General features: G+C 37.9%; 2 protein-coding genes and 1 long non-coding RNA gene across 17 annotated transcripts; 1 reads left to right on the top strand and 2 right to left on the bottom strand.

Annotated features, from left to right (window-relative positions):
* Positions 1-3,963: 3,963 nt before the first annotated feature.
* Positions 3,964-15,268, bottom strand: LOC141278678 (uncharacterized). Its single transcript, XR_012331716.1, has 3 exons — positions 15,172-15,268; positions 14,279-14,357; positions 3,964-4,289 (listed from the first exon to the last, which is right to left on the bottom strand). It is a non-coding gene; the product is annotated as an uncharacterized lncRNA (long non-coding RNA).
* Positions 15,269-115,602: 100,334 nt separating this feature from the next.
* On the bottom strand, positions 115,603-133,894 carry LOC117312383 (uncharacterized). Of its 9 annotated transcripts, none has more exons than XR_012331926.1 (5): positions 133,697-133,894; positions 122,549-130,146; positions 122,282-122,457; positions 121,270-121,380; positions 115,603-115,791 (listed from the first exon to the last, which is right to left on the bottom strand). XR_012331926.1 is itself a non-coding variant. In XM_073805027.1 (5 exons), the coding sequence occupies exon 1, from the start codon at positions 132,779-132,781 to the stop codon at positions 132,311-132,313; it is 471 nt and encodes a 156-aa protein (XP_073661128.1). In that variant the 3' UTR covers positions 115,603-115,791; positions 121,270-121,516; positions 122,282-122,457; positions 122,549-130,146; positions 131,898-132,310. The 9 variants fall into 9 exon arrangements, 5 of the variants coding, with proteins under 5 accessions (XP_073661128.1, XP_073661126.1, XP_073661127.1 ...); XR_004526638.2 differs by having other exon boundaries at positions 133,266-133,888; XR_012331925.1 differs by having other exon boundaries at positions 122,549-123,057; positions 133,266-133,861.
* On the top strand, positions 132,864-266,498 carry TET2 (tet methylcytosine dioxygenase 2). 7 transcript variants are annotated; one of them, XM_033856808.2, is made up of 11 exons: positions 132,864-132,999; positions 177,946-178,091; positions 226,030-229,487; positions 231,153-231,243; positions 232,649-232,742; positions 233,382-233,590; positions 246,195-246,345; positions 248,288-248,377; positions 256,781-256,918; positions 259,444-259,798; positions 261,773-266,498. In XM_033856808.2, the coding sequence occupies exons 3-11, from the start codon at positions 226,076-226,078 to the stop codon at positions 263,227-263,229; spliced, it is 5,997 nt and encodes a 1,998-aa protein (XP_033712699.1). In that variant the 5' UTR covers positions 132,864-132,999; positions 177,946-178,091; positions 226,030-226,075; the 3' UTR covers positions 263,230-266,498. The 7 variants fall into 7 exon arrangements, 5 of the variants coding, with proteins under 5 accessions (XP_033712699.1, XP_073661121.1, XP_073661122.1 ...); XR_012331922.1 differs by lacking the exons at positions 256,781-256,918; positions 259,444-259,798; positions 261,773-266,498 and adding an exon at positions 255,503-255,514 and having other exon boundaries at positions 246,195-246,283; XM_073805020.1 differs by lacking the exons at positions 256,781-256,918; positions 259,444-259,798; positions 261,773-266,498 and adding an exon at positions 255,503-256,767.
* Positions 266,499-288,358: the final 21,860 nt, after the last annotated feature.

Below are 288,358 nucleotides of genomic sequence, written 5' to 3'. Positions count from 1 at the left end.
GTGATGTTGATTTGTTTTTATACTGAGGAAGCACTGAACACCTTGAAGAGAACAATTATATTCCTGGACTTCAGATTACATTATTATTTTTCTGGAACATATTTCATTAAAAATTTTCCTTGGAAGTGGAGGACATGGTATAGGAGAATAAAACCTTTTCTTCCAGTTAGAATGTCAGACAGTGTTACTTATTCTCGAAATGAACCCTTTTGAGTCATGTTCTCCGGAAAAAATGATGCACGGTCTGAGCATCAACGCACGAATAGCTTGTGGTAAAGAGATCTGTTAGGAATGACCATTCTTAGAGCTCTTGAAGTCTTTAGGTTCCTGAAAACAAGGATTTATCATGAATGATCTCATGTCAAGATTGAAAATATAGGAAAAAATTAAAAGCGACACATTAAAATCTCATAGCATAATTCTACCCTGTCAGATGCACAAGCAGGATGGCCACCCAGAGTATCTTTCTGTTACATGTTAAGCTTTCCCTAAGAAAATGGAGACTTGCAAACTTCTCCCATCTCTCTTACACACACACACACACATACTCCAATAGCACATAATCAGAGTGTTTTTCGACTCCCTGGAAAACACTATACGCAAGTAAAGCACTGCCTGGAGATGGAACAATCAGAAATACAACACTGTGAGCCAACACCAGAAGTAAGAGGAGGAGGAAGGTTTTTAGATGTTAAAATATGAAGGTTGTCTGAGGCAGAATAAACTGTCAGATTTCTTCAGATCTCAGCTTGAAATGTCCACTTGGTTGCATTTAGATTTTCTCAAAGCCACTCTGTAGATGACTATTCTTATTAGCTAAGTTTGATGCCCTTGCTTTGGTAAAGCAAGTAGCCTGCCTTCACTTTTCAAAACATCTTTTTACCCCCTTCTGGTCGCAACTCCTCCAAACACTCACCACTTCCTATTCAAACCAGGAACTGATAACCAGTCGTTTTTCTCCCCTCACTATCCAGAATGCTATAAGCAGTTGGATTAAGCCTAACCATCTGCCTCTTAAGTGAACCTTGAATCAGTTGCCATGATTGCTGCCCGTGTATCTGGCAGTGGGTCCATAGGGGGCTGAAGGAAATGCTGGGGAACACTCTAATAAAACTTAAGAGAAAGGTTCACTTCCATTGATCTGGGAGGAAACCAGAGGTGTTATGGTTCCACCCTTCATGATGCTGATGGGTGAACTGAGCTGTACCCCATCACCCAGCTTGTTAAAGGCAGAGCCGAAAATAAAACCTGACACCCAAGCCCTAGTTCAGTTTTTACTAACACACACACATGCACACACACACCTTGATTTCACTTGAATTTCTTCTTCTTGTTTGATAAAGAGTGAAACCACTAAAAATTGTTGTGAAATAACTGGTTTCACAGTTGACTGTTTTAATTTCAGAGGGAAAGGGAAGGATGCCTCAAAGGCATCAGATGACTGGAGTAACCCCCCAGTCAGGGACATTCACAGCGGGGGGTCGGGGGGACGTGGAAGTGTCAGTAATCCCTGAGGGAGAAAATACAGGGAAAAAAACAAAACATCCTATGATTTCACCATGGGAAAAGCCTCTACTTACAGAGTGGGAGGAGGCCGAATAATATTAATTTGGGCTTCTTCCCCTAAGTACTCTAGGACTGGTTTTTCAAGCACAAAAAAAGGTCCCAGACAAGCTACAACAGCTCACAGCATGTTCTCTTCAACGTCTCCCACATCTGAATCTCACTCCCTTCTCACCCCAGACTAGCGCCTGGTCCCTGGTCCCCATTTGGAGAGTGCAGACCAGGGTAGAATGTCAGCAAAAGAAGTAGTAGTGGCAGCATCAGAAGACAAGGGACTGCAGGACTTTAGATCTGGTGTTTCTCCATCTATTCTTGGCTAACTTTTAGAGGAATCTGCCTGCCTACATGGCAGTTGAGAGTGATCTGCCTGATCATCTGGGTCACCCCTTTAGTTTTCATTCTAGCTTTCTCCCCACCTCCCTTTTTTTAAGGTTTTCTTTTTTTTGGATGTGGACCAATTTTAAAGTTTTAATTGAATTGTTACAATATTGTTTCTATGTTTTGGTTTTTTGGCCATGAGACATGTGGGATCTCAGCTCCCCGGACCAGGGATCAAACCCACAACCCCTGTCTTGGAAGGTCAATTTTCAACCACTGGACTGCCAGGAAGTCCCTCTTTTTCCCATTTAACACTCAAAAGAGTAGCCCATAACTGGAGCTGCCTCAATATCACCCACTCTCACCATTTAACAAAATCTTGCATTCACACATGACTAGTGTTCTTGTTCAAAACCAGTGGTTTTATTGTCTTTCTTCACCCTCCTACATCTCTCCAGCAGATTTGGCATGGTTGACTTAATGGAGAATTTTGAAGTTAAATTAGGACTGAAGGGATGAATCTTCCCCCACATTATGCCAGGAGGTGAAAATAGTATAAATCACTTTTTGCGGATATCAGCTGTTCATATATCTTCACAGTTTTTCCATATTACCTATTTACTATTTTAAATGATAACTTAAAAAACTTTAGGATTTACCTTGTCTCAGTCTAAGAAATAAAAATCTGTCAAATCATGAATTTGAAGTACATGTCTATTTTTCTAGCTTACATTATATTTAGATATATAACTAAACATTTTTGAAGTTTATTCATATACCACAAAGAATCATCTCAAGTGGCATCCATAGGAAGCCTCGACTTTGGGAACAACTGAACTAATCAAATTAAAGCATACTGTGGAGCGTACATGACAGACTCGCCAGAAAAAAAGGACAATGGTATTAAATAATGTGAGGTAGAAATGCTTGGGCCAAATTATTCAGAACTTGATATGGCCAAAAAAAGAAAAAAAAAGAAAATGAAATGAAAGGTGGGGAGTGAAATTAAAGTAATGCTTAAAAGAAATTCATCTGCTAGGTATAAATAGGATACATTGGAGGTAGGAGAGTCTAGATTTGAGAAGGCCAGAGGTCTAATACAAATAATAGCCATGCTGAGATAGTGAGGGTCTGGACTATCATGATAGACTAATATGATAGGGGAAAAGGATGAAGAGCTCTACTGTAGTAGAAAAAATGGACAGGAACCTGCAGGCAGAGGAAAAGGAAGGTGAAGGAGGAGACAAAGTCAAAGATGATGGCAGATTTTCACATGAGTGACCGCTAATGTCGCTGGAAGATGACATGGTGAGTTTGAGAGTGGACAGTCAAGTGAAAGTGCCCAATCAACTTTCAGTGATGTGGTTCAAGAGCTGGATGAGAGGGTGGGCCTATCGCGATTTGGGAGTCGTCAGCAGAGATTTGACAGCTAAATTCACGGAATGGACATACACCCCAAAATAAAAAGTAAGAAGATCCAAGTTACAGTTCTATTCAGGAATCCAGACTGAATGAGCCGAGAAAAAGGGCATTTACCAACAACAAAAATGTACTCTAGAGCAGATTTCTCGACTTGGCAGGACATCAGAAATATTGGGGAACTTTAAAGATTACCAATGTCAGGACCCCACCCCAGACTAATTAAATGTAGCTCCCTAGGACCATGACATTAATATCATTACGAAATTAAGATTTTGAGAAGTATGGACAATTCTAGACATATTAAAAAACTTTAAGTCAGACCTCTTAATCCTGCACTTTGAGAAGCAACCCAATTTTCTAGCATTTGCAAGATAGAGATGATGATAAATGGAATAAAGTATTGGGTTAGCCAAAAGTTTCATGCATTTTTTTTCCGTAAGATGGCTCTAGTAGCACTTAGTTGTCCTTAACTTCATTCGAAACATTTTGTTAGATTGTGACAGCTGTCATATCAGTGTGCATTTAAAAAAAGACTTATCGAAACTGGTGAATTTCTGTGTAGCCATTTTAATATTGAAGATGAAAGAATAAAAGCAACATTTTCAGCATATTATGCTTTATTATTTTAAGAAAGGTAAAAACGCAACTGAACCCCAAAAATGATTTGTGCAGTGTACGGAGAAAGTGCTGTGATTGACTGAACGTGTCAAAAGTGGTTTGTGAAGTTTTGTGCTGGAGATTTCTCGACGGATGATGCTCCACTGTCGGGTAGACCAGTTGAAGTTGATAGCGATCAAATCGAAGCAATAATTGAGAACAATCAACATTATACCACGCGGGAGAGAGCCGACATACTCAAAATATCCAAATCAAGCGCTGAAAATCATTTGCACCAGCTTGGTTATGTGAATCGCTTTGATGTTTGGGTTCCACATAAGTTAAGCAAAAAAACCTTTCTTGACTGTGTTTCCGCATGCGATTTTCTGCTGAAACGTAATGAAAATGTTCTGTTTTTAAAACAAATTGTGACAGGTGATGAAAAATGAATACTGTACAATAATGTGGAATGGAAGAGACCATGGGGCAAGCGAAATGAACCACGACCAACATACCAAAGGCCGGTCTTCATCCAAAGAAGGTGATGTTTTGTATATGGTGGGATTGGAAGGGAGTCCTCTATTATGAGCTCCTCCCAGAAAACCAAACGGTTAATTCCAACAAGTACTGCTCCCAATTAGACCAACTGAAAGCAGCACTTGATGAAAAGCATCCAGAATTAGTCAACAGAAAACGCATTATCTTCCATCAGGATAACGCAAGACCACGTGTTTCTTTGGTGACCAGGCAAAAGCTGTTACAGCTTGGCTGGGAAGTTCTGATTCATCCACCATATTCACCAGACACTGCACCTTCGGATTCCCATTTATTTCAGTCTTTACAAAATTCTCTTGGTGGAAAAAAATTCAATTCCCTGGAAGTCTGTAAAAGGCACCTGGAACAGTTCTCTGCTCAAAAAAGGTAAAAAAGTTTTGGGAAGATGAAATTATGAAGTTGCCTGAAAAATGGCAGAAGGTAGTGGAACAAAAGGGTGAATACGTTGTTCAATAAAGTTCTTGGTGAAAATGAAAAATGTGTCTTTTATTTTTACTTAAAAACTGAAGGCACTTTTTGGCCCACCCAATACATGCATATACTAATAGTGATTTTATCTGTGTAAGATTTCTGGTATTTGTTTTCTGAAATTTGCATTTTTTTTACCTTCTTTTTTTTTCCATTTTGTTCTGCATTTTAGTTGTTTCAGTTGGGAAGGTCTTTCAGGGCATCTAGTCTGGACAATCATTTTTCATATTAAAAAAAGGTATTTATAAGTTCTCTTTTTCTCTATTGTGAATGCCTCTAAAATTTCATGGTCTAGTAAGAGATTTCATCTTTTTTTCCATTTCTTTGTTTTCTTCACACCAATTTGGATGTTGTCCACACATAATGTTTTCAAAGATAGTCTTAACTTAGGGAATCTTAGTATTTACTCATTATTTGCAAAGCTTTTAAAATCAAATGTAAAAAAAAAACTAATGAAAAACTTTAAACAATCTTTCAGATTTAAGATTTAATGTTACTTCACATTGGATAGGAAAGGAATAAACTACTGAGAGAAGATGCTCATCCTACATTCAGCTGTGCCCATCGAGGGGAATAACTGTGCCTTGGTTCCTCCAGTTGCCCTGAGTAATGATACAAAATTTTCATCTGAAATATTTTTTCAGATGTGAATTCAAATGGGTAGATGCAATCCATTGAAATTATCATATGTACAGATAAGGCTATGATATCAGAAAATTAACCCAATCCCACCTTTCAGAATAACTTATCCCAGATGGAAAACAAGAATGATTTTAACTAAAACTCAGTAAATCATGTTAAGTATTTAACACTTTATGTTTTTGCTAGACAACAATGATAATGTCTTACATTTACATAGGGCTTACTATATAATAAGGTAAAGAAACTGAGTCCAGGAAAAGTTAAGTATCCTAAGATGATATAATTTGGTCTATTTGTTGCTTCCTTAGAACATTATTAAATTCTAAATTAACTGGGAGACAATTCACACACACACACACAAATGTAGAAAAGTGTTGTGAATCCTAGAATATCAGAAGTTTGGGGCAGGGAGGAAGAATTAAGATTTTTGTATCATGAATTTGTTTTCTTCTTCACACCATTTTAAATACACCCTGTGTCCCTAGCTTCTCCCCTACTAGTGTCTACATAACAAGTTGTGTGCATTCCACATAAGAGCCCTTCAAATATTTGAAAACAGTGATTAGGTCCCCTGGTAACATCTCTCTTGCAGTCCAAACAGCCCCACTTATTGATCTGCTCTTCACAACAACCTCTTCCTTCTCCTGGTTACTCTCCCCTGAGCTCCTGAGGATGTCTACATCTTTTTCTGAACTCTGTGCTCTGCAGAAGTAAACATATTTCAAGTGAAGTTCAAACAAAACTGAGGTAGAATGAAATATTGCCTGCTTCATTTTTGATAATCTTTCTCTCGATGCTTATTTCCTATTCAAACTTTTCCTACCTAAGTCCCAGTCCCTGTTTTTTTGCTGATGTTCTATGAATAACCTCAAGTCTTTCTCATGGGTGCTGAGACCAAGCCCCATAGCTCACTCCTACGCTCATTAATTGCTTGTTTCTTTCCACAAGGTGTTAGATAGCTTCAAAGTCCTTTTTAACTCACCATCAGAGTAGCCTAGACATGCCAAGAGAAAAGCACATGGAACCAAACTCTACACAAAATTCATTGAAGAAAATACAGTTGTCAAACACTTCAGCCTTAGTGTTCATCCTACATGAAGATTTCAGAAAGTTTATATGATTATTGTAATACCAAAGAAATACTTTCAAATGCTTCTTTTGTCTCCATAGAGGATTTCTAAAGTCATCATGGGGTACCCTTGCCCAATTTATAAAACCAAGCCATATTCTCTAGAAATGTGTCCTTTTTTATAAAGGCTAGATTTCATTTGATTGGAGGAGGGTAACTGGTATTTTTATCATGTCATCAGAAGGCAAAATTCACACCGCATTTTACATGCAGACAGGGATTTGGCAGGATAAAGAAACTTGGAAGTTTCTTTAAGCAGAATCCAAGCCTTCATGATCTCAAATAGCAGCTCAAACTGAATGAGTGGGCAGAATGAAGCCTGTGAGATTGTGATAGTGCAGAGTTGCTTAATGGAGAGAATGAGGATGATCAAAGTTGAACCAGAGGCCAAAAAAGAAAAGTAAGAAGGAGGAGAAGTAGCAAATTGAGGTGAGAAAAATAATAGTTATCAAAACGATAAAGTTACAGAGTCAAGAAGGGATTGGAAGTAAGAAGAATAAAAGGATGATTTACAAAAGAGGTGGAACAATTCACAGAAAATTGCTGTGAATAGAACAATCAAGGTACTGTAGCCAAGAACTCCCGTTTCCTAGAAGAATTTTTAATACACAGATTATTTTCTCATGTTTAATACTAGCTTAATATAAAGTTAAGAAATGCTTTACTTTCAGGAATCTTGGCTAAGTGAGCTGAAGAGAAGGTCGTCTATCATGAAGAAAGCAGGATTTGTCAGCCTTGGCAGCACATTAGAATCATCTGGAAAACTTTAAAATTTGTTTAATTTTTTAATTTGATTTCTTTTATAGTTGATTTTTTTCTAATTTTGCAAGTAGAATTTTTAAAAAACAGTAATGCTTTCCTTTCAGTTTAAAGCTATACTCAACAGAGTCATTGCTAGACCTGTGGAAAATTACCTCTCTAGTTTTACTTAATTTTTCTGGAGTGGTTGAACTTTAAGAGAGCTTCCTTCCCTTGCAACTTCCTTATAATTTTCATTTTGATTTTTTTATGAAGTCACAGTGGAAAGCTTCTTCAGTATCTCCATAATGAATCAACACTGATTCCCTATTCAAATGATGTCCCCATTGAGAAAGACACACTAATTTCAAGATCTATACAGCTAAACAAAGTCTCAAGTTCAAGTTTCCCATCACTATCAACGGATTGTGGAAAATAAAAATACTAATTAAAATACAGAAGTGAAACCACTGGTTTCTGGGAAAAGCATGACTTTCAGAGAAAAATAAGATGCTTTGCATGAAAATATTCCCACTAAAAGTATAATTTTTCTGGAAATTATACCTTTGTTGCCACGTGGCTGATGATATTTAAATTTAGGTGGTTTAGAAAGAAACAATATGAATTCTAAATCAAGCTTTTCTACTTGCAAGTCTAAGATGCAGATGAAACTGTTTTTAGAATATTCCTACTTTCAAATGGGACCAAAACAATGAAGCATTCTATTTTCTTATATCAAAAATATATTTTTTTGAAAATTTCTCCTTTTTATACTTTTGAAACATTCCCTCCATGTGTAAAACCAAAGGAATTTCTGATTAACTGATACTAAACGTTAGCCTAGAGGTTAAACATAAGTACATTTCAACATTGTATTATAGCAAAAAGGGGAACTGTTATAGAATTGAGGTGTAAAAATAGACAAAATTTTCAGCTTAATGAATAAATGTGAAACACGAAATTGTTTTCTGAATCACTAAGTTTTGCCATCCAACTGTCCACCCTTACTTTACACTACATAGATTGGGAGCTTGTGTATCCCCGGTGATCTTTCAGAAAAGGGTGGGTCTGATGAATTTAATTCAGTTGAGTGTCTTCTTTTACCCACTAAAGACGAGCTCCCTCTTCTCATAGGAAGGCTATCATGACACATCTCTCAGCTTTTGTTCATGTTTCTCTATTTGACCTGATTACTCCTTTACTTCCCTACAACTGTCCTTTCTCTAAGTATCACATCTTCCATAAGACCTTTCCAACCATCAAGCTCATTTTTCTCAATCTTAGTAGAATCACAAAAACACAGACGATGAGAAAGGAAAGTGGCAAAGAGGTTCCACTGGTGATTTAGATTTTTTCACCCTTTTATGTTCACTGTGGCAATCAGATGTAATAACAACATGTTATATGGTAGCTAGCACCTTGTTGAGAAGGGAAAAGGAATTCATATTTATAATGTTGACCAGGTACAGGTCCTTCCCACATGTCTTGTTTAATCCACACACCTGTCCACCAGATGCCAGCCCTTAAAGACGTCTTTACATTATGGTTTATTGAGCATTCCTTTACAAACCAGGAGGGTACCTTGACCAGCTGCAGGAAAGAAAGGGTCAATACACCCTAAATCATTGCCATTGGCAAACTCTTAAAATTCAACTGCTCACTCCGAAATCATACCACGTAGTAAACCAGTTACCTCAAAACGCATATTATGACATAAGCATGTCTTGACAGCATGACACTTAGAATCAGGCTTCTCCAGTCATCCCATCGAGATTTGTTTTTCTATGTCAAAAGTCAATTTAAAAACATCTGCTTTAAAATCCTTCCAGACCAAAATAATATCCATCCTACTCCACAGCAGTGCCTACCAAAAATCCAAAAGAATTAACAGATAAAGGACAGCTAATGGACATGTGAACCATTCATGCCCCAGCAATCTAATTCATGTCCCTGAATCTTACACCTAGAAAACAGTATAATCAGTCCTTAGAGCTTCTAACATTAAATTTATGTTTTAGTTTTTGGCCCTCCACTTTTTTTTTTTTTCCTCACTGTCTTGTCCTTAGAGCTTCTAACATTAAATTTATGTTTTATTGTTTGTTCCTCACTTTTTTCTTTTCTTTTTTTGCCACTGTCTTGTCCTTAGCCCACTATACTCACTCTGGCTCCAAGAGCTGCCTGCAATTCACAGAGCCCATGTTTTGTTTTTTTTGTTTGTTTTTTCTCTCACACCTGAGTCTGTGCACTTGTCAGAATTGCTCTACCTACATAAAGCACTCATCAACCCCTCTTTTACAATGGGCTAAAACTTAGTTTCTTCAAAGTTAGCTTAAATACTCACCCTACAGGAAACCTTCATTCCCAGCCCTTCTACAGTGTCAGTGAAGATCTAATAGAGGTATATGTGGGTAATACAGAGAAAGCCCATCTGCTTTATCAGTCTCTTTACTTCAGTCTCTCCTATTACACTAAGCTCCATGAGGGCAGGATAATGAACAGTAATAAAATGAACAATGACCAAAGTGAAACTAGGAGAAAAGAAACACATGGCATCAAGAACTCAGAACGGTTATAAAATTAAACTTCCTTTCACAAAATAAACCACCAGGAAATGATTCACGATGATGTTACCTGGTTTATAGTCAAATGACTGGGATTTATACTACCAACAAAGCTTTGAAGATGTAGGGTGTATATGCAATCTCCATAAAAATATTATCTTACTTTCTAAGCAAATTCCCAAAGATAGAAATGAGAGGAAAAGCAAAGACAGCTTTGATTACATAAATATCTGAAATATTATCACTGATCTGAAATATATCAGAAACAGAGTTTTGGAAAAGATGGTGGTATAGTAGCAGATATCCAAAGTCCTTCCTAGAAACTCAGTCAAATCACAAAAGAAAAACAAGAATAGGAGAAAATCTGCATCTGAGTTCACAATGGTCAAATTCCAGTGGCAGATAATGAGTCTATTCTAGTTAACATAAGCAGGACATTTTACATGATTTTAGATGGCTATCAGAATCATGAGAAAACTTAATAAACAAACTCCTAGTTAACTTTTCAGAAATGACTGAGAATCATAATACAGAACCAAGCTATGAAGAAAAATGGTAGCTCTATAATCAGGCACCTTCCTGTAAAACTCAGAAGCTGCCACCTGCTAATCAGGAAGCCACAACAAAAATAGATACCCCAGGATGACATTTGCTATAAGAAGCTGGAAGAATAGCTGTGCCTCACTTCTCTCTTCCAAATCTCATACAAGGGCATCCAAATGATTAAACCTAAATTCTGTTTAGAATCCTAGCTAAGAATGTCTAGAAAATGTATTGTTTTTCAGCCTCTTCAATAAGTCATGGCAAAAGCACTAAGCATTTTTTGCTAGATATAATGAAGATGAGATTAGGTTGAAGGCTCATCAGGAACATACCCATGATTCCCCTTCTCCAGGAGTAGTAATGAGACACAGGAAAAAACTAAGGAAATCCTAGGGAAAAAACATAAGTACTTTTAAATCAGAGGGGACATGGCTAGAGGTGAGGTTAGCATCACTCAGCTTGGTGCTCCATCACCAGCACATACCAGGGCTATGCTACCTCATTGGGAAGGAATCCTGGCCATACCAAATAAAAACATGCAGTACAATGTTTTCTGAGCTGGCTTATCACTAATGTAGCAGACTTTTCCCAACTGGAAAGTTATTCCCCTAAAGCAAGAGCATTTTATATTTCTACCGACAAGGTCGGGCTGGCCCTAGTACCAGCATATGCCTGGAGTAAAAGAAATATGGCCCTAGGACAGTAGTTTCCAATAACCAAACTGTAGAGACCAGGTTCTTCTGTGGATATATTTATCTTCCTTCCCAGTCCCCTCAGACTGATAAATGACTGATAATTTAACTGAATTCATTCAGAGGGATACCTTAAGTTCTAAAAGGATGAGGCCAACAATAGCCATGTAAATAGTCACTACTTAGGGGGAATAGGAGGCAAAAAATAATGTCAGCTCCCATTCACATCCCCCACAGGGAAATTGAAGAACACTAATCATACAAGAGATAGGGACAGAATATACAAGACCACAGATGAGAAGAACATTAACATTAAGTGGGGTGGGGAGAGAAAACAAATAATGGAATAGCAGCATTTTAAGTGGCACTACAAGCAGCAAAGATTAGATTCAACTACAGAAAATAAACTGCAGAGAATCAGAATTAGACTAAAAAGTAACAGCAAATGAAGTAGATAAAATATGAAACACAGATCAGATATCTAATATATGAATAATGGGCATTCATTTAGTAAATTGTTTTGGACATCTTTGTGATTGGCTTAAAACAAAACAGAACGTACAAAGATATTAGAAGAAAACTTTCCTAATGTGAGAAAAAATTCAAACCGATAAAAGGGCTCATGATATACTAAGAAAAATAGCCAGACCTTTGTTACATCATGGTAAAATACTGGAGGTGGGGAAAGGTGGGAGGAGAAGAAAAGGAAAAATGAGTCTAGCATTGAGCTCTTTAATGACAGAAAACAATAGGGCAATTTGTACGGAAACTTCAGGGAAAAAATTATAAGCCAAGAATTCTATAATGAAATGAGTTCACATGTGAAGGCAAAAACATTCTCAGATATATTTCCTCAAATTTTTGTATACCACTCTTGTAATCTTCCTGAAAAAAAGAAAGAAAGAAAAAAAACCCCACCAACAGGTACTTGAATATTTCAGTCAACCAACAAACACAGCAAGATATAGATTTCAAAAATAGGAAGCTATGACATAAAAGACTGTCAGGTGGCAAGTCACAGAACACTATCCAAAACTAGCTCTAAGAAATGGAGCTTTGGTCGCCTCATATAATAAATACAGGGGTATGCAATCATCAGGTTTTTTCCCAGTGGACTGGTCCAACAATTTCCTTAAAGACCAAGGTATTTTCCACCCATCCAATCCTTGTCCTAAGCAGGTTAGCTTTCATCTTCATGAATACATAGCTCCTGCCAAGACAGACATCACTCCTCACACATCCATGAGGGACGAGAGGGTGAAAAAGAGAGCTTTCTAATCACACATCTCTTTTTAATCAAAAAGTATTTCCCAGGAGTTTTCCAACAATATCTCCTTACTACGACACATGGCTACCTGTAGCTGCACAGGAAGCTAGGAAAGTATTTGTCACTTTCAGGCTCTATCATAGACAGATGGTCTCTGAGAGTTGGAAAGAGGGGAAGTGAATGACTGTCAACCAAGTGTGTAGTGTCCACCAGCATATAAAAGTAATTATAATTATTGTAAAGTTTTGCAAAACATTTGTATGTTATTTCTGGAAAGATTAAGATATTTTTTGATGTATTACATCCAGACAAAACTTAGAATATACCAACAAAAATCAAAAGGGGTTGTGGGGGTAAGAAAGAGTGTATGGAGGTCATGGTAAGTGCTCCAAGAGTTACGGGTAAAATAGTTCCTCCTTCTCTCCTAAATCTCTTTCCTGTGTTGATAGGGAGACCTATACATACCAAAAGGGGTAATCCTTGCTCTTGGAAATGGTCAAGAGTTAGGAACAGTCATATAGAGTTATCTAGACAGTATGACAAGCACCATCCTGTGAGTTCAGCATTTCCCCAACTCCCCACTCTCACTCCTTCCTCGGGCTACACCAAAACTAAATTACCACCTCTTTAAGAAATTCAGATATTGAGCTTATCCATCTGGCCCATTCTCACCTACCGAAAACCCCTTCTCTGGTGCTCACTCCCCACTGTGAAAACTGGTAGGTGATATTGGAGACTCTTAAATCCATGCTCCTGACTCAATTGTCCAGGTTCTGCATCCCATCCCACCCTCCCCACCCCCATTCCCACAAGGGTCCCCTTTCTACTGTGTAATATCAATTCTCTCCTCTAAACTTCAATCAAGATAAGGTGTTAACAAAGGAAGAGGAGTAAAGAGAAAAGTCATGGAGATTAAAAACTGTATCCATTATTTCTCAGTCTTTGACCAATGTAAGTCATTACATCCTATTTTTTGAGGGGAAGAGGGCTTCTTCATACTCCTTTCAATTCTCTCTCCACTCCCAACAGATTTTCTTCCATGACTCATCCTCCCCTGAAAACCAATACACTCAGCCCTAATGCTCATAACCACGTCAGTAAAAGGTCTATTCTTTACTGAGGCCAGAACAATGAAAAGAACAGGGCTTATCTGCAACATTGAAAGATAAAGGAAAGCTAACACTTTGTCTACCTCCAGCATTTCCACAAGCCACCACAGTCCACGGCTATGGTCACCTGAGCTTTCAAGGGAGGGCAAGGTGGTATGGAGTGGGAAAGTCAGGGAAAATTAGGCATTCAATGAATTTGATCCATCAATCCTCAATTTTGGACCACCCCAAGCAGAAGCCTCCTAGCAAGTGGAGGGTTCCGCAGCTGGCTCCTATTAAGCAGTTTCCTGAGAAACCACCACTACCCTTCCCCGCCTCATTAAGCACATGAAAAACATCTGTATCCACCAGGAGCCTGACCCAAGATTTATTCCTCTCTCTTTCAACCACATGAAAATTCACAGTGGGACTGTCCCAAGGGCAGTCCAGGAGTTCAGCCACACCTCTGTCTAGCATGGTCAGCAACTGCTTGAGTTCCTCATTTTCCCTGGGAACTGCTGTCTCCTGCTTCTAGAGGTTTCTCACCACTGTCGGGAACAGCACTACCTCATTTGTGATGGAACAGGACAAGTACAAGAAAGAGGAACAAACAGCTCAAAACTCAAGGTATTCCAGCGCGCTTCCTCCAAGGCTTTACACCCTAGTCTCCCCGCAAACGCCCCCTCCATCCTTACCTGCTGTTGGCTTCACCAGTTTTCCTTGTGGTGGTTTTCTTCCCATCTGACTGCTTCGGGTTGTTGAAAATGTCAGTCTCTGGGTGGGAAAAGAGAAGAAGGAGGGGGAGTGGGTGCCATGGAAAGTATGGTTTCTCTCGGGAATGCTTCCCATCACCTCCAAAGACTAGCTTCCCCCAGCAATTCCACCTTTCCCCCAGCATCTACTGCACCTGCTCCCACGGCTGCCCCAGCTCCTGCTTCTTCTCCTTCAGCTCCTAGTCATACTACACCTTCTAGGTGATTAGCAACTATTGGAGGATGTTATGGACAGGACGTGACCACAGGTTGACCTGTGAGCAGGACCCGGACAATTGGAGGCTCCTGCTTGCTCCCCATCCTTGAAATGTACATTCTGCCCACAGTTCCCACAGCCAGAGCCATTTCAAGGACACAACCTTAAGACAGCAATGTGTTGTTGAGACCATCTGGATGGTATGCGGGGCCAAACCAGGTTAAGGACACTATACGAACTCAAGATTCTGATGCACAGGTGCAGAAATCTACTTATCTTGCAGCCTCTGAGACAAGCCTGATAAGTAGTTTTCCTTGCTTATTATAACTGCCACCTAGGAATCTGGAGTGGCTGCCTCTTTCTTCCCTCGCTACTTGTCCTCCGTGTAGAGTGGCCAGGTTGCAAACCAGCAGCAACCGTTGCAGTCGCTTTAATGCAGGGAAACATTAAACAAGAATGACACATGCAGGACTCCCAGAGCCACCAGCCAGGGGAAATAAGTCAGAGCCTACACAAGTGGAGAAAAAGAACCGTCCCTTCTCCACATGAGTGTGGAGAGCAAGTTATGGGTGGTGTGCCGTCCTCCCCTGCTCCCGGAAGCTAAGGCTTGGTCCCCTACCTCCTTCCATGCCTTGCCCAGGTCGTGCAGCCCCGTATCCTGTTCCTCGAGCTCCTGTTACTGAGCCCGCACAGCAGCACTCGTCTCCTTGTGTATCTGCACCCAGACCAGGAGCAGGGCAGGAAAGAACTGCCGTTCTTTTAAGCCAGTGGTTCTCAGATATTAGCAGGCATCAGCATCACCTGCGGAGCTTGTTAAGGCTGACTGCAGAGCCCACCCCCGGAGTTTCCAATAAAGTAGGTCTGGGTGGGGCCCCAGAATTTGCATTTCTAGCAAGTTCCCAGGTGATGCTGACGTGCTGGTGGAGGGATCACACTGCTCTAAGCTCTACCTTAGCTTCTTGTCCCTTCCCATCTTCCTCCTTCCAGACTCTCAGCAGCCTTCACTGGCAAGAAGTAACTGTGGGCACTTTACTTCCCCTCTGTGCCCATTCCATCTTCTAGGACAAGATCTGTTTCCCTCAATCTTCTCTTCATTAGGCACTCATTTATTCTATCCATCAGTCATGCTGGAGTAAGGCAACTAAATAGCTTTTGAAGACTCCCAGGTGATTCCATGGTATAAGGTTTCAGAACCACTAGGTAGATGGTGATCATTGTCCATCTCCACAGGTGAAGAAAACCTCTGCCGCCACTTCCCCTTGGGCACCTTCCGCAATACGGAACATCAGGGACTGGGGGGCCCGTGGGTCCATTACACCTCTCCAGTCCTCTCTCATCTGGAGCACACCTTGTCAACTTCAAAGGAAGGCTAAATCTCTGAAACACTTCTGCTGTCCTCATTCTGCGTTAAGATCCTGGGGTTTCAAGTCCCCCAGAGCAACCCCTCCTATCAAGTGCAGGAAGTTCAAGAAGGGAGGTTCATCCCTTTGCTGACTCATGCCCAACTTACCCCCATGAGACATGGCGACAGAGAAGGTGGCTAAGGTCACTGTCTCACAAAGACAGCACCACTGCCCTCTCCACCGTGATGCATCCCCTTAGCCTCAGGCAAAGGAGCAGAACTCACCATTCCCTGGATCCAGGGCAAAACATCCTGCTGGGGTAAGCTAGACCTAGCCGAGCCCCAGCAGTGGTTGAGCACGCAAGTGTAGGTGTCCGAAAGCGGAAAAAAAAAAAAAAAGGGAGCCACCAAGTAGACACAAGGCAAATGCTAAGTGAGCCAGGACAAAGTCGGAGTCAAGGAAGTGGAAACTAAACAATGAGAAAGCCCCCAGATGCTACCTGGAATCAGAGCCCCTTCCTCGTGAGGTTCCACGATGCCTTCTGAGACTAGGAAGGTGTTGGGAGAAGCAGGCTTTCCTCCAGCTTTCTGCAAATCAATGTAAGTCAAAAGTGCTGGAGCCTACCCAGGCATGGCTTCCTTAACTTTAAGGAGATCCCCCTCTAGTACCTAATCATACTTTATTAAACCAGAAAATACTTCAGAAATCAAAAAGTCAGATTTTCTTATTTAACGAAAAAGGGAAACAAATCAGTCACACACAATGAGAAGCAAAGCCAGAAGTAAATCCAAATGCTGTAATTCCAAGTTAATTTTTTCCACGGTACCATATTTCCTCACTAATTCATCTCCACCACCTGTAATCTATTCATTTCCCAGCCAGCCTAGCTAAGCCAAAGAATGAATGCTTACCTAGTTGAGCCAGTCTCCAAAAGCCTGATTGCTCAGAACTCCTTGAGACCCACTTGCTTTCTCATTGGACAGTCTTGGGTTTCCAAAGAGAAAGAGAGAAGAAAAGAAAGAAATAGGAATTGTGAAGAAATTATATGAGGAAAGTCACAGGAGTGGCTGGCTAATGCCATCCTTCCTATGAATTCCAAGCGTCTTTAGTGCAGAGACCCAGGCTCCCGGGGCCAGCCTCGTTGCTCACTAGTTCTCAGTCTGGGCTCCACCTTAGAAATGCTTGGGGAAATTTTAAAATTCCCCATGCCCAGATCAATTAAATCAGGATCTCTGAGGCAGCAGGGATCTCTGCTGCCTGGATCTCTGACCCAGGCAGCAGGATTGTTAAGGCTTCCCAGGTGATTCATTGTGTAGAATCACGGCTCTAACAAGCTATATGTTAGTTCCTCTCCCAGACTCTAAGGCTGATCAGCTGGGGGATAAGCTTTCTGGGTGGGAACAAGCTGAGTATTAGAGAGGGCAGTTCTTTGGCAGCAATGTAAAAATTAAATTTAAGCAGCCACTCAGTAAGGAATAAACTCATGCTTTAGTTTAAAAATGAAGCCTCAGGCTTCCCTGGTGGCGCAGTGGTTGAGAGTCTGCCTGCTGATGCAGAGGACACGGGTTCATGCTCCGGGCCGGAAGGATCCCACATGCCGTGGAGCGGCTGGGCCCGTGAGCCATGGCCGCTGAGCCTGCGCGTCCGGAGCCTGTGCTCCGCAACAGGAGAGGCCACAACAGTGAGAGGCCAACGCACCGCAAAAAATAAATAAATAAAGCCTCTAATTTTATTGAGTCAACCTTTGCTTCTCTTCCAGATTTTTTTCTCCTTTTCTGTTCTATAAAATTATTGAGCTAAAGCAATAATGCTAATGGGATCAATACTGAACATCATTAGAGGTAGATGTCATGCCTTTTCTTAACAGTCTTCAGTGAAGGCGTGGAGCTGAAAAAAAACAAAAACTTATGTTTGCTCCCTTCATATGTCTGCTAAACTGGTTGCCTGAGGCATTAGTCCTTTTTCCACTCCCCCAGACCAGCGGTCCAATCAAGGCTCACCTAAAGGATGACCTGCAGGGAAGAAATCTTGTAAGGCTTTATAAGAGAAGCACTTGCCTGGCTATCATTTAACTATTCCAGCTCGATAGAATTGCTAAGGTGTTATCAGCTGGCTAGGACCTGGATAGCAGAAAAGAGGAAGGCAGTTCATAGGGAAGAGAAAACACAGAGGCAGGAAACCATAAAGTTGGGAAGCTCGTCATATTACACTGGAACTACTCAACTATATGGCTCACCATTTCTCTTTGATTCCAGGTAAGCAAATTGGACACTGTTTCAGGTGTTTCCTTATAAATGAGTTCAGAGAGGCAGCATGGTGTAATGAAAGATAGCAGGACTTGAAGTCAGGATCAAACCTGATGTGTCACTAACTAGCCGTATCTTTGTCCTTGAGGGAAGTTTTTTAACCTCCCTTAGCCTCAGCTTACTCACCTGTAAAACAGAAATAATAAAATCTACTTCACAGGGTTGTTTTAAAGATTAGTGTTTTTGTATGTAAGTACCTAGTATCGTGAGTGAAAAGAAAGGGCATTCTACAAATAATGGTGACAACAAGAAAATAACCATAGCATTTGTACTCACAGCAGCAGTTGTTATTGATTCATACTGACAGAAAAATAGTTCGCTTATATACCAAACTGAAAGCTCTCACTTTATTTTATTCAGGTTTTAGGTTTTTATTTTGTGAAAGTTTGACACGAGTAGTATTCATAGGTATGGAACTGAAGCTTACAGTTATAAACAAAATTCCTTTAAGGAAGCCCTTTTAATTTCTAGTTTTAAGGTACTGGAATGATATGAGAAGGCTTAAGACAACATTTTCAGTCCCTAAATCAGTGAGACCACATTAACCAAATGGTCTCTAGTTTTTAAAGCAATGAGAAAAAAAGAGATCAATTCTATAATGAATACAGTGTACAGAAGTGGAGAAATGAGTATAAAATGAAAGAATATGAAATCAAGAGAAACATCTTGCCATATATATGAAGACGTAACTCATTATTTAGCAGAATGAGTAAAGAAAATAATGACCAAATGCAACCTGGCAAAAAGGTGTATGAAAACTTCCTCCTACGGGTGGTGAGTGTATCAGACAAATTATCAGCAAATACATAGATTACTTTCTAGATCAGAGAAAAGCATTAAATAACTGTGTAGCCTTAGGAATGTTTCTTAATCTCTCTGAGCATCAGTTTTTCTTTTTAATTTTATTGGCGTGTAGTTGGTTTACAAAGTTGTGTTAGTTTCAGGTGTACAGCAAAGTGATTCATTTTTACAGATACATATATTCATTCTTTTCCAGATTCTTTTGTCATATAAGTTATCACAGAATATTGAGTAGAGTCCCATGTGCTATACAGTAGGTCCTTGTTGGTTATCTATCTTATATATAGTAGTGTGTGTATATTAATTCCAAGCTCCTGATTTATCCCTCCCCGCCCCCCGCCCCGCTGATGCTCCTCTCTGAGCATTAGTTTTCTCTTCAGTAAATTTGGGATAATATTAACGAGACTCTATTGCTATGTGTGTGGAATTAATAGTCAGTGGTGCATGGAAAGCACTTAATATAGTGCTTTTCACTTTGTTGTTGTCTATTATTTTTGTCTCTGCTGCTGGAATTAAAATAATTTAATAGCAGGATTTGAAGACTTATCAGAGAATAATGACCTAGCTAATTTTCACTACCTGATCCTGCCCTAAGATTAAAGTGAAATATCAGGTATATTACAGGCTCCCAGCATCCTTACTTATTCTTAGTTTGTTCAGTAGGCAATCTAAACTTAAAGTACTTAACAGGAGTTCTGGGTTTTAATCAAGCAAGCTAGTTATGTTAAGGGATGACATCTCTTATCACCTGTTATTTTTTTTCTACAAAGTTTTGATCAGAAAGCTGTGTTACAAAGACTTTTCAATTTCGAACAATGGGAAATCCTTTCTAATTAGTTACCAAACTCTCCTTGTCCTATGTCTGAACAACATTCAGGGAGCGTGTGAGAAGTCAAGGGGAAGAAGCACGCAGAATAGTATGCTAGAATGCAGTTTGCCTGTTGGGGCACTCATCCTTAAGCAATGACCACAGCAGATTTTGCAAAGGGCATGGTAAACCTTTCCATTTTATTTGCTTATTCACTGAATATTTCTTAAGCATTTAGGAGTGACCAACTGTTATAACAAGCAACCCCAAAATTTCATTGGTTTTGCACTACCTGATTTAGTTCTTATACACAAAGTCAAATCAGACATTCCTGATCAGCAGCTTTCATCCAAGTAATGACAAAATCCCAGATATTCCCATTAGTGACTCTGCCATGTCCTAGGGTCTTTTCAGAGTCCTCTGCCCAATGCTTTATTCTCAGCCAGGCAACAGGCAAAAAGAAAGAGACCTCAGAAAGTTGAGACCCTGGCACCCATCCACCTCAGCTCAGAATAGATACACATCACTTCTCACAGTGCATTGGCAAGAACTAGTTACATTGGACTCCCCTGGTAGTGCAGTGGTTAATAATCTGCCTGCCGGGACTTCCTGATGGTACAGTGGTTAAGAACCCCCCTGCCAATGCAGGGGGCATGGGTTCGAGCCCTGGTCCGGGAAGATGCCACATGCCGCGGAGCAAATAAGCCTGTGCACCACAGCTACTGAACCTGCTCTCTAGAGCCCACAAGCCACAACTACTGAAGCCCGCACGCCTAGAACCCGTGTTCTGCAACAAGAAAAGCCACCGCAATGAGAAGCCCACGCAACACAACTATGAGTAGCCCCTGCTCGCGGCAACTAGAGAAACCCTGCGCACAGCAATGAAGACCCAATGCAGACCAAAAAGTAATAATTAAAAAAAAAAGAGAAAAAGGAATCTGCCTGCCAATTCAGGGGACACGGGTTCAAGCCCTGGTCTGGGAAGATCTCACATGCTGTGGAGCAACTAAGCCTGTGAGCCACAACTACTGAGCCTGCATGCCACAGCTACTGAAGCCCACACACCTAAAGCCCATGCTCCGCAACAAGAGAAGCCACCGCAATGAGAAGCCCATGCACCACAACGAAGAGTAGCTCCCTCTTGCCACAACTAGAGAAAGCCCGCGTGCAGCAACGAAGACCCAAAGCAGCCAAAAAAATAAATTAAATTAATTAATTAATTTAAAAAAAAAAAAACTAGTTACATGGTCTCACTTAGATGCACGGGAAGCTGGGAAAAGTAGACAGGTAGTCAGTCCCCAGAAATAAGTCTATACTATGGCAGGAGAGTGTGATTCTGTGTTGCTCAGCTAGCCATCAGTGCCATAAGCACCCAGTTGCTGGGGACAGATCAATTTAAAAAAAGTGAATCCTTTTCATCATGAAGCTTGCAGTCTAGTTTATCTTTAATTAGAAGCTCCTCCTAATGGCTCAGTGTGTTGAATTGCCTTTCGTCAATTTAACTCTCATCCCTGTCTACATTGTGGAACTACATGTCCCAGAATCCTTTCCTGGTACCATTCAATGTTAGATCCTGCCAATTAGACTTTCACAAAATTTTAGAGAAGAATCATTTTTCTCAATAGCAGCTGTTTGCAGGCGGATGAGATCATTTTTGGCAGCACTCTTTGGCTTTCAGTGCTTCTCCCAGGAATCACCTGCTATAAGCAGGCAGCTGAGATCATCAACAGAAGCTTCCAGTGGCTCCAGCCATCCTCCTGAGAATAACCCAGTTCACTACTCCATGCAGCTAGGATCACTGATAGTGGCTCTCCAGCAATCCTGTACTTTCAAATTTGCTAAATAATCATCTTCTGGACTTTCTCTCCCACAGCAATTCCAATGTTCTGGGTTAATTTTATTCCTACACAAATACTAATTTCTGTTTTCTGACAAAACCTGAACACAGGATTAAAAAGTTCAGTCAGTGCATTTATTCAGTAATTCAAAAAATATTTTTCATTGCCTGATGTATGTCAGGTTCTGTGCCAGATGCTAGAGAATACAATTTGACAGGCCCAATAGATAAACTTCTGGCTTCATTGTGCTCACTTGTAATAATCTCAGTGAGAAACACATTGTAAAACATAATAAATAAATTCTGAAGAGTACTTTAAAGAAAAACTGTAGGGTGCTGTGAGAGAGGACTTTTTTCAAGAGAAGTAAAATAAAAGCTGGGGAGGGTAGACTCCTACCGCACTCATCAAATTAGAAAATCAAGAGTAACTCAATGCTATATTACTAGTCAAAAGAAATTTGGGAGCTTCCCTGGTGGCGTAGTGGTTGAGAGTCCGCCTGCCGATGCAGGGGACACGGGTTCATGCCCCGGTCCGGGAAGATCCCACATGCCGTGGAGCGGCTGGGCCCGTGAGCCATGGCTGCTGAGTCTGCATGTCCAGAGCCTGTGCTCCACAACGGGAGAGACCACAACAGTGAAAGGCCCGCATACCACAAAAAAAAAAAAAAAAAAAGGAATTTGGCAGAATTCATGGAAGGTATGACTAATTAGATGTCTTTAATGCCTCTGAGTTGTAATATATCACCACAGGGGTCACAATATGTCAAGGTCACAATAAATATCTTCCAGAGGCAAGAAACCCTACTTTGTTCTTATGTAGTAGGACAAAATATTTCATATTATCTATATCACTCAAGGATTTGGGATAACAGTGATATTTAAAAAACCCAATTGACTATAAATACAACTTCAATATATGTAACTATTAGAATTTTTGAGTAAAATCCATTAGAGAAGAATCAAGTAAAGCAGAGTAGACAATTCTGGTCAAGAAAAGATGGTGTTTATAGTCTTCCCACATGTTAATTCCATTTGTCAGTCAATGGCTAACATGCTTATTCATTTTATGTTTTATAAACTGGATTAGAGAAAGACCACCAACATTCACTGTTGGGTTGTGTACTAGCTGTCTGAAAAGTATAAGATGTAATTATGTGTTCATTTTCTTTCACTATTAATGTTAATATAGTTAATAACAATTAATTAATATTTATTAACAACTTGGAAAAAGAAAAAATCATGGATGGACAACCATAACACTCCACCCTAACCACAACTAGAACATATAAAATGTTTATAAAAATCTGCTTGGTTCTTTATATCTCTTTAACCTTCAGAGATAGGCCTTTCAATTTACCTGTTTCCAACCTTTAAATATAATCAAGGAGATCTCTTGTAACCTCTGCCCAGTAGTTCAAAGCTCAGCAGCTGGCCAGTCTAGCTGCTTGCCCTATGGTGTTATTGCCCAGAAGCAGAGACCAGCCTTACTCTTTGTAGATAAGCTTCAGCATACATTTACCATTCAAAAATATTTATTGAACAACTTATGTATGTTGGGCCCTGGAGATACAACTGAAGAGGACTTAAATGATTCCTGTCCTTATAGAGCTGGGAGAAGGAGGGGGGTGGGCAGGAGGCGGAAGAACAAGGAGGAAGTGGGACATCCATGAAAGGAAGTACAGAGGCAACTAATCCAAACTTGACAGATTTGAGTTTCCCAGAAGAAATGCCTTCTAATTAAGACCTAAAAGATGCTAAGAAAATTATTTTGGCACAGAAAAGAGGTAAAATAATCCTGACAGAACGAGCAGCCTTGAGGAAACCCAGAAGTAAGAGAGACCATGGCAGATGTCCTTTTGGAGGAATTGGAAAGAATTTAACGTGGCTGGATTTTACATTAGTGCTGAGCAATATAATAGGTGAGGGCAGAGAATTAACAAGGAATAGATATTACAGGAAATGGTAGAGGCCATATTAGAGAATTTGAACTTTAAGAGCAGTGTGGAGCCTTTGAAGGGTATAAACTAGGGGAACAGTTGGATCAATTTTGTATTTTGGAAGTTTCATTCTGGCTACCATGGGGAGAAAGGAAAGGAAGGGGAGAAAGATGGGAGGAGGAAGAGGATGTGCCATATAGAAGATTATCACCATAACTCAAGTATTGATAAAAAAAATCATGGTGGTTTAATCTATGTCCGTGAGTCTTTCTCTGAATTTACTGACTACTACTGTGTTTTATTTATTGAACAGCTTTGTTTGTTTCCTGACTTACCCCTCATAGCCCTTTCTAGATGTTGAAGAACTATTACAAATTCATCTCACTAGCTGAATTTCTACTACACGGTACCAAATATACTTGAAAGTAACTTATTGCCAGGCTGTCCCTCTGCTGATTGCTCAACCGTGTATTCCCCAACCTGCCCATGCTAGGGTCTCAAGAAATACTGGGACGTGTACTTCTTGCCTACTGCAGACCTTTCTCTAAATAATTCCTACTTAACTACTTCCTATTTTCTGATGCTAAAACCCTTTGATTTGCTGTCATTCCTCTGTGAAACTGTCTGCTCCCCAAGTCTTTACCATGTTCCCCTACTCTCCCTATGACCTAAGCTCCAATTAATACATTAGCAAAAGCATGGACTCTAATGGGCATTGACATAGATCTTAGAATTTTGAACCCGCCCCAACCTACAGTCCTGAGACTGAAGTCTGGTGTCATAGAAGTTTTCTCAGTCTGAATTTAATAGCTATTTTGACCAGAATAGGCAAATTCATCTTTTAAATATTATGAGAGCAATTATAAGTTTATAGGTACATTGATTCATCCATTCAGTAGTCATCGAAAGTCAGACCCTATGGTTAGAACTTAGCTAACCTCTGAAAAGGATAAAAAATGTTGAATGGTGCATAATTCTTCCTTCCAAGAAGTTAACTAGCCAGCTTGGAAGCCAAAGAATATGAACACTGAACATTTAGCTAATTTTGTAAGATATTTAATTATCTCAAAATGATAGATATCAATTTAATTTGGATGCTTACTGTGTGCTAGGCTCTGTGCCTAATGCATGACATGTCCTATACTTTTTAATTATTATAATAATCATGCAAAGCAGGTGTTATTATTCCAATTCTTAAAATAAGGAAATAAGATGCAAGGAAGTTAGATGACTTGTCCAAAATTGTACAGATGGTAAGTGGTACAAGTGGATCCAATCCCTAGTCTGTTTTCCCTCAGGGGTTTTGCTTTTCACTCATATGCTATAGTGCTTGCCTTCTAATGCCCATGAATCATTTTATATTCTAATCTAAAACCCATTATGTTCACTTAAATATGTTCTGGAAAGGAATACAGTGGGATGAACGAAGACAAGAATGGCAGAATGCTTTCAACTTTTATGGTAACTCCAGTTAATTTATTGTAGCTAACTGAAACACTGTCTTAAGAGAAATGATAGTAGTTGAAATAACCTATAAAAAGTATTTTGAGGCTGCATTTGAACTCAGTGTGAAAGAAAGCCATCTTTAATTTGTGATGTCTTCCCTGAAGTCAGAATAGAGAAGTTGTGATACTGAACTGTGTCAGTAGCTATCTGTGTGAAAGGGAGTCCACAAGACACAGCCATATACAATTGCCTAATAACAGTGAGGACATAAATGAATTTTGATATCCTATATCTGTCCTGAGCTAGCTCCTTAAACTTCTACAATTTTCAATGCCTGTGTATCCAGCAATCCAGAAAAGAAAAGGCAAAAGAGAACTGTGAGGGACTAATAGGCCAAACCAGCATTTTCTAATATGGTAACCATTAGCCACATGTGGCTTTCGAGCACTTAAAGTCTGGCTGGTGTGACTGAGAAACTGAAATTTTTATTTTACTTAATCTTAAGTAATTTAAATTAAAATGCTAGATACTCTATTTGGTTTCTGGAAATGTTTAAATATGTTTAGAATAACTTGAGTATGTGATTCCACTTTTTAGCCATGTTATGAAATCTAAAAACGGATCAAGTAATTTCAATGAAAATTAACTTTCAAATTCAAATATGCTATAAGTATAAAATATACACTGGATTTTAAAGATTTAGCCCACACAAAAAACAATGTAAGATATTTAATAATTATTATGTTGATTATATGTTGAATATTTTGGATATATTGGATTAAGTCAAATATACTCTTCAAATCAATTTCACCTATTTCTTTTCACTTAATGCAATCAACTAGAAAATTTTAAATACATATGAGGCTCACATTTTATTTCCACTAGACAACATTGGACCGGATACTACAGATCACAAGGACAGGGAATGGAGGGTGGAAGTAAAGTCAGTACAGAGTTAATTGAGCATTCAGGTAGGTTGTTGTTCTAGGTCAGTGTTTCCAGGTCTTTATTTTTCCCCCATTATCATTCCTTAAGGTGCCTTTTTAGACAATTTTTTCCTAGTCGCTCTCGCCATGAAATTTGACCACAAAAGATATACTGTACAGTATATCTGCTTATATACTGTGGACTTTGGAGGGAACCACAAACCATTCTAATATCTGAGACGTTCTTGCCCAGAGTGTACTTAATAGCTTGTCCCTTTGAGGGTGATATTATTCCCATTGAGAGTTCATGGGTTATGAGAGTTGGGAAGAATTAAGTGACCAGAGGTCCTAGCGAGGATAGAAGGTGACTTCAGACAGTGTGAAGCAATAACAAATAAGGGCTTATGAGTTAAGTGGGAAAGGGGTAAGTTGAAGAGGAGGTAGAAGAACTATAATGAGGCTCTCATGCAGGGCATAAAGCATTAGGACTAGTGCCCACAATTATCCAACACAGTTTTTCTTTGTCTATACCTTTGGATGACACATTTTTCAGGTACAAGTTGGGGCAACACCTAACTCACAGTAATGTCAATTGTACAATGAATATGTATCATCGATATAAGAGGTGCTGTGTATATCACTAATTCCTCCCATACAGATGCCAATTCTATAATTTGGGATGAAATGAGGAAGTTAAGATATATATATATCATGTGATAGCTTCATTTCCAGGTGTTGGAATTTAATAAACCAAGCACTACCCCATCATGAGCTCCTCCCTGGTTTTTCCCTTCCTCTCGTCTTCACTGCTCATGTACCTGTAGGAATGTCAAATGAGGGTAATTGACACTAGAGGAAGATGAACCCCAAAATGTAGGGAAATGGTCAATCAGTGCAACTTCCTGCAAATGAAGATTCATGTAAATAAAATTTGTTTCCATAGTATCCATCTCATAAGGTAATTTCATATAATTTAAGAGGCAAAATGAGGCAATATCTACCCCCTAGATGTTGTCAGAAAGTAATTTTCTTAAAACACATAGAGTAGAAGCTTGGAACTTGTATGTCATGAGATAATAACATAATGGTAAACAGACAAAGAAATCTGCATTAAGTGTTGGGTGATAAAAAGAGAAGTGATGAGTAAGTATTTTCCAAGTTTTTGCTACTACTGTCCAAGGGCACAGGTACCCTGGCCAACTGACAAAGTGTTCAAGTTTTCTTCGCAGAGCTATCCTTGTAATGAAGATGAGTATCATAGCTTCATGATAATTAAAAAGCATCATTTAACTTATTTTATCCTGACTCAAGCAAATTTCTGCTTTAAATTTAGCTTTGCAAATAGGCCCTTCTGACCAAAAAAACTCCCCAGATGATCAGCTGTTTTTAAGTTTTCCCGCCAGTCAGTAGCGATATTTTTCACTGAAAATTTATGAGCTAGCAATTTAAATAAGTCCTTTGGATGCACTCAAAATGTACTATGTTATAAACCTAAACCCATAAATTCCTCCCCCTTTCCTGCTGTTCCTTTATTCCCTCTCTGTATAAATAGGGGAGGAGAGTGAGGCTATCACCTAAGCTAAATGCTGGGAATTTTTCTGAGAATTCTTGCTCTCCTTGGTTCTTGCTTTACACTTAGTCATTGCAGCCCATCACCTCTTCTGTGTAACACGTGCACATCACCATGGCTACTGTCTGAAGTCCCTCATCAACGCCCCCCAACTTCTGTAAAGGTCTTTCTGTCACTTGTTTTTCTTTCAAATCAATTATCACCTTAAACACTACTGTATTAACCCTGACTGACATGGCTAAAGAGACTAAGACAAAAAAGGGAACTTAATGACCCAAGTAACTAAGAATGGTAAGAGTGTTTCTGGCTTCAGTTTTAGCTGGGTCTGCAGACTTAAGCAGCTTATTAGGTTTCTTTTTCTGTCCCTCAGCTCTGGGTTTGTCAATAGATTGGCCCCAGTCTCACCTTTTGCAGACAGACTTTCTCCACCTGGTGAGTGTCGTGGACATGGAGATGCACGGGCATGTCCCTTCCAGAAGGGACTTGCTGCCAGCTGCGGGGAATGCAGTGAGTCAACAGCCTCCAGCTGCCAGCTCCTTTCAGGTCTGCCTCAGCTGTGGAGAGCCACCTCACTGTAGGTCACACCTTTCCCACGGTGGCATGCATCTGGGGACAAAGTTAGGCTGGCCAGCCATTTGAGGTCCAGGCAGGATGCTGATGGGCTTTTCTTACTCCAGAGCTCCCTGCCAGTTGGGCTGGGGCTTTGTCAAACCTGCACCACAATTCCTCTTCTCCCTCTGCTCAACAATGTATCTTTTCCATTGGATTGACCCCTAATAGACCCCTGTACCCCAAACTCCATCTCTGTCTGCCTCCAGAGCACCAGCCTATAACAGTGGGTTTCATGGCCTAAATGACTGGGATTTCCAGAATCCCAGCTCCATGGCGCCAGGATCAGGGCTCAGCTTTCCCCCTCTAGCTCTGGTTAGAACAATCCTAAGGATGGATTCTGATTGGCCCTATTTGGTTCACATTTCATTCCTTGGGGTAATTACCAGGGCCATGGAGTCAGGGGCTGTGTGACCACCACCAAGATCACAGAGTAAGGAAAGGTTATCTAAAGGAAGGAAAATGTTGTCCTTGGTAATCGTCCATACATTCAACTGAGGGCTCTTTCTAAAATAGAGATCTAAATTTGTTTTTCCTTTGTTTAAACATCATCAACTTTCCCCAATGCCTATAGCAGAATATTGGTGAAAAACATTCACAATAACACAAAACTCTCTAAAGGACACAGATGCAGAAAAACACCCCTTATTTTTGTGGGGCACATTACTTAGGAATGCTTTCTGCCTCAAATGGAGATTCCATTTTACATAAAAAGATATCTAGAGGAATGCAGTTGCTGCCTTTGGTTCAGCTGCTCCAATGTGTCAGGGCCAGCCGGCATCTTGGTTGTCCTCACGGCTTTTCATTTGTGGTTGCAACACGGTTGCCAAGACTTTAGCCATCATGACTTCAGTTAAGACAGGACAAAGGAGGAAGGAAGGAGACACACCAAAGCTTTCCCCAAGCCCCCGCCCCCCCACACACACAAACCTCACCAGTTTCTACTAACAGTTTATGGATCAAAAATGAGTCACATAAAAACCTCTAGCTGCAGGAGGAGATGACTGATAAAGTAAGGCTCTATAGGAGTCATCAGGGGAGAAGGGGTTGGAATTTAAGCTAGATAAGAAGCAGAGTGAGAACAGGAGAGGGTTGTGAACTGACAATGAAAAGGTTGTAGAATTGTAGATTCCAGCAAGTCAGGGTACCAGAGGAGGAAACTGGAATGAGAGGACATGGTGAGCAGAGAGTTAGAAAGCTTGACCTTGAGATTGTGGAGTTAGTTGAAGTTACTTGTATTGACAAGGTATAAGATAAGGACATAGGAGTCAGGGACTAAGTGGAAGAGTAAATAGAGGGAAGGAAACAAACCAGGAGACACCTCTGATTTAACAGCTTTTACAGGCCAAGCAAGTACCTGCCACAGAGCAGAAACTGGAAAAATGAATATTGACTGACTTCCCAGTCAATATTCATCTGCAATCTTGATGTCTCTCCTGAGATGGAGACCCTTTTGTCAAACAACTTTCTCCTCCCCGATGTCCTGTAGGTGCCTAGTGTCAGCGTGCTCAGGATCAAATCATAATCCCTCAATTATTGTTTGTTTTTTTAATAAGTTTATTTATTTTTATTTTTGTCTGCATTGGGTCTTTGTTGCAGTACGCGGACTTTCTCTAGTTGCAGTGAGTGGGGTCTACTCTTCGTTTTGGTGAGCGGGCTTCTGATTGCGGTGGCTTCTCTTGTTGCGGAACTCGGGCTCTAGGTGCACTGGCTTCAGTAGTTGTGGTATGTGGGCTCAGTAGTTGTGGCTCGCGGGCTCTAGAGCGCGGGCTCAGTAGTCCTGGTACACGGGCTTAGTTGCTCTGCAGCATGTGGGATCTTCCTGGACCAGGGCTCAAACCCGTGCCCCCTGCATTGGCAGGCGGATTCCTAACCACTGTGCCACGAGGGAAGCCCTAATCCCTCAGTTTTGAGCACCCCATCCCTCTCTTATGTTCTCAGGTTAGCTTAATTGTATCCATTTATCTCGACTGGAACTCTGAGAGTTGTCCCGACTGCTCATCTTCCTCGCTTCCTTGATGTTGTTCCTTGCAACATCTTACCAGTTGCAAGGTTCAGCGGTGCTAACTTAGAATTGTCTTTCTGTTTCTCCTCTTCCTCCAACACCTTGGTCAGACGCGCCATCACCTCTTCCTCGGACTTTGACAGTCATCTTCGAAATTATCTCCCTATATAGAAATATTTTTCTTAAAACTGTTTTAATTAAAACTTTCTCAAATCTTAGAAGTAACATGTTAACCCTAATCTGTGAATCTACGGAAAGTTGTATGAAATACCACCTCTTCCTATGCCCGCTGAATAAACTGATACCCATCTTTCTCATCTTTCACTTGGTCAACAACAAACATAATTAGTCATTTATAAGATTATTTTTACTGCTGTTTTTATAAAATGGGATCGATCCATATGCCCTGTATGCTAATTTAAAGGTTCCTTAAGCCAGTACCTAACACACTGATGGAGCTCCGTAATTTATGGGTTATGTTTCATTTTGTTACCCTCGCGTATCAGAGTAGTTATCACTTGTTATAATACATACTTAATTGCCTGTTAGAGTCTTAGCATTCTGAGGATAGAGGCCATGACTATCTTGTTTACTGATATGCTCTTACTACCTAGAGCAAAGTCTAGTGTCAAAAGCGTTTTGAATGAATGTACAAAGAGCAATAGCAAATAATGTGTCACTAAAACAAGAGCTGACATTTATTGAGAATGTACTATGGGCCAGTGCTATGAGAACAGGCTACGTGCTTACATGCATTATCTCTTTCACTACCCAAAACCTAGGAAGTCAGTACTGTTACTAGTTCATTTTATCATTGAGGGAATTGAACCTTAGAGAAATTGTCATTTGCCCAGAAGTCATGACTACTAGGTAAAGGATTCAGGACTTAATCATGGTCTGATTCCATGCTCTTAATAACTGTGGAGCTAACAAATGAATTACCTTTTTAAAAGTTTAAGCATATTTCAACATTTTCCTAAAATATACATTGTCACTCACTTGCATTTTATTACAGCATCTTTACTAGGGCATTTTAACTGATCAAGGAAGGAGTGGAATTACAGAGAGCAACTCAGCATTTCTCATTCCTGCAGCCTCTCTGTTCTTGGCTGTGGCCAATAGGGAGTAACATTTACTGATAAATTCTTCATAGTTAGGATTTTAGTTTATATGACTTATTTCTTTTTTTGAGGCAGGGTTTTAAATAATGGGAATTTTTTTAATCTTGTTGGCAGCTCAAGCAACTAGTGTTAATATGTTTGCTCCAGTAAACCCTATTTTCATCTATTATATATATTTTCATTCTAATATGTATATTATGTATAGTGTATTCTATTAAGTATATTTGCTCTAAGGTTGAAGTAGTTATGACAGGGTATCCAAAATGTTCTTAAATATTTGGGCTTCCCTGGTGGGGCAGTGGTTGAGAGTCCACCTGCCGATGCAGAGGACACAGGTTCATGCCGCGGTCTGGGAAGATCCCACATGCCGCGGAGCGGCTGGGCCCGTGAGCCATGGCCACTGAGCCTGCGCGTCCCAAGCCTGTGCTCCACAGTGGGAGAGGCCACAACAGTAAGAGGCCCACGTACTGCAAAAAATAAAAATAAAAATATTATACGAATACAAGCCCCTCTTTTGTTTCCTATATGAACTAGCATGGAGAATGTTTTGTTTTCTTGGCAGGTTGGAGTAAAGGTAAAGTTTCAGATCTCCTGACAGCATTGCTTATTAATAATAAATGGTCCCTGAACTGCCATTTAGAGAAATGGGATGTGCAGAGCTGTGTGATGCTGGACTAGAAACATTTCTTTTTTGCCAGTTGGTATAGAAAAAAGACATAGAAAATGAGGCATTTGGTCAGGGGATTAAGAATTTTGAAAGCAGGGATTAAGAGGAAATTGAATCGTTTCTCCATGTGATGTGTAATATAAATCCCCTGTGCAGAAAAGAGTTAACAAAGCAGACCAAATTTCCATGCTTCGAAAGTCCTGCTTGCAAGGTTGACCCTTGGTTGGTATCTGGGAAGTTGGATTTCAGGGAAGCAGGGGGAACCATTCTCAGAACTGATAAGAGTGGCCCATTGTGCCTAAAGTGTGCAGACAATATCATTTTTCCTGAACACCTGCTTTCCTTCTGGGAGTTTGGAATTTGGATGTCAGTCAGAGGGTGCCTACATGACCAGCCTCCAATAAAAACCCTGGGCACTGAGTTTTTAACAAGCTTCCCTGGTTGGCAACAGCTAGGAAGGAGTTATCACAACTCATTACCAGGGTGAATTAAGTGAATCTTGTGTTACTCCACTGGGAGAGGACCCTTCAAAACTTATATCCAATTTTCCCTGGACTTCATCCCATGAGCCTCTTCCCTTTGCTCATTGTACTTTGTAGCCTTTTGCTGTAATACATCATAGCTATAAGTATGACTGTTATACTGAGTCTTGTGAGTTCTCCTAGCAAATCACCAAACCTGGGGGTGATCGTGGGGACCTTCAACATAGCATCTTACTCACTATTACTAAAAATCTTCAGTTTATCACACATCCATTGAGTTTTCACTATGTGCCCAAGTATTTTAAAACATTGGGAATGTAATAATGAATAAGGTGCATCCCCTATTAAGAGGGCTGTGGGCCAGTGTCGTGGTTCTCACCCAAGGTTGGTTTTGTCTCACGGGGGACATTTGGTAAGTCCAGAGACATTTTTTGATTGTCACCACTTGGACAGTGCTACTGGCATCTACTGGGTAGAAGCCAGTGAAGTTGCTAAACATCCTACAGTATAAATGGACCAGCTCTCCCCATCCCAATAAAGAATTATGCAGTCTAAAATGTCAGTAGTGCCAAGGCTGAGAAGCCCGACCTACTGAGAAAGAGACACATGACAGGTAATTTTAATAGAATGTGAAAGCTGTTTGCTGGCTTCCTCTCTGGTAGGAATCTTGTCCTCTGCCCTCCCTTAGCCATTCACTCCCACAGCCAGGGTCCCCACCTACCACCTTTTCACTTTCACCCCTTCACAGCCTCACATTTCCCCTGATGAGGTTAGATTCCTCAGTTTCTATCATCATTCCCGCTCATACCCACCATACTCCCATATCCATCTCCCTGGGCAGGCCTCACTTGTCCAGTCACAGCACCACTAAATCCAAGTCTGCATCTACTCCAGACTCACAACACAGCTGGCTTTGATGGTTCCACTTTAAATTCATGATCACTGACCATCAAGTGAGCCTGAATGGTGCCATCAGAGTTGCAGTCCCTTCATTCCCTCACTCAACAGTTTCGTACCTCGCCCTCTCTCCTCACACTTCCTGTACCTCCTACCCCTGGAAGTTGATTGGGCTGTTTCCAATGTCACTGAAAAAAATAAAAACGATCAGAACTTCCTCAAGCTCTCACCGCCACAGCTACCTACATACAGACACCTGGCCCCAAGAACTGTCTTCCTGCCATTATGAAGGATGAATTCCATTTGTCAGCAGGTTCCAACCCCTCTCACTTGCTCCAGGACATCACTCTAGCAACTCTATCCCTTTTCTCCTGTATCATCATTCTTCCCCTCTCTATTGAAGGTTTCCTACCAACAGAAAAATATGCTATTACTTTCCCCATCTTAAAAGACTTTATCTCCTGACCCTACTTTTTCCTCCATCACTGCCCTATTTCTCTCCTCTCCTTCACCCAAAAACTCCTCAGAATACTTGTTTGTATTTGCTGCTTTGAATTTTTCTCCTTCGATTCTTTCCTGAACCAATTCAGGAAAGAATTCAGGTTTCTACCAGCACTACTCTTCCCAATCTGCTTTTGTCATCCATGTACCGTCCTGTGACAATAAGTCATCTTCTCATAAGGCAGAGACAGGGTGGGAGCTCAGGGCTCTCCCTGACCTCCAGGACTGCACTGAAGCCTCAGCTTCTTCATGAACCCGATTCCACTGTTCCTGTTTATTTCACAGACAGCACAGTTTTTCTCAACTCTCTGAATCACCTCCCCATGCTGATTGCTTTGTTCTCTTAGTGGCCTTAAGCTCAATTCCAGTGAAAAAATAATCCAGTTGGTCAATTCATAATTTCAGGCCAGGCTTCATCATATATTATCTACCAGGCTATGAACTGACCGGTATGATTTAGTTCAGGTATACCCTGGCCACATATATGTAAAACAACCAATTATTGATTCTCTAAGTTGACAGCTGAGGGAGAGGCACCTTTATCAAAGAAGGAACACTAGGATTAAAGACTGCGTGCTGAAGCCAGTGTAGTGGTATTCAGGCGATTTCTGATCATTTTGTCCCTAACGGCATGGATCACATACTGCCTTAAAATATAGTAATCCTGGAATACGTTACACGTGGCACTCTCTAGATTTAAATGACTACATTCAAGGACTATGTCTTAGTTATCACCGTATCTTTCAGCCAATTGACGCTGTGTCCTCAGCTTGATAAGCCAATTAGGGCGGTGTAAAAGAAACATTTACACTTACAGCTTTGGACATGAAGCATATTTTCCCAATTCTTACCATGCTTCATTCTGTCCTTATGACTGCCTCATCTTCTGCTACTACTTCTTTCTAGCTGTATGCTAGACTGTAAACTCTGGGTGGGAAATACAGTGATTCCATTGCATTGGGTTGGCCGAAAAGTTCGTTTGGTTTTTTCCATAAGATGTTACGGAAAAACCCAAACGAACTTTTCGGCCAACTCAATAGTTAACTGCTCTATCCCCAGAACCTTGTTCCACAGCCTAGCCCATCGTAGGTGATTGGCAAATGTTAACTGAATAAATAGCAACTGAGCATTGGTCCCAGACTGGTCCCTTTGGCTCCATTTTTATGGCTCCCTGGCTAGCCCCTTGTGGTATGTCTTCTGCAATATCTTTGTCTACTGATTATACTCTTTCCCCACCTTCATTCCATATCCTTTTCCCAAATTCATGTTGGGAAGCCTGGCAAGGTACGATGCATTGAAAAATATAGACATGTAATACATTTGTAGCAAAAAAATTTCTTCCCAGGAATGTAACCTTCCACCTTACTGACCAGTGCTATTAACATGGTTATCTGCTTTTCCGCAGCCCACCATTACCACACACAATAGGAAATAAATAAGGCCATTTAATAATAATGTAAATGTTACTACTAATAAAGATAAGAGTTACATTAGAGCCAAGTTACATATCTTTTACAGGACTGGGAAATTTTAATATGCTTCTCCATTCAGGGAGGGATTTGGGGTTTATATGATCTCAATCATTTTTTTATCTGTTAATACCCACATTTTGGACATTTCACAGATCATTAGCATACCTACTAGAGGAAAAGAAATATAAATAGAAAAGGAACTAAAATTAAAATGCATTAACTGGGTTATATGCCCATAAATCTGATAGTTTAAAAAAAGGGGGGGGCGGTAAAAACTGGCAGAAGGGGTAGGAGACTGAAATCAGTGATTAGAAATGAAGCGTGAGAACTGACTATGGAATTCCTTTATCAAGAATATCCTTATTTTCCATTGGAATGCACCCTGGGAAATCAGCTATAGTATTCTCTGTGTGGTAGGTCAATTTTTCTGGCAAAGGGGACCATATAATCTCAGTGTGAAACATTTCAGGACTGGGGGGAAATGTGATGGAAATGAGCCAGAAGAGTGAATTACACACATGTTTGAGTTGAAGCTGCTCCTGCCAGGCTGTAAATTATGAGAGTCATTTATAAGAGAGTCCATAATTGCTAGAGGAATTTCTGTGTTAATCATCAGGAGACAGATTCAATTAAAAAAAAAAAAAAAAAAATCAGTGCCAGCTTATGTGAGGTTCTTTCTCCTTTCCCAAGGCAATTATTGGCTATTCTCTGTTGATGACTGAGGAATGATAGCACCTTAATTAGCTATTTTTCCTTGAAGAAAATCACATTGCTTTGATTTAAGCACACCCAGACAAGCTATCCAGGAAGTCTGTGGCTACAAATCTACAAGTCTGTAGATTTCAAAGAATCCCAAAGCCAGTCCCTCTGCTTCAAATAAAATAACAATATAAAACATAATTTTAGCCTTTATTGAGAAGATTAAATTCTGTTTTAATAAAAACATTTTTTGGCTCTACAATTGCTATATTAGACTGAACTCTCATGTCAAAAAATCAATAAAAATTAATTGTATTTATATGAAGTATAGACTTGCCTGAATCATACCAATGTGAAGAATGACAAATATCATCCAGATGGAGAGAATAGTCATAAATTTTAAAATACAAATCAGTTGTTAGACACGTTAATTTTCTCTTCTTCCTAGTTCCTAGAGCTATTTTGTGTGTTCTTATTTGCTGTAACTTGAAAAAAAATTTTAATATGTAAAACAAACTGGGTTTGGGGAATTCCCTGGCGATCCAGTGGTTAGGACTCCATGCTTCCGCAGCAGGGGGTACAAGTTTGATTCCTGGTCAGGGAACCAAGATCCCTCATGCCCTGCGGCAGCCAAAATGAATAAATAAATAAACAAACCGGGGCGGGTGGGGGGTGGTTATTGAATAGTCCCTCAAAGAGCAGAACAGGCCACTATAAGTCATAATTATCTGAGATGATTTTTTTTTAATAGTTACACAGAAAAGTAAAGAAGCCTAAGTTTTGCACATTTTTTTCTTTCTTGTTTGCTAGCCATTACAACTGAATTACCTGGGCAGGTTATCAGATTTCAATAGTTTTATTGGTTCTCTTTTCTTATTCTAAAACTTTCTATTTTCTTGATTTCTAATTTTGAATTTCTGTATTTCTCTCCAACCTAGTTTAGTTGTTTTTACCCATTCAGATGAGTAATGTCATCATAATAAGCACTGTGAGGAGATGCCAAGTTGATTTAAACAAACATCTTTTCCCCCAGTGAGTTTACATTCTAATAAGAATAAATCATGGCTACTTAAATAACTAGAAAACAAACAGACAGAGATACTTGGGGAAGAGTAGTATACACGAAGGACTATGAGAATTTAGAAAACAGAAATAATGAGTCCTGGATAGAGAGATTAAAGTAGGCATCACAGAGAAAAGTGTATTTGTGCTGAGACTTTAAGGACAGGTATTGTTTATATATACCTGTCTGGGATAGGAAAATGGTACATAACTGTATGAGATGACCAAATTTAGTAGCGGATAGAAATTTGTATTTCTCCTCTTTCTTTAAGACTTAGTGATCTCATACTCGTTTGGGAAAGCATGATGTGGCATATTCCACAGTGAGCTTGATATCCAGCAGTCCCTTTATGGCAATGGTACATGCAGAAATGGACTATCAGGAACTGTTACTCACAGCATTAGTGACACAAAATACACATCTCCATCTTGACTAACTCATTAGTTGGGAACCAACTGATATACCGTAAATGATCTGCACCGCATGACCTCTTTTCCACAAAGAGACTGCACTTTGTATTTTAGTTAACGTTAGGGATTGCAAAATGAGAATTTATTCTTTTCTTTCTATTTTTTAATCATAGAAATAGCTTTTAATTTTTACACTTAACATTCTGAGTAACATGTAATAATTGCTAAGGACTGTAGTGTTAGAAAAATAAGGATGAAATAATGCACACAAAAGATAGGAGAGGTATTTTTAATAACTTTAAGGGGGCTAATGTTTCTATCAACTTGATTGCCCATAGCTCTGTACATAGTCCTATGGATTTTAGACCCAGTTTTTGAGTCCCCACTATTCACCAATAAGATGGCAGTGATGTAGATAAGAATATTCCTATAATTCTTTCTAATGATTATATGAAACCCAGAAGCCCTAAGGAAAAAAAAATTGACGCATTTGACTTCATAAAACCACAATACTGTTATATAAAGAGACACTACAAACAAAGGAGAAAATATTTTCAATGTGTATGGTAAAGGGTAAATACCACTTTATACAGAAAACTCTTACAAACCAATTTCTTTTAAAATAACATGACCTCCATTAAGCATATGAAACTATTCCCAACTCCACTAATAATGAATTCAACTTAAACAAGAAGAAATTAATTTTACTTATAAGATAGGCCAAGATTAAAAAGAATACTAATATCCAGTCTTGGTGACATTAGAATAATCATACACTTTTGTGGAAGTATAAATTGCTACAACATTTCGACAAGCTATTTAGCATACTTCACAAAATTAAAGTGCACAGTTGCTCTGACTCAGGAATTCTTCTATGAATGTATCGTACAGAAATATAGAAACATGTGAAATATACAAGCATGATACCTTAACAGTGGTTGTCATAGCAAACAAAAAATAGAGAATTTGTCTATAGGAACTGATTAAATAAATCACCATAAATTTTTACAACAGGCATGGACCCATCTGTCATCTCAAGACAAAGATTTAAAGTATGGTTGGGTGGGAGAGGGGAGGAAGATAAAAATTGTTTAAAATGTTCACTTTAAAAATTAACTTTATCATAAATCACAAACATGCACAAAGTAAAGGGTGAAAGCATGGCTCAGACCCAGCCCCACTCCCACTCCTCAAAGTTGCCACGGGTAACAATTTGGTATGTATCCTTTCCGAAATGGAGACGTTTTGAAGCCATGACCTGCTCTGCTTTTACTAAACCAAGATGCAGTTAAACATTAGTTTTTAAATCTCATAATAAGATACAAAGTAAACAGCACCAAAAACAATTACACTTCCCAAGTCTACAATTTCCAAAAAAAATGAAATCATCCGCAGTGGTATTGTGCATCTCGTGCTTTCTACAGAGAAGAGTTTAATTTCTATGCTTCTTTTGCAGCATGTCAAATGTCACAGACAACACAGGCATTCAAGCTTCTCTGAGCCTTAACCACTTTCTTCCAAACTTCCTGGTTTTCACCTCATGTACAACAAATGATTTGCTTCCTATTTTAGACCAATAATGTTTCATAATTTCCATCAACTTTTCTTACAGCAGCTCTTTTTCACATTCGGCAGCCTGCCCCTTCCCCTTTCTCTTAAAATCCAACAGTTTATTTAAATAGTTTTAATTCCCTAAACATTTAATCAATGTTAGAACAATTGCTATAAAGTGTTTAGATGCTTGGCTGACCCACAATTTCCATTTAAGCCAGTCAGTAGGCGGAATTAGTTCAATTTATTATTTTCTTTTGAATTGATCTGTCTTCGTTCCCCGCCTTGTGAGACTCTACTTACTTCCCCCTTCCTCCTCTTCTTTGTCCATGGCTTCGTCCTCCCTCTCACTCCCTTCCTCTCCTTTTATCTCCCTTCCTACCATTCCTGCCCATCCGATCACCACCCGCCCTACTTTCTCTTTTTTTTTTTGCGGTACGCGGGCCTCTCACTGCTGTGGCCTCTCCCGTTGCGGAGCACAGGCTCCGGACACGCAGGCGCAGCGGCCATGGCTCACGGGCCCAGCCGCTCCGCGGCACGTGGGATCTTCCCGGACCGGGTCACGAACCCGCGTCCCCTGCATCGGCAGGCAGACTCTCAACCACTGTGCCACCAGGGAAGCCCTACTTTCTCTTTTCTTAACGTTTCAGCTGCAATATGTGTTAAAACAGAACTTCAAGATCTCCCTGGGAACTAAAACACGTTGTATACCATGGCTACCCCTATAGGCTTTAGCAAGAAAGAATCATGAGCACAATTGTCCCTCAGGATCCTGGCTACAGCCTAGTGCAGAACAAGGGAGCACAGTAACTGGAGGGGGAAGAAAATCTTTCACTTGCAGAACTTAGGCCTGTGTGTGTTGCCTTCTGCGTACAGTAACCTCTTCGCTTTGTTCATTATCTTCTATTAAACTTTTTGAGATATCCTGTTGCTTTCAGTTATACCATCACTATCTCATTATCTAGAACTCCTTGTCCCCATGCACATTTTACCTCTATAGTTATTTGCATCTGTCTAATTGTTACCCTTAACTCACTTCTGCTTTCACCCATGCCTTTGGCAATGCAATAGCAACATGCACAGTCAAGATGCTGACCCTTCAATTTGTTGAAAGATACTGCAAAGTTCTAACATTCCCACTAATGAGGTGAATTTTTTAATTGCTTTCCAATAACACATGAAGAGGTGGGATAGAATGGGAATAGTGTGACAAATAAACCTAGGACCATGAAAGATAAAAGAGATTTATGTGTTAGTTCTTAATACTCAGAAGTCCAAAAAGTCAAGTCTGCTATTGAGACATTATACTTGTGATTCTGCAAAAAAAAAACGTAGCTTTTGTGAAGAGAGATGTTGTTTCAGCCCTTTAAAATATGAAATTTACTAGGAGAAACACCACAGTTTCAACTGATTTCTTCACCTCTTGAACCAGTCTCATCCACCTCTTCATTTTAGAAAAATCTTTCTAATATTATTGTAATCTCTTCTCCAAAGTCTAGATCCCTTGGTGTGGCGACCATCTATACATTTAGTCTTCCCTCTCTCCTGCCATGCTCCCTCTAGATATCTATCCCATTACCTTAGTAACTTCTCAGTATTCCCTGCTATAATTCTCTGTTATAGACCTTGCTACCCACTCTGTATAGAATCCCTTACCCACTACTCTGCATGACTACTTTCCTCTGCCAGCTGTCTCTCCTCAGCTCTAGAGTCTCCACTCTGTGGAAGTGCCTGACCCCTGGGCAGGCACAGGTACTACTTTCTCTACTCCTCTTGTCCTCATGCATACCTCCAATAGAGTCTATGCATGTGTGTATATATATCTATCATTATACATTTATACATACTATTGTACAATTTTTGTTTAGTATATCCAGCTCCTCATTATACTTTTCTGAAATCGGATACCATATCTTTTTATCTCCATGACTTCAGCATCTAGAATGAGTACCTGCCATTTAGAAGGTGCCTGTGTCAGTGAGATTTCTTGCTTGTAGGTCACTAAAACCAACTATGGCTAAGTTAGAAAAGAAATGCATTCATAAAAATATTGGGTGGGTTATAGAATTAAGGAGAAGGCAAGATAGAGAAATAGGCTCAGAAAATGGGCAGGAACCAATGGATTCAGGGCAGCAGAACCAAGACTAAAGTCATGCCACAAGGATAGTCTAGTTACCTTGCTACCACTGGTATGTGTCTCCATCCTTACTGGACATCACTGTTGTGAACATGTGGTGCTGCCACCACTGGACCCTCAATACTTTTAAATGATTTCCAGTTTCCGTTTCACTACCCCCACATTCAAAATTCTGAGTGCAAGCGTCTAGATGGTTGAGCCTAGTTCATGAACCTACACCCCAACTTATAGGTAGTGGTGATAGGAAGGGTAAAGAGAAGTGATCTATGTATCCCCCCCAATTTATACAGTGGACAATTCCCTTAAACAGGAAGGAAAATTATACACTGAGTAGCCAAGAAAAAATTACAAATGTCCACGAGAGTTACATATAATCATGTTGTCACTATGAATTACAGAAACGAACAGAATATATTTTAGCTGTATTTACTGATTTTGAATCCATCTTTAAGGATAATGTGATGATTTTTATTCCCTTTGCTTATTACAGAACCATGTAAGAGAAAAATAAAATTTCATTAGGCAAATTTCTTCAGGCAGCTTTTTAAAATAACATGAACTATCAAAAGACTTTCTAAGAAGTGAGGGCTTCCCTGGTGGCGCAGTGGTTGAGAGTCTGCCTGTCGATGCAGGGCACAAGGGTTCGTGCCCTGATCCGGGAAGATCCCACATGCCGCGGAGCGGCTGGGCCCGTGAGCCATGGCCGCTGAGCCGGCGCATCCCAAGCCTGTGCCCCACAATGGGAGAGGCCACAGCAGTGAGAGGCCCGCATACCGCAAAAAAAAAAAAAAAAAAAAAAAAGAAGTGAGACAGCAACTAGAAATCTAATCAATGTGATAGATAAAGACTATTAGCGCAACTCAACTATTGAGGAAAAAACCCTCTCAATCTAAAATTGTAATCACAGTGAAACTTTTCTAAAAAACGAAGGTAAAAATTAAAGACATTTTCAGACAAACGAAAGCTAATAAAATGTGTTGCCAGCAGATCAGCACTATAAGAAACCCTCAAGGAAGTTATTTGGATTAAAGGGAAATTATCCTAGATGGAAGACTGAATATTCAGAAAGGGATGAAAGACACAGAAACGAGTAAATATGTGAATTAATATAAAATTATTTGTTAAAATTTATGTAGAAGATGATTGTTTAAGGTAAAATAATAATGGTGATGATGTAATGTTGGCTTTTAAACATAGAGAATCAAAAATAGTGACAAAAAAGCACAAAGAATAGGAGTTGGGGTAAATGGCACTATTCCATATAAGGTTCTTACATTATTGGTGAAATGATATAACATTAATCCATTGTTGACTGTGATAAATTAATGATATATATTGCAAATGGCCTTATACTAACCTCTAAAAATAATGCAAAGAAAATCCAGTAGAAAAGCTAGAATACAATAATAAAAATCTACTTGATCCAAATGGGAAGGAAAGAGGGACAAAGGCGCGTGCACACACACACACACACACACACACACACAATTAAAAAAAAACAGGTGGAAAAAATAGAAAACAAAGTAGCAAGATGATATACTTAAACCCATATGAGTAGTAAGTGCATTAAATATGAATGGGCTAAACATTACAATTAAGATATTGTCAAAGTGCATAATGAATCAAGACCCAATCAAATGCTATTTACAAAAGACACAATTTAAATGGAATATCATGGATAAGAGAAAACAGAATGGAAAGAGATAGGCCACACAAACCCTAATTAGGGGAAAAAATATGCTACTGTGGTTATATTAATGTCAAATAAAGTAGGCTCCAAAATAAAGGATATAAAGAGGGATATTTCACAATGATGAAAAGTCAATTCATCTGAAAGACCTAAATATGAGTATTATGTGTATGCACCAGTATATGTATCTAGTAACATACTTTCGAAACTTATGAAGCAAAAATTAAATAGAATTTTAAAAATAGACAATCCTGCAATGATAGCTGGAGATATTTTTTCTTCAGTTTTTAAAAAGTATTTATTTTTGGCTGCATTGGGTCTTTGTTGCTCCACGTGGGTTTTCTCTAGTTGCGTCAAGCAGGGGCTACACTTCATTGTGGTGCGCAGGCTTCTCATTGTGGTGGCTTCTCTTGTTGCAGAGCATGGGCTCTAGGTGCACAAACTTCAGTAGTTGTGGCACATGGGCTCAGTAGTTGTGGCTTGCAGGCTCCACAGCGCAGGCTCAGTAGTTGTGACACAGGGGCTTAGTTACCCCGTGACATGTGGGATCTTCCCGGACCAGGGATCAAACCCGTGTCCCCTGCATTGGCAGGCAGATTCTTAACCACTGCACCACCAGGGAACTTCCATAGCTGGGGATCTTCCTATAACACTTTCAATAACTGATAGCTTAAGCAAAATAAACAGTAAGGATATAGAAAAGTTACACAACACTATTAACCAACACTTGCATTTATATAACACTATACTGAATACCTGCAAAATATATAGTGTTTAAGTACACAAAGGACATTACTGAAATAGAGCATATGCTGGTAAATAAAGCAAGTGAAATTTTTCAATGCACTGAAATTATGCAGAATATGCTCTCTTACCATGGTGTTTCCTAATAAATAATAACAGAAAAGAAACTAGAAAATTCCTAACTGTTTGGAAAGTAAGCATCACATTTTAAAGAACTTATAAGCTGAATAGGAAATCATAGGGAAATTACAAAATAATTAATTTGAATAAAAATAAAACATAATAAAATTTAGGGAATGCAACCAAAGTAGTACCTAATAGGAAATTTATAAAATTTAAATTAGAAGAAGTTTTAAAATAAAAAATCTAAGTTTCCACCTCAAGAAACTAGAAAAATATCAAAACCAAAGACAGTAGAATGAAGAACATAATTTAAGTAGAAATCAATTTAAAAAAGAGGATAGGAACAATTGAGAAAATTAACAAAGCCACAGTGGATCTTTGAAAAAAATTAATAAAGTTAATAAAAGCCTAGCAGGACTGATCAAGAAATAGGAAACAGCAACAGGATATATTGTACAGAACAGAGAAATATAGCCATTATTTTGCAGTAAATTTAAATAGAGTATAATCTATAAAAGTATGGAATCACTGTGTTGTATGCCTGAGACCAATATAATATTGTAAATCAACTATACTTGTTTTAAAAATTTTTTTAAAAAAGTAACAATCCAAATGTCTAGCAACATGGGAGCAGATAAAGCAATTGAGGTAAATTCAGATAAGGGAATACTATTCAGCAATAAAAAATAAAAATAAGGCAAACATCTATGCAACAAAATGGATGAATCTCACTGACTTTTTTTAGCAAAAAAAATCAGACACATAAGACTACATACTATATGATTTAATTTATAAGGAATTCATTATTGGGCAAAAATAATTCATAAGAAGTCAGAATAGCAGTTTTGATTGAGGAGAGGGATGGCTATTCACTGGAAAGACCATGAGAGAACTTTCTAAAAAAAAAAAAAATTGAAATGTTTTAAAACTTGATCTAGATTGTTTTACATAGATATATATATGTAAACATTTATTGAGCTGGACACTTATGATCTGTGTATTTTAATAAATAAAATGTATTAATATCTACTATTTAACTGATTTTTCTTTGTCCAAATATAATAATTCTCTTGATTCTCTCTTTTTTTTTTTTTTTTTTTTTTTTTTTTGGCGGTACACGGGCCTCTCACTGCTGTGGCCTCTCCTGTTGCGGAGAGCACAGGCTCCGGACGCGCAGGCTCAGCGGCCATGGCTCACGGACCCAGCCGCTGTGCGGCATGTGGGATCCTCCCGGACCGGGGCACGAACCCTTGTGCCCTGCATCGGCAGGCGGACTCTCAACCACTGCGCCACCAGGGAAGCCCTTGATTTTCTTTTAAAGTAATCTCCATAAGAGCAAGATTTTGACTCTTTGGTCCACAGACTCTTTTGTCTCCAGTGCCTGGCACACAATAGACCCTCAATAAATAGTTGCTGAATGATTGTTAAAAAGGAAAAATGTGGGCTTCCCTGGTGGCACAATGGTTGAGAGTCCGCCTGCCGATGCAGGGGACACGGGTTCGTGCCCCGGTCCGGGAAGATCCCACATGCCGCGGAGCAACTAAGCCCGTGAGCCATGGCCACTGGGCCTGTGCATCCGGAGCCTGTGCTCCACAACGGGAGAGGCCGCAACAGTGAGAGGCCCGCGTACCGCAAAAAAAAAAAAAAAAAAGAAAAGAAAAAAAGGAAAAATGTAAGCAGCCTTAACATGTCCGTTTTAATCAACAGTTCACACTATCCAATTACAATTTTTCTTGAACTAGCCTTATATAATTGCTATATTTTTTTCCTCAAAAGGAAGTAATTTTTGGATTCCTTTCCCCCCTTCTGGTTTAACAAGGTTAAACTTTTTAACACTTGACCTTATGCTTTCACATCTAATTTTCTCTTTGCAGGCTGCTGTTTTCATTTTGTAGAAGGTTCTGATAGATTGTGTGTGTGTGTTTTACAGGGTTTTTTCTAGAGAATGTAAAACTTCAAGTAAATTAAATAATTAAATATATGTAATAATAAATAATGCTCTTATATGCCCTCATTTACATAGAAAAGAAGTTGGTTGCTACTGATTTGATTGTATTATGCTTATATAAAAGTCAGTACCTGTTTAATCTACATACGTAGTATATTTAACCTGCCTGTTCCTCCAAAGTAGTTAGCATTATTTTTTCCTCTTTAAGAGTTGTGTTAACAGCTAAAGTTTTGGGTCACTTACTCTCTGTCAAGCACTGAGGTCAGAGCTTTACTTATGAATTCCTAGTAATCTTACTTGATCACTTATCAGTGGTGTGTGGGAGCCTGATCTTATCAGTTCTTACCAGCAGGGCCAGCTTCATAATTTGCAAGGCCTAGTACAAAATGAAAAATGCAAGCCCATTCAGGGCAGGGTAGCAATTTCTCCTTCCCACAGGGCTACCACCCAACCCACGGCAGATGGACAACCCCAAAAGAAACAGTTGGTACCTTAATGAGGGGTAGGTGAGAAGCTTCAACAGAGTTGCCCATTGAAAATACTGTGGTACAGCCAGCCCAGGGCTAAGATGACCAATACCTTAACCTGCAATGAAAGCCTACAGGGTACCCATCTGACCCCCTCCAGCCACCATGTGACCAGTTGGTCTCCTCAAGGAATGGTACCATATTGGAGGCTCAATGTTGGTATACGTTGCTGACAGATTGGAAATTTGATGGTGGTAGTAGAGGGATTAGGCTTACTAAGTGGGAATCCTTCATGCAGAGCCCACACCCCTGTCACCATGGCCACTTGGCTCATAAGGCTATTGTTCTAGCACTAGGGTAGCTGATGACACTGTTGGCATCAATCAGCCAAGTTATTTGAACTACTTTGTTTTTTTAGTGTCTTTTCTGTGATAACTGCTCTCTGGCAGGGATTAATAAGTAATATGAAGGTCTATAACTTTTGTGCCTATTCACATATATCCATCCATGTACCTCTACCCCATACCTTTTGGTCTCTTACCATCCAATCTTTCTCCTTACAGACTGATGGTCCATAGGTCCATATACTCCTTTATCCAATGTATATGACCAGATGCATCACTCAAAGTTCTGCCTATTGCAGGGATTTTTTTCTCACCACTGTCTTTCAAAGCCACTGAATATGGCTTTGTTGAAGTTGCTGTCCATTTGGGACAGGTACCAACATACCAAGCTGGCCCATTCATAAACCAAGCTTGGGCTTTGTTTTCCTCAATCATCTTACTGTAACTAAATTACAACTAAAATTGTGAGCGTTTCATCTGTTAGCATTATTTTTTCCTCTTTAAGAGAAACAGATGAAATGGCAGTCAGCTTGCCTTTGCTCTCTGCTCATCCTCAATTCCAGAGGTACTATTTCCATGTTACAATGGATTGTTGCTGGGCCCACCCAACTGTACATCTCAAAGAGTCTGACAGACCCGAGCTCTTGCTGGGCAGTTCCAGACACGCAGTTATGCATTCCATTTTATACCATTGTTTTTAAAAGGCATATAATTCTCTGGATGATTTTGATGTTCTTCAGTTTTACTATGATGCACCTAGGTGTGAATTTTTTTAATTTCCTTGCTTGGAATTTATTGGATTTGTTGAATGATATTGGTATCTTTTGTCATTTCTGGAAAGTTCTCAGCCATAATATCACCAAATATTTCCTCTGCTTCATTCTCTCTCTTAAACTGAAATTTCAACTAAGCATATATATTCACACATATGTGTTTCTGTCTATCTGTGCTATATTTTGACCCATCTTTGATATTTTTCATCTCTCTGAGCTACTAAGATCATCTCTTCAATTGTTTTTTTTTTCTGACTTACTAATTCTTTGCTTAGATGTGTATAATCTGTTATTCAACCAGTCCACTGAGATTTTAGTAATTATAGTTTTCATTGATAGTAGTTCTGTTTTGTGTTTTTTCAAATTTTATTTATTGAGATATATTTGCATACTTTTATATTGTGTGTCTTATAATTCCAAAATATGAAGTTTAAGTATCTGTTTCTGCTTCCTTTCTCACATAGGATAGCTTATTTCCTTGTATTTAGTAATATTTTTTATTATACACTGCTCATATGCCCTGGAATTTTATCTGTGGAAGTGTGTTAATGCCTAATATTAAAGTAGGTTTTCCAGAATTTGTCTGTTCCATTCATATATCTGGGGCACTTTAAACTGAATTCACAACTCGGATTTTTGGCTTGGCGGGTAACATGAATTTGGTTACAAAACTGAGCTATGGTTACAAATATCAAAGGATAATTTCTAAAATTTTTTTGACTGAATACCAAGTTTTGAGACTGGCAATTTTTCTTATAGTTTCCCAAAGAGAAAAAAGATTTATTCATAGTCAGTACATACTCTGGCCATAGAGTCCTTTGTGATCCCAGTTTTATGTAAGGGATTTCTTATTAGACTCTCACTTTAGGTGGCTTCCAGAATGCTTTTTCCCTTCCTTGAATTTTATAGTCTCACAAAAACCAATACTTAAGTAGTCAGTATGGTTAATTTACTTATCTAGGTACCCAAGTACACCCCAGTCTCTGGCCTGCATATTCCTTATTTCTTTCCTAATGAACGCAATTAAGGAGTGTTTGTCTATATTTTACCCAGCACCAGCCTAGAAATCTAATCAGCCTTTTCTCCAGAAATCTCTTTTTCCACTCAACTTGTCAATGTCCCCTTGTTATAACTGCTCAAAATTTAAGTCTGTTATGAATTATTTGGCTACAAGTAACAACAACAACAACAAAACAGATTAAAGAGTTGCTACAAATAATTGGTTTTTTTTTTTTTTAAAACAAAACAAGGAGTCTGGAGGTCGGTATTGCATTCCAGTGCAGCTAGCTATTCAATGGCCATGACAATGACAATGACAAAGGCTCAGGCTATTTCTACCTCTGCTCAGTGAAATTTAGTATTTTGACATTTTATCTTCATTGCTTGTCGACATGGTTATAAGTTAGCTACTGTTTCTTGAGGACTTAGTCCATTTTTCAAGTGGAACAAAGAGGAAAAGCCAAAAGGACAAAAGGCAGGGCCAACTGTTTGCCCTTTTTTATTGAGAAATAAAATAAACTTTCTCTTATTTTTCATTGGCAGAACTGAATTAATGGCCACCGGACCAATCAACAGCAAAGATACATGAGAAGAGCATTTCTATTTAGACCAATCACAACCCATTCCCTGAAACTAGGATAGGGCCCTTCTCCTCTTTAGATCAGGCGTTCTCCATTGCTACCTGAATAAATGTGGATTCTGTGAACAGAAAATAGGGAGTTGTAGAATGAACATTGGGTATGCATTAGGTTATATCTGCTGAAACACCTAAGGCTTTCTGAGCATCTAGCCCTTCTTACCTAGAATGACTTCTCTTCTCCCTTCATCCACTTACATGACTTCATGTCCTTTAAGCCCAAGCTTAGGGCTACCTTTTGTTAAGGACTTTGGCATCATCCTCTGTCCACAGGGCTTGCTCTCTTTCCAACTATCAACTTGATACATTGTGTTATTCTTTCCAACTCCCAATCCAGATTATAAACTCATTGAGAGTATGCATTGTGTCTCATGTCACCTAGCCTAGTACCTTGAACATGCTCAATCAGTCAATGGTAATTGTTTCCTAAAGAACTGATTGATTGTCTCATGACTTATGTTCTCCATATCTCTTCTGCTTAATAACATCACATCTTTGGCACATCCTAAACTCTAGTCCCATGACGCTATTTTATACCATAATCCTATTGATCTCTGTTTTTAAACTCTAACTGTTCTCACATCAAAACTCTGTTCTTGGGCTTCCCTGGTGGCGCAGTGGTTGAGAGTCCGCCTGCTAATGCAGGGGACATGGGTTCGTGCCCCGGTCCGGGAAGATCCCACATGCCACGGAGCGGCTGGGCCCGTGAGCCATGGCCGCTGAGCCTGCGCGTCTGGCGCCTGTGCTTCGCAATGGGAGAGGCCACAACAGTGAGAGGCCCGCGTACCGCAAAAAAAAAAAAAAAAAAAAACTCTGTTCTTTTCTTCTTGTTTATATTTTCCTTTGCTGTGCAAAAGCTTTTAGGTTTCATTAGGTCCCATTTATTTATTTTTGGTTTTATTTCCATTTCTCTAGGAGGTGGGTCAAAAAGGATCTTGCTGTGATTTATGTCATTGAATGTTCTGCCTGTTTTCCTCTAAGAGTTTTATAGTGTCTGACCTTACATTTAGGTCTTTAATCCATTTTGACTTTATTTTTGTGTATCGTGTTAGGGAGTGTTCTAATTTCAGCCTTTTACATGTAGCTGTCCAATTTTCCCAGCACCACTTATTGAAGAGGCTGTCTTTCTCCACTGTATATTCTTGCCTCCTTTATCAAAGATAAGGTGACCATATGTGCATGGGTTTATCTCTGGGTTTTCTATCCTATTCCAGAATGGGAGAAAATATTTGCAAATGAAGCAACTGACAAAGGATTAATCTCTAAAATTTACAAGCAGCTCATGCAGCTCAATATCAAAAAAACAAACAACCCAATCCAAACATGGGCAGAAGACCTAAATAGACATTTCTCCAAAGAAGACATACAGATTGCCAACAAACACATGAAAGGATGCTCACCATCACTAATCATTAGAGAAATGCAAATCAAAACTACAATGAAGTTTCACCTCATACAGGTCAGAATGACCATCATCAAAAAGTCTACAAATAATAAATGCTAGAGGGGGTGTGGAGAAAAGGAAACCCTCTTGCACTGTTGGTGGGAATGTAAATTGATACAGCCACTATGGAGAACAGTATGGAGGTTCCTTAAAAAACTAAAAATAGAACTACCACATGACCCAGCAATCTCACTACTGGACATATATCCTGGGAAAACCATAATTCAAAAAGAGTCATGTACCACAATGTTCATTGCAGCAACTCTATTTACAATAGCCAGAACATGGAAGCAACATAAGTGTCCATGGACAGATGAATGGATAAAGAAGATGCGGCACATTTATACAATGGAATATTACTGAGCCATAAAAAGAAACGAAATTATTTGTCATGAGGTCTGTCATACAGAGTGAAATAAGTCAGAAAGAGAAAAACAAATACTAATACAGTATGCTAACACATATATATGGAATCTAAAAAAATAAAAATAAAACATAAATGGTTCTGAAGAACCTATGGGCAGGACAGGAATAAAGACGCAGATGTAGAGAATGGACGTGAGGACATGGGGAAGGGGAAGGGTAAGCTGGGATGAAGTGAGAGAGTGGCATGGACATATATACACTACCAAATGTAAAATACATAGCTACTGGGAAGCAGCTGCATAGCACAGGGAGATCAGCTCGGTGCTTTGTAACCACCTAGAGGGGTGGGATAGGGAGGGTGGGAGGGAGACGCAAGAGGGAGGAGATATGGGGATATATATATATATATATGTATAGCTGAGTCACTTTGTTATAAAGCAGAAACTAACACACCATTGTAAAGCAATTATACCCCCAATAAAGATGTTAAAAAAAAAGAATATTCAACTCAAAAAAATAAATAAATAAAACATATTTTTCTAAGACAAAAATGAAATCAATTAATTAAAAAAAAACAACTGATTTTCCTCACCCCTTATTATTGTGATAATTTGTTATTGGTTACCATCTCTACTGTTGTCTTACACAATTCCATGCTATTCTAGTTTTCCTCCTCTGTTTCTCTCTTTTTCCTGCATCTTTTGCTGATTCCTCTTTTTTTCTTACTGCTCTGACGCTTTTATTCTCTGTCTCCTGAGAGTTCATATTTAGACCTTTTTTTCCCTCCTCAACCTTTTTCTTTTGAGCAGATCCATTCTGATTTAGATGACTCCCCAAAGTAATGAGAATAGTTCTACTAATTCCTGTACCCGTACATATTGCCTTGTTGCTATTTCAAGCTCAAAGTTTCCCAAACTAAACTTACCGTCTTAAGTCCAAATATATTATTTATTCCAGTTTTCCTCTTTCTTCCAGTGGTGCCGTCACTTTTCCAGTGTTAGAGAATTAAATATTTAAGGCATCTCTAACTGTTCCTGTCATGTTGATTCAATCTTTGAAATGTCTCTAATATCCATTGCATCATTTTTCCTCCTCCTTCCAAGTTCAGACATATTTGCCTCAATTAACTAAATAACCTCTAACAATTCTCCCTGTCCCAATGCCTCTTTTCTCTAATCTCTTTTAAACAGATTAATCTGCTGTAAATTTAGCTTTAATGAAATCGTGATTCTGATCCAGAAAGCTTCAGTGACTCTCCCCTACCCATCACATAAAATCCAGATTCGTGAGACTGCCTTTCTGAGTCAACTCTAATCTGATACCCCTGATGTATCCAAGTTAATTGTCTATTTCCCCAAAATGAATGTTTGTTATAGTAGGACAGGTTCATTTTCACCTCTGTGCTTTTACTCTGCCATGCCACCATCCTCCCTCTCCCAATTTATCAATTTTGCTTCTGCTTCTCCCACAGAGGACTTCTGGAAATCACCTCAATTAAACAAGAGATGCTTATTTCTGATATTCAGTAGCCAATAAAGCATTCGCTCTGCTTCAAATAGATTTGACTCCCTGATGAATGTGAAAAAAAAATAGATAACTTGCATCATGGGTTCTTTTTTAACAACCATTCTTCTCATGTCTTTCCTGTAGTTTCTTAGATTTTTTTTTTTTTTTTTTTGCGCCACTGTGACTATCTCTTGTGCTCTCCTCCTCACCCTTTTTTTTAAGTTTTGCAGTTTGTGAAATTCAAAGATGAAAAGGGCTTACTTGAAACCACTTAGCTGACTGGGGATTTGTACATCCTTACATGGTCCTAGTTTGTTTTTGAAAGAGAGCAATTCCATCTGGATTTTGGCCTTTGGGGGGACTTTATGCAGGTGGCAGGCCACTTAACCTGGTGGAGATTTCCTTTTAATTATGTTCATGTTGAATGCCTCCCACAAAGTAGGTATTCTGGACTGATTTCTTTTTGTCATTATAAATGAGTGTTTATGCTAACATTTTTTTCTTTCTTTTGAAGATTGTTTATTAGAAAAACAGTTATGATTTTTAAGACTCCAATCCATTTGATCTTAATGTATTTTCTTTCCCCACAGAGCAGAGATATTTCCAAAATGTTTTACTTTAATGGTTTTTTATCTAGGCTAATCCCTTATAAAAGTGCAAAGTGTCTGCATGCTAAAACAAATGTGCATTTGAATACTCAATTGATTAACCAATTTTCAAATAAACTTTTTAGATTTTGCATGTGCATTTGTTGCTCACTTGACCATATAATAATTAATTAGCCTTAAGTATAATGGATTGCACCTTCAAATCCTGCATGCATATTCTAATAGAATGACAGTGTTTTATATCACTTTTTATATTTTAGTCAAACAGACAAGCACTCACAAGCTAAGGAAGAGAATTTTGAAGGTGGGGGATATTTCATATCTGCAGAGTTGACATTTTGATTAATGAAGTGTTATAGTTGTTTTTAACGTATTTATTTGGTGGCTCATTCAGCAAAATTAATCCTGATAGACGAAATGTGTTTAAAGCACTGCTTACAAAATGAATGGTGTCTCTAAGCTAATAGAGCTATAAATGAACAGGAAAAAAATGGAGAAGACTTTAAAAATGAGTCAAGTGAAAATAAATGCCAGATTAAAAACCAATTTACTCTATGTATCTAGAGAGCCAGAGGAACTCAAGTGCAAAGACTTATAGACTAAGTGAGCAACTGAAATATTTAAACATCAACCTAATCCTATTCAGCCATAATGGTGGGAAGGCTGCGTAGAGTTCGGCTTCCTACCTTCACTTGTGGTACATGGAGCTAAAAGGCAAAAACCTAAATTATGTCATGAGGGGTATATTACGAGTCAAGCAGAGAAGTACAACCATGCCACTCATCAGTGATTACAAGGGGCTATGGTGTCACTTGAGAATCAGGGAAAACAAGAGCCAGAAATAATGAGTTAGCTCCGGTATCTAAAAAGCAATGGGGATAAGTACTGCAAACCGAGGCCCACTCCCTTACAAAAACTTGTGCCCATCTCAATTTTTGGTTTTGAAAGCAGAATAGGTTTATTTAAAGTGATCTTCACAGAACAGACACTTATCTATAAAACTCTTCATAAAAGAGAATTCCTATTTTATGAATAATACCTTGAGTCTATATAGACAGTTCTACCAAGATTTTCAAAATATATAAATAGCCAAGTTCTCACTTTTGAGAAAGGTCAAATAAGTATAAATATTCTTTGTACAGAATAGTATAGGGCTTCAGAGAGAATTATATGAGTGCAAACTCTGGCTTTATCACTCATTAAGTATTTGACCCTGGGTAAGCCAAAAGATCTCTATCTGGGTTTTATCATCTGTAAATGAAGATAGATAATATTTATTGTTTATCTTTAATCTCACTGATGTAGCCCACGTGCTTAAAAAGTATTGTGCACTTAGTAGGTGCTCAATAAATGTTTAATAAATGAATGGATATATAAAGCATTTTTTAATACTTCCTGGTACTTGTTTTCAATAAATAAATGATAAACAAAATTTAATTTGGTGTCATCTCCTACGAGAGTGAGGCTCTCAGACCTCCCCTCTTTGGTCTCTCCACTGAAATGCACTTAACTCATTACATTAGGACAATACCGCTGAAAAAAAGTTCTGTGATAAAAGAAGTTAAGGAAACACAGCATGTTTTTCCTCTTCTTGAGATTCATAATACAATTAGTTTATTAAAACACCCAATGAGCCCTGCTGTAGGTAAACCTGTTTATCTTTGTTTATCCAGCATTTTCAAAATGAATTTGTCCACAGAAGTCTCTTTTCACATCATGACACTCCTTCATTTATTCAAATATTTATAGAGTACCTAGTATACTCCAAACACTATTTTCATGTCTAAAAAGTCATGAACAAGTTCCTGTCCTCTAGGAGTTTATACTATTAGTGATGGAAACATTTAGTAAAAACTAAAATAATATGTAATTTCAAGTAGTAATAAGCACGATGAAGAAAAATTAAGCAGGATTTGGAGATAAACAATGACAGCTGAGCTTGGAGTGTAGGTGGTACAGAAATCCACAGACTATAATTTGGGAAATTCTGCCTTAGATTTATACCCATGTGCTAGCCAAGGTGAAAAAGGCCTACCAAAGGGAAAGGCTTGAGAAAATCCTTAACACTCTTCACTCTAATGGATGTGTGCTCTCTGTGAAGATCATGTTCCTTGACTTTGAAGACCAGCCCTATTGATGGGGATTACTGATCAGCTATAAAACGAAGGCAATATCATGGGAGGCATCCTAGAGATTCTGATTTAGAGCCCCTCAAATTGTTCTTTGTAGGTTGTACTTACTCAGGTTCCTCCTAAGGCAATTTTTCCTTCTTGTAAACTTGGAAAAATGTAATGTTTGCACATTTTGTTAAAGATCTCAGCTGTTCAATTTGCCCTAACATATCTCTCATTAGTAGATAATTGACTGGCATAATTCTTCCTTCCCACAGACATAGAAATTGGATTGCCAGATTCCATGTTGTTTCTCATATCATTAAGCAGGACAACCCATACCTTCTTTTATTCACGAGTTCACAACACGTACTAGATATCTGCCGTACGTGCGGCTCTGTGTTAGGAGCTGGGCATGCAAAAACAAATTTGACCAAAAGAAGCTTACTAGCACATTGTAGGCAGATGGTTAGGTACTTTCCCTTGTGTTTCCCAGCCTCTGTCTTAAGAAATCAGTCACAGCTTCACAAAGAAGAAATGTAACTTATTGGTTTCTCACTTTCCAAAGCCACAGAGAACACACTAAATAGGAGTAGATGCCTAAGATATACTTTAAGTCCACTCATGAAGTCTTTGGATGGCTTTTAAATATTTAGGGTAATGATCAATATGACCATCTTTTGCTAATCAATAGAAATAAGATACCACAAAAGCAGAACTTCTCTCCATTCTTCTCACTGGGAAGGGTCTGCTTAGCAGCATAACTTCTAAACATTCATGAGACCACCTCAAAAGCAGGTACTTGGAACTGGTTAGAGCAGAGAAAGCAGTGATTCTAATCTGCCACCTGAAGTCATATGACTCATCTGAGGCAGAAGTGGTAAGAAACATTTAGGCCAGGAATCTGAAATTATGAGCAGCTAAGAAAGTCATAATGATTGTACTGATGAGTCATCTGCCATCTGCTTCTCATTCAGAAAAGATAAGTCAAGATACAAATAACCAAGAGTAAAGCAATACCAAGAAAATGCAAAACGGACTCTTTTTCTAGAATGATAGAAGGAAAGATGAAGTATATGAGAAGCTATCACAAGGAGCCTGATTTATTCAGAACCTCGTTAAGCAGGCTGGGCAGATATAGATATGATGAGACCTAAAACCTGCAGTAAGTGACATGAGAAGGGAAGGAGACCTATACCCTAACCAGAGAACTGGAAGCCAAGACACTCAATAGGTGAGTTTCAGTTTACCAATTCATTCTTCCAACTCTACTTGCTGGCTTGCCAGAGGCAAGAAAAGGCCCTAATAAGAACACTCCATTCCAATGAGAAGAGAGAAGCTGATAGCACACATATGGTCTCTTCTTGCTGCCTTGATACCTTTCAGGCCTCTCCTATGATCAACTTTGGCTACCTCACTAGCACAAAGAACCATTCAGTGGAATTGTGCTATGTTCAATTGAACTTCTCATTTCATTGCTCTTGGTTTATATTGCAATTTTAATGCACCAATCACACTGTATTATGAGGCACTCTCTGTACCTCTGTCTCTCTAATAGATGGTAAACTCTTTGAGAGCAGAAGCAATAGCTTATTCATCTCTGTCTCTCTAGTACCCAGAAAAGTTGCTGGATCAGAATAGGCATTTTTAAAATCTTAATATTATAACAAGGTCCTACTGTATAGCACAGAGAAATATATTCAATATCCTGTGATAAACCATAATGGAAAAGAATATAAAAAAGAATGTATGTATATGTATAACTGAATCACTTTGCTGTAAAGCAGAAATTTACACATTGTAAATCAACTACACTTCAATTTTTAAAAATCTTAATGTATTGAATTTAACTGAACTTCCCCTTGGTATTTCATCTATAGCCTGCCATCCTGTTAGTACATAATAGGACTTTGGTTATAATTCTCCTCAAGAACTCTATGAAATTCCACTGAGATTCTAGATGCCCTACTCAAAAACTTAGCTAAAAGAGGGGCAGTAGACTGATATTCGCTCCTTCATTCATTCTACAAATCTTTATTGATTATCTGCTGTGTGCTACACACAGTTCTTGGGGCTTGGGATACACCAGTAAACAAGCTAAGATTCCTGCCTTTGTGAAGCTTACATTCAAGTCGGAAGCAGGAACAGAAAATAAATATAATAAGTAGACGTGCTAATATTGAAGATGATAAATGCCATAGAAAAGAGAAAATATAGAATAGGAAAGATCGGGAGTGCCAGGATCAGGTTTGGAGGATGGGCTGTTTGCAGCACTAAGTAGAAGAGTCAGGGTATATCTCATTGAGAAGGTATGGTTTGACAAGACTTGAAGGAGGTGATGGGGTTAGCCAAGTGGATAGTTGAGAAAAAAAGTATATCATGCTTTCTTCTCCAGCTCCATAAAGAACTCCATAAGGCAGCCGGTGGTGCCTTTGAAACTCACATGATGTGGTTAGTTTGCTGAGCTGCCGAAGCACTTGCTTTTGGCTCACACGGTAAATTCAGTGAGTAAGGTTTTAGTCATTTTGTTACTGTTGTGTGACGTGGGAGACTGAGAACAAGAACAGAGAAAGGAGAAGAAACACAGGACTCAAGAATGGGGTGAGAAGAAGAGGGAGCTCCATGTTAATCTGAGCTCAAGGAAGGTTCTGGAAACCTTGTGGGTGGTATGAAGTCAAAACCTTTCCTATTTCCTAAATGTTCTTCCCTGTAGTAAGTTTAAATTGTCTAAATTTGACACTTAAAACTCACAGGATCTTTTTGCTGCCAATAAAGACTGCTTTAGCTGGCTTTTTCCCTTCATTCTGTATTTCTGTGGCAACCAAAGGAGAGTAATCAAAACTATAATTTCTGGCCCAAGAGAGGGAATTCCAGTTTTATGGTTTTAATCCTTGCTTTCTATCAGTCTTATCACATTATATCTCTCTGTTCATTGGGGTTTCTTCAAGCTAGTCAAAATGTTGCTGGAAATTCATTCATTCAACTAAATATGTTTATTAAATGCTTGACAGATCCTGACTATATTCCAAGGACACAAAGATGAGGAAGATGTGATTCTATCAGTAGTGAGAAGACATCCTTAATAACCTGTTGCAGTGTTACTATATCTCAGGCCAGAACACAATGACCATAAATCACAAGAAAACAATAAAATACATTTGTCATACTCTAAAAATAATTCCATCAAAAATAATAAACATTTTTTCCAATGATTTCTAAAGAGCTGAAACTTAAGAAAACTCATGTTCCTACCAATGATTATTTTATTACTGCCATTTTCTTCCCCATAAAAGTCTGAAACCTCAGCAACATTTAGCCTCTTCTCCTGGTTCCTGTTAATAAGTCTGTGTTTCACCAAAAGGCCTGCATCGCCCACATTTACCATTTTATCACTATACCACAACAAAGGAAGAGAATGGAAGCTTCACAAAAGCCACTATAGAAGAACTGGAAACAGTGAAGTTAGGGGATGCTTTAAGACAGGGATTGTGGACAACCTATGAGCACAGAGGTAATGGTGGTCCAGTTGTCAGAGATCATGACTCTATAGTGAGGTCTGCCCACTGGGTGGTGGTGGTGTGATTTACATAATATAGAGCGCAGTTATCTGAGAAAGAAAGTTTTTTTCAGCCTTATGAGTCTTAAGAATCCCCCCCAAAATTCAAATAACAAAACATATAAACCACATGTATGTGGTGTTTGGCGTCATATCACAGAAAGGTTTTTGCATTGATGAGCAGGTAGTTGCTGACTTGAAATGGGATTTCTCTTCTGCAGGGGGAATTGCAGACATATAAGGAGGGGAGGAGAAAATAATCACAGCCCTCACAGACTGCTTTCTTTGTTTTATTCTTTCTGGAGTCTCATCATTCTAGGGAGAATTTTGTACTGCTTCTGTTTTGTTGCTGGGCCTATCCTGTTTCCATACCCAAATGAAGTATTCCTGGAATCTAAGGTGTCATTTTACCAGCCTAACCACAAGTTCTGCATTGTTTCCTCTGTTCTGCTCTCACCCTTGAATAATACCTCTCCCTCAGTGCTAAATTCAGTGCCCCTGTCTAGCATCTAGGGAAGAATACTGAGTCCTCTGCCCTGCATATCTTCCAAAACGGTAAGAGAGACCAGCAGAGCAATAAAATGACAGGCCCATTGTTTGAGCCCAATGCCGGGACTTCCCCTTTTGTATAAGCTGAGTCACATTTTTCCTGTTGTCGACTTGAAGCCTGTCCGTTGATGTACGATAGGGCTATCTTGCTGATGTATAAAGACAGGCAGAAAGGTTTCCCTGCATTTGTTTGCCTTACCTTGGACACTTACCAATTAGAAGCTGTCCACTGGCCAAAGGAGATAAGACGTGGTTTATTAAAGCCCAGATACTAGACTGAATGAACTAATTTCTGACAATTTTCTTCTGTTAACACACTATCTGAGGTTCCTGCCTTGTGCAATGTTACTGATTTTGACACAAGTCTTTTGGGATGTATATGTGCATTTTATTCTTGATATCTGTTCAGTTGACACATGCTTTCAAACCGCACATATCTTTGATTGGCTGGAAAATTGTGCAAACAGGAAGTCAAAGGATGGAATCAACTGTGAAACGACCATAACAAGTGAAGTTTCTGCTTAAGTGCCAAGGTGGGAATGCTATTATGAGGAACAAACAAACAAAAAATGACATGATAATATCGATATAATTCCAACAGGAAGAGTGAGCATCCAGAATGCTCTAATTATCTTATTTTCAGGACCTTATAACCAACAAAACAGTTGCAGATCTTAATCCACAATATTGTTGCTAGACAGATAAGGTCTCCAAAATTAGGTGAGGGGTGTGATGACATTTGCTGGCTAGGAAATATTTGAGATAATATTTTTTGTCTGATGATGACTATCTGCACTGATCTTAAAGAAAAAAAAAAAAAACCTTGTTGTTCTAATTTAATCCCTTCATTTATTTGGCAAATATCTCTTGAGTTCTTACTCTAGGACAGGATTGTGGAGGTCATAGGATATTCTCTTCTTGCTTACAAGTCTTTGCACCAAGACTTTTCTTGTAATTCTTCAAAGTTGCCAAGCATTGGTCCTCCTGTGATATTATTCTCCTACGGTGAATTCTCAAAATGAAGGATTTTTAACACCAGTGGAAAGAACGAAAGATATCCTCAAATCAGTGGATATGAGGAACACAGGCAAATATTAGAATGAAACGAATGAGGCAACCTTTAGACAAATATCAGAATTACTACTTCACTAGGTATGTTATGAGTTTATGAAATTTATAACTTTTAGAAATATAAATGGACTTTAAAAGTATTTGGATAACTTTTGAGGCAGGACCGCTGCTGGCAGTAGAATAGGGGAAGGACAGAGAATGGACCACTTATATGGTAAATCTTGTTCATCCATTTTTTGAGAATTTCTATATAAAATATGCTATGTAAAGGAGATCATGTGCCATCTATTCAGATAACTGACTCTTTTTTAAAGTATGATCAATATCTCTCAAGGTCTACCTCTGCCTGAAAATAATTTAAAAGATTACAGTGGAACATTTTAATGTCATCTTGTTGGCGGGAGAATAAAGAATTAATAGTGAGGACTTAGCACAAAAGTGCTTGTTAGTTAGAGATTAAATCACAATGCATATATTAATCCATTTAACCTTCAAACACCATTTTAAGAGACTGTTTTAAGAGGAAGTACTTTGGGGATATTCATTTCAGTCATCCTTAATTGTATTCAAAAATCTGGTTTCTAGAAATTTAAAGATCAAAGCTGGAAGAAAATAAATCTGAAGGGGAAACGTGGAGGGGAGGGATAAATTGGGGGCTTGGGATTGACATACACACTCTACTATATATAAAATAGATTACCAACAAGGACTTACTGTATAGCACAGGGAATTCTATTCCATATTCTGTAATAACCTATATGGAAAAAGAATCTGAAAAAGAATTAATATATGTATAACTGAATCACTATGCTGTACACCTGAAACTAACACAACATTGTAAATCAACTATACTCTAATTGAAAAATTTTTTAAATGGTTAAAGAAAAAAAAGAAATTAGTCTAACCCTCTTATCTCACAGATAAGGAAACTGAGGCACAAACAAATTGACTTCCAGAGGTCACAGCTTTGATACAGGGAAGAAGCCAAGCCCATTCCAAGTCACCTAGATACCAGAGCTTGTTTCATGTCTCTGTGTGGACAGGAAGAGGAAATAAAACTGCATCCTAGAATTATCCAGTTATCCTCTATCCCATATTGTGAAATGATTCCCTTTAGGGATGGAATCAATCCTAACTTGGAAGCCCCTGCATTGACTTTAAACTCATGAATCTACCTTAAGTGGTGACATGCTTGTCATAGTTCTAGCACCATCCACAATATATCCCAGAGCTGCTCACCAACACTGGACTAACAAAACAGTCCTCTTTATTGTTTAATAGAAAGATGAAAAGTGAAGAAAATTTCCAAGTATAAAGGCCCTCCCAAAGAGAAATCCAGAGAAAATAGCAATAATAAAGCAAAATATTCAACTATATAATTTCCAAGACTTTCATTTAACTGTATAGTCAAATAACGTTATTATTCATTTCACAGCTATAGATCAATTTGCTCATGTGTGAAACCTATGAAATAACAACCATTTTCTCTTCAGATGAGTGATCCTGGTCTGAGTTCCCCATATAATTTGATGAAAATACATTATTCCAGATGGACTCCAGTTGCTGGGCAGATGGAAACCTGTAAGTAAAAGACTAAAAACTTTATTATCCTAAATTAGGTGGTCAGAGAGAGAAAGTAAGAGAACAGAACTGCATCTCAAATAATTTGTAAGTTTCCTGAATTTTAAAAAATTCTTTCAGGAGAAAAAACTTCAAAAGAGAAAAAATATATGCATTTATAAGTTTTGACATGTTTAAGTTTTAAAAGTGTCTACTTTTACAGTCAAATTTTTATCCATAATTTGTAGCTATACTAAATATAACACAGTACTTTCCATTTTCACATACTGAGCCAATTTGTTTATAAACCAAGCACAGGTGTTTTCACTGTCCTTTAGTTGAATGTACAGTATTCCCCTCTCCCTAGGGGCATAGGTGCAAACTAAGGGAATATCACAGATTTGACTGTGGTGAGTGACATGAGGGTCTGGGCTACCTGCCCATGCAGCTTACTTGCCTGTGATATTTCTGGATATACCTTTCTATCTAATGATAGACTGCCACTGGGCCCATCCACATTCATGACTTGGCTAGTCCAACAGAAATTAGCTCATAGTGGGCAGCTCAGTTGGCATCCTATGGGCAAAAGTTCCATCTTTGCCAGGACCCAATACCACTCCAGGAACTGTTTTTCAAAAAGTACATAATTCTCCACTGCAGATGGCATGACCTTGCTCCAAACTCCCAAAGGCCTGCCTTGAGCGTCCGCCACTAGAGGTTGCCATAAGCTCCAAACAACATCTTTTCCCACCACTGACACCTCCAGCACTGTAGGGTCTGCTGGATCACATAGTCTAAGGACATAGACCCCATTACAGGCTAGCCCTGATGCAGAGCCTTTCCAGCTCTGGTGCCCCCTCAAAGCTGACAGCCTTCTGTGTAACCCAGCATATGGGCTAGAGCAGCATTTCCAATTGTAGAAAGCATTGCCTCTAGAACCGAGAAGAACCTACTGGGAGCACTGTTGTCCTGCTTGTGATGGGGATGCAAAATGCAGTAATCTGACTTTTGCGTAGGAGAGCACCTTCCACCATGTCTCTGATCACTGGGTATCTATAAACTTCACTGAAGTGGCAGGTCCCTGAAACTTCATCTCCCACACTCAGGGATTGCCAACTCTTATTGGAGAGGAGTAGACTATCTCTGTAAACCTTGAACATTCAGGGAGGTCTACAGAACTAAAATCCTCTGGGAGCATCTATCCAGATGTCTCCATCCCACGTTTCAAGATCCCAGGTTTTCCCAGTCAGGGCCCATCAGAGACCTGCCTTTGCTGAGCATCAAAATATCTCTGCAGCTTCTAGACTCCATCAAGTTCTGAGTCTGCTCTTCAGCCGTTCACCGTTCCACTGCAGGAGATAGGGGCCTCTTCATAAGGTACCAGTGAGGCTCTCTGACTCTCATGCTTAGTATTTGTTGTTTGTTAGTGGCCCTCAGTTTCTCATCATCCCACTGTAGAGTGTCAATACAGCTTAGTAATAACCAGCCAACTCTGCTGTCCTTGCACACCCCTTCCCCACATCTTTCAAATCCCTGAATCATCACATCCACGTGGGTGTTCTCCACTGTGATGTTTCTGCATGTCCCCACTGGGGAAATGTTCAGCTATGGGATGGCCATCTTGTGTTCTGTGTTCTACATTCCCCTCAGGATGGAGTTCTCCTTGTTTGCTGAGCAATGAGTGAGCCAAGCCCCAAACCCATTTTACCACCTGATTTCTCAGAACATTTTTAGTATCAATTGTATCAATGCAGGTGAACCCAGAAGGAGACATCAAGATAGGATTACACATGTAAGATATATATTAGGAAAAACTCCTGTGAATGATAAAGGAGGAGGGGGCAGGAGTAGAGAGAGCCTTCAGAGCACCATGAGGTTTTTCTCTGTAAAAAGAGAAACAGAAAGTTTGTCATCCTGGATCAGATGATCTCTAACTCTATAACTCTCTAATTTCTGCACCTTCTGCTCACAAATTTGTTAGAAGAACTGAACATAGGTGTACATGGAAAGGCCTAGCTCAGCATCCATACAGAGAGGGTCCTTAGCAACTGTTAAGTTATGTGTTCACTGCAAAAAACCCCAAAACAAAACAGGAATAATAGGCAGAACCCCTGAGTGTCCTTCAAAGAAATACAGTGCCCTTAATGCCATGTGCAAACAGGTAGCCAGGGAGAGGCTGCCTCTCTCTGCATTTACAACAATGCCTCCTTCTCACCAAAGTCAATGTTAAGCACTTTATCTTTAGCACAAGGAAGAAAACAGGATGCACTTATCTCCTTTAGACATGACCTCAAAATGTGTTCTGTCTTACAACCATTATTACTAAAATGCATCTCTCCTATTGTTTAATCAGAAAGAGAAAAATAGGGCTTGTGACAGGAGGTAGGACAAGGTAAACAAATACTGAGTGCTGGTTGATGCCAGGCACCACTTTAGACCCTTTGTAAATGGCTTCTGACTTCATCCTTACAACAGCACTCTGGAGCAGGAATTATTACCACATCTTACATGAAACTTGAGGACTTCCCTGGTGGCGCAGTGGTTAAGAATCCCCCTGCCAATGCAGGGGACATGGGTTTGATCCCTGGTCCAGGAAGATCCCACATGCCGCAGAGCAACTAAGCCTATGCACCACAGCTACTGAGCCTGCGCTCTAGAGCCCACAAGCCACAACTACTGAGCCCGCGTGCCGCAACCACTGACGCCCGCGCGCCTAGAGCCCGTGCTTTACAATGCGAGAAGCCACTGCTATGAGCAGCCCACATACCGCAACGAAGAGTAGCCCCCGCTCACCGCAACTAGAGAAAACCCGTGTGTAGCAACGAAGACCCAACGCAGCCAAAAATAATTAATTAATTAATTAATTGTTAAAAAAAGAAAGATAATTGGGGTTTATAGAGGTTAAGTCACTGGTCCATAGTAACTCAGTTAATTATCAGAAATGATCAATCATTGACTCCAGAATCCTGTATATTTCACCTTTTAAAAACTCTGTAAAGTGGAACTTATGCAGATTTATAAAAAATATTTTAGTTTTAAATAATTTTCTTTCCAACATAGAAATGAATTTTCCCTATATTTTAAAATCTGTAATGATTTTTGTCCCTACCCCAGTTAATACCACACTATTTTAAGCAGTTAGTTGTTCACAGATCTATTTCTGTCACTTAAATTTAAATTCCTTGAGGGCAGTTATCATGTCTAATTCATCTCAGCCCTACCAAATAGAAGAAGGCCTAAATATTCTACATACTTAATTTATGTATGCTGAGCCAAATAGGAAATCTCAAAAAATGCAGTTAATTTTTCTGCTAATTCTCCAGTTATTTTGATATAACAAATTAGGATATTAGAGAAGAAAACATATTCTCCTCTTTACTCTATGAGACCTACATCAACATGGAAGGACCCTCTCAGAAACCTTAAAACTATTCTATTTGCTGAGAGCCCAGAGTTGTTTAACTATGTGTTTTCTTGGCTAAAAGATAGATGTGGGTTATGGGAATCAACAGGGAGTCTTCATCCCAGAAACTCACCCTGAGTTTCCCCACTATGTGGAGAGATGACCGATGGGATGCATGAAAGTAAAGGGCACATGGGATTTGGGGAACAGATCATGAAAGGCGATTCTAGAAAATAGGCCTTGGCAGTGGATTTCTGAGTTCACATCATGGTGAACAGCACAGGCTTTAGAGACGGACCAGCTTTAGTTTGAATCCTGTGCGTGGCACCGAGCTGTGTGACCTTGGACCAGTTGCTGAACCTCTCTAACCACAGTTTCTTTGTGTATAAAACAGAGATGCTAATAGTGTTACTGTGAGAATGAAGAGGAAGAGCGACTGTAAAGCATTTAGCATGTGGCCAGCACATGAGAAATACTCGTTAAATAATCACTGCTACTCATTCTTATTTTTCCTATCCATGTAACCAGCAACTCGCCTGTCCGAGCCGAAAGATAACAGCACTGGGAACTCACAATTTTAGTAGGTCTTTGCATTTCTATCACATCTTTCATCTCAGAGAACCAAAGCCCTGGAAAATATTAATTCTTGTCTACTTTATTTATACTAGTAAAGGCGAGAGCACATACAATGGCCTAGTTATTGAAAAGAACTGTAGCACAGAGAACTAACGCCACACGCACAAAGAAAAATCAAGTAAACCCTTAGCAGAATCTAGGTCTCTCATCTTCCAATATTCCTCTTTAATTGGATCAGACTATCTGTTTCCAGTGGCTAAATATTATTTATTGGCAGTGTAAGTCAAGGCTGCTGATACATTACTCTTTCGGGGAGTGTTTGTTTTTGGAAAACTGCTCTCAAATTTTCTAAATGTGAATTTAAAAGTCTGTCAGTCTATGTGCCGATAACACAAAACAGATTGTAAATGTAACGGGAGGCAGTCAAGTCAAACAAACCCAATGAGAGCGCCAGAAGGCTTAATATTAGGACTGCTCCTGTTCACAGGCTTTTGCTAATGACAGAACAATTGTTTGTGCTGATTTGTAGCTGGCATTGATATGCAGACAGTGACACTTTCATCTAAAATCCAGCTCCAAATTTTTTTAATCCTGTCAATGAATTTGCTGTGTCTGCAAAGAGCAACTCCAAAGAACCTTTCTCAATAATAAGAAATGGAAATATGCCAGCACAGTCTTTAATTCTAACTCCAGGGCATTCGTTGAAATATACAATGATTTTTCTCTTTGTCATTGTTTTGTCATCTACTGGGATGCCTGCCTCTGAACCCTACGTGTACATTTATAACTAACACGGTTTTAAAATACTGAAATTGGTCAATGACGGAGGGAGGTGGGCGTTAAACTACAGAAGGATATTGCAAGATTCCAAACTCATCTAACATTTCCTTCGGAAAATAAGAAAATGTAAATGTGCTCTGACTGCTGTTCACATTGACTGTGGGGACCAGTTTTTTATCAAACAGCACCTGCCTCTCTATTCAGAGATGTCTGCGTGTGAGGATAAGTGCAAACAACAAAGGCTTTGACTGTGACAGCAGCTGCATCATTTGCTGGGAACTTGCCATTATGTTTCAGGTCAGAGACTGAGGTTTGGTGCAGGGAATGGAGCTTTTAATATCAGGTGAATGGATTTTTTTTTTAAGAGGTTGGGAAGCTTTGGGTCTTAGGGAGAAAATAGCGCTTTAAAAATAGTCACATTTCTTTTGTACTGCAATTATCAGTGCATGACGAATCATTTTTTTATTCTCTTCCATGTAGGCAAAAGGAAATATCCCCTACCCATCTCTGTAGGCTGGACATTTTAAGAAATCAAAATGTTCCCATATTTAATCAGTTTCTTGAGAATATGCAATTTACCTAGAAGATTGATCCTGAAACATCACTTTTAAGGGAGGATGAACAAATGGCACAAATTCATCAATTTGTCCAGGAAGTCATTGTCACATGTTCACTGTTTAAACGGGTAATGTTGAGTAAATTGGTGGCATTTCCATAATTCCTACTGGAAATAAGCTCACCTTGTGTAGGTGACAGAACATCAGAAATAGGAATAATCAGTCTTATTAAAAATTTTTAAAAATGATAAAAATATAAAGGAATAGAATAATACCTTCAGTTGAACCCAGCTCTGACATTAATGGTGAGACCCAGGCAGATCTCTTAATGCATCTAAGCTTCCATTTCTTCTTCTATAACGTGGAAATGGTCAAACGTTTCTCTAATTGTGAATAGGAAATAGGAAAATGTTTGTGAAGAGCTTTGCAAATGGTAAAACACTTAAAGAGCATCACGAAGAAAAGGAGCTAGAGGAATGATAATCATGACAATAATAACAATTATAAAAACAGTTATAATATTATTAAATATTATAAGGACAATTATTATTATTAAAAATAGTAAATCTTGCCCAGAAGTGCTGAAAATTGGTAGCTGGTACAGCTCAGACTATGTCGTTCTTATGCTCGGGGCTGGAGGAAAGGAGACACACAAGCCTCATAATATATGAGTCTGTTCTGACTGAAGTGGACTCCAGATGCATTAACACGTATTCTTTGAGAGAAACTCTGTGGACCATGAATTAAAGTCACATCTTTCTGAGAGTCTTTTTCAAAAGCAAAAGGTGGGCTGGTTGAGAATCCTATTCTTCTGAGAGCTTGCAGGGTTTCAAATGACTTTGACCCACTGAATGCGGGGGGTCACATTAACTTGTCAAAGTCACATTTCTCTCTCAATAAATCAGTTGCCCATGTGTTTGCGTGTAGCCTTACGTGAAGGTGTCAGTCAATGGCAAGCATGCATTACCGTTATCTCTGCTCCAAAATTCACAGTTTTCCATTGCTACAGGAACTAAAGATTTTTTTTTTTTTTGGCTGTGTTGGGTCTTTGTTTTTGTGTGCGGGCTTTCTCTAGTTACAGCAAGCGGGAGCTACTCTTCCTTGAGGTGTTCAGGTTCTCATTGCTGGTGGCTTCTTGTTGTGGAGCATGGGCTCTAGGCACGTGGGCTTCAGTAGTTGCAGCACTCGGGCTCAGTAGTTGTGGCTTGTGGGCTCTAGAGTGCAGGCTCGGTAGTTGTGGTGCACGGGCTTTGTTGCTCCGTGCCATGTGGGATCTTCCCTGACCAGGGATCGAACCCATGTCCCCTGCATTGGCAGGCAGATTCTTAACCTCTGAGCCACCAGAGAAGTCCAGGAAGTAAAGATTTTTAAACACCATCCTAAAAAAGTTGCAGGAATTATAGATCGAAAACAACTGTATTTTTGCTTCTGAAACAAACACCCCAGGAAAATAAATACACATTTAACACTACATGCACTATGTATACAACTTCCCACGCTCACTCTCGAGGTGATAAATTTTGTGGTGAGAAGGTAAGGCAGCCGGTGGTCACTTACGCGGAGTCTAAGCATTACAGTTCCTTTGCTCAGAGATGGCGAAAGATGTGTTTAGCATATGTAGGTTGCCAAGTTTTTCCCCTCCTTTGGTGGTTGTTTAGATAAGCAGGAACCACATTTCCCAGAATCTTCTTCTCTGTATAGTCCTGGGTTAGTGCCACCCATGGAGATGTTTGCATGAGATTTGGGAGGTCGATAAAGCAGCAGCCATTATGCTCAAAAGACGGTTGTTGCTCAATTCAGAGAAGAACAAAGAGGTTCAGGTTGTATGCCTCTCCCTGATCTATGTCCACCTTCCTACCTGACTGCCTGCTCTACTGACCAATAGCAGCCCCAGGCTACCAGCAGACGCTTTGTGGTGAATTCACAGAGGCGTTAGCCACAAAGAACCAGAAACCTCCTGCAGACTTCTATCTCAGTGCTGTTTCTGACTCCACTCTAGTAGCTGGACATGACTTGCTTTCTGCAAGCTCTAACTCGTTTACCCACTTGAGAGCTGGGTTAAGTCAGGTTCATATATCAACACAATTCAAGTCATCTAAAGATGATTGGTATTAGAAAAAAGCATGGGCTTCCAAGTCCTTCAAATCTACGTACTCATCTTAACTCCTTTTTCAGCTATCTTACCTTAATTTTCTTAAGCCTCCATTTCTACCCTGCCTTGATCTTGTGTGAAGAAAACAAAAAGTTTTCCCATGAGAATTCTTAATCATAAGCTAGTCTTCAGGTAGACTGGGGACTCATGCACTCTACCTACATAAGCCATAAAAATCCTAAGCTAAGACTTTAAAGTGGCCCTTGGTTGTTAGTGCCTCAGATACATCTGGGAAGAGCAAATATAGGAACTTTCCAAAGGAAAGCACCTTAGACCCAGGACACAAAGTTTTCCCAAATAAAGTTCCAAGAAACATGAGCTCACAATAAGGGGGAAAAGAATTGCAAACACCCAAGGAAACAAGTTGTCATTAGCAAGAATCAACAGAAAAAACAAAAAACAGAATCTGACCTGCAAAGATTGTAAATAATGAATTTATAAACACATATTTATCAGTCTCATACTTTGTGCCAGACTGTCCTTGGTGCCTGGGATCAGGCATATCAGTGAGCCAAACTGAATTCCTGGCATTTTGATATTTGATATTTCTTGCCAATTGCTATTTATTATCAATGTTTAAAATGTAAGGAATGTCTCTTTGAACTTTTTAAAGAAATACTAGAGGGTGTCAAAATGACAGGTAGATTTGATAAATAAATAGAACTTGAAGAAAGAAAGATAATGATCTTGGAATTTAGAAGCTCAATGGACAGGATAAGACACAGGTTAAAAACAACCAAAGAGAGAACTCAAGTTTTTCTCCAGAATGTAGGACAAAGAGACAAAGGGATGGAGAATATGAGCAAGAGACAACAGGACATGAGGAACAGATCAGGCTCTAACACATACCCATTGAGTGTCTCGGAAGGAGAAAACGAGAGAGAAAGGGGCAATATTCCAAGAGATAATGGTTGAGAGTTTTCCAGAAGCGAAAGGGAGCAATCCTTACACTCAAACTCAACAAGTCACACCAGTATTTTTTTTTTTTTAATTTGGCAGCACATAAAATTTAATGGCAGCATATTTTAAAACATTACATTTAGGTACCAAAATATTAAAAGATGGAGTGAAATTTTAACTTCTATTAAGTTGTCAAAAAGGGCAAGGCAACTGAGGCACTCAGGGCACAAGATTTAGGGAGGAATAATTTAGAGACATACAAGGGCAGGGCTGGCCCTTTCAAAACTCTGGCGGTGAGCTCCTCCTTCAACTTCGTGCCCTGGGTGTCTGTCTCATTTGCCTTACCCCTGTCCCAGCCCTCATAGACAAAAATCCGCTTTTGTGATCTAATATTTGGAATTCTCTAATTGAACATTTTAAAAAGTGAACTGAGTTATTTTTATGAAGTTTATATCTGTTTTTCAAATTTACTATGTGGTGATCTAATTTATATTCAATATACTGCACCCTTTGTAAATGTATAGTTTGTTGAATTTAACAATGTAACTACCTCCACAATCGAGATACAGATATTTCCATCATCCCAAAAAATTCTCTCATGCTCCTTTGCTGTTATCTGTCCCCACCTCTGGTCCTAGGAAATCACTGATGTGCTTCCTGTCATTACAGTTTAGATTTGACTTTTTACAATTGTATATAATGGTATCATACAGTTCTTACACTTGTTTTTAAGTAACAAGACAAAACTATCTAGAGCAGCACTTATTTCAAAATGTCACGTTATAGACATGGGTTATCTTTATTTGTAATAAATAAAAAAGTTAAATTAGATATATTCGTCACTCTGCTTTTTTCTTTTTACACTGGTTTCAGAAGTACTAGAGAGATTTTGGTGTGCTATATTAAAAAAAAAAGTGACGAAATTAATGAAACCAGAATTCTGTACAGGAATGTCTTGAAGCAAATTAGAGAATAATTATCATTTTTATACTCTTAATTCACATGTATTTAACTTGAGTATTCATTTTGTTTTATCTTTATCAAAAGTCCCATCATGGGTATAAATTAAATTTAAAAGGTATTTAAGAATAAAAAAAAAAGTTTTAGCTCTACAGTAATCAAAATCAGCATGATGGCTAGAAGCATTCAACTGGGTGACCAAATCACAAGTATAATTATCTTATATCCAATGACTGCTGTGCCTGGCCACTCAATACACTCTACCAGACTCTCAAAGTGTTCAGTTTTGAAAGAAAAAAATAATCACATCATCATTTAGGTATTTTGAAAAAGAAATTAGACGTCATTAACTTAATTTTTTATGTATCCCTGTATGGATTTTTTAAGGGAGAGTCATTACATTCAAGAATCTTTTATAAACTTACCAAATAAATAACGAATTTTTTGTACATACAAGAAGCCAAAATAGATGTCATTACCATTTCTAATGATGAGTCCCCTGTGACACTTTTACAAACCTTTGAGGATTTTCAAACCACAATTTGGGAAGTAAAAACTAATCAACGGTTACAGGCCACTTATGGGTCACTAATTACTGCATGTCACCAAGTAAAATTGCCTCTTTAGCCAGTCACACTCTTTGAAGTCTCTGCATTATTATACACCATTTATCAGCCTCTCCTTCTGCCTTATAATCCTCTCACTTTTTTTTTTTTTTTTTTGCGGTACGCGGGTCTCTCACTGCTGTGGCCTCTCCCGTTGCGGAGCACAGGCTCCGGACGTGCAGGCTCAGCGGCCATGGCTCACGGGCCCAGCCGCTCCGCGGCATGTGGGATCTTCCCGGACCGGGACACGAACCCGCGTCCCCTGCATCGGCAGGCAGACTCTCAACCACTACGCCACCAGGGAAGCCCTCACTTTCTAATTAAGGCCAACATTGTATTATGTTTCTCCAACCTACCTGGCTGGTCTATCTCTGGTTCTTTACCAGTTCCTCTTCCTTCTCTTGGCCGAAACAGAGCTAAACCCTCTGCTTTTCTCCCCCAGTTCATGCTTGATTTCCTTTGCTTCATCTGCTGTGCTGATCCTGGGCTTGTTTCCCCAGTTCTACTTCATTTTGCAGACCGTGTTTCCCAGGGGTCCCTTATCAGCTGGCTTCATTTGGTTAGACCAAATGGGGGCACTGGAGGGAAAAAGGAGGCCCCTGCAGAGGCACTGAGGAAGACAGGAGGGTAAAGGATGGGAGAAGCCAGGATATTTCCCTCCCTCTCTCTTTCTGCCTTGGATGCCATCTCTGATGTCTTCACTGGAGCTGGATGGTACAAGATGGCATCACTCACATGTCTGGCAATTTATTTTGGCTGCTAGCTAGGTTCTCCTCCATGCGATGGCTCATCTCTCAGCAGACAAGACTGGACTTTTTCACAGAGTGGCAATCTGAAGTTTTCGAGAGGGCAAGACTGGAACTGCAAGACATCTTAAGGCCTATGAGTTCCAGAATTCACACAATGTCACATCCACCACGTTCTATTGGTCAAAGCGAGTTACAAGGCTGGACCTTATTCAAAGGGATAGATTTTACTTCTTGATGTAAATAAACTTTACTTCTTGATTTAAATAAACTCTACTTCTTGATGAGAAGAGCAGCAATAATATATTGTAAAGGGCCTGGACACAAGGGAATGTCATCCCCTAGGGGCCATTATTGTAATGTTATACTTCACCCTGTCCCTCCAGAAACACCACCCCTATCCTAGCCACAGTTTAGGATCCTAGCCACATGCTATTTCTAATCTCTATGTTGTCCCCTATTTGTCTCCTTAGCTCCTTCATCACCTGTTTAATCAATTGATCAGATTCCTTCTGGTTTCTGTGTTGCTCGTTTGATCCGAAATGTGCATCACCTTTCTTACTTTAACAGTGAATAACTCAAATCTGAATCCAAGCTTGATCTCTCATCCAAAATCCAATCCTAAACTTCCATATTTCCACCTAGATTTCCTCTTCATCACCTAAAGCTGGCATATCCAAATTTTAAGTTCTAATCCTCTCTCCTAGACAATGACCATTGTCATTTTCTCTATACTCTGAACCGGGGTAGAATAACTACAGCCAGTGGACCAATCCACCACTGCTGGTTATATTGGAACACATTCATGCTTGTTTATTTTTGTACCATCTGTGGCTGCTTTCACAGTACAAGGGCAGAACTGAGTAGCTGCAACAGAGTCCATGTGACCTGCAAAGTTTAAAGTATTTACTATCTGGCTTTTTATGGGAAAATTTGCCAACTCCTTTTCTAAATATCTGATTCTTTTTCTTTTTCACGTACAATCAGGGAAGACGTGTTATCAATCTCAACTCAGACTCTCTTTATTTCTGGTTATTTCAATATTCTTTTAGCTCTCCCTGTCTCCGACCTCCTAACCTGTTCTACATATCTCAACTAAATTGATTGTTGCAAAATACCATTTTAATTGTCATTCACAATTCTACAGTGACTTCTTTTATGTATGATGATTACAAACACATTCTTCCATGAAATTACCTCAATTTACCCAACAAAATTTAATTTGCACTTTTCCCAAACCATCTTTTCCAATCTAGTGTTTCTTCTCTTGAGCTTAATGATCTCTTCCTTCATTCAAATTCTGTTGCACTAAAAATATAAAATTTTGTTCTAATTTTTTTGTAAACTGAGAGATAAAATTATTCAAATAGAAGAGTTGGGAAAAAGAAATAGAAAACACTTACTCATAGGTTTTTACTCAAAAGAGAAAAAGTTCACTTACACAGAAGCTAAAAATTACTTCTCTTTTCAATGTTTGTGAACAAAATCCTGAGGTCAATACAGACATTCCTGGAAATAATCTGTTAAAACATTTGAGTGCTGGAGCAATTTCCTACCAGTTTGAAAGGGCAGATTGTTAATTAGTCAGTGATTTCACAATCTAAGTGTTAACTCCTTGATAGTGTAAGATCACCCATTGTGTACATACTTACATGGAAATTGGCAAATGATGCAAATCAAGTCTTTTTTAAAGAGTTTCCCAGCACATCACTGGATGCATACATACATTCATAAAAGAGGAAGAGAGAGGACAATAATAACAATAGTAATTAGTAATAATTGATAAAAAGATACATTAGCTTAGAATTTACTATGTTCCAAACCATGTCCTAAGCACTTCACGTATATTCAGTGGTATGCTGGAGCTGCCTGGTACCTGCTTGCAGAATCTGACTATGGGTATTGCTTCCCAGCTGTGTATTCAGTGACTTCATGTTAGAAAATCCAACATGGTGGGAGTATTTACACCATGGAAATAAGCCAATACTATAAATCAGGACTTTTACCCAGAAAAGAAGTCTTTAAATATTTACCAACACATCACTGGTCCCTTTTTTTAACTGAAGAATAGTTGATGTACAGTATTATATTAGTTTTGAGTGTACAGCATAATGATTCAGTTTTTTTGCAGATTATATTCCATCATAGGTTATTACAAGATAATGGCTATAATTCCCTGTGCTATACAGTATACCCCTGTTGCTTATCTATTGTATACGTAGTACTTTTTATCTGTTAACCCTGTATCTCTAATTTGTCCCTCTCCTTCTCCCTCTCCCTCTTGGTGACTGCAAGTTTGTTTTCTATATCTGTGACTCTGTTTCTGTTTTGCATATACATTTATTTGTATTATTTTTTAGACTCCACGTATAAGTGATATCGTATAATATGTCTTTGTCTGGCTTATTTCACTAAGCATAATATTCTCTAGGTCCATCCACATTGTTGCAAATGCAGAATTTCATTCTTTTTTATATTCCACTGTACATATGTATATATAATTTATACAATGGTATATATGTGTGTGTGTGTGTGTGTGTGTATATATATGTATATGTATATATCTCAATATATACATTTCTTCTTAATCCAATCATTTGTTGTTGGGCACTGGGTTGCTTCCTTGTCTTGGTTATTGTAAATAGTGCTGCTATGAACATTGGGGTATGTGTATCTTTTTGAATTAGTGTTTTTGTTTTTTCCAGATATATACCCAGGAGTGGAATTGCTGGATTATATGGAAGTTCTATTTTTAGTTTTTTGAGGAAACTCCATACTGTCTATAGTGACTGTACCAATTTACATTCCCACCAATGGTATACAAGGGTCTCCTTTTCTCCATATCCTCTCCAATATTTGTTATTTGTAGACTTTTTGATAATAGTCTTTCTGACAGGTGTGAAGTGATATCTCAATGTTGTTTTGATTTGCATTTCCCTGGTAATTATCCACGTTAAACATCTTTTCATGTGCCTGTTAGCCATCTGTACCTCTTCTTTGGAAAAAAAAATATTTATTCAGCTCTTCTGCTCATGTTTTGATTGGGTTGTGTCTGTTTTTGATACTGAGTTGTATGACTTTGTATATTTTGAACATTAACCCTTTGTTGGCCACATCATTTGTAAAAATTTTCTCCCATTCCATAGGTTGTCTTTTAATTTTGTTGATGGTTTCCTTTTCTGTGCAAAAGCTTTTAAGTTCGATTAGGTTCCATTTGTCTATTTTTGCTTTTATTTCTTTTGCATTAGAAGACAGATCCAAAAAACTATTGCTATGATTTATGTCAAAGAGTGTTCTAGGAGTTTTGTGGCTTCCATTCCTACATTTAGTTCTTTAAACCATTTTGAGCTTATTTTTGTATATGCTGTGAGGGAATGTTCTAATCGCATTGCTTTACATATGGCTGTCCAGTTTTCCCACCACCACTTGTTGAAGAGACTGTCCTTTTTCCATTGCATATTCTCACTTCTTTGTTGTAGATTAACTGACCATAGGTGTGTGAGTTTATTTCTGCGTTCTCTATTCTGTTCCATTGATTCATATGTCTGTTTTTGTGTCAATACCATGCTGTTGTGATTACTGTAAATTTGTAGTATAGTCTGAAGTCTGAGAGAGTGATACCTCCAGCTTTGTTCTATTTTCTCAAGATTGCTTTGGCAATTCTGGGTCTTCTGTGGTTCCATATCAATTTTAGGTTTATTTGTTTTTGTTCTGTGAAAAATGTCATGAGGGGTCTTCCCAGGTGGTGCAGTGGTTAAGAATCCACCTGCCAATGCAGGGGACAGGGGTTCAAGCCCTGGTCCAGGAAGATCCCACATGCTGTGGAGCAACTAAGCCCGTGCACCACAACTACTGAGCCTGCGCTCTAGAGCTCACAAGCCACAGCTACTGAAACCCAGGTGCCCTAGAGCCCATGCTCCACAAGAGAAGCCACTGCAATAAGTGCGCACACCACAATGAAGAGTAGCCCCCACTCACCACATCTAGAGAAAGCCAGCACACAGCAATGAAGAACCAACGCACCCAAACAATAAATAAATAAATAAGTTAAAAAAGAAAAAAGTGAACAAAAAAATTATCATGGGGTATTTTGATAGGGATTGCATTAAATCTGTAGATTATTTTGGGTAGAATGATTATTTTAATAATACTAATTTTTCTAACCCAAGAGCATGGGATTTATTTCCATTGCATCATCTTCAATTTCCTTCATCAGTGTTTTATAATTTTCAGAGTATAGGTCCTTCACCTCCTTGGTAAGTTTATTTCTAGGTATTTTATCCTTTTTTCATGTGATTTTAAACAGGATGTTTTTTTACTTTCTCTTAATGTATAGGAATGCAACAGATTTATGTAACTTAATCTTGTATCCTGAAACCTTGTTGAATTTATTTATTAGTTCTAATAGTTTTTGGGTGGAGACTTTAGGGTACTCTGTATAAAGTATCATGTCATCTGCAAATAGTGACAATTTTACCTCTTCCCTTCCAATTTGGATACATTTTATCTTTTTCTTGTCTGATTGCTGTGGCTGGGACATCCAATACTATCTTAAATAGAAGTGGTTAGAGTGGGCATCCTTGTCTTATTCCTGAATTTAGCAGGAAGGCTTTCAGCTTTTCATGGTTGAGTATTATGTTGACTGTGAGTTTGCCGTAAATGGCCTTTATTTTGTTGAGATGTGTTCTCTCTATACCCACTTTGATTAGAGTGTTTATCATGAGTGGGGGTTGAATTTTGTCAGATGCTTTTTCTGAGTCTATTGAGATGAACATGTGATTTTTAGCCTTCATTTTGTTAATGTGGTTTATTACATGGATTGATTTGTGACTATTAAACCATTCTTGTGACCCTGGAATAAATCTAAAATGTTCATGGTGTATGATCCTTTTATATACTGTTGGATTCGGTTTGCTAATATTTTTTTGAGAATTTTTACATCTATATTCATTAAAGATGTTGGCTGTAATTTTTGTGTGTGTGTGGTGTCCTTGTCTGGTTTTGGTATCAGGGTAATGGTGGCCTTGTAGAATGAATTTGGGAGCATTCCCTTCTCTTCAATTTTCTGGAACAATTTGAGAAGAATAGGTATAAGTTCTGTTTTATATGTTTGGTAGAATTCTCATGTAAAGCCATCTGGTCTTGGATTTTTGTTTGCAGGAGTTTTTTTTTATTACAAATTCAATTTCACTTCTAGTGATCAGTCTGTTCATATTGTCTGACCACTGTTGTCTTACTGATTTTCTGTCTGGATGATCTGTCCATTGATGTCAGTGGGGTGTTAAAGTTCCCTACTATAATTGTATTACTGTCAGTTTCTCTCTTTATGTCTGTTGGTATTTGCCTTATATATTTAGGTGTTCCTATATTGGGTGTGCATATGTTAATGAGTGTAATATCCTCTTCTTGCATGAGTCACTTTATCATTATATTATGTCCTTCTTTGTCTTTTTTTATAGCTTTTGTTTTAAAATATATTTTGTTGATATGAGTATTGCTAACCCCACTTTCTTGTAATTTCTGTTGGGAATATCTTTTTCCACTCCTTCACTTTCAATCTGTTTGTGTCTTTAGCCCTGAAGTGAGTTTCTTGTAGGCAGCATATTGAAGGGTCTTGTTTTTTTATCCTATCAAATAATGCTTTTTGATCAGAGCATTTAGTCCATTAACATTTAAAGTAATTATTAATAGGTATGTACTTATTGCCATTTTATTACTGGTTTTCTGATTGTTTTTGTAGTTCTTCACTGTTCAGTTCTTTTCCTTTTTGTTTCTCCCATTGCAGTTTGAGGATTTTCTTTAGTGGTATTCTTGGGTTCCTTTCTTTTTGGTTTTCGTGTACCTATTGTGGGTTTTGATTTGTGGCTACCATTGGGTTCATATATGTTGACCCATAATTATGTCAACTTGATTTAAACTAATAGTCATTTAAGTTCAAATACATTCTAAAAGACCTATGTTTTTTACTTCCCTCTACCACATTTTGTGTTTTTGCTGTCATATTTTGCATCGCCAGTCTTCTCCCTTTACTGTTTATTGTAGTTATAATTGCTTTAAAAATTTTTTTTGTCTTTTAATCTTTGTACTGGCTTATTTGAGTGACCGCCAGTCCTTACTCTACATTTACCTCTCCTATCGGCATTCTATAGATTCTTTTCTATAGATTCTTACTTGTTTTCCATGTGGAGATGACCCTTCAACGTTTCTTTTGGGGTAGGTTTATTATTGCTGAATTCTTTCATTTTTTGCTTGTCTGACAAGTTCTATATCTCTTCTTCTATTCTAAATGATAGTCTTGCTGGGTAGAGCATCCTAGGTTACAGGTTTTTACCTTTCAGCACTTTGAATATATAATGCCACTCCTTTCTGGCCTGCAAAATTTCTGCAGAGAATTCAGCTGATAGCCTTATGGGAATTCCCTTGTATCTTTGTTTTTCTCTTGCTGCCTTTAGAATTCTCTCTTTATCTCGAAATTTTGTCATTTGAATTATGATGTCTTGGTGTGGGTCTGTTCAACTTGTTTGTGACCCTCTGTGTCACAGAGGGTTTGTGACCCTCTGTGTTTCCTGTACCTGGACATCTGTTTCCTTATTTAGATTTGGGACGTTTTCAGCCATAATTTCTTCAAATACTTTTTTGATACTCTTCTCTCTCTCTTCTCTTTCTAGAACTCCTGTAATGCGAATGTTAGCATTTTTGATGTTACCCCAGAGATCTCATATGTTACACTCACTTTTGTTTTTGTTTTTTAATTTGTCTTTCTGTCTATTGTTCTGATTGGGTGATTTCCATTATTCTATCTTCCAGACCACTTATGTGTTTTTCTGTATCATTTATTTTGCTATTCATTGTTTCTAGCATATTTTTTATCTCACATATTGAATTATATGTTTTTGATTCGGTCTTCTTTATATTTTCTAGTTCCTTGTTAAAATGGTCTGTGTTGAGATCAATTCTCTTCCTTAAGTCAGGTAACATTTCTATTGCCAATATCTGGAATTCCTTGGTAAATTGTTTATTTCTGTTTCATTATTTGTTTTTTTCAAGAACTTTCTTTTCCTCTTTCAGTGGAAAGTACTTCCTCTGCCTTTTCATTTTACTTAAATTTCTCTGTCTCTATGAATTTAGGTGAAACAATTTCCTATTATGGTCTTAAAGAGATGTTCTTATGTGGGAGCATCCTTATACAAGCTACATATGCCCAGTGCCTTTGGTGGGAAAGCTGGATTTGATGAGGTTGCCAGTCACATCTTTCCTCAGGGTGTGCTGTCAGCTATCACCTTGGTAGGGGGTATGGCTGGTGATTGAGGAGCTAGAGCTTGCACAGGTGTGAGGTGGGACTTCCTCTGCTCAGTGGTCATTACCACCCTGTCAGAGAAGAGTCTGCTCCCAAGTTGCTGGATCAGAAACATTAAGGGCTGGGCTCAAGGTGGCTCTATTCCCTTTAAGTTTGTGTTTTTTCTTCTCCCTACTCTGGAACATTTGTCCCAAAGGAGGGAGAGTGCTGAAGCAAGTGGGGTTCATGTGTTACAGAGGTCAGATGCTCTGCATGTGTAGGCATCCGTGGCTGTGCTCAGATACAGCCCATGGTTACAACTTTCCCCTGTCGTGGCCTCCCCAGATCTAGTGCTAGGCTGTCTCATGGAGTGAGCAGGGCCTGAGTGTTTGCTCAGCTTGGGCTAAGGCACACAGTGAGGCTGTCATGGGAATTCTGGAAGCTGCACTGCCATCAGTACTCTGGGCTGCTTCTGGGATGCCACTTGAGTAAGCATCGACATCAGCCACTGCCACTCCACCTGAGCTACACCCCAGGGCCTTGGGTTGCCTCTGCATTCCTAGGTCAGGTCTTCTTCCAGGTCCTGGATGCCCTAGATCCAGTGCCAAGCTGGTGTAGAGTGAGCAGTCCCAGGGTGTTCACTCACCTCTAACTGGGGAGTGCAGCAAGGTGGCAGCAGCTAGGGCAGACCTCTCTCCACCCTGCCTGGGGTCACGTCAGCACTCGTGCACTCCTCATAAGTGTGGGTCTAGGCTTCTCCAGCCTTTATATCTGTCTCTGAAGTCCTCTGATCAGCCAAGGGAGCTTGTCTCCTATCCATAGGACCCCAAGACTGGGACACCCAGTTTGTGACTCGATCCCCTCACTCCCCAGGGCAAGTGTCCACCCATGCAATCTCCCTTTTCCTCTCCGTCCCTCTCAGGGGTACAGGTCCCAACCTGATACCTTTCTTCCAATCCTACCTGATTATGTGTATATCTTTCACATAAGCCTTGGTTGTAAAGGAGTCCTTCTCTCCATTTCCAGTTAGTTTTCTCTGAGAATTGTTCCACATGTAGAGGTATTTTTGATGTGTTCATGGGGGAGGTGAGCTCCATGTCCCCTTACTCTGCCATCTTGATCTCCTCCCTCTCCAGCACATTACTGGTCTTAAGCCAGACTTTTACAAGACAGAATACTCACTATTGGTCTCCTAATGTATTAAACAGTGTCCTTTCATCAGTAGGAAATCTATGCTTGAATAGAGAAAAGGGAAGGAAAAATATGGAATTGCAAAAAGTAGGGAAAGATTTGACTGTAGTACTGAGCATAAAGTGATTAACAGTAAAAGTCTGAGCTGATTTGTAGGGGAATGGGGATGATAGAGGCCCATGGGAAGTGTTAGGGTCTTGATCCAGTTGTGGGGAGAGGGAGAGACTCTTCTCTTTTCCTCTCTAACATCAAACAAGAAGTAACTCTTCTATCCCAAAGAGGTTTTTAAATTTCCGTCCCAAAGAAAACACGTTCCACTGAGAAATTCAATAGCCAGTGAGATCACAGAGCCAGAAGCACGTGTGCTAGGGAGCTAGCCATAGTGACATCCACGACTAACAAATTAACTTCTTTATTACACCTGTGACCTCTAGCAGTACCTACAGGTAGTTTGTCGTGCAGTGGAAAGGAATAGTTGGGAGGAGTAATCTTGCTATTAGACGATCACAAATCTGCAAAGCCCTAGAGATCGTGCAGACCTTCTTTTCCATTTCAGTCTATAGGCATTGTCCCATTGGAGAGCCAACAGGTTCTTGTAGTCCTTGGTCCCCAAAGAAGACTGTACATCCTGCAGACTATTCATCTAAGATTGAGCCTAGAATATGATGCTTTTGGTGTGTTATTATGCTCTTGGGGGGTGGGAGAGAATGAAAGGAGATCTGGAGGAAGGAAAATCCCACCCTGTCAACCTAAGGAAGACAGAACTACCTAGAGGAGTCAAAGAGGCCTCATCAGAAGAAGGTTCTGTTTCATTTTATTTTTCCTTCACATTTAAAGATTTACCCAACTCACTAATGTCCTAGAAGCAAGATATAAGCATCTCAGCTCAGGGTAGACCTTGAGCTAAGAACAACAGGCCGACAGTCAGTGTTCACCTGAGAAGTGTGGGCCAACCTTCTTGGTCCTGAGACATGGTCCTGAGACATGAGCTACCATGGAAGGCCCAGATATCCATACAAGTAATTCCAGCAACTTCCAGAAGCCCTACTGGGTATTAACTAGATCAGTTATGTATCTAATATCTGATGGTACCTAATATCCTGAAATTATATTGTATCATATACTAAAGCACTAATGCCTTCCTCATTGAACACTCAGAAATATAAGAAATGTAGCTACTATGATCTCAGAAACTGAGGGAAACTTCATAGTTCTGGACGTGAGAGAAATAGACCAGCCCATTCATTCTGTAAGTAATAGGACAGGAGCTGATCTTTTTGTAAGTACACTGAGAACTGTTAGGGAAAGAAGATAAGACCAAGAAGGAAGGTCACAGTCACTCTATAAATATTTGTGGCAGTTTGAGGAATCCAATGTAATTTATGATTAATAACCCTAAAAGTCTGTAATAGATACAAATATAGATATAGATATGGATAGATATATATATTCACACAGGCACACAAGTCCTGATACAGGCAGGACTGAGACAAAAGTCTGACTACTGTCATCAGCAATCAGTTAAAAATATATATATATGACAAGACCACTACTACTGCTTCAGTTTCATGTGCAAAGTAAAAGAAAAAGTACTCATTTGTTAATTGCTGTTTCTATGAGTGATACCATCTTTGCTCTTCATTCCAAAAATAACACAGGAGTGATAATCATAATCACAAAACAATATCATAGGTCTTTATGAAATTTAAAATAGTTTCCTATGTGTTTTTCCATCTCATGATAGCTCTGTGAGAAAAGCAGGCTATCAGGGCAAACATGGTAGTGTTAAGAACAGGAAGAATGGAAAAGAAAGGAAGGGCAGAAAGGGAGAAAGGAGAGGAAGGAGAAAGGAGGGAAGGAGGGGAGAAAGCTGCCTCCCAGCTCTTCCTGAAATTGGATATCAGTCTTAATCCTAATAATATCTCCTTATATCTCCTAACAAGTGTTCCAGAGATTAAGACCTACATAGTTCTTTGAAATCCCTGATAATAATTGCTCTACAATTTCTAAGTAGTAGTATAATCATCACCAATCTTAGCTATAAAATTTCTCATAAACTCATATATAAAGTTGGGGAACTTCAGGAAAAAAACAACAGTAAGAGCACAGTAAAGCACAAAGTCAAGGGAGTTGGTTAAGACAGAAAAAAAGCAGTAAGCACTAACTTTCCCTATAGGCCTCATAATCTTTCTCCAGGAGGCACTCCGCAGCCAAGCAGTAAGCTTCCGTGAAGAACAGGGTGTGTAAAGAGACCCGGAGACCAGCCCTGGGAAGGGAAATCCCTCCCATTTTGTCCTCAGTTCAACTCCCAAGATTCCCAGGCTCACTGTGTGAGTCACAGTGCAATTGCCTACGATATGCATCTGCACGGATGCCCTCTGCTTCAGCAGGGAATTGCAAGCTCCCGCCTGCCTGTAATAAGGGGGAAAATCAGTGCAACAATGTGACCGGATGCTGAAAAGCTGGCAGCCAGAGAAAACAGTAGTGCATTTGGCTAATAGTCTTTTGCAGGGCTTTTTACTGTAAAGAACATTGGCCTCCATGGACTAAGAGAAATTCAGCATTTGCATCCCTTTCTTGAATTTGATCTCTTTGTTTCCATTTTAATAGATCGTGGGAAGTTTCCTGTGAATATGTAAACAAGCTTTGTGTTTATTTTAATCACTTTTTCCTCCTGTTTCCAGGCTCTGGACAACCCCCAGCCCTTACTTGAATTCTGGTGGTTAGAGTAGAACACAACCCATGTTGTAACCCAAGCCTTTCCTTTTGTAAGAGGAAGTGGTGAGATAAATAAAAGGATGGCATTTCCTTAAAGCAGCTGCATCTCCTATTAGCTGGCTGAAGAACTAACTCAACAAAAATTAGTCAACTGAACTAGTTTAAGAAAGAAAAGAAATCTTTGAGCTGGCTAATTTACAGCGTTGAAAACTGAATACCCACCTAAGAAAGAATCTCTCCCTTTCCTGTTAATCCTGAATATTGCACCTCTTCTTTACTTCTCAGTGAATATCTTGAAAGTGTCGCCATGTTTATTGTCTCTACTCCCTCCCACCTGATTTATTAACCCACTGTAATCAGGCTTCTGCCCTTACAACCTTACTGAATCTTATTGACACAGTGAATGTTTTTGAGTACTTACCTTATTAGATTTCTCTCTGGTAGTTCTACATGCTGACCAACTTCTCCTTTGAGAAATTTCTCTTCTTTTCTTTTCCATGATACCATGCTCTCTCTCCTGATTCTCTTACATCTCAGATCAATTCTTTTTCTTTTTTAAGGAAGCAATTATAAAATTATATAATATTCTTCAAGTAGAGAATAAAGAGTTAAGGAAACACTTTTTAATTTTTAAATCAGATCAATTCTTAGAGTTCTTTCCTAAATCCTCTTCCCCATCCTCTTAAAAATAGATATTCTTTTGTGTTCTCCACCTCTTCTTTGATGATCTCATTTTTTTCTTATATTTTCAGTATCACCTCTGCATAATTTTCATGTCGGTATCTCTAGCCTAGACTTCCTTCCTAAGTCCTCCCCATCTCTACTGTAGCCATGATTATTACGAACAATTCTAACTCAGCTCCTGCTGCCAGACTCCCACCTCAAGTGCCTGCTGCTGCATGTCTTTCTGTGTTCTGCCCCGAGGGCCTTCTATAACGCCACAAGAGCTGGCTTGCCCACTTAAGCAAGGGTAGCCCACAATGGGGAGTCAGTAGATAAATGCTCCAGACTTCCATCCTTCAGATGGCTAATTCTTGGAGGCATTCTTTGTCTTCTCAAAATCCCTTGTTGTCCAGAGCACTGACCTGAATAAAGCACCCTGATGTTGTCTCTTCCTCCTTTACTATATCATTCTTCTTATTTGGATGCTCATGCTTTGTAAGATCGCTTCCCAAATAAATTACCTGTACCCAAGTTCTTATCTCAGAAATTGCTTTTAGGGAATCCCAATGGCATTTTGTACCAGGAATGGTCATGGAAGGAGACCCTCAAAATGAGATTCTATGGTTGGAATCTCCTTTTAGTTGATACTAATAATACAATTTCTGGTGGGGAGCAGGATGGATAAGACCCAACATGCAGTAGCATTCAATTACTAAGACTCCCACCCATAGTGAAAATGATGAAATATAGAGGAAAGGAAAAGCATTGCACTCAGTGATACGGGGTGATGGTAATTGAATGGCTTTTGTTAAACGTCTTCAAAGCCTTGAGAAAATAGAATATAATATGGAGTAGAAATAAAATAGCAGAATCACATCAGCTATCAACTCAGTGCACACTGGAAGATCAGAAAGCTTCTATGGAAGGGTTCAAAAAGACCTTCACTCCTACAGTCAGAGGGTAGTCTTTGCTGAAAATCAGGCCAAAGAGCTAAACCTTATGAAGAGACTGGATGTACAATGTTGAGAGATCTCCTAAGCCGAAGACACAACCATGATAGAAAAGTAGTGGAATCCTAGACTTGATATGGAGACATCTGGGTGGATTCATTTAAGAAGATTGAACCGCCAAGTTCTTCTGGAGCTTCCAGACTAGCTGAAGCAGCTCCTTCCCTTTGGTAGAGCAGAGTGTCCCTTACCTGAAGATTTTGTAAAGACCTCACCTGAGGCAGATGCCTAGAAAGATGATGTTGCCTCCTCAAGACCCAACATACCCCTTATAATGCACAAACCAGTAACTATGGTCATGACCCTATTCACTGAGTAGAGAAATACAGTCCCTGCACCAGAAAAAAATAGCTTTTTTACAACAACAACAACAAAGTACTACTAGCCTATATGTATTAGCAGGACTTGGAAAAATACGTTTGGAAGTGAATTTTGAGGATTAAGATTGGGAGGCAGTATATAAACCTGAAAAAGGGAGATTTGTTGACACTGAAGTACTCTTCCAGGACTCAGGATTTAATATCTTGGCAAGAACACTGGAACCCCATCCTAACATAGAGCTGGGATGCCTTCTTGAAGCTTAGTCACAATTATGGCTTATAAAGGTAGAGATAATGTAACTGCAATGGCAGAGTATTGAAAAAGAATTTGGAAGGCTCCAGAAAGAGGGAAAGAAAACTCACACTAACCATGTTCCACAGGAGGGCCCAGAGGATACACCCTTTGCTAAGACAAAAAAGAATAAACTTTTTTTATAAGATTCTGTTATATCTTTGAGAATTTCAGTGGTAACTCTTCTCTGTAAGCCAGGGTAGATAGTAGGAACTGATGCCATGGTGGAATTCATTTCCATTGGGCCAATGGGGATGATAGAATTCCAAAAAACCAGAGACCAGGTTGTTGCATTTAATAGTCAGAGGCAAGGTGAAAGTAATTACCCTAATGGACCTCAAAACCAGAATGGCAATCAGGGTGCCTTGACCATGGTGTTCCTAGAAGTAATGCAGATGTCTGTCGGTCTACAGAGAAAAGTCAAAGACTGGTGAACAGAGAGCTGATGTCAGCGTCCACAGTGGAAAATCACAATATACTCAGTTGATTTTCATCAGGGGTGCCAAGAAGATTCAATGAGGATAGAGCAGTCTTTTCAACAATAGTGCTGGGGCAATGGACTATCCACATGTAAAAGAACGGATTTGGACCCTTCCTCACACCGTACATAAAAATCAACCCAAAATTGGTCATAGACCTAAAGAGCTAAACTATAAAACTCTCAGAGAAAACATGAGTAGATCTTCATGACCCTGGGTTAGGCAACTTCTTAGATATGACATCAAAAACACAAGGGATAAAAGAAAAAACATAAGTTGGACTTTATTTAAAAAAAAAAAAAAAGCTTTTGTTCCTCAAATGTCACCATAAAGAAAATGAAAAGATAGGCTTCCCTGCTGGTGCAGTGGTTAAGAATCTACCAGCCAGTGCAGGGGACATGGGTTCGAGCCCTGGCCTGGGAAGATCCCACATGCCGCGGAGCAGCTAGGCCCATGTGCCACAACTACTGAGCCTGCACTCTACAGCCCAGGAGCCACAACTACTGAGCCCACGTGCCTAGAGTCCATGCTCCGCAACAAGAAAAGCCACCACAAGGAGAAGCCCATGCACCCCCACAAAGAGTAGCCCCTACTCTCTGCAACTAGAGAAGGCCCACATGCAGCAATGAAGACCCAATGCAGCCAAAAATAAAATCAATTAATTAATTAAATAAATTTATTTTTTAAAAAAGGAAAAGGAAAAGTCAATTGTGATTGTTAATTTTATATGTCAACTTGTTAACAGGCTTTGGTGCTCTGTTTTTTGGTCAAACACTGATCTACATATTGCTGTAAGAGTATTTTTTAGATGTAATTAAAATATTTAAATCAGTAGACTTTGAGTAAAGCAGATTACCCTCCATAATGTGGATGGGTCTTATCCAATCAGTTGAATGTCTTAAGAGAAAAGACTGAGCTCCCTGGAAAAAGCAGGTATTCTGCCTCCAGACTGCTTTCATATAGCAACATACAGAATATTACGATGTCGGCTCCTGCCAGAATTTTCAGCCTGCCAACAGATTTCAGACTTGCCCCCTCAATTGTGTGAACAAATTCCTTAAAAGAGCTCTCTCTCTCTGTCTCTCTCTCTGTCTCTCTGTCTCTCTGTCTCTGTCTCTGTCTGTCTGTCTGTCTGTCTCTCTCTCTCTCTCTCTCTCTCTATATATATATATACACACGATTTTTAATTTTGTATATATATATTTTTTTTCTCAATATGTATTTCTCTGGGAAACACTAATACAACACCTACAGAATGAAAAACCCATTTGCATATTATGTATCTGATAAGAGACTACTTTTATCTAGAATATATTTTAAAACACAATTCAGTAGTAAAGAGACAAATAACCTAACTTTAAAATGAACAAAAGTTTTCCATAGACATTTCTTCATAAAATATACATGGGCATTCATGAAAAGAAGCACACTATTCCTAGTCATTAGGAAAATGCAAATCAAAACCACAAGAAGATAGCACTTCATATTCACTAGGATAACTAAAATCAAGACGTAAGACAATATTAAATGTTGGGAAGAATGTAGGAAATTGTAACCCTCATACATTGTTGTGGGAATGTAAAATTACTTAACTACTTTGGAAACGAATTTGGCAGTTAACTGTTTAATGTTAAACACAGAGTTTTTATATAATTCGTTCCTACTTATGGATCCATGTAAAATGAAAACATATGTCCAAACAAAAACTTGTACATGAATATTTATAGAACATTATTTGTATTAACCAAAAATGCAAACAACACAAATGTCCATCAACTAATATGTATGTGACATATCCATACAATAGAATATTATTTGGCAGAAAAAAAAGGAATGAAATTCTTATACATGCTATGATTCTGATGACCCTTGAAAACATTGTGCTAAATGAAAGAAGCCAGTAACAACAGACCAAATATTGTATGATTCTGTTTATATACAATGTCCATAACAGTCAAATCTGTAGAGACGGAAAGTTGATGAGTTGTTGCCCAAGACTGTGTAAGGCAGCAGAAAGAGAGGGGCAAGGAATTGGGAATGATTGTTGATAGGGATCAGGTTTCTTTTTGGGGTGATGAAAATGTTCTAAAATTAGTTTATAGTGATGGTAATAAACTCTGTAAATACACTAAAAAAAACACAACAACTTTGAATTATAAATTTAAATGGGTAAATTTTGTGGTATGTAAATTATATCTCAATAAAGCTGTTTTTTAGAAAGAAAAAAGAAAATAAGAAAATAAATCCTTCATTGGCTTCTGTCTTTTCTTATTTCATTTTCCCATTCTCTTGTCATAATTTCCTCTGATCATCTCCCAAACAAACAACTTCACACAAATCCTTTGTTCATTGTATATTTTCTGGGAAAATTAAAATGACAGTAGGCCTCCTTGGATTTCGGAGGCAGCATATCCACACTTGAGAATACTATTCTGACCCATATTGGAGTACTGAAGAAGGCTGAAAATTTTGAGTGGGCTCAGGGAAAGATGGGACTCAGCAATAAGTCCTGGCTATGAAGCAAGCTTCCCTAAGACCCAGAAGACCCAATAGTAAAGCTACATATACCTTTATATGTAGCCAGATAGCTAGATAAAGCTACATATACCATGGTAGAAAAGAATGCTTTGTGGGGTCTCTGCAAACCTCAATAGAAGACTCTCAGCACAGAGCCCTCTAGTTTGCAGCCATACCTTCTGCAGTAGAGACTGAATCATGCACCGTGGCACATCAAGTGCTTATGCAACCAGATCTTTCCAACTTGACCTGGATATTGTGAGAGCCACCAAATTTTGTAAGGTGGATGTTAATTGCACATCTCCAATCAATCATACTGGATATAGTACACTGGGAGTAAGGCGTCAATAGGTCTAGAGTATATAAGTAAATTACGTGACTGTGAGGCCATGATCCCTCTATCAGTTACCCCTATTGGACAAGTGCATCAATGACTCTCCTTCAACAAACAAATATGTTCTGACTGAGTCCTCCTCATCACAGACAAAGAGAAATATTAGACCTGTTCACAGTCAGCCCAATATGTTGGTGTGAGACAAAAAGGCCTGCACTACACTGCAGCTCCACTTGTGGACAAGTTTGTCCCTAAGGGACAATAAGGAAGGGAAATGCTGTTTGGCAGAGCTTTGATCAGAATATTTAGTTGCTCACTTTCTATGGATGGACAAGTGGCCTGAGCAGGGGTATATAGAGACTCCTGTGCAGTAGATTACTATTACTGAGAGCTAATAGTAGGATTGGCAGTGGATTAAAATTACTAAGAAGTAATAATAGGGTTGACCACTCACCATCACTGCCAATAACGTGCTAGCAAAATTTGTGCTATTGTACCCTGTGGTCTTAGGCTTTGTTGGATGAGAGGTCTTAACTCCAAAAGGAGGGATGGGTGATATTAGGGAATTCCTCCAACAGACAACATTGTAAGTATTCCACTGAACCTGAAACTATAGTTCCTCATGTCAATGGACCAACTGTCAAAAAAAAAAATACTCTACTGAGGAGAACACTCAAACTTGATTCTCTGGAGGAGTTATAGTTGTTACAAAATAGAGATAAAGAGGCCTTGTATCTGCAGCTTGGAGTGCTCACCATAGTCTATTATAGTGCTTCCATGCTTAGTGATAACAGCTAACTGGCAATTGAGGCAATCAGAGCCTCACAAGGGCAAAGTAACCAAGGACTCAGGCCCCTCAACCCAACCAGGCAAGCAACCTAGACCAGCTTAAGTGTTGACTGAGGGTTATAAAAACCTAGTACCAGGGCTTCCCTGGTGGCGCAGTGGTTGAGAGTCCGCCTGCCGATACAGGGGACACGGGTTCATGCCCCGGTCTGGGAGGATCCCACATGCCGCAGAGCAGCTGGGACCGTGAGCCATGGCTGCTGAGCCTGCGCGTCCGGAGCCTGTGTTCCGCAACAGGAGAGGCCACACCAGTGGGAGGCCTGCGTACCGCAAAAAAACAAAAACAAACAAACAGACAAAAAAACCTAGTACCAGAAGTAGAAGAGGCAGAAGATTAAAACCAGTTACAGTCTGAGGACCACCGAAACAACAGAGACTGTCGCTTGTACTTCTAATTCACCTGAGCATCTTCCTGCCTTCCATCACAGTGCCTTCTCTAACACAACAGGAAGTCCCCTGGCTGACAGAACTGTGGTGCAGTTCACACCTCTGGAGGCTTCCTTCACCTCCACTCATCCAAGGAATTCCTACATCTAGTTGATTCTACTTCCCAAGAATCTGTTGAATCTATCATTTGAACTGTATGTCAACTGGTCCCCATGACTGCAGCCTTACAAATTCCAAACTTTCTTCTCTACTGCCAAGACAAGCTTTTGAAAAGCAAGTTATGTCTCTGCTCTTCTTTAAATCTTTCAATGGCTTCAGGTCAACTACAAGTTAAGGACTAAGCTCCTTAGCCAGGTATCTAAGACCCTGGATGGTCTTTCTTTCTTCTAGCCTTGTTTCCTGTCATTTTTTTACCCCTAAGCCATTTCACTCTCTAGAAATACCAAGTAGCTTAAGCTTCCAGACACCCTGTAGTAGGCAATTACTATCCATTCTCCCTTCTGGAAACCATATTCTAGGTTATCTCCAGGGGACCAGCATCTCCCCCTTTCCCAAATTAATTGCTTGCAATTGGACCATAGTTATTGTCCCAGGAATAGACACTGCCCAATCAGAGCCAGTGAATCATGATGAGATTTACTTTTTAAGGGATCCTGGGAAAGGAAACTTTCCTATTAGACACAAACCCAGGAATTATGTAACCTCTGGATCTACTGGCAGCCATCTGGACACCACAGGGGATAGCCGTAAGAATAAAGCCAACACAGAGGAAGCAAAGTGAATAATGGAGAGAAAATAATTGGATGCTGATAACCTCATCTGAGACCCTGTGTACAGCCCAAACAGAAGCCAGATCTATTCTAGGTTGTTCATGTGTATGAACCAGGGCCTTCCATTTTTAGCTTAAGATTCAGATTTTCTGTTTTGGGCCATTAAATGTGTCCTAACTGATACATATATACTGTTTCACGTGTCTGTACACTTGTGCATGTAGTTTCCTCAACCTAAAATGCCTTATTTAAATACCTTGGTTAAATGTTATCTTCTCTTGGCAGTTTTTCCTAATTATCCAGAATGTGGTCTTCACCTCGTTCACTGTGCTCTCTCTGTACATGAATATGCTACTATTGAATTTGTCCCCATATATTATATGCATAGTTAATGTGTAGGTCTCTCCCACTAGACTATTAATTCTATCTGTTTCTTGAAAGAGAATTTTTTTTTCAACTAGCCCAATGACAGGCACATAGCAAACACTTGCATTTATATATTGCTGCATAGCAAAACTTCCCCAAACTCAGTGGCTTAAAGCATCAAAGATTTATATTTTCTCTTTATTCTGTGGCTTTACCAGTAGCAGCTGAAGATATTTTAAAGCTCAACTTCACAAGTTATACAGCATCATTTCTGTCAATATCATTGAACAAAATTGTCACAGGCCAACCAAGATTCAAGGGAAAGAGAAACAGATTCCATCTCTTGATGGATAAGATTATATTGCAAACTAGCATTTAATGTGGCGAATATTGTTGCAGCCATCTCTGAAAACAAAATAAAACAATCCACTGCAGCACTTAATAATCTCTAAATGCATGAATGAGAAAATGAATGAATATAGTATTGTTACCCTTTATTCCTGTCACTCATCTCATTCCACCACCTTTGTATTTAAGGTTTTATGGTGGCACAATCCTCTTGTTGGAATACTCATATTTTCTTTTAATAAGAGCTTCTAAAATTTTCAGCTCATAAGATCAGGATTTAGGTGGGTTCATATAGTTTTTCTCTAATATTCTCTTGGTGGAAAATAAAAACCTCTTTTAAGCCTGTGTCACAGGAATGTATTGTGTGTGTGTGTGTGTGTGTGTGTGTGTGTGTGTGTGTGTGTGTATTTGCTGACTCTGTATCTTCAACGGACCTAGAATGCTTTAATATTCTGACTCAAATTTTTAATTCCTGAGTTTTAAGTCCTATGTCTAATTTTAATCACATTATATAATACACAGTCCAATAATATTTAATAAATGTGAGAAGGTGATAATTTGGCTTGTGCCAGATTCTTGAGTCTTTAATAATAAGGCAAAGGGGTTTCTTACCCTGCATCCAAGTCTATGCCACAAAACTCCATGAAGAATGTAGAAATGACTACTCAGCATAGATCAACATTATATTTTTTCATGTGCAATAATAAAATAGACACTGAAAATACTCAATGTTAGATGCTACGTGAACATTGCTAAAGTCCCCACAAGTCCCTTCTATCCAATGAGCTTCTTTTAAGACCAGACGGCCACAGTCACAGGGCTTTTGATTCAGTTAGTCATTTCCTGAGGACACATCTCTATGGTTTGTCCTTTTCAGTACAGTTCCTCTTACTCCCCTTTCTTCTCTTATTTATCAGAGTTTGATCTAACCTCTATTTTGACTTGAGTGTTCCAAGACCTCATCATATCTTGCTGGCTGTATATCTTTATAAATTGCCTCACTTGAGTTTTTGCCATAGTGTCTACCCACACCAGCTTCTACTTTGGTCCTTCCATTCCTTTTGTTTCTTTTAGTTTGCCTCATAATCCAAGCCCTAAGCAGCAAAACAAATTCTTTGTTTCTGACATTCTTGAATCAGAAATATTAGCAACTATATGCACCATCACTTGCCCTGGAGCCACCAAACCAGGCACAATTCCTATGGCTAAATCTGTGGATACAACTATTTGGAGCTTGGCATATACATTTTCACAATATCTATGGTTAGGTTCTGTGCATCACAGAAATTCTAACCAACCCATGATGCAGCTAAAAACCTACTATACAAGAGTTGAATTTTAAGTCCCAGGTATATTTGAATCTTAAGTTACTGAGAACCCTGAAGATGGGAAACCAGAGGAAGAACAGCTTTTATAGTAGCCCAGGAAGATGGTTCCCATGACAGCAGCTGTCTGTGTATCATGTGTAGTCATCCAGAAAGCATGTTTCAAGCATAAGCTGGAATTTATTTTCTGAATACCCAAAATGTCACATCTGTCCTTCATTTGTCCTAGTAGGTGAGCTTATGTAATCAGGGAAATCATACTAGTTCTCTGTTTTAGAAATTTTATGAAAACATCTTGGGCTTCCCTGGTGGCACAGTGGTTAAGAATCCGCCTGCCAGTGCAGAGGACACAGGTTCGAGCGCTGGTCCAGGAAGATCCCATGTGGCCACGGAGCAACTAAGCGCATGCGCCACAACTACTGAGCCTGCGCTCTAGAGCCTGCGAGCCACAACTACTGAGCCCACGTGCCACAATTACTTAGCCCACCCAGCTAGAGCCCATGCTCTGCAATAAGAGAAGCCACCGCAATGAGAAGCCCGTGTGCCACAATGAAGAGTAGCCCCCACTCTCTGCAACTAGACAAAGCCAGCAGCAACAAAGACCCAACACAGCCAAAAATAAATAAATAAATAAAATAAATTTATTAAACAAAGAAAACATCTTGTAAAATGTAAGGAACAAGGAGTTATTTTCTGTCGTAGGCCTGTTCTACCAGGTGTTACATGTAATTTGTGTTTCCTAATCTTTATTCCTGGTTGAAACACCAAATAACGTAATAATGGTTGATGTTGAGTATGGACTTCTTGATGCTGCCTGAAACCTCACCAGAGGCTAACTCCATCTCCTTCTTTTCACGGGCTGGCCACTGGAAAAATGATACTGTACCTGGTGCTAACTAACTAATGAATAAAAGGAAAGAAGGGACAAGGACATAAAATTGCTAGATCTAAAAAAAAAATTGAGGTACACCAGGAAATGAAGTCACCAATGTTAGGGAATAAATCCTATGCCATCTTACCATCAGGATGCCAGCAGAGGGTTGATTCCTATTCCTGGAAGTACAGTGAGAAAATCAGTGCTGGCGCCAGCAGGGCTGGACAGTAGTGACAGGTTAAGAAGAGTCTAGGGAGTTCTGAAGGGCTAAGAGAGCTTTTGGAACTTTCTCTGAGAATTTAAAAAAAATTAAAGTCATAAATCTCTTCAGTAAATTATAAGTAGTTGGAAAATCTACTTTAAGCAAATCCATAAATATGAAAATTGTCTCACTTGATCCAAAGGAAGATACTAAGTCAAATGCCAGGAGTGAGATATATAATTCCTTAGCCAGGAACCAAGAGTAAGGAGAAAAAGCCTTGTGCTTTCAAATAAACACCCCCCAACAGGCTCAAACAGACACAGCAACTGAGTCCCCAAAACATCTATAGAGATGAGATGTTTGATAGAGAACAACACGTTACCTGTCTTTCATAAACACACAGAGGAGAATTTTACAAATATGCAGGTCAGGAACAAAATGTGTTCCAAAATGCATCTGTAAATCAGTTGAAGTTAAAACATATTTTTCACACTAAATCCATAGTTCAGGTTCTCAGAAGAATTTGAAAAATTCTACTTAAACCCATGCAGTTGAAAATCGGGACCATTCAAATGATGAGTACAACGACCCAAGTTCTTTGAGTCTTAAGCTGCAGTGAGCACCAAAGTTGGGGACCAGAGGAAGAGCAGCTTCCATAGTAGCCCAGGAAGATAGCTCCTATGGCAACAAACATATTTATATATGTGCCATTCATAAGTCAAGAATCATCAAGATGTATAGCAGAGTATTCATGTTATCCAAATCCCAAGTTAACATATATCAACCTAAGTTTTTTCAATTTCATTTACAAATAAAAAAATGTTTTTCATCCTATTTTAAATAAAACTGCTTCACGTTCAGAGTTTTCATTCACTTTTTCTATCTCGATCTGTATTTTCCTTTCTAAGATGAAAATATGGAGCTTTTATTCTGGCAGTAGTTTTCCTCCGTGTTCCAGGGACCCCCTGATAAGACCCCTCATATAACACCTGTCACCCTTTAAACAAAAGAAACCATTAGCCTTTGTCTACCACTTCCTCACAGAGGTTTTTACTGCTGTCTTCTTTATCACCTGTCCCTTGAGAAACAGTTCCTGCCAACTTGAAACCGCTGCTCATTTGAATTTAGTGAACTGCTTAATGCTTGTGTTAGGGTATATCCCTGGCCTTTGCCACGGACAACAAACTCACAATTCGATGCTCTTCAACAATAAATCTTCTCAACCAAATGTGGTCCTACCTTACATGTTTAGAATCACACATAAGTTTCCCTATTGAATTTATGATGGACATGTGGTATGCTTCTGGAATTTTAATAATGTCTAGACCATAAAAGAAGGTTATATTTGGCATTCTCCTCTCCTATTACTCTCTTTTCCTGTGTCTATCCAAGTCTTTTTTCCAGAAACGTGCTCAGCCATGCACTCTTCCTGAGCTTCACTCTTACACTTCATTTTTCAAGCAAGACACGCTATTGAGATAAGGTCTTGGCTGACTTACATTCTGGCCCAGCAGCTGTAATTAAGTGCTGTGTAGTCTATCCCCCAAAACAGTAGGGGGAATTTTATTAGAGACGCCAGTGGGTTTTGTATAAGTAGTCATTCTAAGTTGTTAGTGACCATTCTCATTCCCCAGATTGCCAGGAAAAATTATGTGTTAGTGTCAAACCTAGCTCAAGGTAAGCCTTCAAGTCCCTAGCCAGTCTCAGGAGGCCCTGTGCCTCTTCTCTCTTGAGGTATTCTTCATCTGTTAGCCAACACGTAGCTGAGAAGGAGGCAGACAGAAGCACAACCTCATGAAATTTAGCCCAGTTCTTCCAACTTTTTAAGTATCATTTCCTGTTTGCCTTAAATTTAACAGAGGGTCACTATGGTGTCATACATTATTCAGCAAGTATGTTATACTACAGTTCGTCTTTCCAGAGGTGTCTGAAACATTCAAGACTTAAGTCATCAGCTCAAAATTTGTTCTGTTGTTAGGTCAACTCCAATTGATAATTTAGTTCATATATCATACTCTTAGCCAAAAATTCAATTTTCTATTATCTACTTAGTCATTGACTTTATTTCTAGTCTTAATAACCTTTTTAAAAATTCTTTTATAGTAATAGCCATACTGACATTGTTACCACTTTAATGAAGATGATTAAATGAATCATAAATGCAGAGTTTAGCTTAGTATTATTTTCTACTTTTAAAAGGAGAGTGTTAATTAGTTATAAATATCTGGTCTCTAGCAGATTCGAGTGACTTGGTTCTGCATAAGAACAAAAAACAATTCCATCATCAGGAATGATAGAACACAAACTGCAGACAGCAATCCTGCTAATTCACCTTGGCAAGAAGAAATAATAAAACAAATCAATGGAGCTGTAGATAAAATTCCTGTTTTTTACCAGGATTTCACCCACAATCTTCTTAGAATGAAGAATACGGCACATTTGTGATATCAGGGAAATCTCAGTTTGAGGCAAAGGTAGTTTGGCATTTCATTGACTGGATAAAAATAATAAAGCATTTAAACATATGTATGACTCAGTTTCCATTTCAGTGGAAAAATACAACTGGCATTTGTGTTTGAAACTCTTAAGACTAAGAGAGGCGGTATCATAATGGTTAGGTGCATAACCCCAAAAACATGCTGAATGATTTTGCAGCCCATTCTACATAATCAACAAATAACCTTAGACAAGTTACTCAAGCTCTCTGTGCCTCAGTTTTTGCATTTGTAAAATGGGGACAATAATAAGCCAACTTTTACGGGTATTTAAAGATTAAATGAATGAATGCGTGTAAATACCTAGACCAGTGCCTGGTACAAAGCAATAATTCAATAAATGTTAAGTCTGTAGTTATAGCCGTGAAAGCAAGACTATATTTTTAAACCAATCAGTCTGCATGCCATAACTAAAGATCCACATGCTACAACTAAACATGCAGCAACACAGATCCTGCATGCTGCGACTAAGACCTGGCACAGCCTAAATAAATAAATATTATTTTAAAAAAGAAGTATGGTACATCTATATAATGAAATAGTATACAGCTATCCAAAAAGATGAGGAAGCTCTAGATGTACCAATAAGGGACACTTCCCAAGACATATTTAAAAGGCAACATATAAAATAATATGAAGGGATTTCCCTGGCGGTCCAGTGGTTAGGACTCCACACTCTCACCGCCGAGGGCCCGGGTTTGATCCCTGGTTGGAGAACCAAGATCCTGCAAGCCACGTGGCACAGCCAAATAAATAAATAAATATTTAAAATTAAAATAAAATAATATGAAAATGTGCTTTCCTTTAAGAAGATATATACAAATGAAATGGAGCAGGACCCTATGGTCCTTCCTCCTCATGTCCTCTGCCTGCCTTTTGTCTGTGAAAAAAAAAAATTTAGCCAAAGAATAAGTTTAATCAGAGAAGTGAGGAAATACAGAAACAAAGGAAAACAGTCCAACAAGACTCAATAATAATAGTTTCGTCATTAAGCATAGTTAAGGACCTTTAGTTCCGTCTCAAGGGCTATAGATCATATTCTGAGCCATATCCTGGGAGCTGTCTTGTAGATACTGAAATCCCCACCAGGTGGAAGAAGTTAACTACATGATGACCAGCGTGTAGCCATGACATAAGCTGCCACAGTTCCAAGAATTGACCTCAAGGAAATGGGAACAAACTGACCCTGGAACTGAAGATTAACTGTACTTAAAACCATCAAGATGACGCCGATCAGACCACCGTGTGACCAATTTCAAGACGACTATCAGAGCTGACTGTGCTGCTTCTGCATGTAGCCCCCTCCCTCTGTCTATAAAAACTCTTGCCCCCTGATTGTCCGTCCGCCCTCCCCCCACTCCCACCCCACCCACCACCCAAAATAAAGGAAACTTTCTTTTCCACCAAAGAAAAATAAAGACTATATTTTTAAAGCAATCAGTGGCTACAGCTAATGAGGTTGGGACTGGCCCTCTTAACATTTCGCTGTCACCCATTTCCAAGTGTTTTACAGTGATTCTGTTGTACATCTGAATCCTAGTTCTAGGAAAACATTAAACTGAACACAGTGAGAGCAAAAGAAATCATTCTGAACTGAGAATCAGGTTATGATGGTTGTCTCTGCCACCAATTGATCATAACCTTAAAAGATTTGGGCTCTCAATTTCCTTATCTGAAGACTGAGGGGAGTAAATTCTTAATCTCTAAGGTCCCTCTAGGTCTTACAAATGAGTCTGTATTTGATTATCTTGAAACAATCGGGATGCAATTTTTTAACAGCCATTTTTCGATAGGTATGTTTGCTTAGGTACGTTAAGCTGATTTTCCTTCTTTTAAACTTTAAATCAAGGTTTGTGTTAACTAACATAGAATCTCGTGAGTTTCGAACCAGAAATACAACAAAATGCATTTTTCTACCAAAGAATCAAGGATAGCATATTATACTCTATCTAAATGAGCATAATTTTAATTAACATAAACTTCTAGTTTAGGGCAACTTGGAAAATAAGGACTTCAGTTAAGAGCTACATAAAGGAAAGACAGCTGGAGAGATAAAAGAAAGCAAGCGTAACTCTTAAAGGAGAATTTAAATTACACTTTTAGAAAATATTTGTAAAACAAAGAGTTGTCTTTGCAGGGAGCACATAATCTTGAAGGGAGGTGCTAAAGAGTCAGAAAGAAGACAAATAATACCAAACCAATTAAAGTTTTAAAAATAGTATTATCTCAAGGAAACAGATGAGTGCCTACAGGGAAGGGGAAAAGTTGGTTAAGAAAAAAAAAACTGATGAAAGAGAAGAAAGGGACTTTCTATATAAATAAAGGTATAATACAGAGACGTGGTGGTCAGGAGGAAGACATGAAAGAAAGACACACAGATGGGGATTCCCTGGAGGTCCTGTTGTTAGGACACCGCGCTTTCATTCCTAGGACCCAGTTTAATCCCTGGTTGGGGAACTAAGATCCCACAGGCTGCATGGCTCAGCCAGAAACAAACAAAAAAAGAAAACAGAGAAGTGATGTCAAAAGCATATTGATATGACAGAAAGACAGCTTCCTTATTCCAAAACATAAAAAATAGGGTGGAGAGAGGCCTAGAATCGTCAAAAATGTCAATGTCATGAAAGATTAAAAAAAAAAAAAAAAAGACTGAGAAACTGTTCTAGATTAAAGGAGACTAAAGAAATATATGATTCTGAATAAAATCCTATTTTTTTTAAAGTTATAAAGCAATTGGCACAATAGGGGAAATTTGGGTATAGACTGTATGTTAGACAACAGTATTGTGTCAGTGATAAATTAACTGAATGGTGATAAGATTGTGGTTATGTAGGAGAATGTCTCATTATTAAGAGATATATCCTCAAGTATTTAGGGGTAAGTAAAATGATAAGATGCAGCTTGCTTAGTCTCAACTTGTTCAGGGGGAAAATGTCATATAACAAAAAGGAGACAGAATAAATGCGGCAAAATGTTGGCAATCCGTGAATGTAGGTGAAGAGTCTTCAAGTGTTCATTGTATTATTCTTGTAATTTGACTGTAGGTTTGACATTTTTCAAAATAAAAAAAGATTCTCAAAATTTTAAAAAGTCATTATTTACACATAACGTTTGAATAAATAAGTTGTAATATTGCTTACCATAAAAGGAGTTTTCAGCCATGTTTGACCCTTGTCCACCCTCCCCCTCCTCCCCTAGAACTTTATCAAAGGAGGAATGTGTGAAACTGAATCAGTAGTTACTGATTAGATCACACATCAGAACACCAGGTTCTTTGGAGGTTAGTGCTCTCCTTGTAATTAGAGCCACGAGTTCTCTACTGCCAGTTATTTTGTGGTATCTATTGGGTAACATCGAGAGAAAGAAAATGGGAACCTCTAAATGCAAATTCAGCCTGTGGTGAGAATAAAGCTAGCTAGGGGAATTTCTTCTCCTGGACTGAGGTAGCAGTGTAAAGTCTTGAGTGGACAAACCAGGAGGGATAATTTGACATATAGAGCCATATAGTTCATATCTCTTGGGAAGATATGGATGATGGAGAATAAACGGATTCTGGTTATTCATTGAGCATTTTAAAAAAATATTTATTTATTTTATTTATTTGGCTGCACCGGCTCTTAGTTGCGGCACGTTGGATCTTTAGCTGTGGCACATGGGCTCTTTCAGTTGTGGCATGTGAGATGTAGTTCCCTGAACAGGGTTCGAACCTGGGCCCCCTGCATTGGGAGCATGGAGTCTTAACCACTGGATAACCAAGGAAGTCCTTATTGAGCATTTTTTAATTATCAAAAAATTAACCTCTCCAACAATATAAAAGGTGAAAAACTTTAAAGGGAACCCTCCAAAAAGTTGGAATTTTTTCCTAATGATGAAGCATTCTATCACTACTTTAAGTTTAAAATTATAATGAACAATTCTGGCAAAGAGAAGAAGAAATGGTGCTCCCAGAAATTGCTGACTTCAGCATAAATTGGTACAGGATTTTTGGTAAATAATTTGGCAAGAGGTTTCAAGAGTTGCAAAAATATTCTTTTCCTGTTATCACTTTTCACAATGTATCTTAATGAAAGAGAGAGAGAAGTATGGGAAGAGGAGGTGAGGGAAGAAGGAAGGAAAGGAGAGAGAGAAAGAAAGAAGGGAGGAAGGAAGGAAAGGTGAGTTATGTATAACAAGATTGTCACTGCAGATACTTACACTAACAAAAAGAGAGAGAGAGAGAGAGAGAGAAAGAGGAAAAAGAAAGAAAATGCTCAACAATTACGACATGATGCACATCAACATTAAGTACATAAAATATTTCGCAAATCCTAAGACTATACAGAAAGAAGGAAAAATGCTTGCAGTGCCAGGTACATAGAATTAACAATTGCACCTACATTTTGATTCAACTATGTAAAGTCATGAAGCACAAGGGGACGCTGATCTGTTGGTTTATAACCAGGATGAGTGCAGGGTTTATCCTTTCAAAACCCTGTTGCTCTTGTTATGAGAGTAGACTTAAGTTTAATTGCTCTCTGAATAGTTTGAATAGTTTAGGGCACGCATGCAGCAAAGCCTACTAAATTGAATATAACTTTGGGGATATCAATAAATATAAATTCTCCCTCCACTTCTGCTGCAGACTGTCCATATGAAATTTTATTGAATCCCCATTACTCCTCAGCCTATTCTGATATAAAAACATCTCCAGACGGGAAAACAATAGTTACAAGGTTAGACAAACTCATATGCCAGTTTGATGAGAGCATTTATTTTAGGTTTTCAACTTTACAATGTGATTTTGATACTGGTAAACTTCTATTTCTATTTGTCGTTTAGAGGAAGCTCAGTTTAGAAGGGCCACATAGTATACCAGAGGCTAGAATAAGGGCTCTAGAGTGAGGTAAATCTGGGCTTGAGTCTGTTTTGTGTGTACTAGTTGAAAATCCTTGGGAATATTTGTTAATATCTTTCTGCACCTTTGTTTCCCCATCTGTAAAGTGGGTAAAAATTGTACTTACTTTATAGGGTTATCATGAAGATTAAATGAGTTGCTGCATATAAGGTTGTTAGCACAGTGCCTGGCGTACAGCAATGCTAGGCGAACCTCAGGGATTGCTGTTGTTCTCTTTAATCTGCCACTTTTACACAACAAGCTGTTGGGTCTAGGGGTGGTCAGAATAAGGAACATCTTTTAACATTATAGGTCTTGGTTCTGTATTTGGACTCATTTATAATATAGCCAGAATATTAATGGGTAATATTCCTTGAAGACATCTTTAAGGTCCTAATTCTGTCACCATCTAAGATCTAATATTCAATAATATAATAATAGAGTTGTGGGAGATGTTACAGGAAAAACTTTACAAAGTTATATCCAGACATGTTAATTCTTGAGTCCTGCAGAATATATGTGATTGAGGGGAAACTGAAGAGTAAATTTTGGTCCTCCTGGAACCAATGCTGGAAGAGGCCACATCCCTAATGCCTCTTGCTGTATTCACAATACCAATATTCAGGGTTGAAATCCCCCAGAAGACACTGAGACATTTTAGATAATCTGCATCCCTTTGTTTCTCTAGAAAAGTCAATTATGGAATCATGGGAATTCATCCAAAGTTCTTTGAGAGACTGCTCTAATTGTCTAATTCAGCCACATTCAAGAAGGCGAGAAGTGGGCCAAGAATTTCTCTTTGGAATCAGCAGAAAATTTGATGCTAATAAAATATGTAAATAATAGAAGAAGATAAGCACGCAGATTGCATCCTGTTATTACTCACCAAGCAGTTCTGGGCACTTAAAATGAACAAGGCTGTATATCAGCACAGTGGCACTGTGCTGAAACACACAGTGAGACTGTATAGAAACAGGTGGCACTATTTTGGCTCGTAAGTAGCTTACACTTTATGTGATCAAAAGATATGCACAAATAAACAAATCTTAGTAATCTAGTAAATGCATCCAAAATACAGTCCTGATAGAATGATTGTGAATAAGCCTTAAATCCTAAAGTCTTCATTTCAGCAAGTAGTATTCTTTTGGTTCTTGTTAGTTCCACAAATAACTTAGGTCTTGAACTTTCAACACCTCATTAACTGAAAGGAGAGGCTGGGGCAATCACTGTTGCAATAGTGTGACTGCAATTTTTTTTTTTTTTTTAATCTTGCAGCCACCAACTGGTAGCTACAAAGCTGCACCTCCTAAGGATCTGTTGAGAGAGTTTCAAGGCTCAGCAAAGCTCACTCTCTTGCTGTCAGGGGTACAATTAGACATTTGATGGAGCTCCCAGGTTAATTATAAAGTGAGCATCTCATTGGATTAATAAATGCTGAGGTTGTTGCCCGTGCGATGAGAGAAGGCAGTACCAAATAATTCAGTTCACTCTTTCTGGTTGGCACTTGGCAATGTTAGTTATTTGGCAGGTCAACCTGACCTGGGTTATGTCACAAAAGACCACATGGAGCAGCTGCGGAAGCAAACCAAGCGATCGTAGCATAAGTGTCACAAAAAGCATTCTGTGCACATTTAACAAGGTCAAGTACCATACAGTATAAGCTGGCTTTCCTCTATGGACTAAAAGTGAAAATGTTTTTCCACTTATTTGATTGGTAAAATATTTTATTTTGGAGCAAAATTTCACTGAAAGTAGTCTCCAAAAGTATTTCTAAATTCTAGGAACTTGAACAATATACTGGTAGAGTAAGAGAGTCTATTTCTGGAAAATATATGTATATATGTATGTATAATATATATGTATAATCTATGGCCAAAGTGCATAAGCTCTTGATAGATATCTCTTGAGTAAATGAATAAATCTTTGACTAGCCTAGGAAAGTAGAATTCATTTGGCATTTATACCTACTATTAATTTCCTGGTAATTTCCACTGGTATTTTAGGGACAAGTTTCGATGCCCTAATGACCTAACTCCTTGAGATTAAAAGTTTGGCCCATAGACAAGCATCGTTAACATCACTTGGGAGCCTGTGAAACCTACACTATCTCAGACCTAATGAATCACCATCTTCACATGAAAGGTTGAGAAAATCTGATTTAAAACAGGTGCAATGGTTCTAAAATCAACATCAAGGCCTTCTTTAAAAGGAAACACAAGGGAAGTAGATCTCATAAACGGTGACAGGACCAGATTTGATCTTTGGAAAGTGGAAAATGGTACTTGAAGCTATGGTGTGGTAGATACGTGAAGTCAAATGGCTGTATCCAAGGAATTATGATTATGATAATTATGATAATAAGATAATAAGAATTATGATAATTCTAAGAGAGGTTTCTTAACCTCTCTTAGAATTATTTGTAAAAAAAAGAAAAGGCCAAAGTAGAAGTCTTCTAGCCCTAATGTAACTTTTCTCTTGTCCTCAAGTGCCTTGGGTTTTATTTACCAGAAATTAACAGGGGTATCTCTTTCACCCTAGGTCACTCTAGTTTAGCCACTGCATGTGCCTCCTGCCCACCTCCTGCCCTCCTGCCCCCCTGCCCCCTCCGCCACTCTGCCAGGAGCCTAAGACACATGCTATATGAATGCTGAATACACTTCTATCCCATGAACAGTAAAAACAGCATTTATTCTGAAAAGCCCTTGTCATTTCAGATAGATCAAAAAGGAATTTACTCGTATGTGTTACATGTACACTCACTTGATTAACGGGACACACTAAAATAAATGTCTAATCCTTGTAATAGCCCCTCTTCCACACAGATTTACCCCTATTATACCTCATACTCTGAGGCCAGATGCCTTTTTTTGCTCCTCTGTACAAATTTTTTTTTTTTTTGCGGTACGTGGGCCTCTCACTGTTGTGGCCTCTCCCGTTGCGGAGCACAGGCTCCGGACGCGCAGGCCCAGCTGCCATGGCTCACAGCCCCAGCCACTCCGTGGCATGTGGGATCCTCCCAGACCAGGGCATGAATCCGTGTCCCCTGCATCTGCAGGCAGACTCTCAACCACTGTGCCACCAGGGAAACCTGCACAAATTTTAAAAGAAATCTTCCAGGCAGTTCCCTGGTGGCCTAGTGGTTAGGATTCCGTGCTTTCACTGCAGTGCCCTGGGTTCTTGCAAGCCATGCAGTGTGGCCAAAAAAAAAAAGAAAAGAGAAGAAAAAAGAAAACGAAATCTTCCATAAAGATCTGTTTTGTATTTTTTAGTTTTATATTTGTATTGTTCTATTAACTTAATAAAAGTTTTTTAGTACATTTAAAGGGGATCCCAAAGAAAATAACTGTCTGCAGAGCATTCAAGAAAGTTAAAAGTTCTTATTTATATCCCTAGACTGGAGAGATATTGTATATGTGGCATGATTTAAACAAAACATTACTAATAAGCGTAGTGATTATCAGCAAGTTATGACAAGTGGCCCTGAACACACCCCATTCTCACCACCACCACCCCAAATGAGCTGTCTGTTGGGACCTTCCATTTGCATAGTACAAAGACTCAGAACTGGAAAACCATCTAGCTCTAAAGTAACCCTGATATGGTGACTTAAAGATATCATCAAATTCTTACACCGCTCATCAAGAGGTGATTCCCCTTGAATCTAAACTAGCCCTATCACACACTTTGACAAACAGAATGTGGCAGAAGTGGATGTATAACTTTCAAGGCTGGTCTTCAAAGATGTGTGTATTCTCCTTTTGCCCCTCTGAAATGCTCCTTAGAAACCAGCCACCATGTGAGAAGTACAACTAGCCAGAGACCACCATGTGAGGAAGCCGGAATTAACCCTGTGGAGGGTGAGAACCCGTGTGGAGAAGCATCGAAGTGCAATACATGTGAGTAAAGCTTGCTTGGAACTTCCAGTCCAGCTCAACCACCAGGTGATTGCAAATGAGTGAATGAGACAACACATGCCAAGTGGAGCAGAAAAACTGCCCAACCCATCTCTGCCTCAATTCCTGACCCAAAGAATCATGAGCAAGACTTCCCTGGTGGCACAGTAGTTGAGAATCCACCTGCCAATGCATGGAACACGGGTTCGAGCACCAGTCCAGGAAGATGCCATATGCTGCGGAACAACTAAGCCCGTGCACCACAACTACTGAGCCTGTGCTCTAGAGCCCTCAAGCCACAACTACGGAGCCTGCGTGCTACAACTACTGAAGCCCGCATGCCTAGAGCCTGTGCTCCACAACAAGAGAAGCCACCACAATGAGAAACCCACGCACCACAACAAAGAGTAGACCCTGCACACTGCAACTAGAGAAAGTCTGCATGCAGCAGTGAAGACCCAACACAGCAAGGAAAGAAGGGAGGAAGGGAGGGAGGAAGGGAAAGAAAGATGAGCAAACAAAACTCTTGTTGAAAGCACTAAGTTTGGGGGTAATTTGTTATACAGCAATAGATAACCAAAACACTTAGGGGTCAATCATTTTCTCCTTTATCACCATATGGTTTTTCTCCTGTTTTCATCTCTGTTTTTCCTGACTGCCCTGTTCATTCTGCTCTTTTACGCTTACTGGGAAATTCTTCCTTAAGTCTTCATACAAAACTCCAAAGAAGATAGAATGATTGGCTTAGTGAATTATCTCACCCTTATTGGACAGAACTTTTTGTACCAGTCATTCTTATAGATTATTGGCATTTTTATGTTGAGGCCTTAGTTGGCCAGGGGCCTACTTGGGTCAAATTAGTTCTGACTTGGCACATAGAGCCTGGTGCTGCTTTCCTGAGCAGGGCAGTTCATAGGGGCATCGGGGATGACTGGCACCTAATCTGATTGTTCTAAACATTTCATGATTAAATCTTCAGTGCTTTGAATTAACCAATTATCCCATGGTAAGATACAGACACTCCTTGCACACATGAAACTACTCACCAATTGTTTAAACTTCAATAAATATATGAGAGTTTTCCAATATGATCTAGTTGAACCTGAGCTTTAATGTTGGAAAAGGAAGAGAAGGCCTGATATCTGTGGATACTTGGAAGAGTAGAGGTGCTAAAAAGTCAATAAGAACTTAAAGGAAAGATAGGATTTTTCTAGATATTTGGGATCACTTAAAAGGTAATGCAAAGGCATAATATGGTGATTAAGACTAGACTATGTGACAATAAAGGAAGAAGAAGATGGAACAAGAAGATACTTGAGGAATATAAACAAGAGGTTGGAGCCTAGAAAAAGAGGAAGAGAATAGAAATTTTGGGAAGTATAGAAAATGTAACACCCTGAAGAGGTTGTTCACTGTCTGTCCTTCTCTGGTAAATGCTAATACTTAAAATCAGCAATTGCACAATAGATACATGTATACAGCCCTTATTGACTCCTAGAATTTGGTGGTCTGTATGCTTACAGAGGCTTTCAGAGTTTTTAAAATGATATTCCCTTTATAATTTTTTGAGGAATCCCCAATTTTAAATGTACATCATCTCAAAATCTGGGCTGTTGGTATACTATGCAGATGATCCAGCATGTTGGGTGCAGAAAAGACAAAATTACCCAAGTGGCAAAAGTAAAAAAAGTAGCCTCTCGCATCAAAAGATTTCAAAATCTAGATGAAGCATATGCATTTCTCATGCAAAAGAAAATCTCAATTGTTCCCTCAAACTTATAAGATTTTAAAGAATAATCTTTCTAGTATTAATTGGACTGAACTGCATTTTAGTCAAAGACTATGCAATCAGGAAATTAAAGACTTTTTTTTTTAACATCTTTATTGGAGTATAATTGCTTTACAATGGTGTGTTAGTTTCTGCTTTATAACAAAGTGGATCAGTTATACATATACATATGTTCCCATATCTCTTCCCTCTTGCGTCTCCCTCCCTCCCACCCTCCCTATCCCACCCCTCTAGGTGGTCACAAAGAGGAAATTAAAGGCTTTAATTTTTAAAGTTCTCTCTACAATATTTGTTTACTTGTATCTACTTTATAAAACTATAATCAGTAGTATATCATAGCACTCAAAACTATAAAAACCAATTCAGTGAAATGGATTTCAAATGTAAGTCTTGTACTCATTAAGACAAGAACGGAAGAATCTGATATTTGTATGATAAATCACCAGAAAAGGTATGGAACATGAGGAAAGAATCTGTACACCAGAATTTGGCCAAGTGTGCATTTAAATTTTTTTTTATTTTATACTGGAGTATAGTTAATTTACAATGTTGTGTTAGTTTCAGGTGTACAGCAAAGTGATTTAGTTATACACATACATATACCTATTCTTTTTCAGATTCTTTTCCCATATAGGTTATTACAGTACTGAGTAGAGTTCCCTGTGCTATACGGTAGGTCCTTGTCAACTATTTTGTATATAGTAGTGTATATATGCTATTCCCAACCTCTTAATTTATCCCTCCTCCTCACGTTTCCCCTTTGGTAACCGTAAGTTTGTTTTCGAAATCTACGAGTCTGTTTCTATTTTGTAAATAAGTTCATTTGTATCGTTTTTTGATCGGGATCTTAGTTTTCCAACCAGGGATCAAAGCCTCACCCCCTGCAGTGGAAGGGCAGAGTCTTAACCACTGGACCGCCAGGGAAGTCCCTGTATCGTTTCTTTTAAATTCCACATATAAATGATATCATATGGTATTTGTCTTTTTCTGTCTGACTTATTTCACTTAGTATGATAATCTCTAGGTCCATCCATGTTGCTGCAAATGGCATTATTTCATTCTTTTTTACCAAGTGTGCATTTTGGTGAGGGTACTCCAGAAAAGAGATCTTCTTTAGTCATTTGAAAACATCCCTCACTCAAACCCTTCAATAGGTTAAATCACTGTGATTAGAGTAAATTCAAAATTCCTTCCCTTGACCTGAAGTCTGCTTTCCTTTTTATTTATTTATTTATTTGTTTGTTTGGGGTTTTTTTTTTTTTTTTTGATTGTGTTCGGTCTTCGTTGCTGCGTGCGGGCTTTCTCTAGTTGTGGTAAGCGGGGGCTACGCTTCGTCGGGCTTCTCATTGTCGTGGCTTCTCTTGTTGTGGAGCACAGGCTCTAGGCACACAGGCTTCAGTAGTTGTGGCACGTGAGCTCAGTAGTTGTGGCTCATGGGCTCTAGAACACAGGCTCAGTAGTTGTGGTGCACGGGCTTAGTTACTCCAGGGCATGTGGGTTCTTCCCAGACCAGGGCTTGAACCCATGTCCCCTGCATTGGCAGGCGGATTCTTAACCACTGGGCCACCAGGGAAGCCCTGAAGTCTGCGTTTCTGACCTCATCTCTTTTCACTTTCCCACACCACAGTCTCATCCTGGTGGCTTTTTTCTTCTCCTTGAGTAAGTAAATCTCTGCCTTGCCTCAGAGTCTTGATTTTTGCTCTTCTCTCTGGCTCTAATGCTTTCCCGCTAGATCTTCCTATGACTGGTTCTGTCTCATCATCCAGGCCTTAATTCAAATGGAAACTCATCAGAGAGGCTTTTTTCCCCTAACCATCTGTGGTAGGCAGAATGCAAAGATGGCCCCTCAAGATTCCCAGCCCTGGTGTACACACGTGCCTTCTCCCAGTTATTAAATCAAACTCTAGCTCTCACTGTGAAGAGATTTTGGAGAGGGAATCAAGGTCCCAAATCTGTTGACCTTAAAATAGGGAGCTTAACAGGGTGGATCTGACTTCATCATATGAGCCTTTTAAAAAATAGGTAATTTTCTCTGGCCATTAGTAGAAGTCAGAGATTCAAAGCATGAGAAGGATTTCACATGCTATTGCTGACTTGAAGATGAAAGAAGTCAAAGAATGTGGGCAAACTATGGGAGGGAAGAGTAGCCCCTGGAGGACAGCCTGCAAGGAAACAAGTGCCTCAGTCCCACAACTGCAAGGAACTGAATTCTGCCAGTAACAGCAATGAGTTTGGAAGCATATATTCTCACAGAGCCTCCAGATGAGAATGAATCCCAGCCAGCACCTTGATTTAGCCTGGGAGATCCTGAACAGAGAACCCAGTCACACTGTGCCAGACTTCTGACCTAGCTAGCCATACGATAATGTTTAAACTGCTATGCTTATACTAATCTGTTAAACAGCAGTAGAAGACAAATGCACCACCCTAATCTAAAAAAGGAATCTTCAGTCATTATACATTAGCCTGTTTTTCTTCCTTCTTGATATAGAAAACTCTAGGAAATTAATATTATTTATTTGTTTGCTTGCTTACTTGCTAAATATCTCCTCATATTAGACTGAAAAGCTCAATGGGTGACTAGAGAAGGTGCTCCAACTTAATATCTGTTGAATAAGTAGATAATTGTCTCACAATAAGCAAAAGTTTTTCAACGGAAGATTTTTTTTAAACAAATCTTTTTTATCAAAAAATTTTAATCCAGTTTTTCATCAAATATTTTTTATCAAAACACCATACCAGAAAACCATTTTAAATTATGTCTTCCACTTGTCAGGTACTAAAGGTATTTCCATAATATGAATTTCAGTTTGTATTTACACTTTAGCAAGATGGAACGTACATAAGTTCAAAACAATTCTAAACGGCACAGCTATTATTTGGCCCATTCCCAATGCTGTTTTTAAAAAAAAAAAAAAAATGCTAGTCTTCAATGATGTGAAATGTCCTAACAAGTTTGCTAACAAATTATTCCACTGGTCAACAATAGAAATATCATGCACGTGCACACACAAAACACACACATACACACACATACAGCCTCTTACTTCTGGTACATCTTTTGATGTTAATTTTCTTTATTTACAGCCTCAGCCAGGATGGAGGTCCACTCTCCATCCTTCTCCATCCTACTTTCTACTATAGAAGGCTGGCCTGTCACTAACTGAATCAGCAGACTTCTACATTCTCTAACTGCTAGTGGGTTTATCCTGGTGCTCTCCAAGAGAAATGATATGATATATAAATATATTTTAAATTTAATAATTTTCCAATCATTTAAAATTTTCTAGTAGCACATTTTAAAAAATAGCAAGAAACAGGTGAAATCAGTTTTAACAATATATCCTATATATTACTTATATTAAACATTACATATATTGATAAATATGTATTTAATAATATATGTTAATATTTAATAATACATACTTTGAATACATATGTCCAAAATATGATCCTTCTTATTTTTGATTAATGTAAAATTAGTAATGTGATATTTTAGTCTCTCACTTTTTTTTTAATTTTATTGGAGTATAGTTGATTTACAATATTGTGTTAGTTTCAGGTGTACAGCAAAGTGATTCCATTATACATATATTCATTCTTTTTCAGATTTTCTTCTCATATAGGTTATCACAGAATACTGAGTAGAGTTCCCTGTGCTATGCAGTAGGTCCTTGTTGGTTATCTATCTTATACATAGTAGTGTGTGTATGTTCATCCCAAGCTCCTGATTTATCCCTCCCCCCACTATGTTTCCCCTTTGATAACTGTAAGTTTGTTTCTGAAATCCATCTGTTTCTGTTTTATAAATAAGTTCATTTATATCATTTTTTAAAAATTAGATTCCACATATGAGTGATGTCATATATATTTGTCTTTCTCTGTCTGATTTACTTCATTTAGTATGATAATCTCTAGGTCCATCCATATGGCTGCAAATGGCATTATTTCATTCTTTTTTATGGCTAAGTAATATTCCAATGTATATATGTAGCACATCTTCTTTATCCTTTCCTCTGTCAATGGACAGATAGGTTGCTTCCATGTCTTGGCTATTGTAAATAGTGCTGCAATGAACATTGGGGTGCATGTATCTTTTCAAATTATGGTTTCCTCCAGATATATGCCCAGGAGTGACATGTTCAAAATATTATCCTTCCTATTTTTGATTAACGTAAAATTAGTAATGTATTTTACATTCTCTTTTTATACTATGTTTTCAAAATTTGGTGTATGTTTTACACTTACAACATTTCACTTACTCAGCAGCCATCAGTGACTAGGTTACCATATTAAGCAGTGCAGTTTAGCCCATGGAAGACATGGTAATGGATCACAGAGTGGTAAAGAGTAAATTTGAGATATTTCTTCCCTGACTCCTTCCCTGTGGGGTCACCTCAGACTGGTTTTGTCCTTCATAGCTCCTTTCAAGTTGGCTTACTCCACACATAGCTTCTCTTCCAGGTTCTGGTAACCATTTCTTCAACTTGCCCCTCCAGGCTTAGAGATGATAGCAGTGTTCTCCTTTGTGATTTTCATAAACCTTCTCCAAACACCTGTAACATCTCTTTATTAAACCCTTCTCAAAGTATTCTTGTTTGAGTATGCACTCTGTTTCCTGCTGGGACCCTTTATGACTCAGATCTTACTGGAATTTTTCTAAAAGGTTTAAGCGTTATGTCCCTGAAAGTATTATTTTAGGAATGATCAATTCTAAGTATGTACCTGTCAAATGATAGGGTGGTGTACCTAAAAAGTACACTAATAAGTAGAATTCATTGGAAACTGATAAACTAAAATTTGGTTAATGTAATTATAAAGGTGCCTAATAGGAACATACCTTCTAGATTCAATAACTATTTTTCAATAAAAAATTAGCATCATAGATAAGTTGCTGGGTTTGTAAAAGTTGAAACAATCTAGCAACTTTAAATGTCAGTATTTTCCCATGTTCCACTTTAACACAGATTTTGATTTTATTAGCTTTATATTATTGAATCCTAAGATTTATCTTGATTGACAAGGACTGTTAACCATTTCCAAGAAGGAAATTATACATAAATATCTTCGTAAGTGGTAAATAATATATAGATTGTAGAAAAAAAATCTTTGACACATGTTTTTAATAAGAAAACTCACTCTGTGCCCCTTCATGGAAGAAAAGAAGTCTATCCAATTGAGTACTAGTGTAATCCCTCATGTAAGCTCTTTGAGAATACTTTCTAAACACTTTTGGACCTATGGAAATTCATGTCTCTTTTATCACAAACTATGATCATAATTTCAAATATTTTTGAAACACAGAAATTTCAATTATTTATTATTCTCTAGGGAAATCCAGACAAAGTATCTGCTTTTGTAGATGTGCTTCTTGGCCAAAGAACTTGCTCGAGGGACAGATGGAAAAAAATCTATGCTGAAATGAAAAGTACCTGGGGTTCATAATTGACCTTAACCTAATATGATGAGAACATTTTCTCCTCTAAAAGGTAAAGTGCTTGTCTTTTTTCAGAGCTCAATAAGGCAGTAACCACCTTATTGCAAAACGTATTTGAATGAGATTCAGGAGGCATAGTAGAAACAGAAGCACTTACAAAATCAGTTTTCAAAGCTAAACTCCATTTGTTTCACTGATGCCAGCCAATGCCCTCGAGGTTTTGAAATAGTTGGCAGATGTCCCTAACACCATGACATTATGGGTGCAGCCTATTTTCGTGTGGCTAAACCTACTCTTAGCTCTCGGTTAAAATAGAATGGGGAGTGAGAAGGTTACTCTTAAGCTGTGGGCTTCACTGATGCATAAGTGGATTCATCTGAAGAAACTCAGATTTTAAGGACAATCACTTCTAAAACCACAAGAGGGTTTACTCCAAACCTCCACCACTTAAGAGTTGGCCACAGAAGCCTAGTTTTGAATAACAAACTCTGTCAAACAGTAAATTAGGCTTCATGCTTACCATCTTGTACTTCTGTTCAAAAGGAAACATTAGTTTAGAATGTTAACAGGTTAACTTGTTGAATAAAAGTTTCAAAAAGAGTATTTTCTTTTCTGGGAATGGGCCCAGTGAATTACCCCAATACTCTTAAACTTATCAGTGCAAATATCTCTTAGCCAATCACTAAGCAAAATTCATCAACAAAATTCAGTGATCTGGATTTTTAGGTCACTCTTCCTCAGTAAAACATGTTGAGAATTATAGAGGGAAAAGAACACTGTTATAAAGAAGGAAATCTTGTGTCTCGGAAGCATTGTGTAAAATATATGTATAGGTTGGTATCTTGCCACTGGAATATTACAATGAGAAGCCAATTCAGGCATTATACCATCAGAACTTTCTAAACTTTTCTAATGATAATGAATCACGAGATTTCACAACTAGAAGATGGTAAGGTGGTGGTAACATTAAATGGGGGAAAATGCTACTTACTGTTAAACTTTGAAAAATATACCAATAGAATTTAAAATCATACAGAAAGCCATTTTAAAAAGCTGACTCACTTTTCTCAAAATTGTCTTTCCTAAAAGTCTTCACTAAGGAGCATATTACTGGCATGATGTTACACAATTATTCTTCATAGTGGTGTGACACCCTGAGTATCTTTGTGTAAATATCTAATTTAAATTTTTTATTTTGCAATAAAAAGTAGATAATAGTATTTTTCCCGAATTCAGATACACAACAGGTTGTCAAGAAATTCCATATTGATTAGTAATTACTTTTTAAATTTATTTTTATACTAAATAAGACTTTATGTTCTAGAAATCTGTTCATACAAAGTAATGCTTGAATCTCTTGGGGAGAAGGGTGTATACTCAGGAATAATGTTAATATCAGAGTGTAAAGTACATTCTTTCCTCTGGAATGAAAACAGTTAACAATGTTAAAATGTTCGTTAAAGGCAAACTACTTAATCATTAGAAAAAGCCACTGAAAACACTGAATGTGTGAGAAGTTTCACCTCTTTAAGTTGCATAGATGTAAGTTCCAACTGGTTCCTCCTTTGAGGAGAGGCATTTAAAGCCACGTGGCTGGAAGAGAAATATGTTTCTCTCCTGCAGCTCAGGTCTCCTTGTGTCAGCTCCTTCCCACCATGAAATGAACATAGATGCCTTGAAGGAAATTTTGCATTAGGTCATAATTTTCCTCTTTTTGTATCTTTCTTGCATTCTGAGGAAGTGGAATAAGTCCTCAGCTGAAAAATAGGCCCTCTTTTCTTCACAACAAATATATATTAGAGGTAAAAGATACATAATTCAACAAAAGTGAAGGAAATAGTTTACCAGTGTAGAGTCTGGGGGCTTCCCCCACCCTACCCCCATCCCCCCTGGCTGGCTCTTGTTTTCCACCAAGGCATAATTAGATTAAAAATTTTTCTTAAACCTTTTTTTAGACTTGAGGATTTGAAGTGAGAGGGGCCTAGTTTAGCATTTCCTTTCATTTTTCTCACCTGTTTTCTTATACCTTTCTGCTTCAGAAAGTTATAGAAACATCTAAGAATTGAATACTAAGCTTGTCATTCTATCCTTAAATTTGTTTAAGTGAAGGTTTAGAACTTCTGTTTCATCCCTACAGAACTGAATATTGCAGCAAAAAGTCTATCTCTTGCTTTATATCTTTCTGATATAAATTTCAGATTTTCAGTCACTTCCTATAATTGAATCATTGTTTATAATTTTAGCATAGTTCAAGTCCATTTTTAGAACATGCAGAATTAAATGTTTCAAGTTCTGTCTATATCTTAGATAGAATTAAGTTCAAACTAACTTTAAAAGAGTAACAGTTTCTAAGATCATTACCTTTACATAAACTGATTAATCAAATTAAATTTTTGTGCCCCCCAAATTATGAATTTAGAAATACACTTGTTAGTCTGTTACATATCCCTACTTTTTATAAAGCACACACAGTTTATCATGGATAGTGTTGACAGATCTTCTACACATAAAGTTCTCAGGCCACTTGTATCAGAGTTATCTGGGAGGCTTGTTTAAAAATGCAGACTCCTGGACCATACTCCAGCCCTAGTAGATGAGAATCTCTGGGAATAGAATCCAGAATCATCTTTTTAAAGAAGCTTCCCAGGAAATCTTTATGCATTCTAAAGTTTGACAACCATTGCCATAGAGGACACTCCCTCTAAATCATGAGAATAAAGGAAAAGTTGGATTTTTGTTTCGTTTTTGGTCACCTAATCTGCTACAAACACACACACACACATACACACACATACACATACACACACTCATTATTTGGAAATAATCCGTTGTATTTTATGGGTGTACATGCTAAATTGATGTAATAAAGAGCCACCAAAATACAATGCTTTAGATACAACAGGATTTATTTCTTTCTCATGGGTGGTCTTGGGTAGGGAGGTGGCTCCAATCCAGGTGGTCATTAAGGGATCCAGGTTACTTCTGCCTCGTTGCTCTGCCTCTTCTAGAGGGTTGTCCTCATCTGCATGGCCCATGGTCAACACTGGCTCTTACCATCATGTCCACAATCCAGCCTACAGTAGGGAAAGGAGTTGAAGTGGAGAGCAGTAACATTTAAAATGTGATCTACAAGTTGTATACTTTACTTTTACCCATTGACTAAGATTAAAAGAATAAAAAAAAAAAACAGTTTAAGTGATGGAAGACAGCCAGAACACTTCTAACTTCATTAGAAAAGTTCCAGCATTTCTTCTTAGTCTTAATTAATATATGTACATGTGACATAATTAATGCTAATAAATCATTCTTCATCTTGCTATAGGTAATTATAGCAATTGGTGGGCCTATTCTCTTCCATGTTTTCATGACAAATGCTTACTATATTTCTATCTTGGAAAAGAAATAGGAGTCCTACCAACTATCTTTTCAAATTTTCAGTTCACAAACAGAGAATGAGCCAGAACCTTAGTCATTTGATCTATGAAATGCTAACTGGCTGGTGAATGTACAAAAATATACATGGATACAATTCTATGCCAAATGAAGGGAGATCAAATAGTAGACACTAAAGAAGAGTAATGTAACAATGTGTGTACAATACTCATCTGCCTTGTCCTCAGTGACGCCTAATCACAGTTAGATTTGGTCTCGCTACATACACTGGGTACTAATATAGGTACAACAGTTAGCCGACTGATTCTTTCCCCTTATTACTTTTTGGGAATGAAATGGGAAACATTTTATTGGTGTTCCTTCAAGAAGAGTTACTCAAACAAAACTTGCTCTTCAAAAATCTCAAATATGATCACATCCCTGATTAAATCCAGTCATGACTTCCCATTGCTCTTGGGTTAAAGATTCATTCAATTAGTAAGGAAATAAACCCAGCATGAACTAGATTACCCCCAAGAAAGTGGGAAGTGGGGTGGGGGGGATTGACTCACATAAAGAAAAATTCAAGGATAGATTATTTTTAAGTTCAGCTAGATGAGGTGACTCACATGGGTCAAATGCTCTTATTTGGTCTATTTTAGCTTTATTGTCAGGCAGGTTCTTCATTTACAATAGGTGATAAAAAAAACTCAGGCTTATATTCTATATTAACAACAATCCCAACAGAAAAAAAAAAAAAAAAAGCCTCTTCCCCAGCCCCAGAACTGTTTTGTTGCTTTTGATTTAACTGGCCTAGATACCAACATGTGGTTAGGATGTCCAGAACCAATCACTAAAGTCAGAGGTTTACAATGTTCTGATAGGCCATGTCTGAAGCTGAAAGTAAAGTCAGATTCACCTGGTCACATGTAATGAAAGTTAAGAGTAGTTCCTCTGGGAAAATTAGGGGGTGGACCTAGAAGAAATAGATTCCTGATAGGTCAAAACACAGATGTTTACTATAGTTCACCTCCTGACTGCACAACATCCACACATCTTTTTCTTATACCTAACAATTCAAAATTCCCCAAGCCTACATTAAGCAATAATATCATATGGAATCAAAAGCATATGTACTAGCACCATTCAAGTGTTACCCAGTTACTGCAACCAGACTGAGTCTAGACTCTCTTGTTAATGTGCATTCCTCCTGGTTCAGAAACCTATTGTAAAATGATACATTTAATCATCTCCAACAAACAATGTATATTTGTGAGGAAGAAACAAAATAACTACCATAAAAACTTCTATTTGAAAAAGGGGAAATGGGAGGAGGGGTGGCACGCAATGGACTATTTGCAGGACAGGAGTAGAGCAATCCCTTGCCTTGGCTTTGGAGTGAATTTCTTGAGGACCCCTTTTGTCTACTCTGGAATCTGTCTTCGGGGATAACCTCCCGTGTAATATGTCCTCTATGGCCATCGGTGAGAAAGGCACTGGGGAGTTTTTACTTTCTGGTCATCACACTCTACTACTGGTGCTATTTCTGTTAGTGTGGGCTTAGGATCCCTAGTACTGCCTTGGGGGTTGAGCAATCACAGCCCTGAGTTTATGGGTGTTTGAGTTTCTCTGGAAACCCAAGTTCCTTAAAAGTTTAGTAAACTCTACAATCTATTTGTTTCCTATAAATTCAGGGAGTTAGCAACGAAAGCCAGCATTGGTACTGAGGCCTAATCCTTGATTCTAGATCCTAAAGGGGTGGTTTCTGTCTTCTAACAATTAACCTTGATGTTTTGTCAACAGAGGTGGGTGCAGCTCCTGATTTCAATCTTATCTTCTGATTTCATTCTACTCTCCCCACTTTTGCTAGCACTAAATTTAGACTGGAACAGAGGACTTTACTTTTCAAACTCCAAACAGTTATAAAGTTTCTGACTCCTAGTCATTTGGGATTTCAGGACAAGGGCTAAAGGGCTGCTCTTAGTGTTTTCACTGCTCCCAGACAAACCAGCTTTAACTGCAGCTTGTCCCTTTCTTAAACGACCTCACTAAACCTCACAAAAAAAGAACCAGTACAACACTGCTATATTTAAGATGGATAACCAACAAGGACCTACTGTATAGCACAGGGAACTCTGCTCAATGTTATGTGGCAGCCTGGATGGGAGAGGAGTTTGGTGGAGAATGGATACAGGCATATGTGTGGCAGAGCCCCTTTGCTATGCATCTGAAATTATTACAACATTGTTAACTGGCTATACTCCAATATAAAATAAAAAGTTTTAAAATAAATAAAGAACCAGTATATTACTATCTAAAGAAAAAAAAAAAAAGAACATATCTTCTAATCTCCAGTCTCAGGAGGCCCATACTCTGAGTCCCAAGATACCACAGATAACAAGTTAATCAACTGTTGTGTTTCACTTCTCAGCTAAAGAAATGTAAGCAGATAGGGTAGGGGATCCTTGGAGAAAGAGAACCAGGCATGGCTTTCCTGACAGAAGAGAAGCCATTTTGGCCTATGACATTTTTTTGATCTAAGCCTGGCCACAATACTTGCCCTTGAATGGGTCTCAGTAATAAGGATCTTAAGAGAACAGCAGGACAAACTTATCAGGCAAGAGAAATAACAAAGATAACAAATCAGTTGTAAAGATGCCAGGTTCTATTTTGATGGTAAAGACTAGCATCAAGCACTGTCTTGAGCTGTTTTACAGAATTTAAATCCACACCCCACCCCCACCCCCCACCCCCCCCACCCCCCCAACTCAGGTGCTCAACCACCAGATCAATTGGAATCTAAGGAGTGATGATGTTGACCTTTTCTGACCCTCACTACTTTGATCAACTGAAGTTGGATTCTGTCCCAATTTTGCTGTTTGGGGAGAGACTGCTTTGGACCGGTGTTCTCCTTACTGGCTGCAAGTAATAAATCTTTCCTTCTCCTGATCTTTCGCTTGGTTGTGGCTTTTGGCTTGACATCCACCAAGAGGCTGAAATGGAGCAGGACCCTGTAGGGTCCTCCCAGGTACAAGTACTTTCCGTGTCTCCCATTTCTTATTTGTAGGAAATAGGCTTCATTCAGCCTCCTTCACCTTCCCTGAGTTCCAAAGTGTAGAGTCAAACAGTTACTAATCACAGAAGGGAGGGAATGCAGAGACAAGGGAGGAGCAGTCAAGAAACAATAGTGCAGCCTTGGGGCAGGGTCCCGGTTCCTCCTCAAGGAGTATATATAACAATATCTTCTGCAGGAACTAAGGCCCCCACTCAGGTGGAGGATGGTAATTTCAGGCTGAGTACACGACTCCTAGAACACAGCCCTGTACCAACCAATCAGAAGAAAGCCACACACCCTGCAGCCCTCACCCCAAATTTTCCCTATAAAAACTTCTCCCTGAAAACCACCAAGGAGTTTGGGGTTTTAGAGCACAAGCCACCCACCCTCCTTGTATTGGTGCCTTTACAATAAAGCTGCACTTTCCTTCACCACAGTCCAGTGTCAGTAGATTGGTTTTATTGTGCATGGGTGAGGGGACCCAAGTTTGGTTCAATAACAAGGTGAACCCAGTTTTCAGGTAACAGAAAGAGGTCCTCGTTGCCTCTTTCCTACCTCCACCCAGCTAATTCCACACTTCAGCTGTCACCACACTTTGATTCTTCTACCACTTAAAAAAAATAATAATAGATCAAGACACCTCCAGTTCTAAGTTACTAAAATATAGCTCAAACGGGCTTGCCTGGTAAGAGGAATTTACCGGCTCACAAACCCGAAAAGTTATGGAGCAGATCTATTCAGTGATATTAACTGGACATAATCTCTCAGCACTACTCTCCTCTGCGTTGGCTACAGAGAGACATTTCCTTTGAGAGAACTGAGGTTTCCCTCTGGTTGCAATAGCCAACACCACCAGCAAAAGTCTCAGAGTTGGCCCTATTGGTTCTGATTGGCCTGGCTTGGGTTGCATGTTTCCCTCTCTCAACAATTCCTGTGGGGAGAGCAGGAAGTTATTCTCTGATTAGCCACGGCTACTTCAACACAGGCCCACATTTGAAGCTGAAGGTAGACTGGCTCTGCCTAAACCTCATGGTTTGAAGACTGGCTCTTTACCCAAAAAACTGAGTTCGCCTCTTGATGGATGTTGAGCCAAAAGACACAACCAAGCCAAAGACTGGGAGAAGGAAGGATTTATTATCTCTTGCAGCAAGTAAGGAGAACACCGGGGATCTTTCCAAAGCAGTGTCTCCCCAGACAGCAAAACTGGGGAAGTTTTAAGCTAATGGTACATGCATATTCATGTACCATTGGCAGTTGACAGAGCAGTTGACAGAGACTTGAGCAGTTGACAGAGTCCAAGCCTTAGTTGATTGAAGTCATGAGGGTCTGAAAAGGTCAACATCATCATCCCTTAGGTTCAGGGTGATCTGGTGGTTGAGAGCTTCAGGCTAATCTTTACCGTTGAAATAGAACTGGGGGTCTTTACAACTGATATATTCTCTTTGCTATGGTTACTTCTTTTGCCTGAGAAGTTTGTCCTTGTGCTCTCTTAAGATAATTACTACTGAGACCTATTCAAAGGCAAGCATTGTGGCCAGGCTTAGCTCACAAAATGGATTAGGCCAAAGATGGCCTCTCTACTGTCAAGAAAGCCATGCCTGGTTCTTTTTTTCCCCTACCCTATCTGCTTAGAGTTTCCCAAGGATAAATCATAGTATCATTCTCTGACAAAAGTGAGGATGGATCCTGAGCAGTTTAATTCAATATATAATGACCAAAACAGATTCAATGTGACCTACAAGGCCTTGTATGTCCTGGTCCCTGCCTATCTTCAGCCTCATTGATTGTATTCTCCTACTTACTCATTGGGCTGCAGCCACACTGGCCTTATGATACATCCATTTCTGCTTTGGGCCTCTCCCATATGCAATTCCCTCTGCCCGAAACAAGACTCCTCTCCCCACACCCCATTTGATTGGTTCATTTCTAGTTATTTTTCAAAAGTCAGCCCAATTATCACTTCCTCAAGGAAAGCTCAAGTTGACTTCTAAACTGGGTTGCATCCTTCCTTGTACCTTCCCCCACAGCCTCCGCACCTTTTCTTTGTAGTGCCTGTCATAATCGCAATTTAAGTGTTTAGTTGTGTAATTACTTTCAGGTCTGGACAGACAAAATATCTCTGTACCTTTAAAATATTTATTTAGTTATTTAGCTGCACCGGGTCTTGGTTGCCGCCCGTGGGATCTTCGTTGCGGCATGCGGGATCTTTAGTTGCGGCATGCAGGAAATAGGCAAGCTGAAGGAATATGTGATGCTGGAAATCATTCTTTTTCTCTCATTAATCTCTACATGTCTGGATCTAGATTGTCCCCAACTCCCTCTCCCTTGCACACCAATACCAATTTTTTCCTAGGTTGGTTGGTCACAATTATCTAAAAGAGAAGATATTTTAGTTGCATAATAATACATAACTATGAGGGAAATCGGGAGCAAAAATAATTTTCAATAAGATATTTCTGAAAGATACATCATGTTACTTAGTGCAAAGTGCTCACAATCTGAAATAGATAAACTTCGTTCTGGTGCTAGTTGAGCCATTAACCAGCTCTTTGTAGAAACTTATTTATTCTCTCTGAGCCTTTACTTACCTGTAAACTGAAAATAAATATCTACCTTGCAGGATCCTTGTAGTATAAAAATAATATGTACTTTGTGCTCAGCACTCAGTAGACAATCAATATTTGGTATATATTCTTATGATTATTCTTGGATCACAGAGCTGTCATTATAGTACAAAGCATGGATTAGAAACCTTACCCATCACTGCACATCACCCAGATGGAGATTGTCCCTCCACTGTAGGGTCCCTTTAGTATGTATTTATTAGCTGCAGTGTTTTATAATACACCCTTGTGTTTTGAAGGAAGCTCCGATTTCTAGAAATTTATGTTATATTATAGATACCACCTCAGCCTTGTCCAACCACCAGCATTTAATTCATAATACATTTCACAGACCCCATTCCTCTTTCTCTCCAAAGCCATGAAACTTGTGAAGAAAATCTACAAAGCCCACTAGGGAGGGAGAGAGATGGAGGGAGGGCACGATGAAATGAACTCACTAAACCAATTGTCCTCCCCTCCTTTGTAAGGCCTATGCGCCTCCTCAGCTTGTCAGCAGAATTTTAAAAGACCTACCTTGGGGCTTCCCTGGTTGCGCAGTGGTTGAGAGTCCGCCTGCTGATGCAGGGGACACGGGTTCGTGCCCCGGTCCGGGAAGATCCCACATGCCGCGGAGCGTCTGGGCCCGTGAGCCATGGCCGCTGGGCCTGCGTGTCCGGAGCCTGTGCTCCGCAACGGGAGAGGCCCGCGTACTGCAAAAAAAAAAAAAAAAAAAAAGACCCTACTTTTCAGGGGCCTTGTTCAGTAAGTTTTCTTTTCTTTCCTGTATCTTTAACCACCCACCTCAATCTGCTCTCTCCCATCAGTAACGTGCTGGAGTCTTTCCCGTCTTAAGACATTCTTTCCTCCATCCGACAACGCCCTGGAGCTTCTTTGCTATCTGCTTCCTTCTCTCTGTAGCCAACCTTCTTTAAACATCGGCTCTCCCTATCTCCACATCCTCACTTCCTGTTTATCCTTCAACCTCAGGCAATCTGGCTTCTGTCACCAGGACTCTTCTCCTGAAGCTCACTTGGCCAAGGATTGCAAGGAATGCCCCACTGCTATACCCAAGGCACTTCTCGTTACTCGTCTCAGGTGACGGCTCCTTAGCATGTGGCCCTGCTCACCAGGTCAGACCTCGTTCATGAGGCTAGTCCTTAACCTGGTTCCCACAACAGCACACACCTCTGGTTTCCTCCTTTGGGGGCTCCTCTTCTTTCACAGGGGGTGTCCCTCTGAGGGTCCTGTCCTAGAACTCCACTTTTCTTCTCACTCAGAGTGTAAGGGTATCTCCCTCAACTGCCGTCTGTCTGCAGATGATTCACAAATTTCAAACTCCAGTCTGAATCCTTTTCCTAGGTTTCAGGCTCAGCCATCCAACTGCTTACTGCACATCTCCCCATGGATGTCCCTCAGGTGCCTCGAACTTAATGTTTTGATCACTGATTTCTTTTTTACTCCGCTCTCAAAGTCCCACTTCCAGGTCCTCTTCTCTTCCTGTCACGTCTATCTCCAGTGAGAGTCACCACCAACTGCCCCAGCCAGGTCAGAAACCTGGGTGACATTCTGGAGTCCCGCCTCTGCTTCTCCGTGCTTCCAAGCAGTTACTAGGCTCCATTTCTTCTACCTCTGTGACGCCCATGTACCTGTCCATTTCTCTCCTTCCTATTGACTAATCTCTAATTCAAGACCACTCTAATTTTCCCTAAGTCACTACCCCTGTCTCCCCACTGGTGTTCTAGCCCCTGCTACTGTGTTCTCTCAATCCACTCTCCCTAGTGCTACTGGAGAGATATTTCCAACATCCAAATCTGATCATTTTCTTCTCTCTTAAAACCCATGATTGACTTTCTACTGCACTTAGGCCACAACCCAAACCCCTTACCATGACTGTCACTAACCCCCATGGTCTGGTCCCTGCACATGGCCACAACCTGAGTAGTCACCCTCTCCCTCTTCACTTCCTATACAAGTCATTTGGAACGTGGGTTTTTTTGGTTTTTTTTCCCCCTCAAACATGTCGTGCTCTCTCCTGCCCCTGGTTCTTCATATACTCTTTTTACTCTTTTATCTCCACCGAGCACTCTTCTCTGACTTTCTACTTGGCCTGAATAATTCCTATTCATCCTTAAGATCTTAGCTTAAATATTACTTTCATGGGAGGTTTGCTCTGAGCTTTCAAACATGAGGTAAGCACCCTTCTGACTGCACCCCAGCACACAACACAGAGTGTTTTATCACAGCCCGTTTACATGTCTGTTTTCCCACTTGACTATAAGTTCTTGGAGAGCAGGGAACACATCTTGTTCACTGTTATATCACTGAATGAGAGAAAAAATAAGAAGTATATTGAAGTGAGAATAATGCAATGAGCCATCACCATGTAAGTTTAATTTTAAATATAGAATTAATTTAAATTTAATTTTAAATATAGCCTTTCTTAAAGGCTGAGAAAGCAGAGCCTGGGAAATGCTACCACGAATGTGAAACAAGAATGACCAGATATGTCGTTATTATTACACCTTTTAAGGGATGTTTTTGCGATGGTATTTCCATCCGTTTCTGATCCTTCTGTGATTTGAGGATTTCCTGAGCAAACCCTTGTAACGATGCCATTTGACTCTGGTTATGGTCATGTGCTGATTAAGCTGCCTCTCAAGAATGTGAAATTGAAACACAAATGACACATCAGTATCTCAAGCATCACCATAACCTATGACAGTTTAGAAACTTCAGATGAACCATTTTGCAATGGAAAATGAGACTAACAAGCCTTCATTTCTAAAGTTTTTTTTTTTTTTTAATTTCTGACAAAGTGTCTTGACTTGTTATTCTTCCCCTTAGAAATGTTTTTTAGGGAATAGATTAACTTTCCCCTCACATTTGGAATGAATAGAATTCCTACCACAGTGGATGGCCTACATTAAAACATAAACAAGTAAATAAACGAAAAACAGTAAACACACTTTTCCTAAATGTTTCCATTACTGTAGCATTCTGCTCTGCCTGTGTGAGCATAGGCAAGGAATACAAATGTATCAGCCTAAGGTACAATGTCACAGGTTGATCAGAGCTTCTTTTCTGCCCCCAGGAAGGAATTAAAGTTGGTTTATTTGTTTCCCTTTGGTTTGTGGAAAGAATACTGAAGAAGACTTAAGTCTCAGAATGTATCACCTGCTGTGTAATCCTGGGCAAGTTACTTAATCTCTCTGACATGTCCTCTCATGTGTTAAATACATGTTCCCTAGTGTTAAAAAATAAGATAAAATAAAATGGGATTCATAACTGTCTCACCTATTTTAAAGATTATTGTAAATACTAAATGAGATAATGCATGTTAAAGATTTTGGGTAGGTTTTTTAGTAGTAGAGTCTAGACTACAATCCTAAACCATGTCATTTACTCATATCAGACTGAGTTTAACATTCCAATAAGTATGCTTTTACTAGTTTCTCTGTCTAAATTTTTTTGAGTATCTGTTTTGTGAGTTGATACTTTTACCTTTAACAGTGGCCCTCACCCACCAAAATTATGACTTTAGCCTTTTTTGGATTTTAAATTTAGAGAGAGACTCTTTTGGTTCTTGTTCACTAGTAGACAATAGCTATTAATGTTTTAAGATTTAAGGAGAATCAGGAAAGTCTCCTTTATTAAAGTATATCAGTATTACCACTAGGATCACACCCACCTGACATCTCCCAACCCTGTGCTAAGCACACCATTCTTCAATAGTTCTCACTTCCTTATCTCTCTCACCCAGTCTAACTAGGGTCAGTGATCATAAGATTTCAGAGAAATAAATGTTAGGGACCCCCAAAGAAATGCTTCTTTCGCATGTGTTTTTGATGTTCTGATTTAATGTGTGTGTGTGTGTTTCTTTTCACCTTCTACTCCAACTTTTCTTTCAGGAACCCCTATTTTGTGGTCACTACTTAAATGTACTTTATTCTCTTGGGGCTTAAAGTCATTGTGAAATGCAGAACAATTGCTTGGCAATCAACCCATGTTCAACTTAGAGGCGTGCCTAATTACTGACAGATCAAGGAGATTTTCTGCCAAATAGTAATAGTATTGTACTCTAAGATATAAAATAAGAAAACAAATTAAGCAGAGGTTGGTGGTGTAGATCTTTGCAGGAAACTACCCTGCCTTCCCACAGGCTCTGAGTTGGCACTGATTCAGATCTCATTAGATTTTTCTCACACATCTCTAGAAAGTATGAAAACACACTTTAGAATATTTGAAGAAAATTGGATGTCAAATAGTAACTACCCTACTTCCTTTTTTATTTTTCCTTCTTTTCCATATAGAATATCATAAGAAAGGGAAGAATTTAACTCATGGGGACCTAAAATTAGTTTAATCTGTAAAGCTCTTTCTTCCAGGAAGAACTGCACTAATAGTTAGCTGCTTGTAATACATTCATAAACTATTGCATGACCATTATTTTGGAAAAAGAAAGAAATCAGAATCAATTTGTCTGTCTGCCTGGATTAAAGAATGGTTTAAATGTTTTTAGAAAAATGTGACGAAACTCAACCAATAGAATTTTTTTTTATTAGAACAAAAATCCCTAAGTATTCTTCTCAAGTTGAACTCAGGCAACTTTCAACACTTCTTTCTCCCCACTGCATCAGGCTATCAGTCCTATCACTTGCATTTTCCCCTGCTCTTTCCTTTTCACTAGTAATAATCTGGGTCATTCTTTGGCTGCTAATTATTTATCTCTTCCTCAAAGGAGAGTTGTTTGTTTGTTTGTTTTTAACCTGACACAGGAGAACTTAGAAGGATTTAACCAACCTGAAATACAGAAAGGGAGTCACAGGCAAATTTGCTCCATCTTTGCAAAGGTGTGAGGGCTTCACCAGACTGTAGTGAGGTACCCACTGTTTGCTTTTTGTCATGGGATGCTCCATGAATGACAACATTTTGTGCCCATTAACTATCAATATTATGTGTAAGCATTAATTGTTTTCATCGTATTTTTACACATTAAGCTATACCCGCGATTTTTCAGCAGAGCTGTACATCTGATTATCCGTGAATCTTTTGAAAAATATTGTTACTCTAGCCCCATCCCAGACCTCGTTAATTAAACCAAGACACTGCTGGGGGTAGAGAAGTGCAAGCTAGTTATTTGTATTTTTCAAAAGCTCCAGAGGTGAGTCTCATTCATTTTCCCAATGGAAAGATTTAGTGTCATCCCATTTTAAGTATTTTATCCCCAAAGATCCATGTCCTATGAACAATTTCAGCAGGTGGCATTCTTTCCACCTGTCAGCTTCCCTGTTTGGCGGGAATGAACCCTAAGTCATTCAAGGAAATCAGGAGCAGATCAAGGGTGCAACGTCCTTTCACCACACTAATACTGAAAACAGGTAGCAGAACTTATCTGTAAACAATCTGTTAGTGGGGTTAAGACATATGTTATAGGGATGGGGGGAGTGGGCAGGAGTGTGATACCACATTTGTTTATTACACAAATATAATCATTATTCCAAAAAGTTCAAGCATGCCAACTTCTAGCATACAATTGGAAACAAAAGAAACAGCGTAGAAAGCAAATGATTAAAAAACAAACAAAAAAAACAAACAAAAACCAAGTAAAAGTTTAGACAAGAGTTTTTGTTTCTGTTTTTGTTTTATGAGGAAGAGATAGGGAACACTAATGTTATTGTAAAAAAAACAAAAACAAAACCCCAAAACACAACCCCCCCCCACACACACCCTAACTGTGTGAAAAACTTATCATGGCATTAAACATAGATATCTGTATCTGCTAAACTGGGGAGACAGAACAGTGTAGCTTGCAAGGACATGAGCTTTAGAATCAGACAAACCTAGCTTTAGATTTAGACCTTGGTTCCAGCTCTTTAATCCCAACCAAATCACTGAACTGTTAATTCTCAATAAGCTTTTACCTACCTTATTTGGTTATGCTAAGCATTAAATTAAAAGATAATAAATGTACAAGAATTATTACAATGCTTGGTACATAGCCAGTATTTAACAAGTAAATGTATATGTAAATGCAGGTGTTGAGTTTTTTTTTTTAAGTAACAGAATAATGGAAAATTATTTTGAGTTTTGAAGGGAAGATTCTTATACTAGTTAGTACTAATAATGGTGAGAAAAATTTAGACGGAGATGAGCAGGAAAAGATATGAGGATAATTTGGGTATAATGAAAAAGGCCTGATCTTGGATTCACTAAACTTGGGTTTGAGAGGTGATCCTCTATTGCAGGAAAAGTCACTTAGCCTCAATTTTCATTTTTATAAGACAGGAATTATATGCCATTTTAATGTGGCATATGATTTTGAATATTAAACTGTTAGTGTACACCTTACCACAAAAATATTAGTGTACAAAAATGCTTTTAAAACTATAAAATCCTATATAATAAACTTCATTATTGAAGTTTATCACTGAAACTGAAAAATTACTCTATCAGAAGAAAGTGGGGGACTTCCCTGGTGGCACAGTGGTCAAAAACCCACCTGCCAATGCGGGGGACACGGGTTCGAGCCCTGGTCCAGGAAGATCCCACATGCCACGGAACAACTAAGCCCGTGCGCCACAACTACTGAGCCTGCGCTCTAGAGTCCGCGAGCCACAACTACTGAGCCGCGTGCCACAACTACTGAAGCCTGCGCGCCTAGAGCCCGTGCTCCACAACAAGAGAAGCCACCGCCATGAGAAGCCCGCACACCACAACGAAGAGTAGCCCCTGCTCACCGCAACTAGAGAAAGCCCACGTGCAGCAACAAAGACCCAACGCAGCCAAACATAAAATATAAATAAATTAATTTTAAAAAAAGAAGAAAGTGGGATATTAAATGCGTTACCAAAGTCGGATGAGAATAAGAAGAGTAGTTATTGGACTGTGAATTCAGAATTTATGAGAAGAAAAGAGATTGATATTAGCAACACATTTGCAATACTTCTGGAGGCACTTCCATGAGATCTGTCTCACTAATGAGCCTAATATTCTTTGTCCACACCTCGTGGCATGTGGGATCTTAGTTCCCTGACCAGGGATTGAACCCATGCTCCCTGCAGTGGAAGCTCGGAGTCTTAACCACTGGTCCGCCAGGGAAGTCCCCCTGATATTCTTCTTATAATGTCTTTGACAATATTTTAACAGGATTAAACTTTTGAGTGTCATCTAACATTTCATTTTAACCCCCATTAAATCAGTACACACACTGCAAAGCTCCTGATTTGAGTGTTAGGATTATATCATTTGTGTCTATTTCTTTAAAATTTCCAAATGATAGAAAGAGAAATTAACCATATGAAACAAGGTCAGGAAAAAAGTAGAAATCATATTAACAAAAGAGACTCTATCAAGAATCTCATAATATTATGATCCTCGGCTTTAGACAATGATGGTCTGTATTAATAATAATGTATATCAATAATTTGAAGTGTTCTGTCTAAATGTTTCATCTCTTGGGGATTTTTTTAACTTGGCATTCTACTTATATTAAATATGTACCTTTGTATGGTGTGCAGTAATGTCACTAGACAAAAGAAACAAGAAAGTCCCTTCCCAGCAATGACTGCTGTGCTGTTTGAAGGTCAATTGTCTTTTAAGCATGGAGAGAATCTTTATCATGTCATACTTCAGAAATATGTTTTTGGAGATGGGAAACAACAGGCCATGATTTAATGTTTTTGTTAAACCACTATAATTCTTTCAAAGGTGTATGCACCACAACTCTCATCTCAGTTAAAGAGAAAATCAAGTCCTTAAAGAAAATTTCCTATTCTGCAGGCGGGGAGGAAATTAAGAATCACCTATTATTTTTTTGTTAGTACAAGAAATTTGCATTGTAAAGCAAGCTGCTATTGTCAGCTCTTTTTCTTTTTAATAGAAATTTATTTATTTATTTATTTTTGGCTGCGTTGGGTCTTCGTTGCTGCGCGCAGGGTTTCTCTAGTTGCGGAGAGTGGGGGCTACTCTTGTTTGTGGTGCGCAGGCTTCTCATTACGGTGGCTTCTCTTGTCGCAGATCATGGGTTTCAGTAGTTGTGGCTCGCGGGCTCTAGAGCACAGGCTCAGTAGTTGTGGCACATGGGCTTAGTTGCTCCGCAGCATGTGGGATCTTCCTGGACAAGGACTCGAACCTGTGTCCCCAGCATTGGCAGGCGGATTCTTAACCACTGCGCCACCAGGAAAGCCCTGTTGTCAGCTCTTTAAAGGACAAAGCAGACAGGAAGCTGCCTCCACCCTATGAGGCTTAGAGACCGAGCAATTGAGTTAGACAGCAGGTACCCAGCCCAATCAAGTCAATTTTCTAACACAGAATAGCATGTTGTAGGACTTGTTCTATTAGTTTTTTTTCCTCTGGTAAGGAAGCAAGGATTTTTCTGTGTGGAAATAGTGCTGGTCTTTCTAGTTGAAGAAAAAAAAAAAAAAGAAAATGGTAAGGAGTTTGATAGCAATTGACTGCTGTTAAAACAGCAAATTATCTTTTAAAAAGATTATCCACATCTGTAAGAGGAGAAATCTTAAGAATGCACACAATTAATAAAAGCTTGCTCCGAATTACCCACTAATATCCAGTCAACAACGTTCACTATAGCTTATCTTTCCCAGAAATAACAAGTAAGAAAGAGGTGTTTAAAAAATCAACAATACAAAATTTCACTAAGATATTTTACACCTGGAGACCTTTAGAATTTTACTTCCTTTTGCTGTTGAAAAGTCATAACAGCCAAGAGGAGTAAGGTATTTTCAATTAACAAATGTCATGGTGGTTAAGGGTGGGGTGGGGTGGAGGTGCAAAGGAAGAAGTTGGCAAGAAAAGGTTCAGGGCCTGTTGCAAAACCAACTGCAAGCCAAGTATGACTCCAGGTAGACGAGAACCACCTGCTACAACAAAGAGAGAGGTTTAATAGATGAGAGGGAGGTGACCCTACAGACCATTTCCTCAATTATCATATAAATAAGGGCATATACGGGTGTTTATATCAGACACATGCCAATACAATATTTGCCATGTTATTCAATGTAGGAAGACATAATTACTTCTATACTTCTAGTTAAACAAGAAAAACTCTTGCAAGTAGATGGCTTATGACTGGTAATAGTAATAACCAGTAGTAATAACCACCTGGGCACTTAGTGTCATGGTTAATCCTCACAACCGCACTGTTTTAGATGGTGTTTGACAGGTGAGGAAACTGACATACACAAAGGGTTAAGTACCACGCTCAAGGTCACACATTTAGTAAGCGTGGAGTCAAGATTCATCTGCCTCTGTGGACTCCAAAGCTCACGCTTTCCACAATTCTGCTGTTCTGTGCGCTGCACAACTGTACGTCACAGCCTTCGGAAAACTTTACTTTTTGGACTTGAGAAACAAATTACAAGGCACCTTTTAAACAGCTTAAAGTCCGTTAGCAATTGCCAAGGCTTCAATGACACATTAGTGTACAATTAGAAAAGATGGAAATTCGTTTTACATGAATGCTTAGGGAAACGAACGATTTTACTTAGTCTAGTGCAAAACCAGAAATCGAAGTCAACTTTGTCTCAAAGTGGAATAAACAGCGTTTCACTTCAAATGCTCTTCTTAGTAACAACGTGACATACAAAGAGTTCCTTTTTTAACCCTTTTCAAAGAGAAAATATTCCGATTTCATAAAATTAGGTAAAGACATCCAAAGAAATTTGCGGACAAAAAACCGCGAGCTACACAAAATAACTTGTGTTTACTTAAGAGTATCGTGATCACAATGTAGTGATCCCGTAAAAGATGTGTCCAAAACGTCTATCTAAAATTTGAATGCCAGTAACGTGAGAACTTCTAATAGAGGGCAAATCTCAAAAACCATCTGATATACCAATTCACGTGGGCTTTGTTCTTGATCTCATCTTCACATAAAAAATTTATGATTAGAGGGAAAAAAAGCATTAAAAAGAGAAGTAAAACTACTCGGCGATGGAAAAGAAAATCTGTCAGTGGATGCGAGTGGTTATATAGAATTCCGAACTTCAGGGAAAATCGAGCGTCCGTCATTCGGCGTTTAGTTCTTTATGGGTCGATGTCATTACTTAATTATAAGGCTGGACATTTTTTCAAAATAGAGGCTCTTATGGGGGTAAATTTAAGCATTTGAAAGTGCAGATTTATTTCTTACAACCGAATCCAGCGCGAAGTGGAGAGTCACTGGTGCGAAAGCCCTCTCGGATCTGCGTGAATCCTTCTTCCCAGCCCACGTGGCCAACGTAAACAGAAGGTGGGCCGGGGCGGGGAGAAGCGGGCCTGGGTCAAATTCCTAATTTGTCGAGTCTTTAAAACTACAGGCCCCTAAAGCACTAAGGGCATGCCCTCCGCGAAACTGGGGAGTGCTTCTGCTGAGCGAGATGAAAGCGACTGTGTGGAGAGGATGCCAAAGCGGGGACGAGGCGGGGCGGTTGGACCTACCAGGGGGTGGGTGCGCGAGGGGGCGTGTGCGGGGATACCTGCCAGGAGGTGGGAGTCGGGGCGGGGGCGGCGCCCACCTACTCTAAGGAGGCGGTGGGGTGCGGTACCAGCAAAAAGTTTAAAAGGTTAAGCTGGGGTCTCGCAGCCTCCTGCCAGGGACGCACGCCACCTCCCCCTTCGCGCCCGCCCCGCGCCTTCACTGGAGTGGAAACCCATCAGAGGGTCCCGGGGGCCGGACCTTCCCCCGCGTGCCCCCGCCCCGCGCTCCTCCGGGCCCACGGCTCCCCACGCTGGCTCCCCAGCCCCGGCCTCGACCGCACGCCCCCTCGTTCGGCCCCAGGGGCCGCCGGCTTTTGTGCGGGGAGCCCCGGGGCGGGGAGCCGATTCCCGGGGAGCCGTGGCCGAGGGTCCCGGGGCGGCGGCGGAGACCGGGACGGAGGAGGCGGCGGCAGGGTGAAGGGGGAGGAGGCGGAGGAGGAGGAGGAGGAAGCGGGGCGGAGAAGGCGGAGGAGGAGGAGGAGAGCGGCGGCTGCGGCGAGAGCTCGGGCGGCCCCGCCGCCTCCTCGCGAGCGCCGCGCGCCCAGGCCCGGCTCGCATGCGAGTCACGTCCGCCCCCTCGCCGCGGCCGCCCCGAGACGCCGGCCCCGCCGAGTGATGAGAACAGACGTCAAACTGCCTTATGAATATTGATGCGGAGGCTAGGCTGCTTTCGTAGAGAAGCAGAAGGAAGCAAGATGGCTGCCCTTTAGGATTTGTTAGAAAGGAGACCCGACTGCCACTGCTGGATTGCTGCAAGGCTGAGGGACGAGAACGAGGTCAGAGCGCTTCTCTTGTGCCGCGAAACTCTCCCTTTCCTCTCCCCTGCGCTTTCTCTCGGGCTTGTGGGGACTGGGGAGCAAAGCCTGCAGTGTCACCCACAAATACCAAGAGGGAAGAGGGAAGCTTCACAAATTACTGGAGCCTCTTCAACATGGCTGACAAATATAGTTTTAATTCCCCCCCACCCCCCTTTAAACCTGTAGTTCTGTGTCCTCCTCTCTCTCCTGCTAGTGCTCGTGTCCTCCTCGCCCAGAAAACTTACCTTTGTGAGTCCGGCCGGCTGCTTTCCCGGCCTTTTATCCTCCGGAAAGTGATTTTTCTCTGCTTTCCTTTCTAAAATAGTTCAGCTGTGGGGGGCACGACCTTCCCCTTGAAGCTTCCCCACCCCCTCCCTTCGTGGAAGGCAGACGAGCCTCGGGTTTATCCTCGCCCGCCCTGGGGAGAACACAGACGGAGTGGTCTTCGACCCTTTTCTCCGCTGGGGCTCTGGGTCTGGGTGTGCGTTTGCGTCCGCCCCTTTCTGCCCCGTGTCCCCCTTTTCGGGGGCTGCGCTCAGCGAGTGTCAGGCGAGTGGAACAGGAGTCCACTCAGTGGGGTTTTGTTTTTTCCTGAAGTCCGCGCGTTTTGTTAGCGGTGCCGAGCGAGAGAGGAAAGAATAGTTTCTCTGGTTCCCTCAATAAGACCCGAACCCACTTTTCTCGAGGTACATCAGCTCTGCGATGGGCTGTACCTTCCAGCCTGGGGAATGTGTGTGAGAGAATTTGTGGGCAAATCTGTGTCCTGGCTTTGTGCTTCTCCCGAATCAGCTTCGTCGGGTTCCCCGGTAAGTGACAGGCAGACACAAAGGCAGGCGCAGGCCGGGGGAGGGGGCGGGCGGGCAGGAGGCGGGGGGGGGGGGGGGGGGGGGGGAGTGTGGAGAGTTGGAAGACTGCAAGGTCAGGGGCGCCGAAAGAAATGAAACCCAATCCCAGTAAAGAAACAGAGACGTAGAGAGCAGATTTCTAACAGTCCCATCCAAATTTCTCTTTCCCTCTTGGCTGCTCTCTTTTCTTTGGTCTTTTATCTCTCTGCTTTTCTCTGTGTCTCTTTTCTCCTCATCCTCTTTCCTCTTCTACTTCTTCTTCCTCTTCCCCTTTCTTCCCCTTCTTCCTCTTCCTTTTCTCCTCTTTCTCCTCCTCCTCCTTTTTACGCACATGAATCTTGCTGAATCTCTTTCATTGGGGCTGCTCGTCTAGCGATATTAAGCTAAGTTTCTATGGAGACTTTTCTACCTATGGCAAATAAAGCGTGGGCTGGATAGACTGCTGAGAAGGTCGAATGTGAAATATAAGTGAAATTTACTGGCTGTTACCCTCATGACATACTTTTAATTGCATTGAGTGAGTTTTCTTCCTTCTTCTTGTAGTGTTTAGGAATTGAAAAAGGATCATTTTCCAGTTGTTGAAAATTTAGGGAAATATTTTTATATTTGTCTGTCTAGGGAGGAGGATATATCCAAAATTTAAAATCTCGAGTCACACATTGTGCTTTTCCCTCTCCAATCAGGGATAATAATGGCAAATACAAATCTAAAAGTGTTCATCAACAAATGATCCAACATAAGAGGAAGAATATATCTTAGGGACAGTTGGAATGTACATAGAAAAGATAATTGGGTTGGGTTGGGTTGGGTTTGATTTAAGTCTGTGGGTATTGTTGCCTGGCTAATGAAAGTCATTATATTTGCATTTTAATGAAAAGTTGAAATACTGGAGGGGAGTTATATTCTTTTCCATGTTTGCATGTGTGTTTTGTAATAGGTTTGAAGTAGAATATAAATTTCAACACAATAAATACTGATTTTTTAAATGTTATCAAGCAGAGAAGTGTTAGTGGAAGACTGGAAAGTCAAACAAGTTTAGAAGGCATGGACATGATTAAAAGATGGACAGAGTTGGAAAAGCACAGTAATGGACATTACTCCATAAATCGGATTTCCAAAACTATTTGTCCTCAATAGTTCACTTTGTAACTCCTTGTATTTTGATCTCTGGAAAAGCAGTTAAATTTACTTTAATCATTGATATCGGAGGCATGATTACAAGGGAGACATATTACTCATCTCTGTGGAATAGAAACAGCTCATTTGGTTAGTTCTTATTTGTCCTAAATAATAAAGAAAACACTTAGGAATTTAGCACAAATGCTTACTGTTTGTTGAGAAAACTGTGGTTAATTATTCCAGCAATTCAGAATTTAAAATAAATAATTTCTTTTGCTAACAGTGGTATATAACTACTTTTGGGGGACTTTTCAGATGTTGTATATACTGTCTTAAGGCTATTCAACTAATAATAGATACATCACATTGATAAGTAAGGATATCTACATTGATTAATAATTTTCATTGTGACCATGAAAGCTTGTTCTTTCCCAGCATCCAATTTAGACTCTTTTCTGAAAATAGCTGCTAATTAATATTGTATGAGGGGCTTCAATGATTATAAGGAGGAGATGTGCATATTATTCACCAAATCAAGAAAATATTACTTTTTCCTTTAGTAGAAATTTTTTTTTTTTTTTGCGATACGCGGGCCTCTCACTGTTGCGGCCTCTCCCGTTGCGGAGCGCAGGCTCCGGACGCGCAGGCTCAGCGGCCATGGCTCACGGGCGCAGCCGCTCCGCAGCATGTGGGATCTTCCCGGACCAGGGCACGAACCTGTGTCCCCTGCATCGGCAGGCGGACTCTTAACCACTGCGCCACCAGGGAAGCCCTAGAAAAATTATTTTAATTAGCATGGGATACTTTACAATGAAAGACATAACCTCAGCTTTTCATTTACCATATTTGTGAGAGTCAATACTACCTGGATTCTCCAAAAATTTCATTCATTCATTTATGTATGTATGTATGTCTGCAATAGGTCTTGGTTGCTGCACGCGGGCTTTCTCTAGTTGCGGCAAGTGGGGGCTACTCTTCCTTGTGGTGCGCATGCTTCTCAGTGCAGTGGTTTCTCTTGTTGCAGAGCACAGGCTCTAGGCGCACAGGCTTCAGTAGTTGTGGCTCGCGGGCTCTAGAGCGCAGGCTCAATAGTTGTGGCGCACGGGCTTAGTTGCTCCGCGGCATATGGGATCTTCCTGGACCAGGGCTCAAACCTGTGTCCACTGCATTGGCAGGTGAATTCTTAACCACTGTGCCACCAGGGAAGCCCTCCTTATTTTTTATAAATTTATTCATTTATTTATTTATTTTTGGCTGCGTTGGGTCTTTGTTGCTGCACGCAGGCTCTTCTCTAGTTGTGGTGAGTGGGGGCTACTCTTCGTTGTGGTGCGCAGGCTTCTCATTGCGGTGGCTTCCCTTGTTGTGGAACATGGGCTCTAGGTGCGCGGGCTTCAGTAGCTGTGGCATGCAGGCTCAGTAGTTGTGGTTCATGGGCTGTAGAGCACAGGCTCAGTAGCTGTGGCACACGAGCTTAGTTGCTCCACGGCTTGTGGGATCTTCCCAAACCAGGGCTCGAACCCGTGTCCCCTGTGTTGGCAGACGGAATCTTAACCACTGCGCCACCAGGGAAGTCCCCTGCTTATTTTTTAAATTGAACTAATGGTTAATGAGAAATTAACTTGGAATGAGGGAAGTCTCTTGCCTTGTTTAAATTCACACATTTACCAAACTCTTCTTATGGCTCTAATTAGATCTGGTATTGTGTTGGTCCATGCCAGGAGCCAGAGGGATTAATAGGATTCTGATTCAGTGGTGCATGGACCTAGATATTGGCAGGTCAACATCACTTCCAGAACAAGTGAAATGCACCTGCCTGGGAGTTGTTATGACAGACTTCCAAAGTTCTGTTTGGGCACTAGACTTGTATTAGGTAACAAAGAGTGGAGTTAATGGTTTGGTTTCGCTTGTTGCAGTTAGAATTTCTCTATCAACTTCTCCAAGACTCCACCCATACACAGTGTTGTAAGCCAAATGGCACTACTGAAATGTATTGGGTTGGCCAAAAAGTTCGTTTGGGTTTTTGTAAGATGTTCCTGAAAAACCTGAATGAACTTTTTGGCCAGCCCAATCTTTCCTTGTTTATCTCATTAAGAAGTTCTTCTTACGATTCACAGACACACCTGGCAGAAACTTTATTTTTCATACTGCACCAAATCCAAGTTAGTAAATTCATGTGAATTCTTAAGAAATTAGTTTGCAATAAAATGTTCTCATAAGCTGTGGATGTTTGACATTTTAGAATGTTTAATACTTAGAAAATGTTAAGTCTGCTTTTTTTAATGCTCTGATTGCCTCTACAAGTTTAATTGTTGTCTTTGTTGTTGATGTTATCATTGCTTAATAGACTTTAATAGTCTTAGCAATCTTCAATTACTAGAGGGAATCTTCTTTGTTTTGTAAGCAACCATGTAGACTGTTTTACTCTAATTGTTTCCTGTCATGGGGACAGGTTAAAACTTTGGACCAGCTAGCTGTCAGTTTTGGTTCATCAAAATAACATTTTCTCAACTGTTATGCCATCATTGCACAGTAGTTCTTAAGAGTAGTAATGGCACCAAATCCAGTAGCAGGAAAATATCTCTCAAGCCAGTTTTACAGGTGGAGCCTTAACTGTGGGAGAGTCAGGTTGCCAAGTAGAGTTGGTGGTTATCTTGGAAACTGTGCTGAAGAACACAACCACAAATGTGATTTTGCCAAATATACAGTATTTACTTGGTCTAGATCTCCAATTTCTATTTTGACTCACTGCCAAAACTTTGTAAATACTGTGCCATTATTTAGGGAGGTTATATAGTTCATCTGTTGGTTTGGTGTGTAGTGGGAGAGAAGAGTTCCTGGAGGGAAGAATGCAAAGCAAGACACCTTGAATCATTGTGACTGCAAGCCAAAAAGGATTGTATGTATCTGCTTATTTCCAGCATTATTCTTATTCTAGGTTGTACATTGCAGAAAATACCTAAGATAGATATACAATCTTTTCTCAATAAAATGGATTTTGGTTGCCCATTCCAAAATAGTAAATTCTGTCAACTTCGATTTATGCTTTCTCCACTTGTCATGAAATGCAGTTAAATGTGCCAGGCTTCAAGAAGTATAAATTGATGGTAGGTGGATTTTTAATATTTTGTGTAAAATTAAATTCAGTGATAATGTCAACCTACCTGCAGTTTTAAGAATTTTGAGATCGATATCTTATACTCACTAAGGGCTGTTCCTCAAACTGACTTGAAATCAAGCTCCACATAATCTGAGGATTACATAAAAAGATGAATGAATTGGAATGAAGCATTTTTGGAGGACAATTTAGGACATAAAATTAACTGGTTGCTTCACTAAAAATACTGTAAATTTTTTTTTTTTAAGTTAGATTTATGTCTGTTGGAAGGGAGGCACTGATTTCTATGTCTTTTTATTCTGTAACAGAATCTAGTGGTATACTACTAAATCAAGATTTAATGAGTTGGGGGTCGGGGGTAGGGGGTGAAGGTGGTCAAAGGGTACCAATTTCCAGTTATAAAATGAATAAGTTCTGGGTTGTAACGCATAGTATGGTGACTGTAGTTAGCATTACTGTATTGTATACCTGAAAGTTGCTAAGAGAGTATATCTTAAAAGTTTTCATCACACACATCATAACGATATGAAGTCATGGGTGTTGTAAGTAACCTTATTGTGGTAATCATTTCCCAATATATACCTATTACAAATCATTGCATTGTATACTTTAAATTTACATGATGTTATATGTCAGTTACTCTCAATAAAAGCTGAGGGGAAGAAAGGTTTAATAAATGATGTAGAAGTAGCAAAAAAATGTCATTTAATTAGAACATGTGTAATCTATTCTAAATGCATAAGAAAAATAATGTAAAAGGCGTTGGTGTTGCTGATGATGGTAGTAAAGATGGTGCTTTCTCCTTAAATGTAACTTCTACAGGTTATGGCAGTTGTCCTATAAAAGCCAGTCATTATAAGCATACAGTTGGTTGATGTTTAGTAAATTTATACTGGGATCGCATATTTTTATTTTTTAAAAAAATAAATAATTAATTAATTAATTAATTTATTTATTTTTGGCTGTGTTGGGTCTTCGTTGCTGTGTGCGGGCTTTCTGTAGTTGCGGCGAGCGGGGTCTGCTCTTCGTTGCAGTGCTCAGGCTTTCTCTTGTTGCCGTGGCTTCTCTTGTTGCGGAGCATGGGCTCTAGGCGCGCGGGCTTCAGTAGTGTGGCTCACAGGCTCTAGAGTGCAGGCTCAGTAGTTGTGGCGCATGGGCTTAGTTGCTTCACGGCATGTGGGATTCTCCCAGACCAGGGCTCCAACCCGTGTCCCCTGCATTGGCAGGCGGATTCTTAACCACTGCGCCACCAGGGAAGTCCAAGGGAATCACATATCTTTTTTTTTTTTTCCCGGTGCGCGGGCCTCTCACTGTTGTTGCCTCTCCCGTTGCGGAGCACAGGCTCCGGACGCGCAGGCTCAGCGGCCATGGCTCACGGGCCTAGCCGCTCCGCGGCATGTGGGATCTTCCCAGACCAGGGCACGAACCCGTGTCCCCTGCATCAAAAGGCGGACTCTCAACCACTGCGCCACTAGGGAAGCCCAGGATCACATATCTTTAATTGAAATTTTTATTGAGCTAATTGTAGATTCATATGCAGTTGTATGAAATAATAATAATTGAACATGAACATTCTGCCCAATTTTCCCCAGTGGTAACATTTTGCAAGACTATAGTATAATATCACAGTCAGGAGACTGACATTGGTACAGTCTACCAATCTTACTCAGATTTCCCATTTGACTTGTATACTTTTGTATGTATATATTTAGTTCTGTACCATTTTATGACATGATCAGATAATTTTAAACCTTTTTTTCCCCAAAACAAAAAAGTTTAACACAGTTCTGTCTCATCAATCATGTGATTGTACTACCATGTCTTATCAAAATGTGCATCAGAATATAGGTTTTTGTTTACACAAAAGGTGTTGTTTTTGCTTAAAATACTTTTGCATTAAAAATATTTTAAGTTGTTTTAATGTTTTATGACACTGCAAGTTATATCATTTAATTCTCATCACAACTCTAGAGGTAGGTGGTGGTGTTATCCCTATCTCTGGAGAAGAAACTAATACACAGTGAGATTAAATAACTTGCCCAAGTTCCTACAGCCAGTACGTGGCTTAGCTAGGCTATGAATTTAGCCAGTCAGTCTCTAGAGCCAGTCTTTTGACCATTATGCTCTACCGCCTCATTACCACTAATGATGAAAATGTAGCTATAATGTGGGCTATATAGGGAAAGTCATAAAAGGAGACTTAAAGTGCATGCACCTGTCTACACAAAAACTTGTACCTGAATATTCATAGCAGCATTATTAACAATATACACGTAAAATAGGGTTAAGAAAAGAAACTGGTCTGCAGCCTCTTTGTGATGCCAAGACAAAGTGGTAAAGAGTTAGGATCAGAATGTTGATGGCTCTCCATGTTTCGCCACATAGAGCCACAGTCTTTACAAACACCAACAAAATTTTACTAAATAGCCACAGTCTTTACTAACACCAGCACAATTTTAAAGACTGTTAATGGTAAAATGAGTGCAGATTTTTAGATCTAGACCCTATGAAATTAGGACATAATTTTGAACACACACAGTGAATTACTTGGGGTTGATGTTATTTGAATTTCTAACTTTATGTAATTCTAGATACCAAACATTCTTCTTGTTAAGCAATACTCCTTTCCCTTTTATTCTGATTAGAATGCTGCCAGTTGGATCCCATAGCTTGGTGCCATGACTGATAACAGTGTGGGGGAAAGCCAATGATCTTGAAGCATTTAGCTTTAATAATGTACACATGTTATTGTACTCAGTGGGGACATGTCTTGGCTTTATGTAATTGCTGTAATCATTACTTTTTCAAGGAATAGCTGTAGAAATGACCCAGATATACCTTTTAAGAGTATGATTATAGCATTTACTTGTATGTTTGTTGTGTATTTGTGACAGGCCCAAGTTAGACACTCATGTTAGAACCTTTGACCCATAAGGAAGTTGATGTAGTGATTATTATGGAAAGCAATAAGGTAGAATATAGGTGTGGTCTTCCTTATAGGAGAAATGAGTAGTTTATTTGCTTTTGCCATCTCTTGTTTCTTGCAACACTTTTTGAACCAACTCAGCTGATAGTAGATTTTCATACTAGTATCTCTATAATATTCAGAAAGCTGCTCACTGAATTTGAGTGTAGTACTCCATCTTTGCTTTATTTAATGTGGTTCCAAAAATTGTAAACCTTTTCAAATTAGGGATATTTTGATTTTTTAAAAAATATTTTTAGCTTACCTTTTAATAAATAATTATTATTGAAAGATACACTGTATTCAAAACAGTGGGCTGTGGATTTTTGCTGATGGACTTCTCTCTTCAGAGAGAGCAGACTTGCCCATGTCAGGCATAGACAGTAGGTCTCCCATGAACATATGCCATACATAGTATTGATGTTTTTCATTTGCTACTTTTGCTATTTTGAGATTTGTCACAATTTTGTGGATGTCACGAAGTAATGATAATTTTAATTACTATTGTCATGCTTTATTAGCCGTTACTAAAACCTGCCTTACCAAGTCATGTCTTTTTCTTGATAGAGTATTAAATCTGGTTTCTATGTTCAGATTATACTTTAATGGAAACTATTCACCCAACTCTCAAGGTGGGTTTTTATTATATATTTCTCCTCAAATTGATTTTTTTTTTTTTTTGTCTTGCAGTGTAAAAGGAAAAAAGGCTTAAATAATGATAGTGAAGCCCAGAGGATATAGCATGGTCTATCTCTGAGTTATTTCTCCTGTTTTTCTTTCCTGCCTGCATTGAGAAACAAGGACACCCATTAAAAAATACCTTAATTATTAGTTGTGCTGATTCTAAAGTAAAGCACCAGAATCTAAAAATAATACAATGATACTATACCCAGATTCCATCTGTAACCTACTGTCTTGTTCCTGTTCATTTATTTTTTAATCTGTTTGTTCTTTCGGTACTTTTTCCATTTTTGTTTGAAGTTACAGAATTTTCACATTTGCCATTGGCTATAAAGTTCTGTCAGCTCTTTTATAGCCTTTCATGATTTTTGCATTAAAAGGATTACTTTTGGACACCCACTAATTAGTTTGGGTGATTATTAGCTTTTTGTTTGTCTTACTGCATACGTCGTAACAGAACAAGAAATCATTTGTGCAAATGAAGTGTCTGATAGTTCATAAAATTGGAGTGAGCATCTCAAAAAGTGAATCAGTTATTAAAACATTAATTCACTTTATATTCATATTTTCATGTATCAAACATAATTGATAAGAGGAAAAATGACCATAAATGGATACTTTTCAAACATGAAGGAAGAACATACAGTGATGTATGTCAATTATTTCTCAATAAAACTGGAAAAATATTTTAAAAATGAGGGAAGAAAAAATCTTCCAATCTAAAAATACTCAACACATACATTATTTGTTTTTGTAAAAAGAGAAGCAGATACATTTCAGCAAGAAAGCACATATTTTAAACTTTTCATTCTAGAGTTCATCTATCCTTATTCCAATCCAATCACCTAAATGGTTTTTAATTTTGGAATTGTCTACCACATAATAGCTTGGAGAAAAACATTGGCAGAAAATGAAGCTAGTAGACATTTTGCTAATAACTTACCTTTTTAAATGACTATGAATTATGTGTGTCTACTGGAAATCAAAATTAGAAAGGACATTTGGTTAACTTTGGGAACTAAATTTTCAATAGTTTGAAACTTAACCTGTTTACTCTTAAATGTGATACTTTTCAAGTAGGACATTTTATAGACAGCAGCTCATATTTAATATGTAATTTAAAAACATTTTGTATCAAGTATATAAAAGATATAGAACATGGCATTTTAAAATGACTAAAAAATGCTTGAGATTTTTTTTTGAAGGCAGTGTATTTTTTAAAACAGTTTAATTTACTACTGACAGTTTGCATCAGTTTTTTTACATTGTTATAACTTGTGCTTTAAGTAATCCTGAAGATTATGGGCAACTCTTCATATTTAGGGATAAAAACTTAGTTGTTGACATTGTCAGTTTTCTCTAATATTGGTAAGAATTTAGACTCCTTAAGGAATGGAGTTTGTTTTCTGTTCACAGACCCATGATAAAAGGTACTAAATTGTGTTTCTGTTCACCCAAACAAAGCTATTGGATACTTTCCTCTGCAAGGGTCATATTGTAATTTTATTTGGATGGAGATTTGCTACTTTGCAAACTATTTGCCTGCTTAGTGTCCTTCTAGTGGTTGTAATACTATCTCTCATAATAAGAAAAACAAGAAGTCTGATGAGAGGAGGTAGAAAGTGCATTCAGAATGCATTGTTGAGATTACAAAACTTACCCTAAATTTAATTAGACAGGCAGTTAATTTTGATCATGTCCTCATGTCAGGAGTTACATAAGAAGAAAAGTGATGGAGATTGGTCATTTCCTCCAGTTCTTCTTCCCACTTTTTTTTTTTTTTTTTTTTTTTTGGTGGGAGATGGAGGGAGAGAAAAAAATCTCCCCTGGAAATAATTCCTTGACACCCACATGCTCTTTTTTTAGGGCAAAAGAAATAGGAGGTTTCTCTTCGGAACTTGTTGACACTTCACACAGTCACGTCAACATTTGACACGTGGGTTCCATGCGCATGGCAGCGCTATTTACAAACACCATCCAGGGATTCCAGAGCCTCTTATGTAACAGCTGAGAGTACAGGCTTTGTGTGTCCCTGGGCGCAGAGGAATCAAACAGTTTAATTCATAGTCAGAGAGCCCTTGTCTGGCTCTGATGGGGTCATGAATCAAGGATCAAGGTGTCTAGGTCAGGATTCACTCAATATGCAGTTTTCCTACCAAAGCCTCAAAGGCTGTGCCTTAATATAGAATTACTCTTTTTTTTTTCCTCCTGCAACAAACAGAACCAGTTATGAAAAACTTTTTTTGTGATTTTTGCAAAATGTGGGCAAATTGTGCCTTGGTTTTGGTTGTAATTTACAGTGCCACTTGTGACTGAAGTGCACATGCCTGCCACCCAGTCTCACAAATGCTTTTTTTTTTTTAAGTTTATTTTCTCATGTGTAAGCACCTTCAGATGCAAGAGAATTCATAAACTGACTTGCCCAACTAGACACTCTGACCACGGAACACTCAAGAAAACGATTGTTTGATCATCCTCCATATGCAGTCCCGCATTACCCATCCCCATCCCTTCTCAGCTCCCTTTTCAACGCCTCATCACCACACCTCCCTCAGCCTTTCTCCATTTTAAATTACATATCAAGACATGGTGTTTAAAAAACAAATTAGATTTCTATACTTAGGGAATTGTTCTTCCTTTTCCATATTGATTTTAAGAATTTTTCATATATATTTATCAATTTTTTAAAAAGTCTCTAGTTAATAAATTAAAGCACCAAGAATTTATGTCTACTCCTGTGTATCTGGTATATGTTTCCTGATGTTTTTTTTCATTGTAAATTGCAAATTGACTGATGGGAATATTTAAAATATGAGTAAATTTTGAGTTCTTTTTGTATTGCATCTTAGGATCATTTTAGATGGATGTCATCATTGAGTATCCAAAAATAGAAACCTTCTATCCTAACGGAGAATTGAAATTAAATCAAAAAATGAACTTGTAGTTACTTTAAAAGTTCGGCTCTTTGAACTCTTCTTTCATAGAATATATTTTTTTCTAATTACACTATCTTTCTAAAAAGAGGAAAGATCAGAATCTTTGAAATGTGGCACTGTAAAAGGAAGGAATTTGCTTAACTTTTAAAAATAAAGGATTTTTTTTTTTTCTCCAAGAGATAAACGAAGTACCAAGTAATGTTTGGTATAAGAGAAGTTTAGATCTGGAATAATTTAGAGGTTATCTCTTCAAATCTATTATTTACATATGAGATTTAGAAATTTAAGTTTCAGATGTTTAACATCTGTATCTGCTCATTTTTAGAAGAAATTATCAAAAGAGTGACTCATTTAACCAACACAATGAAATCTGAGGATAGACATTTTTCATCTTTCCTTACTGAGTACAGATTCCTTCTGGATTTGAAAAGATATAACCTATAACCACTAAATACATTATAAGTTATTGTACTTTTCTAATACATTGAATTAAGATGCGGTGAATTTAGATTATAGGCATTAAAGATTGTTTTATTTGCATGCTTTTCATTGTTTTGGCCTGAAGATGGTGTATTTATCTTAATTACCCTTGGCCCAAACAGTGAAAGTTTGTGTGAAATTACTTATGAATATACTTTCTTACTAAGAGCAGTACCATGTCTGAACGCTCTTGAGCTTTCACAAGGGTGATCTTACCCTGTATTAGAACATTAATATTTTCCCCTCTTCTTATGCCTTTATTGGACAGTAAATTATATATGGTTATAAGCTGAAAGTGCTCAGAATTTGATAAAGACTGTAAATTAATGCATTTTTGCTAGGAAAGGGATTAAGTATAACTTTATTTGACTGTATTTTTGTTTCACCTGAAATGGCAAGCATTCAATAAACATTGATTTGTTCAAAAGATGGGCTTCCTTCATAAAGATGAGACTGACTGATAATTGTCTCTGTATTGTAAAATACCAAAACGGTAGATTGAATGTGAAAGATATGTATCAAGATGCAATGTGGGGGTTTTAGGTTGTTTTCTCTTTCCAGCTGCTATTGAGAGCATGTGTGTGTGCCCTCACTCAAAAAGTTTTGGACTTTTGATATATGAGTTAAGTCCTCATTGCTGGAAATGGTTAATTGAACAAACCATAATAAAACTCTCTGTCTATGAATATAAAATTTAAAAATACTGATGCCATGCATTTTTCCAAATATCATGAAGGTGCACAAAATCCCCAGGGTCTTTTATGTAAACTGTTTTTATATGGTCCCTTTAGAAGACTGCTGAGTCGCATAGGGCTCACACATAAAAACAAACAGCTGGCTTGGTGATGTTAAGATTGGCGCCAGGGTGTTCCCTCTTGCGTAGGAGCCCTAGGTCATCCTGACGCCTTCCCATGTGGTCAAGCACACATGGCTTTAATGTTTACACACACAGTTCCAGAATTCTGAACGCCAGTGATGTAACAGTGGGGGAAGGGGTGGTCTGTATCTTACAAACTGTTTGATGACCTAGGTCATGAATACTGATAGAGAATAAGAAAGCCCTGATTGTAGTAAAACTTGCCTGGAGGGGAACTAGAGTAGGTGCTTAAAGCAGGCTTTGCCTCCAGCCCCCAAATTGTTTATTTTAAACTATCATTACCACCCAAAGGGAGTTTTCTACTTTGAACTTAAAATAGTAGCTTTTAACTCGGACAAATGAGTAAGTGCTTTAGTAACTAAGGACTGGAGGTGACAAAGCTCTTAAGAGTGTCACTCTCTTTGGTAACCAAGCTGATTCAGACTCTTTTGGAAGCTTTTATGGCAACTCAACCAGCTCTAATACTATTACTACATACCTGCATGGGAACAGACAATTGGAGCTAGAGCTGCCATTTTCTCTGGTTTTAAAATTGTTTCTCACCCATTATTTCTGTTTTATTTGTGAAAATATGCCAATCCTACCACATATAAAAATGCTTTTCAAAATCACTGAATATGTTTATATAGAATGACTTTGTTTAAGAGCTTTATATCTACAACAATACAGGGGAAAACCCCCTTCTTATCTGGCAGAATCATGATAAAGGGGGCGAAATGTGAGCGGTAATTTTGGAAAGTATGTAATAATGGTAAGGTGGTGGTATCCATACAACTAAATACCAAGCTAGCGTATTTAAACATGGAAAAGTGCCTAAAAGGGTGAGGAGAAAACATGTTATAAATAAGGAGAATATAGAGTTTTCAGTGAATAAGTGCTCTATTACAAACTATGAACATTTATAAGATTTGTTTCAAACTCTTTCCTACTTGTAACAAATTATCCAGGACTTTTTAAAATCCATCTCTCTTTGAACTTTTAACAGATTTTTCTGGACTGTGGGTTAGAGATTCTGTGTGCATGTATGTGTGTTTTTGAATATGTTATTATATTTTAGATCTAGCTATGTAAGCTAGAGACATCTCCAGCTACTTGTAAGATATTGCCACCTGGATTTCCACCACCTTTGCTTCCACATTTCAATAAAGCATTTGTCAGATTTGCAAAAATGTAGTTCATTTTCAAACAGAATCATAGACTCTTATTGGCAAAAAACAAAAACTTTAGAGACTCTCTGTTGCATTAACAAATAAGAAAAAAATGGAGGCATGGGAAGGTAAAGTCAGTTGCCTCAAATTGAGTAACAGGATATTTATCATTCTAATAATAGCCAGTATTGACTAATTATTCACATTGTGTCTAGCACCATACTAGGCATTTCTAGAGATTATCTTATTCAATTCTCACATAACCTCTAATTTTTTAAATATTTATTTATTTTGGCTGCGGCGGGTCCCAGTTGCGGCACGCGAGATCTTCAGTTGCGGAACGCAGACTTCTTGGTTGTGGCATTTGAACTCTTAGTTGCGGCATGCATGCGGGATCTAGTTCCCCGACCAGGGATTGAACCCAGGCTCCCTGCATTGGGAGCTCAGAATCTGACCCACTGGACCACCAGGGAAATCGCCCCATCACCTCTATGTTTGTTGGCGCTGTTATTATCCCCATTTTACTAAGGAAGAAACCAGGACATAGGATTAAATAATTTCCCTATACATTTTGAATTCGTTTTTTAAATGTGTCCTTAGCTACACTGTTCTTTTTTTTAATATTTATTTATTTTTGGCTGATTCTGGTCTTAGTTGTGGCATGTGGGATCTTTCGTTGCAGCGTGGGCTCTCTGGTTGTGGCTTGTGGGCTCTCTAGTTGTGGTGCTTGGGTTTAGTAGTTGTGGTGCAGGCATAGTTGCCCTGCAGCATGTGGGATCTTAGTTCCCTCCAGGATCGAACTGGCATCCCCTGCATTGGAAGGCAGATTGTTAACCACTTGACCACCAGGGAAGTCCCTATACATTTTGAATTATCTTTAACATCTCCCCATTTGCAAATTTATCACTAAACCCTATAGAATAGTTTACTATGGCCATTTGTCTTGCCCCTTTCCATTTCTGTTTCCCTCACCCTATTTTTTTTTTTTTCACTCTGTTCCCTTGTGACTAATTTCTTCCTCCTTGGTGTTCTTGCCTGTATGAGCTTTCTCTCCCGCCCTCTTCCAGCTTTTTCTGCTTTTCCCATATTGTTTTCCCTGGAATCTACATTGCCTCATTATTTCTAATGAATCAATCAACTCTAAACAGCTGGATGCCATCAAACAATCTGGTTTTTGGAGTTAGGAAGATCTAGTTTTGAATCCTGACTTGCCTTCTTATAAACTGTGTATGTTCTTGCTCAAAACAGCAGCTTTAGCCTCTCTGAATCAGCTTCCCAATCTGTAAAATGGGAAAAGCAAAAATTCTTATCTCACAATATATATCACAACGATTTTTCAAATTTCTTAATTATACCACTTAGTGAATGAAATATACATTCTTCTTAAAGTCATTCTTCTCTATGCTGTCTGACTATTCTATTCTGATTTAGTTTCTGTTCATTGTTCTCCTGGTTAGGTCCTCTATTGCCTTAGTCCCATGTCTTTCTTGGTATTTGATTCTTTTTTTTTTCTTTTCTTTTCACTGATGTACATCCCCCAATTTTTTTCCCCAGAAATGGTGTGTAGGAGGAAAACTGAGTCCTTGCATGTCCAAAATGCCTTGAATTTTTCCTCAGAGTTAATTGATAAAATAAAGATAGGATTCCAGGTTCAAAGTAATTTTTCCTCAGAACTTGGGAGACATTGGTGCATTGCTGTCTTTCATCCATTGTTGGTTATAAGATATCTGAAATAAATGTGATTCTTCTTTCTTAGATAACTTTTTAAAAAATTTAAGTGCTTATTTTGATCTTTATCTTTTCAGCTCTGAAATCCCACCAGAAAAGTAAAGGGTCACAGGAATATCTAAATCCTAATATATCTAGGAATTACTCTTTTAAAATTTATCCTTCTCAGCACTAAATGATCCTGTACAATCTGGGAAAAAACTCCCTTTGTTTAGCTTTAGGAACTTTTCTTCTATTATACCTCTGATTATTTCTTCCCCTCTCTTTCTTTCTTCTCTATCTTTATGGAACTCACACAAATTGTACATTGGACCTCCTCAATTTATTTTTCTTGTTTATTGTATTTCTTTTCATATTTTCTACCTGTTTTCTCTGTATATTTTATTTTCCCAACTCTTTTGATTTTTTTAATGTTAATTGAATTTTAATTTACAAAAGGTCTTATACCCTCTGATTGATTCTTTTTAATGGCAGTCTCTTTGTGGCTCAAATTCTATGGAATGAGTTAAATTTTGTACAAAAATTACAGAAATAAAGAATTACATTCTATTATATCTCTATGAAACAGTGCAACCAACTTTAAAAAATGTATGTGTATACACTATATATTATATGTACATAGATAATATATACATATATTTATAGTTTTACTGGTACTTTATTTATATTCCTTTTAAAAATAATAGTAGTGCTAGAGTCCATTACTAATTTTCAAAACTTGGTGTGTGTGGTTTCGTAGTAAGCCTTCAGTATCCCCCTCATGCTTCAGTATTATAATCCCCAGGCATAGTGAGTGATTGTGCTTATTATTCCTAGCAGTAGAGATTCATCCAGTGCAGATCTAAGGTGTGACTGAATAATTTCTGGGCCCTTGAAGATACTTTGCTCATCTTCATATCTTTTCCCTATTTTGCTGCTCAGTAACAGGTAAGTAAGAAAAGGAGGTGAAACAAATTTCACTATTTTGCACTGTTTAGTAATCTTTTAAAATAAGTGCAGTATCCATAAGGGCATCATCTTTTCCTAAGAGCCCCACTTCCCTAACTTTAGCGAAAGAAGAGACAGGTAAAAATATTCAATCCCTCAACAAAGTCTGTTGACTCTAGCTTTGATATATATCCAGAATCTGACCATTTCCCATCATTTCACCATCTCCACACTCTTCCAAGCCACTGTCATGTCTAACTTTGAACATTGCAGTGTCATCCTAATGGGTCTCCCTGCTTCTGCCTTTGCCCCTCTCTTCCTTACCTCACCGAGGTCTTTTACCCAAACCCAGAAATTCAAGTGATCATTTAAAAATTAAGTCATTTAAAAATTAAGTCAGATCATGCCTCTCTGCTTAAAGCCATCGATGAATCCCCATTTAACTCAATAATAAAAGGCAAAGTTCTTTTTGTGGCCTACAAGGTCTCAGGCCAATGTCTACATTTCTGATTCTATTTCTTGCCAGTTCTCTTCCCCCACTCCAATCTCCATGGTTTTCTTGCTGTCCAGACAACAAGATGAGCGTCCTCTTTCCTCCAGGTTTTTGCACTTGCTGTTTTCTCTTCCGGGAAAAGCCTTTGTTTAGATATCCAATGTGTTGCTTCTTCCCTTCCTTCTAATCTCTCTTTGAGTGTTAGTTTTTCAGAAATAAATCCATAGCCATTTAACAGAACTGCCATACTTTACCTTGCCTCATTTTCTTTGATTAGGTTTATCATCACTTACTAGAGTATTTGTTGCTGCTTTTTAAAAAAAAAACAATTTGTGGGAATTCCCTGGTGGTCCAGTGGTTAGTACTCCGAGCTTCCACTGCAGGGGGCACAGGTTCCATCCCTGGTCCAGGAGCTAAGGTCCCACATACTGTGAGGCATGCCCCCCCCCAAAAAAAAATATTTTCTGTTCACTCCAGTAGACGTGAGTTCTGAGAACAAAGGCATTGTTTGGGTCACATATAACCTCAGCACCTAGAACAGTGGCTGGCACATGGTAGGCATTGAATAAATATTTGGTGAATGTATGAGTGAATGAAATGGTGAAAAAAAAGGGGGGGCCATGATATAATTTTATTTTTTACTACTTTTCCCTTTAAGGCTACCAGTGTTGTGTTTTTCTCCCCATCAGAAATTAAAGATAGATAAAAGTATATATTTAGCACACACAGGTGAAACTAGGCTTTTGGATCCACACAGCATAGCTGAGACAATCTCCCAGGAGTTTCTAGGACCAAGGAAACATTTGGAGCTAAAATATCATGCATATCAGCAACTGTACTCTTTTCTGATGTTATTATAATTGGATAGTATTTAAGTTACATTAGGTGTTTAAAAGGCTACTTTAAATTATAAACATGATTTGAAAAGCTACCTTAAGTTTTAAACAACTAATTTATAAATAGATTTTTGGAGCTCAAACCTCCTAAAAGATGAGCAATGCTTATGTTCTTCTTTCTGCTTCCTTTCTCTCAGTTGTGTGGTTACCAACTTCCTTCTAGCTAGGAGAAATGGCACGGTTTTCAATATCTCTTAACTTCTACTGTCATGATGAGATAATATCCTTCAGAATATTACTTCTGAGTTCAAGTGTCCTTGACATTTATTTCATAGTGGAAAATAGCTATAGATCGATGATTCTCCAACTCAAGTTTTCCAAAGGTTTTGAAATACCTTCTTTTTTCATTAAAGGGGGTGGGAAACTTATGTAAATCCATAGTGTTTTGAGTGCATTTTTCTTTCATTATTGTTTTTATTACCAAAGGCTCAAAATCCAGTAGAATTTGAGTGTGATTTGTAAGTTTCATGGTGGGAGTTCTATTTCTGTTTTGTTTAAAGGGTTACTGCCATTGTCTAGCACAGTACCTGGAACACTGTAAGCCCACAATAGCTATTTGTTGAATGTAGACCAATACTTGTAGAGAATTCTAATTCCAAAGATTTAGTAGCATAAAATCCCATAATGATTAATATTCTACTTGATGCTAGTGAAATGAGATACAATAGAGTAGTTCTTTCTTTACTTTTCTTCCAAATAGAGAACTTTCTGAAATCAGAGAAGAGTTGATTTAAGACTTAATATCTTTTTTTGACATAATGATATGTGACCATATAGCCAGGTAACAGAAACCAGTAATCCCTCACAGTGTAACTTACTGAGGCATGTTCTGAAATCCTTAAATTCTATACTGGTGCCACAAGGTACAACTCTTGAGCTACAGCTGTTTCTTGATAAAGGATGCTAGTCCTTGCTGCCAATGTTACATTTGCCCATTTACAATGACCTACAGAAGTAGGTTAGCTGCTTTCTTCTGGATTGCATTATTCATTTTCATATGCATATCTTTACCTGCTTTGGAAGTCTGTTTTCGAATCTTCTTCCAAGGCTTATCATCTTCTTCATAGGTTCATAGCATGCGTTTCTCAGACAGGCCAAACAGGATTAGTACATATTTGGTATTGCAGAAATGCATTATTGACTTTAAATGAGTTCTTCAGCTTTTCATGTGATGCTGGGCAGCAAATTTATTACTGTTTCCTTATCTGTAACATGAAAACCTTGGACAAGATAACATTTTCTGAAATTTCACTGAACTTTGTGTGTGTGTGTGAGACTACTTGCAGCGTATCACAGATATTAAAGATTTGTTTCATTGCATTTTGTAAGCGACCTTGTTATTTCCTTTCAAGGAAAAAACAATAGTATTGCATTCAGATGCCTGTATGTTTATGAGAAACATTTCAGAACTCTGAAGGTTGAATTCAGGGTTTCTTACAGATTGTTATTCTACTTGCTGAAATGTTTATCATAAAGTGAAACAGCAGAGAGCAAAGTTACTTTGGTCTTAATTCCATAAACCAAACTTTAAATATTCCTTGAGGGAGTAGACGTTGTAAAAAAAAATTCTGCTTTTCAGACCTCTTAAGAATGTAGATTTTGTTCTTAAGATGAAGTTCACATCAATACACCAATACAAAGGATAAAAAGTTTACCTATCTTTAATCCCTGAAGGAAAATGTTCATAAAATTGCTATTTACTGTGTACAATTTACTAAAGTGATAAGTTCCTGGATTACACTTTTAAGAAAATTTCAAGCTTATTGAAAAACTTGAGATAGCAGTGAGGCATTTTAGTAAGTAAAGAAAATAAAGTCTAGTTTTGAAAATGACAGATTGGCTGCAAGAATGCAAAGTTGATGAGTCTAGGAAATTCAAAGAAATTTGCTAATTTATTTTCTCTACTTAGTGAATACAAAAGTCCATTTATTGAGATATTAATTACATGGTAAATTAAAACATCTTTGAAATCAGGCTTATATCCTTAGAACTCTTAACACACTGTTGTATGGACAGGATATAATTTAACAGCGAGCAGGGCTACTCTTTGTTGCGGTCTGCGGGCTTCTCATTGTGGTGCCTTCTCTTGTTGCAGAGCACGGGCTCTAGGCGCATGCGCTTCAGTAGTTGTGGCACACAAGCTTAGTTGCTCTGTGGCATGTGGGATCTTCCCGGACCAGGGCTCGAACCCATGTCCCCTGCATTGGCAGGTGGACTCCTAACCACTGTGCCACAGGGAAGTCCTAGATGGAAATTTTTAGAAAGAAAAATAAATGCTACAGGTCAAAAACACTAACAGAAATGAAGAGTACCTTTGAGAGACTCCTGAGTAGGCTATATATGACTGAAGAAAGAATCTCAGAACTTGAGAATATGACAATTGAAAGTTCCAAAATGGAAAAGTAAAGAGAAGAAAACACAGGAGAATAAAACAAAAAAACAAAACAAAAACACAGAATATCCAAGAACTGTAGAACAATTATAAATGATGTAATGTAGGCAAAATGGAAATACTAGGAGGAAGAGAGAGAGAGAAACAAAAGCAGTATTTGAAGCAGCAGTGACTGAGAATTTCCCCAAGTTACTGTCAGACACCAAACCTCATATCCAGGAAGTTCAGAGACACCAAGCAGGATAAATGCCAAAAAACAAACAAAACAAAAACAAAAAACTACTCATAGACATATCATATTCAAACTTCAGAAAATCAAAGAAAAAGAAAAACTCTTGAAAGAAACCAGAAGAAAAAAATACGTTTCTTATTGAGAAGCAAAGATAAAAATTACATGCAACTTCTCCTGAGACACCATGCAAGCAAGAATAAAGTGGAGGGAGATATTTTAAATATTGAGAGAAAAAACCCACCAACCTAGAATTCTGTACCCTGTGAAATTATCCTGCAAAAGTGAAGGAGAAATAAAGCCTTTCTCAGACGAACAAAAATTGAAGGAATTTGTTGCAAGTAGTCTTCCATATAAGAAATGCTAAAAGAAGTTCTTCACAGAGAAGGAAAATGACATAGATAAGAAACCAGGATCTACATAAAGAAAGGAAGAGCATTGGAGAATAAATAATTGAAGATAAAATAAAAGTTTTTATTTTTATTATTCTTAGTTGGTCTAACATATAACAGTTTGTTCGAAATAATAACAAGATTATATATATACATATATACACGTATATATGGATATACATAATATGTGCATATATATAATGTATATATGTTGTAATTACATATATAAGTATATAATGTATAGTCTCATGTATAAGTGAAATAAGTGACAGCAATGATACAGGGACAGGAGAGTGAAATTAGGAATATTTTATTATAAGGTACTTGCATTACCCATGAAGCAGTATAGTTTTATTTGAAAGTGAAATTTATTGAATTAGTTGTATATTGCAAACTCTAGGGCAACCACTAAAAAATGCTTAAAAAGAAGTATAACTCATATGTTAAGAAAGGAGAGAAAAAGGAAACATAAAAAAGCTCAATGAAAACCACAAAAGAAAGAAAAAGTGTGGAAGACAAAAATAGGAAGAAAAAGCAAAGTCTACAATTAGAAAACAATAATAAATATGGCAGATATCAATTCAACTATATCAATAATCACCTTAAATACCAATGGTCTAAATTCACCAATTAAAAAACAGAGATCATCAGAGTGATGATACCCACTTTAAATATATATAAAGACTCATAGTGATTAAAAGTAAAGGGATAGAAAAAGATTTGTCATTCTAACACTAATCAAAAGAAAAGCTGGAGGGACTTCCCTAGTTGGCCAGTGGTTAAGAGTCCACCTTCCAATGGAGGGGACGCGGGTTTGATCCCTGGTTGGTGAACTAAGATCCCACATGCTGCGGGGTGACTATGCCCACACGCCACAACTACTGAGCCCACATGCCTCAACTGGAGAGCCCACGTGCCGCAAACTACAGAGTCCACGCGCCCTGGGGCCCATGCGCCACAACTAGAGAGAGGTTGCGCACTGCAGTGAAGAGCCCACGCGCTGCAATGAAGAGCTCACACACCGCAACGAAAGATCCTGCCTGCTGGAACAAAGATCCCACGTGCTGCAACAAAGATCCCACGTGCCGCAACTAAGACCTGATGCAGCCAAAAATAAAAAAAAAAGAAATAAAAAAATAAAATATACTTGTTAAAAAAAGAAAAAGAAAAGTTGGAGTAACTATAATAATTTCAAACAGAGCTGACTGCAGAGCAAAGAAATCTGTCAGACGTAAAAAGGGCATTGCATAATGGTAAAGAGGTCAACACTCCAAGAGAATATATAATCTTTAATGTGCATGCACCTAACAACAGTGTCAAAATAAGTGAGGCAAAGACTAGTAGAACTGCAAAAAGAAAAGATGGATCTCCTATTATAGTTGGAGAATTTCACAGTCCTCTATCAAAAACCGACAGCTCCAGCAGGCAGAAAATCAGTAAGAACATAGTTGAACTCAACAGCATCATCTATCAACTGGATATCATTGACATCTATAGACTATTTCATCCCACAATAGCAGATTACATGTTCTTTTCAAGCTCTCATGGAACATTCACCAAGATAGACCATATTCTGGACCATAAAAAATACCTTAGCAAGTTTAAAATAGTAGAAATCATATAATATCTGCTCTCAGAACACAAGGGAATTAAACTAGAAATCAATAACAGAAAAACCATTGAAAAATCCCCCAAACACTTGGAGATTTAACATACTTCTAAATGACACATAGGTCAAGGAAGGAATCTCAAGGGAAATATAAAAATATTTTGAAGTAAATGAAAATACAACTTATAAAAATGTATGGAAAATCAGTGAATACAATGCTTAGAGGGAACTTTATAGCATTGAATACATAAATTGGAAATGAAAAATCTAAAATCAATAAGCTAAGCTTTCATCTCAGGAAACTAGGCAGTGAAGAGCAAATTAAATCCAAAGTAAGCAGAAGAAAATAAATACAAATTAGAGGAGAAATCAATGAAACTGAAAGCAGGAAATCAAGAGAGGAGACAGCACTACAGATGTCATGGACATTAAAAAGATAACACAAGAATACTGTAAACAATTCTGTGCCCACAAATTTGGTAACCTAGATGAAAACAACCAATTCCTTGAAAGACACAATCTGCCAAAATTCACAAAAGAAGTATTAAATAATCGGAATAGGCCTAATTCATTAAATAAATTAAATCAATAATTAATAATTTTCCAAAACAGAAAACACCAGGCCTTTCTTATGGGTTCACTGATGAATTCTACCAAACATTTAAGGAAGAAATTATATCAATTCTCTATAATCTCTGTCAGAGAACAGAAGCAGAGAGAATACTTTCCAACTCATTCTTTGAGGTCAGCATTACTCTAGTACCAAAACTAGACAAAGATATAACAAGAAATGAAAACCATAGACCAAGATCTCTCATGAATATTGATCCAGAAATCCTCAACAAAATATTAGCAAATCATATCCCACAATGTCTAAAAAGAATTATCACAACCAAATGGGATTTATGCCAGGTATGCAAGGCTGGTTCAGCATTCAAAAATCAATTAATGTAATTGACCACATTAACAGGCTAAAGAAGAAACACCACATCATCATATCAATAGATGCAGAAAAGCATTTGACAACATCCAACATCCATTTGTGATAAAAATTTAGCAAAATAGGAATGGAGGGGAACTTATTCAACTTGCTAGAGAACATGTAAAAAAAACCTTACAGCTAATATCAACATGTAATGGTGAGAGACACAAAGTTTTCTCACTCAGATCAAGAATAAGGCAAGGATGTCATCTCTACTGCTTTACAACATAGTACTGGAAGTTCTAGCTAATGCAATAAGTCAGGGAAAGGAAATGAAAGGTATCCTGATTGAAAAGGAAAAAATAAAACTTTGTTCTCAGAAAGCATGAAATTCCATGATCTTCTTCAGAAAATCTGAAATAATTGACCAAAAAAAAAAAAAAAAAAAAAAAAAAAACTCCTGCAACTCATAAGCAGTTGTAGCAAGGTTGCAGGGAACAAGGTTAATGTACAAAGGTCAATCACTTTCTGAAATATGTGAGGGAGATTAAGAGGTACAAACTTCAGTTGCAAAATGAATCATGGGTATGAAATGTACAGTGTGGGGAATATAGTCATTGTATGGTGATATATTGTAACTAGACTTATTGTGGTGATCAGTTTGAAAGGCACAGAAATATCAAATCACTGTGTTATGGAATAGGAACTAATGTAGTGTTGTAGGTCAGTTATACTTCAAAAACAAACAAACAACAAACTCAGAAAAAAATCAGATTTGTGATTACCAGTGGTGGGAGATGGGGGGAGGGAAGTTGGATGAAGCAGTCAAAAGGTACAAACTTCCAGTTATAAAATAAATAAGTACTAGGGATGTAGTGTACAATGTGGTAAATGTAATTAACACTGCCATATGATATATATGAAAGTTGTTAGGAGAGCAAATCCTAAGGATTCTCATCACAAGAAAAAAATTTTTTAATTGAAATGTAGTTGATTTGCAACAATGTGTTAGTTTCAGGTATACAGCTAAGTGATTCATCTATCTATCTATATATCTCTCTATATATTTTTAACATTCTTTCTTTTTTTATATTTATTTTGTTTATTTATTTTTGACCGTATTGGGTCTTCGTTGCTGCGCATGGGCTTTCTCTAGTTGTGAACAGGCACTACTCTTCGTTGCGGTGAGTGGGGGCTACTCTTCGTTGCAGTGTGTGGGCTTCTTGTTGCAGTGGCTTCTCTATTCATGGAGCATGGGCTCTAGGCGTACAGGCTTCAGTAGTTGTGGCACACGGGCTCAGTAGTTGTGGCTCACGGGCTCTAGAGCACAGGCTCAGTAGTTGTGGTGCACAGGCTTAGTTGCTCTGTGACATGTGACATGTGGGGTCTTCCCAGACCAGGGCTGGAACTGGCAGGCAGATTCCCAACCACCGCACCACCAGGGAAGCCATATATATATATTTTTTTTTTAATTAATTAATTTATTTATTTTAGATTATTTTCCATTGTAGGTTATTATAAGATATTGAGTATTGTTCCCTGTGCTATACAGCAAATCCTTGTTGCTTATCTATTTTATGTATAGTAGTTTGTATCTGTTAATCCCATACTACTAATTTATTCCTCTCTTTCTTTCCCCTTAATGGCAGAGTAATATTCCATTATGTGTGGAATACACACACACACACACACACACACTCACACACACACACACACACACACACACACACACACACATACCACATCTTCTTAAACCAAACGTCTGTTGATGGGCACTTGGGTAGTTTCTGTGTCTTGCTGTTGTAAATAGTACTGCTATGAACATTGGGGTGCATGTATCTTCGAATTTGAGTTTTCATGTTTTCAGGATATATGCTCAAGAGTGGGGTTGCCAGGGCTTCCCTGGTGGCGCAGTGGTTGAGAGTCTGCCTGCCGATGCAGGGGACACGGGTTCGTGCCCCGGTACGGGAAGATCCCACATGCCGCGGAGCGGCTGGGCCTGTGAGCCATGGCCGCTGAGCCTGCGCATCCTGAGCCTGTGCTCCGCAATGGGAGAGAAAAAGAGTGGGGTTGCTGGATCATATGGTAGCTGTATTTTTAGTTTTGTAAGGAAACTCAATACTGTTTTCCATAGTGGCTGCACCAATTTACATTCCTACCAAGAGTGTAGGAGGGTCCCCTTTTCCCCACACTCACACCAGCATTTATTATTTGTAGACTTTTTTTTATTTTTGTAGACTAGACTTTTAGATGATAGCCATTTTGACCAGTGTGAGGTGATACCTCATTGTGGTTTTGATTTGCATTTCTCTAATAATTAGTAATGTTGAGTAATGCTAATTATTTTTTCTATTTCTTTAATTTTGTATCTATATAAGATGATTGATGTTCACTAAATTTATTGTGATTACCACTTCATGATGTATGTAAATCAAATCATGCTGTACACCTTACCTTACACAGTACTGTATGTCAGTTATATCTCAATAAAAGTGGTAGAAAAAAAGTCAGTCACTTTCCTATATAACAGCAATTAACAAGTGGAATCTGAAATTGAAAACATCACCATTTACATTAGTACCCCTCAAAATGAGATACTTGGGTATAAATCTAATAAAATACATACAGTATACAAAAAAAGTTTACAAACGATGTAAGTATTTAAAAGATATATGAGGAAAACTATAAAACTCTGATGAAGGACATCAAAATATAACTTAAGTAAATGGAGAGATAGCTCATGTTCATGGATAGGAGGACTCAGTATTGTCAAGTCAGTTCTTCCCAATTCGATCTATAGATCCAACACAAAGTCAAAATCCGAGCAAGTGATTTTGTGAATATCAACAAATGGATTCTAAAATTTATATGGAGAGACAGAAGACCCAATATTCAAACACAATATTTGAAGAACAGAGTTGGAGGATTGACACACCTGACTTCAAATCTTACTGTAAAGCTACAACAATGTGGGATTGTTGAAAGGTTAGACAGATCAATAGAACAGAATAGAGAGCCCAGAAATAGACCCATACAAATACAGTCAATTGACAAAGGCTAAAGGCAATACAATGGAGCAAAGACAATCTTTTCAACAAATGGTGCTGAAACAACTGGACATCTATATGCAACAAAACAGATCTAGACATAGACCCTACACTCTTTACAAAAATTAACTGAAAATGGATCATAGACCTAAATGTAAAATGCAAAACTGTAAAACTCCTGGAAGATAACATAGAAGAAAACCTAGGTGACATTGGGTATGGTGGTGACTATTTTATTTATTTATTTATTTATTTATTTATTTATTTATGATGACTCTGTAGATGTAATACCAGAGACATGATTCATGAAAGAAATAATTTTTAAGCTGTACTTCATTAAAATTAAAAATTCCTGAGAATTCCCTGACAGTCTGGTGGTTAGGACTCTGCGATTTCACTGCCGAAGGCCTGGGTTCGATCCCTGGTTGGGGAGCTAAGATTCCACAAGCTGAGCAGCATGACCAAAAAAAAAAGAAAAATTAAAAACTCCTGTTCTGCTAAAGGCTATGTCAAGAGAATGAGAATACAAGCCACAGACTGGGAGAAAATATTTGCAAAGGACACATTTGATAAAGGACTATTATCCAAAAACTCTTCAAACTGTTAAAACAATAAAAGAAATGAACAACCTGTTTAAAAATTGGGCAAAAGGCCTGAACTGACACATCATCAAAGAAGATACACAGAGGGTGAGTAGCATATGAAAAGATGTTCAAAATGATATGTCATTAGGGAATTGCAAATTAATTAATGAGATTACCCTACACACCTATTAGAATGGCCAAAATCTCGAATGCTGACAACATCAAATGCTGGTGAGGTTGTGGAGCAAAAGAAATTCTTCATTCATTGATGGTGGAATGCAAAAAGGTACAGCCACTTTGGAAGATAGTTTAGCAGTTACAAAACTAAATGTACTCTTACCATACAATCCAGTGATTGCACTCTTGGGTATTTACCCAAAGGAGTTGAAAACTTATGTCCACACAAAAACCTGCACACAATGTTTATAGTAGCTTTCTTCATAATTGCCAAAACTTGGTAGCAACCAAGATGCCCTTCAGTAGGTAAATGGGTAAATATACTGTAGCATGCAATGGAATATTAATTTAACACTAAAAAGAAATAAGGTATCAAGCCATGAAAAGATATAAAGGAAGCTTAAATGCCTATTGCTAAGAGAAATAATCTATCCTGTAAGGGTCCGTACTCTTTGATTCCAATTGTATGACATTCTGGAAAAGGTGAAACTATGCAGACAGTAAAAAGATTAGTTTTTCCAGGGATTAGCGGATAGGAAGGATGAATAGGCAGAATACAGAGGGTTTGGTTTTTAGGGTAGTGAAACTATTCTCTAATATACTACAATGGTGGATACATGTCATTGTAGTACATCTGCCAAAACTCATAGAATGTACAACATCAAGAGTGAACGCTAATGTCAGCTGTGGACTTGGTGATAATGATGTGTCAGTCAGTATAGGTTCATCAGCTGTAACAAACGCACCACCCGAGAAAGGGATGTTCATAGTGGGAGAAGTTATACATGTGTGTGGACAGAAGTATATGACAACGCACTGTTCTTTCTGCTAAATTTTAGAGTGAGGCCAAAATCTGCTCTAAAAAAAAAAAGTTTAATTTTAAAAATGAAAAGCAGCCTAAAAAAAAAAACAAACCTTAAATTTATAAAAAGAAAATAAACTAGGCAGTAAAAATATTTTTTGTTTTTCTTACGGGTACCTACAGTGTTTCTATTCAAGTCCTTTATTGACACTGGGTTTTCCAACCTGAGGTTGAGAAAATAACCTAATCTCCTTCTTAATTGAATCACAACCTTATTTGCAATGAACAGGTAGCACCAGTCCTTCATAAAAAAGGTGAGGGAGGGGATAGTAGTTGTTCAGAAGGCGATCAGTGGGCGAGATTCATTTGCCTTCATTCAGTGCCCATGATAGATCAAAGGCTACAAGCCAAATTCAGGTACCTACAGACTCCATGCCTTTTCTGTGAGTACTGAAGATGAAAAAGCCTTGTTTGGTTTTATGTGAGGATTTCCCCCCTCATCACTCCTCAGAAAATGAAGGATATCTATCCTCTCATTTAGGAAATGAGTGCTTATAATAGAAAGTTATTTTTAGTCAGCTGTTACAGTTAGGTGATTTATGTCACCTCTGACCTGCTTTCTGATAACGCATGACTTCATTCATGGCTCTGGAGATGACCTGTGTACACTGACCTGGCATAAACCTGGAGTGTTAAGTCATTTTAGTGACAGTTGTTGGAGAGAGGATTGACCTCCCACTATAAGTCTGTCTACAGTGAGGTTCTGTAAAGCAGCTGCATTCCTAGTGAGGCCTGGTTAAGTTTATCCCTCTATTAGTTTCTTCAGTATTACTCATCTTTCTCAAAAGGAAAGAGGTTTTTCTAGCATGTAGAGTATCTGGCTTGTAATGGCTACTGAGCTGAAATAATATGCATATACTAATGGTGCTCATTTGTTTGTTTCCCTTCTCTTCGTTTACTGACTCATTCTTGGAGGTTGGAGTAGTTATGCCTTTCTGGTTAGCTGACAGTTGAGCTTTCTTAGAAATGACACTTTCACGTCTCCAAGTATAAGAAGTTAATGCTCCAGTTTTCATTTAGCTTTTCATCCACTCAGAGTCAATGAAGAATCAAGACATTCAGTGTTGATTTCCATGGCCTATGAAGCTGAGTCAACTTGGCACCAAGGGCTTTTCTCAAACATTCTTCTAAAGGCAGGATCAGTGGCTCCTTTTTTTCCAAACTCCACTTTGCTCAATGATGATTTTAAAATGGTGATAATGGTGATTTTATAAACTCTCAATTTAGTCACAATTAATATGCTTTTAGAGGAGTTTTTTTCCTTGGGAGTTTTTTGATGATTTTTACTTTGTCGTATGATTAAAAATGTATGACCAAACATTATAGCAAAATAATGCTTACCTGTTTGCAATCTTCTGTTTTAGAAGAACTGGTAGTTGACAACTGACTCCTTTTTTATTTTGGTTTCTGCAACACAGGGGTTGCTTGGTAACTTTAATCCCTTCAACAAGAGGACAGTCAACAACAACAATAAATTCCTGCTCTCTGTAGATTTGTATATTCCATCCAGAAGATCTAGCAAATAAAAAATGATTTAAAACATTTTTTTTTTAATATGCAGTTCTATGTAGACTAGACCACCTTTTACATCTCTGGAATATGGCATCAAATATTTTTTAATAATGCAGCCATTTCTTCAACATTATGATATGCTTGTTCTTAAGAAATTAACTTATAAGCAGCAATAGGTGTTTGCTATCTCCAGGAAATATTTGAAAATCCAGTTTAATTTGAAAATGATAATTTTATGAAAATATTATATCAAAATTTTGTTATTAAAATATCTGTTTGGCTTTCTCATTTATTTATATGACTCTCCAGTCTTAAGTGTGATTGGATATACAGCTGTTTATACTAAATGTTTTATTTATTTGGGGAGAAATGTATTTACATTCTGTCATTGTGGTCATTACTTGAAAGTTTAACCTCATACTTTAATTTTTAAATAACTTCAATGTCACAAAAATACTTTATATAATTTTCACATAAAGTTTTGAAAATTAAAAAAAGACCCTTTCGTCTTTCATTTTTCATTTCTTCCATCAAATTTCCCCCATGATGTTTCTTTCTAGCTACTGCCAAAGTTAATAGTTACATTTTCTTCAGTAGCAAGTAGCAGATTTGCAAAGATTTTTTTAAAAATTTATTTTATTGAAGTATAGTTGATTTACACTGTTGTGATTTGCAGACTTTTAACAATTGCTTAAAAGCTTAAAAAAAATAATCCCTTATTTAAGAATCATGCGAATAACCAGAGCTTATACACAGGAGGTATACATGAGTGTGGCTCTGCTGAAGTTTACTGAAATATTTCCAAGTTAGCGGGGGAATTCTGCTGCCCTGCGACTGCCTGGCTCCCTTGCCATGACTCCCTGAACCTCCCCACAGTCCTGCAGCTAAAATAGGTGGCCTCTTAGACCCTCCTCCAGCACCATTACCCATGCTTTGACATGCCAGCTGTTAAATATTTTGATTATCATTCATGTGTATAGCCAGAGAATCATCATTTATTTGTCTTAACGATGTTTACTAAATTGTTTTTAAGAGTACCTTAGATAGAAGTATTTTATGTCATGTTAATGACACTTCCAATTTTGTAAAATGCATAACTTGCTTTTAACAATCTAGGTAAATAGAACTGGAGTTTTCCTACATATTCTGAAATCTTTTTCATATATTTTTCTATTTTAAGGAAAACAATAAAATTAGAAACTTTGGGAAATTTGTGGAGTTTTCTAGTCATTTTCCTTTGCCTTTTTATTGGAAATAAGGTTTAATGAAATTTCCTTGTTAACATTTTTAGGATGAAAAATGTAAACAGTATTTTAAGTGAAGTAGTGTTGCTTTTTAAAAATAGTGATATAGCAAATGTTGGCAGTTTTATAATATAGTAAATTTCATTTTATACAGTTTGCTGTCTCATCAAGCATTAGAAATTTTCTTACTGATCCTTTGGTGTTTGTATTAATGTTATTAACGTAATGGCATTAAGCCTTACCTCACATGACTAATAGCATCCGTGCATGAAGATATTCTTTGGGCTATGAATAATTTATATAATAATTAATGATTAAAAATTCGTTCTTTTACTTCCCATCTGTCTTAAAGAAATGGGAAGGTGGGGTTAATATACACCTAATAATTTTCCTAAAATGTAAAGAAAATGAACTCATTTTTAAAATATCTGGGTTAATGTTATTGATTTGAAGCAGTTTTTTTTTTTTTTTTTTTAATGAAGCTTTCACAGTCTACCAAGTTATCGATCCTCAACCTATGGCTATTATAAATGGATATAGTTAGCAATTCAGTCTAAATGAACCATGGTAGTAGCCTCATTACTCTGAAAAGTCTGTTACATCAGTTTATAATATGAAATTACCAAATCTAAAGGAATAGAATGTACATTGTAAAATAATTTTGGGGGGGATCAGTAAGCATTGTGATTATGAGCTTATAGTTGTCTATTACAATTTGAGGATTATTCATTATAAAGTTGATTTTTTTAAATTTATTTATTTGGTTGTGCTGGGTCTGAATTGTGGCAGGCAGGCTCCTTAGTTGTGGCTCTCTGGCTCCTTAGTTGTGGCATGCATGTGGGATCTAGTTCCCTGACCAGGGATCGAACCCGGGCTCTCTGCATTGGGAACTTGGAGTCTTAACCACTGCGCCAGCAGGGAAGTCCCCATTATAAAGTTTTAATACTATATGAGGGTATTTAAATTGGGATAATCCTATCAATGTAATTTTGCTCATGTTTTTATACCTTATTCATTGTGTAATACCTCTTTTTTTATACATGTATTTGTTCTATCTGTATCAAACTAGACGATAGATCTAAGTCATAGAATCATAACACCTTAAAGCTGGTTTGAAACAGAGATAATACAATTCAACATTTTATAGACTTCTCAAACCTCAGTTTCCTTAAGTGATTGGTTGGCTCAAGATCATGAGTTATGGAGGATTAGTGGCAGAATTAGAACCTGAGATGGATTTGTACATTGGGTATCTCTTCTACCTTCTGACTTCCTTAGTTTGCTTGTGGGTTTATGAGAGTGATGGGTGAGAAGTTTCTTCTGAGATTCAGCTCAAAGCCTAGCTCCTAATAGAAATATTGTCCTGCAGTCAACTATAGAAATTCCGTCGCCAAAACGTAGAGTTCCTTGTGTGGAGAAAAAGGAACAGATGAACCATAGAATCAGTGTACACATTTTTCTTCACCTCTTTCTTCTTCTCTGCCCCTTTTCTTTCCTCCACTACACAGAATTTCTAGAAGGGATCCCTAAAATGCTTAAACATTGGGAATGGCAGTTCTGTTATAAAGAATTATGTTTCCTATTTTAGTGGATAAAAGATAAACTATATCCTCTATTGGCTTTTCAGAGTTAAGACATTAGGCACACCTCCATTGGTTAATTATAGCCCAGTTTCTGACAGTTTCTGACCAAGTATTAGCAAGTGTCAGAGTGTCATAGAAATGTTTGCATTTCAGATGCAAGAAATTATATATGCTTGTTCTGCTTGATTTTTACTCAATATTTTCTTTTAATGTGGAATTTCCATCTCATTTTTTCAAAATATCTATTCCCTCATAACTTTGGTTGCTTGTTTGTTTCTGGAAGGTATATAAGTTGATAATCTATACACAATGCCAAGTGAATTTATACCTGTACCTCTACATTTCTGTTTGGTTCTTAATTTCTTTGTGCAATAGAAATACTATGTCAAACGGTTTATAACTGTCTAATATTTCAGCTTTGTTCGGCAATTTTAGTTCTATAAAGACTTCATTAGAAACAATCTTGTTTGGTGTATATATTTTTATCTTAGTGGAATTTGTTCTGTAAACGCTCACTGAATTTTTCCTTGGAGTCACCACTTTCTCTATGTTGGGAAGAGCAGGGAATAAATATGCGTGAGGATTTGCTTTAGTTTTCTTCTTAGAACTTTAACTCCTGTAGTGTTTTTGGTTTTCTTTTTTTGTTTTGCTTTTTTCTTTTTAATTAATTAATTTTATTTATTTTATTTTTGGCTGTGTTGGGTCTTCTTTGCTGTGCGCCGGCTTTCTCTAGTTGTGGCGAGCGGGGGCTACACTTCATTGCAGTGCGCGGGCTTCTCATTGCAGTGGCTTCTCTTGTTGCAGAGCACAGGTTCTAGGCACGCGGGCTTCAGTAGTTTTGGCACACGGGCTCGGTAGTTGTGGCCCATGGGCTTAGTTGCTCCACGGCATGTGGGATCTCCCCAGACCAGGGCTCGAACCAGTGTCCCCTGCGTTAGCAGGTGGATTCTTAACCACTGTGCCACCAAGGAAGTCCCTGTTTTTTGTTTTTGGGTTTTTTTTTTTAAGCATTAATAGAACAGCCATTGCTGCCAAGTAGCTGACATTCTGAAATAGCATTTCCCTTTGGGCACCTTACAGTTGGGGTCATTTACTTGCAGAGAGAGAGAGTAAGCATGAGTGCACGCTTGTTGGGGCTTGGTGGGGTGGGGAGAGGAAAGAGGGAGGAGAACTGAGTTGTGGGTATATCCTGCTGAGGCCAGTAACCTGCTGTTCAGTGAACTTCCAGTCTGACCCCATTTAGACCTGGAGGAGGATCACATCAAGCAGGGGAGCAGCTGAGGGGGCGTGACAACAGCAAGGAAACACCTATTGCTGGGAAGCTTTGAAGAGACGTGCAATGATGGTGGATGATGAGCAACAAGGGGAAAGGACAGCCTAGATCCAGCAGGATGAACATAGTGCCCTGTTCACGATGGAAGTATTTATTTAATGTCTTGATCAGGGAAATATCCATTTATTGAAAGGAGAATGTATTTAAGACCCCCAAAAAGATTTCTATACATGATACATGGCATGCATTGATGTATACGTGTTTATAGGTAGAGCGACTGGTTTGTAAAGAAAAGTTTTGTTACATTTTTGAAGGAAAGTGTCTGCTACTAGGATTTGAAATACAGAATAATTTACCTATCACCAAAATGAAATGTATTCTTCACTGAATCTCCTACAAGCTGTTGGAGGCCATGAAGCATGGCAGTTAAGAGCACAGGCTCTGAAGGCCTGCCACCTACAAAGTGTGTGCTAAGGAACATGACTGAAAGTATTTTGAAGATTAAATGACTAAGAATGCATTCAATAAATCTTAGCTATTTTTATTATCACTGTTATTTTTTCATCTACATTCTGGAAAATATTTCAGAAAGATATTATCCTTTTAAAACAGTGGATAGCTGATGAAGATAAAATACTAGAATAAGCTTCAATTTAGGGAAACAAAAGAAAAATCTGTCTTCGAACCACATTATCCTCAGAAAGATGGTGATATTAACCGTGAGGTTTATTTCGTTCAATTAAAAATGTAGATATGTGTGTGGGAGTGAAAACTTTTCAATGTGTTCATAGGCTTTCATTCTTAAATTTCTCTCTTTTTTTGTTTTTGCTTTTTTTTGTTTGTTTGTTTTTCTGGCTCTTACCTTAACTTCTGTCTTTGGCAGCAGTTACCCTTTATGTTTATTCTGTTTTGCCTTCTAAATGATTTGTTTTTTCCTTTATAATCTCAGTATATCAGGTCAGAGGGAAAACTCAGTGTATCAGCAGACTGATAATGTTTTACATTTTCTTTGAGACTACTTACCATAGCATCCTAAATAGTATTATTAACGTTCTCTTTCAAAAGAGGTACCCAAGCATATGAGTCATCACTGTAGTGATTCCTGAATGTTATCATGTTGGAGACTTTCCAAAACTGAACAAAGCCAAGATCACTGACCGTTGAAGAACTGTGTTCTAACAAGAGTCTTGTGGTCTCTTACAGGTGTACATTCTATTTGTTGGGATGGCCTCTTTCTATAAGGGGGCTCTTTGGGGCATAGAAAACTGGAACTTCATGTTCTCCTTGATAATTTGCCAGCTTGGTTCCCAGCCAATCAGATAACTGCTTGCAGTGACAGGCATTTCCCTAGGACTCCCCATCTTGTGTCTTTCTTTAGAGAGCAGTTGCACTAAGCCTGCTCACACCAGTCTGAGCCAAGGGCACTGCTGTCCTGAGTGCCCCACAGTATGGATAAAAATCCCATACCAACCAAGTTCTGATAAAACTCTGAGTGTAAAGAATACATTAACCACTTAGGTTTTACATTACTATTTTAAACAGAAAACAGGAAGTAAAGTGCTTCCTTCCTTCCTCACTGTTTGGTACATAAGTTGCTAAACCCAGCCTTAGGAATCTAAGGATATACAATGACCCTCTTCTAGTCTTGCCAGTGCTTCTTTGACCTTTTTTAAAATCACAAGGTAAAAGCAATTATACTCCAATAAAGATGTTAATGAAATATCTTGTGAGGGTTTTTTTTGTCTCCAACCCTAACCTCCTGATCTTTACCTGTCTGATAATTATTTATTTGGAATACATGGATTCCTCAAATACATGATGTCAAAAATTTATTTTGTCATTTCAAATTCCTTTATAGAATTTTCTCTGATTAATGCCATCATTCTTCCAGGCAACCAAGCTCAAAGCTTTATTACTATAATTTAGTCTTTCTTTTTCTCCCTACATCTAGAGTGTTACTAATATCCACCCATTTCTCAATCAGTAATATTTCTTTGCTTGATCATTTTATTTCATTTCCTCTGCCAGCATCTTGTTCAGACTTATCACTTAACATCTGAACTGCGGCAAGCCAATATCTTTTTTTTTTAAGATTTATTATTTATTTATTTAATTTTTTGTGGCTGCATCAGGGCTTGGTTGCTGCACCCGGGAACTTCACCGAGGCATGCAGGATCATTTGTTGCAGCGCGTGGGCTTCTCTCTAGTTCTGTGTGTGGGTTTTCTCTAGTTGTGGCGCATGGGCTCTGTACTTCACGACATGTGGGCTCTAGTTGAGCCGCTCAAGCTCGGTGGTTGTGGGGTGTGGGCCTAGTTACCCCCCAGCACATGGGATCTTAGATCCCTGACCAGAGATCGAACCCACGTCCGTTGCATTGTAAGGCAGATTCTTTTCCTTTTTTTTTTTTTTTTAAAGTTTTTAGATCTTCTCTTTTAATATTTTTATACAGGAGGTTCTTATTAGTTATCGATTTTATACATATTAGTCTATATATGTCAATCCCAATCTCCCAATTCATCCCACCACGACACACGCAGCCCCCACCACCCGCTTTCCCCCCTTGGTGTCCATACGTTTGTTCTCTACACCTGTGTCTATTTATGCCATGCAGACCGGTTTACCTGTACCATTTTTCTAGATTCCACACATATGCATTAATATACAATATTTGTTTTTCTCTTTCTTACTTCACTCTGTATGACAGTCTCTAGGTCCATCCACGTTTCTACAAATGACCCAATTTCGTTCCTTTTTATTGCTGAGTAATATTCCGTTGTATACATGTACCACATCTTCTTTATCCATTCGTCTGTTGATAGGCATTTAGGTTGCTTCCATGACCTGGCTGTTGTAAATAGTGCTGCAGTGAACACTGGGCTGCATGTGTCTTTTTAAACTCTGGTTTTCTCTGGGTATATGCCCAGTAGTGGGATTGCTGGGTCATATGGTAATTCTATTTTTAGTTTTTTAAGGAACCTCCATACTGTTTTCCATAGTGGCTGTATCAATTTACATTCCCGCCAGCAGTGCAAGAGGGTTCCCTTTTCTCCACACCCTCTCCAGCATTTGTTGTTTGTAGATTTTGCTGATGATGCCCATTCTAACTGGTGTGAGGTGATACCTCATTGTAGTTTTGATTTACATTTCTCTAATAATTAGTGACGTTGAGCAGCTTTTCATGTGCCTCTTGGCCATCTGTATGTCTTCTTTGGAGAAATGTCTATTTAGGTCTTCTGCCCATTTTTTGATTGGGTTGTCTGTTTGTTTTAATATTGAGCTGCATGAGGTGTTTATATATTTTGGAGATTAATCCTTTGTCGGTTGATTCGCTTGCAAATATTTTCTCCCATTCTGAGGGCTGTCTTTTCATCTTGTTTATAGTTTCCTTTACTGTGCAAAAGCTTTTAAGTTTCATTAGGTCCCATTTGTTTATTTTTATTTTTATTTCCATTACTCTAGGAGGTGGGTCAAAAAATATCTTGCTGTGATTTATGTCAAAGAGTGTTCTTCCTATGTTTTCCTCTAAGGGTTTTATAGTGTTTGGCCTTACATTTAGGTCTTTCATCCATTTTGAGTTTATTTTTGTGTATGGTGTTAGGGACTGTTCTAATTTCATTCTTTTACATGTAGCTGTCCAGTTGTCCCAGCACCACTTATTGAAAAGACTGTCTTTTCTCCATTGTATATCCTTGCCTCCTTTGTCATAGATTAGTTGACCATAGGTGTGTGGGTTTATCTCTGGGCTTTCTATCCAGTTCCATTGATCTATATTTCTGTTTTTGTACCAGTACTATACTGTCTTGATTACTGTAGCTTTGTAATATAGTCTGAAGTCAGGGAGTCTGGTTCCTCCAGCTCTGTTTTTTTTTCCCTCAAGATTGCTTTGGCTAGTTGGGGTCTTTTGTGTCTCCATACAAATTTTAAGATTTTTAATTCTAGTTCTGTAAAAAATGCCATTGGTAGTTTGATAGGGATTGCATTGAATCTGTAGATTGCCTTGGGTAATATAGTCATTTTCACAATATTGATTCTTCCACTCCAAGAACATGGTATATCTCTCCATTTGTTTATGTCATCTTTGATTTCTTTCATCAGTGTCTTACAGTTTTCTGAGTACAAGTGTTTTACCTCCTTAGGTAGGTTTACTCCTAGGTATTTTATTCTTTTTGTTGCAGTGGTGAACGGGATTGTTTCCTTAATTTCTCTTTCTTATCTTTCATTGTTAGTGTATAGGAATGCAAGAGATTTCTGTGCATTAATTTTGTATCCTGCAACTTTACCAAATTCATTGATGAGCTCTAGTAGTTTTCTGGTAGCATCTTTAGGATTTTCTACATATAGTATCATGTCATCTGCAAACAGTGACAGTTTTACTTCTTCTTTTCCAATTTGTATTCCTTTTATTTCTTTTTCTTCTCTGATTGCCGTGCCTAGGACTTCCAAAATTATGTTGAATAATAGTGGTGAGAGTGGACATCCTTGTCTTGTTCTTGATTTTAGAGGAAATGGTTTCAGTTTTTCACCATTGAGAATGATGTTTGCTGTAGGTTTGTCATATAAAGCCTTTATTATGTTGAGGTAGGTTCCCTCTATGCCCACTTTCTGCAGAGTTTTTATCATAAATCGGTGTTGAATTTTGTCAAAAGCTTTTTCTGCATCTATTGAGATGATCATATGGTTTTTCTTCTTCAATTTGTTAATATGGTGTATCACATTGATTGATTTGCATATATTGAAGAATCCTTGCATCCTTGGGATAAATCCCACTTGATCGTGGTGTATGATCCTTTTAATGTGTTGTTGGATTCTGTTTGCTAGTATTTTGTTGAGGATTTTTGCATCTATATTCATCAGTGATATTGGCCTGTAGTTTTCTTTCTTTGTGAGTTCTTTGTCTGGTTTTGGTATCAGGGTGATGGTGGCCTCGTGGAATGAGTTTGGAAGTGTCCCTTCCTCTGCAATTTTTTGGAAGAGTTTGAGAAGCATGGGTGTTAGCTCTTCTCTAAATGTTTGATAGAATTCACCTGTGAAGCCATCTGGTCTATGGACTTTTGTTTGTTGGAAGATTTTTAATCACAGTTTCAATTTATTTCTTCCTGATTCAGTCTTGCAAGGTTATACCTTTCTAAGAATTTGTCCATTTCTTCCAGGTTGTCCATTTTATTGGCATAGAGTTGCTTGTAGTAGTCTCTTATGATGCTTTGTATTTCTGTGGTGTCTGTTGTAACTCCTCCTTTTTCATTTCTAAATTTATTGATTTGAGTCCTCTTGCTCTTTTTCTTGATGAGTCTGGCTAAAGGTTTATCAATTTTGTTTGTCTTCTCAATGAACCAGCTTTTAATTTTATTGATCTTTGCTATTGTTTTCTTTGTTTCTATTTCATTTATTTCGGCTCTGATCTTTATGATTTCTTTCTCTCTGCTAACTTTGGGTTTTGTTCTTCTTTCTCTAGTTCCTTTAGGTTTAAGGTTAGATTGCTTATTTGAGATTTTTCGTCTTTCTTGAGGTAGGATTGTACTGCTATAAACTTCCCTCTTAGAACTGCTTTTGCTGCATCCTATAGGTTTTGGATCTTCGTGTTTTCATTGTCATTTGTCTCTAGGTATTTTTTTGATTTTCTCTTTGATTTCTTCATTGATCTCTTGGTTATTTAGTAATGTATTATTTAGCCTCCATGTGTTTGTGTTTTTTATGTTTTTTTTTCCCTGTAATTTATTTCTAATCTCATAGCGTTATGGTCGGAAAAGATGCTTGGTATGATTTCAGTGTTCTTAAATTTACTGAGGCTTGATTTGTGACCCAAGATGTGATCTATCCTGGAGAATGTTCCATGTGCACTTGAGTAGAAAGTGTAATCTGCTGTTTTTGGATGGAATGTCCTATAGGTATCAGTTAAATCTTTCTGGTCTGTTGTGTCACTTAAAGCTCATGTTTCCTTATTAATTTCCTATGTGGATGATCTGTCTGTTGGTGTAAGTGAAGTGTTAATTCCCTCACTATTATTGTGTTACTGTCGATTTCCTCTTTTATAGCTGTTAGCAGTTGCCTTATGTATTGAGGTGCTCCTATGTTGGGTGCATATATATTTATAATTGTTATATTTTCTTTTTGGATTAATCCCTTGATCATTATGTAGTGTCCTTCCTTGTCTTGTGTAACATTCTTTATTTTAAAGTCTATTTTATCCGATATGAGTATTGCTACTCCAACTTTCTTTTGATTTCCATTTGCATGGAATATCTTTTTCCATCCCCTCACTTTCACTCTGGTTTGTGTCCCTAGGTCTGAAGTGGGTCTCTTGTAGACAGCGTATATATGAGTCTTCTTTTTGTGTCAGTTCAGCCAGTCTGTGTCTTTTGGTTGGAGTGTTTAATCCATTCACATTTAAGGTTATCATTTATATGTATATTCCTATTGCCATTTTCTTAATTGTTTTGGGTTTGTTTTTGTAGGTCCTTTTCTTCTCTTGTGTTTCTCACTTAGAGAAGTTCCTTTAGCATTTGTTGTAAAGCTGGTTTGGTGGTGCTGAATTCTCTTAGCTTTTGTTTGTCTGTAAAGCTTTTGATTTTTTTGTTGAGTCTGAATGAGATCCTTGCTAAGTAGAGAAATGTTGGTTGCAGGATCTTCCCTTTAAATATGTCATGCCACTCCCTTGTGGCTTGTAGAGTTTCTGCTGAGAAATCAGCTGTTAACCTTATGGGAGTTCCCTTGTATGTTATTTGTCATTTTTCCCTTGTTGCTTTTAATAATTTTTCTTTGTCTTTAATTTTTGTCAGTTTGATTACTATGTGCCTTGGCATGTTTGTCCTTTGGTTTATCCTTCTGGGACTCTCTGTGCTTCCTGGACTTGGGTGGCTATTTCCTTTCCCATGTGGAGGAAGTTTTCTACTATAATCTCTTCAAATATTTTCTCGGGTCCTTTGTCTCCCTCTTCTCCTTCTGGGACCCCTATAATGCAAATGTTAGTGTGTTTAATGTTGTCCCAGAGGTCTCTTAGGCTGTCTTCATTTCTTTTCATTCTTTTTTCTTCATTCTGTTTGCAGCAGTGAATTCCACCATTCTGTCTTCCAGGTCACTTATCTGTTCTTCTGCCTCAGTTATTCTGCTATTGATTCCTTCTAGTGTATTTTTCATTTCAGTTATTGAATTGTTCATCTCTGTTTGTTTGTTTGTTCTTTAATTCTTCTAGGTGTTTGTTCTTTAATTCTTCTAGGTCTTTCTTAAACATTTCTTGCATCTTCTCAATCTTTGCCTCCATTCTTCTTCCAAGGTCCTGGATCATCTTCTCTCTCATTATTCTGAATTCTTTGTCTGAAAGGTTGCCTGTCTCCACTTGATGTAATTGATTCTCTGGGGTTTTATCTTGTTCCTTCATCTGGTACATAGTCCTCTGTCTTTTCATTTTGTCTATCCTTCTGTGAATGTGGTTTTCATCCCACAGGCTGCAGGATTGTCATTCTTCTTGCTTCTGCTGTCTGCTCTCTGGTGGATGAGGCTATCTTTAAGACACTTGTGCAAGCTTCTTGATGGGAGGAGTGGTGGTGGGTAGAGCTGGGTGTTGCTCTATTGGGCAGAGCTCCGTAAAACTTTAATCTGCTTGTCTGCTGATGGGTGGGGCTGGGTTTCCTCCCTGTTGGTTGTTTGGCCTGAGGCAACCCAACACTGGAGCCTACCTGGGCTCTTTGGTGGGGCTAATGGCGACTCTGGGAGGGCTCATGCCAAGGAGTACTTCCCAGAACTTCTGCTGCCAGTGTCCTTGTCCCCACGATGAGCCACAGTCAGCCCCCGCCTGTGCAGGAGACCCTCTAACACTGGCAGGTAGGCCTTTTTCAGTCTCATGGGGTCACTGCTCCTTCCCCCTGTGTCCTGTTGTACACACTACATTGTGTGTGCCTTCCAAGAGTGGAGTCTCTGTTTCCCCCAGTCCTGCCGAAGTCCTGCAGTCAAATCCCGCTAGGTTTCAAAGTCTGATTCTCTGGGAATTCCTCCCTGTTGCTGGACCCCCAGGTTGGGAAGCCTGACGTGGGGCTCAGAACTTTCATTCCAGTGGGTGGACTTCTGTGGTATAATTGTTCTCCAGTTTGTGATTCACCCACCCAGTGGTTATGGGATTTGATTTTATTGTGATTGCGCCCCCCTACCATCTCTTTGTGGCTTTTCCTTTGTCTTTGGATGTAGGGTATCTTTTTTAGTGAGTTCCAGTGTCTTTCTGTCGATGATTGTTCAGCAGTTAGTTGTGATTCCAGTGTTCTGTCAAGAGGAAGTGAGCGCACATCCTTCTACTCCACCATCTTGAACCAATCTCCTGTAAGGTGGTTTCTTTACCGCTGGCACCAGGGACGTCCCAAGCCAATATCTTATATTTAATGATTTAGAACCCCTAAATCTTCTACTACATCACACCCACTAGGATGGCTTTAAAAAAAGAGACAATAACAAGTGTTCATGAGGGTCTGGAAAAATTGGAACTCTCACACAGTTGCTGATAGGAATGTAAAATGGCACAGAGACTTTGTAAAAACAGTTTGGCAGTCTTCAAAAGGTTAAACATAGAATTATCATATGACCTTGCAATTCTACTCCTAGGAATTTTCCTCCCAAGAGAATTGAAAACATATGTCCATATAAAAACTTATAAACAAGGAACACACATGTTCAAAGCAGCATTATTTACAGTAGCCTTAAGGTGGAAGCAACCCATGTCTATCAACAGATAAATGGAAAACCAAAATGTGGTATATACATATAATGGAATACTCTTCTTCCTTAAAAAGGAAGGAAATTCTGACACATGTTACAACATGGGTGAATCTTGAAGACATTATGCTAGGTGAAATAAACCAGTCACAAAAGAACAAATATGATTCTGTATGAGCTACCTCGAATGTCAAATTCATAGAGACCAAAAGTAGAATTGTGTTTGCCAGGGGCTTGGGAGAGGGGAGAATGGGGAGTTGTTTACTGGGTATGGAGTTTTGTTTCAGAAAATGAAAAAGTTCTAGAGATGGTTGTGATGGTTGCACAACAGTGTGAATGTGCTTAATGCCACAGAGTTGTACATTTAAAATATGGTTAAATTAGTAAATTCTATGTTACACATATTTTACCACAATAGAAAAAGACTTGTAAATGAACGTTCATAGTAGCACTATTTATAATACCCAAAATGTAGAAATAACCCAAATATTTATCATGAATAGATAGAGTGTGGTACATCTATACAGTGGGATATTAGACATAAAAAGGAAGTACTGATACACACTAAGACATAGATGAACTTTGGAAACATTACGCTCAGTGAAAGAAATCAGAAACAAAAAGCCAAATTTTTCATGATTTAATATATCTGAAATATCCAGAAGAGGCGAATCCCTAGAGAGAGAAGGTCAATTAGGTAGAGGAGCGATGAATGAGGACTGGCTCCTAATGGGTACTGGAATTATTTCAGGAGTGATGAAATTGTTCTGGAATTTGATAGTGGCAGTAATGGCCCAACTTTTTGAATATACTGAACCCACAGAATTATATGCTTCAGAATGATGAATTCTATGGTATGTGAGTTATATCTCAATTTTTAAAAACCCTAAATCTTAATACATGACTTTTATGATGCCATGTTGCTAAAAAACAATGGCATGCCCCAGTCTCAGCATACTATTTCTAGCTATGTAACTGAGAAAATTAAGTGACCCCCCCCTTCTGACTCTGTAAAATAGGGATAATAATAATTACCTCTCCAGATGTTTGTGTTAAATGAGCTAACATATGTAGTGCTTTAGCATGGTGTCTGGCATTTACTAAGAACCCAGTAAATTTACTAAGACCTCTTGGGACATGAGCCTTCAGCAGCTTCCAATACTATTTCAGATACTATTTCCAGATATTTTGGAAAATGGCTCAACTCTTTTGTCATTTTACCAGTACTCTTTACATTCCAGGTCAAAACCGCCTCTCCAAATTCTCTTAATGCTCTTTATAGTAACCCTCCCATCAGAATGGGCTTTTTAGGTATCCTTCAGTTTACTTTGCATATTCTTGCAGCTGTGTCTTTTCTTGAAAACAGTGCTGTCTCTCTCTATGCCTCTCTCTTTCTCTGAATTTCATCCTGCCCTTAAAACTCAGAAGAAGCCTTTCCTCATGCATTAAACTTTTCCTCTTATTTCAAGATTTTCACTACATCTTTGACCAGTGAAGGCTTACTTTGGTTATATTTTTAAAGTATTTATCTTCTTATGTGATCTTTTGAAAGTATGTGTCCAGGTAAATTAAAGCCCCTGAGCACAGGGTCACATGTTATAATGCTTTACCTTTCCGACAGCACTTAACACATTGTCTTGATGTGGTATATTCGGAATAGACATTTGCTATTTATGAGTTAAGTTAGTGCTACATCTCAACAAGTAGAAGGAGTTACGCTAATGATTCTCTATCCTGGCTGCACCTTAGAAACACCTGGGGAGCAAGGCTTCATATTAGGCCAACAAATCAGAATCTCTGAGCGTGAGGCCTCAACTTTACACCCAAGGTGATAACTATAACCAAGGCTGAGAACTATTATATTCAACAGATGAAGTAATACAAGCCAGTGGGTCTCAAACCTAATTGATTATCACAATCAAGATGTGATCACAAACTGATGTGAGCAGAGATGCTTTGGATATTGCAAACTGCTCTACAACTATTAGACAAATACTGTGGTGCAGTTGGGACTTTCATTGATTTGAGAAAGATCCTCCAGCCCCGTATTTTTCACAGCCAATGGCATAGTGGAAATATCCAATTATAGGCACCTGAAACCTTTAAATGCTACGCAATAGCTTTCATACCAGATGTACATGCTGTGTTCCTTTTTGCTAACTTAAAAATATTCAAACTGTATCTTTTCCAGGCTGGCCACCATTCAGCAGCAGACCCTCTCAAGATTGTCTACTTGCCCTCGCTCCTGTTGAGTTACCACGGGTGGAAGCAGGAGATGGGCTCCGCAGCAGCCAACAGGCCATGACCCAGGAGGCGCAGTGAGGGATAGAGCTGCTGGTAAGACACTGGGGACAGTGGGTGCTTGTTTGCGAGTGTAAGTTTGTTCTCAGTTTAATGGTCAATCTCTCTTACAACCTCCAACGCTAAGTTACTCTGTACTCTCTCAGATACCTCTATTATCTGTGCTTAGTATGCATGGCTTAGATTTTAAGGTCTATGAATCCCCTAAAGTTGTGTGCTGACTTTTAAGTACTGATACATACTTTTTTTTTTCCTCTGAAGAAAAGGTAGATTTTCATCAGATTCTTAATGTTTGCTAGTTTAATAAAAGAGAGATAAGAGCCATTCAAATATAATAATAAGCATGGAGGAAGGTGCTATCTCTAACCACTTGTCACAGTATTTCTCTTCTCCATTCTTACATCACCTATGGCCACTTTGTCTCAGTCTTGTTGAGGACCCAAAAAAAGTGCTATTCTGTGGTTATTTGCTGGTCTGAAAGTGAGTACCTCTTGAACCTAGGCAGCTGGGTTTCATGACAGTTTGACTTCGTAGAACGAACAGAGAACTAAAGTTTAGAACGACAGATCTCAGGAGAGCCTATGTGATTTTTTTCACGTGATTTTTCTGAAAATACAAATAGAGGTACTGAGAGAAAGACACTTTTTTCATTATGTTCTTATAGTTGATCTTAATAAAGATCAATTTGTTTTGCTAATGAGTGTCCCAACCTAAAGGGTTTCTTTGGTTTTTTTTAAGGGTTTTTTTTTTTATCACATCACTATCATTTATATAGACATATAGAAGTAGAGAACTGATGTATCTTTTTTCCCCAAAATATTTAAGATGAACACTAGAATGAATTCTACTATGTATACCTTTGCCTGTACTGTAAACCAGTTTAAATTGTGGATGCATTGTAGAAAAGAAAATGCACGTTAGCTAGAGAAAAGGAAGAATAAGGGTTTTTTTTTTTTTCCCATCTATAACTCTTTAGCAGATAATTTAGCTTTAGTTTCACTGAATCTTGTTTATACATTCAGCATAGCAGATCTTCTAAAAAGCCTGTGTAGCTGTAATCTCTTCCCTCACTCCAGATGCCTGAGGATATAAGTATCCGCTCTGCCACTTGATACTTCTTAGAGACTGACCTGGTGCTGAGAAATCCTTTCCAGTGTGTCCTCAGTTAAACTCCCATGATCCCTGGATGTTGCCATTTTCAAGACACAGGGCAAGTGCATCTGCCTAGATTACCTCTCTGCCCTGGGAATTTTAAGTCACTGTGTAAGGGAAAGAGATCTCAGCACAGTAGTAACTCTCAGAATGAAAATTTTCCCCTTACATGTTAATGTTTTTAGAGTAATCATTGTCACTGAAAATAGACTTCCTCTTTCCCCTCTCATGCTGGAAAATCTTAGGTAATTATGAATAAAGCATTCTTTGCTTTTCCCCTCCTGCCTTAGTGGTTGCTTTACCTCTCACTGTGGGGACTGTGGCTACTCATTCTGTACTTGGCCTTAACATGAGAACTGAGACGCATTTTTAAGATAGAATTGTTATCTCTTTAGTGAAGTCATAACATTAGTCAGAAGATTTTCTCTTCTTGGTGGTGAAGGGTGAGTAAGGAAGAGTAAAAGTTTAGGGAAAAGTATAAGATAAATTACTAACAAGAAAAGAGAACAGGAAATTAAAATATCAGCTGTTATTAAAAAAAAAAAAAGATTTTCAAGTGACTACCGAAGGAGTTCTTCCCTCATATCCAAAAAAGAATCTAATTTTGTATTTAGTTTTTTACAGTTGGATAAGCTCAGCCAGGGACTTATTTTCAGTACTAAATACGCCGGGGGCTCATTTTTAATAATGTCTATTAGCTGTGTGTTCTTGGGAACAGTATTTAACCTCTTTAAGCCTTGTTTTATTTGGCAAGGAGGAAAATATGTCAGAGTTAAATACTAATGGAATTATGTAATGTTATATGGATAATGCGTTCAGGGCCTAGCACATAATAAGTTCTCAATTTTATATTAGCCTTTGTTTATTATTATTAATCACTGTTACTAATCTTGCTTTTCGTTTTTTAATAATGAATTCATTCCAAAAGTATTTCTTGACCACCTGTCAACTACCAGGCACTCTTTAGGAACTGGGGTGCATTAATGAGGAAAACAAAGTCTCTCTTATTTATAGAGTGGGAGACAGACATAAATAAAAGTGCATAGTAGGTAGAATACCAAGAAGTGCTAAGCATAAAACTTTTGGTGGAAAAAGGAAATTGGAGGCATGGTGAGTTAGTAATTGAAGATAGAGTAGTCAGAAAAGACCTCAGGGTAAAATTATTTTTTAAGTAAAAACATGAAAAAGGAATACACGCATACCATAAAGTTACACGGGGGAAGAGCATTTCAGGTAGATGAGAAATATACTACAAAGCCCTAGAGTAGTTTTTTCAGAGTGATTCAAAGAGAATCAGAACATCGTGTACAGCTTGATCACGTATCACCAATAAACATTTACCCAGGTACCCAAGTGAGTGATACAGATAAGAACTTTGGAAGTTCAAAGAATGGCAAGGCCCATCTAGACTAAAACAGGTAGAGAAAACTTCATGAAGGAAGGGGGCAGCTTGTGGATCTTGAAGGAGAGGAAGAATTTGGATAGTTGGTAAAAGGGTACAAACCTTCAGTTATAAGATGAATAAAGTCTGAAAATCTAATATATAACATGATGACTATAGTTGACAATACTGTGTTGTATAGTTAAAATTTGCCAAGAGAGCACAACCTAAATGTTCTCACCAAAAAACAAAACCAAAACAATTTAACAAAAAAAAACCTAAATGTGTCAAGTGATGGATGCAGTAATTAACTTGATGGGGGGAATTCTTTCACAGTGTATATATCAAATCATCATATTGTATACCTTATATAGTTTTATTTGTCGTTATACCTCAGTGAAGCTGAAAGAAAAAAAAAAACTCCAAAGAAAAAGTTCTAAAGTTATTTTTATAGAGTTCACAATCATGTAGCCTCACACCATCAGCCATAAAACAAATAAACAATAAGGAATGACATCCCAGTGACAGAAGTGGAGGAGAAACAGCATGAGATAGAATAAAATAAGGATGTTGGCTTTAAGGGCAGGGGGTGCACTAGGAAAGGGGCGAGGGCAGGCAACCTTGTACAGAGTTGGCAAGTAGTGGGAAAGGAGATGGAAAAGTAGGTGAGGTCAATTTTTATAAAACCCTAAAGCCAGTCTAAAGATTATTACATGCCATTGTACACATATTGAGGAACAACTGGAGGACGTAAGTAACGAGGTTAATTCGGGTCTCTAGCGATATTATTATTTTGACAAGTTGAGAAGAGTAGGGAGATGGTGGAAGTTGTTGGAGGAATTTCGGAGTGAGGTTGAGAACATGGATTATGATAATAAAGATAAGGCAGAAAAGAGAAGAGAGATTTGATATGTTTTAAAGAAAAATGATGATTTAACTGCTAATAGCACATAGGAGATTAAGAAGAAATGTCAGATTTTTCAAGTTTTAAATTGACCAATGAAGTGTTGGCATTATAGGAGATTATAGGAAATAGGGTACCCAGAAATGATACATGACTTCCCTAAGTTCATGTCATTAGTTATTGGCAGAACCTGGACTAGCTCCACGTCTCCATATTGACAGCTCCCCATCCCCTGCTCCCCATGCCATCTGTAGGAAATATTACTGATTTGTATTTTGCCAGATTGCTTGGGGAGAATAGAGTTAGAAGTTTTGGATTTGCCCATTCACACTGTCTTATAGCCATTTTTCTAATTAATGTGGACATTTTTACCCTCTCTCATGAAACAGATCTAAGTTGTTTAGAAAGGGTCAAAGAAGCATTGGTAAAACTGGAAGAGGGTCATTCTATATGCTTAGATTCTCCCACCTATAGTGATTATTGATGTTTCCTGATTTTTTTTTTTTTTTTTTTTTTTTTTTTTTGCGGTACGCGGGCCTCTCACTGTTGTGGCCTCTCCCATTGTGGAGCGCAGGCTCAGCGACCATGGCTCACGGGCCCAGCCGCTCCGTGGCACGTGGGATCTTCCCGGACCGGGGCACAAACCCGTGTTTCCTGCATCGGCAGGCGAACTCTCAACCACTGTGCCACCAGGGAAGCCCAATGTTTCCTGATTTTAAATGTCATCTTTCTGTCTCTTCAGTAGTTTGAGATGGAACAGTTATTTCTATCATTGTACCTATTTTCTGTTTATTTTTCAGAAGGAAAATGCCTTTTGCCTTCTCAAATTTAAATCACCACCTACATTTTAAAATTAAGACTTCAATTATCCTTTCCTTATAGGCCAGTCTTATAAACTGAAATCCATCGTCATTGTTCTAACAAGCCTGATTAATTTATCCTTTGAGTCATAAGACTTTAAACAAAAAAAAGACCCTAGAGATCATCCAAGGCAGTGCTCTTCAAACTGCACCCTTCAAACTATTATTTTTTCTACCCATCTATTTGTTATTAAATATTTTCTTATTTTTAATAAAATGTAATTTTCTAAATTATTAGAAGTATACTTAAAAGAGAAAATTTTAATAAAATGTCATTTTCTAAATTATTAGAAGTATACTTAAAAGAGAAAATTTTATTTTTCTATTAACAACAGTGCTACAATTCTTTCTTTATACATTTCTTTACTCTCGCCATTATACATGCCTCATTATAATACAAGTCATGACTGAACCATGTGAAAGCAAAATCTTTGTTACCTGTGGTATCTTGTCTTATATGCATATAAGGCCCAGATTGGTCTCATGGTCTCTATGTCCCAAGAGAGTGAATTATAGAAGACTATTGACGTTCTCATGGGACTCTGCTGAGAACTTTGGCAGTCCCTAAATTCACAAATAACACTATTAACACTTTTGGCATCAGTGCCTGTCCACATATGACACATATTTGAGTTTGGAACGAGTCAGCCATGCTAAAATAGACTGCACCCTATGAAAGTTATTTTCACCATTCTTGTGTTTCGGTTTCCCTATCAAAAGGTGAAGCATCAGTTGCCTCTATTGATCTCATAGGATATTTTAAGCATAAATGAAAGAGTCTTGGTGAAAACACTTTGTGTTCTGAAAGAAAGTTGCAGTGCAGCTAAAGGCACTAGAAATGTTTACCCATTGTTACAGATGTTACTCTAACCAAACCTTTTCCTCAAAGTGTGAAATTAATTTGTTCTCTTGGCTTTTTTAATGTTGAAAAGATTAAGAGAACAAGTAATGGGTTTCTGGGAGAATCTATGATCGTATAGTTAATGTTGTATATGTGTATAACAATTTTGTAATTTTCAACCAAGAACACATACAGTCCTTGAATCTTAGTGGTGGTTTTAAAGGGACTTTATAAAGCAAAAACAAGGGACTTCTCTGGCAGTCCAGTGCTTAAGATTCTGCGCTTCCACTGCAGGGGACATGGGTTCAATCCCTGGTCAGGGAACTAAGATCCCACATGCCACGCAGTGCAGCCAAATAAATAAATAAATAAGTTAAATAAACAAACAAAAAACAACCTTGGCCATCTTTTCCAGATCTTGAATGCCTCCCCCACTTGCACATGTACACACCCATCTTTCCTTAAATTCTTCCAGCCAGCTTGCTTCTTACTTCATTGAGAACGTTGAACTTGTTGGACAGGAACTTCTACCACTTTCTTTTCCACCCACACCCCCAAATCCAGCTTGTCCACACCTCTACTTATTCTTACCACTCTTAATTTCCTTTCTGCATGAATTAATCATTTCCTAATTGTTCCCTCTGCTTCTGTTCTTTTATTCTTTTTTCCACCTGCTGGTCAATTTAAAGTGCTCTAGTGTGCTCATTCTTAAATGCAAATATAACCATGTATACTCCCTTCTTAATACCCTTTGATGGATACCTATTGTTGAACTTTGTTAAAGCAGTGGAAGCACCACCCCCTACCCCACCTTCCTTGCAAAGTTTTTACAATTAAAATGAAGTTCATCTGGTCAGTGCAGAAATGGATACAATGTGGGGACTCATAGGGCCACCTACCTACCCCCTTTTCAGCCAGTGTGGCCCTGAACAGCTCTGTGAACTCTTGCTATCTAAAGAACTCAGTTTGGAAAACCATTGACCTATAGGAAGTAGATCAAACTCTGTATTTAATATTCCTGATCTGGCTCTTGATTACTCTTCAACCTCCTTGTCACCATATTGACTGTCCCTCAGATTGTGTGGTATAATTCTTCCTAACTATAGGCCTTGAACATAACATTGTATTTCACACATTCAAGTCTTTGTACTTGTTCCTCTCCTGGTTAAATGTCCTTTTGCCATAGAGCCCCAGCTCAGGTTTCTCATCAGCAAAACCTCATATTTGTGGCATTTATTGTCCCTCAAACATCACACTTTCTGTAGTCCTGTGTGCCTGTCTTCTCTGAAATCCCTAGGACAAAGGCTGTATCTTATCTTCCATTCCTAACATCTTGCACAGTGTTTGGTTACATAGTAGGCACTTAATCACACTCTTCAAAAGAAGGAATTCACTTTGTGATCATATCTTCTGTTCTTCCTTGTCCCCTCTGGCTCCTTCTTAAAATAGATTCAGCACCTGCCCATTAAGTGGGGGTGGGGTGTGAGAGGAACTGAGAGGGTAAGAAGTTGGAACTTACAGTGTCTAGACATGGTAATCTTGTATACAAAATTACCTTGTTTCAGAGCTTGAATCTCAGAGATACTCAGTTGTAGCTAACATTTGTAAAAGTAACATTTGATGCTTATATATTTTTTCCCTAAAGTGTCCTACCGAAAATAAATTGATTACAATTGGGATTTGTGCTTTTGTTGGCTGTTTTGGGAGACTTTAAGGATATTCTAATTCCAGTAGTATTGGTGAACATAAATGCTTCACTATAGGAAGAGAAATTTGAAAGCTGTTATGGATAATATATGGTGTCTATTGGGTGATAATTTTAATGAATAAACACACTCAAGACCTTGTTTGTTGAGACATGAATGCAGGAAATGTTTAGAAAATTCCAGAAAGTTTAGTTGACGATAGATTTTCTGACCTAGCAGTTTTTTGTTTTCTGTTTTTCACTCTCAGGTGAAAGGAGAAAGATTGGTCAGTGTACTTTAGAATGTAGGCCCTTGTGGGAAGCCATGTGTTTGGCAGTGCTGCCTAGGTGCCTTGCGATGTTATGAGGACATAGCTGGGAGTGTATGCAAGCTTACAGGGCTAAATCGATACGCTGGATCTCTAGAGAGCATTTCAGGAAAGACCTCTGAGCTCCAGGTTCCCTAACCAGACAGTGACGTGATTATTAAAATCCATAGCTTCAGAGGAGGGTAAATAAACTTCCCGCATCAAATGCAGGATTGAATACTTTGGAATTTTAAATGTATTTCATTTAGAACAAAAAAATGTTTAGCCTTTTGATATATATATTTCTTTGAAGTATAAAACCAGATGGTCTCAAAAAGATTTTTTTCCTTTATTCAGTTTCATACTATTTAAAAAAACATTTTAAAATTTGAAGTATAGTTGGGCTTCCCTGGTGGCGCAGTGGTTGAGAGTCCGCCTGCTGATGCAGGGGACACGGGTTCGTGCCCCGTCCAGGAAGATCCCACATGCCGCGGAGCAGCTGGGCCCGTGAGCCATGGCCGCTGAGCCTGCGCGTCCGGAGCCTGTGCTCCGCGATGGGAGAGGCCACAACAGTGAGAGGCCCACGTACCACAAAAAAAAAAAAAATTTGAAGTATAGTTAATTGATAATGTGTTAGTTTCAGGTGTACAGCAAAGTGATTCAGTTACACACACACACAAACACACAATATATATTATTTTTCAAATTCTTTTCCAGTATAGGTTATTAGAAGATATTGAATATAATCCCCTGTGCTATACAGTAGGTCCTTGTTTATTTTATATATAGTTGTGTATATCTGTTAATCCCAAATTTCTAACTTATCACCCCCCCTTCCCCTTTGGTAAGCATAAGTTTGTTTTCTATGTCTGTGAGTCTATTTCTGTTTTGTAAATAAGTTCATTTGTGTCATTTTTTTAGATTCCACAAGATATCACATATATTTGTCTTTCTCAATCTCTAGGTCCATCCATGTTGCTGCAAATGGCATTATTTCATTCCTTTTTTTTATACCTAAGTAGTATTCCATTGTATATATTGGGATAGCCAAAAAGTTTGTTGGGTTAGTGAATACAGTGTTCAGTAAAATTCTTGGTGAAAATGAAAAATGTGTCTTTTATTTTTACATAAAACCAAACGAACTCTTTGGCCAACCCAATATGTACCACATTTTCTTTATCCATTCATCTGTTGATGAATACTTAGGTTGCTTCCACATCTTGGCTATTGTAAATAGTGCTTCAATGAACATTAGGATGTGTTTATTTTTCTCTTTCTGACTTACTTCACTCTGTATGACAGACTCTACTCATATATATGGAATCTAAAAAAAATGGTTCTGATGAACCTAGGGGCAGGACAGAAATAAAGACACAGGTAGAGAATGGACCTGAGGACACGGGGAGGGGGAAGGGTAAGCTGGGACGAAGTGAAGGAGTAGCATTGACATATATACACTACCAAATGTAAAATAGATAGCTAGTGGGAAGCAGCTGCATAGCACAGGGAGATCAGCTTTATGACCACCTAGAGGGGTGGGATAGGGAGGGTGGGAGGGAGGCGCAAGAGGGAGGAGATATAGGGATATATGTATACACATAGCTGATTCACTTTGTTATACAGCAGAAACTGACACTACATTGTAAAGCAATTATACTCCAATAAAGATGTTAAAAAACAAACAAAACGATTGTTTTCCCATTTAAAAAAGAAAATGAACATTGGGATGCATGTATCTTGTAGAAGTAGAGTTTTCTCTGGATATATGCCCAGGATTGGGATTGCTGGTTTATATGGTAAAACCATTTTTAGCTTTAAGGAAGCTTCATACTGTTCTTCATAGTGGCTACACCAATTTATACTCCCACGAACAGTGTAGGAGGGTTCCCTTTTCTCCACACCCTCTCCAGCATTTATTATTTGTAGACTTTTTAATGATGGTCATTATGACTGATGTCAGGTGATACCTCATTGTAGTTTTGATTTGCATTTCTCTGATGATTAGTGATGTTGAGCATCTTTTCATGTGCCTCTTGGCCATCTGTATGTCTTCTTTGGAGAAATGTCTATTTAAGTCTTCTGCCCAGTTTTTAATTAATTAATTAATTTTTGATACTGAGCTGTATGAGCTATTTGTATATTTTGGAGGAAATTAATCCCTGTCAGTAACATTGTTTGCAAATATTTTCTCCCATTCCATAAGTTGTCTTTGATTTTTTTTAATATATTAAGCTGTATGAGCTGTTTGTATATTTTGGAAATTAGTCCATTGTCGGTAGCATCATTTGCAAATATCTTCTCCCATCTGTAGGTTGTCTTTTTGTTTTGTTGTTATATACGTTTTTAAAGTTAAGAGATAGGTGGGGTTTAATTTTTATTTTTTTTGTATTTTAGTTGTCCCTTTCCATTTTTTCAAAAGTTCTACCTTCTCAAAATGAGTCTTTTTAAGACATTTTAAAAATAGAAATTAGTATAATGATTATTCAGTTAGTAATTTTCCTGCAGTAGCAAGGGAGGAAAGCACATCTGAATGCCTAGTGCATAGTAAGTATTAAATAAATAATATGTTTTGATTGAGTGAAGGGGTTGTAATCCTATAGAAAAGAAGATAACTTAATATCAAAATATTTTTTAAAACTTAGTTTAAATTTTATTAATGCTGTAGAAGGTACTTCTCTTCATTAATATGTGTCATACAACTGGAATATATCATAAAATGCCTACTTCAAATGTTTATTGAGGGCTGTAATGAAAGCAGAAGGGGGAGATATGGGGAGAAAAGTGGCCAGGAGTTAAAAGGGGCAGTTTCCATATTTTATGAGAAAATAAATGTTTAGATAATTGCTATAACTGAAGAAAAGTTATATATTTTAAAACTTAAAAAAAAAATTATTCCCTTTTCATGCCGTGCTGGAATCTTCTTTACTACCTTTCTACAAAAGACTATTCTAGATTGGATTTTTCTAATAGGAATGCAGTAATTGAGTACATTTTTGGAATGTTCTGTTTCGTATTCTGTTAAGGTAAAATCAGCATTTGTTGAAGAATGTTGGATCCCTGTGTTATGTACTGGTCCTTTAAATATTAAAGTTTGGTGTTCGGTATTTTAAATAGTTGTGATCAGGTCATCATACGTCTCTCTCCTAGTTTTCTGGACACTTCACATCCATTAATATGGCCTCAAAGCACACTTGGCTTTCTTGCCACAAGGCCACACATTAAAGTTGCAGTGTAACTTGTCTTTTTTTTTTCACAGAAGCAGCTGATAAACCAAATCTCTTTCATCCTTACTTTGGGACTGTGATTTTCTAAATCAATGTTGAAAAATTTAACATTTAATTTAGTAAATTGCATCTTGTTATTTTTAGTCCCTCCTTTAAGCCTAGGCAAGTTTATGAAAATCTTTTTTCATTCTATTTATGTTTCTGCTTTCTCTTTCATTTTCTCTGTAACTTTTATAAGCATGACCTCTGTTTTCTTTGATATTACTGATTATAATGTTGATAAAATTTCTTTTTAAAAATTGGATGATCATTGAGAGAACAAGTCATATATATTTATGTGTGTGTGTGTATATATATATATTTTTTTAATAAGTTTATTTATTTAATTTATTTTTGGCCACATTGGGTCTTTGTTGCTACGTGCAAACTTTCTCTAGTTGGGCGAGCGGGGGCTACTCTTCATTGCAGTGCACGGGCTTCTCATTGCGGTAGCTTCCCGTTGCGGAGCACGGGCTCTAGGCGAATGGGCTTCAGTAGTTGTGGCCCACGGGCTCAGTAGTTGTGTTGCACGGGCTTTGTCGCTTCATGGCATGTGGTATCTTCCCAGACCAGTGATCGAACCTGTGTCCCCTACATTGGCAGGCAGATTCTTAACCACTGTACCACCAGGGAAGCCCCTATGTATATTTTTTAAGTCTTACCTAAAACTTAGAACAACTCTCATTTGTGATGTCCTTTATTTTCTCCGTTTTTAACTTTCTCCTCTGGAAAGTAGAGGCATTGTACATCTTACTTGATAGGAGAAAAGAATCTACTTTCATTACATAACACCATACTTTTAAAACTTTAAAAGCTAGCTTTTTATATTTACAACTGGTGGTATAATTAGATGATCCCCATGGACTGGAGGTTCTGGATCAAGATAGGCAGCTGAAGAAGATTAAGATTCACTCTACCCTCCTCCCCCAAAAGGGGAGGCAACTCTGAACTGGCAGGCCTTACTGGAATCATTTTAAGTGAGTTGGACACAGTGATGAACCATGAACTTAAGGGTGTATTAGAACAGTGGTCCCCAACCTTTTCGGTGCCAGGGACCAGTTTCGTGGAAGACAATTTTTCCACTGATGGGGTGGTGGCGGGTGGTTCAGGTGGTAATGCAAGTGATGGGGAGCGATGGGGAGCGGCAGATGATGAAGCTTTGCTCACTCGCCCACCGCTCACCTCCTGCTGTGCGGCCCGGGGATTGGGGACCCCATATTAGAAGGTAGGCTTGAACATGTAGAAGCAATTGTCTCACTCCTGAATTTGTGGTTACTTTTGCCTTTACTGAAGGAGAGAGAAAACACTTTCCTGTTGGTTCTGCAGATAATGTATTTATCATCTTTGACGCATTGGTAGACTGATTTTCCATTTAGCTAGTTTATCAGGTATAGCAGATAATACTCTTGATAATAGATCATTTAAACCCAAGGTGGTTTGGTTTAAGTCACATTAGAATACAAAGGTCAGAATGATAGCACAGTGGACATTGATATGAAAACCTGTGAATTTGTTTTTAGAGGACATCAGGAAAAAAAAGTAAGCTTTAAACTTCCACTGTTGTTTCTCTGAGCTTCAGTTCATCAGTTATTTCTATTTCGAAAATTCCTTCAAGAGTTTTATTTTGTGAATGTAGAAAAAGGTATATTAATTTAAAAGATCTGCTGTGTCTCTACTTGTTATATGTTCATTCAACCCCTAATTACCTTTCCACTTAATTCTCATTTCCTCCCTCCTACTCTTTAACCATTTTCCATTTTCCTCCCTGTCTGGACACACTGCTTCCTGCTGGTCAGTAGGTCAGAAACCATGTGTCTGATATGAATATAAATATGTAATACGTAGGTCATACTTTTCACCAAACTGAAAAGGAAGTTTGACTTTACTCAGTTGCTTATTTTTTGTTTTATGTTCAGGCTCTAAGTTTTATGTTCATGAGATAATTATAACTTGAGACACTTAATAATACTATGATTAAGATCTTTGTTGTTGAATCCTTCTACCCCAGGAGAGTGAGAAGAATTAAATTCTTCTTTAAATTCAATTATTTAGCTGAATCATTTAACTACTTGCAAATCAAGAGTTTAATTTAGAACATTATATTTGATATATTTTTAAAAGTTGGATGAACTGCCCTTGAAAATAAAATTATCTCTTCCTCAAAAAAGGCACCATTTTCCCTTCAAATATGTAATTGAGAAGAAATATTTTCCTATTGAAGTGGTCACACTTATACATCTTATTTGCCCTATTGTTTAATGTAAAGTATTCCCTAAAAATGTTATGGAAAGTCTTAATACTATATTTTCATTCATTGACAGTAAACAACACAATAGATATGAGGCAAAAAGGTGTTTTTTAAATGATAAATTGTGGGTGCATTGGTGCAATGCTTATTTTTGTTCCCATTGTAGTGCTCAGTAGCTTTTAGTAAATAAAATTATCAGTTGACAATATTTAAACCAGGCACTTAAAGTGAGGGTATTTCTTATTTGTGAGCTTTTTTTAAGAAGAACTTCATTTCCCTGAGAGGGTTTTAGAACTACTTACGGATTTTACAAAGCAAACTATAAAGCAATGGAAGGTCACCTCCAAGTTGGGGCTAGAGTTGAATTCCTGCCAATATAGTTAAATATGCTATCATTAACAGGGCATCTTCATCCAGAATCTATAGATTACCATCTCCTGCCCTCCAGATTTATGTGACCATAGAATTTACTGCATATTTTGTGAGATAACATCCACCCCCAACTTCTTTCTTCCTTGACCTTTTGTAAATGTCCAGTGAACTGGTTCCCTGACTCATAAATATAAATGAATAAGTCCCTACATAGCTATCTCTTCAAACTTCATTTTTACAGAAAGCTTGCAAAAACTGTGGCTACATAACATATATTAATCTTACTTAATGGATAGCTGATGCTAAAACTAATATGAAAATCAAATGATTAATTCTGTTTTCCTAGCCCTTGCCTTTGAGCAGCCTGAGTCTTCTGGGAGGCGAGGTGACTGCTTCAGCGTGGAGCGATGAATTACTTGGCACCGCTGCCTCTCAAGTTCTCTGAACACATAGTGGTTCTCTACCCACTGCTACAGACTACCTCTATAAAAAAAATCTGTAATTCGTACTTTGTTTTTTTAATCTTTTCCATAAACTACTATATTATTCTTAAAGAAATTACAGGATAGATTTTTAAATTACTCATTGTTTTCAGTTACCTTAGTATTTTTCTTCTCTGAAATTCTGGTTTTCTCAAAGGCAGTAGTTTTTTGGCCTCTTCTAAATAACATTTAATATTTTTAGTAACATCATAACTTTAATGAATGGCCACATTAAGCCCTTATTTTGAGCCATATTCTCTTACTTTTTATAACAAGGCTTGGGTTTTTATTATTATCATTTATAATTTATTGAAGAGTACTTTCTCTTTGGGGTCCACAGTTTTGTAATAGGGTTGCTGTCAACAAAGTAGCAGATACTAGGTTAACGCCATAAAGATTTTATTGTGAAGACATGGAACGGTTAACTATAGCAGGCAAAATGAAAATAGTAAATACAAACATTTTCTGAAACAAAACAGAACATGAGTAAGTAAAAGTATCAAATACAGTGGGATACCTGGCCAAGTATTTTTCAGTGTCTTAAGAAATGTAAGTGAAAACATTTGAATTTCATAGTCATCCATGTAAACTGAAAATGACCTAATGGAGTTTGAGCTCACGAAGTACTTGGACTTCCCTCTTATTCCTATCCTATTAGGATTCCTAACACTGTGCTTGGCACATGTTAGGTAATAAATGTTTGGTGGATGAATAATGATTATCATTGACTTATTAAATGAGGAGAGTTGGAAAAGTGCTATCTATCAATATCCAGTTAGTTACTTTGAAACATTTTATATAAGTTTAAGGGATAAAAATAGTGCCATATGATTATGCTATACTAAGTTAAGAACTACTTCCATTCTTACGTAGACCATATACATTCTTATTTGTCTTATATAATTTCACCAGAATACACAAAATAGCAGATTTGTTTGGGAGATGATTGTCCAGAAAGGAGTGGTAGGAGAGGGTTTTAGGCTTTGGATTTACTGGAAAATAATTGTATTTCCAGTTTTTAAAAATATCCTGAACAACACTGTGAACAGTTGGGAATTGAATGTGCTTGTGTCCGAGAAAGGCCATTTTCATCACAAAGAAGGGAGTGCCTGGCTTTGGGAAGCACATATACCTTAGCTCTTAATTACACTACTGATGGTGCTGAGCAGTAGGTAATACCAAAAAGAGTCAGAACCATGATTAAGAATGTTGAGGAAATGTCCTTGGCAAGATTTAACTTTTCGATATAATAAGGAATATACAACCTCTGTGAAGTCATCCCAACTCCTTGAGGTAAACTTAGCCCCTTTCTTTTCTGTGTCTCCAAAGCATGTTGCATATAATCTATTAGAAAACTAATCACACTGTTTCCTTAGGATGTTTAAAGAAACTCTCTTCCTCAGGGGTAAGAATCTTTTTTTTTTAAGTAGAGATAAATTTATTTATTTATTATTATTTTTTAATTTTAGAATTTTATTATTTTTTTTATACAGCAGGTTCTTATCGGTTATCCATTTTATACATGTTAGTGTATATATGTCAATCCCAGTCTCCCAATTCATCACACCACCCCCCTCACCCCGCCGCTTTCCCCTCTTGGTGTCCATATGTTTGTTCTCTACATCTGTGTCTATTTCTGCCCTGCAAACCGGTTCATCTGTACCATTTTTCTAGGTTCCACATATATGCGTTAATATACGATATTTATTTTTCTCTTTCTGACTTACTTCACTCTGTATGACAGTCTCTAGATCCATCCACGTCTCTACAAATGACCCAGTTTTGTTCCTTTTTATCGCTGAGTAATATTCCATTGTATATATGTACCACGTCTTCTTTATCCATTCGTCTGTCAGTGGATACTTAGGTTGCTTCCACATCTTGGCTATTATAAATAATGCTGCAATGAATATTGGAGTGCATGTATCTTTTCAAATTAGTTTTCTCTGGATATATGCCTGGGAGTGGGATTGCTGGTTCATATGGTAACGTATTTTAGCTTTTTAAGGAAGCTCCATACTGTTCTCCATAGTGGCTACACCAATTTACATTCTCACCAACTGTATAGGAGAGTTCCCTTTTTTCCACACCCTCTCCAGCATTTATTATTTGTAGACTTTTTAATGATGGTCATTCTAACTGATGTCAGGTGATACCTCATTGTAGTTTTGATTTGCATTGCTCTGATAATTAGTGATATTGAGCATCTTTTCATGTGCCTCTTGGCCATCTGTATGTCTTCTTTGGAGAAGTGTCTGTTTAGGTCTTCTGCCCAGCTTGTTTTTTGTTTTGTTTTGTTTTGTTTTTGCTTTTTTTTTTTTTTTTTTTTTTTTTTGCACGTGGGTCTCTCACTGCTGTGGCCTCTCCCGCTGCAGAGCACAGGCTCCGGACACACAGGCCCAGTGGCCATGGTTCATGGGCCCAGCCGCTCCGCGGCATGTGGGATCCTCCCAGACCGGGGCACGAACCCGTGTCCCCTGCATCGGCAGGCAGACTCTCAACCACTGCACCACCAGGGAAGCCCCCCAGCTTGTTTTTTAAATACTGAGCTGTATGAGTTTGTATCTTTTGGAGGAAATTAGTCCCTGTCAGTAACATCATTTGCAAATATTTTCTCCCATTCCCTAAGTTGTCTTTTAATTTTGCTTATGATTTCCTTTGCTGTGCAGAAGCTCTTAAGTTTAATTTGATCCCATTTGTTTATTTTTGCTTTTGTTTCCATTACTCTAGGAGACAGATCCAAAATAATATTGCTGTGATTTATAACAAAGTGTGTTCTGCCTTTGTTTTCCTCTAGAAGTTTTATAGTATCTGGTCTTACATTTAGGTCTTTAATCCATTTTGAGTTTGTTTTTGTATATGGTGTTAGAGAATGTTCTAATTTCATTCTTTTACATGTAGCTGTCCAGTTTCCACAGCACCATTTATTGAAGAGACTGTCTTTTCTCCATTGTATATTCTTGCCTCTTTTGTCACAGATTAATTGACCATAGATACGTGGGTTTGTTTCTGGACTTTTTATCCTGTTCCATTAATCTATGTCTGTTTTTGTGCCAGTACCATACTGTTTTGATTATTGTAGCTTTGTAGTATAATATGAAGTCTCGGAGCTTAATTCTGTTTTATATTTTGCTGTGGAATTATGTTACCTGGCATTATTTTTCTTAACTTCTTAATTTCCTTCTTAATTTCAGCCTGTTTTCTAATTTAATCATTAATCTGTTTCAAAGAGTACCTATGAAAACTTCCTTTGGCAGCACAAGGCACGTGAGGTCTAAGGTTAATTTCTAGAACACAAATGATTCTAGCAAATCATTTCTTTAAGCATGCTCTTCTTCTACTGTTGAGTAATATGCTTATTTTTTCTTTTAGTTGAAGTATATTTTTATAGGTACCATTCTGGATTTGTTTCCCCTATTTAGCTGATTCATCTGAATGATTCATCTGAATCAGCAGGGCTGATTCATCTACTACCACAAAAGTGTGATAGAATCTTCTTAGACTGTTTTAGTGGGACATTTAGAACATTATCATGGTAAAAGTTCTATTTGTTGAAAATATTGCTTAAGAGATCAGCTCCCTCCCTCCTATTCCCCTTTGTATCTGTCTTTCATTTGTCATGGCCACTAGTCCAGGTTCATAATTTGGGTTTGTCTGATTTTCTGTTTTGCAACTTCAGACAACTTGGAGAAGAGCTCTGTCTCTTTGGTACCTTCCTCCCCCAGTAAACCCTACCAGTTTAGGAAATTGAACACTCTTGCCAGGGTAAGCCCACTCTAAGTGAGGGGCTGGGTTAGAGAAGAGTCCTGCCACCCATAGGTGGTCTCTGTCTGGTGAGTTTGTACGTATTTCCTTTCTTCAACACTGCTGTCTTTGGCTGCTTTGTGTTTAAAGAAGACTTACCTGTTTCTCCAAAGCCTCCCTCACCTTTAGCTCTTCCTGCTATATATTAGGAGGGAAACTTTGGATGAAAAGAAACTTCCCTATATCAGGGTGAGCCGGCCACTTGAGTACATAACTGGGAGAGATACCACAGCACTGCTGTGTTTCTGTTTGAGTTTCCAGTTCCTTCTCAGCTATGGTACAGGGGTGGAGGGCTTCCATTGCAAAGTCTCCCTCTCTCCTGTTAGCCCTGACTACCACAACGCATGCCTCCAAGGAAGGGTTGTTGGGGCAGTTGGCTGGGGTTTTCTACATTCTACAGCTGGTTTAGGAAGAGGGGCTGTGATTAGACTCTTAGAGATGTCCTTTAATGTGGATTTGTCTGCATTTTAGCCAGAAATTCCTCAAAACTTCTGCCTATCAGCTGTCACTATTCCCTAGTGACTCTAGTGCTTATATAGGATATTATCCAAATTTTAAAAAAATTATTTCAGTCATTTAATGGGAAGAGGGCTTGGATATCTGCTCTTATGTTACCATTTCTACAAGTCCTCCAGCCTAATTTGTTCGTGAACATGATGAAAATTAGTTTCTTAAATGAATTTAATATTGGATGCTGCTTTCAAGGAAATTCAAAATAGAAAGCAAGCTTTCAAGAAGAGAGAATAAATTATCAGCCAGTCTCACAAGGATAAAAATAAGCCAAATTTTTTTGGAGTAATTTTTTTTTTTTAACATTTCCAATTCAAGTTGAACTCTTCAGATGAAACCAAAGAGCTAAACTCTAACTGATCAGGATCCTAAGCATTCGCTTATGAGAATCTATAAGCTCACTGGAAGTTTTCCATAAATTTTGCTAGAAAGAGGGGACCAAGTTGCTTTCTTAAGATCCTCAGTAGGATCTCAGTGCTTAGGAACTAATGTTGGAACGAATTTTCTTAAATACATAAGAAAATTAAGGCAAAAATTTACCATCTTATGAGTTTCTAGTTTTACTACATAAAAGGAGAGTGAAGAGCTGAAACTGGAGTGCAGAAAACTGGATTTGCTACCATTTGAAGTGTATCCAGAATAGCCATCAGATTTTAAACAAGATCCTGTATTGCATAGTTCTTTGGTATGCTGAAGAAGGAGGAGGGAGTTTTAAAAGACAAGTGGAGAGCACATTCACTTTGTTTTGGCCATGACTTCAGTTTCAGTGTCCATATTAAGGGAACATAAGAGGGAACTGAAATGGCTGGTCAAGATAGCAATACTGCATGTCTATGGTTTCTGAGGGCAAAAGAGCCCAGCTTTTTTTTTTCTGCTGTGGAAGGCAGCCTTTGTTAAGTTGTTAGGCATTAGCAGAATGAGTAAAGCTCCCTCTTCTAATGTATCAGAATATTTTCCTATGCTTTTTTGGTTTGGTGGGAACCGGTAGAACAATTTTCAGGAAAAATTAAACAAATCGTTCAATTTGTGAACAATCCAACTGGCCAGCATTGAGCAGGACTCTCCAGCATCTTCCTCTGAATTACATTTTGAGTCCTCTGAGGAATCAACTTCCCAAATTGGGAAACTCTGGTTTTCTCATTTATTTTTATTATCTAATTCTTTTTCTTGCCATTAAGTATAAGGGATACAGAGAGACTTGATTTATTTTTATGTGCAGCAATTTTAAAAAGCTGATTAGGGCATCTTTATTTAACCACTTAACCCTTTTATATTTCTTACATCTTTTCCAATCATAGAAAAGTTGCTGAGCAAGCCCAACTTTGTTTACTAGCTTATAGGATGACGAAAAGTAAAACAGGAGTGTGTAAAGGCACAATGGTGAGTAGATAGTGTTTCCAATTAATCTCAATGTTTGGGATTAATTTAGCATTAATTCTATTCTTTGGTGTCTTCCTGTTTTTTTGACATAGTGACCTGTCATAATGAAGAGGAAACAGCAGGAAACTTGGTACCAATTAAAACCAGTCTCCTTCCACCAAAGAACTGAACTGTCAGCAAATGTAATCTCAAATTCAAATAGTGATAAGTGTTTTAGGTGAACTAGAATAAAAGGACAAAGCTATTAAATTTCAACATCTAGTGGAAAACAATTAAAATGCATGCCAGTTTAATTAAGTTTGGTATTTAATACGTTACAACTTGCACAGCAGAAATACAAATAGATGCCTGATGCATGGTGTCTATGTTTGGGCGGAGGCCGCTTTCAGCAGAACTGAATACACTGGGATGAATGTCTGTGTGAATATTGTTTATGCATTCACCTTTGGCATTCATTCCAACTATGAGTTATCCCACAAGGGTGATTGTTTGTACCAATATAACTCCAAATTAATCTGAGTAGCAGTATTTGAAGTTTGAATTTGCTCTAGGATGAGTCAAGTGTAATAACAGGTTTCTGAATCAAAACAAGCCTTCAGCCTTGTCTGCGAGGAAATTTGAAATATCTGTCCTTACCCTAACTGAGCTGCTCTGAATGATCCTGGACACAGAACTCATTGCCTTTAGGTCTTTATGTTAAATAGTCAGCTGAACTGACTTTTAAACTTAGAGGTCTAAATCCTTTGTGCCCTTTGATACAGGTTCATGACTGAACTTTCTTTTAACTAAAATAGAATACATGCCAGGTTGGTTTGTCACAATGGGAACAGAATAGAAATCTGACAGCAGATGTCTCACATATGTTTTTGCATTTCTTAATGGAATTAAATACGTGATTTTACTCTTCCACAGTGAAGATATTTTATTAATAAAAGATGTCTTTAAGAAAATTGAGAAATCTTCAATGTGTAGCTATAAAATTACTATTTTAAACAGATGCAGAAAACTAAAGCGTTTATTTCTAATTATCTGGGAACACCAAGACGCTAATATTTTCCCCATGTGACATAAAATATTTAGTTATAGATATTTTACTGATATTTCAGTTTGGTTGGTTGGTTTGTTTATAGTGGAGCCTATCAAGAATAATCATATCTCTTCTATTTTCATTCAGTGAACAGGCAGTTTTTGAGTGCCTTCTGCATATCTGTGCTAGGCTTTCAGGTTGGGAGGGAACGGAGATAAGACATGGAATTTGCCCCTAGGGAGTCCAAAATAACTGAGTCAAAGAAGGACAAACCTTGTTAGTGATAACCAGAGGAGTCACCAAGGGAATTAAGGACTCCAAACCCCTACGTGAGGCCCTTGCACTTGTATCTAATGTGCTAAAATCCAAACAATTTATATTGTAGTCAAAGTAGTTTTTTTGAGGATTTGTGTGTGTGTGTGTGTGTGTGTGTGTGTGTGTGTGTGTTGGGACCTGGGTTGAAAATAAACATGTATGGGAAGAGATTTTAAACTTAATTTTTCCTCAATTGCTAATTCAATAACTAGGTGTTATTTTTTTGTCAGGTAGTATCCTATCTACACCTGACAGTACTTTTTCTCTTTATAGAGTACTGTGTGTTCTAGTTTTTAATGCATTTAGTCACTAAAATAAATTTCTGTGTTAAAAGGCCTAATTGCTAAATGAAAATATTAAGATTCCTATAAACCAGTAGGAGAGAGAATATGTATACACAGTCATTCACTCCACACATAACTGAGTGCCTACTTTCTGCCAGATATTGGGTTAAGTATTATGATTATGACTATGAAACCAGTAGACAGCTTCTTCTCTGCAAGAAGCTTAAGGCCTGGTGGAGGATGCAGAGAAGGAAATAGGCAGATACATAGTGTGTTAAGTGTTATGATGAGGAGAAATACAAGGTGTTCTTGGAACATCCTGGAGAGCATCTAGCACTCCCTTAGAAAGTCATTTAGTTTCCTAGAGGAAGTACTGTCTACACTAATATCTAAATGGAATAAATGAGGATTAATTTGTTCAGAATGGGAAGGGTGAAGAAGAAGGAGATGGGGAAGATTTGTTACGGTGAGAAGGACAAGACCACATGTGCAAAGGCACAGGGGCCAGAGAAGCTGCTGGGTTAAAGGAACTATAAATTATAAATACATCAATAAGAGGCTGGGGCAAATGGCCATGAGAGAAACGTTTAGAGAGAGGTCACAGCCAGATCCTGATAGCTTTAGGGTCATATTAAGGGGATTAAGGAGTATCAAGGCTAAGAGGATCTACTGAAGGATGGGAGTAAGTGGAGAAGCAATGGTGTTCAGCATTGGGCTTTAGTGTAGAGAATAGGCAAAAAGGGAAGACCAGAGGCAAGAAGGCCATTTAATGGCCTGTTGTAGTAATCCAGGAATGAGATGGTGACAGTAAGAGCCATGATAGTAAGAATGAGGATGTGGATAATCTATGGATTCCAGGGACAATGAGAAGGTTGAGACAATAATACTTCGTATTTGCTGGGATGTTTGTAAAAGGAAAGAAAGAATTGAACATCAGGGTTTCTTCTTAAGTAACTGGGTAGATGATATTACCACTCACTCTGATAGGAAATACATAAAAGAGAGGACAAATTTGGAGCAAACGACAATGAATTTGGTTTGGAGTATGTAGATGACTAGGAGACAATTGCAAATTTAAATTAGCAACTCTGCTGAGGACTAGAAGTAGAGATCTGAGATCGATCTGCAACTTGAGAGAATGGGAGTTAAATAGGTCACTCAGGAAATGGTTATGTCACTATCTTTCTGGCTGTCTCTTGGGTCATCTTGCTGTCTTTTCTTTCTCATTAGGATCTCTAAATTCTAAAGATTTCTCAGCCCCCATCTTAGGCCACCTTCTCTAACTGTACTCTCAAGATAATCTCATGGAGTCCTATGGCTTTAAATACCACTGATAGGCTGACACAGCTCAAAGTTAACTCCAGCTTAGACCTCTTACTTCTTGACTTTTATACCCAACTGCCTGCCTAGTATACCCATTTGAATGATAATATGCATTTCAAACTTAGCTTGTTCAAGACCGAACTCATAATTTTCCCATCAGTCTTGTTACTCCCATTCACCCCTGTCTCAGCAAATGGCACCATCATCAACCTTGTGGCTCAGAATAACACTCTAGGCATATCCTGGTTTCTTCTTCCGTTTTATTCATTCCCTCACATCTAATCCATCACCAGGAAGTTTCATTTCTGCCTCCAAAATGCATCCAGAATCCATTCACTTCTCTGTATGTCCACTGCTGTCACCCTAGTCCAGGATATCATATCCTTTCTTCCGGATTACTGCATTCTCCCAGCTTGATGCATCTACTCTTAATGCCTTCAATTCATTCTCCACAGACTACCAGAGTGATCTTTTAAAAGTCCAAATCAGAGTATGCAACCATTCTTCATATAATGCTCAGATGGCTTCCCATTGGATTTAAATAGTAATCTAAGTGCCTCACCCCTACCTGGCCTTTACATACCGCTAACCTCATCTTAAAACCTCTCTCTCTCTCTCTCTCTCTCTCTCTCTCTCTCTCTCTCTCTCTCTCCACCCCCCTCCCTCCCTCCCTCCCTCCCTCCCTCTCTCTCTCTCTCTCTCTCTCTCTCACCAACCAGACCAGATTCTCTGTTCTTTCTGTTCCTTCTGACTGGAACATTCTTCCCCCAACTTTTCCTGCCACTGGCTTTTTCATTCAGCTCAGATAGATGTCAACAACTCAGAGTCTTTCCCTAACTTCTCTATTAAATACTTCCATTTTAATCCCTCTCTATCCCGTCATTCAGATTTATTTCCTTCCTAGCATTTAGCAATCTACAATTGTTTTATTTGTTTACTTGTCTAAATAAACTTCACTAATGAGGAATCTAGACTATCTTGTTCATCCCTACATCCCTAGAACTCAGAGCAATACCTTGAATATAACTACCTGTTAAATAGAATGAATAAATATATGAATGAATGTTGAAGAAGTTCTAGACTAGAATTCCAAGGACATCAGCATTTAAGCAATAAGCAGAGGAAGAACAGCTTGATAGGACAGTGAGCAGGAGCAATGAGAGATAGACAGTAACTAAGGCGAGATGTCACTGAAGTGAGAGTGTCCTAATACAGATCTCAGGAAAAGAGAGTTCAGAAAAGGGCAGCTCTTCCGGCTGGAAGGGAACAGGAAAAGCTGTATGGAGGAAGTGAATTTTTATTGAACCTTGGCAGATAGGTAGGGAAATTTTGTAAGAAGGAGGTAATGGAGGCACAAAGGCAGAGAAGCAGAATATACATGCCTTGGTGGGGAACGGAAAGTCATCCCATTAGTCTTTCATATATCTATCTCACTTAATAGTTAGTAACTCTTTTAGTGTTAGTGTTGTCACTAGATTAAAAAACAAAGGCTCCATCAGAATCACACAGTAAGTGGAAGAATGAAGATTTAAATGTAGATCTACCTGACTGCAAAGCCTACTTTTTTATTCCAACTTATGTCATTGAGATTCTCTACAGGTACCTCATATTTACCCTGCAAATAGCAGTATGCCAGTGATGGAATAAGGTGTGAACAAGTAGGTGGCAGTGAAGACAGATACTCTTAACTTTGATTATTCCCATTATAGCCTCAAGAGAAATTGAGGCTGAGGAAAAAATTAACTACTCTCATTTTAGCACTTTTTCTGTCCCCCAAATAGGAGAAAATTTAAATGTTTGAACCATGCAGTTTCTATCTTGTCAGAGGGTTAACAAGTCCAGTTTATTCAAAATGAAGAGAACCTCTTCTTTATTCCCTATTGTTCTGTTTTGCAAAATGACCTGTACAGTTCACTTGAAGCCCCTCTCAGATTGAGAGGAACAGCAGACTTTCCAAAGGTTATATTTAATCACAAAACACTATTAAATGAATAAGCTTATGGTAGTTTCAAGTGTTGAATTATTTTTCTTGTGTATTCAAAATCAATTACTTCTAAAGATTGGCAACTTAGAATTTTATAGTGTATTGTTTATGTATGTGTACCTGTATTTGTAGGTATACATACACACCCCTCTGTATTTTGTTTTTTATTTTTCCAGTTTTGAGATATAACTGGCATACAACATTGTATAAATTTAATGTACACAACATAATGATTTGATATACGTATTTATTGCAAAATGATCACCACACTTCATTCAGTTAATATCCATCACCTCATATAGTTAAAAATATTTTTGTCTTGTGATGAGAACTTTTAGGATCTATTCTCTTAGCGACTTTCAAATATACAGGGCAGTACTGTTAACTATAGTCACCATGCTGTACATTATATTCCTGTGGCTTACTTATTTTATAACTGTAAGTTTGTACCTTTTGACCACCCTCGCCCATTTTGCCATCCCCACCCCTGCCTTTGGCAACCACCAGTCTATTCTCCGTAAGCAGGGGTTAGGGCTTGTCTTGGTTTGTTTAAGATTCCATATAATTGAGAGCATATGGTATTTGTCTTTCTCTGTCTGACTTAATGTCATTTAGCATAATACCTTCAAGGTCCATCCATGTTGTTGCACATGTGGGCTTTCCTTCTTCTGTATGGCCGAATAATATTCATATACAGATATGTATGTGTGTGTGTGTGTGTGTCTCACATTTCTTTATCTGTTCATTCATTAAGGGACACTTAGGTTATTTCCATGTCTTGGCTAATGTAAATAATGCTGCTATGAACATGGGGGTGCAGATTCTTCTTCAACATAGTGCTTTTATTTTCTTTGGATATAAACCCAGAAGTGGAATTTCTGGATCACATGGTAGTTCTATTTTTAATTTTTTGAGGATCCTCCATACTGTTATCCATAGTTGCTGCACCAACTTACAATCCTAAGAGCAGTGTACAAGTGTTCCCTTTTCTCCACATCCTCACCAGAATTTGTTATCTCTTGTCCTGTTGATGATAGCTACTCTAAAAGTCATGAGGTGATATCTCATTGTGGTTTTAATTTGCATTTCCCTAATGATTAATGATATTGAGCACCTTTATGTACCCGTTGGCCATTCCTATATCTTCTTTGGAAAAATGTCTGTTCAGGTCCTTTGTCCATTTTTAAATTGGATTATTTGAGGTTTTTGCTACTGAGTTGTATAAATCCTTTATATACATTAGATGTTAACCTAGTTTCAGATATTTGATTTGCAAATTTTTTTTCACATTCCATACGTTGTCTTTACATTTTGTTGATGTTTCTTTTGCTGTGCAGAAACATTTTAGTTTAATGTAGACCCACTTGTTTATTTTTTATTTTGTTGCTTGTGCTTTAGGTGTTATATCCAAAAAATCATTAGCAAGACCTGTGTCAAAGAGCTTCTTTTCCTATGCTTTCTTCTAGGAGTTTTATTGTTTCAGGTCTTAAACATAAGTCTTTAATCCATTTTGAATTAATTTTTGTGAATGGTATAAGTTAAGAATCTAGTTTTATTCTTTTGCATGTGAATATTCTATTTCCCACCACCATATATTGAAGAAACTGTCTTTTCTCCATTGAGTATTCTTGGCTCGTCAAATGTTAGTTGACCATATATGCATCAGTTTACTTCTGTGCTGTTGATTCTGTTCCATGGGTCTATGTGTTTGTTTTTAATGCCAGTACCATACTGGCATGGATTACTATAGCTTTATAATATTGCTTGAAATCAGGCTGTGTGATGCCTCCCACTTTGTTCTTTTTTCTCAGAATTGCTTTGGATATATGGGGACTTTTATGGTTCCATGTAAATTTTAGATTTTTTTTTCTTCTGAAAAAAATGCCATTGGAATTTTAATAGAGATTGCATTGAATTTATAGATGACTTCGGGGAGTATGGGCATTTTAACAATATTTAATTCTCCCAATCCATGAACATGGGATACCTTTCCATTTTTGTGTGTCGTCTTTGGTTTCTTTCATCAATATTTTGTAGTTTTCAGTGTAGCAATTGTTCATCTCCTTGGTTAAATTTATTCCTGAGTATTTTATTGTTTTTGATGCTGTTGTGAATGGAATCATTTTCTTTATTTCTTTTCAGCTAATTCATTGCTAGTGTGTAGAAACACTACTGGTTTTTGTATGTTAAGTTTGTATCCTGCAGCTTCACTGAAGTTGTTGATTAGGGCTGTTTTTTGGTGGAGTCTTTAAGATTTTCTATATACAAAATCATGTTATCTGCCAATAGAGAAATTTTACTTCTTTCTTTCTGGTTCTGATGCCTTTTATTTCTTTTGCTTGCCTGACTCTTCTGGCTAGGACTTCCAGTACTATGTTGAATAGGGGTGGTGAGAGTAGGCACCCTTGTCTTGTTCCTGATCATAGAGAAAAAGTTTTCAGCCTTTTACCATTGGGTGTGATATTAGCTGTGGGCTTGTCATATATGGTCTTTATTATGTTGAGGTACATTCACTCTATACTTAGTTTGTTGAGAGTCTTTTTTTTTTTAATCGTGAATGTTGAATTTTGTCAAATGCTATTTTTGCATATATTGAGATGATAATATGATTTTTATCTTTCATCCTATTAATGTGATGTGTCACATTTATTGATTTGGGTATGTTGAACTGTCCTTGCATTTCAGGGATGAATCCACTTGATCGTAGCATATGATTCTTTTAATGTGTTGTTGAATTCGATTTGCTGGTATTTTGTTGAGAGTTTTTGCATCTATATTCATTAGGGATATTAGCCTATCATTTTCTTGTAGTACCCTTATCTGGTTTTGGTATCAGGGTAATGCTAGCCTCATTTGGGAGTGTTCCCTTCTCTTCTATTCTCTGGAAAAGTTAGAGAAGGATTGGCATTACTTTTTCCTTAAATGTTTATTAAAATACACCAGTGAAGCCATCTTGTCCTGGGCCTTTCTTTATTGGGAGGTTTTTGATTATTGATTTAATCTCCTTACTCATTATTGTTCTGTTCAGATGTTCTATTCTTTCATGATTCAATCTTGGTAGTTTGTATGTTTCTAGGAATTTAGGGTGTCCAAGTTTGTTGGTGTATAGTTGTTCATAGTAGTCTCTTATGATCCTTTGTATTTCTGCAGTATCAGTTGTAATGTCTCCTCTTTTTAAAATTTGAGTGCTCTCTCTTTTTTCATGGTTAGTCTAGCTAAAAGTTTGTCAATTTTGTTTATCTTTTCAAAGAACTAACTCTTAGTTTTGTAAATCTTTTCTATTGTTTTCCAGTTCTCTATTTTATTTATTTCTGCTCTAATCTTTATTATTTCCTTCCTTCTGTTTTGAGTTTAGTTTGTATACCTATATTTTAAGCTAGAGTCAAATTATTCACTTTGTGCACACTAAATGAAAGTTAAGATACCACACATTTTGGAAACTGAAGTTGTGAAGGCTGTCTATATTTTCTAGTGCTGTTCTTTTCAGCTTAAATACATTGAAAATTGAATTCGTGTTATTAGTCTCAATTTTTTAACTTTCCATTATTTAAAAAAAATGCATTCATTCTCCACCCCACCCTTCCCCCACCAAAAGACTCCATGGAAGTTTTATTTTGCAAATGCATCTGCTTCTCTGTTTTCTTTTTAACTGCATCAAGTCTGAACTTAATTCTTGACTCAACTTCTCAACCCTTCTTCTGAGATGGAAATGTACAGCTGAAGTATGAAATAGCCTACAGTGACTATTTTTAGGACTAGAATTCATTATCTGTGCTGAAATTTGACAGTATACTTACTTGGTTATCATAAGGTTATAAAGGTAGAATTTAGGGAGATTCTCAGCTCTTCAGGTATACTCAGAAGAAGTAAAGTCAGAAGAAGCATACTAAATTTTTTAGCCAGTTTTAATCAAGTTGAGTGATTGTGTGTCAAAGCTTGTAGTGATAATCACAAGTAGCCTTACTCAAAATGACACCCTAATTACTATCACATGTATACCCTTCTCATTTTAAGGTTTTGCATATACCTTTGCTTGACCAAATAGATTTCTTGTTATTTTAAGACCTCTGTTTCAAGTCTTCTTTCTAGAAATTTTCTTAAGAATTTCCCTCCACCTAGGATGTGCTTCTTTCACTGCAACTAAAGAAATCCTAAAAATTCTTTAGGGCCTCTATGAAAATCATCTCATTTTGATGTGTGTTCCATAGTTCCATGTTCATATGAACCTGATGACATTTATCTTCTTTTTTATTTATTTATTTTTTGGCCATGCCATGTGGCTTGCAGGATCTTAGTTCCCTGACGAGGGATTGAACCCAGGCCCCTGGCAGTGAAAGTGCCAAGTCCTAACTATTGGACTGCTGAGGAATTCCTGCATGTATCTTCTTATAACTCTATGATCCACCTCTAAATTAGGTATAAGCTCCCAGAGAACACTATCACCAATCATTTTGTTTCTCATGGCACCTAGCATGTACTCAGCTCACAGGCTCAGTAAATGGTGAGTTGAGCTACAAATTTGAAAGTATGTGTCAAAAAGTATACCGTAAAAGTTTGTCATGTATAGTAATACAGATATAATGCTTACTTTTACAGAAAATGCCACATGAGACCTTTTAATAAAGTCTAATATTCTTCAAGTAAGTAGCATTTAAACTGAAAAGAATGGGTTATTTCAGTTCCTCTCTATAGTAACATCTTGTGGTCACTTGCCAGATCATGAAATATATGTTCAAGAAAATTAATGAGGGCTTCCCTGGTGGTGCAGTGGTTGAGAGTCCACCTGCCGATGCTAGGGGACACGGGTTTGTGCCCCGGTCCAGGAAGATCCCACATGCCGCGGAGCGGCTGGGCCCGTGAGCCATGGCCGCTGAGCCTGCACATCCGGAGCCTGTGCTCCGCAAGGGGAGAGGCCACAGCAGTGAGAGGCCCGCGTACTGCAAAAAAAAAAAAAGAAAATTAATGAAAGAGCTTTTTAAACTTCGTGACTCTTGACTTATATTTATTACCAAAAAGACTGAATTCTTATGCAGCACATTTTAATTTCAATTATTTAAAGCTTAAATTAGCTTGGAGGTACTTAAAATCTTTGATTGGTAGCTCTGTGGCAGTCTTCCAAAGGTGGAAATGCCAGAGTGGGTTCTGAGGAAAGATTTAGAGTTTTGAAAGTATTCTGAATGAAGAAACAGAAAGGAATACAACATTTTCCCAGCATTGCTTCAATAATGCCATTTTAAGCATCATCTCAAAGCATTAACGGCAGTTAAGATGAGATCAGCCAGTTTTCTTTTTTTCTTGGCTGCAATGATTTCACCATCTCTTCATGCTGCCTCTTGCCACAAAGAGAACATTTAAACATGGGAAAGAGTTTGCCTTGAATTGTAAGAAACTGAAAGGGGACCAGAGTGCCAACTCAGTTCTGGGGTTCTAACCCATAACCTCTTTGAGCAGAACGGCGTAGAATTTTTATGCAATGCCATAAATGGGTGGCCTGAGGAACATTTTAACTATAAGTCAATACCTCTGAATAGAGAAGTCTGACAATTCAGAGTTCTGTTTTCTCCATATGTGACTAAAGTAATTTTCCCATTAGGAGACTAACCATTGTTTCTTTCTACTCATTGTTCTCCCCTCAAATAAAATTAATTTTGCTTCAGAGTATTTTATGATCTTACTGCTAACCATGGGTTTAGAAGACTGTGTAAAACATTTCCACACTTTGCATATAAGAATTAGTGGACTTGGAGTTTGGTTAGAGTTTCTGGGGGAGATGAAAGAGGACAAGTAGAGTGGAAATCAGTATTTTTAAAACCAAACACTAAAACAAATGGATATTTCAAATTTGTTTATTTCTCTATAATTCTCACAGAAGTGTTGGTACTTCTGGTTACTACAATTCTGTAACCTTTATAAATTAATCTGAGAAGTTCTTTTTCTTCATCCTAATTCAATGTGTATTTTAACTCGTAGACTTATCTTATGGTATCATGTTTATAAGATGACAAAGTCAGAGTGCTTATTCCCACTGAAAGATGGAAAGGGAACAAGGAAAAGCTACAACTTTTAGATGGTTGGTGACATTTTAAATGTACATTGCTTCAGATTTATATTGCATATACCATATTCAAATATAATTGAAGTATAAACATGACAATTTGATACAAGTTAAGACAGAAAATGTATGATATTTTCTATTAGATTTTTTTCTCTAGAAAATTCTATTTTTGTTCCATGAAAATGCCATGAACTTGGATTATTCACTGATCTATTAATTTGAAATTATTTTCAAACAAAAAGCTAATTCATCTTTTAGCAGATTTAGTTACAGTCATGATAACAGATGTAACTACGTCTATTGGGCAAATCATTAGCCAAATCAACCTTTAATGCATCCTTTGGTGTGACGTGAATTTGTGATATCCCCTAAATAATGCTCTGGTTGTATGGAAATTACTTTGTACGTAATTAGGTCTTATTTTGAATTCAAATAGCATTTTTGATACAGACATAGTGGAAGTATATTTTTAGTTTTTCTCAATGTTTAGATTTGGTGAGTTTACAATCTTTTTTTTCTTTAATTTTTTTTTTCTTCTTATCTTTCCCACATGCCCTATGAAGATTTACATCAGTGCAATGCTACATTACACCCTGAGAGCAGCCTTTCTCTTAACTTTATAGACATAACTTAAATGGTCTATTTAGCTCACACACACAAAAATTAACACCCAGATTGCACCCTGAGAGCAGCCTTTCTCTTAACTTTATAGATATAACTTAAATGGTCTACTTAGCTCACACACAAAAAAATTAGCAATTTCTGAGTATTAGAGCAAAGTAGGATAGTTTAATATAAGTAAAATTTCTGCCAGGAATTTGAATTTTCCTTTTTGTCTTTATTTTATTTTTAAAATTATGCTTCAAGGTTGTTTTATACTGTATTCAACACTAGTGCTGAAGACTGTACTCTGTCTAATGCACAGCATATTTGGAAGCATTTAGAAAGAAACAGGAGTTTTGTGGTCATGTTTTCAAAAGTTTAATTGTTCATTTCAAGGCTGAAGAAATCTTTGATAGGAGAATTATTTCTCTTTAATATATGAGCATATTGGCACTTTTGATGTTTAGAAGATAATATGAAAAGCTAAGTTTCCTATTCCTATTTTATTCAATATTACCCTTAATTGGATTCTTTATATTACTGTAGTTTCTCATCTCTAATCTGATTTTATTTCTATTATTTAAACTTAGTACGTAAAAACTTACTTTATGTCAGTCTGCATGCTTCCATTACATTTTTATGTGATGGACAATTAGGGGAGGCTCTCTTGATGTGGCAGGTGGGAACACAGACATCCCAAAGGCTATGTTTATAAGATTTAATCTTAAAACCAAGTATTTGTCTCTTAAAATATGTATATATGATGTAAATCACTTTGGGCATTCATTAAATGACTGCTACTCTTAAAATTACCAAGAAAGATTTGTTACCATTAGTTACAGAGTTTTGAGTCACTGTTTCAAAACATTTTGTTTTGAGATTTTGTAGCCATTTCTGAATATTTTCATCAGGACAGAAGAGATTTTGAGCTAAAGCCAAGAGCCCTTTCTAAGGAAGAGGTTAAGTATTAGAATGGTAATGTTGTTGGAAGGAATTAGACAGGGAAAATAGTTCTTACATATTTAATTTGAAGTTAAAGCAAGACTTGCATATGTGCATGTCTTTGGCTTTCAGAGATGGACTCAGAGCTCTTTACAACTAAGTTGTGGATATTCTGTTGGACCACAAGTTCTCATCAATGCCTCAAGATCCATGTACATAATAAAACTGCATAAAATCATCATGTATATCTGAATTAGGGTTTTCCAGTGTGTGCTATTCCATAGGATGTTGGTTTCGCAGGTTACTCTGTAAACTGATTCTGTATTCAAGGTATGTCTGGGAAATGCCATACCCACACATTGCCTTTTTAGGGATCCCAGAATCATATTAAAGGCTTTGAGGGCTTTCTTTAAAGTTTGAAATTTGTTTGTAACCCAGTTTTCCTTACTTATTCTCTCTCAGCCTGGTCTTTCCCTTTAAAAAAAATACGTATTAATAGCCAATAGAACTAGTGCTTTATATATCACATATGATGTGACCTGGTTCCTATAATGTGGTTATTTATTTGTTTTCTTCCACCTATATGTACAGACTAATCTCTAGCGCATTTAGCAGTGCACTTATAAAGAGACTTGATAGAGATATGAAGAAGGTATCATTTTGGGATGGACACCACTGCCCAGATTCTGCTCCTTCATTTGAAAATCCAGAAAACCAATTTTATCTTTCTCTCAGAGTTGATTGGATTGACGGAAAGTGATTTGTCTTAATCAAATGCACATGAGGTTGATGTTTAAACAAATTTATGTATTTCTCAATTCATAATCAGAAATTCACATTTCTAGTGATCAAAATATGATTTATGTGCGTTGTCCAAAGTATTGATATTTGCATTCAGGGTGCCCAGGGTTTCTTGGACTTGGAGAGTTTAAGGAATATATTTTTGTCTAGACCTCGATGAAGAAAGCTTAGCCATCATTGCCTGAAGAAGAATTTGCTCATCTAGTGACTGTACTCATATTGGCCAATCCAGACTTTCTCTTCCCAGTATATGGAGTGCTTATATAACCATAAGGATGCTAAACCTGCTTCTCTGCCCTGGACTACCACCCCCATCTAGCCACACTTTGGCTCAGAGGTTGACAGGTCTGTGTTTCATACCTACATCTGCCCTGTATTAGCTATGCCAGGCTTCTTTGCTCTCTTAGTTTCTACTTACTTATTGGTAAAATGAGGTGAAAAGTATACTTTCCAGGCAAAGAGTAGTCTTTGTGATGACTTATTTCAGTGAGACACCAGTAGATATTTATCATTGCCAATTTTAGAGAATCGTATCATTTTAGCACTCAGAAAGATCTTAGACATAATCGTGTTCATTTTCCTCAGATTATAATTGAGGTTGTTTTTGGTTTTGGTTTTGTTTCTTCTTTAATTGTGATGCACAGAGGTTGTGACTTGCTCAAAAATCTATATCCAGGACTAGATCTGAATAGCTGGTCTTGTATGTGTAGGTCTTCTCCAGCCAATTTAGTAATTAAAAATTCTTAATACTACTTTTGGATCCCTTAGATTGTGTTTCCAGAAGTAAGAACCTTTTGGAGGAAAAACATATATAGTCTTTTTATTTCTATTTTGATACCAGTTAAAATGTACACTATAATTTTGGGCAATATAAAGTGTTCATCAGAGATTCTAACAACACAGAAGATCAAAGAAGATGAGAGTAACCTTCTTAACATATGGGAACATGTTTCTGGTGAACACATGGTTATATAATCTTTTAAAATATACTCTTTTAAAATAACATCAAATAGTTGATGTTTCTCATTTTCCTAATGCTTTACCCACTAGAAAATCTCTTTTACTTTTTTTTCCTGGATGGACAAAAATTATTTTACTTATATTATGAAATAATGTTGGCGGTTTTCTTTAGGACTATTGAAGTATCTTAAATCGACAGCCCATTGATGGGTAATGGGTTTAATAGCATCTCCATTATTAATCTTTTTGTAGAATATTCTTTTTTTTTTTTTTTTTTTTTGCGGTACGTGGGCCTCTCACTGTTGTGGCCTCTCCCGTTGCGGAGCACAGGCTCCGGACGCGCAGGCTCAGCAGCCAAGGCTCACGGGCCCAGCCGCTCCGCGGCATGTGGGATCTTCCCGGACCGGGGCACGAACCCGTGTCCCCTGCATCGGCAGGCGGACTCCCAACCACTGCGCCACCACTGCGCCACCAGGGAAGCCCTGTAGAATATTCATTTTACCCTCAAGTATAACTTTGTAACCCCCTGCAAGTTAACTGAACCAAAATAATCACTGATTGTTTCAAAATAGAAAGAAAACAAATGACTAGGTTGTCATAGTAACTGTAGCAGATTAGGACTAGATTGCTATGAGGATGGAGCTGTTCAAAGTTGTATAAAACTTCTCAGAAACACAGATGGCATGCCTTCTGAGGCACTGTTAGGGAACAAAACACCTTTGAGAAGGAGCAGATTTCATGAATACAACACAGTGCGCAAATGCCAAAATGCCTGTGTTGCAAAGATCCCTAGTATGAAGTTTTTCTATAAATGTTAGGTATGTTATTTGTTTCACAATAATACTTTAAAGTCCCCTGGGGCTGTGACAACTTAGGCGACTCTAGTATAGTTATCTCGTACATCTTGGTAGTTTTGTTTCTTTTTCCATTCTTGATTTTAGGGCTCAAGACATGGGCTAGTGTATCCAATAATACAGTTTCACACATTGATTAGTTAAGATCATCTTGGTGAATTGGATGTTTCTTGTATAATTTGGCTCCAAGACTACGTTCAGATCTCACTGTCTCAATGAGACTTGCCCTGACTGTAGTATTTAATACAGCAACCTGCAGACCCTCCCTGGTACTCCTGACCCCCCATCCCCTGCCCTATTATTTCTTTATTTTTCCTCTAGCACTCAACATCTTCTTACTGGACCATACAGTTTATTCCTTATTATGTTTATTGTTTCTCTCCCCAGTAGAGTATCAAATCCAAGAGGGCAGGGCTGTTTGTTTCTTTTGCTCAGTGACGTACTGCTATTGGCTACAACAGTGCCTACCACATAGGCATAGGATATGTTCAATAAATATTTATTGACTAAAAGAATGAATACATCGACATTTTATTTTTATGCCTCTGCCTCTGTCATTATATTAAAGCATTGCATGATTATGAACCCTGTCAGAAATTACATCAAGTTCTTTTACATTACTAGAGATTATTTTGTTGGATTTATGTGACAATTTTATTGGAAAAGTCATACTCCAGGGTATAAAAATGAAAGCATTTTTCCCTGTAATTTACCCAAACATACTATGATATTGTCCTTCCTGCCCTACTATCCCTATGGTGTCTTCTTGAGTAGACTCTGTACTTTGTACAGCATTTTCTGGTAATTAGAACAGTTTTATTCCTGTCTTTGAAACTCAGCCCTATTCACCTTAAAAGTCCCCAGTGAAGCCTGCCTGATTCAGTACTCTTCTTCTTCCCCCAACACAGTCTTAACCTCTGGCTCCAACACTTGGAGAGTCTCACTCTGAATATCTCTGCCCCTGCCCCCTCTCTTTTAAACACCAGCCACTAGGAGGAAGGATGAAAAAAAGCTTAAGGTTCCTTATTCACCTGAACAAGGCTGTGCAGGACTTTGAATGTTGCTGCTTTGGTGGTTGACATTGACTAGCCATTGGATGCCCTCTTTGGGGCAGGCATCAAAGTACTGGCTCTCTCTTGGCACAGAGGGTTCTGCAGGGGCTCTTACTGCACTGCTCCCTGACCAGGAAGTCTGTCTTCTCTTTGTGTCTTCTATCACCACACCCACTTCAGCTTTGCCTCCAGAGAGTCCACCCTACAGCCTCTTTGTGCTGGGGTATGCTTGTCCACTGGACAGATTCTCAGATAGGATATCAGCAGGAGCAAACACAACTACAGTTTCTGTAAGACATTTTTTTAATTGAAAATGTCAAGCACTGTATAGAGTGTATTCTAATAAGGGTACACTAGTGTACTAGTAAGACTAACCAGCTCACAATTAACCATTCTAATTATGAGTGGACTGAAACTGAAAAATGTGAATAACTTTTATAATTTATGAGAAACAAATAACGCTTGTGACAAATGATATTTATAATTATGTTTGATGATCTTTTCCCTCAGCACATATTAGTTTGGTGAGAGTTAGAGACCAGGAATAAGCCCAGTTCGAGAAACAATCCCAGGATTAACAGATACGTGGATAATTGAAAACTGACAAAAGAGCATGCCCATCTTACCAGTTGGGAAACTAGTTGACTAGAGTTGCCAACTGTAAGCAGATTTATTTCTAAACTGTCAGTTGTCCACATCTTACATGCAGACTTCTGTCTGTATGCCTCTTCTCTAATCTTCAGTGACATTTCTCCTGACTTTCCTCCCTTAAATAATCTATATGTTATTAAATTGTGTCTATAATGTTATTTTAAGAAACAAATTTTAAAACTTCAAATATTGGAATTATATAGTTTCTGTTGAGGATTATGAAAAACTGGACAAGGTCTCTCTCCTATAACCATGTATAACACACAGCAGGAGCAAAGCAAGTGCTTGTCGTGTGTGTAGCTACTTACTAATGCACTTCTGGAAATGCAGGAATTTCTTTGAGATTTTGACATGCTTGTGTCACTGAACACACAGTGAACACTGTGTGTTCACTGTTTTTTTTTTTCTTCCAAGATAAGTACATCTTAAGAGATTTCTTAATAATAAAATTGAAAGCTCTTACAAGATGAGAAATAGAAAAGTCAGTTTTGCAGTAAAAATATTAACTCACCTTGTATTGTCCATATTTAATGCATACATAATGCGTTATGTTCCATGCTTAACATGTAGTTTGGATACATAAAGTTAGCTGTTGAAAATATGTTTTGGGTAGATTGTTTTCCTTAAAAATGTTAGCTCTAATATTAAACTAATGTTAATATTAAATTAAATAATTTTTAACTTCATAAGTTATGCCCTATAAAAAGCACTTTGCTTACTTCCAGAGTGGGACTTAACCATACTAATATTATATATTAAGAAAGAAAGTCAAACTAAGTGGAGGGAATTTGACAGATGCAGAAGATAAGTATTGAAATTTGTCGGGATTTTAGAGCACTACCCACAGGGACATTCAATAGACAAAACAGGCCCATTGTCCTACACATATCTTGAAATAAATGTGTAGTTGACACAAATTATCTCCCATTTTGGTGGGAAGAATCTATAATAGTTGTGGAAAACAGTGCCATCCACTCAGGAAGTGTAGTCAAATATGTCATCTTTACTCGGTGTTTTCCATGTCAGGAACTAATTAATTCCTAACACCAGAATTATAATAGGGGCAAAGCCTGTCATGGAGGTGATAGAGACATATATAGTAATCTCCTAAGGTTGATGTTGAGACACATGTACTTTAGTAGATACAGTCCTCGCAAGTAACTAGTCTTAAGAATTTATCCCGGACAGTGTGCATGTATCAGTAAACAGGACTCATCTGATGATGGCAGAGTATTTTATATACTTTCAGTATTAGAACATGAAGTCAAAGATTTTTTATAAAAAAATTACTGCCTTAGGGCAGCTATACAGATCTATAAATTGACTCTTTTGTCTCCTTGGAAAAAGCTGACATGAGATTTAAATGATGTTTATTTTTTTTCTCTAGTGCACCACCAACCAAATCAATAAACCAAAAAGTAAAAGCCCTCTTCACAAATTCTGAGCATCATCTACAGCTTTATGTGGTGAGAGATGCAGCCACCATTCTCAAGTGATTCAAAAGGAGTCAAATGGTGTTGAGCTAAATTATAACCCTAAATGCATATTGGTGAAATGAGATGCTGATCCATTTGCACACTAATGTGCTATTTTTAAGTCATGCATCATAGCATCTTCAAAGAGGCCTGTCATAATTATGATGGATTAGACTGCAGAGTCAGTCCTAGATGCAGTAATTGTTTCACAGATGCTGCCGATGTGACTTGAATTCATAATAAATTATTGTCAGAGAGGCGGGAGAAGGAACAAAATCAAATACCAAAGAAAAACTGCTGTGGCTAAAACCTGTTTTGGTCTTAGGAAACCAAAATGTTAGCTACTAGTCAAAAGGCTAGTATTTTCAACTGAGATAAACAGACTTCATAAACGTGCACCTCTGACACTGAGGATGCAGGTTGACATACTTGGCATTTTTACTTAAAGTTCTCAAGCTCTATCTCAATATATTTCTTTCTCTCCCTCTCCCTAATAGCTTATGAAAAATTATTCTGGAGCATTAGCTGAAATCATAGAGTGACCATAACATATTCTTGCACATTTCTATTACCTGGTTATAATTTGACCGTTAGAATTTCCAGAAAAAAAAAATTGGTGGTATTTATAGCAGACAAAACTACTCTTTTTGGTTCCTTAGAAGGCCATACTTCATGGGGTATATTAGACTGTTAGAATAAAGGGAGAAACATAAATAATATGACTAGTAAGATCTAAATTACGACATTTTGAACTGTGATTTAATTAACACCTGTCATTTAGGTAAATAATTTCTAAAACTGCCTCTTTAGGCTTTGACAAAATGCCAAAGCTGGTTTTAGAATTTGAGTGTTATATTTAGTCCATTCTTAAAGTTTAAGTCACATTCTTAAAGTTTAAGTTTAAGCCTTTTTGGTAAACCTATAAAGAAACTTCATGCTTTACCACATAATCAAAAACTGTGCGTGTATGTGTGTGTGTATACAATTTAAGTAATGAGTTACTTATTACATTTTGATGAGGGAAGATAACAGAGCAGTTAAAGCAGATGAATATATGCCACGTCTTTTCCTAAATTAAGGATTCAATAGCCAGAAAAGTTTCCATAAGTCATTTATTGAACATTACTAGTTTTTTTAAAAACGCATTGAGTTTTTTATATAGTCTCCTCTGTACCTGGTAACTACTGATATATATGCATTCTACTTAGGACACTAGTTCTTCTGCCTCACTGATGTTGATAGATATGTTTGGTGAACACTCATTGTCATTCTTTTAAAACTTAGTGGGACACGTATTTCTCTCTTATTATGGTAAGAGGGAAATGAAGTTAAATTTCATGAGAGAAATTTGGCTTGATGTCATGCAGACCCTGACAGCTGGAAGTGCTTATCCCCTCTCCTGTACTCCTGTGTCACTTGAACAGTCACAATGTGTCACCGTAACCACAGTCCGGAGCAGTGCAGAACCTGTGCCTCTGTGTCTTTGCTCCACCCCAAAGCACTTGCACTGAGTGGGGATTCAACTGATGCTAGACTGAATACACAAATGAACTAATGCAAGTTGAGCTCCAGTTCTCTCAATGACATTACTAGGGAGAATTTATAAATTGTGCTCGGATATTTTAGAGAAAAATCGTCAGCATTCCAGCGTCAATTAAAAAGGTAATCTAGAAAGATAGCAAGGACGGGTTCAGAATAACTCTGTGGCAACTTCAAATTCCATGTACTAAACGTTTACATCTTCTTTTTTGTTCTATTCCAATTCACACAAAGAAACAATACCTTGAGGAAATACATGCACAATGCCTTTAATCATGCTAATAATTACAGTCCTACAGATATGTAAAAAGAATACTTTTTATCCTAAGCCTGAAAAAAACTAAAATGTTGGCAAACTGTGAATTTATTAACAAAATAAAACCTACTCCTTGAATTATGCATTTTTCTTAATATTATGTGGCAGGAAGAGCTTCTGTGGAGCTGCCAGTCTAGACCCTGTGGGAGCAATTATTTTGAGGCCTAACTTGAGCAAATTGCTCAGTTTTTACATCTGTAAAGTGAGAGAGTAAAACTAGATTCTTTCTTGTGCTCTGAAATGTTTTGTACATTGTTACAACCATGAACTTCACATTTATCACTCATTTTGAATAAGTAATTTTTAAATTTCTTAGCCTCCCAAAAGTTTAAAATGCTGTTCAGTAATTCTGTGGGCAAGAGCGCTTTGTCCACTACTATTCTGGAAACAAGGAAGACTACCCAAATAATATGGCATGTATTTGTTCCTGGGGAACTTTCATTCTATTTCCAAAAAAGAAGAAAAGAAAGAAATATGATTTGTTAATATTTTGGTAGCCCTAACAGTAGTGTACCTAGAACCAGCTCTTAACAGTTTGCAAGAGCAGATTGTGAAGTTTTCAGGAATTTTGTGAGCTGGCGGTTGAGAGCTTGAAATCAGCCATCATCTGTAAGAACATCTCTTAAGGAATATGTTAAAAGCTCACTGTTCATTTTGAAACTGTAACTAAATGCAGTAACATCAAGTGTTGACACCATGAAAAACATCACTGGGTAAGCTTAACCAATCATCCTTTCCAGGTTGACCAAAGGCTCTTCTGCCTAGGCCCTTGCATATAAACTTCATAACAGTTTTAAGAAAATATTAGTGCCTTAGTTTTGACTGGCCAATGTCCTTGTAGGTGAGTCACTGTCCCTACTGTAAAAATTGAGTCTTGTTCTAAAATGAAAATTCTCTCCCTGATTTTCATAGACATAAATTTATTTGGCATTAACTATATTACAATTTTATTTGGTATAAATTACCATATACAAACCTCCAAGAGCTGGCATTACTTTAAAAACATTTGAATACTGTTAACAGTATGGAGGTTCCTTAAAACACTAAAAATAGAATTACCGTATGACCCAGCAATCCCACTACTGGGCATATACCCTGAGAAAACCATAATTCAAAATGACACATGTACCACAATGTTCATTGCAGCACTGTTTACAGTAGCCAGGTTGAAAACAACCTAAATGTCCAACGACAGATGAATGGATAAAGAAGGTATGGTACATATATACAATGCAATATTACTCAGCCATAAAAAGGAGGGAAATTGGGTCATTTGTAGAGATGTGGATGGACCTAGAGTCTGTCATGCAGAGTGAAGTAAGTCAGAAAGAGAAAAACAAATATCGTACATCAGTGCATATATGTGGAATCTAGAAGAATGCTACAGATGAACCTGTTTGCAAGGCAGGAATAGAGACGCAGACGTAGAGAACTGACATGTGGTCATGGAGGGTAAGGGGAGGGTAGGACGAATCGGGAGATTAGGATTGACATACCCTACCATGTGTAAAATAGGTAGCTAGTGGGAATCTGCTGTGTAGCACAGGGAGCTCAGCTCAGTGCTCTGTGATAACCTAGATGGATGGGATTGGGGGGAGGGAGGTCCAAGAGAGAGGGGATATATGTATACATATAGCTGAATCACTTTGTGGTACAGCAGAAACCAACACAACATTCTAAAGTAATTATACTCCAATAAAAAAAAAATTGAACATTCAGTTTCACAGTGAAATAGTATCCTGATCAGTACTGTACATCATATTAATTATATGTTCTTGAGTGTAGGAAAAAATGAAGGATATTTCATTTGAATCTCAAATCAATTATGAGAATTCAAAATATTTCTGATATCAGTCATGTAAAAGAGCAGATCTGAATGAATAGAAACTATTTCTGTTCTTAGTCTCTGAGGAGCAAAAGGAATGCCACACAAAAATATCTCTATAGCAAAAATTTACATTCATTCATTCAAAAAAAAACAAACTATGGAAAATTTTCCCTATTCCCCTCAATTTGAAAAAATAACCTGTTAACTCTGTTTTCACAGATTAGCAGGTAGATATCTACAAAAAATTATCTTGGAAGATTTGTCTTATATATAAATTATTGACTTTTATAAGCTTGAAAAAACTTTGTATATTTATATGCACTGTAAAAATTATAGCATGAAAGCTTTTTCAATATTTCTACAGTGATCAAAATGAACAGGTCTCATTTCTTTCTTTTTTCATTAAAAATAAATAATGCTTCCAATATCAGTATAAAGGCACTAGGTGATTATAAGAGTGCTGTTGCAAGAAGGTTACTGGATTGTGTAATATTCTGGGGTGTATACACAAAAAGTGTGGTTTGGCCACAGAAAGAAGTCAGAAGTCAAAGAAAATATTTTTTTTCTCACTCTAAAATGGTACTTTATTGGTTTAAATATTCTGAATTAGATTCATAGACCAATAACAAATAATCCTCAAATAACAAGTTATCCTCATCCAAAAATGGAAAAATAATATACAATTTTCCTGTCCTCCCTGAAAAAGTTAACCATTTAACTTTTTACATCTGATGGTTGTATTCAGTAAAGGAATTGCTGTCATGGACAGAATAGTTCTAATAATAGAATTAGTGTTTAAAAATGGCTATTGTGTTTAAAACTCCATATTGAAAAAAAATTGTCACCTTCATTCTTCTTAGAAGCTATTATTCTCATAAAAGATTTGCAAACTCCATCCATTGTAATTCTGCCCTTGACACTTTGAAGAATGTCCAAATTATGTGGTATGGATCGTAATAGAGAGTAATGTGTTAAATACTTTTTATATAAATATTTTTATCTAAAAAAATAAGTAGGACTAAATATTGTATACAGAGACTACAAGTTTTTATATAATATATAACAACATAATGTACATGTAAATACATTTTGTTTGGTATATGTGTAAATCAATTTTACAGTTGCCAAAGGGAAGCATTTTTTGCTGTAGTGTTTGGAAAGCTAATTGACCTAGTCTGTGAAGAATTATCTAAGCTTATGTCTATGCTTCTTACTTAATTTTTTTAATTGAAGTATAGTTATTTTACAGTGTTGTGTTAGTGTCAAGTGTACAGCAAAGTGATTAAGTTATACACACACACACACACACACACACACACACACGCACACACACACACACACACACATTCTTTTTCAGATGCTTTTCCACTATAGGTTATTCTAGGATAGTGAGTCTAGTTCCTTTTACTACACGTTAGGTCCTTGTTTACCTATTTTATATATAGCAGTGTGTACATCCCAATCTCCCCTACCCCACCCTTCCACCCCCCCCCCCCCGCTATTCCCTTTGGTAGCCATAAGTTTGTGAGCCTATTTCTATTTTGTAAATAAGTTTATTTGTATCATTTTTTAAGATTCCACATATAAGTAACACCATATGATATTTGTCTTTCTCTGTCTGACTTACTTCACTTAGTATATGATAATCTGTAGGTCCCATCCATGTTGCTGACATTATTTCATTCTTTTTTAATGCCTGAGTAGTATTCCATGGTATATATGTACCACATCTTCTTTATCCATTCATCTGTCGATGGACATTTAGGTTGCTTCCATGTCTTGGCTATTGTAAATAGTGCTGCTAGTAACATTGGGGTGCACGTATCTTTTCTAATTAGAGTTTTCTCTGGGTATATGCCCAGTAATGGGATTGCTGAATCATATGGTAATTCTATTTTTAGTTTTTTAAGGAACTTCCATACTGTTCTCCATAGTGGCTATACCAATTTACATTCCCACCAACAGTGTAGGAGGGTTCCCTTTTCTCCACACCCCCTCTAGCATTTATTATTTGTAGACTTTTTGATGATGGCCATTCTGACCTGTGTGAGGTGAAACTTCATTGTAGTTTTGATTTGCATTTCTCTAATAATTAACAATGTTGAGCATTTTTTCATGTACCTATTGACCATTTGTATATCCTCTTTGGAGAAATGTCTGTTTAGGTCTTCTGCCCATTTTTTTATTGGGTTGCTTGGGATTTTTTTTTTTTTATTAAGCTATATGAGCTGTTTGTACATTTTGGAAATTAAACCCTTGTTGCATCCTTTGCAAATATTTTCCCCCATTTTCTAGGCTGGGGGAGGAGGAAGTCTTTAGCTGGCCTGTCTGCTGATGGGTGGGGCTGTGTTCCCACCCAGTTAGTTGTTTGGCCTGAGGCGTCCCAGCACTGCAGCTTGCAGGCTACTGCGTGGGGCCAGATCTTGGTGCCAAAATGTCAGTCTCTGGGAGAGCTCATGCAGATGAATTCCCCCCTCTCTATCCACCACCAGTCCCCAGGAGTCCCTCCAAGACCAGCAGATAGGTCTGTCCCAGGCTCCTATCAAATTGCTGCTTTTGCCCTGGGTCCCGGTGCACATGAGATTTTGTGTGCACCCTTTAAGAGTGAAGCCTCTATTTCCCCCAATCCTGGGGAGCTCCTGCAATCAAGCCCTGCTGGCCTTCAAAATCAGATGCTCTGGGGGGCTCTTCTTCCCCGTGCTGGACCCCCAGGGTGGGGGGCTCAGAACTCTCACTCCTGTGGGAGAACCTCTGTAATATAATTATTCTCCAGTTTGGGGTCATTCACCTTGGGGGGTATGGGATTTGATTACATTGGGAGTTCGCCTCTCCTACCAGTCTCTTTGTGTCCCCGTCTTTATGTCTTTAGCTATAGAGGATCTTTTCTGGTAGGTTTCAGTCTTTTTCAAGGATGGTTTTTCTGCAGATTGTTGTGATTTTGGTGTGCTCTTAAGAGGAGGTGATGTTAGGGTCCTTCTATTACACCATCTTGGCCGCTTTCCTATGCTTCTTAATTTTTCAAAAGTGGTAATGCCCCTGATTTTGGAGAAGCTCCGTACATCAAAGACTACAAATCAATTTTCATGATTCTGGAAACTAAAGGTTTTTTTTTATGAAAGGTTATTGCTAATTAAGAGTATTAGTTTAGCTCAGAGCTTCCTAATAGAAATACAACATAAGCCACATACCGCATTTAAAAATTTCCAGTATTCACATTAAAACAAGTAAAAAGAAACACATGAAATGTAATGATATATTTTTTACTTATTATATCCAATATAGCACAGTTTCAGCATGTAATAAATATTTTTTAAAATTGAGTTATTTTATGTTTTTTGGTCCACACTAAGGTCTTTGAAATCCAGTGTGTATATATACTTACAGAACATCTCAATTTGGACTAACCACGTTTCAAAGGCTCAACGGCCATTTGTGACTAGTGACTATGCACATCTAGCCCATCTCTTAACATTTGAAAGGAAGTAGGTCTAGCAGAAATAAAAATATCACTTTGTTCTGTTATTTTTATTTGTCATTAGGAATTATGACCTTTTGATTTGTTTTATTTATTAATATACATGCCTAAAAGTTCCAAAATGACACAGTTAAAAACAATCTCCCTCTCAGTGCTATTCTCCAGCCTCTCCATTCCTTTTCCTGGAGGCAAAGTGTTATAGCCAGTCTGTTGTATATTCTCCCAGAGCTGATTTTATTTTTATTTTTGTAAAGGTACAGGTTGTGGCATTCTTATACATACTGTTCTGCAGCTTTCTTTACTTCATTTAATTACTTGGAAATACTTCATCTGAAAATATAGGTTGTTTCCAAACTTTGCTAGTGCAAAACACTGTGCATACATGGTTTAACAAATATGTGCATATTTGTTAGATGAGAGTTTAAAACTGAAGGATCAAAGGAAGTTTCTACGAAATTCTGTAGATATTGCTAAATCCTCCTGTGTGGTATTCGTATTAGTTTTGACTCCTGAGAACTACGTGACAACATGTCTGTTTCCCCATATGCTTGCCAACATAGTGTATTATTAAAGTTTTTGTTCGTTGCCAATTTGAAAAAAAAAAACTGTATCTTGTTGCAGTCTTAATTTGCATTTCTTTTTATAAGTTCTGATGGACATTTAAAAAATATTTAAAAGCCACTTGCATTTCATTTTCTGTGAACTGTCCATGTCCTTTGCTCATTTTTTCCTGTTCGATGGTTGGTCTTTTCCCTGTCAATGTGTATGAGTCCTATATATTAAGTATTATGTAACTTTTAACTTTGCTGTGGGTTTATTTTTACATGCACAAAGTTTATTGAACTTCCTCATCTTTTATGGCTTCTAGATTTTGTGTCACAAAGACCTTGTCCAGTCATTCGATTATTTTTTTTTGTTTTCTCAGGCTGCTTTTAATTTTTTTAGGGTTTTGTTTTCCATATTCAGAATTTAAATCCATCTAGAATACATTTTGGTACAAGATGTAAGGGACCGATCCAACTGTATCATTTTTTCAGAAAACTATTCCATTGTTCTAATATATTTATTTGAAATGCCATCATTACCTCATACTATATTTCTATGTGTGTTTGAATCTATTTCTGGACATTCTATTCTATTCCATTGGTCTTATAAACACTCTATTATCTATTTATGTGCAAGTACGAGCTGTTTTAAGTACAGTAGAGCTTTTGTTGCTTTTTAATATCTTTCCATTTGGCTCCTACACTGCCCGAGCCCCAATATGATTCTCTTTCAGATTATTCCTGGTTATCCAATTTGTTTATTTTTCCACATGAACTTTAGAGTCAGCTTCTTAATAACTCAACCCATTCTTTTAGTATTTTTATGAAAATACATTAAATGAATAGATTAATTTGACAACTATACAAGTACATATTATATCTTTCTACTTGTTTTGTTTTTGTGTTTGGGTATCCCTCAGTATTGTTTTAACGTTTTATTCAGATAGGTCTTTCACATTTCTTTTTAAGTTTGTTCTTAGTATTATAAAAATATTTTTTCTATTACAGTTTTTTATTCCACCATAGCTTCTGAGTGGTTGTTGCTTTTAGGTACCAAGGCTGTTGATTTTTTTTTTTTTCTAGCTACTTTACTGTCGTCTGTAACAGTTTTTCAGTTGATTCTCTTGGTTGGCCAGTATACAATCTTATTCTCTGCAAATGATAACTTTAGTGTTGCTTCCCAGTGTTTATTTCTTCCTCTGTTTCATTTGTCTTGGTTAGTAAGCAATGGCTATTTTAATAGAGCTTTTTTATAGCCCAAAGGGAAAATAGTCTTGATTTTTTTTCTACTTATAGCCTTAAAATAAATTTAATGAGAAAAACTGTGGGAAAATAAAGCATGACTCTATAATGAATGGGGCAGCATTCACTTTATATAATGGATTATTTTTGCTTTTCTGGTGCCCATTTCTTCTTGCTTTCCCTATCATTTTGGACTTTGAAATCTCCATCAGTATTGATCTCGAAAAGTTTTAATGAATGACTGAATAAAGAAATGATCACAAGATAAGCAAATTTATATCAATCTAGTGAAACTGATTGGATGCTCACTCTAAGCACAAAGATAAATAGAGTAGGATATTTTTAAGGAATTCACAGTCCAGTAAGAGAGAGTAAACAAAATACAGTTGAATGTGATATGTTCAGCAGTAGACCATATACAAGATCAAAAAGCAGGATAAAACTGGGAGTGAGTAATTCTTTTGGAAAATCAAGGAAAAAATTCTAAGGGAGGTGATCTGAGACAGTTGGAACCAGACACAGGAGTCACAGGGCACTATAAGAGGACTAGGAAGGCAGTCTAGGCAGATAAAACAACAGCATGGAGGTCTGAAACAGCTTGCAATGTTTGGGTATTTATAAGCTGTTGTTATAGTTGGAGTATAATCTGTGGGAGCAAGTAGGAGGACAGAAAAATAGAAACCTGCATATGAAAAACCATTTATATTAGGCAGGAATTCTCAAAAGAAGTAGGCAGCCAGATCTTGTAGAGGAAAATATAGAATCACTTAGAAAAGGCATTTTATAAACTACACTTTCACCCCTACCCCCTCCCCTGGAATGTCAACACTGCAGAGACTGTGCCTTATCTTCCAGGTGTGTCTGGGTAAAGAGTTTGAGAACTACTAATGCAGGCAATATGGAGTCAATAAAGTGTGTTAAGAAGGGTATGACATCAGATTTGCCTTTTAGAACATTCCCTTTGATAACAGTGTGAAGGATCCTTGAAGGACTGGGGAGAGGACAGGCTGGGCTCAGGAGAAATCTATAAAAAGCTATTACAGTAGATAATGAAGCAAGATAATGTAGATCTGGCTGCCTAGTGGCAGTGAAGATGATTCAACGAATACATAGGAAATGGAATTGATAGAACTTAGCAAATGATTGGATATGTAAGGTGCTAGAGAAGAAAGAAAGGAGGTCGTCTTTCTCTATTGTTTTTAGCATTTTGACAAAAAAAAATTATTTGGGAAGGAAGTTGATACTATTTACTAATACAGTATGAACTTCCCACATTAGCTGTTGATTTTGATCTTTGTTTACTGTGACCATAAATATTTCAGAGTTGCTGGTAAGACAAGAATAATCATTTCCTGAGTAGCTCTTGGCTGTCACTCCGAGACATGAAAATGAGTATCGCGGTTTGCTATGTCTAGGAATTCCAGTATCATTAATGCCCCAGTTCTTCTCTAAGGTGTACTGTTAGTGTTAGATATATATTAATGTACTTTAATTTTTGTTTCCATACGCTTTAGAATTCATTCAGAGGGCAGCCTTGTGGATGGCCCCGAAGCAAGCCTGATGGAACAGGATAGAACGAACCATGTTGAGGGCAACAGACTGAGTCCATTCCTGATACCATCTTCTTCTCCCATTTGCCAGACAGAACCTCTGGCTATAAAGCTCCAGAATGGAAGCCCATTAACCAAGAGACCTTATCCAGAAGTAAATGGAGACACCAAGTGGCAGCCTTGCAAGAGTCATTATGGAATACCCCACATGAAAGGAAGTCAGAATAGCCGCGTGAGTCCAGACTTCATACAAGAAAGTAGAGGGTATTCCAGATGTTTGCAAAATGGAGGGATAAAGCGCACAGTTAGTGAACCTTCTCTCTCTGGGCTCCATCAGAACAAGAAACTGAAACAAGACCAAAAGGCCAATGGAGAAAGCAAGAACTTCGGGGAAAGCCAAGAAAGAAATCCAGGCAAAGGCAGCAGTCAACCCAATGTCTCCGATATGAGTGATAAGAGAGAATCTGTTAGCTCTGCAGCCCAAGGAAATGAAGTTAAAGATTTCACTGTTTTTTCATCACATAACTGCAGTGGATCTGAAAATCCAGAGCTTCAGATTCTGAACCAACAGGAGGGGAAAAATGCTAACTACCACGACAAGAACATTGTATTACTTCTTAAAAATAAGGCAGTGCTAATGCCTAATGGTGCTACAGTTTCTGCCTCTTCCATGGAAAACACACATGGTGAACTCCTGGAAAAGACGCTGTCTCAATATTATCCAGATTGTGTTTCCATTGCGGTGCAGAAAACCACATCTCACATACATGCCATTAACAACAGTCAGGCTACTAATGAGTTGTCCTGTGAGATCACTCACCCATCGCATACCTCAGGGCAGATCAATTTCCCACAGACCTCGAACTCTGAGCTGCCTCCAGAGCCAGCTGCAGTGGTGACTGAGGCCTGTGGCGCTGATAGTGCCAGTATACCAGCTGCAGTGCCAGGGGCCTGTCCCTTTCCGAAACCAGAGCAACGAAAGTCAGTTTTTGAGATGTGCCCGTCTCCGGCAGAAAACAGTAACATCCAAGGAACCACAAAGCTAGTATCTGGTGAAGAATTCTGTTCAGGTTCCAGCAGCAATTTGCAGGCTCCTGGTGGCAGCTCTGAACAGTATTTAAAGCAAAATGAAATGAATGGTGCTTACTTCAAGCAAAGCTCAGTGTTCACTAAGGATTCCTTTTCTGCCACTACCACACCACCACCATCACAATTGCTTCTTTCTCCCCCTCCGCCTCTTCCGCAGGTTCCTCAGCTTCCTTCTGAAGGAAAAAGCACTCTGAATGATGGAGTTTTGGAAGAACACCATCACTACCCCAACCAAAGTAACACAACTCTTTTAAGGGAAGTGAAAATAGAGGGTCACCACGAGGCACCACCATCCCAGAGTCCAACTCCCTCTACACAAGTATCCAACCCCTCTCCGATGCTTCCAGAAAGGCCTCAGAATTACTGTGTTAACAAGAATGACATACGGACTCCAGGGACAATGATGGTTCCATTGTGTTCTGAGAAAACAAGACAACTATCAGAACGTCTCAAACATAACCCACCAATTCTTGGTAGCAGTGGAGATGCACAGGACCACTGCCAGCAGTTGATGGGACACAAAGAGCAAGAGATCTTCAAGAGTCAAGACAAGGAACAGACACGAGACCCTGTGCTCCCAACACAGCCCTATCTGAAACCAGGATGGATTGAATTGAAGGCCCCTCACTGTCATCAAGCAGAATCCCATCTGAAATGTAATGAGGCAACCCTGCGGTCAATTCTTCAGTATCAGTCCAACGCCTCCCATCAAATGACCTCCAAACAATACACTGGAAATTCCAACGTGCCTGGGGGGCTCCCAGGGCAAGCTTACACCCAGAAAATAATGCAACCGGAGCAGAGACCACCAAGGTACCAAGCTGAGATGAATCAAGGGCAGTCTCAAGGTACAGTGGACCAGCATCTCCAGTTCCAAAAACCCTCACTCCAGGTGCACTTCTCCAAAACGGACCCTTCACCCGAAGCTCACAGACAGTCAGTCTGTGCCCTGAGGTGTCATTTCCAACAAAGACCAGATCCCCAAACTGAGAAACTCATGCCCCCAACATTGAAACGGCACTTGAATCAACAGGCTTCCGAGACTGACCCATTCTCAAACTCACACCTTTCACAACATAAGCCTCATAAGCACGCAGCACAAACACAACCATCCCAGACTTCACATCTCTCTCAAAACCAGCAACAGCAGCAAAAACTACAGATGACAAATAAGGAACAGATGCCCCAGACCTTTTCTCATCCCCAAGGCAACAGTGATCAGCAAAGAGAAGGATCATTCTTTAGCCAGATTAAAGGAGAAAAATGCTTTCGTGGTGAAGATCAACATTCAAAATCAAGTGAGTTCCAGACTCATAATCCCCAAGTGGGACTGGAGCAAGTACAGAATATGAATAGTATAAATTCCCCCTATGGTCAGATCTTGAAGTCAAATGCAAGCAAAGTGCAGATTTCTTGTTCAAACAATATACACGTAGTTCCAGAAAATAAAGAACAGACTGTAAATTCTGAACTCTTTGCAGGAAACAAGATCCCAAACTCACATCACATGCAATATTTTCCAAATAATGTGACCCCAAAGCAAGATGTTCTTCACAGGTGCTTTCAAGAACTAGAACAGAAGCCTCAACAAGCTTCAGTTCTACAGGGATATAAAAATAGAAACCAAGATGTGTCTAGCCAACAAGCTGCACAGCTCGCTCAGCAAAGGTACCTGATGCAAAACCAAGCAAATGCGTTCCCTTTGCCCAATCAGGCAGGAAGTCACATTCAGACCCTGCCCCAGAAGGACATCCAAAAGCATGCTGCTCTAAGGTGGCACCTTTTGCAGAAGCAAGAACAGCAGCAAACACAACAGCTCCAAGCCGAGTCTTGCCATAGTCAGATGCAAAGGCCAATTAAAGTCGAACCGGGATCCAAGCCCCACGCCTGTATGCGCCTCATGTCAGCACAGCCAGAAAACAAAATGTGGAAAAAGATACCCAAGCAGGAGATTCCACCTCCGAGCTGTGATAACATGCAGCAGCGGAGCATCCTTGAGACCATGGAGCAGCATCTGAAGCAATTTCAGGTCAAATCATTATTTGACCATAAGGCTCTTACTCTAAAATCACAGAAGCAAGTAAAAGTTGAAATGTCAGGGCCAGTCACAGTTTTAACTAGACAAACCACTGCTGCAGAACTTGATAGCCACACCCCAGCTTTAGAGCAGCAAGCAATGCCTTCCTCAGAAAAGACACCAACCAAAAGAACAGCTGGTTCTGTTCTCAATAATTTTTTAGAGTCACCTTCCAAATTACTAGATACTCCTATAAAAAATTTATTGGATACACCTGTCAAGACTCAGTATGATTTCCCATCATGCAGATGTGTAGGTAAGTGCCAGAAATGTACTGAGACACATGGTGTTTATCCAGAATTAGCAAATTTATCTTCAGATATGGGATTTTTCTTTCTTTTTAAAAACTTTGAGTCTGGCAGCAATTTGTGAAGGCTCATAAAAACCTGAAGCTTACATTTCTTGTCTTTAAATTACAGATGCTTGTGCTGTGCAAGAGAGAACTTCACTTACATTCAGTTTTTCAAAAAAATTAAAAAATTGTGCATGCTCATTTGTCCCTCCCTTCAAACCGTTTAAAATATAAAGGTATCTGTTTTAGCCTAATCAATCTAGTTAACTCTTTGTATATCTCCTGGAGAGATAGCCAGGCAGTAAAAACACCTTGTTAAAATGAGAAAATAACTGCCCTATGCAAACTAATGTAGGAGCTTTTAATATTTTTTAATTCAAGATTGAATGTATTAGTAGTTTTACAAGATTAACTTTTATAATAGATAAGGGGACATTATCATCTTCTGTCTTGGTGACTTAGGGGAAATTTTAATGCCAAAGTCCTGAATATTCATAAAGTTGCCCTTTCTCCGTGTATGCATTTGAAACATTGTGTGATTTATATTTGATATTTTCTCTTTAAAAGTTTCATCTTTTTGATAGAAAATATGCTATTTCCCTTTCTTTTTTTTAAACAAGCATCTTTTTGTTAAAATTCAAGATGCATGATAGGTCTGTTGGAATAGGGAAACTTTTTGCTGATTGATGCTATTTTATATATATATATATAAAGATCTTAATTATAGCTACTCAGCTTGGATACAGTAGAAGACATTTGTAAAAACCAGCGTTCAACTAATGTGGCTAATGGTCCATCCACTTTATGTTATTCCTCTTAAAATGGTACACTCCACATTTTATAGAAGGATGGAGGGAAGATCCGTACTGCCCCTTTGTGTGGGGGTAATATTATTGCCTCACTGGCCTAATGTGCCACACATGTCATAGACAACATTGGGTAAGTTATACTCATCTTCACACCCTTCTCCTATCATACAAACCTTTTTTTCCCCACTTCTCATCTTTGATAGTGTACAAGAGCCTCTTCCTTTTATCTGACCCTCTCTTCAATATTTTCTCTCATCATAAGTTGTTCTAAAGTAGTACATACAACATGGGTCTGGATTGAATGTTCTTATTTTCAAAACAGAGTAATCGAATATTGTGGGGAAACGAGAGGAGAAAAAGGTATCTTGACAATAAACTGAACAAAATCCTGGGGGTGAGATAGGACAGGAAATTTTATTTTTAATCTTTTAACATCCAAATAACAGGCAGGCTTCTAGTAAGCTGTAATTTTTTTTTCTTCAGTTTAAAAGATTGGACTGTAGTTGATATTACATATAATATATTCTAATTCCCTCACTGTCTATTTAGTTCCACTTACTTGATTTAAAATAATTCCTTATCCCATATCTGAAATGCAATTTAATATATTTTTATCCAACAGGCAGAATGGACATATACTTAATTATTTGGCACATTTTCTAATAGATTAGTCCATCAGTTTACTCATTTTAAAGAAAAAAAATGTTTAAAGTCACATTTAGGACCCTTAATGTACAGGTGGGGGATAAGCTTTGTGGATGTAGCCTTTATATTTAGTATAATTGAGGTCTAAAATAATAATCTTCTATTATCTCAACAGAGCAAATTATTGAAAAAGATGAAGGTCCTTTTTATACCCATCTAGGAGCAGGTCCTAATGTGGCAGCTATTAGAGAAATCATGGAAGAAAGGTAATTAACGCAAAGGCACAGGGCAGATTAACGTTTATCCTTTTGTATATGTCAGAATTTTTCCAGCTTTCACATACAAAGCAGTAAACAATTGTAAATTGAGTAATTATTAGTAGGCTTAGCTATTCCAGGGTTGCCAACACTACACACTGTGCTATTCACCAGAGAGTCACAATATTTGACAGGACTAATAGCCTGCAAGCTGGCATAGGCTGCCCACTTTGAGATGGATGCCAGAAAACCCAGGCATGAACAAGAACCAGCCAGCCAGCCTGCTAGGCACAAGGGTGCTGGCACAGGCTGCAAAGAGAGCGCCCACTCTGGTTTTCCCACTCGATGATAAAAAAGGAAAAGGGGGGAAAGGTGGTATAAGAAAGGACCCATTGAGTCGAATTCACCTAGAGTTATAAATGAGTAGTTATCTCCAAGGAAGTTGTCCATTAGTATGAGCAGAGGGCAAGAGTGATGTACTGAATAGAAATAGAGACAGATTCTATTTATAGCTGCATTTTTTTTTTTTTTTACCTGTCAGTCATAGGTATGCAAGTACTTACCTGAATCTACACAGTTACTCCTGCATGTCATCTTGCAGACTTGAAGACTGTTATGAGCAAGATAATCAATGCAGAGAGAGACTTTCATATAGGTATCCACAGCTCTGAGCTGTTATTACGCTAGGGTGCCTTTTCTTTAAGAGGTAGGCATTTTTATCATTAAAATACATTAGGAGACATTCTGGGCAGCAAGGACATATTCCATATCATTGTTGCCCAAAATTCAAATTATTCATTTCTAAATGAGCACATAGAAATTCACTAAATAATTGTCTAGTAGCCTGGCAGAAATAGTGAATTTCCCTAAGTGCCCTCTTGTATTAGCAAGGAGTAAGTAGTGCTTTGGTTATAAGGGAAAATATAATCTATTTCTAGAATTATCCTATATTTTCAAAATTGCTGGATACTGGTTATTTGCCAGCCTTTTAAAAAAAATGAGAGATTCTTAGAGAAACAGTCCTAACTAAAATGAGTCCCCAAGTTTTAAAATAACTAAATTTAGTAAAGGACAAATAGTACGTTATTTTAGAAGACTGAATTTAACAAACTTTAAAAAGTTTTGTGCTTTGTGAAATTATGTATAAAAATAAGCTTTCCCATTATTTTTACCCATCATATAATTTCAAAATAGTTCATTACAATTATCAGTATATTTTGATACTGAAGAAATACAAGGCTTAAAGTCTACTATCCAGTTTGCTTGGCTTAGTTCTGTTTTTTAAAAATAAACTATTCATTTCTCAGGATGTGGCCATAGAGTAAAATTATGCTCAAATGTTCAATATATTGGTTGCCTCTTAGATTCATTTGCTAATTTTATGTGTGTGTGTGTTTCTGTGGATTTCTTTAAGGTTTGGACAGAAGGGTAAAGCTATTAGGATTGAAAGAGTCATCTATACTGGTAAAGAAGGCAAAAGTTCTCAGGGATGTCCTATTGCCAAATGGGTAAGTGTGACTTGACAAGGCCTTTGGTCTTCAGTCTTGGGCATTTTGATTCATTCATCTAACCCTGGGAATTGGGTTATCAGATCAGAGAATCATTTATGCCAGTTGAAAGGAATATTGCTTATATTTATCACGTGTCATCTCTTAAGAAAAAGGCAGATTAGTATAAAATCATGTACAAACTGTATTTAATTGAAAAAATTTACTAGTGAGGAGGAGGTCTGTTCAAGTGCCTGCTAGAAGTGTAATTCTTCCCGGCATGTGAGGAAGAGGTCCTTCATCCTTTAAGTACCTGCAGTTAATCTTTGTCATTTTTGAAGACCTTGAACTTTAAAGGCTTGCTTGTCTTCCATCTAGCTCTGGCTTTAGTGCAGGGAGCATTGTCCCCACTGTACTGGGTCGAGTCTGCTACACCCCGAGTGCTTTTGCATCTCTCCCAGTTCTGACCCCAGGGTAAGCCCCGACGTTATAGATGGGCAGCAAAAGGCAAGTTGCAGGTGCTGGTATATGTCGCCCTAATTGTGACCCAGACTTGAGAAAATATACAGACGTCAGTCAATGCTCTCATCTGCTGCAAGTGACCCTTGTTTTGTTTTGGTTGGGGTGGTGGGTGTTGGGGTGGAATGGTGACCCGAACAGGTGGTTCGCAGAAGCTGCAGCGAGGAGAAGCTACTGTGCTTGGTGCGAGAGCGAGCTGGCCACACCTGTGAGGCTGCGGTGATTGTGATTCTCATCCTGGTGTGGGAAGGAATCCCACTCTCTCTGGCTGACAAACTGTACTCCGAGCTCACCGAGACCCTGAGGAAATACGGCACGCTCACCAATCGTCGGTGTGCCCTGAATGAAGAGTAAGTGCATCCCAGGCCTCTCTTCTCTTTCCACCGCTAGGAAAGCTTAATTGTTGGTTTGAGGGCAGAGAGTTGAAACTGCGTTTTCACATTTACAAAACAGGGATCAAAATGCCTGCTTCACAGCCATTCAGTAGGAACTTGCATTTGCTAATGCTGACATGGATACTTCGAAGCAATTTCATTTACTAATATTTTGTACCTTCGGACAGTGTAGCTATGAGTTAGAAGCAGCTTGCTGGAAATCTGAGTGTCTGTACCCACAAACTCAACCATACCATAAACCTGAAAATATTTATGTGTCCGCTTACTGCAAGTGACAACTGTTTAGTGTGCCTAGCCACCACACTAGTAAGTATTGACACCACTTCTGTGTAGCAGTATCTGAGACAGTTTGGTGAGAAACTTTAGGATTCCCAGGTCAAGGACTTTATATGTAACAAACATAAAAGTACAAGGCTTACTTATAGAAGTTCTGTAGAAACAAACTGACTTTGACTTCATTGCAATCTAGTCCATTATTTCCATAATAATAATCAAAATCACTTCCACTTTTACTGCTACTAAATAATCAAGAAATTAGTGGCTATGGATGGGCATTATTTTCTAGAAATATGAAAATTTGGAATAGGAGAGCAAGGTATGCAGTTAAATATATTGAATGCATCCAAGTGCTGGTATGGTTTTGTTTGTGTTTTTTGTTTTTTAACCTTATCTACCTGCAGGAAGTTTACATCTTCACTTGGAGAAAGCTTAATTTTTTATTTTCCTTCTGCTATGCTATTCTCGTATATCATTAAAAGAATACAGGAAAATTCACAGTGCAGCACTGAAATCCTATGTAGCTATTTTACTCACAGTCGGTACTAAAATAATTTTAATATTACACTTTTTTCTTAGTTTTTTTAAATTTTTTTGGCTGCGTCGGGTCTTAGTTGAGGCATGCGGGATCTTTCGTTGTGGCGCGGGCTTCCCTGTAGTTGTGGCGTGCAGGTTTTCTCTTCTCTAGTTGTGGTGCTTGGGCTCCAGGCCACGTGGGCTGGAGTTCGCGGCACGCAGGGCCTCCCGCTGAGGCACGCAAGCTCAGTAGTCAGGGCGCGCGGGCTTCTCTAGTTGCAATGCGCGGGCTCAGTCACGCCGCGGCACGTGGGATCTTAGTTCCCTGAGCAGAGATCGAACCCGCATCCCCTACATGGGAAGGCGGATTCTTTACCACTGGACCACCGGGGAAGTCCCTGCACTTCTTCCTTTAGTCACCTTTCTTCTGCATCCACCAAACTACAAAAGAGTTTACTGAGCTTATGGAAATATTGTGCTGCTCACTGCAACAATCCATTGCTAACCAAATTTGTCCTTTTGCTGACTATTACTCTAACTGGTATGGTTTTACTGTATATTAACATAGGTTCTCCCTCTGGGTCATTGGGGGTGGGTAGGGAGGGTTGCAAATCAACTATAAACAATCTGTTTAGGAAAGTTACTTTTCACGTATGAAAGTGTGGCTTGGCTTTCTATGATAGTTATGATCCCAAAATGTCATGGTGTGTACCTCAAGGCCATCAACCCACTTTTACAAATGATAGGTTGGACAGGTAGAAGTGGCTGATTCATAAGACATGACTCAAACTTGTGATTGACTGCTTTAGGTATAAAGTAATATTCCATTTACCCTAACATTCCTTGTTTCTCCTTGAAAAAAATGTATGTAGGTGTCTTTAATCAGAAAGAAAATGAAAGTTAAGGCATCTTGAGCTGATGTTGGTGATAGCAATTTTCTCAGGAATTCAGCGACACTGCCTTGTTTTTGTAGAGCAGACTTCCTCTTAGACTTGGTAGCTGGAACTTCTAAACCACCAAAGAACTTCTTGTGAAAATGACATTTGTTTTATTTAAATTTCTTGAAGTTTCTTGCAAACTATATTTCACATTCTTTGTAATTGATTTAATTTTTATTAATATTATACATCTTTGTTATTTTTCCCCTGAAGGCTTTTCTTTGATTCTTATAAATGCCATTGTCTGAAATAGAATTTCTTTCTATATGTCAGATTCTATGTTAAGAACTTTCCTAAATTATGTTATTTTGCATTTGAAAACCATGAATGATGATTGGGCCAGGGTCTAAGAAAAATTAATAGGGACAAGAACAAAACTATTAAAAGATGTGCTTCAAATATTGACATTTTAAAGGCCAATCTGTATACTTTTGCTTAACTTCGTCTATAATTTCAAGATAAAGATGAGTAGTTATTTAGATGACGTTCCAGCTTTGAGCTACCTATACTTAGAGCAAGTTTCCAGAAACAAAAAATATACTTGAGGCACATGATTCAAATAGACACTTAACCAATGGCAATAGAGACTTCACTCGGATATAGCTTTTGAAGTTTCTTCTACCCTATAAAATAAGTTTTATTTCTGGAAAAAGTTAAAATTATGATTTTTTTTGTGAAGAATGGAGGGTAATCTCAAATTGGGGCTGCTGACTCATTTTAATATTGAAAGCTGTGGGACCCTCATCACAGGGTTCTTATAAATCCCAGTGCCCACATGCACCATAACCACCCACTGTGAGTCCAGAAAAGAACTCCGAGAGCATCTTCCAGTGGGAGAATCAAAACGGATTTTTACATTTCCTTTGAGCCCAGCCAGCTGTTTCTCCTTTAAAGATTTCCCTTTGAGATTTTTATTTTATGACTAAGCCTAACCAATAATTTTTTGGCAAGTAAGAGTTGTGGGAGTGTATCTGTCATTATAAGGAAGTCAAAGCCAGAAATGTCTCTGCCATGCTGGGTGATATTAAACTTTTAAAGAAACTTTATATTATAAAAATTTTCCAATATACGTAAATGGGGGAGTGCAGTATATTTATCAACATTTTGCCTATACTATTCCATATATTCTGTGCCCCCCCCACTTCCTAACCCCATCCCCACCAGTGTTTTAAAGCAAAACGGAGGCCATATCATCTAAGCTATGTTCACGTCAGTGTGTATCACTAACAGATAAGGACTTTGTTGTTTTACAATGTTGTAAAACAATATTAGTTTCTACTGTACAGCAAAGTGAATCAGCTATATGTATACATATATCCCCTCTTTTTTGGATTTACTTCCCGTTTAGGTCACCACAGAGCACTGAGTAGAGTTCCCTGTGCTGTACAGTAGGTTCTCATTATTTATCTGTTTTATACATATTAGTGTATACAAGTCAATCCCAGTCTCGCAATTCATCCCACCCTTTCTTTCCCCCCCTTGGTGTCCATATGTTTTTTTCCTCTATGTCAGTGTCTCTATTTCTGCCTTGCAAACAGGTTCATCTGTACCATTTTCCTAGATTCCACATATACGCATTAATACACGATATTTGTTTTTCTCTTCCTGACTTACTTCACTCTGTATGACAGTCTCTAGGTCCATCCATGTTGCTGCAAATGGCACAATTTTGTTCCTTCTTATGGCTAGTCCATTGTATATATGTACCACATCTTCTCCATCCATTTCTCTGTCGATGGGCGTTTAGGTTGCTTCCATGACCTGGCTATTGTAAATAGTGCTGCAATGAACATTGGAGTGCATGTGTCTTTTTGAATCATGGTTTTCTCAGGGTATATGCCCAAGGACTTTTTTTTTTTTAATAAACAAAACCTAGTCACAGTGTCATTATCATTCATCTCAAAATTGAGTGATTCTTTAATATCATTTAACATTCAGACCATGTTCAAATTCCCTAATTGGATACTGTTCCCAATGTACACATATACATATTAGATATACATATATATAAAGTAAAAAAATATTGACAAAAAGAAAGTCCATATCTTACATTTGATTGAGGGTTTTGAGTAGGTCCCAGTTCATGCCTATTGTCTAGTGTAGTTATTGATAGAACTTCCTTTTACTCTCAAAAGTGTCCCAGTTTGTAAGATACAGTATATGATTCACAAGGCTCTTTTACTTTATTATAGTTTCCCCTCTCTTTTTGATGAATTTATTTGTTAAAGAGACTGTATGATTTGCTTTGTAAAATTTCTCACATTCTGGATTTGGCTGTGCACACTTGCTTAACTTGTTCCTCTGTCACCAATATCTTCCGTACACTGGTAGTTAGAGTTAAATATGTATGTATGCGTGAATATATATATTAGCAAAATGCTTCATAAGTGGTGATGAAATAATCTTAGTTCTTCATACCCATCAAGAGGGACATAATATCTGCTTTGTTCCATTTATAGTGATGTTATGAGTGTTCAGCTGAGGAGTTGTTAGCTTGATCCACCCATCGTAAAGTTTACCAGAAAACTTCTACCTAATGGTTTAGCACATCGGTCGATGATTATTACCTGTTTCCATTAGTTTGCAAATTGATAATTTTCTTATTTTTTAAAGTATAAATTTGTTATGTACATTTAATTTATTTTGCTAGTTTTTCTATTCTTGCATAAGTTTAAATGACTGATATAACTTTTAGTTTAAATTTTGGTTTTTAAAATATTTACTTATTTATTATTTTTGGCTGCATTGGGTCTTCGTTGCTGCGTGCAGTCTTTCTCTAGTTGAGGTGAGCAGGGGCCACTCTTCATTGCAGTACATGGGCTTCTTATTGCAGTGGCTTCTCTTGTTGCGGAGCACGGGCTCTAGGCACGCAGGCTTCAGTAGTTGTGACACTCAGGCTCAGTAGTTGTGGTGCACAGGCTTAGTTGCTCCACGGCATGTGGGAACTTCCTGGACCAGGGATCAAACCTGTGTCCCCTGCATTGGCAGGCAGATTCTTAACCACTGTGCCACCAGGGAAGTCCCTTTTTTTTTTTTTTTTTTTTTAACAGTTAGAAGTCCAAAGAGGTTGAGAGTGTTTTTAAAAATCTGTTGTATAGGTAAATATTTTGATTACAATTTCTCTGATTTGTTATTTAACCATTAGCCAGATTCTGAGCCATGTTAAAATTAGGCTGCAATGTAAAAATTCTAACAATATTTGAAAGGCCCCTATAAAAATAAAGGTGCCTTTTCAGAAGCCACTTCATATAGGAAATCACCTTGAAGTCATTTTGTTATGTGTGAGTTTTTTCAATTTCTATATAATTCACACACCATAAAATTCACCCTTTTAAAGTATACAGTACAGTGCATTAGTATATTCACAAAGTTGTACAACATTTTCATTGCTTCTAAAAGGAAACCTCAAAGCCATTAGGCAATCACTTCCCATTCTCCTCCCCCGCAAATGGCAACTACTAATCAACATTCTGTCTCTAAAGATTTGTCTTTTCTGGGCTTTTCATATTAATAGAATCATACAATATTAAATCTGTCTGGCCTCTTTCACTTAGCATAATTTTTTTCTTATTTTTTTAAATTTTATTGGAGTATAGTTGATTTCCAATGTTGTGTTAGTTTCAGGTGTACAGCATAGTGATTCAGTTATACGTATACATATATTCATTCTTTCTCAGGTTCTTTTCCCATATAGGTTATTCATTCTTTTTCAGATTCTTTTCCCATATTGAGTAGAGTTTCCTGTGCTATACAGTAGATCCTTGTTGGTTATCCATTTTGTATATAGTAGTGTGTATATGTTCATCCCAAGCTCCTAATTTATCCCTCCCCCCAGCCACGTTTCCCCTTTGATCTCCAAAAGTTTGTTTTCAAAATCTGGGAGTTTGTTTCTGTTTTGTAAATCATTTTTTAAATATTCCACATATGAGTGATATCATACGATATTTATCTGACTTACTTCACTTAGCATGATAATCTCTAGGTCCACCCATGTTGCTGCAAATGGCATTATTTTGTTCTGTTTTATGGCTGAGTAATATTCCATTGTATATATGTACCACATCTTTATCCATTCCTCTGTCGATGGACATTTAGGTTGCTTCCATGTCTTGGCTATTGTAAATTGTGCTGCAGTGAACGCTGGGGTGCATGTATCTTTTCAAATTATGGTTTCCTCTGGATACATGCCAAGGAGTGGGATTACTGGCTCATATGGTAGTTCTATTTTTAGTTTTTTAAGGAACTTCCATACTGTTCTCCATAGTGGCTATACCAATTTACATTCTCACCAACTGTATGAGAGTTCCCTTTTCTCCCCACCCTCTCCAGCATTTATTGTTTGTAGATTTTTTGATGATGGCCATTCTGACCTGTGTGAGGTGATACCTCATTGTAGTTTTGATTTGCATTTCTCTGATAATTAGTGATGTTGAGCATCTTTTCATGTGCTTTTTGGCCATCTGTATGTCTTCTGTGGAGAAATGTCTATTTAGATCTTCTGCCCATTTTTTGATTGCATTGTTTTTTTGACATAGAGCTTCATGAGTTGTTTGTATATTTTGAAGGTTAATTCCTTGTCGTCGCTTTGTTTGCAAATATCAGTATTTTCTCCCATTCTGTGGGTTGTCTTTTTATTTCGTTTATGGCCTCCTTTACTGTGCAGAAGATTTTAAGTTTAATTAGGTCCCATTTGTTTATTTTTGTTTTTATTTTCATTACTCTAGGAGGTGAATCAAAAAAAGATACTGCTGCAATTTATGTCAAAGAGTGTTCTGCCTCTGTTTTCCTCTAACAGTTTTATAGTGTCCAGCCTTACATTTAGGTCTTTGATCCATTTTGAGTTTATTTCTGTGTATGGTGTTAGAGAATGTTCTAATTTCCTTCTTTTACATGTAGCTTTCCAGTTTTCCCAGCACGACTTATTGAAGACACTGTCTTTTCTCCATTGTATATTCTTGCCTGCTTTGTCATAGATTAATTGGCCATAGGTGCATGGGTTTATTTCTATTCCATTGATCTATATTTCTGTTTTTGTGCCAGTACCAAACTGTTTTGATGACTGTAGCTTTGTAATATAGTCGGAAGTCAGGGAGTCTGATTCCTCTAGCTTCATTTTTCTTTCTCAGGATTACTTTGGCTATTCGGGGTCTTTTGTGTTTCCATACAAATTTTAAAATTTTTTGTTCTAGTTCTGTGAAAAATGCCATTGGTAATTTGATAGAGATTTCATTGAATCTGTTTATTGCCTTGGGTAGTATAGTCATTTTCGCAATATTGGTTCTTCCAATCCAAGAACATGGTATATCTCTCCATCTGTTTGTATCATCTTCGATTTCTTTCATCAGCATCTTATAGTTTTCAGAGTACAGGTCTTTTGCCTCCTTAGGTAAATTTATTCCTACATATTTTATTCCTAGGTCTTTATAATGTTTTAAAGTTTTATCCATGTCATAACACTAATCAGTACTTTATTCCTTTTTATGGCTGAATAATATTCCATTGCATATATGTGTACCACATTTTCTTTGTTCATCAGTTCATGGACATTTTAGTTATTTCCACTTTTTGGTTATTATGAATAATGCTGCTATGAATATCTCTGTACAGGTTTCTGTATAGATATATATTTTCAGTTCTCTTGGGTGTATACCTAGCAGTGACAATTTTGGTCATATGGTAACTATGTTTAACTTTTTGAGGAACTGCCAAACTGTTTTCCAAAACAGCTGCACCACTCTTCATGCCTACCAACAATATATGGAGGTTCTGATGTTTCCACATTTTCACCAAAACTACTTATTGGCTGCCTTTATTTATTTCTTTTATTTATTATACCCCTTCCAGTGGGTATAATGTGTATCTCATGGTTTTGATTTGCATTTCCCTAATGAGTAATGATGTTAGTCATTATTTCATTTGCTATTGGCTATTCATATATCTTTGTTGAAGAAATCCTTTCTTAAATCTTTGCTCCTTTTTAAATTAATTGTTTTTTGAGTTATAAGAGTTCTTTATATATTCTGGATACTAGAACTCATCAGATACATGGTTTGCAGATATTTTCTCATTCTGTATGTTGTCTCTTCATTTGATGATATCCTTGAAGCACAAAAGTTTTAAATTTTGATGAAGTCAGTTTTTTTTTAATTAACTGCTTGTACTTTCAGTGTCATATTTAAGAAATCATTGCCTAATCCAGGGTATTAAAGATTTACCCCAATGTTTTCTTCCCAGAGTATTATAGTTTTAGCTCTTCCATTTAGGTCTTTGATCACTGTTATGATGTGAGATAAGAGTTCAACTTCATTTTTTTGCATGTGGCTATCCAGTTGTCTCAGCACCATTTGTTGAAGAGACTGTTTTTTCCATATTGAATGGTCTTCTCATTCTTGTTGAAAATTGACAAAGATGTATGTGTCATTTCAGGATTCTTCTATTCCATTAATTTACATATCTATCCTTATGCCAATACTACATGTTGTTGATTGCTGTAGTTGCTATAGTAAGTTTTGAAGTTGGGATGTATAAATCTTCCAACTGTTTTTCTTTTACAGGATCTTTACAGTATCCTACAGGATACTCTGGGTCCTTTTCATGTCCCTATGAATTTTAGGATGAACTTAATAATTTCCCCATCTGAGATTTTGACAGAGGTTCTGTTGAATCAGCAAATTAATTGGGAAGTGTTGACATCTTAACAATATTAAGTCTTCCTATTTATTAGCACAGGATGTCTTTACATTTATTTAGGTTTTTAATTTCTTTCAATGATGTTTTATAGTTTTCAGTGTACAAGTCCTACACGTCTTTTGTCAAATTTCCAAATATTTTATTCTTTTTGATGCTGTTTTAAGTAGAATTGTTTTGATTTTTTTTTGGATTGTTCATTGCCAGGATACACTTACACAATTGGGTTTTATATATTACTCTTATATCCTACAAGCTTATTTAAGTAGTTTATTAGTGCCAAATTTTTTTGGTGGATTCCTTAGGATTTATACATACAAAATCATGTCATCTACAAATAGAGATAGTTTAATTTCTTCATTTCCAATCTAGATGTCTACTTTTTTCTTTTTTTTTTTTTGATGCTTTTGCGTAATTTCCCTGGCTACAACCTACTACAGTAGATATTGAACAGAATTAGCAACAGCAAGCAGCTATTGCTTGTCTCTGATTTCTTTCAGCTTTTCACCATTAGGTATGATGCTAAATGTAGGGTTTTTGTAAATGTTCTTTGTCAGGTTGAGGAAGATTTTTTTTTCTATTCTTAGGTTGAGTATTTTTATCATGAAAGGGTGTTGTACTTTTCTCAAATGCTTTTTCTGCATTTCACTTTGTTAATGTATTTCATATTGATTGATTTTTATACATTGGACCAACATTGCATTTCTGGGATAGATATGACTTGGCCATAATGTATATTTTTTGTATAGGTTGCTGGATTCCATTTGCTAGTATCTTATTGAGGATGTTTTCATCTATATTGATAAGGGATATTGGTCTATAGTTTTCTTGTGATGTCTTTGTTTTTGGTTTCAGGGTAATACTGGATTCATAGAATACATTGAAAAGGGTTCCCTCTTATATTATTTGGAAGAATTTGTAAAGGATTGGGGCTAATTTTTTAAATGTTCAGTGGAATTCACCAGCAAAATCATGTACTCCTGGGCTTATCCTCATGGGAAGTTTTTTGATTACTAATTCAGTCTTTTTGTTATAGGTCTATTCAGATTTTCTATTTCTTCTTGAGTCAGTTTCAGTAGTTTGTGCTTTCTGGGAATTTGTCCATTTCATCTAAGTTATCTAACCTGTTGATAGATCATTTTTATAGTATTCCCTTATAATGCTTTTTATAAGGTCATTGGTAGTATCCTCTGTTTCATTTCTAATATTTTAGTAATTTGGGTCTTCTCTCTTTTTCTTGGTCAGTCTAGCTAGTTTTGTCTACCAAGACCTCAGGCAGCTGCAATGTTCAACAATTGCCTCTGACTATTTTCAACAAATATCTCCAGTGGGGAAAAGGCTATATACAATAGGTGAACTCCAAGTCAGATCAAATGAAGAAAGCCTTGCCAGTGGTGTCTTCTAGAGAACTACCAAATAGGTAAAATAATGACATTTCTCTAGGAATGGGGCTTTGGAGGATATCCAGCCTAATTCTGCCCTCTCCAGTGGTTGCCAGCCTGCCGATTTTCACCGTAAATGTGGGCTGTTGGTTTTCAAGGGTGTCGTGGAGTTCTGGGGACAGTGGAAATAGGGCAAGTTAAAACACTGTAAAGCTTAGCTTCTTACCAAAATTTCATTGCCTTTCTTGAAGAAATGCTTCCAGGACTGCTGCAAGTCTTTTGTTAATTTCCATATTTCTGAAGAGTTGATTCTGACCATATTTACCAGATTTCCTTTTGCTTTTGTGGAGGAGGGTATTTTCAGAGATCCTTATTCTGCCGTTTTTGCTGACATCTGTAAAATTGTAACTTCTAATTATAACATTCCTTCTGCATTTATTAGACGGAATTCTTTAAAGAACTTTTCATTATCAACTGTTTGGTTACCATTAAATATAATTTGTAAACAAATGACAGAATAATGCATGGTAAGTATCTTTAGTTGTGAAATTTCAAAATAGTGATTTGGTGCCTTTGTAACCATCCAAAAATGATCAGTTAGTTTGTTCTTTCTTTTTGGTATCATTATTAACTCATTTGAAAAAAAAAAAACCCTCATGGATTTTAACCTACATTCATTTCAATGAGAAATGATATTTAGAGATCACAGTATGTGTCCAGATGTGCCCATCGCTACAAAGATATTGTTACTTTAGGCATTTTCAGTGGACTGATATAGGAAGTAATTTTTTTTTGAAAGAGAAAATCTGAGCTTTTTAATTCATATCGTGAGTTCATACTATTTCTTGTTCATAGGATTTTACAGGGTATTTACTTATCTTTAGACTTATTTCATCTTACACTGAAATTCTTATTTTTGACATTAACAATGTTTTCTTCATGTCACAACATACATAAGTAATTTCAAAATAATATCATTACTACAAATAAGACTACTGCTGTCCAGTGAGGTCAGGAGAGCCATACATAAACAAACAATCCACTTCTTAACATGTATCCAAAGGAAATGAAATCATTATCTCAAAGGGATAGCTGCATTCCAATTGCAACATTATTCACAGTAACCAAGGTGTGGAGACAACCTAAGTGTCCATCAATGGATAAATGGGTAAAAATGTGGTTTGTGAACACACGCAGAGGAATATTATTCAGCTTTTAAAAAAGGAAATCCTGCCATTTTCGACAACATGGATGAATCTGGAGGGGATTATACTAAGTGAAATAAGCCAGACAGAGAAAGACAGATACCTGATATTACTTATATGTGGAATCAAAAACAAAAAAACAAAAGTCAAACTCACAGAAACAGAGTAGAAAAGTTGTGAGAGGCTGGGGGATGAGGGAAATAGGGAGAGGTTGGTAAAAGGATATATATAATCTTTCAGTTATAAAATGAGTAAGGTCTGAGGATCTAATGACTACAGTTGATAACACCTTACTATATAACTGAAATTTGCTAAAAGAGTTGAACTTAAATGTTCGTTGCAAGAAAAAAAAATATGTGAGGTGATAGATGTGTTAATTAACTTGATGGGAAAATCCTTTCATAATATATGCTTGTATCAAATCATCACGTTGTATACTTTAAATATCTTACAGTTTTATTTGTCAATTATACCTCAGTACAGCTGTGAAAAAATACCTACTGAATATAGTTTTCCTAGTGGGTTGTTTTATCCTGTTTTTAATGTTTGGTTTCTTTGCTTGTTTGTCTATTGCCCTTAGGATATAACTGACTTGGGATGTGAAGTCACAATACTGTATTTTAGCTAAAAACTAGAAAGCACTCAAATGCCCATCAATGGTGGAACGATTAATTTGTGGCATATCCATATAATAGAAACTGTACTCAGTGAATAAATACATCAATATAAAGTATAACTACATGCAACAATGTGGATAGATATTCCAAACAATGTTGAAGAAAAGAAGACACAAATAAGCTTATACTAGATAACTGCATATACATGTGTATGTTATGTATGTGTGTGTATGTATATGTGTACATATATATACATATACACATACAGTTTTGCCTATTTTTATACTACAGTATAGAAATATATAGCATACTATATGTAGTATAAAAATAGTCAAAACTATACATATGTGTGTGTACTATACTATACGTTGTATAAAAATGGGCAAAACTATATATACACACACACACATTTATATACACACATACACACCAAATTCAGTAGGTTTATAGTATATATAGTATAAAAATAGGCATATATATATACACACACATACATACACTATATTCAGTAGGAATATAGTATATTTTATATAGGATAAAAGTAGGCAGAGCTAATCTCTTCTGACAGAAGTTACTGTTAGGAGGACAATGCCTGGAAGGAAATATAAGACGGGATTTAGGGGTGCAAGTATATGTTTTGTTTCTTAGTTTGAGTGGCACTCACTTGTGTATGTTTCATTTGTGAGTGATGAGAAGCTATAAAATTATGTGTACTTTCTCTGTGTGTATTATACTACAATAAAATATTTGTTCAAGTTGTCTTTTAAAGCCAATCGAAATAGTTCTTTTCTAATGTGATTGTGGCACAGCTTAATATAGAGTTAGACTTCTTTCAAAACTAATTTGCGTTCATTTTGGAATGTAGACACCCAGAATATGAGATTTATAGCCTGGACAGTGCTCTCCATAGTCATGAACTTGGTTCTTTGATTTCTCAGGAGAACGTGTGCCTGTCAGGGGCTGGACCCAGAGACCTGTGGTGCCTCCTTTTCTTTTGGTTGTTCATGGAGCATGTACTACAATGGATGTAAGTTTGCCAGGAGCAAGATCCCAAGAAAATTTAAGCTGCTTGGGGATGACCCAAAAGAGGTTTGTTTACTTCCTGATGTATAATCTGTTTATTTTTCATGGAGAATTGATGAGCACAGATGAAGTGAACAATATAATATACTCAAACTCTCATTAACAGAGAATTTCATCTCAGAGATAGATCAGTAAAATTTTGGCTAAACGGTAGGCACACACAATAATATTTTATAAAATTAGCATAATAACAACCATGTGATACTAAAGTAATAAAGTTTGATCAACATAAACTATACTTATGGCCTTTTACACTTATTGTTTGTCTTCTATGTAAACTCCAGAGTTTCACACAGCTGTCATTTCCATATTAAAACTAAATATTACTACTTCAGTGTTAGAACTTTCATCTTTTGAACCTGAATTATAGAAATCATGTTCGTGACTGCCACATTCATAAAAGTCCATTTCTAGTCACAGTTTCAACCCATGAGATCTGATGCCTTAATGTTACTATAATAAATGCATTCAAGTAACTAAAACATATTTAGATTTTAATATAAAGGTGTAGTTGAAATAAATGAACATTGATTTCTCATTGACATCACTGGTTTTTGTCCTTCTCTAGAATATATATTTCTCAAAATATAACTTGTAGATCAGTATCACGTTTAACAACTTTTGTGTAGCATGGTATTCTAGAGTATGCTAATTGAATAATCAGAAAACCTCAGTATATTTAGCATTCATATATGATCAAATTTTTAGTAAATCTATACATGTTATAATTTTTTTCAAATTTTAAATGCAGTTGAAATATGCAATTATACTATTGATATAATTTTTATATGTCCCTTTGAAAAATTTGTTAGCTTTATTATTTGTGACTATAATAGTAAGTGGAAGTTTAATAAAGTGCAAAAGCTCTTCAAGTCATGATATAAATTTTTCATAGAATCGTAACATTTTAATAAGCTGTATTAATGTGCTAGATATCCTCTTTGCATAAGAAAACACAAATATTTGATAAACCTAATGAATAGCAATTTTGCCTACTGTCTTACACTTTTAATTTTCACACTGGAGAGCATTTTCTCCACTACTTCATAAATGTTTATCACTCTGTTTCATGTAAACAAATGCAGGGGATGGCTAGTGACATCCTCCCTCTGTTAGGTAGGAGGACTCCAGTCAGAAACCTCCTCACCTTCTAAAATGCAAGCAAGTATACCTCTGCCAGCTGCTTACATCTCCCAAGGTTTTTAGAGAAATATCAATGTGAAATGAGAACTTCTAAGTATGAATAGAACAACTGAGTATCATCCCCTACCATTTAAAAAAGCATATTCTTTGCTTGGGGGTAGGGGCGAATATACCTGAAGTATATACCTCTCAAGTAAACTTTACAAAGTTTTTCATATATACCACATTATAGTTCTTAGGGTTTTATTCATATTTGAATCACATAGTAATTTTTAGTTCTATGGAGTGATCATTTCAAATTTTGTAATGCTATTTTTTATAAACATTTAAAATATAAAGATTAGAAATAGATTAAAACAAATCCTTTCAATAGCTCATCTTCCTCGGCCACTAATTGGAGAAGAATAGAGAATGTGACCTTTTAAAGACCGTATGGCTTCATTCTCCTAATCCTACTACCAGCATAGACTTATATTAATAAAATGCCAAATATCTGCATGCAAAGTAGAAAATTGATTAATCTCATGTAAATACCAAAGAGCTAGACATTTAACAGCACATACAAAAATAGGTCTATGCTTTTCACTTAGAAATAGTCACGTTAAGATGATATTTAGTTATTGGGTTGGCCAATGTTATGGGAAAACCCCAAACAAACTTTTTGGCCAAGCCGATATTTAATGAGACGGTATATATTTGTGATTTGGATCTAAGATATAGGGGAAAAAATCTAATTGATAGCCTCTCTCATATATGGATAGAATGGATTTAGAATTTAATATGTAGAATTATTCATTTTATACAGGAAGAGAAACTGGAGTCTCATTTACAAAACCTGTCCACTCTTATGGCACCAACATACAAGAAACTTGCACCTGATGCATATAATAATCAGGTAAGTTTAAACAGTTATTGACAATGATTAGAACACTTTACTTACTCATTATTGGTGGCCTATCTTTCCAAAAATATTTTTGAAGCAACGATTTTCCTTTATTTTTCTAACTTTTTCTCTTCCTAATTGTTGAAACCACTGCAGTGTTCTGTTTTTGATATATGAATATTTGATATATGAAAACTACACCATCCAAAAGAGTATATTTTTGGTCTTTTAATCTGTAAAGATAATGAGCTTTTAAGGCTCACAAGCTATTTTACCTACTAATCTTGTTCTCATATGGATAATTTTATCTCTGTAAGCAGACTTTAGTGATTAATTGCAATTATATGGCTCATACTATAGGTTCTAACCACCTGTTAACTGTTTCCACAGCAAGTCTATACATGTAAAGCTATGGGTGTACTACTTTGTAAGTGTATATACATGTGTCGAGATATGTCAGATTTTGCTAGATTTTTCCTTTATCTTTTTCCTTTCCTATTTTCTAAGTGTGTGCTGGGTTATACCTATATGGAAGGCCAGGTGATTTGTTCAGAAATGCTCGTGAAGGAGGCAAAAGACTGTGAAGTCTACACTGTTTCAACAACATCAACAGCAAAAGCACTAACTGAAAGCCTGTTATGAACCAGATGCTGTGTTTAGTCACTGTGGACATTAAGATGAGCAGTGCAGATTCTCTGTCCTCACAAAACTCCTTCCTTAGAGGAGACAGATATGTAAAATGCCAGCTATAGAAAAACATGATAACAGCTGGGATAGGAGTATGCACATTTCTGAAGGAACAAAAAGGTTCTCCCTGAAAGTAGAGATGTAAGGTCACAAATGGCCTTGGAGGCCATACAAGATCTTTGAACTTTATCTTATAGGTAAGAGGCCTACCACTGGGGTGTTCTAAGTGTATATTGGGGACAGTGAGGGTGAAGTGATTTAACTTGAAAAGGTCACTCAAGCCAAATAAATGAAATACAGCTTAGATTATAGAAGATTAAATTAGAGAAGTAAGCTGTTGCAATCACTGAGCAAGAGACGGTAAGGTCCTAATTTAACGAAATATCAGTAGTGATAGAGAAAATGAAATAAGTATGTGAAATATTTGGTGGAACTTATAAACTTAGTGACCAATCAGATTTGAGAACGAGCAAAAGAGAGAATTTGAGGGTCCACCAAATTTCTGGCTTGGACAGATGGTTGTATTAGTATTAGGAATCAGTGAGGAAAACTAAGTTTGGAGGAGATAAGGAGAAGATGACAAATTTCATTTTGGACGTGCTAGGTTTGACATACTTCTAGGATAATTAAAAGAAAAATCGGGAGAAAAATCCAGGTTAGCACTGTGATTTGGGAATTATCAAAATGCAGGAAATAGTTAGTAGTAAATACAATTTTTCAGAGTGAAGATTACAAAGAGGAGAAGGGGCTAATGATTTTAATATTTAACATTTTAGGGGTGAGTGGGGGAAGAGAAACCAGTGAAGGAAGGACTGGGGGTAGGAGCAATGGAATAGGAGAGGTTAAAGATTTAAGAGGAAGAGGAAGATTGATAGATGGAGGAAAGCTTGAGGTGATGAGAAGGTATTCAGAACAGAGTACACAGCAGTATGGGTACGGGAAAGCGTGACGTATGACACATTTTGCAAACATTGTCATTTACTTAATAATGTTAAAGACTATAAGGGGACTAGATTAGTCTACATAGCAGAGACAGACAGGGCACCAATTCTAGCCAACAATTTAGCTATTCTTGTTTCCATTGTGGACTTTAACATTTTCCCCAAACCTCAATTCTTTTTTTTTTTTTTTAAGTGGGAGCAAAGGACGCAACTTTAATAATGACTGTCTCTTTATAAGTTGTTTTATGTCACAACCTAGATATTTAGAGATATATGTTAATGTCTATGAAAATTATTTTAAATGCTATTAATAACAGTGAGATTAATATTGTTATTTTTACAACCTTACCTATTTTAATCAGTGTCACAGAAAAGTATAAGGAATGGTTTGCTACTGTTGTAAAATAATTCTGGTGAGCAAAATAATAAATCAAGCTATAAAAAGAAAATAAATTGAGTCTATGTTGCTAGATTTCAAGTTTGGCCATTTTCTGTTGAGTGAATTTTTTATAGGGGCTATTAATCAAATGGCTTTAACTGGGGAAAGGGACAGAACAACAAGCATTGATGTTCTTACTCCTTTGATTCCTATTATAGACTATCTCATACAAACTTGATTATCTAAGCATTTATATTCTACACTATTACTTTTTGTTTGGAGTATTTTATGCATTTCCTGAACCTGGAATATCTAAAATATGAAGGTACCCCCAAGTTTTTAAGTTATAACAAGATGATTAGGTATAATTCCTTAGATGTGTTTTAATATTTGTATATGAGTAAATGTGTAGACAGATACACTAAACAATTGGCATGAAGTTTCAGTTAAGCAAGATGAATAAGGTCGACAGATCTGCTGTACAAATCGTACCTATAGTCAACGATAATGTACATTTAAAAATTTGTTAAAAGTGTAGCTCTCATGTTAAGTGTTCTTACCACAATAAAATAAAATTTAAATACATACATACATTCATACATTAAAAAATAAATGTAATGTCTATATAAACTAAATCAACTGATGGCTAAGAACGAATAAGGTGTTTTTTATATTGCATGGTAGGTACTACTGGAAAGTTTATCCATATGTCTTAACATGGTTTAGAGACCCCAGAAAACAGCCATGTGATCTTTTCCTACAGTATACATAACACATCAAGGTTATAGGTGCTGTGGAAGTCTACTATTTGGTATTTGCCTCCTTCCCCCAACTGAATATAGTACCTTTATTTCTCATATATGAATGTTCTTCTTTGCTTTGTTCCTTGATTTCATAAAGTCTTCTTATTGCTGAAGTTAAGCTTCATTGGGTCTTCACAGCATTTCTTCTGTTAGCTCCATGGAATTAGCATATAGGTTTTCTTAACTTAAATATCCTTTATGTCTATCCAGTAGAGTTATATTTCTCTATCTATCTTTTCTATGGTTATCTTACCATTAAACTTTAGGACTGAATTAGCAGGCTCAAATCTCAAAATCATGTGCTTTCGTCATGTGTGGAGATGACATTTTAAACCAAGAAAACTTTGTTTGACAGTGGAAATATTTTCTGTCTACACTGTTCAGAACGGTAGTTACTAGCTGCATGTGGTTACTGAACACTTGATATGCAGTTAGTGCAATTGAGTTAATGAACTTTTCATTTTAATTAATTTAAATTTAAATTGCTACATGTGGCTAGTAGCTGCCGTATTGAACAGCACAGATTTACACCATCAGAAAGCCATGCACTTAGAACTGTCTTCCAGACATAGAGATAAATTTCCAGTAATCCATTCACAGACCCCTGCATGGTATTTCTTATGAGATGGCATGAGTCTAAGGACCAGCTAGATTTTGTATACATTTTTATTCAAGGAACAGAATAAAGCCAACTAGATCACATCACCGCACAATATTATTACACTAATATGTGTGTAATTAGAGTCCCAAAAGGAGGACAGAAAAATATTTTTAAGTATAATGGCCAATTATTTTTCAAATTTGTTCAAAACTATAAACCCATTCATCCCAGAAGCTCAGCAAGCCCCAAATGGTGGTGGGGGGGGGGAGATATTAAGAAACTATATAAAATCACATTAAAATCAACTTGCTTACAGTGATTAAGAGAAAATGTGAAAAGTAGATGGGGGAAAAAAAGACATTACTTATAGGGAAAAAATGGATGACACACACACAAGACTTAAAGTCTGAGAAAGATGCAAGAAAAAAGAGGAAGAACATCCTTAAAGCACAGAAAGAAAAAAAAAAGACTATCAATCTACAAATCTATAACCAGTAAAAACAACTCTCAAAAGTGAAGACAAAAATAAAGATTTTTTTTCTTCAGGCATACAAAAGCTGAAATAATTTACCACCACCGGCAGACTAAAACTTCAAAAACGTTAAAGGAAGCCCTCTGATAGAAAAATGATACGATAGAAATCTAGATTGGCAAAAAGGAATGAAAACATCATAAATAGTAGATATGCGAGTAAAAAGACTTCTTCCCCTTATTTAAAAAATTTCTTTACAAGATAGTTTGTTATTTTAAAATATATTAAAAATGTAATTTAAGATTTATAACATATAAAAATAGCACAGAGGCTTGGGGATTGGAAGTATACTGTTGTAAGATTCTTATGTCATATATGGATGGAATGGCATATTATTTGAATATAGACTGTACACTACACTGTAAACCTTAAAGCAGGGAGCCACTAACAAAAAATGTGTAAGTAATCCCCCAGTAAAGAGATGAGAATGGAATTAATCCCAAAACATATTTTAAAATATGGAACTAAAAGAAAACTAAAACAAATACAAAACAAATAGCAAATGGTATATTTAATCCCAGCCATATCAAAAACCACATTAAATATAATTTTTTTTAACATTCCCAATTAAAAGGCAGAGCTTGTGATATTGAATAATCACATTGATACAGAACAATTGTGATATTTAAAAAAGCAAGAACCAAGAAATACCGTGCTTGGGCTTCCCTGGTGGTGCCAGTGGTTGAGAGTCCGCCTGCCGATGCAGGGGACACGGGTTCGTGCCCCGGTCTGGGAAGATCCCAGATGCCGCAGAGCATCTAGGCCCGTGAGCCATGGCCGCTGAGCCTGCGCGTCCGGAGCCTCTGCTCCACAACGGGAGAGGCCACAACAGTGAGAGGCCCACGTACCGCAAAAAAAAAAAAAAAAAAAAAAAAAAAAGAACTACCATGCTAATGTCAATCAAAAGAAAGCTGGAGTGGCATTAATAGCAAAGTAGATTTCATAGCAAAGAGTATTATAAAGAGGATCATTTTATAATGATAAAAAGGTCAGTTTAGCAAGAGAATATGATGATCCTACCTATGCATCTAATAATAGCTTTAAATTTTATTAAACAAAAACTGATACAACTAAAAACAAACAAAGCTACAGATACAGTCAGTTTTCAATATATCTCTCTCAAACCATTAGAACAAGTAGACAGAAAATTAGTAAGGGGACAGAAGACTTGAACAACACTTTTAACGAAATTGATGTTATGTATAGAACTCCCCATTGCAATGACAGAATTAACTATTTTCAAATATACAAGGATGATTTACCAAAACAGTTTATATTCTGGGTCATGAAACAAGTATTGATAAATTTAAAAGCCAAAAAATATGTTCTCTGATCACAATGAAATTAAATTGAAAATCTGTACCAGAAGGATACCTACAAAATCCCTAAATATCTGGAAACTTAGTGACTTATTTCTAAATGACCTATGGGCCAAAGAATAAATCACAAGGGAGAAAGTATTTCAAACTGAATGAAAATGAAGATGTGACATTGAAATGTGTGGGATGCAGCTATGAAGCTTACTTAGAGAAAGATTTATCGCATTGAACATTTATATCAGAAATGTTATATAAAAGTCTCAAATCAATGATCTACGTTTATATCCTATGAAGCTTGGAAAAAGAGCAACTTTAGCCATATAAAAGGCAGAAAGAAGGAAAAACTAAAGAACAGAAATCAATGAAATAGAATACAGAAAACAGAATGTATCAGTGAAACCAACAGCTAGTACTTTTAGTCAATTTGTTCAAGAACAGATGAGAAGGTACAAAATGTCAATATCAAGAGTTAAAGATGAGACACCATTATATATCCTACAGATAGTAAAAGAATAATAATGAAAACATTATTAAAATTTTATGAAAATAAATTAAATGACTTAGATGAAATGGGCAAAGTCCTTGAAAGGCACAAATTACTGAAGCTTACTAAAGAAAAAGTACCATGAATAGTCCTATATCTATTTAAAAATTGAATTTGTAATTAAAAACTTTCCCAAAAAGAAAACTCCAGGCCCAGATGATTTCCCTTCCAAATTTCACTCATTATTTAAGAAAGAAAGAATAGTTCAATGGAAACTCTTCTAGACAGTAGCAAAGGAGTAAGTACTTCCCAACTCATTCTATGAGGCTGGAAATATCCTGGTCAGACAAGGACATTAAAGAAAAAATAAAGTCCAATGATATTCATGAACACTGATGTGAAAATTCTTAACAAAATTTCATCTAAATACATCCAACGATGTGTAAAAGGGATAATATATTATGATCAAATGGAGTTTATTTCAGGAGCAGCTGGTTCATTTAACACTCAAAGATCAATCAATGTGATTCACCATATTAACCAACATAATGGGGAAAACTATCTCAATAGATAGAGAAAAAGCATTTGACAAAATTTAACATCTATAGAAGGAAACTTTCTCAGCCTGATAAAGGGCATAGATTAAAAACCTAAAACTAACATCACACATAATGGTGAAGAACTAAAGTGTTTAGTGTTTTTATGGTAAAGCAGCAAGTTAAAGAAGCATTTCATTCCTTAACTTGCTCAGCTAGGTGGAACTGTAATTTCTTTGCTCCATTTTGTGACATGAAACTTTTTAATGCTATTTTATTGTGATGGGATCATGCCTATTACCTAAGGTAGGCTTTGCCATCTGTGAAAACTCAGTAAATGGAAAGCTAAATTTTTTAAAGAACACATTATACATTGGGAACAAGAAAAGCATATCCATTCTCACCACTCCTAGTTAAAATCTTTTTTTTTAACTTCTCAAGTAGGTTTTGCTATTTGTTGAAGATGTTCTCTGTGCCATATTTATAAACATAAATTTAATATACAATTGTCATACAATAATAAAAATAAATACTTTTTACTCTTTATCAAATGAATGTTTGCTTAAGAAAATTCAAGGGATGTTTTCAAGAATAGTTCTCATCTTGCCAGCAAGCTTTTTGTGACAGCCTAATTTTTTAAATTGAGGTATAGTTGATTTACAATGTTATATGTTTCACATGTACAACATAATGATTCACAATTGTTAAAGATTATACTTCATTTATAATTATTATAAAATGTTGGCTATATTCCTTGTGCTGTATAATATATCCTTGTATCTTATTCTATTGAACATCTAACTGGAAATTTTAGACCATGAAATAGGCAAGAAAAAGAAAATAAAAAGGATACAGATTGAATATGAAGAAATAAAACTATCCTTATTTGCAGACAACATGTGTGTGGAAAGTCCCAAAGAGTCTACCAAAAAACTTCCTAGAACTAATAAATGTTTTAGCACAGTTGCAAAATACAAAAATCGATTGTATTTCTCTATACTAGCAATAAACCATTAAAAATTGAAATGAAAACCAATAACAATTAAAATAGCATCAAAAATATGAAATTCTTAATATATATCTGACAAAAATGTACAAGACCTGTGCACTGAAAACTACAAAACATTTCTGATAGAAATTATAAAAGACCTAAATGGGACGATATACCATGTTCATGGATCACAAGACTAAGTATTATTAAGATTTCAGTTTTCCCCAAATTAATCAATGGATTCAGTACATGACCTATCAAAATCTCACCAGGTGTTCTGAAGGAATTGACAAGGTGATTCTAAAATAAATAGAAATGTAAAGAACCTGTAATAGTCAAACTTTTTTTTAAAGAACAGAATTTGAACACCTATACTCCCTGATTTCAAGATTTACTACAAATCCACATTTACTAGTAATCAAGACAGTTGATTATTGGCATATACACACATACATACACACACACACACCAGCACACCATTACATAACAAAAGATCAGAATAGAGAGTCTGGAAATAGATTCAACATGTATGGTCAATTGATTTTCAACAAAGGCAATCCAATGAGATAAGTGTAAACTTTTTACCCAGCAGTGTTTGAACAGTTGGATATCCATATGGAAAAAAATTCTTTGACTCTTAATCTCACACCCTATGTAAAAATCAACTCAAAATGGATTTATTTATGTAAAATTCTAGAAAATGCAAACTACAATAATCTCTAGTGACAGAAAGCAGATCAGTAGTTTCCTGGGAACAAAGTGGGAAGCATGAATTATAAAGAGGCATGAGGAAACTTATGGGAATGATAGATATGTACATTATTTTGATTGTGGTAGTGGTTTCATGTATGTTTATGTATGTGTGTGTGTATATATATATATAATCAAATAGTATAATAAACAGCATATATTTAAAGTGTAAGTCAATTATATCTCAGTAACACTATTAAATAACTTTACTGTGTCAAGGCATTTGCTCTATTTTGTGTCATTCCATTGTATTTGGGGATATAAAATATAATACTAAGGAACCTTTTTGACCTGCTCAGTACACAGGTCCTGTACTTTTTTGTCAAATGTGTGCCTAAAGATTTGAAATGCCTAAGTACTTCCCCAGTCACACACTCGCTTCCGTTTTTCAGATTGAATATGAACACAGAGCACCAGAGTGCCGTCTGGGTCTGAAGGAAGGCCGTCCATTCTCAGGGGTCACTGCATGTTTGGACTTCTGTGCTCATGCCCATAGAGACTTGCACAACATGCAGAATGGCAGCACATTGGTAAGTGGTGCTGAGGAGAGGTTAGCAGCATGTCCTGTTGAAGAGTAGAGGACTGGAAGTTAGCAGCATTTAGAGTAATATGTTTTCTGCCGGTGTCCCTGCAGAGAACAGTGTTTTCATGAATGATTGCTATTGCAAGGTGACCTTGTTTTGCATAACTAGTACTCTCATAACAGGTTGGCATGTCACATTAGTGGAAAACTGTATTGACAAGTATGTGAAAATCATGGAAATTCTTGGGCTTCCCTGGTGGCGCAGTGGTTGAGAGTCCGCCTGCCGATGCAGGGGACGCGGGTTCGTGCCCCGGTCCGGGAAGATCCCACATGCCGCGGAGCGGCGGGGCCCGTGAGCCACGGCCGCTGAGCCTGCGCGTCCAGAGCCTGTGCTCCGCAACGGGAGAGGCCACAACAGTGAGAGGCCCGCGTACCGCAAAAAAAAAAAAAAAAAACATGGAAATTCTTGGTGCTAATCTAAACCAGTGACTAAGGCTCTCCAGCTACAATCAGATGCCCAAAAAAATTCTTTCAAAATTCACTGTCACATATCTAGTAGGTTATAATCAGTTAAACAAAAAGCCATATACGAGCTAAGGTACCAGTCCAGCCTGCAGAGAAAAGTATAAATGAAAAATGCATCGTCGATGTCACACCAACTACTACAGAAAGTTCAAAGTGCAAAAGAACCCATTGTAAGTACATATTACAGTGGGTAAAATGGATTGGTCCTTGTATTTGAAGGCTTTGGTAAGGGGAGAAAATGGATCCATCTCAGGGGGGAGCAGTGTTGCGTACCATCAAAACCCAGGGTGTGGCCTTGCACCTAAAGAGATGACTCAGAGTGGAGATAAAGAACGAAAAAGCTCAAGTACAGAAACTGTAAATTAATCAACCTAATGAGTTATCAACATGGATACAGGTGTAATTGAGGAAGATGACCAATGAGACCTAACATGGAAAATAGAAGGCAGGCACTATAGTTAAATTATAGTGTAGAAAAGAATTCAGAGAGATAGGAGGCAGTAGTGGAATTAATTCGAGGAATCTGGTGTGAAATTTTTGTTGAGAAACAAAGAAGGTATTGGTCTAGAGCAGGGGCTGGAAAAGTTTTCTGTTAAAAGCTTTGCAAGCCACATAGGATCTCTGTCATATTCTTTGTTTGGGATTTTTTCAATAAAAAGTTCTTTAAAAATGCAAAAAAACCATTCTTAGTTCACTGGCCGTACAAAAACAGGCTGCAAGGCAGTTTGGCCACAGGCCCTAGTTTGCTGATTTCTGATGCAGGAGAACAAACATGAGACTTATCATCCACAATATCTAACACCATCACTCACCAGGTGTTGAACACCTGCTCATCATTTGGAGGTTGTGCTAGATTCTGGGAAGTAGAAGAAATAAATGATAGCTGGAGCTACAGTAGGTCTTGAAGAGAACCAGGTTTCTCTCCAGCAAGGTGATGGAGAGTGGGCAGAGGATGAGAAAGTTTTTGATTGAAGGGGAATTTGTCTCTGATAGGTCACAGATTCTGTGAGGTGAAATGGAAAGCAGCACTGGAGAGGTAGAAGCGAGTAGGGATCAATTGTGGGAAAAGGTTACAAGTGCTCAGAGGCAAGGATTTGGGAAGACTTATGTGTACGAAGTGAAATGCCCATTTTAATACCATTGCATGTTAAACTTATTTATAAAGGTAAATCTAATGTAATCATCACATTCCTTTCAAGAGTATCTTTCAATGATTTTGTATTACCTTGGGTTTTAAGTAACTGTGGTCGCATTTTCTCCGTTAATTAAAAACACTAAATACTAAAAGCTAGCATTTTAAAACCAACAAACAATCTTTCATCAAAGCCAATGTGATTGTGGCCAACAAAAGAAATAAAGTACCATCAAATTATCAAAGCAGCAGAAGTAGCTTTTTTTTCTTTCTTTTCAGAAGAGAAATGAGTGAGAAGAGAAACAGTAAGTTAGATTTCATAAAGTACAGAGGAGGGAAAAGAAAGGTAGAAGCAGTGTTAACTTAAATATTACCTGTATCAATCACATCTTCAATTTTACATTATTTAGATTTCACTTTGGTATCCTGTAGAAATTTCTTAAACACAGTTAAGGAGAGTTAGCTGTGAGGAAAGATGTGAAATCTCTTTGTGTACAAAGTATGAGATGAGGCGAATGTGATGTTACCAAAAGCAGAGGAAGTCATTTGGTAGAGGAAACTTGTAGCTTCTTTTTGAAGCTTCTTCCCTTAGTCAGAAATGTATGTGAAGAACAGTGTCACTGCAGTGACTGTAACGGTTCCTGATAGATTCCAAAAAAAAAAAAAAAAGTCAACATGAACTTGTTTATCTTGATGTACATTTTGATGCAATTTTCATTAATAACAGACAATCGTGGTTTTATGGTTAACAAACCAATCTGGTCCACTAGGCCAGCACCACAAATGTAAATACTGAGAAGGGAAAACACACGCACACACACACCAGCTGTCATCTGGACTGAAACTGAGTCTGTGCTGTCTTATTTCCCTGCCAGGTATGCACCCTCACTAGAGAAGACAATCGAGAAATTGGAGGAAAACCTGAGGATGAGCAGCTCCACGTTCTGCCTCTCTACAAAGTCTCTGATGTGGATGAGTTTGGGAGCGTAGAAGCTCAGGAGGAGAAAAAACGAAATGGTGCCATTCAGGTACTGAGTTCTTTTCGACGGAAAGTCAGGATGTTAGCAGAGCCAGTCAAGACATGCCGACAAAGGAAACTAGAAGCCAAGAAAGCTGCGGCTGAAAAGCTTTCCTCTTTGGAGAGCAGCACAAATAAGAATGAAAAGGAAAAGTCAGCCTCCTCTCGCACCAAACAGATTGAAAATGGAAGCCAGGTGAAACAGTTGGCAGGTAAATTTAATGTGAAGCACTGTATGCCACGTGACACTTATTTTAAAAACGAACATTGTTAACTTTGGAAGGTTATGTTCGATCATGGTCTTAGTTCTGTACTAGAATTTTCTCTAAAGTAGCAAGGCCCAGGCTTTGTTCTTGGAGATGGTAGTGAGGTATTGCATCAGCCCCAGTGTGAGGGAGAAGTTTGGATTTTATTCTATAATAAATGGCAAAGTTTTATGGTAAGTGATATGGTGAAATTAGTGTTAATCTGTCAATGACAGACAAGCCAAATTAGAGGCAGAGGAACTAATAGTTTGGAGATTGATGCAGTAAACCAAGAGTGAGGTAATAAGAGCTTGAATTTTGGTGGTAGCAATGAAGATATAGCAAGAGATGACAGAAGCGAATTCTTCCAAAATGATTATCAATACGATGGTGACAAACCATTAGAATGAAGGAGAAAAAATACTTAAGGATGACTCCAAAGTTATAAGCCTAGATAATTAAAACAGTACTATTTATTGAGGTAAGTTTGAAAATAAGATTTATGAGGGAAGGCCAGGAGAATAAGTAAGATACCTTTCTTTAGCCATGTTGAGGCTGAGGTGTACCAGGGGAATCCACATATAGCTCTTAAAAAGCTTTTACTCATCAAAATAGATCACATCTGTAGTAGTAGCAATAGGGCATTATTTATCAACGCTAGTAGATATTCTGTTTCTTGCTTTGTCTATAGTTAAGACTCTAAAAGGAGAAATCATACAATGTGATGTCCATATCCAAATTTCAGAGATGGTATTGGCCTAGCTATTAACAAAAGAAAAATGCATATCTTTTGCATTGGTATAATGCTCTGCTTAGAACCAACCGTCTTTGCGTCACAAAGTCAAATCTCCCTACTGATTGATTTTGAAGCTCAAGGATAAAACTCATTTAGAATAATATGTCAAAGATGTTTAATAAACATTTGTTGATTGGTTGACTTACACTAAGAGAAGTAAATCCTATCCACTCCCTGATATCTCTTTTAAGTTAGCTATAAAGTACAATCAGTTAGAACTTTGTGTCTAGTTCCTTCTAACTGGCCTCTGCAGTGATTGTTTCAGTTCTCAGGACTGCCACTGCGGCTCCATTTATCCGTTCTCATCTCATATTACTCTTTCTTTTAAGTGTGGTCATGAAACAGAAGTATGACTTTTAAAAGTTTCATTTACAAAGCTGAAAGTTCCTTTAAAGTTGTATCTACAACTGTGTTAATTTCCTTCCTGGAAAGCACGCTAATGAAGTAGCGTTTGCCAATTGTATAAGGTGCTCTGGGTATTTAAATGGATGTCATTCTTTTTCTCATAGCATTGCTGAATCTTCCATAACAAATTTTTTGCTACGTTACCTATTTAACATATTTGATTGCATGCCAGGCAATGGAGAAATAAAGTAAAATAAGACATGGTCCTTTCCCTCAAGGGACTACTTTGCAGTAAGGTGAGGAGGGGACTAAAAATGGATAATTCCAGTACGTTATGACTGTTGCTTTATCTGACTGATGTTTGCAGTGGCTATGACGAAGTATTACGAAAGCACTAGAAGTTGGGTTTATAGACGGCTTCCTTGAGGAAGGCATAACTGTGTCAAGGAAGGGCAGGGAGATGGCAGGGCACTTCAAGTAGAGAGTGTGGCTTGATCAAACGCGCAGAAGCTCCAGAGAACACGATGCTCTCAATGGAATGGCTTTTGGATGTTTTATTACATTTTTCACCATTTTCCAAAATGTACTGCTGTGTGCTCTGCCATTTTATTTCTAATGCTTTAGACACAAAAAATGACGCCAGACGGTGATTAGAGAGCTCTGACGTTGCTCTTGTCCTCGTGTGATGGGTGTTGCATAATTCTACTGATGGTTCTCACATACATGTAGGCATCCTCCCTAGTTCTCATAAAGTGCTGATCAAGCGTGTTTGTCCTCGCTCTCTCTTATCCTGTCCACAGAACTTCTGCGACTTTCAGGACCAGTCATGCAGCAGCCCCAGCCCCAACTGCAGAAGCAGCTTCCACAGCCACCGAAGCAGCCACCACAGCTGCAGCAGCCACACCACCCCTTCACTGATAACCCTCAGTCAGAGTCTGTCAGCTCTTACACGTCTTCTGGATCCACCAGTCTATACACGAGAAGGCCCAATCCAGTTAGTCCTTATCCAAGCTCTTCACACACTTCAGATATTTATGGAGGCGCCAACCCTATGAACCTCTATTCCACCTCATCCCAAGCTGCAGGTTCATATTTGAATTCTTCTAATCCCATGAGCCCCTACCCTGGGCTTTTGAATCAGAATAACCAATATCCATCATCATATCAATGCAATGGAAACATATCAATGGACAAGTGCTCCCAATATCTGGGTTCCTATTCTCCCCAGTCTCAGCCCATGGATCTATACAGGTATCCAAACCAAGATCCTCTGTCTAAGCTAAATCTACCACCCATCCATACGCTTTACCAGCCGAGGTTCGGAAATAGCCAGAGTTTTACTTCTAAGTACTTAGGTTACGGAAACCAAAATATACAAGGAGATGCCTTCAGCAGTTGTACTCTTAGACCAAATGTACACCACGTAGGTACATTTCCTCCGTATTCCGCTCATGAGATGGATGGCCACTTCATGGGGGCTGCCTCTCGATTACCACCCAATCTGAGCAATCCAAACACAGACTATAAAAATGGTGAGCATCACCCACCTTCTCACTTAATCCATAACTACGGTGCAGCTCCGAGCATGTTCAACAGCTCTCTTCATGCCCTGCATCTCCCAAACAAGGAGAATGACGTGCTCTCCCACACGGCGAATGGGTTATCTAAGACGCTTCCAGGTCTTAACCATGATGGAGCTGCTTCTGTCCAAGAAGGCTTCCACAAAGTGCACGACGCTGGCAGTCAGGAAAAGCAGCCTTGTGCTGCCGAGGACAATGACGAGGTCTGGTCTGATAGCGAGCAGAGCTTCCTGGACCCTGACATTGGGGGAGTGGCTGTGGCTCCGACTCATGGGTCCATTCTCATCGAGTGTGCAAAGCGCGAGCTGCACGCCACCACCCCTTTAAAGAATCCCAACAGGAATCACCCCACCAGGATCTCACTCGTCTTCTACCAGCACAAGAGCATGAATGAGCCAAAACATGGCTTGGCGCTCTGGGAAGCCAAAATGGCCGAGAAAGCCCGCGAGAAAGAGGAAGAGTGTGAAAAGTATGGCCCAGACTATGTGCCTCAGAAAACCCACGGCAAAAAAGTGAAACGGGAGCCCACTGAGCCGCATGAACCTGCCGAGCCCACGTACCTGCGCTTCATCAAGTCCCTTGCCGAAAGGACCATGTCCATGACCACAGACTCCACAGTAACTACATCTCCATACGCCTTCACTAGGGTCACGGGGCCTTACAACAGATACATATGATGTCGCCCCTTGTGGTTACCTCATTTGAAAAGACCACAACCAATCTGTCCATAGTGTAGTTCGCATGATGTGGGCAGTGGGGAAAGGACACAGTATTCCTGACAAATGTGGTGAGAGGAACCTCAGCTCACCAGCAAAGAAAGAGGTCATCTTACCATAGCACTTAATTTCCACTGACTCCCAAGTGGTCACAGATGGAATCTAGGCAAAAGACCAAAGCATTCTATGCAAAAAGAAGGTGGAGAAGAAAGTGTTCCACAATTTACATTTTTAAACACTGGTTCTATTATTGGACGAGATGATATTTAAATGTGATATTTTTCCCCCTTTACAGCTCTACACATCTGTGACCACTTTTAATAATACCAAGTTTGCATAGTCGTGGAACACAAATCAAACAAGTACTGTAGTATTACAGGGGCAGGAATCTTAAAATACCATCTGGTGCTGAATATACAATGTACTGAAATACTGGAATTATGGCTTTTTAACATGCAGTTTTTACTGTAATCTTAATATTAACTTTTATTTATCAAAATAGCTACAGGAACATAAATGAATAGACAGCAAAACACTGAATTTGTTTGGATGTTCTAAGAAATGGTGCTAAGAAAATGGTGTCTTTAACAGTTGAAAATTAATGCCTTTATATCATCAAGATGCTATCAGTGTACTGCAATGCCCTTGAATAATGGGGGTACCTTTTCATTCAAGTTTTTAATCATAATTACCTATTCTTACACAAGCTTAGTTTTTAAAATGTGGACATTTTAAAGGCCTCTGGATTTTGCTCATCCAGTGAAGTCCTTGTAGGACAATAAACATATATATGTACATATATATATACACACAAATATGTATATGTGCACAAACATGTATATCTATAAATATTTTAAATGGTGTTTTAGAAGCACTTTGTCTACCTAAGCTTTGACAACTTGAACAATGCTAAGGTACTGAGACGTTTAAAAAAAAAAAAGTTTACTTTCATTTTAGAATGCAAAGTTGATTTTTTTAAGGAAACAAAGCTTTTAAAATATTTTTGCTTTTAGCCATGCATCTGCTGATGAGCAATGTGTCCATTTTTATTACAGCCAGTTAAATCCAAAACGGGACTTATTGGATTCAAGGGAATACATTAGTCCACAAAACACATGTTTTCTGGTGCTCATCTCACATGCTATACTGTAAAACAGTTTTGTACAAAATTGTATGGCAAGTTCATTGCTCAAATATGTAGAGTTTTAAGAATTTTCTGTTAACTGCAGGTAGTGATTAACCGCATGCTACAGACTCAACAAAGCTAGTTCACTTAAGCAATGCTATTTTATGGATCTGTATGCTCTTCAGCGCTGCCTTTGTGTTGATAATTGTACGTTGTGATGTTGTCATTTCTTAGCTTAAGTGTCCTCTTTACCAGGAAGATTGAGCAGACTGATGCCTGCATAAGATTAATAAACAGGGTTAGTTCCATGTGAATCTATTAATTAAAAGAAAAAAAAACAGGCAGCTGGTTTGCTGTGGTGGTTTTAAATCATTAATTTGTATAAAGAAGTGAAAGAGATGTATAGTAAGTAAATTAAATTGTAAACAAAACTTTTTTAACGCAATGCTTTAGTATTTTAGTACTGTAAAAAGAAATTAAATATATATATATATATATATATGGATTTGAAGCAGAATTCACATCATGATGGTGCTACTCAGCCTGCTATATATCATAATGTGAGCTAAGAATTCATTAAAGGTTTGAGTGATGTTCCTATTTGTCATATACCTCAACACTAGTTTGGCAATAGGATATTGAACTGAGAGTGAAAGCTTATAGCATTGTGTACCATCATTTTTTTCCAAGTCTTTTTTTTATTAAAAAAAAAAAAAAGCATACCTTTTTTCAATACTTGATTTCTTAGCAAGTATAACTTGAACTTCAACCTTTTGTTCTAAAAATTCAGGGATATTTCAGCTCATGTTCTCCTTATGCCAACATGTCACCTGTGTTTATGTAAAATTGTTGTAGGTTAATAAATATATTCTTTTTCAGGGATTTAACCCTTTTATTTTGAATCCCTCCTATTTTACTTGTATATGTCCTGATGTAACTAAAACTAATTTTGTAAATCTGTTGGCTCTTTTTATTGTAAAGAAAAGCATTTTAAGAGTTTGGAGAATCTTTTGACTGTTTCAAGCAGAAAAAAAAATTACATGAAAATAGAATGCACTGAGCTGATAAAGGGAAAATTGTAAGGCAGGAGTTTGGCAAGTGACTGTTGGCTAGAGTCCTTAACTCTCTAAATAAAGATGTTTTGATCCTGTAACCGATACAGGCACAGATCCATGAGGACTTCTCTACACAAACAAAACACTTAGGGGGATGGTGTGCAATCAGCTGTACAATTATGTCTTAGTCTGTGTACATTTTTGCTTACTAACATTTCAAATAAATTCTTAATCAACAGAGGCCTTTGAGTTTTATTGGTCAAATCTTTATAACTTGGCTTTTGTCTTTTAAAAAAATGTCTCCAGTTTTTGGCTGTAACCAATTTACAGGCATTTCAAGAACATTTGTTTTGTATTTGTCAAACTGCATGATTTTAATATTTTGCGTATACCGTATATCTCACCCCACATATTTGATTACTTCATGCACATGTGTTGGTTTTGAGTCAGCCATCCCGATACGAGTGAATATTTGGTTTCTGTATCCTCCACTGTCATTTGTCAAACTGCTGGCCAACAAGAGCAGGAAGTATAGTTTGGGGGGTTGAGGAGAGGTTAGGTAGGGAGGAAGAGAGGAAATTGAGTGGCATATTGTAAATATCAGATCTATAATTGTAAATATCAAACCTGCCTCAGAATGAATGGAAAGCAGATCTCCAATTTGCTTATATAGGAATATCAGGTTGACTATATAGCCATACTTGAAAATGCTTCTGAGTGGTGTCAACTTTACTTGAATGAATTTTTCATCTTGATTGACGCACAGTGGTGTACAGTTCACTTCTAAAGCTAGTGGTTAACTTGTGTAGGAAACTTGCAGTTTGACACTAATATAATGAATCTGTGTGCATTTTTCTATGCTTTTTTAAAAAACAGTTTCATTTCATTTTCATGAGATGTTTGGTTGTCTGTAAAAATCTGAGGATGGTTATAAATACTGTAAGTATTGTAATGTTATGAATGCAGGTTATTTGAAAGCGTTTATTATTATATCATTCCTGATAACGCTATGTGAGTGTTTTTAATAAAATTTATATTTATTTAATGCACTCTAAGTATTGTCTTGTTGAAGTTTCTGTTTACTGCCTGAATTACTGCCACCTCGGTGAGGCAAAAGGGAATGAAAAGAAATTGCTTTTTAAAGCTACTTTGTAGATGGTTATTTTTTTTTTTTTTTTTTTTTTTTGCGGTATGCGGGCCTCTCACTGTTGTAGCCTCTCCTGTCGCGGAGCACAGGCTCCGGACGCGCAGGCTCAGCGGCCATGGCTCACGGGCCCAGCCGCTCCGCGGCATGTGGGATCTTCCCGGACCGGGACGCGAACCCATGTCCCCTGCATCGGCAGGTGGACTTTCAACCACTGCACCACCAGGGAAGCCCGGAAGCCCAATGGTTATTCTCAATAGCAAACTATATGGTAACATCGAAATAATTAAGGCCAAAATATTTCTCTAGTTATTCAACTTTGTTTTCAAGCTTGTTTAGCCTCTTCACTTTGCATGTGTAGCCAGTGTAAGTCAGGAGTGGTATAACAGCACTTCTGCTGACCACAGGCTGACCATCCCTCCTGGTGTAGAGTCTGAGGGCTATCGGTGACAGCAGGGACACCAGGGTTGAGTTCATACTGCTTAGGTCTAAGGCCAGCCCTGCTTTCAGATTCTCATTTTCCTCCTCAAGTCCACTCTTCAAGGAAAACTCCTCTTCCTGCCTATCGGAAAGGCAAGCAATGTTAGGCAACGGGAGTGGGAAGAGGTAGCCTGGGAGGCACCAGACAAATGTGCATGTCCTCACCCACCCCACATGGCTTCAGGGAGCTGGAGGCTACATTGTCCTCCTCTCTACCCCTTCCCCTGTCATGTCAATCACCCCTCACACAGCCCCAGTGCACTCCTGCTGAAACACTTCCTAGAAACACAAGATACCAAACACAGTTACTAGTTCTACTTAGACTGAGTCTTCCAACCCTCACCCTGACCCCTTCCGAAATTGGTAGGGAAATCATTTACATCATGCCTGAAGTAAGGGAATTCCCTTTCCCATACTGTGTCAAATAGTCATGCCTGAGCCCAGGAAATGACTGCCGTTTAATGATCTTTGAACTCGTGGCCTGGGTGATTCCTCCAGCACTCTACTCAAGCCAGGATGTTAAGAGGAGAAGCAACATCATCATCAAAAAGCAGTGATTCACCAATTTTATTTTTTTTTTAATTTCAACCCTCTTGGGGTGTTGTCAACGCTCATTTCATGATCCATCCTCTGGTTGGACCTTGGGAACCTCCCACTCTTCACATTTGCTAGTCTCCACTGCCCAGGGCAAGGGGAATTTAAGGTTCTGTGAGCACAAAAACTTTTCCTGCCAGGGCCCATCCAGATCCCACTAGTGGAAGCTGGTGATGCCAGTGCCCTGTAAATGAAGGTGCAGGCAGCCCTGCTGCTTCTAAGCCCGCAAGTGGAGAGGAGAGACAGCTGGCAATAACACATGAGCCAGCATCACAAAGCTTTATTGACCCCTTGCCTCCTCTGGAAATAATTGCCAAGAATGAACCTTTTCATGCAAGCAGCCATGCACACAGCTGCCCTGTCACACAGTACCACTTGCTCCTTTCCTTAGTCTCTTCAGTTGGTCTATCCTAAAAACCCTCCCTCCCGCTTTGGGTAATTCGAGCTTCTCTTCGACTCCTGCCTGACTCTCCTGCTCTGTACCAAATCAGCTATGTAAGATTCAGTGAGAAAAGACCTTATTCATCAAGGAATCTTCTCCTCAAGCTGCAGAGAATTTTTATTTGGTTTTGTTGGTTTAAAGGCCACCTGGAGGTGAGTGTCCAGCAAAAAAAAAAAGGAAAGCTGGGGGAGCATCTTTTCTTTCACTTCAATGCAGGGGGAGAGTGCGGGCCACATGAAACACTTGCTAACTAACTTCAGTCACTGGGCTTTGCGGTAAGGGGCGGGGTTACTTCCTCTAAGGGGCGGGGTTACTTCCTCCCTGCCTTCTTCCCTCTCTCGGCTGAGGAACACTCTCTAGTTGTTAGAGTGGTGAGAAAACGTTCGCAAAAAAGCCTAGAGGAGAAGTCACCGTAATTATAGATTATTTCAGTTTTACCAGCACTCTTAAGTTTTCGAAGAACAAAGATACTTTTATTCCCGTATTTCCGAGGCCACGTGCCTGCATTTCCCTCTCTCTTACCAGGCAATTTCTCACAAATGTCTTTGCTTGTCTGGTACAACATTCATTCCCTCTTGAAAGGAGCCTCTCTTTTCCTTGCACACACGCTGCACGAGTATGCTTTCTTTGGGGGCTTCCTTTTATGCTTTTTCAAAAGGAATTTCTTGACTTACATTGACATTTTACTCTCTAATCAATTCTTAATTCAAACTGAAATGAGATTTCTCCTTAGTGGATGAGTAAAATAGTAGTTACAGAGAGATACTCCACTTCTTCCCTACCCCCACAAGAAGGAATTCAGGTCATTTAAATTCACGGAATGAAGGATTTATAGGCATATTCACCAAGCGCTTGCTTTATATTCCTTGCATAGCATAGTCACAGTAATAGAAATCTGGGTGGTGTGGCTTGAAACTCGAGATGCCCCTGGTGCCCTAACCCCTCTCTCTCATGGGTAGCTCTTGACTGAGCTTTAAGAAACATGATGAAGTACCGGCAGAAGTGCAGCAGAAAGCACCTGGCTTTGGATGCAGTAGTTTTACTAGTTAAGCTTCATCTGTAAAAGTCCGTAAAATAGTACATTCCTCACAGGGACATCGTAAGGATTAATGGGAATGTAAAACTTTAAGTACAAACTCAAATACACGGTTATTCTTGCAAAGTTTTTCCTCTCCCTCCCTCCCTACCCTTTGCTTCCTGCTAGAAGGTGCATCCCACTGACCACACTTTAGTGCCCACCCAGCTGACTTCCCACAACACGACCCCGAATTCCCTCGCCTGACCAAACAGGTTTGCATAACACCATAAGAGCTCTTGATTATGAAGCAGCACTAGGACCTCCAAGCTAGAGAGAAGACAGTGACAAAACAAGGAAATAATCCTCTGTCCTATAATCTTATCAACCCTCAAATTGGTTTTCAGATGAGGTAATAATCCCCTAGTGACTCTGTGAAAATTCCAGTAGTTGGAATGACATCACAGTTTCTAAGATACCAAATACACATCAAAGACCAATAAGAAGCTTAACCAATTTGAGTTAAAAGCAGAAGGAAAAAAAAATTAACCAAAGGAAAAAAATAAATGATTGAGGAAATTATATTTTTATTTCCTTTCCTTACAATGTCATCTACTAACAGGTGTATTTCGTGGAATTAGTGTTTATAATATCCATGTTTCAAATACACGTATTTGAATAAAATATTTTTAAGGCAGAGTATATTAAAATGGAAGGGAGTTATGTTCCAAATATTATGTATCATTGATTTTTAAAAATTTTTGTTTTTATATTCCCTAGGAGATGACCTACAATAAAGAACTATAGCTCTGGGTTCAAATCCTGGCTCTGCGTTACTAGCTGTGCGACCTTGGGCTATGTGCTAATCTGTCCTGTATTTTCCTCAATTTCTGCATCTGAAGAATGAAAATAATAATAACTATGTCACAAGGTTGTTGTGAGGAATACATGAATTCAAAGCACATCAAAAGAACTAAAAAAACAAAAGCAGATATTATAATTATGTTAATTAGTTGAACTGAAGCTGTAATTTCCTACCATAGTGGTTTTATTTTATGCATTTTCAAGTCATTAGTGAGAAAAAGGAAGTACATTTTAACTGTACAAAGTCATGGATAAGCAGATTTGAATGAGACCTTAGAGATCACCTTTCCCAACACCTGGTTTTATATAATCATTCATTCATTCACTCATTCATCCATCCATTAAGAAATAGTTTTAAACACTCTTAAAAATTGTGTCACGTGCATTTCTGGGAGTTAGGCATCCAGCAATGAGCAAAACCAGTAAGTCCCTATCCACTTGGAGCTTATATTCTAGTTAGGAGAGAGACACAGAATAAAGTAGCTAAGTACACAGAGGAAAAGTAAGGCAGGGTAAGGGAAAAGGGAGCAGTGACTATTGGGAGGGATGCTGGATTTTTTAAATATCAGTTAGTCAAGGAAGTTTTACTGATAAGGTAATATTTGAAGGCAATGAAGATACAAGCCATGTGGATATTTGAGAAAAAGTATATCAAGCAGAGAGAAACAGCAAGAGAAAAGCCCTAAAGTGTGCTAGCAAATATAGGAAGGTTGTGGCTGGAGCAGAACAAGCAATGAAGAGAGTGGTGGGGATAAGGTTAGATGGTGGAGGGGGTCCCTGTTATAGAGCATTGTAAGTCTTTTGGCCTTTACCCTAAGACGATGATATTAGAGGGTTCTCAGAAGAGGAGGAACATGACCTGATTAGGGTTTTAAAGGATAACTCTATGTTAAGAACGGATTTTAAAAGGCAAGACAGATCCAAGCTCATGAAGTTAATAGGTCATGTCAAAATTTTAATCCAAAACGTTCTTTTCCAAGATACATAATAACTAAACTGTCTAAAGCCAAAGAAAAATAAGAATTGAAAAGAGGCAAGAGAAAAAAATTCTCTCATACAAAGGAACCCACATAAGGCTATCAGTGGATTTCTCAACAGAGACCTCACAGGTCAGGAGAGAATGGAATGACATAGGCAAAGTGTTAAAGAAAGAAACTGCTAACCAACACTATTCTACCAAGCAAAGTTGTTCTTCAGAACTGAAGGTGAAATAAAGACTTTCCCTAATAAACAAAAGGAAATTGATGACCATTAAACCAACCTTACAAGAAGTGCTGAAATGAGTTATTTGATTTGAAACAAAAGAATGCTTACTAGTAAAAAAAAAAAAAAAAGAAGAATGCTTACTAGTAAAATGAAAACATAAAAATATACCACACATTGGTAAAGATTAGCAAATAGATTCAGAATACTCTAATACTATAATATGGTGATGTGCTAACTACTTAATTCTAGAGTAAAGGTTAAGGCACAAAAGCATAAAAATAGCTCTAGCTTCAACAAGTTGTTAATGGATACACAATTTAAAAAAAAAATGGTTAAAGATGACATCAGAAACATAAAAGGGGGAGAGAGTAAAAATATAGTTTTTATATGCAGTCAAAGTTATCAGTGCAAATTAGACTGTTATATATACAAGATGTTTTGGGACTTCCCTGGCAGTCCAGTGGTCAGGACTCAGTGCTTTCACTGCTGTGGCTCTGGGTTCAATCCCTGGTGAGGTAACTAAAATCTCACAAGCTGCATGGCGTGACCAAAAACAAATAAACAAAACACAAACAAAACAGCTGTTTTATGTAAACCTCATGGGAAATACAAAGCCAAAATCTACAACAGATACACAAGATAAAGAGAAGGGAATCAAAGCATTCCACTACAGAAAGTCATCAACTTACAAAGAAAGGCAGGAAAAAGAAGAAAAGAAAACCAGAACTTCAAAACTTACCTACCAATAATTACTCTAAATATTAATGGACTGAATTCTCAAATGAAAGGGCATAGAGTGGCTATATGGATTAAAAAAACAAGATCCAACTATATGCTGCCTACAAAAGACTCACTTCAGCTTTAAGGACACACATGGATCAAATGAAGAGTAGACATATTCCATGCACTTGGAAACCAAGAGAGCAGGAGTAGCTATATTTATATCAGGAAAAAAAAATAGACTTTAAGCCAATAACAATATCTAGAGGAAAACATGGATATTATAATGATAAGGGTGTCAGTTTATTAAGAAGATAAAACAATCATGAGTATATACACACTCAACATTAGAGCACCTTAAATATATTAAGCAAATACTAATAGGTCTGAAGGGAGAACTAGACAATAATGCATTAATAGTAGGGGACTTCAGTACTCCATTTTCAACAATGGAGAGATACCAAGACAGAAAAACAAGGAAATGTTAGACTTGAACCAAACTTTAGACCAAATAAACCCACCAGACATATACAGAAGAATGGTCTAACAGCAAAAGAATACAGATTCATCTCAAGCTTAAATGAAACTTTCTTCAGAATAGATCACATAATATGTGACAAAACAAGTCCTAGCAAATATAAGAAGACTGAAATCATAAAAGTATCTTTTCCAGTCACAATGGTATGAAACTAGAAATCAATAACAAGAGAAAAGCTGGAAAATTCACAAATATGTGCAGATTAATCAATATACTCATGAAAATCCAATGGATCAAAACAAGAAAGGGTACAAATAGATGGAGAGATATACCATGTTCTTAAATTGGAAGAATCAACATTGTGAAAAGGACTCTACTACCCAAAGCAATCTACAGATTCAACGCAATCCCTGTCAAGCTACCACTGGCATTTTTCACAGAACTAGAACAAAAAATTTCACAATTTGTATGGAAAAACAAAAGACTCCAAATAGCCTAAGCAATCTTGAGAAAGAAAAACAGAGCTGAAGGAATCAGGCTCCCTGACTTCAGACTATACTACAAAGCTACAGTAATCAAGACAGTATGGTACTGGCACAAAAACAGAAAGATAGATCAATGGGACAGGATAGAAAGCCCAGAGATAAACCCATGCACATATGGTCACGTTATCTTTGATAAAGGAGGCAAGAATATACAGTGGAGAAAAGACACCCTCTTCAATAAGTAGTGCTGGGAAAACTGGACAGGTACATGTAGAAGTATGAGATTAGAACACTCCCTAACACCATATACAAAATTAAGCTCAAAATGGATTAAAGACCTAAATGTAAGGCCAGAAACTATCAAACTCTTAGAGGAAAACATAAGCAGCACACTCTATGACATAAATCACAGCAAGATCCTTTTTGACCCACCTCCTAGAGAAATGGAAATAAAAACAAAAATAAACAAATGGGACCTAATGAAACTTAAAAGCTTTTGCACAGCAAAGGAAACCATAAACAGGACTAAAAGACAACCCTCAGAATGGGATAAAATATTTGTAAATGAAGGAACTGACAAAGGATTAATCTCCAAAATTTACAAGCAGCACATGCAGCTCAATAAGAAAACAAACAAACAACCCAATGCAAAAATGGGCAGAAGACCTAAACAGACATTTCTCCAAAGAAGATATACAGATTGCCAACAAACACATGAAAGAATGCTCAACATCATTAATCATTAGAGAAATGAAAATCAAAACTACAATGAGATATAATCTCACACTGGTCAGAATGGCCATCATCAAAAAATCTAGAAACAATAAATGCTGGAGAGGGTGTGGAGAAAAGAGCACACTCCTGCACTGCTGGTGGGAATGTAAATTGATACAGCCACTATGGAGAACAGTATGGAGGTTCCTTAAAAAACTACAAATGGGGCTTCCCTGGTGGCGCAGTGGTTGAGAGTCCACCTGCCGATGCAGGGGACACGGGTTCGTGCCCTGGTCCAGGAAGATCCCACATGCCGCAGAGCGGCTAGGCCCATAAGCCATGGCCGCTGAGCCAGCATGTCCGGAGCCTGTGCTCCGCAACGAGAGAGGCCACGACAGTGAGAGGCCCACATAACGCAAAAAAAAAAAAAAAAAAAAAAACTACAAATGGAACTACCATAAGACCCAGGAATCCCACTACTGGGCATATACCCTGAGAAAACCATAATTCAAAAAGAGTCATGTACCAAAATGTTCATTGCAGCTCTATTTACAGTAGCCAGGAGATGGAAGCAACCTAACTGTCCATCATTGGATGAATGGATAAAGAAGATGTCACACATATATACAATGGAATATTACTCAGCCATAAAAAGAAATGAAATTGAGTCATTTGTAGTGAGGTGGATGGACCTAGAGTCTGTCATACAGAGAGAAGTAAGTCAGAAAGAGAAAAACAAATACCATATGCTAACATATATATATACGGAATCTAAAAAAAAAAAAAAATTAGTTATGGAGAACCTAGAGGCAGGACAGGAATAAAGATGCAGACGTAGAGAATATACTTGAGGACATGGGGAGGCGGAAGGGTAAGCTGAGACGAAGTGAGAGAATGGCATGGAATTATATACACTACCAAATATGAAATAGATAGCAAGTGGGAAGCAGCTGCATAGCACAGGGAGATCAGCTCGGTGCTTTGTGACCACCTAGAGGGGTGGGATAGGGAGGGTGGGAGGGAGGGAGATGCAAGAGGGAAGAGATACAGGAACATATGTATATGTATACCTGATTCCCTTTGTTATAAAGCAGAAACTAACACCATTGTAAAGAAATTATACTTCAATATAGATGTTAAAACAAACAAACAAAAAAAAAAACCAAAGAAAAAAAAGCAAGGGAAATCAAATAGCTTAGAAACAAATTAAAAAATGAAGGTACAACATATCAAAAATGATGGGATGCTGCAAGAACTGTTCTAAAAAGGAATTTTATATATTCGTATATTAATGTGTATATTAATAAAAAAGAAAAATCTCAAATAAGCAATGTAAATTTACATCTCAAGGAACTAGAAAATAGAACAAATTAAGCCCAAAGTTAGCAGAAGGAGGTCAGTACCAAAATCAGAGCAGAAATTAATGAAATAGAGACCACAAAAACAATAGAAAATATCATTGAAATTAAAAACTGTTTTTTTGAAAAGATAAAGAAAATTCATGAACTTTTAGTTAGACAAACTTAGAAAAACTGAAAGAGGATGAGGACTCAAAATTAGAAATGCAAGAGGAGATATTACAACTGATACCTCAGAAATACAAAGTATCATAAGAGACTACTAAAAACAATTATATGTCCAAAACTGAATAACCTAGAAGTGGATAAATTCCCAGAAACAGAAAAATTCCTAGAAAGACTGAATCATAAAGAAACAAAATATGAACAGACCAATAATGAGTAAGGAGATTGAATCAGTAATCGTACCTCTCAACAAACAATACTCCAGGACCAGACTGCTTCACTGGTGAATTCTACCGAACATTTAAAGAACAAACACCCACTTACATCGATGGATAGATCACCTAGGCAGAAAATCAATAAGGAAACAATAGCCTTAAATGACATATTCCACCAGGACTTAATATCTATAGAATATTCCATCCAAAAACAGCAGAATATACCTTCTTCTTAAATGCACACAGAACCTCGTCCAGGATTGATCACATGCTAGCCACAAAACAACTGTCACAAAATTTAAGACAACTGAAGTTATATCAAGCTTCTTTTCCGACCACAATAGTATGTAACTAGAAATTAATTACAGGAAGAAAACTGGAAAAAGCACAAACATGGAGACTAAGCAACGTGCTACTAAAAATACAATGGATCAATGAAGAAATCAAAAAAGAAATGAAAAAATACCTTGAGACAAATGAAAATAGGAACACAACTTTATAAATCTATGGGACACAGCAAAAGCAGTTCTAAGAGGAAGTTTACAGCCATACAGGTCTACTTCAAGAAACAAGTAAAGCTCAAACAACCTAACTTTCCATCTAAAGGGATTAGAAAAAGAACAAATCATGCCCAAAGTCAGCAGAAGAAGGAAATAATAAAGATCAGAGAGGAAATAAAGAACAACAACAACAACAAAAAACCAGTAGAAAAGACTGATAAACTTAAGAGCTGCTTTTTAAAAATTTAAAAAAAAAAAGATGAGCATTTAACCAGACTCATCAAGAAAAAGGAGAGGGCCCAAATAAAATAAAATTAGAAATGAAAGAGGAGAAGTTACAACCTATATCACAAAAATACAGTCAAAAGAGAATACTATAAACAGTTATATGCCACTAAACTGAACAACCTAGAAGAAATGGATACAGTCTTAGAAACATATAATCTTCCAAGACTGAATCAGAAAGAAATAGAAAATCTGAATGATCATTCACTAGTAATAAAATTGAATCAGTAATAAAAAATTCCCAACAAACAGAACAGGCTGCTTCACAGGGGAATTCTACCAAACATTTAAAGAAGAGTTAATATCTATTTTTCTCAGACTATTGTAAAAAATTGAAGAGGAGGGAATACTTCCAAACTCATTCTACAAGGCCAGCTTTACCCTGATATGAAAACCAGACAAAGACACTAAAAAAAAAATACAGGCCAAAATCCTTGATGAGCAGACATGCAAAAATCCTCAACAAAATATTAGCAAATCAAATTCAACAACACATAAAAAGGATCATACATCATGATTGACTGAGATTTATCTCAGGGATTCAAGGATGATTTAATATCCACAAATCAGTCAATGTGATACACACATTAACAAAACAAAGTAAAAAAATTACATGATAATCTCAATAGATGCAAAAAAATCATTTGACAAAATTCAACATCCATTTAAGATAAAAGCTTTTATCAAAGTTGGTATAGAGAGAACATATCTCAATATAATAAAGGAGATTTATGACAGGCCCACAGCTAACATCATTCTTACTGGTGAGAAGCTGAAAGCTTTTACTCTAAGATCAGGAACAAGACAAGGATGCCCACTCTTGTCACTTTTATCCATCATAGTGTTGATAGTCCTAGCCACAGCAATCAGACAAGGGAAAAGAAAATAAAAAGGATCCAAATTGGAAAGGAAGAGGTAAAACTGTCATTATTTGCAGATGACATGATATGCTATATAGAAAACCCTGAAGACTCCACCAAAAAACTATTAGAGCTAATATGTGAATTCAGTGAAGTTGTAATACACAAGATTTACAGAAATCTGTTGCACTTTTTACATTAATAATGAACTATCAGAAAGAGAAGTCAAGAAAACCATCCCACTTATAATCAAGTCAAAAAGAATAAAATACCTAGGAATAAATTCAACCAAGGATATGAAAACTATAAGACATTGATGAAGAAAATTGAAGACAATACAAATAAGTAGAAAGATACTCTGTGTTCATGGACTGGAAGAATTGTTAAAATGTCCATACTACCCAAAGCAATCTACAAATTTAATGCAATAACTATCAAATACTCATGATATTATTCACAGAACAAGAACAAATAATCCTAAGATTTGTATGGGACCACAAAAGACCCTGAATAGCCAAAACAATCTTGAGAAAAAACAAGGCTAGAGGTATCATATTCCCCAACTTCAGACTACACTACAAAGCTACAGTAATCAAAAGAGTATGATACTGGCACAAAAAGAAATATAGATCAACGGAACAGAATAAAGAGCCCAGAAACAAATCCATACTTATATGGTCAACTAATATATGAAAAAGGATGCAAAAATGTACAATGTGGAAAAGACAGTGTCTTCAATAAGTGGTTCTGAGAAAACCAGACAGCTACTTGTAAAAGAATGAAACTAGAACATTTTCTCACACCATATACAATAATAAATTCAAAATGAATTATAGACCTAAATGTGGGACCTTAAACCATAAAACTCCTAGAAGAAAACAAGCAGTAAGCTATTTGACTTTGGTCTTAGCAATATTTTTTGGATCTGTTTCCTCAGAGAAGGGAAACAAAAGCAAAAAGTATGCAAATGGGACCTAATCAAACTTAAAAGCTTTTGCAAAGCAAAGGAAACCATCAACAAAAAGAAAAGTCAACCTACTTTCCTCAATATCTTGGGAGCAGATATTTGCAAACAGTATGTTTGATAAGGGGTTAATATCTAAAATATTTAAACAACTCATAAAATTTAATATCAAAAATAAAAGCAACTCAATTAAAAAATAGGCAGAGAACCAGACCTGAATAGGCATTTTTCCCAAAGAAGACAGGCACATGAAAAGATGACCACCATCACTAATCATCAGGGAAATGCAAATCAAAACTGCAATATGATATCACCTCACACCTGTCAGAATGGTTATTAACAAAAAGACAACAAATAACAAGTGTTGGCAAGGCTGTGAAGAAAAGGGAACCCTCATTCATTGTTGGTAGGAATGTAACTTGGTGCAGCCACTATGGAAAAAGTATGGAGGTTCTTCAAAAATAGAACTATCATGTGATCCAGCATTACATTCCTGGGTATTTATCTGAAGAAAACAAAAACACTAATTCAAAAAGAAATACACACTCTTATGTTCATTGCAACATTATTTACAATAGCCAAACTATGGACGTAACTTAAGTGCCCATTTATAGATGAATGGATAACACAACACATACACACACACACACACACACACACACGCACACGCACAAGCACACACACACTAATAATACTCAGCCATAAAATAATGAAAATTTGTGACAACATGGATGGACCTGGAGGGTATAATGTTCAGCGAAATAAGACAGGAGAAAATACTCTATGGTTTCACTTACATGTAGAATCTAAAAAAACAAACAATTATAATGAAACAGAAACAGACTCACAGATACAGAGAACAAATTAGTGGTTACTAGAGGAGAGAGAGTGGGAGAAGGGGCAAAATAGATAAAAGGGATTAAGAGGGACAAAATAGTAGGTTAAAATATATGTGACAAGGATGTAATGTACATCACAGGGAATGTAGTAAATATTTTAATAACTTCCTCTTGCATAAAATATATAAAAATACTGAATTACCTGAAACTAATAACTCAAACACAATTCAATAAAATTTTTAAAAATAAAAATGAAGAATTAACGACAATCCTTCTCAAGCACTTCCAAAAAATTGATGTAGAGAGAACACTTATATATTTATTTTACAAGGCCAGCATTACCTTGATACCAAACAAGACAAGGACGTTACAAGAAAATAATATTACTGGCCAATATCCTGATGTACATAGATGTAAAAACACTCAACAAAATATTAACAAGCCAAATTCAACAATAAATTAAAGTAATCATACACAATGATTAGGTTGGATTTATTCCACTGATGCAAGGATGGTTCAACATCTGCAAAATCAATGAATATGATATACCATGTTAACGAAATGAAGGATAAAAATCATATGGTCATCTCAAGAGATGTCAGAAAGGCATTCAACATCCATTCTGATAAAAATTCTCAACGAAGTGAGTATAGAGGAAATGTACCTCAACATAATAAAGGCAATATATGACAAACTCAAACATACTCAATGATGAAAAGCTGGAAACTTTTCTTCTAAGATCAGAAACAAAACAAGGATGTCCACTCACCTAAGCCAGACCAATTAGGCAAGAAAAAGAATAAAAAGGTATACAAATTAGAAAGAAGTTAAACAGTCACCATTTGCAGATACAATATATTTTATGTAGAAAACCATAAGGACACCACCAAAGAATGTTAGAACTAATAAAGGAATTCAGTAAGGTTGTGGGATACAAAAATCAACATAGAAAAATCAGTTGCAATGTTATATACTAAGCTATTAGAAAGAGAAAATAAGAAAACCATCTCATTTACATTTCTATATACATCTGCATCTAAAAGAATACCTAGGAATAAATTTAACCAAGATTTAACCAATAAATTTAACTAAGACACTGATGAAAGAAATTGAATATACAAATAAATGGAAAGATATTCTGTGCTGTTGGATTGAAAAAGTATTGTTAAAATGTTTATGTTACTCAAAGCAAACTACAGATTCAATGTAATTCCTGTCAAAATTCCAATGGCATTTTTCACAGGTGTAGAAATAAATTACCCTAAAATTAGTATGGAACCACAAAAGAGCATGAATAGCCAAAGCAATCTTGAGAAAGATGAACAAAGCTGGAGGCATCAAAATTTCTGACTTCACACGATATTACAAAACTATAGAAATCAAAACCAGATGGTATTGGCAAAAAAATCTAGACACATAGATTAATCGAACAGAACAGAGAGCCCAGAAGTAAAACCATGCATATATGGTCAATTAATTTATGACAAAGGAGATAAGAATATACAATGAGGAAAGGACAATCTCTTCAATAAATGATGTTGAGAAAACTGGTTATCCACATGCAAAAGAAAGAAACTGAACCACCATCTTACACCATACACAAAAACTAACTCAAAATGGATTAAAGACTTGAATGTAAGACCTGAAACAATAAAACTCACAGAAGGAAATATAGGTGGTAAACTCCTTGAAGTCAGTCTTGGCAATGATTATTTGGATTTGACACCAACAAATGCAAAAATTAACAAGTGGCACTAGGTAAACCAAAAAAGTTTGGAGAGATATTTCATGTTTGTGGATCAGAAGAATTAATATTGTTAAAATGTCCATATTACCCAAAGCCATCAATGAAGTCCCCATCAAAATTCCAATGGCAGGGCTTCCCTGGTGGCGCAGTGGTGGAGAGTCTGCCTGCCGATGCAGGGGACACGCGTTCGTGCCCCGGTCTGGGAAGATCCCACATGCCGCGGAGCAGCTGGGCCCGTGAGCCATGGCTGCTGAGCCTGTGCGTCCGGAGCCTGTGCTCCGCAACGGGAGAGGCCACTACAGTGAGAGTCCCGCATATGCAAAAAAAAAAAAAAAAAAAAAAAAAAAAAATTCCAGTGGCATTTTTTAGGAAAAAACATGGCATTTTTTAGAAAAAAACAGTCTTATAATTTGTATGGAACCACAAAAGACTCCAAATAGCCAACACAATCCTGAGGAAGAACAAAGCCAGAGGCAGCACACATCCTGGTATCAAACTATATTACAAAACTATAGAAATTAAAATAGTATTGTACTGGCATTAACATATACACAAGGACCAATGGAACAGAACCAAGAGCCCAGAAATGAACCCCCCACATATAAGGCAAACTAATATTTGAGGAGGGAGCCAAGAATACTTGATGTGGAAAAGATAGTCTCTTCAATAAATGGTGCTGGGAAAACTGGATAACCACATGCAGAAGAACAAAATAGGACCCCTATCTTAGACCATTCAGAAAAAAATAGCTCAAATGAATTAGAGACTTAAATTTAAGAACTGAAAACATTATACATGTAGAAGAAAACATAGGAAGAAAGTTCTCTGACATTGGTCTTGGCAGTGATTTCCTGGATAAGACAGCAAAACACAAGAAACAACAGCAAAAACAAGTGTGACAACAAATTTAAAAAGCTTCTGCACAGCAAAAGAAACAATCAACAAAATGAAAAGACAATGTATGGAATGAGAGAAAATATTGGCAAATCATGTATCTGCTAAGCAGTTAATATCCAAAGTACAGTAGTTCCTCCTTATCTATGGGGTTCCAAGACCTCCAGTGAATGCCTAAAACTGTATAGAGTACCAAACACTATATATACTATGTTTTTTTCCTGTACATACACATCTATGATAAAGTTTAACTTATAAATTAGACACAGTAAGAGATTAACAACAACAACTAATAATAAAATAGAATTATAACAATATACTGTAATAAACAGTATAGTAACAATATACTGTAATAAATTATAACAATATACTGTAATGCAAATGTTGTCTCTCTTTCTCTCCCTTTCTCAAAATATCTTATTGTACTGTATTCAGCCTTCTTCTTCTTCTAATGATGTGAGATGATAAAAAGCCTACATGACGAGATGAAGTGAGGTGAAGGACATAGGCATTGCAACCTAGTGTTAGGCTACTATTGATTGGCCTTTTGACAATACATCAGAAGAAGATCATCTGCTCTAGGTGATCGTGGATCACTGAGCCATGACAATGTCAATGGCTGGGGATCCTGGGCAGGACAGAGCAGGTCTGTGTGAGATTTTATCATACTACTCAGAATGGTACACAATTTAAAACTTATGAATTGTTTATTTCTGGAATTTTCAATCAATATTTTTGGACCATGGCTGACTGTGGGTAACTGAAAGCACAGAAAGTGAAATTATAGATAAGGGGGGACTACTGTGTATAAAGAACTCACACAACTGAATAGCAAAAAAAACAAAAAACTGAACAACCCGACTGAAAAATAGGCAGACACACTGAATAAACAGTTTTCCAAAGACATAGAGGGCCAACAGGCATATGCAAAAGTAGTTGACATCACTAATCATCAGGAAATGCAAATCAAAACCACAATAAGATATCACCTCACACTTGTTAGAATAGCTATAAGCAAAAAGACAAGAGAACAAGTGTTGGTAAGGGTGTAGAGAGAGGGAAACCCTTGTGCACTTTGGTGGGGATGTAAATTGGTGCAGTCATTATGAAAAACAGCATAGAGGTTCCTCAAAAAGTTAAAAATAGAACTACCATATGACCCAGAAATCCACTTCTGGGTACGTATCCAAAGAAACTGAGATCAGGATCTCGTAGAGATGTCTGCACTCCTGTGTTCATTGCAGCATTCCTCACAATAGCCAAGATATGGAAACAACCTAAGTGTCTGTCAGTGGATGAATGGATAAAGAAGATGTGGTATAGATACACAATGAATATTAGTCAGAAGAAAGAAGGAAGTCCTGCCATTTGCAACAACGTGGATGAACCTCGAGGGTATAATGCTAAGTGAAGTAAGTCAGACAAAGAAAGACAAATAATGTATGATCTCACTTACATGTGGAATCTAAAAATGTCAAACTCAGTAACAGAAAGTAAAGTGGTGGTCACTGGTCAAAGGGTACAAACTTTCAGTTATAAGATTAACATGTTTGGGCATCTAATGTACAGCATGGTGATTTTAGCCAATAATGCTGTATTACATAGTTGAATGTTGCTAAGAGAATAGCTCTTAAGTGTTCTCAACACACACACACACACACACACACACACACACATAAAGAAATATGACAGTTTGGAGGTGTTAGCTAAGCCTGTGGTGGTAATCATTTTGCAATATATAAATGTATCAAATCAACACACTGCACACCTTAAACTTACACAATGTTTTGTGTCAATTAGATCTCAATAAAGCTGGGGAAAAAAGGTAAAGATGGAAACAAGGAGGTCAGATAGAAGAAGCCCACTGTAATAAGCCAAGTAAGAGACCAGGGTGCTAGAGGTAATGAGAAGTGGCTGAATCAAGGATGTGGGTATGGAAGGAAGGGAGGGAGGGAGAGAGGGAGGGAAGGAGAGGGGGAGGGGGAGGGAGGGGAGGGGAGGGGAGGGGAGGGGGAGGGAGGGGAGGGGAGGGGAGGGGAGGGGGAAGGGAGGGGAGGGGAGGGGGAGGGAGAGGGAGAGGGAGAGGGAGAGGGGGAGAGAGAGAGAGGAAGAGAGAGAGAGAAAGAGAGAAAGAGAGAAAGAACGAAAGAACGAAAGAAAGAAAGAGAAAGAGAGAGAGAAAGAAAGAGAGAGAAAGAAAGAAAGAAGAAAGACCTCAAAGTTTTTGGCTTGGGTAACTGGAAGATTGCAATTGTCATTTACTCAGGAGGAAAGCATGAAATTCAGACGGGAGGACTGTAGAAAGAAAAGGTTGGGGGCTGAGGTGGGGAGAGTTAAGAGTTCAGTTTCAAAGATGTTGAGTTTGAGATGCTTACCAGATATTCAAGTGGAGGTATTGAAAAGTCAATTGGAAACAAACTCTGGAGTCCAAGAAGTGTGGTTGGAGATTCAAATGTAGGAGTCTCAGCATAAGACTGTATTAAAGCCATTAGAATAGATAAAATCACCTAAGGAGGAGTGTAGATAGAAAAGATACTGAAGGACTGAGCCATGGGCCATTCTAATACTCAGAAATGAAGACGTGGAAAAGAAACCTGCAAAGAAGACTGAAAAAGAGCTGTTAATGATATAGGTGGCAGTGGAGGTGAGACGGAGAGGTTTTCTAGAAACCAAGTGAAGACAGCGCTTTAAGAAGAAAGAATGATCAGCAGTGTTCAGTCCTGCTGACAGGTCAGGAAAGATGAGGCCTGAGAGTGGACCACTGGATTTAGAAACGGGGAGATCATGGTCTACATTCAAAGGAGTTGTTTTGAGGGAATGGCATAGGCCAAAGCCTGACTGGACAGAGTTCAGTAAGTGGAGAGGAGGAGGGGAGGGAGAGGGAGGGACTGGAAGTTCAGGGTTAATAGCTACAAACTATTACATTTAGAATATGGATAAACAACAATGTCCCATTGCATAGCACAGGGAACTATAGTCAATATACTGGGATAAGCCATAATGGAAAAGAAGATAAAAAAAGCATGTATATATATATGTATAACTGAGTCACTTTGCTGTACAGCAGAGATTGGTACAACATTGTAAATCAACTATACTTCAATAAAAAAAATAAAATGAAAAGAAGTGGAGAAGAGGGGTTTCAGACACTGGTTCTTTCAAGGAGCTTTGCTGTGAATAGATAAGAGAAATGAGGCAGTGTCTGGAGGGTAGGTGGAAGAAGGGAAAAGGCTTTTGAAGCTGGGATACCATAGAGGTCTCTGTGCGCAGATGGGAATGATCCCGTAGAGACGGGAAATTGGTAATGCACCAGAAAGATTGAGGGGAGAATTCTGGCGTGATATACTTGAGGAGGCAAAGGGACTTCTTTAAATTTAAAAAAGAAAATGCTGAAGAAACGGAGGCCTAAGGCAGGAAAACAATTTGGCTGAGGTGACGAGGCAGCAAGGGATGGGCCCAGGCCTTCTGCTATTTCTTGCAAGAAGTTTCCCACCCAATCACAGCTACAGGCCCTGTAACTAAAGGCAGAAGGGACAGGGACATAAAAGCCCACCGACTTGACAGATTCCATCGCTTTATTAAATAAATGCCATTTTAGGACCATATATGTCCCATTTCTAATTAAAGTAGGGCTTTCTTCTTAAGCAGAGGTGCTGGTAGGTCTTTCATATAGAAAGTTCATTCATAATTATGATAAAAATTTTGTATAATGACAGTTCATGCCTCAAATGCTAAAAAGCTCATTTGTAAATCACAAGTAGGCAAATATCCCTCCTACCCCAAATGTGTAATTTCTTAACCAGGAATCATCATTGTCATATACACTGCAAAGTCACAGAGAGTCTAGTTCAAGTCAGTGTAGAACTTGGATAAGGGGAAGCTTTGCAGAGGTTTCTCCCTGTTTTTCTTCCTCTCTTCCTTCCTTCCTTCCTCTTAATATAATGCCATTGTAAACCTTAGGAAGATACACACTTGAGGGAGAAAATGACCTTAAGTGCATTTTTAATAAAGTTGTCTATGAGATTAGGTTCAACGGGAAGTTAAGTGTAAACTGTGCTGTGGTTGGTTGGTTGTTTCTTGGCCACTCCAGCGCAGTCATTCAGTTTATCTAACATTTATTATCAGATATTGTTATTGATTAAATTATCTAACCTCTTTGAGTTTGTTTACATATCTGGTAAATGAGGGATAACACATTTGCTGCAAAGTTGTTGTGGAGATTAAATAAAATTATATACATAAACTAGTGTGTAGCAGAATGCCCAGAACAGAGTAAGCACTTAAGCCTATCCTGTGAAGTCCACTTCCCTCCTACTTCAATTCCATTTCAGGCAGTGGGGCTGGTAGGAGGAAAGCCAGAATCCCAGCTCTGCAACTTCCTCACCATCAACGGCTGAGCAGTTACTGCCAAGGTCTTTTGAGTTACAGAAAAGCTACACAAGCATCTGCCTTCAAAGGCCTCGGTGCACGGTCAGGGTGGCAGGCTTTGAGAACGACCCCTATCCCTGACAAAATCCCTTCAGGGGCTTCTCACTGCTCCTGGGATCAAGTTCAACCTCCTGGCCAGGGTTATAGGGTCCTCGGTGATGGGCCCCTGCTGTGGGTTCTGGTCACGTTTCCTGCATCTCCTGCCCCTCCTCTGCCCCGTATCTTCAGTCCCATTTTATGTTCTAGTCATATCCAACTCTTTTTAGTTCCCCATGGTGGCGATACTTCATGGAATGTTCCCCAATGCCCAATTCGGGCTTGTGTCCCTCCCCTGCAGCCCTGTCTCCCCTCTCACACCATTCATCAGGCTACAATGGCTTGCTTAGCTCCTTGAAAACAGGGTCAGTTGTCTCTAGGGGCCCTGATATTACTCCCCACCTAATCTAGTGCCTGGCATGTAAGAGGAATTCAAATAATACTGATTAACAATTCCCTGAAAAATTTTATTATGAAAGCGTAATAATGCAAGGTTGCATAGGTTTGGGGCCCCATGAAGGCTGCTGTTATTAAGGGATATGGATAAGGAGGGAGACGCAGAGAACTGAGCAGCCTGGAAAGATGACACTTAAGCTATCTGGAAACATACAAGGGCTTTTGTGAGGAAGGCGGGAAACTCAAGTGTAAAGCCTTGGACTTGAAAGGGGAAAAAAAGGACAAAACACAAAAGGAAAGAATAGCTAGAATCTAAATAAGAATCCAGTTTATCAAAATATATTTCCTAGGTGCAAACTATGTTCGGGGCAACTTGTAAGATAAATGAAAGCACATGAAAGAACCGCCACCCTTAAGTGGTCGAGGATGGGAGGTGGGATGCGCCTTAGTAGAAACAATGAAATAAAAATGTGAAATAAGTAGGTGCCAAACATGTGCTCGAACAAGCCTCTCGATTATTCAATGGAACAAGGGGACACTAGGGGCGGCCGTTCCCAGTGGAGGCTGCACAGAAGAGGTCAGATCTGAGCTGGGCTTTGAAAGATGGAGGCGTCCGGTTAGGTGAATGGATAGAGAAATACTGTCCGACAGGCCCTCTATTTTAGGAAGCTCCCTCCACAAACTACAGAATGGGACCCTTCTCCTCTGAACAGTTTTCTTTTACAATTACCAAACATAAAAGGACTTGGAGGCAAGTGGGTACAGCAGACCAAATATTGGCTCTAAATAAACCTGAGTTTGATTCCTAGCTCTATGCCTTTTGGCACAATTTCCTCATCTCTCTCAAACTGCAGTAGTAGCGGGTCTCTTGCAAAGGCAGCCGTGAGGATTCCCATGGGTGAAGCATGGGAATGTGTCCAGCAAGATGCCTGGTGCAAAAGAAGCTTGGCTCTTCCAGACAACTCAGGGAGGCTGTGGGGAATATGAATTTGTGCTTCCTGGTTTAAAATCATTCTCTGAGACAAGAGGAAGTGGAACAGAAAAGGGGAGAGGCTGGAGAAAGACACTTTTTAAAGCGTAAGATCAGCAGAGGAAATAAGCAAAGTCCACAATCATAAAACTCTGGACAGTATATATCTTTTTTTTTTAACATCTTTATTGGAGTATAATTGCTTTACAATGGTGTGTTAGTTTCTGCTTTATAACAAAGTGAATCAGTTACACATATACATATGTCCCCATATCTCCTCTCTCTTGTGTCTCCCTCCCACCCTCCCTATCCTACCCCTCTAGGTGGTCACAAAGCACCGAGCTGATCTCCCTGTGCTATGTGGCTGACAGTATATATCTTTAAAAGCAACAGAGAGATAAAGGAAAGTGTTGAACTGACAGAGGACGCTGATGACACCGAGAGAACTCCCCAAAGGCTGAAGGCTTGAATAAGAATTAGGAAAGGGACCTAAGACAGAGGGCATGCATTTTTCCCCAAAACTGGGGAAGTGAAAGATCCAAACTAAGAGTTAAATCCTGGCAAAATCTGTAAAATCAGCAAAGAAAACTTTTTTTTTAATAAAAAATTGAAGGGAGGGACTTCCCTGGTGGTGCAGTGGTTAAGAATCCACCTGCCAATGCAGGAGACACGGTTAGATCCCTGGTCCGGGAAGATCCCACATGCCATGGAGCAACTAAATCAAAACTACTGAAGCCCGCATCCCCTAGAGCCCGCACGTCGCAACTACTGAGCCCATGCACCGCAACTACTGAAGCCCACGTGCTGCAGCTACTGAAGCCCGGGTGCCTAGAGCAGAGCTTCAGTAGCTCTGCAACAAGAGAAGCCACCGCAATGAGAAGTCCACGCACTGCAATGAAGAGTAGCCCCCTGCTCACCGCAACTAGAGAAAGCCCGCACGCAGCAACGAAGACCCAACGCAGCCAAAAAAAAAAAAAAAAAAAAAAAAAAACTGTAGGGAAAAGGAGAATGGACACTTGAGGAGCATCCGGCCTCACAAAAGGACAGGTCATTGTGAGTAGCAAGGAAGGGGGATGAGTACAGCCTTTGCTGGTGCCAAATAGATGTCTG

Source organism: Tursiops truncatus, chromosome 5, assembly GCF_011762595.2.
Source record: "Tursiops truncatus isolate mTurTru1 chromosome 5, mTurTru1.mat.Y, whole genome shotgun sequence".
In the NCBI taxonomy this organism is placed as follows: Eukaryota; Metazoa; Chordata; class Mammalia; order Artiodactyla; family Delphinidae; genus Tursiops; species Tursiops truncatus.
This window is presented reverse-complemented; position numbering and strand designations above follow the sequence as displayed.

Coding starts and splice junctions, on each gene's coding strand:
- LOC117312383 (XM_073805027.1), bottom strand. CDS start 132,781: ATGCGAGCCGGGCCTGGGCGCGCGGCGCTCGCGAGGAGGCGGCGGGGC.
- TET2 (XM_033856808.2), top strand. CDS start 226,076: ATGGAACAGGATAGAACGAACCATGTTGAGGGCAACAGACTGAGTCCA. Junction 231,244..232,648: donor AGAGAAATCATGGAAGAAAG/GTAATTAACGCA, acceptor GATTTCTTTAAG/GTTTGGACAGAAGGGTAAAG. Junction 256,919..259,443: donor TGCAGAATGGCAGCACATTG/GTAAGTGGTGCT, acceptor TTTCCCTGCCAG/GTATGCACCCTCACTAGAGA.